Raw genomic sequence first — 288,358 nt, forward strand, 5'->3', positions numbered from 1 at the left:
AGGATATGCAGATGACAAATAAGCACATGAAAAGATGTTCAACATCATTAGCCACGAAGGAAATGCAAATTAAAACCACAACGAGATATCACTACACACTTGTTATAATGGCTGAAATGAAAAAATAGTGACAACGGCAAATGCTGTCGAGGAGGAGGAACAGGATCCAGTCATACAATGCTGATGGGAATGTAAAATGGTACAGTCCCTCTGGAAAAGTCTGGCAGTTTCTTATAAAACGTAACATGTGCTTACCATATGACCCAGCAATTGCACTCTTGGGCGTTTATCCCAGAGAAATTAAGACTTATGTTCTATTCACACAAAAACCTGTGCACAAATGTTCATAGCAACTTTATTTGCAATAGCTAAAAACTGGAAACAACCCAAACATCCATCAAATGAATGCTTACGCAAACTGTGGTCCATCCATACCATGGAACACTACTCAACAATAAAAAAAGAAAAGAACTATTGATACAGGCAGCAACTTGGATAGATCTCAAGAGAATTATGCTGAGTGAAAAAAGCCAATTACAAGAAATTACATACTGTATTATTGCATTTATATAACATTCTTGAAATAACAAAATTATGGAAATGAAGAATAGATTAGTGGTTGTCAGGAGTTAGGGATGAGGGAGAGGGCGTGGTGCCTAAAGGGGTAACACAAGGGAGTCTTTTGGTGATGGAATAGTTCCGTATCTTGATTGTGGTGGTAGTTACGCCAATCTACACGTGACAAAGCTGCATAGAACTATACACACACACACACACAAATGAGTGCATGTAAAACTATAGACATCTGAATAAATTCTGTGGATGATAACAATGTCACTTTCCTGGTTTTGATATTGTACTATAGTTATGCAAGATGTTACCATTAGGAGACACTAGGTGAAGGGTACATAGGACCTCCTTGTACATATTTTTTTTGCAACTTCCCATGAATCTATAATTATTTCAAAATTTAAAAAAATTTTAAGCAGAACCAGGAAAACTGGTGGAGACTACAGTAGTAGTCCAAGCGGGAGAGGATGGTGGTTTGAACAGGTGGTGACCAAGGAAAGGGAGACAAGTGGCTAGTTACCAGCTACGTATTTAAGGTTGAGCCCATGGGTCATGATGACGGATAGGATGTGGGACATGAATGAAAGAAAAATAGATGTTGGTTCCCAGTTTTCTTTTTCCTTTTTGGGGGGGAGGGGTGCGTTAAATATCAGTCTGATAGAATTATTTACAAAGCTCCTTTTTAGTGGTTGGGGTCCACCATACTAGTGCTTCTAAAACCTCTATGTAAAAACGAGTCACCTGGGGATTTGTTAAAGTGCAAATTCTGACTCACTAGGTCCGGGATGGAGACTGAGAGTTTGATGATTCCAATGCTGTTGATTGATAGACTCTACAATACCATATCCTAGAGCCAGGTTCTTTTAAGTTGATGATTTAAGCCTTACTAGGTGGGGAGTGTCTTGCCCAGGCAGTTGCTGGAGAAGGGAGATAGGCAATACAAAACAGGAAGGTCTCATTTCTTCCTGGAAGCCATCCTAATTTCATGACTCAGCCTAACCTTCCTTTCCCAACCCTACACACAACCCTCCAGGCTTCCACAGTTAAATGTTTATGCAAACAAAATCAGAAAACAATAAGAATTTAAGGCTAAAAATAATGTTAATGAGCATATGGACCAATCCCTTCTCCAGAAACTTTAGCAAGGGTTTCAGTCTCTGCTTGAAACCTCCAAGAATGGGAATTTACTACCTTAGACATCAGGATCACTGGCTTTCCACCCTCCCCTGGCTAAAAAAAAAAAAAAGTGCTGCTAATCGAATATAGTCACCCCCCAAAATAATAGGAGTAATGTTTGGTGAACTGCTCTAATGATACCAACTACTGTGGAGAGAGCAAGAGTGGTCACCGGGCTGCCTTGCTAGAGTAGCGGAAAGATTTTACAGAGGAGGTAGAAGTTGGATACACAAAAAGAAGATGGTAAATAGATAAGTCCGGAGGTATTGGGAGATCAGGAAAATAGCCAAGAGCAAAGGATGCAAGCAGAAAAAAATAGAAAATATCTGAGAAACTGATTAGATGCTCCTAATAGAGGGCTATGGAATAGTGGGGAAAAAGACTACCAGTTTAGTGACAAGCCTTGAATGCTAGTCTAAGAAGCTGAGACCTTTGGCTGTAGTTAATGGAAAGTCATTGAAGCTTTGGAGATAGAACAGTGACGTGAGAAACGTCTTAAAATTCTAGAACTCAAAAAAACTGTCGAGGGGCTGGCCCGATGGTGTAGTGGTTAAGTTCGCACGCTCTGCTTCAGTGGCCTGGGGTTCGCAGTTTCAGATCCCAGGCATGCACCCATACACCGCTTGTCAAGCCATGCTGTGGCGGCATCCCGTATAAAGTAGAGGAAGATGGGCACGGATGTTAGCCCAGGGCCAGTCTTCCTCAGCAAAAAAGGGGAGGATTGGCAACAGATGTTAGCTCAGGGCTGATCTTCCTCACAAAAACAAACAAACAACAAAAACCATAGAGAGGCTGGCCTGATGGTGTAGTGGTTAAGTTCCCACATTCTGCTTTGGTGGCCCGGGGTTTGCAGGTTTGGATCCCGGGCATGGACCTACACACCACTCATCAAGTCATGCTGTGGCAGTATCCCACTTAAAAAAAAATAGAGGAAGATGGGCACAGATGTTAGCTCAGGGACAATCTTCCTCAAGCAAAAAGAGGAGGATTGGCAACAGATGTTAGCTCAGAGCCAATCCTGCTCACCAAAAACAAAAACAAAACAAAAAAAACCTGTCAAGGCCATCTAGTTCACTCACTTCACAGAGATACACACAGACCAAAACAGATAACTTGATTTACTCAAGATTACACTGGTTTGTGGGAGAGCTATGTTTTAGCCAGTGAAGAATCTAGCTGTAATCAGGAGGGTAGATTGGACAGGGAGAGGCTAGAAGCAAAGAGACCCACTAGGAGGATGTGACATCATCAATAATCAAGGTATGAGGATAAAAGTGGTCAAAGGAATGTTTATGATAGAATTCCTAGGATAAACTGACAAGATTTGGGAATTGGTTAGATATGATTAACGAGGGATAGAGAGGAACTATATCTTAGCCATGAGAGTGTTTAAGACAATGGGTGTGTTTTCAAAAGATATGGGGGTGATTCTTTCTTTTTTTTTTTTGGTGAGGAAGATCAGCCCTGAGCTAACATCCATGCCAATCCTCCTCTTTTTTTGCTGAGAAAGACTGGCCCTGGGCTAACATCTGTGCCCATCTTCTTCCACTTTGTATGGGATGCCGCCGCAGCATGGCCTGACAAACGGTGCATCGGTGTGTGCCCGGGATCCGAACTCAGGCCGCCAGCAGTGGAGTATGCGCACTCAATTGCTACGCCATGGGGCCAGCCCCACAGGAGTGATTCTTGACTCAGTCACTTATTGGTTATGTGACCTTGGACAGGTTATTCAACCTCTCTAAGCCTGTTTCTATATTTGCTAAATGGGAGTAATAATAGTCACTACTTCATAAGATTGTTGAGAGGATTATACAAAGTAATCCAATAAAAATTTAACACAGTGTCTGGCACAGAGTAAATAATAAATGTCAGCTGTTTGGGTTTTTTAATAGCTGTGGGTAACAAAATTTTACACCTAAGAAACTGTGACAGTGATGATATTAACGGAAATAGGGAAGACCAGAGGAAGCCAGCTAGAGGAAGATGAGTTTGGTGTAATGTTGTATCTGATGGAGGGTGACACAAGAGGGAAAATATGCAATAATCAATTGAGGGCTTTTATCTGGGGTTCAGGAGATGCTAGGCCTAAGGAGAGACATGTAGGAATTATCTGCATAAAAGTGATCTGTAGGTCTAAAAAGTCTTTTATTTAATTTATTTTTTTATTTATTTATTTTTGGTGAGGAAGATTAGCTCTGAGCTAACATCTGTGCCAATCTTCCTCTATTTTGTATGTGGGTCGCTGCCACAGTATGGCTGACGAGTGGTGTAGGTCTGTGCCCAGGATCCGAACCTGTGAACCCGGGCCGCTGAAGCCGAGTGTGCTGGACTTAACCACTATGCCACGGGGCAGGCCCTAAAAAGTCTTTTAAAAGGAGCGATAATTACCATTCACGTGTTTTATTGAAAGATTGATCTGTGCCAGGCACAAAGTGCTTTACTTATAGTAACTTGTTTAATCTGCATAACCACTTAATGCGATAAATACTACTATTACCCTCATTTTTTAGGTGAGGAAACTGAAGCTCATGGAGGGTTAGTAACTTGCCCAAGTTCAAACCGCTAGAAGAGGTAGAACCAGGATTTAAACCAATCTGGGCAGTGCCAGAGCCGGGCTCTAAATCACGTGTGTGCTACCTTGCTCTGCACAAGGCTTTATTCCCAGGACTCACTTCCGTGGCGGGATCACTATGGGGTGCAAAGAAATCATAATTCAGCACCAACAAGATGGCTGGCTCTAATATTGTGCAAAGCACAGAATTGGTTCAGGTCGTGCCTGTCCTGTTATTAATGATTTAAGGAATCAGAGCAGCTAATGCATTATGCCCGAGTGTCAGAAACAGAAAGGCATCTTGGGATGCAGGGCAAAGAGAGAACATTCATAACACAAATTGGGAATGAGCCCCTAGGGAATCTTCACCACCCACAAGCAAGAATGAAGTATGAACCCTCCCACCTTTGACTCCAGAATCAGACTATAAATCAAACAGCAGGATCATTTGGTGAAGGTAATTGCCTCTGTTTCACAAAAACTACAGGTCATCTGTCTGCTTCTGGCTCTAGGATATGCATAGGGAAACTACTTCCTCAATCTTCTGAGTGAGGCCCTGATCCCTGCGGGAGGGAGGAGGAGAGTTTTCTGGGAAACCTGCATTATTTGCTTATGGAGGAAGTAAATCTTGAGGGACTCTTCACATAGTCTGGTGCAAACCATATGAGGTGGGCACTATTCTAATTCCTATTTTACAGATGGGGAAAGTGAGGCATGGGAAGGTTAGATAAGTTACCCAAGGCCACAAAACTTGTAAGAGGCAGAGCCTGGCTGTGAATCCATCTTACTCTTGCTCTAGAGCTCACGTGCTTAACTATCATACTATGTACCACAGATAATGATGTCCTCAGAAATCATAGACTCCTCTGGCTGGTTGAGACCTTAAGGATCACAATCCAACTCAAATTACATCAGTCATCTTTTTTCTTTCTATTCAACTATATTTGCCTTCCTCTGACCCCTCTGCATTTTCTGTTCTTGCCTATGAACAATGACTCCAATACCATTGATCTTTTCTCCTTAAGCTCCTCAGTCCCATTTATTTTCACATTCTCTTACAAACCTCCTCTTGTCTCCACTTTCTAAACCTAGATATAATAAAGCCTTTAGCAAAAACATGGGCTCTTTGCCTGTGACAGTCTCTCCATTTGCCTTGACCCGGTCTAGTCTTTCAGGCTAAAACTCTCTGGGGGAAGGATTATGTGGCTGAAGAGGCTCAACATTCAGAGCAGTGATTTAGCATTAATCTCCTTCTTGCTTTCATGTGGGTTGACTCTCCAGGACCCCTACTAGGAGTCTTTGACATGGGCCGGGTCTCTCCTGTCTTCACGGATGATGATGATGAGAGTAGAGTGGTTCAGCATGTCTTTCTTTCCTCCTTTCCGCCTCTTCAGATTGGGGCTGAATGCCCTGTAATCTGTGATTTCCATAGGACTGTGATTGTAGTGCCTTTTGTATTAGTCAGGATGGGCTGGGTTGTGCTGCAGCAAAAAAATCAATCCCCGGAGTGATGTCAGCATCATGGCGGAGTGAGCTTTCCCGTGAATTCTTCCCCCACAAGATACAACAAAAGCAACAGCCACAGACCAACAACGGAATCCCAGACAGTGAAAACCTAGAGCGGAGGGATCCACACTGCCTCACATCTGAGAGCAGAACGTGCTGGGCCCCCGGAGGAAGCGGGGAGAGGTAAGGAGAACTCTGCTCCCTCCCCATCAGATCAGCGATCGGGTCCGTGCGGCTCCCAGAGAGGGGGGAGGGGCGGCCCTCGGCGGGGAAACCGGGGCTCTTCGGGCTCTCTCAGCCAGTGGGAAACTCCCGCACAGAGGACTCAGAGGAGCCACAGGGCTACCATCAACATCTGAGCACCCCAGAGAGCGGATAAAGAGGGGCAAACGAGAAGCCTCCCACGTCAGAGACCCAGAGGGCAAAAGAGAGAGCTCCCCCCTCCCCGCAACCCGGAGTCTGCAGCTCGACCAGACCTAGCGATCCGAGGCAGACCTGAACAAACTGGACTGGACCCGTGGAATGCAGCGGGAAAAAAAAAAAAAAAAAAAAAAAACTGCAGATCGCAGCAGAAAAACTGGGGCAGAGCGCAGGGGGCTTAGACTACACAGCCCTTTACCACCAGACAGTGGCGGCAGGTGGAAATTGCAACCAGAGACTTCCAGGATGAGGAAAATCAAAACCAACACAGGAACCACAATGCAAAAATATATGAAATCACCAGACCAGAAACAAAATGACAAGCACCCAGAAATCAACCCCGAAGACACAGAAATCCATAAACTAAATGACAGAGATTTCAAAATAGCTATCATAAAAACACTCAACGAAATACGAGACAACACAGACAAACAATTCAATGAGATTAGGAGTTTCTTCACAAAAGAGATTGAAATCATAAAGAAAAACCAATCAGTGCTGATGGAGATGACGAACACAATGGAGGAGATAAAGGAGAATCTGGAATCTTTAAAGAACAGAGCTGACAATATGGAGGAAAGAATTAGTACTTTAGAGGATAGGAATACAGATATACTCCAGATGGAAGAAGAGAGAGAACTAAGACTAAAAAGAAATGAAGAAAGACTCCGAGAAATATCTGACTCTATTAGAAAATGTAACATAAGAATTATAGGTATTCCTGAGGGAGAGGAGAGGGAAAGAGGAACAGAGAGCCTATTCAAGGAAATAATAGCTGAAAATTTCCCAAATCTGGAGAAGGACCAGGAAATACCAGTAAGCGAAGCCAACAGGACACCTATGTATATTAACAGACAAAGACCTTCACCACGACACCTAGTGGTAAGGCTAGCCAGGGTCAACGACAAAGAAACAATATTAAGGGCAGCTAGACAAAAACAAAAAATAACGTACAAAGGAACTCCCATCAGGCTCTCAGCGGATTTCTCAACAGAAACTTTTCAGGCTAGAAGAGACTGGAATGATATATTCAAAATACTAAAAGACAAAAACTTTCAGCCAAGAATACTCTATCCAGCAAAAATATCCTTCAAATATGATGGAGAAATAGTAACTCTCCCAGATAAACAAAAGCTAAGGGAGTTCATGGCCACGAGACCCCCACTACAAGAAATACTCAAGAAGGCCCTCAGGCCTGAAAAAAAGAAGAGAAAGGGAACACAAAGCTTGGAGTAAGGAGAAAAGTAGGTAGACAAAATCAGAGAAATAGTAGATCTTTACCGGAATAGGTTAGCAACCACTTAAATACTAAACTCAAAGATCAAAGGAAGAAATTCACCAAAAATAAATTTAACCTCATCACTGTAAACACACAGCCACAACACAAGATAGAATAAGGTATAACAAGAGCAAATTAGAAGGGGAAGAGGAAAGTGACTGAATTGACTTAGTATAAGGAAATAGGAGGCTATCAGATAATGGACTATCTCATACACAAGATTTTTTGCCCAAACCTCAAGGTAACCACTAAACAAATAATCAAATTAAAACCACATATGATAAACAAAGAGAAAACTAGAAGAATCATAAGACAGAACAACCAAACTGAATTGGCAGTCCAAAACAAATGGGACAAGAAACAAAGGAAATGCAAAAGAACCAGAAAATAAGTGACAAAACAGCAACATTCAGCCCTCATATTTCAATAATTACCCTAAATGTAAATGGATTGAACTCTCCAATCAAAAGATACAGAGTGGCAGGATGGATTAAAAAGCAAGACCCAACAATATGCTGCCTTCAGGAAACACATCTTAGCACTAAAGACAAGCACAGGCTCAGAGTGAAAGGATGGAAGACAATACTCCAAGCTAATGGCAAACAAAAGAAAGCAGGTGTTGCCATACTCATATCAGACAAAGTAGACTTCAAGATAAAACAGGTTAAGAAAACAAAGAAGGGAAATATATAATGATAAAAGGGACACTCCATCAAGAAGACATATCACTTATAAATATATATGCACCCAACATAGGAGCACCAATGTACATAAAACAACTATTAACAAACCTAAAAGGAGAAATCAACAACAACACAATAATAGTAGGGGATCTTAACACCCCACTTACAGCAATGGATAGATCATCCAGACAAAAAGTTAATAAAGAAATATTAGACTTAAATGAAAAACTGGACGAGATGGACCTAGTAGACATATACAGAGCACTCCACCCAAAAACAGCTGACTACACATTCTTCTCAAGCGCGCATGGAACATTCTCTAGGAGAGACCATATGTTGGGAAACAAAGCAAGCCTCAATAAATTTAAGAAGATTGAAATCATAACAAGCATCTTTTCAGACCATAAGGCTATGAAACTGGAAATGAACCAGGAAAAAAAAACTGGGAAAGTGACAAAAATGTGGAGATTAAATAACATGCTACTGAACAACCAATGGATCATTGATGAAATTAAAGGAGAAATCAAAAACTATCTGGAAACAAACGAAAATGATAACATGCCATATCAAACCATATGGGATGCAGCAAAAGCGGTCCTGAGAGGGAAACTCATAGCGATACAAGCCCACCTTAACAAACAAGAAAAAGCCCTAATAGGCAACCTTAAATTACACCTAACAGAACTAGAAAAAGAAGAACAAACAAAGCCCAAAGCCAGCAGAAGGAGAGAAATAATAAAAATCAGAGCAGAAATAAATGATATTGAGACCAAAAAAACAGTAGAAAGGATTAATGAAACAAAGAGTTGGTTCTTCGAGAAGATAAACAAAATAGACAAACCCTTAGCCAGGCTTACTAAGAAAAAAAGAGAAAAGGCTCAAGTAAATAAAATTAGAAATGAAAGAGGAGAAATTACAACGGATACCATGGAAATACAGAGGATTATAAGAGAATACTATGAGAAATTATATGCCAACAAATTGGACAATCTAGAAGAAATGGATAAATTCTTAGACTTATACAACCTCCCAAAATTGAACCAAGAAGAAATGGAGAATCTGAATAGACCAATAACAAGTAAAGAGATTGAAATAGTAATCAAAAACCTCCCAAAAAATAAAAGTGCAGGACCAGATAGCTTCTCCAGTGAATTTTACCAAACATTCAAAGATTTAATACCCATCCTCCTCAAACTATTCCAAAAAATAGAGGAAGATGGAACACTTCCTGAATCATTCTATGAGGCCAACATCACCCTGATACCAAAACCAGACAAAGACAATACAAAGAAAGAAAATTACAGGCCAATATCGCTGATGAACATTGATGCAAAAATCCTCAACAAAATATTGGCAAACCGAATACAACAATATATTAAAAAGATCATACACCATGATCAAGTGGGATTTATACCAGAGACGCAGGGATGGTTCAACATCCGCAAATCAATCAACGTGATACATCACATCAACAAAACAAAGAATAAAAACCACATGATCGTCTCAATAGACGCAGAGAAGGCATTTGACAAGATACAACATCCATTTATGATAAAAACTCTCAATAAAATGGGAATAGAAGGAAAGTACCTCAACATAATAAAGGCCATATATGACAAACCCACAGCTAACATCATACTCAACGGGGAAAGACTGAAAGCCATTCCTCTGAGAACAGGAACGAGGCAGGGCTGCCCACTCTCACCACTCCTGTTCAACATAGTACTGGAGGTTTTGGCCAGAGCAATTAGGCAAGAAAAAGGAATAAAAGGAATCCAAATAGGTAACGAAGAAGTGAAACTCTCACTATTTGCAGATGACATGATTGTATATATAGAAAACCCTAAAGAATCTGTTGGAAAACTGTTAGAAACAATCAACAACTACAGCAAAGTTGCAGGGTACAAAATCAATCTACAAAAATCAGTTGCATTTCTATATGCTAATAATGAACTAACAGAAAGAGAGCTCAAAAAGATAATACCATTTACAATTGCATCAAAAAGAATAAAATACCTAGGAATAAATCTTACCAAGGAGGTGAAGGACCTATACAATGAGAACTACAAGACATTATTGAGGGAAATCCACGATGACATAAAGAAATGGAAAGATATCCCATGCACGTGGATTGGAAGAATAAACATAGTTAAAATGTCTATATTACCTAAAGCAATCTACATATTCAATGCAATCCCAATCAGAATCCCAATGACATTCTTCACAGAAATAGAAAAAAGAATACTAAAATTTATATGGGGCAACAAAAGACCCCGAATAGCTAAAGAAATCCTAAAGAAAAAGAACAAAGCAGGAGGCATCACAATTCCTGACTTCAAAACATACTACAAAGCAATAGTAATCAAAACAGCATGGTACTGGTACAAAAACAGACACACAGATCAATGGAACAGAATCGAAAGCCCAGAAATAAAACCACACATATACGGACAGCTAATTTTCGACAAAGGTGCTAAGAACATGCAATGGAGAAAGGAAAGTCTCTTCAATAAATGGTGTTGGGAAAACTGGACAGCCACATGCAAAAGAATGAAAGTGGACCATGTGCTATCGCCATTCACAAAAATTAACTCAAAATGGATCAAAGACCTGAAGGTGAGACCTGAAACTATAAAACTCATAGAAGAAAATATAGGCAACACACTATTTGACATTGGTTTTAAAGGAATCTTTTCGAATGTCATGCCTACCCAGACTAGGGAAACTAAAGAAAAAATAAACAAGTGGGACTTTATCAGACTAAAGAGCTTTTATAAGACAAATGAAACCAGAATCAAGATGAACAAACAACCAACCAGCTGGGAGAGAATATTTGCAAAACATACATCTGACAAGGGGTTGATCTCCATAATATATAAAGAACTCACACAATTGAACAACAAAAAAACAAACAACCCGATCAAAAAATGGGCAGAGGAAATGAACAGACACTTCTCCAAGGAAGATATACAGATGGCCAATAGGCACATGAAAAGATGCTCAACATCACTAATCATCAGGGAAACGCAAATCAAAGCAACACTAAGATACCACCTCACGCCCGTTAGAATGGCTATAATCACCAAGACAAAAAACAACAAATGTTGGAGAGGATGTGGAGAAACAGGAACCCTCATACACAGCTGGTGGGAATGCAAACTGGTGCAGCCTCTATGGAAAACGGTATGGAGATTCCTCAAAGAATTAAAAATAGAGATGCCCTATGATCCAGCCATCCCACTACTGGGAATCTATCCAACGCACCTGAAATCAACAATCCAAAGAGGCTTATGCACCCCTATGTTCATTGCAGCATTATTCACCATAGCCAAGAAGTGGAAGCAACCTAAGTGTCCCTCGACTGACGATTGGATTAAGAAAATGTGGTGTATATATACAATGGAATACTACTCAGCCATAAAAAAAGACAAAATCGTCCCATTTGCAACAACATGGATGGGCCTGGAGCGTATTATGTTAAGTGAAATAAGCCAGAAAGAGAAAGACAAACACTGCATGATCTCACTCATATGTGGAATATAAACCAACACATGGACGGAGAAAACTGGACTGTGGTTACCAGGGCAGTGGGGGTGGGGGTGGGCACAAGGGGTGAAGGGAGTCATATATGTGGTGATGGACAAACAAAAATGTACAACCCAAAATTTCACAATGTTAGAAACCATTAAAACATCAATAAAAAAAAAAAAATCAATCCCCAAGTCTCAGCAGCTTAATGTCTTAGTCCATTCAGGCTGCTGTAACAAACATACCATAGACTAGAGAGCTTATAAACAACTGAAGGGAAACAAAATTTGCCACCCAAAGTGTGTCTCTTTAACAAGAGGATTATTTTAGTCTGATTTTTTTTTGAAAGTAACTTAACCTGGTGTGCACTTGCTACTCTTTTTTTTTTTTGGGGGGGATGATCCGCCCTACACTAACATCTGTGCCAATCTTCCTCCTTTTTCCTTCCCCCTCAAAGCCCCAATAGATAGTTGTGTATAGTTGTAAGTTCTTCTAGTTCTTCTATGCAAGCTGCCACCATAGCATGGCTACTGACAGATGAGTGGTGTGGTTTCATGCCCGGGAACCGAACCTGGGCCACCGAAGTGAGAGTGCTGAACTTTAACTGCTAGGCCATCAGGACTGGCTCTAGGTTGATTATTTTTGAGAAACAAAAGACTCCAAAAGTTTTCCTTGTTACCTCCCCTTTAATTTCTTAAAAGAATTTAGATAAATGGCCTATGACAGAGCTATCACCAGAGATACCTGCAAAGAATATGGGCTAAGTGTGGTGAGGGAGACTGGGTAGGGCCTAGAAATCAGAGTCCTCTCGCGTCCCATTGTCTCTGCAAGGCATGGCAAACATTTGTTTACCAAGCATTTGCTTTCCATCTCCATGTGAATTGCCTCCTTCCCTTTGAAGTCCCAAACCTCTACCCCCAACATCCTTTATTGTCTTTAGCTGAAGATGGTATATAAGGTGATGGCTTTGGCCGTTTTGGTGAGTTACTCAGTTTTCCTGGATCTCTCCCATGTATATATGCTATTAAACTTTGTTTGATTTTCTCCTGTTCATCTGTCTCCTGTCAGTTTAATTCTTAGACCAGCTAGAAGAACCTAGAAGGGTAGAGGAAAATTTTTTTCTCCTCTACACAACAGACGTTTATTTCTCACAATTCTGGAGAGTGGGAAGTCCAAGATCATGATGCTGACGGATTGCCTCTAGTGAGAACCCCCTTCCTCGTTGATAGTAGTCTTCTCATTGTAACCTCACACAGTAGAAGCAGCCAGGGATTTCTCTGTGGTCTTTTTTCATAAGAACACTAATCCCATTCATGAGGACTCTACCCTCATGACCTAATCACCGCCCGAAGGCCCAACCTCCTAATACCATCACCTGGGGGGTTAAGATTTTCAACATATGAATTTTGGGGGGACATAAACATTCAGCCCATTGCATTGAACAAAACCAAACTTTCTCACTCACCCAAAGTCTGCTCCAAGGCAGCACCTCTGCAATTAGCTCCCCACCCTGCAGTGACTCTGGGAGCCTGGCTCTTTCCAACGTGTGGCTCTGCCATCTCAAAACAAAGCCTTTTTAGCGGTTAAGTGCGTGTGCTCCACTACTGGTGGCCTGGGTTCAGATCCCGGGCGCGCACTGATGCACTGCTTGTCTGGCCATGTTGAGGCCGCGTCCCACATACAGCAACTAGAAGGATGTGCAACCATGACATGCCACTATCTACTGGGGCTTTGGGTAAAAAAAAAGGAGGAGGATTGGCAATAGATGTTAGCTCAGGGCCGGTCTTCCTCAGCAGAAAAAAAGAAGAGGATTGTCATGGATGTTAGCTCAGGGCTGATCTTCCTCACAAAAAAGGAAAAACAAAGCCATTGTGCACAACAGGGCAGAGAGAGCTGGAGGGTCATGCAACAGCTCTTAAATGGTTGGTTTGGCCTGGAGTTGACACCTATCACCACTACTTCCAGCCCATTGACCAGAACTAGTCAAATGGCCCTGCATAACTCTAAGAGGGCTAGGAAATAAGGAGGAACACACGGCATTCTGTGAGCAGGACGTGTCTTTGCCTTATTCTCATTAATGTTTCGTATGCTGCAATCTTGTCTCTTCCTTTCCCAGTCTAGTCACAGCCCATCCACTGTACCATGGACTTTAACCTCCTACCTCTAAATCCACAAATTATAGTTTAATCCAATTCTTGTTCTTTGGAGCGTATTATCTCCTGCCAGATGACCCTGCCTCTGCCCTTTCACTGGCATGCCTCACAGTTGGAATGTTTTCTCCTTGTCACCATGCCTAGTTTTGCATCTAGTCATTTTCCAGGAGCTACCCAGCTGAGAGTGGTCTGGAAAGGCCCCCTAAACTTTCTGCAATTAAAGTTGAAGTTATTAAGAGCAAGAAACACTCTCTGGAGTGCGGTGAAGAAAGGGAGATGAGAAACACTGAAGGGATAAAAGCAAGTTGAACAAATCCTCTGGAAGCCAGGTCTAGGAAGCACCCCTGGTCCACTATCGATCGCCCTAGGATGGTTTAAGACAGGTCACACAGGTCAGACAAAAAGAGCTCTGGGAAAGGGCTCCAAAGATCTCTGGTAGAAACGGGTCTTCCTTTTCCAAAGTTCACTCATGTTCTGATCAGAATGAGCATTAGTATCATGCTTTTGTTTTTATTTTTATTTTTTCTTCAATTATTTTATTGAGGTCATAATGGTTTATAACATTGTGTGATTTCAAGTGTACATTATTGTTTATCAGTTTCTGCATAGACTGCATCATACTCACCACCAATAGTCTAATTTTTGTCCATCACCATACATATGTGCTCCTTTACCCCTTTCTCCCACCCCTAATGCCTTTCCCCTCTGGTAACCACTAATCTGTTCTCTTTATCCACGTGTTTATTTATCTTCCACAAATGAGTGAAATCATGCGGTGTTTGTCTTTCTCTGTCTGGCTTATCTTACTTAACATCATACCCTCAAGGTCCATCCATGTTGTTGCCAGTGGGATGATTTTGTCTTTTTTATGGCTGAGTAGTATTCCGTTGTATATATATATATGATACTGGCTCAACAGAAGGTTGACATGAGGGAAGCCATGTTGTAGAAAAAAACCCTATTGTAACTTTGAATGACCTCTGATTAACTAACCCAGACATGATCTTGGATTTTATGGCCCCTCCCAGGTGCTGTAAGTTGATAACTTTGTTCTCTTGAGTTCCTTAGGAATGTGATGATCCCTAGGCAGAAAGTCTAGGCTGATAGCCATCATCAATCACAACTGAAAGATCAGGGTATAGGGCATTGCTCTAGTCTCTGATGTATATCCAGTAAAACAAAAGATTTTTAGGAACTAAGAACAGATGGATACCTCCGCCCTGAGACTAGATATCTGCCTCCACCCAGAGATCAGATGGCTGCCCCCACCTTGAGACCAGATGCCTCCCCCACTCAGACCAGCCCCTTATATAACTGGCCTGTAATCTTTGTTCTCTAAGATGGTTCTTCTGGACATGAGTGGGCCATCTTCCCTCTTGCTAGCAAGCTGTAATAAAAAGTCTTTTCTCTCCTACCTCCTTGCCTCTTGACTATTGGCATGTCTTACAGTGGGCAAACAATCCCCCCTTGGGTGGTAACAAATATACCACAACTTCTTTATCCATTCACCCATAGCAGGGTACTTGAGTTGCTTCCACGTCTTGGCTATTGTGAATAATGCTGCAATGAACATAGGGGTCCATAAATCTCTTTGAATTGTTGATTTTAATGCTTTTGTTTTTAATTAAACACACTACAAAGGCAGTATTTAAGGAAACATAAAAGAAAGAAAAATTAATCCTACCAACCTAATAATTATTGTTATTTGCATACTTCTTTCCAGTCATAGGGAGGAAAATGTATCTTTTCCTCTACCCATCTTGGGTTCTCCAGCTGGAACCCTATAAATTAGACTGGCCAGAGATGGGTTAACAAAAGAAAAATAAACAGAAGTTTACTAATACGTGCATGGTGCATGTACACATGGAAGAACCCAGTGATGAGCAAAAGAAAGGAGTGGTTAGAATTTGGGCTTATACACCATATTAGGCTAAACAAAGAAAAAGGAATTTTGGGCTTCTGGGCAGGGGAGACAAGTCATGGGAGAGTGACCAGGAAAAGTATGGTAAACACATGTTGTTTAGTAAGGTTTGTTGTACAGATTTAACTGGGCGCCTTCTCTATTAATGAGAGTTGTTAAGAGTCCTCCTCTTCCTCCTCTTCCTGGTTAGGGGAAGGGAGACACTTTTACAAATGGAAATTTTCTTTCTTTTTTTGTTTTTTGTGAGGAAGATTAGCCCTGAGCTAACATCCATGCCAATCCTCCTCTTTTTGCTGAGGAAGACCGGCTCTGAGCTAATATCTATTGCCAATCCTCCTCCTTTATTTCCCTTTTTCTCCCCAAAGCCCCAGTAGATAGTTGTATGTCATAGTTGCACATCCTTCTAGTTGCTGTATGGGGGACGTGGCCACAGCATGGCCAGAGAAGCGGTGCGTCGGTGCGCGCCCGGGATCTGAACCTGGGCCGCCAGTAGCAGAGCGCGCGCACTTAACCGCTAAGCCACGGGGCCGGCCCTGGAAATTTTCTTTATAAATGTAAATTTCCTTTACAAAAGGAAAACTTGTCCCTGTTTTTAGAGCTTTTCTTGAGTCTATTGGTTCTCAATGGCCTTTAGCTCAAAATAAACCATATGCCAAAGTGGTGTATTTTGGGGTGGCATATTCTGGTACCCTTCCTAGTCTTTGCTTATCTTTATATGCTTGCGACTATACCAAACATACAACTAGCAAACAAGTATTTCCTTTTCAAAGGATGTATCATTGAGAAGAGAACACACAAAATGAATGACTTAGTTATTTATATATTAGCAAGAATTAGATTGGGGAGACTTTTTTTTTCCCCCTTTAACAACTGGTAGGGATCAGGACACTACAGGTTGCATACAGAGGGAGGAGTAGAGAAGCTTGTGGGTCTGTGTGAGGTAGTGCAGTATAAGACTTCGGGTGGCCTACGGCAGCAAGCAGTCATTGGATTTGGGGAATGGAGGGCCAGTGGAGGTAGAATATTAGAATTAGGAAAAGTACCAGAAAAGGGGAGTGGTTGGCTCCAAAGTCAAATTTTGCCAGCCTAATAATTTCAAGATCATAAATCTTGTGAACAGCATCTTAAAACTCACCCGTTCCAACTCCCATCTTGTGTTTCCCTGACTACATCCCTGCCATGTGCTGCCTAAGCTGGGCTTAAACAGCTCCATGGCTGGGGACTCCACTATTTCCCAAGACCCCCCTAATCATTTTTGGACAATTCCCACTGATTTAAAAAATTTTTTTTCTTTTTAATTTCAGCTTTATTGAGATTAAAAAAAAAAGTTCTTTTATTGAGAAAAAATGCACCGACTCATAGCTTTGGTTATAATCCTCCCTCTGGTCCTCCCCGTACAGGACATGCTATTTGAAGACAGCTCACTGATCTCGGAGGCTGCTCTTCAATAGGGTAATCACGTCCAGTTACTTCAAGCTTTCTTCTCATGTCAAGACTTCAAGTCCCATCTCCAACTGGACCACTTTCCGCAGAACATACCTGGCCTCTGTAGTTTTCAAGAGACAAAATCATCCTGCATAAGCCTTAAGAAGAAAATGCAGGATCCTTCTGAGAGAATGGAGACGCTGCTAGACACACGCTGGGTGTGATTTTGAAATAATGACTTGTAGTAAGAAGAGATAGCCATAGGGAAGGGAACTGGGCTTGACTCCTTGCTAATAATTCTACAGCAATTAGTCATCTTAGCTTACATTTATTGAAAACTTATGTGCCAGGCACTATTCTAAGTGCTTTATGTGTATTATCTCACTGAACCTTCACAACAATCCTATGAGATGGGTACTCTTATTCTCAACCTCATTTTACAGATGAGGAAACTGAGCTGCAGAGAGTAACTTGCCAAAAATGTCACAGCTAGGAAGTGGCAGAAGCACAATTCAGACCCTAGCAGCTAACTCCAGACCCCTTATACTCTCTCAATCACTGCTGTTTATGGCTTCGTGTTTGGTGAAGATTTTAAATTTTAACCTTTTTACAAAGCAGTAAAGAATACATCCCTCTGAGTCTTGATTTCTGCTAATTTGGTAGTGAACAACAGTATGCTATTCCTTATATGCAACATTTACATTACATTACAGTGGGACATCAGCTCAGGATATGTCTTCTTCTTACATTTTTATTTTATTTATTTATTTTTTTGCTGAGGAAGATTCACCTTGAGCCAACATCTGTTACCAATGTTGGGGAAGAGGGAGAATCCTCCCTGCCCTTTCCCTTAAGGTTCTTATGTCTGGCCAAATAATTTATTTATTTATTCATTTATTTTGTGAGGAAGATCAGCCCTGAGCTAACATCTGATGCCAATCCTCCTCTTTTTGCTGAGGAAGATTGGCCCTGGGCTAACATCCATGCCCATCTTCCTCTACTTTATATGTGATGCCACCACAGCGTGGCTTGCCAAGTGGTGTGTCGGCGCACCAGTGCGCGCCTGGGATCCGAACCTGCGAACCCTTGGGCCGCCGAAGCAGAGCGCACGCACTTAACTGCTACTCCACCAGGCCAGCCCATGGCCAAATAATTTAAAAGGCAGGTTAGCAGGAGAAAATAAAACAAAGTTTAATAACATGTATACATGTCAGAAAGAACCGAGCAACTCGGCCATTCTGACTAAGCTTCTCGCTTAAGTATATTCAGCTAAAGACAAGGAGGGTATTGGGGGTAGTGGTTTGGGATTTCAGAGGCAAGGAGGACAATCTACACAGAGATGGAAATGCAAACGTTTGTCAGATGACTCTTCACGGGGCCACCTATAGAGATGGGCTTGTTGGTGCCTTTCTTATCTCACCTATTTTACATTATACTACAGCTATCATATGATAGTCGCTCCTTCCTTGAACAGGTCTTCTATGTTAAATTCTTTTAGGCAGTTTGGGGGGGAGGTCAAAGTTTCTTTCAGAGTCTTTTGTTCTTGAAAACAATCAAGGTAAAGAGACATATTTTGAGGTGGTCAATTCTTTTTCTTCTTTTTTTTGTGAGGAACACCAGCCCTGAGCTAACATCTGCCAATCCTCCTCTTTTTGCTGAGGAAGACTGGCCCTGGGCTAACATCTGTGCCCATCTTCCTCCACTTTATATGGGACGCCACCACAGCATGGCTTGACAAGTGGTGCGTCTGTGCACGCCCGGGATCTGAACCAGCAAACCCCGGGCCGCCGCAGTGGAGCGCGTGCACTCAACCACTTGCACCACCCGGCCGGCCCTGAGGTGGTCAATTCTGGTCCCCTACACCAATCTTCCTCTTTTTGCTCAAGGAAGATTCGCCCTGAGCTAACATCTGTGCCAATCTTCCTCTACTTTGTATGTGAGTTGCCGCCACAGCCTGGCCGACAAGTGGTGTAGGTCCGTGCCCAGGATCCAAACCTGCGAATCCAGGCTGCCAAAGTGGAGCACACCAAACTTAACCAGTAGGCCACGAGGCCAGCCCCTTTCTTCTTTTAGACCTATGGTCTTATGTCAAATGTATATTATTTGGCTTTTGTTGGGAATTTGAGAAAAGGGAGGTCGAATGGGGCACTGAGCTGAGAGTCTGGAACTCTACATACTAGTTCCAACACAGCTATAACTGTACACACGTCTGTGGATGGTTTCTCAATTGTAAAGTGAGGGAATTGTACTGCACTCCGTGCTGGCTGAGCGAACTTCTAATGCTGAAATCTCACATCCAAAGGAATAACTCTCCTGCCGGGAGTTTCCAGCACTGTGGCAGAAGGAAAGAGAAAGAGCAAATATATTCTTTTTATTTTTTTAATAATTTTATTTATTTATTTTTCCCCCAAAGCCCCAGCAGATAGTTGTAGGTCATAGATGCACATCCTTCTAGCTGCCACATGTGGGACGCGGCCTCAGCGTGGCCGGAGAAGCGGTGCGTCGGTGCGCGCCCAGGATCCGAACCCCGGCCGCCGGCAGCAGAGCGCGCGCTCTCAACCGCCAAGCCACGGGGCCGGCCCAGAGCAAATATATTCTTGAAAGAGGCAGAGTTTCTGGTGCCTCTTGGGTCACGCATATCAAGCTGAAATGAACAAATGAGTACTTCTGCTTCTGATGTGTGAGGCTGCCGATTGGCAATGGTTACTATGCTTAGGTTTTCAACTGGCTCTGTTGCCTCTACTAAAAATAAGCCACTGGGGTTATGGCTGAGTCATTTTCATACATGAATGTGTGGAGGAAAAAAGTGACAAAGGTCATAGAGACTCTGTGGATTATTTCCTTTCTGACCAGACACCACACCTTGTTCCCAACCAGCTGCTCTTTCTCTGTTTTATTTCGGATAAGCTGATTACCTTAAATAGAAAACATATTCAACAGTATGTTATTGTGTTTTAGTTTGTTCATATCCTGTTCTCTGCTTGTGGATTGGCCTTGTCCATAGGGCTGGGTTTGTGTACTTTTCTGAGGAATAGAGGTTGATGTTAACAACATTTGTAACTGCACTTTACAGTTTGCAGAGTAATTACACATGCATACATAGTTTCTTTTGAATAGTCAGCCATCCTCCTGATGATGTGGCAACCTGAGGATAGGTTCCCTGCGTTCTCTAGAAGTAGTAAAGTCTTAGAGGACAGGACCCATCCTGGGAAAAATTGTAATTTTGCCTTATTTTACGGTGGTCTTTCCATTTAGTTTTTAGGATTCTTTCCCACCTTCTGGGATCTCTGTTCCCCACCCCTCCATCCCTGTGGCCAGTGCCCTCATTCTGCTTTCTACTCAAAGCTTCTCACTCTTTATGCCTTAGTCTCCTTAGCTATAAAATGGGAGGAAAGTTGGGAGGAAAAAAACACTAAAGCTGTTTCTTTCTTCTTTGTTTTCGAGGAAGATTGGCCCTGAGCTAATATCTGTCGCCAATCTTCCTCTTTTTTTCCTTTTTTTCCTCCCCAAAGCCCCAGTAGATAGTTATAAGTCATAGTTGTACATCCTTCTAGTTGCTCTGTGTGGGATGCTGCCTCAGCATGGCCTGATGAATGGTGTGTAGGTCTGCACCCAGGATCTGAACCGGTGAACCCCGGGCCACTGAAGCGGAGCGTGCAAACTTAACTGCTACACCACTGGGCCGGCCCAACTAAAACTCTTTCTTAATCTAACTTCTTTTTCCAGTCTGCCTCCCTAAGAAGCAGTGATGTAAATTCCAAAATTAGTTCAGGCTTCTTTCCTTTACCCAATAAAATTCCCATTCCCTCAGCATTGCTGATTTCAACTACCTATTTGGTGGAAAACAGTTGGCTAAACAAAACATAAAGGGTAAATATTGCATCATGCGTTTCATAAAGTAACTCTTCCTAGGTGCATTGTCCACAAACAAGACTTAACTGCATTAATAAATTAATGACTTTTAATGGTTTGTCCAGCTACCATCTTTCTTTGTGATCCCCTCCAGAAGCACCTCACACAAAAAGTGGCCAAAATGAACTTATTATTTTAGTTTAAAAAGCTACTTTCCTTCCTGAATTAGCTCTCTAGATTGGTGGTACCACCGTCTACCTATTTGCGCAAGCCAGAAAACTATGAGTCTGTTTCTGTCACCCTCTCAATCTACCAAGTTGTGTCCATCGGATCTCTCAGATATTTCTCACACCCGTACCATTGCCATTACTTTACCATGCGGGATGGGGAGGCGGGGGGTGGAGATCAGACAGATAGAGATGGACTGCAAAGAGAAAGCTCTAAGTAAGATCAGTTTAAGCACATGCATCCAGACATTAGCCTACCAAACCAAACAAAGTTCCTGATCCCTACCCACAGCACTCTAGCCCCACCGCCACTTGTAGCATATCAGTAACCTAAGCCTGCAGGGCTCCCAAGATGGAGAGAAAATACCTCTGCTCACTGTTAAGATTTAACTGGGAGTTGAAGATGTGATGGAGAAAGAACATATAGGAAAAGGTTTTACTTTTCAGTCTGGAAGATTGGTAGGATGGAGGCAAGGGAACAGGAATGAAGAGAATAAAACTGTCAGATATGTGTACACTTTTTGGGAAGTCCAGGATATGTCCCAGAGAATAGGAGGTGTGTTGAATAAATGAAAGTAACACTGAGAGCCCTACCCTCCTCTCATCTGGGGCTCAGAAAGATGCTGCCCTGAAGACCACCCCATACCCACCTGAACAAGCACATCAAGTTGGCTGTGCTGTGGGGTTCGGCTGTGGGAGGCTCAGAGGGTTAGCCTTCCCAAGCCTAGCCTGGGAACTTGGGCTGGCAGCAGATGGCTCTGAAGCGAGGGCTGCAGGGTAGGCTACCATCACAGCCAGACTTCAGAGACGTCTCGCCCAATATCAGAGTCAAAGGAAGCCAAGTTAGATGGGGAGCAACACCAAAAGAACAGACCCTGAGTTCCAGTAGCACAAAACTTCAACTTTGAAGGCCAGCTGGATATCCAGAGACCAGGCAAGCAAAGAACATCACTTAGAGACCAGAAGACAGAGAGCAAAGGTCACTGAGTGCATCCAAAGTCCCCATTAACCTTTACCTACCTTGATCATGTGGCAGAAAACACACTTCTTCCCCATACTATAAATACTCTAACAGGGAGGAGCAGCAGGGGGAGACATTAGCTCTGACTCACCATTCTTATCCAAGAGAGATTGCACATGACCTAAAGGGACTGTTTCAATAATCCCTTTAGACCAAGCTTTCCTTTGAACTAGGTCTGTTCTGTGAGAGAGGTCTCAGGAAGTAGACCAGATTAGATTTAAACAAAACAAATAAATCATATTTCTCTTTTCTCTCAATCTGTGAGTTAACCTCCAAACCAAGCCTCTGCCAAGATTACCTTCCCCTTCACAAAATCTTCCAGCTGGACTTTGCCTAAATAACCTCCAGAAAGAGTTAACTGTTCTTTCCTCTTTACCATCACTGCACCTTGTACATATTTAGATTGCTGCACTTGCACATGATTTATGCTTCCCAGGCCTGCCTGGGAAGGGAGGCCTGCCTCCCTTACCAGACTGCTCATCTTGAGGGCAAGTATTGTGCCTGATTTATCTTGACCTTGGCCTAGCACCTTCATCTTGGGCCACGCAAAGGACCCAGCACTTAATAGGCAACAAGTGTTGGCTGAATTGCACCAACTTCCTTTTTTTTTGTGAGGAAGATCAGCCCTGAGCTAACATCCATGCCAATCCTCTTTTTGCTGAGGAAGACCGGCCCTGAGCTAACATCTATTGCCAATCCTCCTCCTTTTTTTTCCCCTTTTTCTCCCCAAAGCCCCAGTAGATAGTTGTATGTCATAGTTGCATATCCTTGTAGTTGCTATATTTGGGACGCCGCCTCAGCATGGCCAGAAAGGCGGTGCATCGGTGCACACCCAGGATCCAAACCTGGGCCGCCAGTAGCGGAGCCCTGGCACTTAACCGCTAAGCCACGGGGTCGGCCCTGCACCAACTTCTTAAAGATGGTAGATTTCAGGAGTGATGTTTTGGGTCCTTGAGACCTTCCTTCAAAACCGTATACACAAACTAATTAGCATTTAGAAAAATTGGACAGTTTCCTGTTTTTTTTTTGCTAGGAAAGATTCACTCTGAGCTAATATCTGTTGCAAATCTCCCCCCAACCTTTTTTTTGCTTCCCAGAGCCCCAGTATATAGTTGTATATTTTAAAGCCCTTCTAGTTCTCCTGTGTGAGCCACCGCCACATCATGGCTACTGACAGGGGAGTGGTGTGGTTCCGTGCCCGGGAACTGACTTGTGCTGCAAAAGCAAAGTGTGCCGAACTTTAACCACTAGGCTGTCAGGGCTTGCTTGACAGTTTCTTCTCATCCTCTTTCCTTTCTCAGCATGACTGTTAATAAATGTATCAAAATTAATTTCTAAACTACAATGGATTTGCAATGTCATCCTCAATGAAATCTATTTAAAGACTCTTTTGGAAATGGGGTCCAGGTTTGTCTGATGTTTCCTAAAATACCTTTCTTTTTTCTTTTTTTTAAATTTATTGTGGTAACATTGGTTTATAACATTATATAAATTTCAGGTATACATCATTATATTTTGATTTCTGTGTAGATTACATCATGTTGACAACCCAAAGACTAATTACAATCAATCTAATCTATACTTTTCTTATCTATTTACTTAGGAGACTCAAGTGAGGGAGTAGGGAGACAAAATTCAGGTTTCTTGCTAACGAGTTTCATCGGATGCTTACTTGCTTCAGAGAAAACAAGTCCTCTTGCACTTGACACCTTTCCCACAGAGACAGTGAAGACTTCCTGGATCACCTTATAGATTGTTAAATGTTAACCATGTGTGTGGCCAGCCCCATGGCAAAGTGGTTAAGTGAGCGTGCTCCACTGCTGGTGGCCTGGGTTCGGATCCCAGGCGTGGACCGATGCACCCGTTGTCAGGCCACGCCGTAGCGGTGTCCCACATAAAGTAGAGGAAGATCGGCAGGGATGTTAGCTCGCGGTCAATCTGCCTCAGCAAAAAGAGGAGGATTGGCATGGATGTTAGCTCAGGGCTGATCTTCCTCACACACACACACAAAAATGTTAACCATGTGATATCTGGGAGATGGCATTACCTGAGTGATTTTAATTTTCCTCTCTGTGCTTTTCTGTATTTAGCAAATTTTCTACAGTAAGTATGCATTTCGTCTATAATTGGGGAAAAAATCCAACCAACTCACTGTTTTGAAAACATATCTTTTATTCCCAGAGTGAGATTCGGCTCAATGTGTAAAAAATATACTGAGAGTTGGGTGATGGGCCTCCTCTTCTTCCACTCCACTCAAGTCAGATGGAGGTAGGGAGAAAATAGACCTGAACACGAATATGACCAATATACCTTGGGCCCATCAAAAATAGCCTCAGATACTGGGATTCTTGCTTCAGCAATATGTTCAGCCTCCTCATCTTAGAGGCAATTTCTGGTAGTCCAAAGTTCTGAGGGGAGGGGGAGAAGAGGGGGTTCCAAGGAAATAGCTCTTGTCTAGAGGGTTTCTTGCAACTTGAACCTGGACATATTTATCCATTGTATCCTGACACCTTAAAAAGGCTTTCAAAGGGAAAACTGAGGGCTCAGAAAAATCCTCCGGCACTTTTCAAGAGTCCCGGATTCCACAGCTAGACTGCCTCACCAAGCACGTTCTAGTTTGGATGGGGTGATGAATCACTTATCATTTCACACCGCCATAAGTGGAGGGCCTTGTGCACTGGGAGCCCTCTTTTCCCTTCCTCTCTCAGCAACCGTCTCTCCCCATGTGGGAAAATGTAGTTTGTGAAACCAGACAAACTGATTCACATAGAAATAACTGTAAAAGTTCCAGAAGGCTAGACAAATAACAGGACCAGTAATTTCAGTGTTCCAGTGATTATAGTTATTGTGCTTAGGAAAAAACTCCTCCCTTCCTGCCCTCATCAACTCCTCCCCTCTGCTGCCCCATTACTGTCCTCACTATTTTTGCAAGGCCAAAGAATCTCTCGAAACGGAATTTCCTTCCTTTTAGGAATCAAGAGTAAACATTTACCCTGCAGTCCACAATATGACCTGTTTTCCTGAATGACTCTTAGTCTTTAACAATAATCTTGGCCCTTGGGGTTAGAGGTGGGTGCTGGGGATTTATCCAGGCAGTTGAGCATAAGAAGTAGTATTACCGCCTACATAATTAGGAGTCGACTAACGCAACTCAGTCTCAAGGCCCTGTCTCCTTTCACTCCCACCTACAAACGAGAATCATAGGATTTTAGAATTGCAAGCAATCTTCATAGATTCGGTAACACACCTCTTCACTATCCAGATGAAGAAGCTCAGGCTCACAGTCCTTAGCGCAGTGCCTGGCACCGAGTAGTACTGAGTAACTATTTACTTTTTTGTTTCTGGCCTAAGTTTTTTCAAAATGACCAGTCCATACTAGAATACAAGGTTCTCACTTTATAATTTTATTTATTTATTTATTTATTTCCCCAAAGCCCAGTAGATAGTTGTATGTCAAGCTGCACATCCTTCTAGTTGCTGTTTGTGGGACGTGGCCTCAGCATGGGCGGAGAAGCGGTGCCTCAGTGCGTGCCAGGGATCGAACCCTGGGCCACCAGCAGCAGAGCGCGCGCACTTAACCGCTAAGCCAAGGGGCCGGCCCAGGTTCTCACTTTAAACGCTGTTTTGTTTCCATTCTATCTCACCGAGTTAAGTGCTTCCATTTGGGTTTACTATAAACTCATTATAGCCAAAAATTTTATTTTTTAACAGCTTTATTGAGATACAATTCACATATCATACAATTCACCAATTTAAAGTGTACAATTCAATGGTTTTTAGTATATTCAGAGTCGTGTATCTATCACCACAATCAATTTTAGAGCATTTTCATTACCTCCCCAAGAAACCCCATACCCATTAGCAATCACCCTTCTTTTCTCTCATTCCTCCAGTCAGCCCTAGGCAACCACTGATCTTTTTTTTTTTTTTCCCCCTTGTCTCCCCAAAGCCCCAGTAGATAGTTGTTGATAGTTGCACATCCCTCTAGTTGCTGTATGTGGGACTCCGCCTCAGCGTGGCCAGACAAGCAGTGCGCCGGTGCACGCCTGGGATCTGAACCCAGGCCACCAGTAGCAGAGCGCGCGCACTCAACGGCTAAGCCACGGGGCTGGCCCTACCACTGATCTTTCATACATGGCTCTTTGTGACTGGTTGCTTTTACCTAGCATAATATATTCAGGATTCATCTATGTTGTGGCATGTACTTCATTCTTTGTATTGCGGAATAATAAATATTCTGTTAGATGCATACACCATATTTTTTAAATCTATTCAACAGTTGATGGGCATATGGCTGAATTTTAAACAATTAAATGTGATCTCTGATAGCAGAAGCTTAAAATCAAGACATAAATATATATCTCATATCTATGTTGAATTTAAAGAAGCATACTTATTATGAAGACTTTATTATAATCTCATACCTGAAAATAAAGACATTTTTTATCTAAATTTTCTTATGTATATAATATTGTGGAAAGACAAAGTAAAGCTTTGTCCTAAGTTTTCCTGTTCCTCTGAATCCCAGCAAAATAGAGGCATATATATATAGGTAGATTGCCTCAGAAACAGCCCTCAGGAAGAGAAAAAAGAAGAGAAAACAAAGATCCAGAGGAAGACCCTTTTTTCTGGTTTTCAAATGTGAGGTTTAGAAGAGAAAGGGCATTTGGGGCTCACACCCAACTAGCTGATCCGCATTCCTGAAACCCTGACACACACACAAACAATATAAAGGTGGATGTGGGGTGATGGTGAGAAAGGGGACAGTACAGGCCGCAAATTCATTCCCATTTGACATCATAAGGCTTAGCACGTTCATTTTTGTCCTTCTGAGTTTATAGATTGGCCCTCGCCCAACCTCCATCCTGTTCTTGTGGGTCTCCAGGTGGGTCCAGATTGGGAGACTTCGGAGGACTAGCTACTGCTTGGTAGGAAGAAGATGAACTTGTAAACATCACGTTGAGGGTATTTATGATCCCAGGAGGTGGCCGATTCCCCCGCTAAACCCTTGTCTATCCAAGTCCTGCCTTCCCTCCCCCTATTCTTAGAGGAACCGGGGCCGCAGAACTCTTGAGTCACCTGCCGCGGAAAGAAGGGGCTTTTGGGAGTGTCTTCCGCTCCGTTTGCAGAGGCTAGATGAGAACACCGGGAAGCGATCCTTGACTCAGCCCGCCTGAGGCTTGGGTGTTGTGTCATTCCCCACACGTGATGCTTTTCCAGGCGGCGGATACCTCACGCATCATGGGACTTATTCACCCCAGTGACTCCACCCCTTTCCTCCTCTACTCCTCAACCCCCTTCTTGCCTCCTCCGCCCCCCTTCAAGACGAGAAGATAAGAGGGTGGCTGGAGGCAGGAAATGCCACTCTCCCAGGCTGGCCAGGAGAAGCAGAGAAAACCCCGAGTTTGGGAAGGTGCGAGACGTGGAGTTACAGTTTTACCCTTCTCCAGAATGCTTTGCACTTCCTCTGTTTTAGGCTATCGTTACTCTCATTATCCCCAGATAGTTCCATCCTATTTGAGACCACCTTATCACTTAGGTAGACCTGGTTTTAGTTAAGGTTTCCCCACTTTCCTCTGACCCCGGAATTCTCAGTCAGAACTGGTCTGAGTCCCCGATCAGCTTTCTTCCCGTTCTAGCCGTGTGACCTTGAGTGAACCACAACTTCTCCGAGCCTACTCTCCATGTCTGGGAAACGCAGGCGAAACGTCTACCGCACCACGCCTGTTGCGCGGAACAAATGAGAAAGTCCTTGTGAGCTGTAAAAAGCAACAGAAGTTAGCTACGTTAATTCTGGACGTGTAGTCACTCTTGCAGAACCCTTCCCTTTCCTTTGGGACCCGCCCTGCAAATCCCGCCTCGTGCTGACAGTTGTCGCCACCCTCCTGTCGCCGTTTTTCCCATTGGCGAACGCACTGTACGCGCGGCGCCGAGTGTTGACGTCACGGCCCCTGCCGGCGCACGATGACGTATTGGCCCCGCCCCGGCCGCTCCTTACCTCCCGCGGGGCCCCGCCCATCGGGCCGACGCGGCGCGAGTCCCGCCCCGCGGGTGACGTGTGCGCGTGAGGCCCGGCCGCCCCGGCAGTTGGTGCAGCGGCGGTTGGGCTGAGGGCGCTTACCCCACCCCTCCCCTCCTCCGGCCCGGGCTCCCACCCCGCCGGGCCCAGCCCCGGCCCTAGCCCCAACCCTAGCCCGAGCCCGAGCCGGGCCCGTCCCGTGCGGGCCCGTGCCGCCCCCTCAGCCGGCGACGCCCCGGGCCGCCCGCCCGCCTGCCCGCCACCATGGAGCTGGAGGACGGTGTGGTGTACCAGGAGGAGCCCGGCGGCTCTGGGGCCGTGATGTCGGAGCGGGTGTCCGGCCTGGCCGGCTCCATCTACCGCGAGTTCGAGCGGCTCATCGGGCGCTACGACGAGGAGGTGGTCAAGGAGCTGATGCCACTGGTGGTGGCCGTGCTGGAGAACCTGGACTCGGTGTTCGCGCAGGACCAGGAGCACCAGGTGGAGCTGGAGCTGCTGCGGGACGACAACGAGCAGCTCATCACCCAGTACGAGCGGGAGAAGGCGCTGCGCAAGCACGCCGAGGAGGTGAGGGCCGGCCGGCCGGCGGGGAGGGCGGGGGCCGGGCCCGAGGGCGGGCCGGGGGCCAGGGGTCGCGGGTCGCGGCCGGGCCTGGCCCGGGAGGGGGGTGCGCCGGGCCTCCTAGGGGCGGGCCTGAGGCCGAGGCCCCCCGACTGAGTCCGGAGGCCGAGAGGTCCCCGGGACCCCCGGCCCGCGTCGGAAGCCGAGGCGGACGAGTGAGTGTCCAGGAGAAGGGAGTGAGATGGGGGAGGCAGGGCCCGGGGAGGAAGCCACAGCCTGGCATGAGGGCACCTGGGGTTGGCTGAGGGCAGAGATTTTAGGATGTCTGGTCGCCTCTTGTAGTTTAGGGAAGCTTCCGACCACCGTAGGATAGTCAGATGGTGGTTCAAACTTTTACCACGACGAGGGGGGGGTGGTGGTGGCATTTAAATATGTATGTAACTTCCGCTGCTTCCAGTACCTTTCCAGGGGGTTGCTGCTTTGGGAAGTTAGAGATCTCCCTCTTTCGGTCAGTTTCTTTTTGATGTTTTAACGCTGTTGAAACAGAGGTTTAATTTTATGTTTTGTATGCCTTGGTTGACACTTTGTCAACACTTAGGTGTTGTAAAGCAATACTCTGTAAATATGGAGAGTATACAACTTTATTTTATGTATCCCACAGCAAAGCATTCCTCCATATCAGGTGGTAACCTTGGACAGTTCCCTTTAAAAACTCTATTTATAAAGAGGACGGGGCGAGGGGCGGGCGGGTTTGAGGAGGTTGTAGGTGACTGCTGGCAACCCATTTCAGACTGCAGTTTACAGGTGCATTTGGCCGGCTCTCAACTCTAGCACCTCAGCAGTGATCTCTGTGCCCTCCCCTCAAGTCTGTGAACCTTTTGGAGCTCTGCGGTGCAGGTGGTCGGTCTTGGACATCTTGAGACAGTCAAGGATTTTAGCTTTCAGGCTGTGTTGGCATTATTTCTGTAGAACTTACCTAATGCAAGTGAAGTGTCCTGTTCATCTTTGTTTCTTGAGCGTGTAGTACACCTGGTGTCTAAATACATGGTGATTGAAGGGAACTAAATGACTAATTATTGAAGGAATGACATGTTCTCTTTCAAAAATACTTGAAAAGTTTTTGGAATGTGAGATTTGTTTCGCAGCTCATTTCCTAACACTAAATAGTACCACCGTTTAAACTTTTTGTCACATAGACCTTTGTACCAGGTCAAATAGTTCTTTTTCAAGCTTTACTGTAGTGATGATTTTTAGTTCTGATTTTGTGAGTCATTTGACTTAAAGGAATGCTGTTATATTTGCCAAACAAAATTGACTTTATTTCAAGAGTATTTCGAAGTATATAGGGAAGGAGGGGTTGAAAAAAATCTAAGGATGGGATCACAATTTCCACTAGTTTAATAGCACGATTTATAGAACAGAGGTCATGTACTGCTTCTGAGAGGGCATGCCATATCTTCATGCCCACACAGGCCCTTGCCAGTGTGTGGATGTACATGGAAAAGACTGGGGAATTAACCACATATACACACAGGTGAGGAGCAGGCCCAGCATGACCTATCACCTGGGGTAAAAGAAATGCTCCCTCCAGCCTTCAACTCCTGTGAGTTCATATAAACATGGGCAAAATGCCAAGGTCACACGTGCCAGGAAAACCATCTGCCACAGGTTGCAGAATCAGAAAATAAAACTGACTAACTGCTGGGCTCTGGGTTATATATTAATTTCGTAAATAAATAACTTTTTAAACATGGGTTATCCAGTGACTTCCTTTGTAATTTATACTTTTTCAAACACATCTATAAATTCTCTCTAATGAAACCTTTTGGCAAAGGGCCATGACCTGAGAATAGAGAACATTGATGAAACGCTAGATGAGCCAACTCCCAGACCACAAACATAAAACCACCTTGTTATCAGTCTTCAAGTAAGATCATAAATCAAGTTTTACCCAGTACCCAGAAATTCATTCTCTCTTAGGCCAATATGCAGAGGTGAATTCTGTGTTTAATTTTCTGTGAGTGCTTTGTTTGTGGCCTTTAATATGGAAACTAAGAGTCTGCTATTAGAGCAAAAGTGCCTCAGGGCATTTACAGCATAAGTATTTGAAAGTATGTAAATGGTCCATCCCCAGAAAGTGTAAAGTAAATTCTAAGCACCTTTGTGGAAATTTAGGAGGGTATGTGAATGGTGAGAATGTTTTAGGAGGTGTGAAGTGCTATAATCTCTTGCTTGCCGGAATTCTCAACAAGAAATCAGAAACTTAATCTTTATTATAATAATATTACTTAATTTGAATACCTTCTGTCTTCTTCTTTGCTTTTATGTGAATGTTTTTGTGTAGAATTAGCCTGCTGTTTTTGTGAGTCTTTAAAAACAACCTAAAGGAGGGCTAATTTTAGGTGGGTTTGTGACCAGTTTCAAATGCTAATCAGGAAATCTTCATCCTGTTGCTCACCTCTCTTCTCTTTGGGCTCTCTACTCCAGCCAGATGTCTTTCCATTCCTTAAGCAAGTCTTGTCTGATGCCTTCGCCCATGCTGTTCCCTTGGCCTACTATGCTTTTCTCTCAGAGCTTCACCTTTTCTAGCTTCTCACTTTCGGCTCAGCTTAAATTTCACTTCTTCATCTAGACCTTGCCTGTCTACTCTATCCACAGTAAGCCCTGCGAATCTATGAATAATTTATTTGTAAATCAGTGATTTTTAAAAACAAAAATCTGGATAGAAAATGATCTGGAGAGAGGTGTTATTCTTGGGAAGAATATGTGTTTTTTTATGTTCTGTTTGTGCAAATTCTTTTAAAATAGACATGATTTGCTTTGAGTAATTAGAAAAAAAAGGAAAACTTCCCTGATAAGTAGGCAAATGAGTTGAAGAACGTTTTTCACAGGAGTTTAGTTCCAAGTGATTCTTTGGGCCTTGTTTGTTGTCACCATTATTTTCATTTTGTTTTATTATTATGTTTTTTGTGTGAGGAAGATCAGCCCTGCGCTAACATCCATGCCAGTCCTCCTCTTTTTGCTGAGGAAGACTGGCCCTGGGCTAACATCCGTGCCCATCTTCCTCTACTTTATGTGGGATGCCGCCACAGCATGGCTTGCCAAGCGGTGCGTCATTGCACGCCCGGGATCTGAACCCGCGAACCCTGGGCCGCCGAAGTGGAGTGTGTGCGCTTAACCGCTATGCCACTGGCCCGGCCCCGTCACCATTATTTTCAAAGTGAGTGTTTTGCATGATTGGGTGGAGGGAGATTGCACATAAAAATGAAGATGCACCTTCTTCGTCCTCCCTGCTTGCATGATGGAAGCATACATGAAGAGAGTGGACTGAAGAGACTCAGTCTTTGCTGGGAAGAAGATGTTAGGATTATGTGATTTTTGTGACTTCTTTTCTGTGGCTTTTCACCTAAATAAATTGAGGTGATTAAATGCAGAGGTGAGAGATAACTACTGAGGATTTTCTAAGTAACTTTTCCCCAATGAATCAGCATTTAAAGCAGTAACAAAACTGATGTTTTGTATGAAGACTTGAATCAGGTTGTTTTCTTTGGAAGTGTGTGAACACAGGATCGATAAGATTTGTGGGCAGGAAATCAGACATTGATATTCAGAATTCTTTTTATTGATGTTATAGTTCTCATTCATTTATAAAAAATATTTTAATCAAAACTGTTGAGGTTAATTTTAGTTTATTTGCAAAATAATTTACAATGACAGTTAAGTTCATCTCTTTAATAAGCACTTAAGGACAGCTTGAAGTCTTTTCATTGAGTTTTGTGACTTTTTTATCAAGTGACAGGAGTGAAGAGTAATTTTGCATACTTAGAGTTTGAATTTGTTGATGATGGCTGTTGAGGACTTAGGAAGTTAAAAAGCGGAAATTCCACTTTTGCTTCAACATTAAGTTTATTTTATGCCTTTAGCACAGTTGTTATTTAAATTAGTAATTATGATGGTTCTTCAGATTTTTGGCTTTAAATTTCTTAGGACACTAGAGTTCCTAGAATGAACTTTGCTATTATGTGGGTTTTATTTCACTGAAGTGAAGCAGCAGGGGAAGGGTGGTTTAGTTACCTGCACAGATGATTTGTCAGTACAGGAGAACAAGTTGCTGGTCAATGGGATGTTAACACTGACATCTTACATGCTTGAATATACGTTATTTATTAAAGTTTTCGAACTCCTTTTAAAAGTGAGGGCCCTCTGTGGTACCTGTCCAGTAGTTTTTTGTTTTTTTGTTTTTTTTTGGTGAGGAAGATCAGCCCTGAGCTAACATCCATGCCAATCCTCCTCTTTTTTGCTGAGGAAGATTGGCCCTGGGCTTACATCCATGCCTATCTTCCTCCACTTTATATGGGATGCCGCCACAGCATGGCCTGACAAGCGGTGTGTCAGTGCGCGCCCAGGATCTGAACCCCGGGCCGCCAGGAGCAGAGCACGCACATTTAAATGCTACGCCATGGGGCCAGCTCTGTCCAGTAGTTTTTGAAACCAGTATCTTGTGGTATTTTCAGTGAACTAAAGATTTTTGATCCAAGAATTGGCTCAGGTGCTGACTTAATTTCTCACCTGGTTTAGTCGGATCAAGGGTCAGCAGCTTTTTGGAATGTTATTTTACATCTTAATTTATTCATTTAAACCTAAATTTTAGAATGCTCAAAATACATTTTAGTGCTTCATTGATTTCTATATTACCTAAATTATTTTGTACATAAAACCAATACATTTAAAGACACACTTTTTAAAAAACACATATTTTCATATTTTAAAAAATATGATTGTTTTTTCTTGCTGAACCATTTGAATAAGCTTCACACTGCCCCTAGTCAGAGTGGATATGTCCTTGTCCCTGGTCACTCCCTACTGCAGGATGCTTTCTGAAATGAACAGTCTTTTTGTTCTCTAGGGGAGAGTGTGTCTGTGGTGGTGGAGGGGCAGGTTGTTGCCTTTTGAAATGGTTATCAGTTAGGTGTAACCATTGTTTAGCTCTTAAGACAGATCTTACCCTTTCTTTACCTTCAGAGATTTCTGATTGTAGGTGTCTAAGATACCATTATGCGTCTTTGCTATAGTGACATTCACATTGTTATTGAGTTAAAATCACAAAAGAAAATATCAGAATGGGTAAGGTACCTAACTGGATCAAATACCTCTAGTTAGAGGATGGATTAGTAGAGTAAGGACTGCTCACTAGGTTATTGTGGTATGTGCCGTAGGTCGCTGATCCAACTCTGTGCTTAAGTTTGCTTCTCCTTTCTTGACTCCTTAGCTTACCTTTAACTACACACTTCGTACTTAAATCATACGAAACCTTTGGTTCCCAGGAGAGCTAGTTTTAGAATCTAGCCAAACATGTGTTCTTTTGTTCTGTTGACTAATGGCTGAGTTATTTTAAAAACACCTTTTTTGCTGTGCTCAGCACTCATAATGAATACAGCTGTTACCTAGATAAATTATCAGGTTGAGATAAAAAATATCAACATAGATCCAGTTTAATAATATATGTAATGTGTCTATTCGAAAAGCTGATATTTAGAAATATGTGTGTGTAAATTCTAGATATTTTGAAATCTTGGCCAGTGATATTTAGTTATTAGTTTGAATGCTAATTAGCTGTTAGTTATTAGTTTGACTGTTTTATTCACTTAGGAATTCCAGTGTCTAGTAGTTTGGCGTAGTAGGGACCCCTCAAAATGTTTGAATTGAACCATGGTAATTTACATATTAATCAATACAATAGAGAAGTTTCCAAGTTGAGGATATAGAATTATTATTAGGAATTTTAAAACACTGTTTTTGTTTTCTTTTAAGGTCAGTAAACTTTTCCAGTAAATTTTCCCCACAGCTTTTTAATAGGAAAATCTTCAAACACAGAAAAATTAAAAGTACATTGATCATCTGTGTATCCATTACCTAGATTCAGTAGTTGTTGTTGTTTTTTTTTTTTTGGTGGGGAAGATCAGCTCTGAGCTAACATCCATGCCAGTCCTCTTTTTGCTGAGAAGACTGGCCCTGGGCTAACATCCGTGCCCATCCTCCTCTACTTTACATGGGTCGCCACCACAGCACAGTCTGACAAGCATCAGTATGCGCGCAGGATCCGAACCTGGGCTGCCAGCAGCGGAGCGCGGGCACTTAACCGCCACACCACGGGGCCGGCCCCTCAGTAGTTGTTTTATTTATCTACCTATATATACATGTGTATGTTGTGTGTATAGAGGTATATACACACCACGCATACATACATACACATAGTTTTAAATTGCTGAACCATTTCAAAGTAAATTACAGATGTTATGACACTTCACCCTACAGTACTTAAAGTATTTACTCCTAAAAAATGATAGCATTCTGCCATATATCCACAATATTTTATACATTTGAGAATATTTTCTAGTATTATCTAATATTCCATTTGAATTAATTTTGAAGTATATGTCAGTTATAGAGGTGAGTAAGTAAATATTTTGATAGTGAACTAATGTCCCTCATCTGGGAAGAAATGATTATTTGCCGTTTAGATACTTTTCTGTAAGAAATTTAAATCTGAGATCTATAAAACTGAATTAAATTGGTTAAAATTTTTTATTTAAAATTATAGCATAAAAATATCCCAGATTATTTTTCCTCTTTGAAACTTCAAGATACAGAAATTGAGAAACTGACTGTATGTTTAATGTTTTCTCTCGTAACTTTTTTTTTCGTCTTATCGTATGTTTTCCAGGATGTCTTGTTTCTGACTCTTACCTGTTCCACTAGGGTTATAGAGCCTGACAAGAATTTTTACTTGTAGTTTGATTGGATTCCCTACAGGGGTTAAGTCTAGGATTTTTGTGATTCTGGATTCCATTATTGTCTTTTAAAATGTATTTTCAGGAGCCAGCCCGGTGGCATAGCAGTTAAGTTTGTGCACTTGGCTTCTGTGGCCTAGGATTCACAGGTTCAGATCCTGGACATGGACCTACATCACTCATCAAGCCATGCTGCGGCAGCATCCCATATAAAGTAGAGGAAGATGGGCGAGGATGTTAGCCCAGGGCCGATCTTCCTCAGCAAAAAAGAGGAGGATTGGCAACAGATGTTAGCTCAGGGCTAATCTTCCTCAAAAAGTAAAATGTATTTTCACTTGCTCTTTCTGTAGTTATATTTTAAGGGCTAGGAGGAAACTCTGTGATCTTCTAGTTCTACCCTATCCCATTCCCATAGGTAGATTGAAAGATAGACACAGGTGATCAGAAAGAACAGATATTTATTGAGCCAAGAAGTCTTCTAGGCTCTGGGATGTAGTCACAAACAAAACAGACAAGGATGGTAGCCTGTGCTTTCTTGGAGTTTATATTGTAATAAAGAATAAACAAACCAGTTAATTACAGATTGTGATCGATGCTGCACAGGAAATAAAAAAGGTGATGTGATAAAGAGTAAAGAGGCAGGCACTTTAGATGGAACAAACAAGTTTATAAAAGGGTAAGCTGCCCATGCAGGAAATAAGTCATCTCATAAGAGTAGTTATTTAGATCTAAAACTTTAGGCTTATATATATAGTCAAGAGTTTCTTCTACCCATAATTCTTGAAAATTCAGAAAACTAAGTAGCTTTCATAAATGCATTTCTTTTGTTTTCTGTCTTATTCCTTCTCATACTTAACTTCTCAGCAAGCTTTGACTCTTTTGGTCACTTCTTTTTTTTTTTTTTTTTGTGAGGAAAATCAGCTCTGAGCTAACATCCATGCCAATCCTCCTCTTTTTGCTGGGGAAGACCGGCTCTGAGCTAACATCTATTGCCAATCCTCCTCCTTTTTTTTCCCCAAAGCTCCAGTAGATAGTTGTATGTCATAGGTGCACATGCTTCTAGTTGCTGTATGTGGGACGCCGCCTCAGCATGGCCGGAGAAGCGGTGCATGGGTGCACGCCCTGGGTCCGAACCCGGGCCCCAAGTAGCGTAGCGCGCGCACTCAACCGCTAAGCCGTGGGGCCGGCCCCAGGTAACTCCTTCTTTGACAAACATTATATTTTGGTTCTATGACTTGGACGTCTCTTGGTTTGCATCTTACTTATCTGACCACTCTGTGGAGTCCCCTTCCTCACATTAGCTTTGTGTTCTTCGGCGTTCTTTCTAAGGTCCTCTTTAGTTCTCACTCTGCACACTGCCTAGCTGATATTATCCATTCCCGTGGGTCAATTACTATTTGTTGACTGTTCCAAAATGTATATTTCATTCATTCATTTAAGAGATATTTCTTGAGTGCCAACTATGTGCCTGGTACTGTGTCCATTGGGGATACAGTGGTGAGTAAAAGAGGCAAGATTCTTCCCTCATGGAGCTGACAGCCTATTAAGAACTTAAAGGTCAGATCTCTCTCTGGAGTTTCAGATCCACGTTACTGTTGTTTATTGGACATGAATGTCAAAATGACAAGTCCAAAACTGAACTTATTTCCCAAGCTTGCTCCTCCTCTATTCCCTTTCTTTGTGTGGATACCACTATCCACCTGGTCAGATACCTGGTCACCATCGTTAATCTTCTCTCTGCTGCATCCCCATTGCTACCGTCTTTTGTTTCCAGCTTTTAAATATTTTTGGAATCTGTTTACTTCTTTCCAAATCCATTTCTACTACTCTGTTACAGGCCACCAACATCTCTTGCCCCGAATCCAAACTCCATAGGAGCTGGAGTGTTGTGCCATTCGTACTGTAAGCCAGTGTCTGCCACATGGGAAGTACCCAATGAACATTTCTGAATAAATGAATGGATAACTGAAACTGTCCCAAAACTGATCTGTCTGCTTCCAGTAGTGCCAGCCTTTAAACTGCCAATCACACTGTACCCAGATGTCTCCAAAATGGAAGTCTAGTTAGATCAATTCCATACTTAAAAGCCTTTTGTGGCTCTGTCTGAAGTTCTTGAAGTGACTAAGTTCCTAACATACAAGGCCTTGTAATCTGGCTGCTCCTTATCTTACCAGCCTCCTCTTTTCCTTTTTGAGCCATACCGAACACTTTGAGTTTGTTTTGCAAAAATTATTCTCTGCAAGCCTTCTTAAAAGCTGCCTCATTGCTTGGTACTCTTGTATTGCCTGGCTAACATTATTCATCTTTCAGGTTTCAATTCTGGCATGCCTTTTATGAACACCCAAGTATGGATTGTGCCCATCTTATATCTTCCCACAGCATACTGTTCTTTCCGTCTCGTAGCACTTCCAATGGTATATCAAACCTGTTGCTTTAATTCCCTCACTAAACTACTGGGATGCAGTAGGTATTTAATAGGTATTTATTGGTTGGTTGGATGGATGGATGAATATGCTAAAGGTCAAATTGCTAAGTCTAGCTATTTAAAGTTCTCTTTTGTGCATTCAAGTTATTGTCCTTACTGTTGGTGCCAAGTTATGCTAAAACTTCCAAAAAATTCTTCAATAAGTCCTTTGACTTTTGCATACACAGAGAAACCATGACTTCTCCTGAGTATAGTTATTGCAGACACTACCTCATTTCCTATGCATAGTAGATATTCTAGAAATGTTTGTGCATTTTAAAAATTGAAATATTAAGATCATTGGAACTACTGTCAAAAGTGTTGTAGGGATTACTTTTGTGGTTGCAAAGGTTGGGCTAGGTGATTTTTTTTTTCGGTGAGGAAGATCAGCCCTGAGCTAAAATCCGATGCCAGTCCTCCTCTTTTTTTGCCAAGGAAGATTGGCCCTGGGCTAACATCCTTGCCCATCTTCCTCTACTTTCTATAGGACGCTGCCACAGCATGGCTTGACAAGCGGTATGTCGGTGCGCTCCTGGGATCCGAAACTGCGAACCCTTGGGCTGCGGAAGCAGAGTGAGAGCCCTTAACCGCTATGCCACTGGACCCGCCCCTGGGCTAGGTCATCTTAAAAGTCATGTTAGCACCATGATTCTCTGATTATTTTAAACTTAACAGTGGCTTTCTATTGTATTTTTATTCATTTTAGCCACAAATAATTTTTTCTAAGTTACTGGTTGAGAAATAAGTTGGTCTGTCTGAATAAATTTTCCACACAAATGAAGGTTAAATGCCAAAACTTAATTTTAACTGTTTGCTTAGAATCTTTTGATAGACATTTCTAATTAGGATACAGCAGTACTACCCTACAGTAACAAATAAAATGGTTAGTAAAACATTTTCTATTTTTGAAGAAAAATTCATTCTGAAGAATAGTAAACAGTTATTTCTGGGGCATTGAAATCTATATTGGTTAAAAGCATCCGCTAGGCTATTATGGTATAAATCAGATTTCTAGTGTAAATTATCAAGTCCTCAATTTGAATTTTCTTTCAGTTACCTGTTGTCCTAGCCTCATTTTTTGTTACTGCTACCTATTCAAAAGCAAATACCTTTTAAAAAGTTCAACAGGTTGCACAGAAGTGTGGAATCAAATAAACAGGCTTTTGTAAAACCAGAAAGGTAACTTTTTGAAAAGACTTTTGTTTGTCTATGGTTCTATGAAAATAGTCTATTTGAACTTCTTTTGATGTGATTTGGGAAACATTTGACAGAAATTACCTACTCATTTGTGGCTCTGTTTAGTTTTAACTCTTTAAAGAATACTTTTATGCCAGGATAGACATTCAGTCAGTAATTTACTCAATTTTAACCGTCTCTAACCTAGCTGAGAGCTAGGAAGTGAAGAAAGAACATTTCTGAATAGCTAAAATGAATGTCTCAAACTCTGTCTAGTAGAGTTCCTGTCCTTGGCCTGTTGAAGAACCATTTAAATGCAAAGTACTTATTTACCCTTATTTTAAGTAAAATAGTTTCCTAGCCCTCAAGAGGTTATAAACAAATTAAGATTATAAGAAAATTAAGAGGATATTTGTTAGAGAAAAGTACTTCTACATAACAAATGGCAGGTGTCTCTGAAGCAGGATACTGAAAATTACCAAAAGTGCTATAGTGCAGTGGCCAAGGGCAAGGACAGTGGGGTCAGATGGCCTTGGGTCAAATCCTGGCTCTGTTACTTCCTAGCTAGGTAATCATGGACAGGTTTCCTAATGCCACGCCTCAATTTCTTAATCTGTAAATAGGGGTAATAATAGTAACAAGCTCCTAGGATTGTTGTGAGGATTATACAAGAAAAATGAGCTTTTCAAAGCTCCCGACATTTGGTTAATACGTACTGAATGTTATGTCTGATATCTGCCTACCTATCTGTCTATCCCATTTATTCACTTATAAAACAGTGTTAATTAAACACTTTGTGCCCAGAGTACAAGGGGTACAAGAATGAATATTCTAGGGTCCTGTCCTTGAGGAGCTCATAGTCTGGTGGGGAGGCTACTGTAAATAACTAGGGCAGCCTTACGTAAGCATTCTAAACAAGTACTCTGTGTACGAGGTGCTAAAATCCTAACTCAACCTGAGGGACGGCTTCTCCGAGACAGAGTGGCATTTAACTGGGTTATGTGTCACAGAGCCAAAGTATGAGAGATTTGAAAGCATGTAACATATTCAGAAAACTGCAAAAACATGACATTTATTTTTTTGATATATTTAAGTAGTAAATATTAGTTTTCCATATGTTCTTTAAAAATATATACTAGTACTTCTGCCACGTAGGGGAGTGGCAAGAATTGAGGTTGAATAGATAATCAAGGGTCAGAAAGTAAAGGACTGTGTTGTCAAACCTGGATTTTCATCTTGAATGCGTCACACACTATAATGCAGTGCCAGCAGTGGAGCGTGCACACTTAACCGCTAAGCCACGGGGCTGGCCCCAACAATATTAAGTCTCTTGATCCATGAACATGGGATGTCTTTCCATTTATTTGGATTTTTAATTTCTTTCAGAAGTGATTTATAGTTGTCAGAGTATAAGTTTTGCACTTCTTTTGTGAGTTTTATTTCTAAGTATTTTCTTCTTTTTGAGGCTATTGTAAATGGAGTTATTTCATTTTCTAATTGTTCATTGCAAGTGTTTAGAAATACACTTGATTTTTGTATATTGGTCTTGTATCCTGTAACATGGCTGAACTCCTTTATTAGTTCTAATTGGTTTTTTTGTGGATTCCTTAAGATTTTTTTATATATAATATCATGTCATCTGCAAATATAGGTAGTTTTACTTTTCTCTTTCCAATCTGGATGCCTTTTATTTCATTTTCTTGCCTAATTGCCCTGACTAGAACCTCCAGTACGATATTGAATAGAACTGGCAAGACTGAAATTTTTGTCTTGTTCCTGATCTTAGGGGGAAAGCATTCAATCTTTAACCATTAAGTATGATATTAGTTGTGGAGTTTTTGTAGATATTCTTTATCAGGTTGAGGGAGTTCCCTTCTATTCCGAGATTGTAGCGTTTTTCTTATGAAGGGATGTTGAATTTTGTCAAATGCTTCTTCTGTAACTATTCAGATAAGTCAGTGCTGTTCAGATACGTTTTTAGGTATGAGTGTTTTTTTTTTTTAACATCTAGAAATATTTTGCTTTTGACAAGATGGAAGTCAAATTTGATAACTCAAGTTTGAGTAGTATAAAGTTAATCCTTAAAAAAAGGCATATGTGTGCATCTGAAAATTAAAATTATATGTGAAAAGCTAAAATAATGACTCTATCCCCTCTTTGCTAGGGTGGTCAGGGAAGGCCACTAGGGATATAACATTTCAGTTGTGACATGAAGGATGCGGAGGAGACCATCAGGGGAGAGTGTTGTAGACAAAGGAAATGAGGCTCTAGGGTAGGCAACAGTTTAAAATTCAGAGTCAACCAGTCTAGAGGAAAGGGAGGGGATGAAGTAGGAGAGGCGTGGAGGGGATGAAGTAGGAGAGGTGGAGGGGATGAAGTAGGAGAGGCGTAGAGGAGCTGGTCACTCACTGGGCCTTGCGGACCAAGGTAGAGTTTGGGTTGTAGTCTAAGATTGTATTGTATTAGGAAGCCATTGATAATCTTCAGTCAAAGCAATAAAATGATCATATATATATAATTGTTTTTAGTATCTTTAAGACATATTAAAGTATTTATAGTGAAATCATGTGCTGCTGAAGTTTGTTGGGGGAATAGAGACAGAATACACATAAAACAAGATTTTCCATATACTGATAATTGTTGAAATTGGGTGATGGTACATAGGGATTTATTATACTATTCTCTCCGCTTTTATGCATGTTTGAAAATTCCCATTAAACATTAAAAAAAAAACAGAAAAGCAACTGGAAAGAAATGGTTATCTACTATTTCTTTCTTTGTAGATATTTTCTCAATTTTGTTCAGTAATATACAACTTTTTTTCAGGATAACGTTTTCAGATTTTTTTTACTAATAGAAGAATATTTTCATAACAGAGTCAAGTGTTGAAATAAACCATAGTGTCAAGCTTTAAGATCTATAAATTAAAGTCAGAAATGTAAAATATTGATCACATACCTACAGAAGCACAGAAGTATATAACAAAGTCAGTAAAGCATTACTTGGTTGATGTAGCAAACTTCACAGCACCACACTTTTTCAGGTTTTACCGGTGTGGTAATCAATTCCTGCTTGATTGTAGCCTCTGTCATAGGCCAGTGAGTTTTCCTTCTTTCTTGTGTTTTTGCGTAAGACAGTAGAAAATGAATGTTTTCTGTTTGGTGAGGTGATTAGTCATAAGGACTATAAGGAATATAAAATATACAGATGCAAGAATAGTGAAGCTCATGTTGAATAAATGGTCGTGTTCAACTACATTTATACAATTATGGATAATACTTAAGGCAGTGAGTAAAATTCTTTCATGTGTGTAGTGCTTGTTTGGCTATTATTTTATCAAATTGTTTTGTTACCTCTTTTTCCTGTTTACAGACAAAATACGTGCTCTTTGTAGAAAACAAAACAAAACCGAGACGTTACAGAAATATTTCTAGAATCCTGCCTGTTAGAGAGACTTCACTATTAATAGGTTGATATACATTCTTTCAGATGCCTTTTCATAAATAAGTACATTTTAAATCAATGAGATCATAATGTATGCAGTTTGTTGTAACTTGATTTTATTTTTAACTCATGTCTTGGACATCTTTCCTTGTTTGTAGTAAGCAGTTGGATCATAACCACCCACAGGCAGAGGGTAGTTAGGAATTGTTGAGGCCTCAAGGAGAGTTTGAAAGTCAGGACGCATCCTGGGTTCAGCTGCCCTTCTCGACTGCTCATTACAGTAGGAGGCACCCCCAACCACCTGGAGGAAGGTTTTCAAATTATAGGCATACCGTGGAGATATTGTGGGTTCGGCTTCACACCACCACAATAAAGTGAATATTGCAATGAAGTGAATGTCTTGATAAAGCGAATCACATGAATTTTTTGGTTTCCCAGTACATATAAAAGTTATGTTTACACTATACTGTAGTCTGTTAAGTGTGCAATAGCATTATGTCTAAAAAAAATGTACATACCTTAATTAAAAAATTCTTTATTGCTAAAAAATGCTAACCGTCATTCTGAGCCTCCAGCGAGTTATAATCTTTTTGCTGGCGGAGGGTCTTGCCTCAGTGTTAATGGCTGCTGACTGATGAGGGTGGTGGTTGCTGAAGGTTGAGGTGGCTGTGGCAATTTCTTAAAATAAGACACCAACAAAGTTTGCCGCATTGATTTATCAGTCATGAATAATTTGTCTGTAGCATGTGATGCTGTTTGATAGCATTTTACCCACAGTAGAAGTTCTTTCAAAATTGGAGTTAATCCTTTCAAACCCTGCTGCTGCTTATTAACTAAGTTAAAGTAATATTCTAAATCCTTTGATGTAATTTCAACAATCTTCACAGCATCTTCACCATGAGTAGATTTCATCTCAAGAAACCACTTTCTTTGCTCATCCGTCAGAAACAACTCCTCATCTGTTAAAGTTTTATCATGAGATTGCAGCAGTTCAGTCACATCTTCAGGCTCCACTTCTAATTCTAGTTCTTTTGCTATTTCTCCCACATCTGCAGTTACTTTTTCCACTGAAGTCTTGAACCCCTCAAAGTCACCCATGAGGGGTGGTATTAACTTCTTCCAAACTCCTGTTAATAGTTATATTTTGATCTCTTCCCATGAATCACACATGTTCTTGTATTTTTTGTGTGTGTGTGTGAGGAAGATCAGCCCTGAGCTAACATCTGCCAATCCTCTTCTTTTTGCTGAGGAAGACTGGCCCTGGGCTAACATCCGTGCCCATCTTCCTCCACTTTATATGGGATGCCGCCACAGCATGGCCTAGCAAGAGGTGCGTTGGTGCGCGCCTGGGATCTGAACCGGCGAACCCCGGGCCGCAGCAGCGGAGCATGCACACTTAACTCCTTGCACCACGGCCCGGCCCCCACACGTTCTTTTTTTTTTTTTTTTTTTTTGTGAGGAAGATCAGCCCTTTGCTGACATCCATGCCAATCCTCCTCTTTTTGCTGAGGAAGACCGGCCCTGAGCTAACATCTATTGCCAATTCTCCTCCTTTTTTTCCCTTTTTCTCCCCAAAGCCCCAGTAGATAGTTGTATGTCATAGTTACACATCCTTCTAGTTGCTGTATGTGGGATGCTGCCTTAGCATGGCCGGACAAGCGGTGCGTCGGTGCACGCCTGGGATCCAAACTGGGGCCGGCAGTAGCAGAGCACAGGCACTCAACCACTAAGCCACGGGGCCAGCTCCCCGACACGTGTTCTTAATGGCATCTAGAAAGGTGAATCCTTTCCAGAAGTTTTTCAATTTATTTTGCCCAAATCCATCAGAGTCACTATCTGTGGGAGCTATTGCCTTACAAAATGTATTTCATTTTGTGTCTGTGTGAGGAAGATCAGCCCTGAGCTAATATCTGATGCCAATCCTCCTCTTTTTGCCGAGGAAGATTGGCCCTGGGCTAACGTCTGTGCCTGTCTTCCTCTATTTTATGTTGGACACCGCCACAGCATGGCTTGACAAGTGGTGCATCAGTGCGAGCCTGGGATCTGAACTGGAGAACCCCGGGCTGCTGAAGCGGAGCGCATGCACTGAACCACTACGCCACCAGGCCAGACCCCAAAATGTATTTCTTTATTTTTTTTTTTTTAATTTTATTTTTTTCCCACAAAGCCCCAGTAGGTAGTTGTAGGTCATAGCTGCACATCCTTCTAGTTGCTGTATGTGGGACACGGCCTCAGCATGGCCGGAGAAGCGGTGCGTCGGTGCGCGCCCGGGATCCGAACCTGGGCCGCCAGCAGCGGAGCACATGCACTTAACCGCTAAGCCACAGGGCCGGCCCAAAATGTATTTCTTAAATAATAAGACTTGAAAGTTGAAATTACTCCTTGATCCATGTGCTGCAGAATGGATGGTGTTAGTAGGCATGAAAAGAACATTAATCTCGTTGTACATCTTCACCAGAGCTCTTGGGTGACCAGGTGCATTGTCAATGAGCAGTAATATTTTGAAAGGAATCTTTTTTTTTCCTGAGTAATAGGTCTCAACGGGGGGCTTAAAATATTCAGTAAACCATGTTGTAAACAGACGTGCTGTCATCCAGGCTCTGTTGTTCCATTTACGTAGAGCACAGGCACAGCAGATTTAGCATAATTTTTTTTTTTGTGTGAGGAAGATCAGCCCTGAGCTAACATCCATGCCAATCCGCCTCTTTTTGCTGAGGAAGACTGGCCCTGAGCTAACATCCATGCCCATCTTCCTCCACTTTGTGTAGGATGCCACCACATCGTGGCCTGACAAGCAGTGTGTCGGTGCGCGCCCGGGATCCAAACCTGGGCTGCCAGCAGCGGAGCGCGCGCACTTAACTGCCACGCCACGGGGCCGGCCCCCTAGCATAATTCTTAAGGGCTAGGATTTTTGGAATGGTAAATGAGCATTGGCTTCAGCTTCAAGTCACCCGCTGCATTAGTCCCTAACCAGAAAGTCAGCCTTTCCTTTGAAGCTTTTAAGCTAGGCATTGACTTCTCCTCTCTAGCTATGAAAGTCCTAGATGGCATTTTCTTGCAATATAAGGCTGTTTTGTCTACGTTGAAAATCTGTTGTTTAACAAATGGATAAAGATATATGCACCCCTATGTTCATGGCAGCATTATTCACAATAGCCAAGACTTTGAAACAACCTAAGTGCCCATCAAGGGATGAATGGATAAAGAAGATGTGGTATATATACACAATGGAATACTACTCAGCCATAAAAAAGATGCAGTCTTGCCATTTGTGACAACATGGATGGACCTTGAGAGTATTATGCTAAGTGATATAAGTCAGAGGGAGAAAAGCAAATACTGTATGGTCTCACTCATAAATAGAAGATAAAGACAACAACAACAAGCAGAAACACATAGATACAAAGATTATATTCGTGATTACCGGAGGGGATAAGGGGAGGGAAGAGAGCAAAAGGGGTGATTAGGCACATGTGTATGGCGATGGATGGTAATTAGTCTTTGGGTGGTGAACATGATGTAATCTACACAGAAATTGAAATATACTGGTATACACCTGAAACATATATAATGTTTTAAACCAGTGTTACCTCAATTATAAAAAAAAAAAGAAAATCTGTTGTTTAGTGTTGCTATTCGTTAATTAGCTAGATCTTTTGAATAATTTGCTGCAGCTTCTGCATCAGCACTTGCTGCTTCACTTTGCAATTTCATGTTATGGAGATGGCTTCTTTCCTTAAACCTCATGAGCCAACCTCTGTTAGCTTCAGACTTTTCTTCTGGATCTTCCTCAACACTCTCAGCCTTCATAGAATTGAAGAGAGTTAGGGCCTTGCTCTGGATTAGGCTTTGGTTTAAGGGAATGTTGTGGGTGGTTTGAGCCTTCTATCCAGACCACTAAAACTGTCTCCGTATCAGCAATAAGGCTGTTTTACTTTCTTATCATTTGTGTGTTCACTGGAGTAGCACTTTTAATTTCCTTCAAGAACTTTTCCTTTGCATTCACAACTTGGCAAACTGTTTGGCTCAAGAGGCCTAGCTTTCAGCCTATCTCGACTTTTGGCACACCTTCCTCACTATGTTTAATCAGTGAGAGACATGCGACTCTTCCTTTCACTTAAACACTTAGAGGCCATTTTAGGGTTATTAATTGGCGTAATTTCAATATTGTTGTGTTTCAGGGAATAGGAAGGCCTGAAGAGAGGGAGAGAGATAGGGGAGTGGCCAGTCGGTGGAGCAGCCAGAATACATATAACATTTATCGATTAAGTTCACCATCTTATACGGGCAGTTTGTGGAGCCCCAAAATAATTGGCAATAAAAACATCAAAGATCAATGATCACAGATCACCATAACAAATAATGAAAAAATTTGAAATATTGCAAGAATTACCAAAATGTAACACAGAAATGTGAAGTGAGCAAATGCTGTTGAAAAAATGGTGCTGATAGACTTGCAGGGTTGCCACAAACCTTCAATTTGTAAAAAACACAATATGTAACCAGTTCTTTAAACCCTCCCACCTGCACCCCGACAAGTGTGTCAGATGCAAGTGTGTGTTGGAAGAAGTCCTTCTAGGCTGGGCCTGTGTATTTGGAAGAAATCTCTTAGGGTGATTGTGATTATAACTGACTCAGTCTCCCCTCAACCCCAAGATGGAGAACCAGTGCTTAAGAGAAACTCAAACGTATGTTTACTAGAAGCACAAGACTGTCTTCATTCTTAAAAAAAGTACATAAAATAATCGAAGACTAAAGAGAATGATGTCAAAAATATCTCTCTACCCACTACCAAGGGTAAAATATCAGCAGTTTATTTCTACTTAAAGTATTTATCTTAAGTAAAAGATACAGAACATTAAAGATAAAGGTGAAGTCACCTTCTGGGAAGAAGGTGGTACTGGAAGGAGAACAAAGGTGACCTGTGAATTTGGTGTATATTCTTCTAGTTCTTGCTTTTAGACATTCACTACAGATACATGTATCTATAAACTATATGTACAGTATTGCTTTGGAATTATTATTATTATTTTTTTTGTGAGGAAGATCAGCCCTGAGCTAACATCCATGCCAGTCCTCCTCTTTTGTGCTGAGGAGGACTGGCCCTGGGCTAACATCCGTGCCCATCCTTCTCTACTTTATATGGGACGCCACCACAGCATGGCCTGACAAGCGGTGCGTTGGTGCGCCCAGGGATCCGAACCTGGGCCACCAGCAGCAGAGCGGAGCGCGTGCACTTAACTGCTACGCCAGGGGGCCGGCCCCTGGGATTATTTTTTGATACACTTTTTTTCCCTTAATACTATTATGTTTTCATATCATTTTGCAGTTTGCTTTGTTTACTCACTGTTTTTTAGATCTATCCATGATAATACATACATATATATCTAGTTCTGTTGTTTTAACTACTGTGTATTCCATCATACTTATATACCACTATCCATTCTTTTTATTGATGAAAGTTTTGAGTTATTTCCTATATTACTACATTAGTACTACAAACATTGCTGCAGTGACATTCAGTACATGTATAAGAGCTTCTCAAAGATATATCCTTTAGAAATAAAATGCCAGGTTTTAGGATATGTATTTGTAAACCTAACTAGATATGGCCACATTGCTTGTCAAAGAGGTGTGGTGATTTATATTCCCACCAGTAGTGTGTAAGAGTTATTTCCCTGTATCTTGGCCAACACTTGACACTATCATACTTTTTGGTTTCTGTTGCCAATCTGATGTGTATGAAGTAACCTCTGGTTTTAATTTGCTTTTCTCAGATCACTATGTGGTTGAGCATATTTTCTTAGACTCATTGATGATTTTACTTTCCTTTTCTGTGAATTGCCTGTTCAGTTTCATTTACTCATAACTGGCAACAACCTATGTCCGGATAGATCTAAATTATACTTTACAGTGGCTTTATAGTATTCCCTGTATGATCACCAATGGCTACTAAGACCATTGGGTGCAAAGAACTGGGGAATCTGTAGTTTAAAAGAGACCTAAGAGGTATATCATTCATTTTATTTTATTTATTTATTTTTAATAATTTTATTTATTTATTTATTTTTCCCCCAAAGCCCCAGTAGATAGTTGTATGTCATAGTTGCACATCCTTCTAGTTGCTGTATGTGGGACGCGGCCTCAGCATGGCCGGAGAAGCGGTGTGTCGGTGGGTGCCCCGGATCCGAACCTGGGCCGCCAGCAGCAGAGCGTGCGCACTTAACCACTAAGCCATGGGGCCGGCCCCAGAGGTATATCATTCAAATGCAACATATAGACTTTGTTGGGATCCTGACTGTAAAAGCATTTATGAGACAACCAGGAAAATCTGCATAGTGGCTAGATATTCCCTATTATTTCATTAAGGATTGGGAAATGGTGCTATTCTAACTCAATTATTCCTTTAGCATTTGTTAGCTAAATTTTCTTATAAAGGAGAACTTCCTCGTCATCGGCTGTTTGGTTACCCTAAGTTATAGTTTGTACAAGAAAGACAGAGTAAGTGCTAGATTCTTCAATTTATAGTTTTGTAATTTCCCAGAGCTCTTCCTTGTTCTTGCTCTCCCCCTGCCCCCACTTCTTTTTAAAAATAGCATGCTGTTCTGGTTTCATGGATGCGATGACTTTTCTTTGGTCTCTGAGTGTATTAATTATAGTTTTCATTTGTTCTCTGCTTTGACTGTTTCCTCAGAGTCCCGTTTTTTTCCTGATAGTTTTGGTTTCTCTCTTTCAGGTTGGAGCTTCAAGTGCCTGATAACCCTTCATTATCCCTTTATGTTTTAAGAGTGAGGCACTAAAAAAGGATGGCCAGAAGCTATGTGTGCCTGGATGCAGTTTATTGCCTTTTGGGAACCCAGATTTCAGTCTCCCATGGTCTTTTCTGAGAGACATTTCAGTTTTTCCAAAGAAAGATAATCTCTTTGGGGGTGGGGAGAGTGGAGTGGTAAATAAGCCTAGTTATTACGGGAATTTGGGTGAGGGCAGGAACGGAAAGGGGGCTGTTAGTATTACTCTTTAGTGTATAGATTTTCACTTACTTCTCTTTTCATTTGGCACCTGACTATGCCTGGTATCCCCTAGTCTAGAGTCTCTCTTATTGAGTTTATTCAGAAAACAAACTTCCTATCTTCTGTGTGAGTGAGCAAGGGGGGCCATCTGGCTGCTCTGAGATGGCGCTAGGGACCTACTAGGATTATTACTAACTAGTGCTTTTAGACTTCCATTTATACCCCTGGGTTTCAGCCCCACTCTCACCTGAGTTCTCTAACTAATTACATAGTTTCTATAATATGGATCTATCATAATTTACTTATCCATTGTCTATTGATGGACATTTAAGTTATCTTTCAATTTTGAGCTGTTTCAAATAACACGTCAACAAATATCCTTGTACTTGCCCCTTTGTGCATATTTATTTGGTTTTTAATGATAGGAAGCTCTTAATACAAAATTTTGTCATATTAACTTAAATGCCATTAATAATTCTATTTCAAGTTCTTTCTTTCTTTCTTCTTTTTTTTTTGCTGAGGAAGATTTGCCCTGAGCTAACATCTGCACCAGTCTTTCTCTATTTTGTGTGTGGGTCACCAGCACAGCATGGCCCCTGACGAGTGGTGTAGGTCCGTGCCCGGAAACCAAACCCGGGCTGCCAAAGCGGAGCTCTCTGAACTTAACCACTAGGCCATGGGGCCAGCCCCAGGTTGTTTCTTTATTAACTTTTTTTTTGTTTTTTTGGTTATTGTTTTTTCTTTTTAATTAAACTTTTTATTACGGAAATATCTGGGTATTAAAGTAGAGAGACTAGTATAATGAACTCCCATGTACCCATCACTGAACTTTAACAATTATCAACATCAAGCCAGTATTGTTTCATCTCTCCCTCCCTACTTCCCCTCAGCATCTTCACCATAATGTCAAAGCAAATCAAAGATTATGTATCAGTCTATCTCTAAAAGAGTTAAAAAAAATTATCACACTTAAAAGTTATAAATGATTATTCCCTAATAATATTTAATCAGCATTCACATTTCCCTGTCTCATAAATGTAGTTTTATAGTTGTTTGTTTCAATCAGTATTGAAACAAGGTGGTCCACATGTTTATACTTGGTTTAATATGTCTCTTAAATTTCTCTTAATCTGTAACAGTTCTCCTTTTTCTTTTCCCCCCTGTGCTTTTAGTTTTGAAGAAACTGAATCATTTGTATTAGAAAATTTTCCACATTTTGGATTTGAGGGAGGAGCATATCCCTTGGGCATTATTTAATATGGTCTGTCTTCTTATTTCTTAAAAGATACTAGATTGAAAAGCAATTACATTTAACTGAACTTAATAATTATTTAATAGAATGGAAGTATTTTCCTTCCCCTACTCTGCAGAGTAAATGAGGGGAGGATAGTATCTTGGTGGATACTTAGCAATAAGTCAGCCTTTTGTTTAGTGGTGTTATTTTTTACACAACTACTGTAGTCCAAGTTACTATCATTTTTTTTTTTTAATTTTTATTTATTTATTTATTTCCCCCAAAGCCCCAGTAGATAGCTGCACGTCATAGTTGCACATCCTTCTAGTTGCTGTATGTGGGACACGGCCTCAGCACGGCCGGACAAGCGGTGCGTCGGTGCGCGCCCGGCATCTGAACCCCGGGCCGCCAGCAGCGGAGCGCGCACTTAACTGCTAAACCACGGGGCGGCCCCTGTGCGTCTCTTGAGTGCATCATTTTCTCTTGTGCTTGATTTAATCTCATGTTGTTTTGTTCATCACGGCACCTAAGCATACAAAATCCACTGCTAATGTTGCCGGTAAGAGGCCAATTGAGTGATTGACCTTGAAATGAAATTAAAAGTGATTAAAGACTAGCAAGATAGAAAATCAGTGTTGGTTATTGGTCACCAGTCAGGCATGTCCCATTCCACCATATCTACGATCTTGAAGAACAAGAACAAAGTAAAAAAAAAAAAAGAACAAGAACAAAGTGACAGAAGCTGTTAAAGGATCTGCTTCATTGAATGCAGTGAGACTAACAAAAATTTGAGAGTGGCCTATATCAGACATGGAGAAACTTCTAAAGACCTGGATTGAAGACCAGGTACAGAAGCGTCTCAGCACCATAAGATCATGGCCTAAGCAAAAGTTTGTTTGCGACGTTGAAAGAAGAGGCTGGACCTGACTACAATGTTGAATTTACTGCTAGCTCTGAGTGGTTTAAATGATTCAAGAATCATTATTCATTACATAATGTGAAAGTGAATGGTGAGTCTTCGAGTGCTGATGTGAAGGCAGCTGAAGAATTTTTGGAAACTCTTGATAAGTTGATTGTGGGGGAAAATTACTTGCTAGAGCAAATATTCAATATGGATATTGAATATTCCATTCAATATGGATGAGACCTCCCTATTCTGGAATGGATGCCTGAAAGGACTTTTATCAATATGGAGACCAAGTCAATGCCAGGCTTCAAGACTTTTAAGGACATGATAACAGTCTTGCTTGGGGGCAGTGTTGCAGGCTATGAATTGAAACCCGCTTGTGATCTGGCACAGTGAGAACTCCAGGGCCTTCAAACATATCACTAAGCACACAGTGCCAGTGTACTACAGAAGCAATAAGAAGTCATGGATGACCCAATTCCTCTTTCAAGATGCCCTCCTAAATTGCTTTGCCAGTGAAATGTAGAAGTACTTTTTGGAGAATAACATACCTTTCAAGATTTTGCTTATTGTTGATAATGCTCTCAGACATCCTCCTTTTATTGGTGATCTTCTTCACAATATCAAAGCGGCATTTCTCCCTCCAAATACCACCTCTTTGATCTAACCAGTGGACTACTGCCTGAGAAGGACATTTGCCCAGGCTATTGCTGCAACTGAGGAAGACAGTGATACAATTCTGAAAGTATTACAACATCTATGACTGCATCAAGAACCTTGCTTGGGCTTGGGATGATGTCACCAAGGAGTATTTGAATGGCATCTGGAAGAAGATACTCAAGAGGTTCGTCCACGATGTCAAAGGATTTGCCAAGGATGAGGAGGTTATAAAAATCAACGAGGCTGTGGTTGAGATGGCAAGCAACTTTAACCTGGGTGTGGATAAGGATGACATTGAGGAGTTCCTAGAGGTGGTTCTTGAGAAGCTGACTAATGAGTAGTTGTTGGAACTGGAACAGGAACGCTTAGGTGAAGAAGAGATGAGGGAAAAGGAAACTGCAGGACAAGAAAAAGAAGAACCTCCAAGAAAATTGACCGTAAAGCATTTAGCAGAAGCTTTTGCAGACCTCAATAAGCTTGTTAAATAGTTTGAAAACATGGACCCCCACATCGAAAGGTTTTCATTAATAGAGAGGAATGTTCATGGTATATTATCTGCTTACAAGCAAATCTCTGATTACAAAAAGAAACAAACCAAGTAAACCATAATGGACATATTTCTGAAAAGAGTGACACCTCCTCAAGAAGAACCTCAGGCAGGTCCTTTAGGAGGTATTCCAGAAGAAGCATTGTCATCATGGAGATGACAGCTCCGTGCATATTATTTTCCCTGAGGACCTTCCAATGGGACAAGATGTGGAAGTTGAAGACAGTGATATTGATGATCCTGGCCTTGTGTAGGCCTAGGCTAATGTGTGTGTTTTTGTCTTAGTGTTTAACAAAGAAGTTTAAAAAGAAAAAAAAAATGTTTTTTAATAGAAAAAAGCTTATAGAATAAGGATATAAAGAAAGAAAATATTTTTGTACAGTTGTACAATGTGATTGTTTTAAGCTGTTATTACAAGAGAGTCAAAAAGTTGAAAAAATTATAAAGTAAAAGAGTTACAGTAAACTAAGGTTAATTTATTATTGAAGAAAGAAAAGTTTTTTTTAATAAATTCAGCATAGCCTAATTGTATAGTGTTTATGAAGTCCACAGTAGTGTACGTTAATGTTCTAGGCCTTCACGTTCACTCACCAGTCACACTGACATGCGTCGAGCAACTTCCAGTCCTGCAAGGTCCATTCATGGTAAGTGCCCTATACAGGTGTTCCATTTTTTATCTTTTATACCATATTTTTACTCTACCTTTTCTGTGTTTAGATACACAAATACTTACCATTGTGTTACAATTACCTACAGTATTCAGTACAGTAATCTGCTCTACAAGCTTATAGCCTAGGAGCAGTAGGCTATACCGTACAGCCTAGGTGTGTAGTAGGCTATACCATCTAGGTTTGTGTAAGTACACTCTATGATGCTCACACAATGATGAAATCGCCTAATGATGCATTTCTCAGAACATATCCCTGTTGTTAAGCGACGCATGACTATATAATTAAAATGGAATTTTCCCTTCGCATTGATTTCCCTCTCCCTCAGTATTCCATTTCAGAGTTTGATTTTGATTAACTACGTTTAGAAAAACGCCCGTAATCATTTTTGGTCAGATAAATGGTAGTCTTAATACTTGATATGTCAAGCATTTCTAAGCTGAAATGCAGACGAATTAAGGTTTGTGTTTAGCTTTTTAGCCACCACTGAAGAGGTATAGTCCTGTATAGTCCTGTATTTTGCATTTCCCCCTTTTCCTTTATTGTTTTAAAATATGTAAATTAAAAAAACACACTTTAGATATTCTTGATAAAAAATATGTAAATAATCCATGTTTATTGTAAAAACAAAAAACAAAAGCAAAAGAAGAAACAGCAACTTTAGACTACTTAAGGATAGGCTATTAAAAAAAGATAAAATCACCCTAAATCCTACCACTGATACACAGCCATTACCAGCATTTTAATATATACCTTCAAACCTTTTCTTTTGCCTATTTATTCCTCCAGGTTATAAAAGTAGGATCACACCATATATAACGTTTTGTATCAAAGCTCTTAAAGAATGAAGAAAACTCTTTTCCTACATTTTTAAGGACTTTGGTCCACATTGCTGTTCTCCATGTGGGTTGTACCAGTTACACTCCTAATAATGAGATACCTTATTTACAAATAAATATTCCATATGTGCAGTTGAATACCTCACAGGTAGCTCACCTTGATATTAAAAATCAATTTTATTATATTACCCATACCTACCCCGATCTGTTTATCCTAGATGAACAATACTGCCATCCCCACGATTGGTCAAACCGGAGATTTAGACTTTTTCCTGACCTTTCCTTCTCTCTTCTCCCTTACATTCATTCATTCACCAATCCTGTTTATTTTACCTTCATAATGTCTTGAATTCATCCTCGTCTGTCCATCTTCACTGCCACTCTCATAATTAATTATCTCTTATGTGGACTACTGTGGTAACCTTTAGTCTCCCTTCAAATACTACTATTTCTTTCTCAACACCCCCCCCTGCCCCCCCACCAATTGCATTCCCCATATTTTCACAGACTGGACTTTTTAAAGTATGAATGGAGTTCACCGTCCTTAGTATGATCCAGTATCCTGCAAGGCCTTGTATGATTTGGTTGTTGTCTGTTTTCCAGCCTCATATCAGGCCATTCTCTCTCCTATGTCTCTAAACTGGGCCATTCTGGACTTCCTTGATTTCTTTCAGTCCCTCTTTGCTTGACGAACTTTTATTTATCCTTCAGGTCTCAGTTTAAATGTCTCAAGAATGTCTTCCCTGAGTCTCTGATATCAAGTCAAGTTCCCCATTGTACACTTTTCTGATATCTTGTACTATTGTGTCACACATGATTACAGTGTGGTTGCATTGTGTGAGAACTTGAACTCTGATTTTTAAAAGTCTCATTTCGTATTCAGAGTTTGAAATGTTGACTGTCTTGTAACCTACTACATTCCCAGCACCTTAGAATACTTAGAACAACAGGGACTCAAGTTGTGTGTTGAAAGGATGGATGGATCAATGGAATCTTATTTGCCCACTTACTCTCTTTGTAAATCAGAGGAGAGATTCCCAACTTATTCTTGAGCTAATAGTTTACCTTTTACATCAACTACTCAAATTTCAATCCCGAATTGTGTGTCTCTGGGCATGCCATGATCTTTATGCCTCTATGTCTTTGCAAGTGCCGTTACCTCTGCCTGGAATATCTTGTGGGAGATCAAAATTTGGGCACCCCAAAATATATCTCTTTACCTTGATTATTTTCTCTGACATTTGACCTCACCCACTAACTGCCTAAAGGAATTTAACTCTGGGTATGGACAGACTGGCAGGGTCCTCGCTAAGCCCATTCTCATGAAAGTTCTGTTTACCAAACATTTACATTTGTAAAAGTAGCTCCCTCTGCATACCGGGAAGAGGGGGATGACCTTATCTCTGGAAACTCTTATCAGGAGAGGACTTAAATCTACACACCCTTGATTGCTGTGCTTTCCGTTAATCCCCCATAGCTGTCTCCTCCCCCACCACCAACATCCTCCTTTGTCTACCTGAATATGCAATTTAAGGTGAAAAACCTCTGCCATTTGTTGAGAAACTCAGTTTCCCTGGTTTCTCCCATGTATACATGTTATTAAACTTGATATTATTTTCTCCTGCTAACCTGTCTTTTAATTATTTGGCCAGCCATAAGAACCTTAAGGGAAAGGGCGGAAGGGGATTCTTCTCCTTCCCCAACAATCTTTACCCTACTGTGTCAGGCAAACTGTTCCTTTTAGAGTCACCTGAAATGGCTTCTCTTTTTTTAAAGCAGATTTAGTCACTTACTTCTTTTGTCCCTTATACTTGCTTTCATTATGGTACTTAGAATGTTATATTGTTGACTATTTACTGTGTTTCTTGATGGCTGTGATGAAGTAAGTGCTTGGATTGGAGGGGTGGATAAAGAGTTTTAGTTTTATATTTAATATGTTATTTAATTTAAGAGTAAATCTTATGAATGATGTTACTTAGTAATTTGTAAGAAATATCTTTGTACTGCCTATTCTGTACTTCTGCTGACATCTGGAGAACAGTCGTTGTAAAGGCTGTATGGCTTTATTTAATTGTGACAACAATTTTTTCTTTGACTAGAAAGTGACAGAATGGGCTATGTTCCTATTTTTATGTTATCTCAGTTTGTTTGTTATCGAAATTACAGGAGTAGAAAGCAGACACATTTCTTTGAAGTAAATTAAGAAGACTTTAAAACAAGAATCAGTCATGTTTGTGTCTACAAAGCTAGGAAGGAGATTCAGCAGTACTCACATGTGCCACACTAGCCCACCTAGGATCTCTGAGTGTAGAAGAGATGTGGAAAGCCTTGTTGGAGAACTTTCTTTTCAGTGTAACCCATGCCACCTATTGTGTAAATATTTTCTCTATAGTAGAGAGGATTAGATATAGAAAAAAGAAACAGTTCTCATTACCTCGCTTATAATCTACTCCCAACCCCCACCCAGGAAAAAGGACTCTCCTATAGGGCCATGCATCCAAACCTTTTTCTGCTAAGAGCTTTATTTTGGCTCTTATTTGATGGAATTTTATGGCATCTTTTCTATTTCTACTCCTATTTTCATTTTCTTAAATTCTTATATCAATGTTTCTTACTTTCACATGATTGCCAAGTGCCATATAGAGAGCTAGGTTATTTTCTGAAGTTTTTTGTACTTATCATCAGTGTTATGTTTCCTGAGCTACTCTACACTATACCAGTTTCTGTTTCCAAGGTTATCTGTATTATTAGAGATATTTCACAAATAGTGGCCCCAAACTAGCCCATTTGACAGATATTTTTCTTGGGTAACAATTAGAAAATTGTAGTCATTTGTTACTTTCTCTTGATTACTCTTTAAAGACTGTTAAGAAGTGTTTATCCTAGTAGGCTTTCGGTGCCCTGTATATATTAACATGCCTTATCAGAACTGAGGAGTATTTATTTTTATTGTGTGACAGTGATTAGCATTTTAAAAGAGAGTGGCAGCTTTACATTTCCAAACCAAGACGTAATACACATTTAAAATTGGGATTTTCAAGAGCAGAGAGACTTTTTAAAAATTATTTTTAAAAATCATCGTTTACAATTTTCATAAAAGGGCGGAAATCGTTTTTTATTACTTGTAGAACTTGAAGATGCACTGAAATTGAATGCATAGTTTTGTGTTTCATATATTTATCTACCTGGGGGAAAAGATCTATTTTCGTAAGATTCGCAAAGGAGTTCATGATTCCAAAACCGTAAGATGCACTGTTTAGAACAGGAAAGGAAAAAACATATACACTCTTGTGAGAGGTGGCAGTTCATTTTTGTAGTCTCTGAATTTATCTGTTTTAATTTGCCTGAAGGAAAGGCCTGGGATTATGTATTTGCTTTGGGATATTTTCATTATCTCCAGTCCTTTCCTGTAAAAGGAAACTGCAGAAGCAAGAGATTTCCATTTGTAGATAAATAGCCCTGCCAGGCCAAGAAATGTCACATCAGTTTGAGAAAAACAAAAACTCCCTTTTGTTATATTTACTTAAGGTGGTATAAAGCCTCAGTAGTCATAATAAAATGTGAAAAATTCTGAAGCTTGAATCGTCTAGGTAGGTCTAAGTAGTACTTGTAGAGTAAGCATATAATAGTGACTGCTAAACAGTTATGGATTATTCATGCCCTTCTGTAGCCAAACTGGGTCGCTAAGAAGTGAAGCAGACATGAAGCTCTGTATCCATGATGATGTTTCTTCTGAGTCAGAAAGGAGTACTCAATAGGCAGAATAGTGGTAAAGTTGGGGTTTTTTCCAGCTTTATTGAGAAATAATTGACATATAACTTTATGTAAGTTTAAAGTGTACAATGTAATGATTTGATATATGTACATATTGCAAAATGATTACCACAATAAGGTTAGGTAACACATCCATTACTTCACATAGTTACAATTTTTTTTTTTTTTTGTGGTGAGAACTTTTAAAATCTACTCTCTTAACAACTTGCAAATATACAATACAGTGGTATTGTTAACTATAGTTACCATGCTGTACATTATACCCCCAGATCTTATTCATCTTATAACTGAAAGTTTTGTACCCTTTGACTACCTTCACCCATTTCCCCCACCCCCACGCCCTGCCCCTGGCAACCACCAATCTGTTAGTGGTAAAGTTTTTTGTTAGGAGTTTAGTAGCACAGCATTTTAAGTGTTACTTGGTAAACATCTGCTGTATGTTCTTTAAAACAGCATTTTATCCATAGCATAAAAGAAGCCTAAAATAAGAATTTCTGGTTGCTTACCCAGATATAGCAGTTCAGTTAGTCAAGGGAGCATCATTTTCAAAGCAGGCCAAGAAATAATTACATTTTCTTATTAATTCTTAGTCTTTGCTTATATCCCCAGGCAAAATGTTGAAATAACTTACTCAGACTTCCTCAGTAACATCCTGCTATATAGTTGCTGCTTTTCTGTTCAGTGTAACCTTTATATCACCTACCTGCATTCAATTTGTAGCCAGTGAGCAAACTGTATCCTGTGGAAGGCAGAGATAGTGTGTTTCTCACAGTTATTTTATGTTCCATGTGCCTAGCTGGTAGTAAGTAGTCAGTAGATATTTCTTGAATGAATGAATGATTTGTCCAGTTTGCCTCTTTTCTTATATTTACTATAACCTTTACTCTGTCTACATATAGACATCTTTAGATTAATATTCTGGAAAAATAAACAATGACTGTTTGAGACTTCCCAGAAGCCTCACAAATATGGAATATCTTCATAGGAAAATATAGGGCAGAGGTGCTAAATCTGGGGTTTGGGGAAGGACTTAAGGGATCTCTGAGCCCTGAGAAAAATAAGCAGAATTTCGGGTGGGTAAGAGCATTTTTTCTGGGGAAGCATGGTTCGTGGATGTATCAAATTCCCAGATGGGTCTGTGGACCCCCAAATGATTAAGAACCAGTGTTTCAGAGGTTGTAGGTTTCAAGCTTTAAAGATAAGGAAAACATTGGCTAATAATATAAGGAAGTCAAATGGCTCTTGAGGGACAGTAGATGACTATATTAGGATGCTTTCAGTTTCTTGTGATAGACACCAACTCAAGCAAGCTTATGTAATATAGGAATTTACTGGTTTATGTAACTGAAAAATAAACAAAAAGCACTGGGAAATACTGGCTCCAGGAACTACTGAATCTAAGACTCAAATAGTATCTTTAATTAGGGTTTTCTTCATATTGGCTTTATTCTCAGGCATGCTCTTTCCATATGTTGGGAAAAGATGTCCGTCCGCAGCTTAAGCCTACTAGATTCTTAGAGTTTGAGACTCCAGAGGAAGAGAGGTAGTATTCTTCCTAATAACTGGCAGATGGCCCAGAGAGGACTCTGACCAGTCTGGTTCAAGTCATATGCCCACCCTAGGGAGGTGGAGTCCTCACCAGTCGAATTACATGGACAGAATAGAATTAGCATGAAACTGGGGAGAAGTTCCTCAAAGGAAGGCAATGTGTTCAGACAAAAAACAGTGTCCACTACAGTGACTGAAAAGTTTCAGGACAGATAAAGTAGGTAATTGACAAAAAAAATTCATATTAAAACTAGGGTGTATTTAGTGATATCTAAGTTTCTTTGTGACTATACATTTTTCTATATGGGTTTCAGTTTTTCACTCTGAAAGTTTTTTTCATTTGTTTATTCATTTGTTTAACAAATATTTGAGCACCTGCTATGAGCCATCATCATTCTTTTTACTGGGAATACGGCAGCAAACAAAACAAACAAAAATCCCTGCCGTCATGGAGCCTACATTTCTAGTGAGGCAAGGCAGGTAGTAAATAAGATAAATCACTAAAATATATGATATGTTAGATGGGGATAAGTGCTGTAGAGAAAAAAAGCAGGGAGGGAACTAGGGAGTGGGTATTGCAGTATTAAATACAATGGGCAAGGAAAGTCTTAGTAAGAAGTTGACATTTGAACAAAGGTATGAAGGAGGTGAGGAGGGAACAGCCATTTGAATATCTGGAGGAAGCGAAGTCCAGGCAGTAGAAAGCAAGTGCAGTGGTTTGGAGTGTTGGAAGAACTGCAAGGAGGCTTGAATCAGAGTATGTGAAGGAAGTGGGGTAGAGAGGGAGGAAGAGTAGTAGAGGATGATGTCAGAGAAGTAAGAGGATGGTAGATTGTGTTGCTCCCGAGAGGCTATGGTAAAGTCTTTGGGAGAATGTAAGCAATCAGAGATTTTAAGCAGAGGAGTAAACTGATCTGACTTACTTTTTAAAGGGTTACTTAACTACTGTCTTGAGAATGCGTTGTACAGGGGTGAGGGTAGAAGTAAGGAGACCAGTTAGGAGGCCATTGCTATTGCATTAATTCAGGCAGTAGATGATGGTGGCACAGGCTAGGATAGTAGTGGAGATGATGAAAAGTAGTTGGATCTGAAGGTAGATTTGCTGATGGATTGGATATGAGGTATTAGAGAAAGAGAAGAATCAAAGCTGACTCCAAAGTTTTGGGCCTGAGCAATTGACCACAGTAATTTAATGAGCTAGGTAAGACTAGGAGGAGCAAGCTTTGACATGTTAAGTTTAAGGTGCTTATTAGATATTCAGATGAAGTTGTCCAGTAGGCAGTTGGACATACGAATGTGGGATTCAGGTCTGGGCTAGAGACTGGGCTAGAAATGTGGAGGTTGTCAGCGTATAGTTAGTGTTTAAAGCCACGAAACTGGATGAGATCACTAGGGAATAAGCGTCAACAATGAGGAGAGAAAGTTGTCCAAGGACTGAGCTTGCCAATGTTAAAAAGTTGGGGAGAAGAGGAAGAACCAACAAAGAAGGCCAAGAAGGAGCAGCCAGTAAAGTAGAAGGAAAACAAGGAAAAGTGCTGGAATCCAAGTGAAAAAACAAAGAGTTTTAAGGAGGAGTGAGCGATCACTTGTCAAATGATGCTGATAGAACAACTAAGTGAGGACTGGGATTTGATGATTAGATAATCTCCTTGATGAGAACAGTTCTAGTAAATTAAATTTGATTGGTGGAGATATTTCTAGCACATGCTCTTTTTCTTAGGAATTTAAACTCCATGGTTCAGATAATCTAGAAGACTGTCCGTTAATCAAATAATCATTTAACAAATATTTATTGATACTTCATTATTCTTTAGTTCTCTGTTTGTTGTACATGTTATGTCCAAAAGTAAGTAAAAAACTGTATTTGTTTTTTGTTTATTGCGGTAACATTGGTTTATAACATGGTATAAATTTCAGGTGTACATCATTATAAAAAACTGTATTGAACTCAGATGAATATGCAAGTATACTAGTTAAAGGATTTATATATTTGGAATAGGATATATGTATTTCCTTTGGAATGCCTATTATATGAAGTGGAAACACTTTCATAAACAAATTATTTTGTCATCTTTTTCCTTCTATATGTGGAGGTTTTAAAACTTAATTTTTATAGAGAAACTAAAAATCAACCTAAGTTCAGAATTCTGAGATCTTTTTGAGTAGTTAATGTCTAATTACCTAATTGTCTGTCTTCATACCAAGAAACACAGGACTTGATAATCTTAAAAGAAATTTCATTTCTCTAATAAAAATAATATATTTTTCTTCTTTATTAGAAATTCATTGAATTTGAAGACTCTCAAGAACAGGAAAAAAAGGATTTACAGACCCGAGTGGAATCTTTAGAATCTCAAACAAGACAACTTGAACTCAAAGCAAAAAACTATGCTGACCAGAGTAAGTAAAAGACTTCTCCTCATCAGTACGCATTAAAGAGTGAGCTCTAATAGTGCAGTGACTCATCCTGACATTTGACTAGGGTTCCAAATATATGCTTGGAATTGTCATCCCAGACTCAAGAGTGAGACCTGGGAGCTAGGTTTAGTTCTTTTTTGTTCACATTCTCATGTGGTGCCAATGTCTGGAGAAGTGACTAAATCAAAGATACCTATAAGACTCTCTTCTTCAATTTAGCTCTCAGCCTTTGTTTGCAGTTAAAATTATGCTATATCCATTGTGCAGGATTCTGGGGTGTGTGTATGTCAATCATTTCTTTTAATTTTGATCAAGTACACAAAGTTCCATTGGTTTCTGTATTGCTTTGAAATTTAAAAATATAAGAGAAACTCTAGCTTTGAAGTATGTATAAAAAATTACTGAGTTCTCTTTTTCTTTTCCAGTGAAAAATCGAGGGCATTAGGAGAACAGAATGTCATTTTTCAGAAACATATCATTTTTAATATAATTTCATGTATTATTCTTGATTTAAAAATAATCATTATTTCAAACCCCAAGGATGATTTTGGCTGATGAAAGTGGACCTAATTAAGTCAAAATTAGAAAAAGAAATGGGGAGAAACTTCATGGCCTATTTTCATGTTTGATTCAGGCAGGCGGAGAGCTCTCCGGTTTTCCCCTCCTAGCATTGTAAACTTGCAGAATCCTAGGGAGCAAGAGATGGCCAGCAGTTACTCTTCCCACATCACCCATTAAGGCTACATAGTGACACCTGCTATTAAGGGACTGGCATTCATGATGTATAATTTTCACTACCAGGCTTGGAGTGTGTGTGATAACTGACTGCTCCCTCTAGGACTCTGGAAGAGCCTAATAGAGCTAACCTAGAATCACTGGGAGTCTGGAGTTCAAGCATTCTAGAATTCAAGAACTCACATGGCTATTAAGCAGATGTCATAGAAGGGAACCAATGGATGTTTGGTAACAGAAGCCGACAAGACTGAGACAAAATGAGCCATGTGTCATGTCTTGGTACTTTTAGGCTTGTAGATACCTAGAGTGCTGTACCCTTCCTTTGTTACCGTTGAATACATCAAGTGACTTCTATGATTCTACTATAGAAATTTGAGGTCTTAGAGAGCTGTATGATGGACTCCCCAGTGCATAAACTAACAAATATATTACTGAAGTCACATTGCTATGAGTACTGCTCATCTAGAGAAACAGTCTTATGGCAATTGCAAGCTTTCGGTAGATTTCAAGAATTAGCATTCTCTATTCCAAAAAGAAGAAAACTTAGCTATTGGAGATAATATTTTAATCCTAACGTGACTGTGTTTTTATATCAGGGATTATATGGTATTTTAGAACCAAAAACTAAAGGCACAGTTGACAGAACCAACCTTTCATTGTTTTACCTATTAAATTTTCCTCTTGATTTCCAAAGAGTACCAAGTTTTAGATAAGAAAGTTTTCTTTTAACTTAGAAAGGAGCTCATTGTATAGAATCCTTTTATGCATTAAGTAATCTGCTTCTGTAAGGGAGATATTAAAGGAAGAATTACCTTATACTTGAAATTGTGTTTTTGATATCAAAGTACCTTAAAATGCCTCTCTTACATTCAAAGGAGATACTACTGCCTTATTCAGAAAAGTAACTAAATGGAATGAATTACTAATTTTTTCACATACACTTTATCCTTTTTATTACTAAAATTTAAAGAACCTGCTTCCTGTTCCTTTCTAGTAAATGTAAACAAAATATAGTAGTCTCTTAATTAAGATTTGTTATCCAGTCCAACGAGTCATATTCAACTCTTTTGGAATTGTCATGTTCTTTTTTGGCATTTTCATGTTCTATTTAGTGGTTCTTGGTGTATAATGGTGTTTGGTCGTTTTTAATGTGAACAGAATTGGAGAAGTAAGAGATATTATCCATCCTTTTTATTCCTCTGTCAGAAGTACTGATTACTATGTTTTCCATCTTAATTCAAAGTAGTTTTTAAAAATAAGGTATTATTTAAAAATAATTGATAATTCTCTAGGGACATGATGAGGAAATTCTTCACCAAGTATTGGATATGTTCTTGAGCTAAATTTGATCTGAAAACCTTATTTTTGTTATTAATATACTATCCCTCCAAGAATTTCTCCCCTGGGAGTCTGCTATCCCATTTTGAAATAAATCTTGGTGTCTAAATCTTGTTAAAGAACTTACAACTGTGGTTAATCAAAATCGATTATTCAGATACACAAAGCTGATAACATTAATTCTCTTGGTCCATGAGCTGAGGTTATAATAAATCTTCTTTTATTAATGCTTTGGAACTTACTCCTTTCTCCTTTGATGCTTTGGAGTATTTTTCTCTTTGCCATCTAATTGTTTTACTTTCTCTTCCTTGTTTTTCTCTAAGCTTTAACTGGATATGGTATGAAATCTAAGTATATCTTAAGATTTTCTTGTAAGTCTTTATCTTACCACATTTAAACATCTGAAAAAGATTTTGGAGGGAAAAGAGTTTGACTGTTTTTTCGCTTTAGTCCCTTAGCCCCCCACCCCCACCCCAAATCTCCAATATGAATCAAAGTCCCTTATTTTTTAAAAAGGTGGTGGTAGGAAGTATTCTTCAGGTGTCATCAGTGCCCTATCCTATTGGAAATCCAGGACTGGGAATATGTTTTTTAAAAGATGAAAACAAATGTAAATGGATGCATCTCAGAGTATATTAATTCTTTATTGTATATTAGGAAACAATATCTTGACTATTTAATCTTAGTTCTACTATTAATTTTATTTTTTAAAGAATATGTAGTGATTTTTATTAAAGTTACCATAACCTAACATCTATTTTTGTTTATTTTAATTTTTTTATCTTTTTACTTATTTATTTTTTTGAGGAAGATTGGCCCTGAGCTAACATCTATTGCCAATCTTCCTCTTTTTTTTTCTTTTTTCTCCCCCAAACCCCCCAGTACGTAGCAGTACGTAGTTGTATATATGCTAGTTGTAGGTCATTCTAGTTCTTCTGTGTGGGACACCGCCTCAGCATGGCTTGATGAGCGGTGAGTAGGTCTGCGTCCAGGATCCGAACTGGTGAACGCTGGGCCACCGGCTGGCCCCTATTTTTATTTATTTTTTTAACTTTTTAAATGTTTAAATGTATTTTTTAGTGTTACTAACATCTGTTTTTAAATAAGCACTTATTTAAGGCCACAGAAATTACTGATGATGATACCTATAGTAGAGGAGGGATGGGTGCAATTTTTTTGGTCTAGTGCCATTTTTTTGAGTGCCATATGATGACTGTATCTTGTCCAATTTCCATGTTTATATTTGTATAATGTGTTAGTCTTTAATTTTAAAAGACTGTCAATTCTGATTTACGTGTTTTAGGGCACATATCCCTTTTAAAAAATAGCCACAAAAAAAGTCCAAGTTCTGCTTTGAATACTACTTCCTATGTTAAAAGGGGAAATTTTGGTTGTAGTCACTTGCTATTTGAGGAGCAAGAAAATGGTAAGAAATAGGAACTGAATTAAAGAACACACTTTACAGCTTTTGATAGTATGGAATCTCTCAGGTTGTGGTATGATTTTACAATGTTGAGAAGTTGAGTCTATAAAAATTTTGTTACAGTTTTGTGGTCATTTTTGATTTTGGAGATTTCTGCTTACTCTCTTTTCAAAATTTGAACTCTATAAGAAATATTTTTGGTTTTTTCAACATGAATAAAGCATTTTTAAAAATGCTGTATATTATTCCTTATCTGGGAGTAACAATAACACTTGGTATTTAACATCTTGTGAGTCTTAAGGAAGAATCTGAAATAAATATGGCGAAGAATAAGGAAGTTGTGGATTGAGAAAGGCCTGTTGGTGCTTTTCAACTATGTAAGGAGTCTAAAATCAACGTTGCTATTCATGGTGTGGCAGTAATCTCTTCTGTGTCAGAAAATACTTTATATTCATTTGTTCTGTTGTATTATTGAGTATTTCTATCTTGTAAGCCAAATATTATCTTAAGTTATAAATATTAAAAATATTAAACTACTACTGTATGCCTAGCATTCAGCCTATATGGTTGTGGTACAGAAAAGTATGATATGGTCATTGCAGTCAAAGAAATCATACTTTTGTTGGGGGAAAAGGTTATGTATGACCTTTTGGTCTTTTTTCCATATGTACCATATTCTTATAGCACTACAGTTAGAGTGTACATGTAATTTTGTTTCTTTTCCTTAACATTATCATAAGTATTTCCTTGTCATATAATCTTTAATTATTATTTGTTAAATGTCTGCCTACACTCATCTTTCAGAAGGTATGCTATCTATGAACAATTCTTGTTTTCTCTGAGGAACTATGCTTTCTCCTTTCCTATAATGAGAATTATTTAATGGCCACTTTGTTTTTTACCTTGGCTACTCAGAAACTCAGAACAAACCTAAAAGTGTAACCGTAACAACTGGTTTGGACCCTACTTCGTTGGCATATTTAAATTATTTTTTCCTTGATCCACATTTTATACATATATAATGAATTGTTAAGATATGTTCTTGTAAGCTATCTCAAATCCTTCATTGAATGAAGGAATGAATCAGGGTAAAAATAAATATAGGTAAATTAAAAAAAAACAAAACGCTTCTCCTGTTGATTGGTTGGACATTTTTTCCAGTGTAGTGAATCATATTGCAGTTAATATTTTTTCACGCCTATAGATTTCCCTCTCTTTTGATAATTTTCTTAAAATATATTTAAGGAAGTAGGTCAAGGAATATGAACATTTTAGTGGTTCTTGGTATATAATAGGGCTTGGCCATTTTTAATGTGAACAGAATTGTAGAAGTAAGATTTTAGTAGCATATTTCATTTTGTTTATCAAAACTTATGAATTTGAATTATTATTTACAACATATTGGCATGCAGAGCTGATATAGAACAATTGATGATTTGATTCTCTCTTGGGAAAATTCTGTGGCCCTCAAGCTCCTTGAGTTTACAGTAGATGACTTTTCCCTTAAATTGTGGAGATGGCCACAGATTTAGATGGCAGTGATTTTAAGCTACTTAAAGACTCTTCTCTGATTCTACCTTTCCTTCCTTTGAATGAAAATCCATTTTTTTAAGTTAAATGGAAAAATGATTTTGACGACTGTTGACATTTGTGGTAGAGCCGTGTACTCTGATCTTTCTACCCTTTCTGTCCCCATATAACATTCATTTGCTTTTTAGATTTGTTATCAAGATCATAGTCTAATAAAATATCTTCAAGCCTTTATGTTAAAACATTTATAGTTATTGGAAGGAAAACACTCCTTATTTCTTGATCATAAGATTTAGCACACCACTACATGGCAAGTATGGGGAAGTAGTATAATCGTTAACATATTTTTTATTTTAAAGGAATAAATGGCTTAAAACAGACTTTAAATTTGGGAATTATTTATAAGCAAAGTCTGTTAATGATGTGATTGATAAATTGCGAATTTTCACAACAGAAGAAAAATAAACCGTTTTTAAGTAACCAGGTATAGTTTCATACCAAAGTTAGTAGTTGAGAGGGTCTAAATATTTTTGGTCACTATACTTCAGGCTGATAAAAAGCTTTATCATCCCCTTTACAGTGCTTTGCATTTGGCAATGAATGTTAGTATTCTGAAAATCTGAATAATACTGTAATAGGTCACTTTTTCTGTTTTAATTTTATCTTGTCAATAGACAATCCTTCTATTTTATTTTCAGAATGATGAAAGTAGATAACTGATGATTTGTATTTTTGTTGAAAGCACACTTTTTAATAAGGCAGCTTTAGGATTTTCAGATTTATATCTCCTGATTTTAAAAAAATGAAATTCATTATATAGAAAGTTACTTTTTTAGTCCATTTAACTTGAATCTAGTTCTTTGCAATATTAAGAATATCTGTATACTTAATAAACTGTATTTAAGGGTTGTTTCTTTTTTAGAGCCTAAACATGAGAGGGAAAGCAGAAAATTAGGCACAAGATAATTTATGCAAACACTAACATTTTATTACTTTTGTTTCATTAGGTAATATACTATGTGGTCCTCAGATCTGATTTATGTTTTATTTTTTGTGTTTAGACTCTTTCATTTCTGTAGTCTAGTGTTGTCTATCGACAACCTTACGGTTGTAGTTTATATTTAATATCTAGAGCTAAAGGTTTCGTAGAAAATTAATTTTATGAATAAGAGTTAAAGGATTTATGGTCATTTAGCTTAGAGAACAGAATAAAAATGAATGATTTGATTACTCTTTCAAGCATATAAAGGGATGGGTAAGGAAGATACCAAGTTGTTTTTCTGTAATTTTGGAAGATTAAATTAGAGAAAATGAATTTGTTGGTTTTGGTTGATCATGAGGAAGTATTTCTTGACCGTGAAGGTGATACATAGGAAGATGTGCTCAGGGAAAGCATGGACTCTCCCTACATAGAGACTTTAGGTAAGAGCATAGTCAGTTTTCTGCTGTGGATGGCTTAGGTAACATCCTTTAGGAAATGACTAGGTCAGATCTCTAGAGGCCCCTACCACTGGGATTCTTTGAAGTTATCTGACTCTGTTTTAAGGATGTGATCATTGATTCATGAGACTACTTTAGCATTTCACATTGTGTCACTGAGTAACAATATATATTTGTCTGAAAATCTTTTGAAGTTTAGAGACACAGTGAAGGACTTAGTTGGCAGAGGAGAGTTGGCATGATGATGTTTTGATGTGGTTGTCTGAGATTTGTTTGCTCTTAAGTCAGCATTTGATTCTTGCTTACCTGTTGAGACTTTTGATGCTCAATTGTTCAAGGAAAAGCATCTGAAAGACCAATGTCAATTTCCTGAGGCCAAGTAACAGTTAGATTATCTGCCTTCCATGAATAGTAAGAACTGATGATTCCTTTTGAGAAGGCAAATAATGAGTTGGATATGGCGTTCTAGCAGGTCTGTTTCTCTTTCTTCCCCCCATAGGCCTATCAGCAGTCTCATGGGGCAGAAGACAACAGAGATGGAAGGTGTTCCAAACTTGGCAAAGGCCATCAATCTAAGGAGGTAAGCTCTGATTTTGAGCAGGCAGAGCAGGTGGCTCTTCCTGCCTTAATCATGTCCTCTTGCTCTTTGGAAAGATGGATAGAAAGAAAGAGCATCCAAAATGAGGCTGAACTATCTCCATTAGCTATTATAAGGGGAAAATTTTGGATTAGTCTTTGATTCTTTTTTCTTGCCCTTGCCCCTCCTTTTTCTTTTTAGATGCCTTGATTTGTTTGATTTTTTTTTCTCCCCAGAATATTAGCAGTTAATAAGAAAAGGGCAGATTAGTTATCTGTTGTTTTGGGATAGGAAGGGTGAACAGAATCTTGTTTATTTCCAGTTAATCTCAGGTTGTGGCTAGTTTGGTGAGTAAAATGATAAGGTTTTAGGATTTTTCCTGAGATCAATTTGAGATTTGGGTTCACATGGGAACTATTAAACAAGAAACGATCTTTTACTACACTTCAGCTGTAATGCAACAATATAGGCATAGGTTAACTTTATGGTACTTGAGGCTTTTGGGGATGTATGTCTACCATCCTTGCTCAGATGGGCCTTTCTTTCCCACTTTCCTTTTCCCTTCTACTTCTCTTTTCTTTTCCCTTTACTGATTACTTAGTGGCATTCAGGACTTTGAAGAGATGGCTCTTCCCAGCATTTAAAGGTACTTCTCTGTTCAACACTATACGATCTCATATGACTTAGGCCTTGAGAAAACTGAGTCCATTGACTATGTTGTTGTCCTGAGTGTTGTAAGTATTTTCAGAAAAGAGTGAGAGGTTCTGAATTTGTATTTATATGATCTTGGTGGTTAACTGATATACCTAGAAAGATAATACTAATATTTAGAATCACAGTACAGGTAAAGAAAACATGACATACAGAAAGTCATAGACAGTTTCTGTCAAGGTACTTGCAGGAGGTGTTAGGTTGGAGAAAAGAATTTCCAGAATCACATTCAGAAAATCGTTCAGAATAACAAAGACATAAACTACTTTTAAATCACCGTGGAGTAACATACCTTTGATGGATTTAGAATGCCTTTTAAGAAGATTTAATGCATGTTTATAAGCTAATATATGAGTTAAAGTAACTTTAGTTGCTGTAACAAGTTACAAACAACACATATAATGACTCGAATGTTATATGTTATTTCTTATTCATGTGAAGTTTAAAATGGATGTTTCTGATAGGTGGGTTGCTTTTTTGGAGAGACAGGCTCTTGCCAACTTACAGCTCCAAGTTTGTCACATTCACCTCATTAAGTTGGAGAAAGGGGAAAGGGAATGGACAGTTGTGTGGGGGAGGTTTTTATTGGGCCAGGCCTAGGAGTGGTGCACATAGCTTTTGCTTTACTTCATTGGCTATAACTCAGTCAGAAACTAAATACAGATGCTGGGATATGTGGTATAGCTATATGTCTAAGAAAAAGAGGAAACTTCATTGGTTAATATCTGGCCAGTCTTTGCCTCAGCTTAACAGCCTTAGTAGATGGTACAAGATTTTGCTCAAGTGTTAAGATATGGGAGTGAATGTTCCTAAAGCTTAGCAACCACCTGCCTAGTCTTTCTACTTGAATTATTTGAGGAAGAGAAGATGAGGAAATTTTTTTTTTTTTTTTTTGTGAGCAAGATCAGCCCTGAGCTAACATCCGATGCCAATCTTCCTTTTTTTGCCGAGGAAGATTGGCCCTGGGCTAACATCCGTGCCCATCTTCCTCCACTTTATATGGGATGCTGCCACGGCATGGTTTGACAAGCGGTGCGTCGGTGCGTGCCAGGGATCTGAACCTGTGAACCCTGAGCCCGCCGGAGGGGAGCGCACGCACTTAACCGCTGCGCCACCGGGCCGGCCCCAAAAGATGAGGAAATTTTAATGAAAATAGAGTATTTATGATTTGTGCTCTCATATAATCTAATTTTTAAATAACTTCAAGGTTACTCTGGCTTAATTTTTATTATTGCTTTAAAACACTTCGTTGCATATTCATTCATTTATTCAACATTTACTAGGTGTTGAGATTTTCTTTTTGTTCCCTTATGATTTGACTTCCCATCTTTTCCTTTAAAAAATAGGTTACTGTTAAATTAAGATGCAATTTTCTGATGCTTGTGTTAAAGGATAGGTTTTGAATGACTCTTCCCACCCCCCTTTTAAAAAATATAATTCACATACCATGAAATCCACCATTTTAGAGTGTACAATTTAGTGATTTTTAGTATATTGTACAATTACCATGTCTGTCTAATTCCAGAACATTTTCATCACTCCAAAAAGAAACCCCATACCTGTTAGTACTCGGTCCTCATTCTCTGCTTCCTCCAGCCCCTGGCAACCACTAATCTATTTTCTGTCTCTATGGATTTGCCTATTCTGGATGTTTCATATAAATGGAATCATATAATGTATGATCTTTTGTGACTGGCTTCTTTCACTTAGCATAAGGTTCATCCATGTCGTAGCATGGATCAGTACTTCATTCCTTTTTAGGGCTGAATAATATTCCATTATATGGATATACTACATTTTGTGATCTCCCACCCCCTTTTAATTGCCTATATCCTGCTGATCTCAGAACTTGAAACAACCCAAACTCTAACTTGGCTATCAGAAAGCCTATATAGTTCTGCAGAGTTGAATATATAATAAACAACCACTTTGGGAAGATATCCCTTAGGTTTCTCATTGGCATCCGGACTTGTTTAGTTCTGAGTTCATAAATGGGGAAGTAGATAACTTAATGTTTGAACCATCTTTGTAATGCTATGGTTGCCTACTAGTAATAAGTAATATATTAGCGTTCTTGTTTTGATTTGTATAATTTGTTATCAACGATACATCTGGATATAACTATACAGAATAACAAACCTTCTATTTAATCTTAATGGAATAGGGAAATAATCATTTAAGGGCCTCAAGTAAGTAGACTGAGGTGAAAAGGCTGTCATTTATTCTTTTACGGGAGTGGCGAGAAAGATGGAATTGGATAATACTTATGCTAGAGGAGCTGATTATCATTTCTACAGATTTAAATCTAATTTATGTAGACATTTTAACCAAGAGATAATTTGTCTGCTTTTATTTTAAAATTAGAAGTGGATAGAATGTTTTAGGAGCCATGACTGATGAATTCTGGGAAAACACCCAGGGTTGATTATTTAAAACGGCCCCTAAGATCCCATGAACAAAAAAATATAAAATGTTTTAAGAAAGTGATTAATATAAAGGCATTGAAACTTCCTCTTTAGAAGGAATTTTGATTTTCTGATTCAGTGGTTAGGTTTTGCTAACGAGATAGATGTTTATGTTTTATGGGCTACAAATCTTTTCTTGCTGAAGGAAAATTTACAGTGGCAATGAGGAATTGAATACATTATAAATTTTGGAGAGAGGTTTTTTTCCTTTTCTTGTGAGGGAGATCAGCCCTGTGCTAACATCTGCCGAGCCTCCTCTTTTTTTTTTTTTTTTTTTTTTGCTGAGGAAGACTGGCCCTGGGCTAACATCCATGCCCATCTTCCTCCACTTTTTATGGGATGCTGCCACAGCATGGCTTGCCAAGCGGTGTGTCGGTGTGGACCTGGGATCTGAACCGGTGAACTCCAGGCCACTGCAGCGGAGCGCATGCACTTAACCGCTTGTGCCACCGGGCAGGCCCCCTGGAGGAGGTTTTTTGCCACCCAGATTTTATGAGTAAATGAAGTATATTATTCTAGGAAAGATCTCTGAACTTCACTGAGTAATAAAAACCTATAGCTGTATAATGAGGATAGAAAATATTCTGTAAATACAGTTGTTCCAAATTTTATTTTGTACATTGATGAGATACATTCTCAAGTTAATTAGTGAATTTTATCATACCATAATATATCATAAGGTAAGTTTTAAAATTATCTTTTCTAGGGGTATATAATAGTGAAATTGAAGGTGAAAAAGAATAAATAAACTATACATTATTGTGTCTCACTTTTATAAAATAGTATATTGTCCTAGGAAATACCTTACATAAAGTTATGTTATTAGTTTGTTTTATTTGTTAGTTTTCAGATTTTCAGTTTTCCCTTCCTTATTTCTATCTCTTTCTGCTTTACCAGCCTATTGTAATTATATTTAAAACATTTGGCACTAAAAGGGAATATTTGGAGGCATATAGAATGGGAAATGATCTAACTAGAGAGACTTTTCTATTTTGGTCTTAGAGATAAACAGGTGGAAGAATAGTCAATTTTAGTGTTGTCTTTTTGTGAATGATACCACTTAAGAATGTTTTTCAGTATTGTTAGGGGGTAGATGTTTTTGTGAAATTTGAAAAACCATCATTTATTTTTAAGTGGTTGGAGATGTTACTTGGGTCTTAAAAAACATAGTTATAAAGGAGAGATAAAATCAGAATACAATAATACTGCATCTGACTAATAAAAATTATGTAGGCTGCAGTAAATTACAGGTCCATCAGTATTATCAATTTATATTTTGAGGTGAATATGTTCTACTTATAGTCTGGATTTTTTGCTGCCTGAAAAAATAAAGTTGGTAGTGTTAAATAGTGTAACAGCTAAAATATATTTATATAAGAAGCTGAGACAGAGCTTGGTTTAAGCGCACTTGTCATTTATTTTGCATCGAAAACATAGTGAAAAGATGGAAATCATCTGTCAGCATACAAGTCTGTAATATGCAGCAATACTAACTGGAAATATCTTAAAATACCACTTTTTGTGGATTCAGAAAATTAACTTTTATGCTTAGAAGAGATGGTGAGCATTTAAGGCTTATAATTTTAAGACCATATCTCTTAGGGAAATAACAGATAGGAGTAAACCATAGTACATCTATACAATGTAATGTTATTTATTTATTTATTTTTTAAAGTTACCTTTTTTGTAATTTTATTTATTTATTTTTCCCCCAAAGCCCCAGTAGATAGTTGTATGTCATAGCTGCACAACCTTCTAGTTGCTGTATGTGGGACACGGCCTCAGCATGGCCGGAGAAGCGGTGCGTCGGTGCGCGCCCGGGACCCAAACCCGGGCCACCAGCAGCGGAGCCTGCGCACCCAACCACTAAGCCACAGGGCCGGCCCCGATGTAATGTTATTGAGTGCTGAAAAGAAATGAGGGATCAAGCCATGAAAAGACATGGAGGAACCTCAAATGCGTATTACTAAGTGAAAGAAGCCTATCTGACTGAAAAGGCTACATATTGTGTGATTCCCACTATATGGCATTCTGGAAAAGACAAAACTATGGAGACAGTAACAAGATCAGTGGTTGCCAAGGTTAAGGCGGAGGGCGGGATGATTAGGTAGAGCACGGAGGATTTTTAAGGCAGTTTAACTACTCTGTATGAAACTAGAATGGTGGATACATGTCATTATACGTCTGTCCAAATCTATAGAATATTCAACACCAAGAGTGAATTCTCATGTAAACTGTAGACTTTGGGTGATAATGGTGTGTCAGTAGGTTTATTGATTGTTAATAAATGTACCACTCTGGTGCAGGATGTAGATAGTGGGGGAAGATGTGGGTGTGTGGGGGCGGGGATATAGAGGAGCTCTGTACTTTTAGCTCAGTTTTGCTGTGAACCTAAAACTGCTGTAAAAAATAAAACCTATTAAAAAAAATGACAGACAGGGTAAGGGGCAAGTCGTGTATAACCATATGTAGTTTGCATGTGCTAAATGTCCTTTTTTGTGTGCTATATGCTTGCTAAGAAATAATACAGATACAGATCATTTCTATGAGATTAGTAAATATATTTTGGAAGAGGTAGTTAGGGAATGGGTTGATTATCAAGTGTTTGTTGTTTTTTTTTTTTTACTTTTTTTTTTTTTGTGAGGAAGATGGGCCCTGAGCTAGCATCTGCCGGTCCTCCTCTTTTTGCTGAGGAAGACTGGCCGTGGGCTAACATCCGTGCCCATCTTCCTCTACTTTATATGGGACGCTGCCACAGCATGGCTTGCCAAGCGGTGCATCGGTGTGCGCCTGGGATCCGAACTGGCGAACCTCGGGCCGCCGCAGCGGAGCGTGCACACTTAACCGCTTGTGCCACCGGGCTGGCCCCTCAAGTGTTACTTTTAAGGCAAAAGTAAGAATTTGATGCCAAATGGAAATCAATTAAGCAGAAATCTAATGGGTTAGAAAGCTATGAATGGAGGCTTAAGGAATTATAAGTAGGGATAATCCATAATGTTTATGGGGAGCAAAGTGGTTAGTAGAACTTTAAGAAATTTTTGTAGATAAAGCTAAGCCAATTTGAACACTGGTTGTGTTCATTTAGGTAAATAGAGGAAATCTCTGGCAATTAGTCGTACATTGGGGCTTTATGTTTCCTTCCCCACAATGTCACTATTCAGTAGTACATTACAACAAAGCTACACAAACCAACTCTGATTAGCAAACTGCCATAAAATCAGTCAGGACCCGTTTCTATAGGCTGCAAGCCCAGCTCTCTGTCCAAGTCACTGGATAAACACCTTGTGTGAAAGCTTCTCTCAAAGGTTAACTTAATGGTATTTAGTTCCTGTATTAGTCTGTTAGGGCTGCCTTAACAGAATACCACAGACCAGGTGGCTTAAATAACAGAAATTTATTTTCTCACAATTCTGGAGGCTGGAAGTCCAAGATCAAGGTGCTGGCAGGTTTGGTTTCTTCTGAGATCTCTCTCCTTGGCTTGTAGGTAGTGGCCTTCTTTCTGTGTCCTCACATGACCTTTTCTCTCTGCATGTGTGGGGAGAAAGAGCCCTGGTGTCTCTTCTTCTTCTTCTTTTTTTTTTTGTGAGGAGGACTAGCCCTGAGCTAACATTCGATGCCAATCCTCCCCCCCCTTTTTGTTTTCTTGAGGAAGATTGGTCCTGAGCTAACATCTGTGCCCACTTCCCTCCACTTTATATGAGACGCCACCACAGGATGGCCCAACAACGGTGCGTCGGTGCACGCCCGGGATCCAAACTTGCAAACCCCAGGCTGCCAAAGCGGAGCACGCGCACTTAACCACTTGCGCCACCGGGCCGGCCCCTCTTCTTCTTCTTATAAGGACACCAGGTCCTGTTGGATTAGGACTCCACCCTTATGACCTCATTTAACCTTAATTACCTCCTTAAAGGCTCTATCTCCAAATATTGTCACATTAGAGGTTAGGGCTTCAACATATGAATTTGGAGAGGACACAGTTCAGTCCATAACCTTTTGGTCAGGAGACAAGAGTTCTCCGTAGGAGCAAAAAGTGGTGTGGCATGACACTTCAGATCCTGAAAGATGTTGTAGACCATTGTAAGTGTTTTTTTTTTTTCATGTGACAGGAAGCCATGGAAGGGTTTTGAGCAGTCAGTCACTATCTGACTCTACCCAAGCTACTATTTAATGAATACAGGGGAGCAGAGGCTAGAGCAGAGACACTAGTCAGGAGAAAATTGTAATAATCCGGACAAGAGATGATATCTTAGACCAAGGTGGGAATGATGGAGGTAGTCAAGGCGGTCAGATTCTAGATTTATTTTGAAGGTAAAATGGACAGAATTTGCTGATAGATTGGTTTTGCAGTGTGAGGGAGAGAGAAGAGCAAAAGGATAGCTGCAAGATTTTTGCCTGAGTAAGAAGATTATGGGAAAGAGCAGGTTTGGGGGAGACAGTTCAGTTTCGGCTTTGTAGACATCTTAGTGGCATCATGTTATACATGGTTTTGTTTTGTTTTTTTTTCAGATATAGCAATATATATTCAGTATCCTTCTATTCACTTTTAGGCACCATCCCATGTTAGTACATATGGATATACTGCATTTCTTTTAATAGTACCTTTATTTGTTGTATTTGAGAAACACGTGTGTGCCAGGTACTGTTCTACACCTTTTACAAATAAATATTAATTCACTTAATTCTAATATCAGCTCTGATATACTACCATTATTCCGCAATTATAAATAAGGAAACTGAGGCCCAGAGACGTTAATATACCCAAGTTAACATAACTTGGAAGTAGCAAAGCTGCTGTATTGTAGTCCATTGTATGACTATCATAATTCACTTCACCTAATGATAATTTCGGGGGTGGTTCCAACTTGGGACTTATTATAGGTTGCATAGAACATCCATTTTCATATCTTTGGGCATTGGTGTATTTCTGTAGGATAAATGAGATTAGTAATACTGGGTCAAGGGATATACACATTGCTTATTTTAATAGATATCACCAACATGACCTTCAAAAGAGTAATTTCAGTTTATCCTCCCATGATGCCCATCTTTTTTTTTTAACTTTATTTATTTATTTTTCCCCCCAAAGCCCCAGTAGATAGTCGTATGTCATAGTTGTACATCCTTCTAGTTGCTGTATGTGGGACGCGGCCTCAGCATGGCCGGAGAAGTGGTGTGTTGGTGCATGCCCGGGATCCGAACCCGGGAGGCCAGCAGCGGAGCGCGAGCACTTAACCACTAAGCCACGGGGCCGGCCCGATGCCCATCTTTTTTTCTTTCTTTTTCTAATTCTCCAGTCTGGTAACATTTCTGTGCATCTTCCTGTAAATTTTAATGGCAAATCAGCGTAACTTGTTCGTAATGGTTCTGAATAGTCTGTTTAAATCCCATGCTAGATGTTGAACTCATAGCAGTTGTTGGAGAACATAAAGAATAATGAGTATTCAAGCCAAGGAAAGTGCCTATGTGAGTAGGTACACATTGTGTTTGGACTAGGGTGGGGTGGGCTGTACCCACAGTAAATTCATCAGGTCACTAACTCCTCCCCCAAAGTAACCATTATTCTGACTTCTAACACTTTAAATTAGTTTTAGATTAGTTCTGTATGTTTTTTTTTTTTTTTTTTTGTGGGGAAGATCAGCCCTGAGCTAACATCCACGCTAATCCTCCTCTTTTTGCTGAGGAAGACCGGCTCTGAGCTAACATCTATTGCCAATCCTCCTCCTTTTTATTTTTTCCCCCCAAAGCCCCAGTAGATAGTTGTGCGTCATAGTTGCACATCCTTCTAGTTGCTGGATGTGGGACGCAGCCTCAGCATGGCCGGAGAAGCGGTGCATCGGTGCGCGCCCGGGATCCGAACCCGGGCCGCCAGCAGCGGAGCGCGTGCACTTAACCGCCAAGCCGCGGGGCCGGCCCTAGTTCTGTATGTCTTTGAACTTTGTATTCTTTTACTTCTGCTTCTTGTGAGATTCGTCCATGATGTTGTGTGTAGCAATAATTTGTTCATTCTCATTGTTGTGTAGTATTCCAGTACATGAATATTTATCCATTCTGCTGTTGATGGACATTTGGGTTGTTTCTGTGTTTGGATTATTATGAATAGTGCTGCTTTGAGCATTGTTTTAAATGCTTTTTGGTGGACACAAGTTCCCGGCAATGAACTTGTTTTGTTGTAGGGTTGACAAATATTCAACTTTATTAAATCTTGCCAAACAGTTTTCATATTGGATGTACCAGTTTTTATACTCCCACCAGCAGTATATGAGAGTTCCAGTTGCTCCACATCCTTACTAGCACTTGGTGTATTGTGTTTTTCATTTTAGCTTTTCTGATGGCTATGTTGTGGTGTTGCATTTTGGTTTTAACATGCATTTCCATGATGATTAATAAAGTTGGGTATGTATTTTACTTGGCAGTTTGATACCTTTGAGTTGAAGTATCTGTGACTAGATTCTTTCCATAAGAAGAGGGTTTTTTTGTTTGAAGTAAAAAGGAGTACTCTCTATACTTTTTTTCCCCAAGTGCAATTTTAAGTAGGCTCCAATATATAAAACAGATTAAAAGGAGTATTTCTTAAAAGGTAGTATAGCATTGTAATTACAAAAAGATTCTGAACCTAGACTCCTCCATTAGGAATCCTACTTTTGCCATTTGTGACTTTGGGCAAGTTACTTAACCCCTATTTGCTTCAGTTTCTCATCTCTAAAATGAATGTAATAATACTTTCATCATAAGGTTAATATCAGGCTCAAATAAGTTAGTTTATATAAAGTATGCAGGACAGTTCATGGTACATAAAAAGTACTATATAATGTTGGCTGTTATTAGTGGTGGTGATGGTAATATAAATTTATTTTATGAATTCATATCAAGTTAGCTGATGAGAATAGTGAGGCTCTACTGTTGAGCACAAATTTGAAATTGAGGGTTATGGATAATAGTTGTGATTTTATTCTAGCCTCAGCCTCCAGTTGGTTTTACAGTGCCAAGAAAATCTTAATTCACACAGATGAGCAATTAAAATTAGGATAAGGTTGGGCCAGCCCCATGGCTTAGTGGTTAAGTGCACATGCTCCGCTACTGGCAGCCTGGGTTTGGATCCCAGGCACGCACCAATGCACCGCTTGTCGGGCCATGCTGAGGCGGCATCCCACATACAGCAACTAGAAGGATGTGCAACTATGACATACAGCTATCTACTGGGGCTTTGGGGAGAAAAAGGGAGAAAAAAGGAGGAGAATTGGCAATAGATGTTAGCTCAGGGCCAGTCTCCCTCAGCAAAAAGAGGAGGATTGGCCTGGATGTTAACTCAGGGCTGATCTTCCTCACAAAAAGAAAAAAAGAAAAAGAAAATTAGGATGAAGTTCACCCAGTAGTCTCAGGATTAAGCTTTTAGATGAGTGTAATTGACAAGAAGTAGTATAAAATGTTTATTTTGAAGTTGTTGCTAAATATCTATAATTTGCTTGAATTTCCTGTTTTCAAATAAAAATCACAGAAGCAGCACTAAAAATCGTTATGGTTTCAATGCTATTGTGTTACCACAACACATCTGCAGTACAAGTTTGCTGATTATTGCTTTCAGCCACAGGATAAGATGAGCAGTACATGTCCTCAGCCCTTGCCTAGCATGATAAAGCGTGCTCCACGGGTACTATAGTGTGTGTTTACACTGGTACAAAGTTAATGAGCCAACATATAGGCTGGATTAGAAACAAATCAAAAGTCAGAGCTACAGTTTTCTTAATTAATGACATATTTTCAAGATATTCAAACAAAAATGGCAAGCAAAGCTACACAAACCAAAGGTGAGTTTACCGGCAGTTATGTGTTGTTTGGTGTCTGGTGTGTTAACAGCGGTTATAGTCCATAGTAGTAGTTACTTCTCGGCTGTCTGACACGGTCACAGGCTGTCGCTTACACACAGCCTTGCACATTTGCAGCTAGCTGACCCTTAGACCAAGAGAACATTTCCAGCTAATCTCAGGCTTTCAAGTAGACTTAAATGAGTATCTCGACAATCTCCTCTAGCACCAGCTTTCTCTCTCCCTACCAGACTGTCTCCTACTGCTTCTTAGCCAGTATGGGCTCCTCCAGGAGGCAGGCCAGTCTCCCCTCTGCCTCACCACTAGTGTGGTTTTGTGTTCCCTTCTCTGTGCTGACAGTGTCTAGTATACTCTCACCACCATCTGTCTTGAGTACTATAATTTCTTCGCGGTCCTGCTTGGACTCCACCTGCTCTCTTAATCATTCCTCTCTGACATCATTCTTTCCTATGAAATCCTGTCCTGACATTGTGTATCTCAGCATCTAAAGCCTTTTTTAAAAAAAAATATCATAAAGTTGTACTCTGTGAGCACTACTCCAAATCCATGCCACTCACAGACTCCATCAGCAGAGGGAGCTAAATAAAAGAAGATGAGTCCCTGAAATTAAGACCTGAAGCAGAAAAAGTACTTATAAACAATGACATTTTCACATACTGCTCAGTAATGAAAAAGAACTTGAATAATGTTAGAAATCAATGATTTGGGCCCTAATCCTAGGTTAAAACTTCCATGAGGTGATTTGTAAAGTGTTTTTGAAAGAGGTAGTTCTATATCATATTAAAAACCTATTTAGGGGAATGACCTGAAAACATATGCATATTATTAGTAGAAACATTCTGATATTTAGATTTTTTTTTCTTAAATCCAGTTTATCCTTCCTCTGAAAGTTTTATTTATTAAGGATGATGAAATGAAATCAGTAGCTTTGTGAAGAGTTTCATATGGAGCACTGAGTCCTAAAGTTGCTAAGGATTATGGATAACCCAGTCTAAGTTTTAAAGATGAAATTTCGAGTAAATTTCTTATATTTTGTTTTGATTAAGTATATGTATCTTAATTTCAGTTAGCAGACTTGAAGAGAGAGAAGCAGAACTGAAGAAGGAATATAATGCATTACATCAAAGACACACTGAGGTGGGTTTCTGGGTTCTTACCATGCTAATATTGAGACAAAGGAATTAACCTTAGAAATTATGTCTTAATTTTTCTTTGAAAATCGGCTAGTATAATTCTTGGGGATCATGTCTAGAAAACATTAAATTTCATGTAGCATTTACCTAGTTACCAAATGTTGACTTTCATTGTTTTTTATCTGGAATTAACTTTTTGTGTGGTGAATTAGTGTGCCACAGAATAATGTAAATATTGAGGCAGTCCCAATAGTTGTTTCTTTGGCTAGCTAAGTAAAAACTTACGTGTGCATAATAAAAAGTATACATGATGCTAATATGACAGAATTGATTTATGTTGTTACCAGTTGGGAAATGATAGATTGGTAAATTATTAGTAAGAGTCTCTACATTTATAATCCAGTACAAAGGATTTATTTGCCTTAAGCTCATAACAAATAACAAACACAAATTATAATGTGTTAAATCAGAATGACTCTAAAACAGGTTTTCTGCATGAAATTTCAGTATTTTAAAGTAACAGCTTTAGCACATAATCTCCCCAGAGCAAATTAGAAAATGTGCTTAAAGATTTTTTAGCCTTCTTTTTATGATTCTGTCAGCCTTTCATATGTTGCCTTTGTTTCTATCTCCTTAATGTGAAAACGGTTTTCGTGTATCATGGTCAATCTAGCGTTCACATACCTAAATAAATAGAATTTTCATAGACTCATGTACTATTTGTTACATGAAAAAAATAATTTCTCTCTTTTTCCCTTTCTAGTCCAATCTCTCCTATGGTACAGATGGTTCCAGTCTTCAGCTTCCATTTTTCTTTCACTAGTCTGTGTGATCTCTTATCCTGCCTCTGGTAGAGACCTATATTGTTGCTTTTAAGGAAGATAAAACCCCACTGCACTCAGTTTCATTTGGTTTGGAATAACATGCTTAACACTTTCTTGGGGAGGGATTGAAATTTCTTCCTGACATATGAGGTTTGATTATTACTATCTTAGCTTACACAAAGCTTAGTCATACACCAAACATGAAGTGTCACAGAATTGATATTCAGTGGTAGAGGGAAAAGATTCGCCGCAATGGGCTGGAACCATAGATAGAGTTCTGGGAAGACAGGAGCAGCCTTTTCAGTATGTAAAAAATACCTATATTTTAATAAGATAGCATTTGGTGGATATTAAGACTGTTAAAAAACAATTGATTTTTAAAGGCCTATTGTTGGTTCTTTTTTACACCATTTATTTCAGTGCCTGAATAATGCCCTGTACTGGTAGTGCTTATCAATGCTGATAATTATAAATAGGTTTGGGGGAATATATTTATGTGCCATAAATAATTGATAGTGATGAATAATGAAGAATCATTTTGTTTTTTCATTGACGTTCTAACTTTGTAGTAATTTAGGATTGTTAAATTAAAGTATGTATAAAATATATGCATTCTTGAAAAATCACTGTAAAGTGAAATTTCTATTTTTCTCATATATTTAAATAAAAGTGAAGATGTGTTCGTAAAGAAAAAGCAACCTGACATGTTAATTTCAAATGGAAAAATATAATAATTTTTCTGTCTATTTTTATTCCTTCAGAGAAGGACAGTCCAGGAAGAAAAAGAGATCTCAGGAAAATCTTAAATACCAAGGCAGAGAGTTGGGCCTGTCCAGTAACCAAGGCAATTTTGCACATAGCACGACAGCTCTTTTCATGTGATCCCCTCCCTCAGTCATAAGCAGCTTCTATCCTCTGCCCTGATAAGCCCTCTTTATCTTGCTCTGCCTCAAGGAGGGCTTATGTAACACAGATATAGCTGCTTTGAAATGTGGGTCTGTTCTACTCTAGGCCACATTTTTCTGTGTTTATACATCTGTACTAGAAATGCCATTCACTTAGCAATTATAAATAGATATCCAATGCTAAAGAACTAGGTGTCCTTTAAAGATAAATTCTGGAAACCTTCAGGGAAAGGAAGTCTGAAGGATTTAACCTTAATCTTTTCACTATTACTTCCAGCTAAGGTAACCTTTTTTACAGGCACACAAAAAAGTTGTTTAAATGGCACTTTTATTAAACACATTGTTTGCTGCTTAAGGGAAATCTACTATGACTCTTTTTGTAATGTGAATAACTGTTCTCTAATCAAATCTAAAATTTTGTCCACATTATTGAATTTGCTTAAGAGAAGACTTGCCTTAAAGAGGGCAGTGGAGGAAATACAAACATCAAGTAATTGTGAGGCACTTGGGCCAAATGTGTACGTACTCTTATATTAATCACCAAAAACTTGAATCCTGGTCTTACCTGAGGGAGGGTTTAAAGGCATCCTCATTTCATCTTCTGACCAAACTCTGTCATCCATCTGCATTTTACAGATTGACATTTAGAAAGAGAATATGAATTGACTTGTCCTGAATTCCATGCTAGTGTGTGACTGAATTTGAACCTAGGTCTGTCTGATTCTGTTGCCTGAATTTTCAATAACACTTTTAGGTTGTGGGACACATGGATGTTAAATGCACTAGAAATTTTTCTGTGCCTCTTTACTTTATGACATCTCAACAACTTTAAGAATAGTGGCTTTGCAGATATAGCTGCATGATTCTTGGGCTGCGTATGGAAAGATTCAAGGCCAGCACAATGAAAGGGATCCATGCCACTTGTCTCCAAAGCCTCACTGTTGCCTTGCTTTTCAGTTTGAGCCAGAGCTGCCAGGGAGCCTCTGCTGTGAAGATTTTTCTAGGCAGAAGAGGAGTTGGGATTTTCCAGACAGTGTGTTTGGGATCCTTCTTCATGACTCCAGCTGTTTGTTGCTGAATTGACTCCTGAATATATGTGAATTAACACGCATACCTGAGAAAATTGAGAATTGCTGTTCTGAAATCACAAGGGATGGGGCTAGCAGACCCAATAGTAGATTATCTAAAGCACGTCCTATTTTACTCTCTTACCTCTCTCTTCTATCCAGCAGCACTGATCCTGCTATCCCACTCACTTTTTTAAAAAAAACCAGAGCTACATTTTGAAGCCGTGTAATTAAAATGTAAATTTTTATGTACAATTTATTTTTTCTACTTTTTTGTGCATTTGTAGAATTTAGTGCATATTTTATTTCAGACGTCAGGAAATGCTTTGGGGTGTGGGGTTTTCTTGTGGGTGTGAGGAAGAAAGGACAATGAGCTTATTGCCTGCCTAGAGAATTGACTAAAAGGGCAGATACAGCATGAGTCCTATAATGCTTAACTGCTCGGATGACTGAGTCAGAGGGACCTGAGTTCTGGCCTCAAAACCAACAAGCTAATGGCAGTTAGAACACAGTTGATCATTAACTAGGTGTCAAATTGGGCAAGTTATTTTAACCTCCTTAAGCTGGAGTTTATCTATAAAATCATAATATTATTGTAAGGATTAAATGAAACAGTGGCTGTAAATACACTGGCTGACTTGTAGTTGGTGCTCAATAAATGTTAGCTGCCATTTTGTTGTTATTATTCTCTCCTATTAAGTGCTAGTTTAGTTGGGTTGGAACCAATTTTATTATAGTCGTGCATCGCTTAACAACCAGGATACATTCTGAGAAATGCATTGTTAGGCGATTTTGTCATTGTGTGAACATCATAGAGTGTACTTACACAAAGCTAGATAGTGTAGTCTACTACACTATGCTCCTAGGCTATGTGAAATAGCCTATTGCTCCTAGGCTACAAACCTGTATGGGATGTTACTGTACTGAATACTGTAGGCAGTTGTAACACAATGGTGAGTATTTGTGTATCTAAACATATCTAAACATAGAAAAGGTATAGTAAAAATATGGTATAAAAGATAAAAAATGGTACACCTGTAGAGGGCACTTAGGTCGAGTGGAGCTTGCAGGACTGGAAGTTGCTCTGGGTGAGTCAGTGAGGGAGTGGTGAGTGATGTGAAGGCCTAGGACATTACTGGACACTACTGTAGACTTTATAAACACTACACTTAAGCTACACTAAATTTATAAAAAAAAATTTTTCTTTAATAATATATTAACCTTAGCTTACTGTAACTTTTTTACTTTATAAACTTTTTTTTGAAACTTTTTGACTCTTGTAATAAACACTTAGCTTAAAACATAAACACATTTACAGCTGTACAAAATGTTTTTTTCTTTATATCTTTATTCTGTAAGCTTTTTCTCTTAGATATTTTTTCTTTTTAAACATCTTTATTAAAAACTAAGACACACACACACACACACACGCCTAGGCCTACACAGGGTCAGGATCGTCAATATTACTGTCTTCCACTTCCACGTTTTGTCCCACTGGAAGGTCTTCAGGGACATAATACACATGGAGCTGTCATCTCCTTTGATAACAATACCGTCTTCTGTGATACCTCCTGCCTGAGGCTTTTCTTGAGGAGGTATCAGTCTTCGGAAATATATGCATGGTGGTTTGCTTGGTTTATTTCTTTTTTTTGTCATAGATTTACTTGTAAGCAGGTAGTGCACCATGAACATTCCTCTCTATTAATGAAAACCTACAACATTACGATGCTACAACATCACTAGGCAATAGGAATTTTTCAGCTGCATTATGATCTCGTGGGACCACCATCACATATGCAGTCTGTGTTGACCGAAATGTCATTATGTGGCGCATAACTGTGTATAGACCATTTTGGAATGTCAGAATGTTATATCTGCAATTACTTGGGATCAGGCATTTGAAGAAGGTTTAGAATTCACCATTTTCTAAATAAAAAAAATTTTAATCATTTAAGACAAGAATCAATCTATAGAATGGATTATTTGGGGGTAGAACTGATTCTGTCTGCATTTTATTTATAGTTATTTTTATTTTTCTATATTGAATAGATGACTATAAAAGCAGTTCAAGGGAAGTTTCTATTTTCTTCATCTGAATGCTTAAAGAAACTTAGATTCTTCCATTTGAACTAATCAATTTCATATGGTTATCCAGTATGTAAGAATTGAACTTAGGTTTTCTGAAACTTGTTGAAAATTTAAATTGATACTATCTATTTGGCCCAACCATCACTTCGTTCTGTTAGTCTCATTTTAATGTTTTTCCTTAAAGTTCTTCCTGATACAAGAAGAAAACAGCTCATTATTTATGGTTTGCTGACACAAAGACAAAAACTGTATTTCTGCAAAACTTTTTTAAATGGTGGTAAAGAGAAAATCTGTAATTTTAAAATAAAAAGTATGTAAATTTAGAAGTTTTAAAAATGCTTTCACATACATATCCATGTGATTCTGTATCCTTTTTTTTTTTTTTTTTGGTGAAGAAGATTGGCCCTGAACTAACATCTGTTGTCAATCCTCCTCTTTTTTGCTGAGGAAGATTGACCCTGTGCTAACATCCATGCCCATCTTCCTCTACTTTATATGTGGGACGCCTGCCACAGCATGGCTTGATAAGTAGTGGGTAGGTCCACGCCTGGGATCCAGATCCGAACCTGCAAACCCCGGGCCTCCAGAGTGGAGCACATGAACTTAACCACTATGCCACCAGGCTGGCCCCTGTATTCATTTTTCTGTGTCTGATACATTTCTTGTTTGGACTAGTCTTAATTGGGGAACAGTTTGATTAATTCTTTCATAATGTTTGATTTGATAGAATTACTCATCCTAATTCATGCATCAGAGTTCAGCTTTTTATTTGAAGTAAATACTTTAAAATTGATTTACATTTCTTAATTTTTGTACATGCATGCGTGTTGTAAAATTTTCACAACAAAAGCATACTTTTAAAAAATAAATTTAAAAAATCTGTTTAAAATTGTTTCTTTCAATAGTTATCCTTCTAATATGCTACAATGCATATTTTAAGTTATATTGAGATTGAAACCTATCTTCATACTCCTAATGTTTAGAAACTTCTAAAGCTATTCCATGCTACAGTTTTAAGAATTCAAGGAATACTCCCAAGAAAGACTTCAACCTTATCTTGCCTATTCTTAATATTTACATTTCTTTAAATTGCTAACATATCCCTTGTCTTATTTTTTAAAATTCATTTTTTTCTCATTCATATTATGTTGGTATCTAGTAAAGCCTTTTTAATTTTGACTGAAATTTGTTGGATTTTACATCTTTTTTATGTGTGTGAGGAAGATTAGCCCTGACCTAACATCTGTTGCCAATCCTCCTCTTTTTGCTGAGGAAGATTGGCCCTGAGCTAACATCCATGCCCATCTTCCTCTACTTTGTATGTGGGATGCTGCCACAGCATGGCTTGATAAGTGGTTCGTAGGTCCACGCCTGGGATCCGAACCTTCGAACCCTGGGCGACCAAAGCAGAGTGCGCAAACTTAACCTCTACGCCACCAGGTCAGCCCGGCATTCTACATCTTTTAATGCCAGATTTAGGCTTCTTAAAAGTAGAACTATAGATTATCAAGAATCAAATAGGACTATAGAATTTCTTGGCAGTTTATATACTTGATATTCTTGAAGTTTTCACTTCCATATTCAGCTTGTCTATCATATTGTTCCTTACTGAAAATCAAAGTGCTCTGATTTTTCAGTTATTTGCTGCTACAATTATTATGGATGATTGTATTAAATAATGATATCAGTAAATTAGCCGTCAAATAAAGGAGAAAATATTTTAGCATTCTTTCAACTAAATCTGTAGACACAAGAAATAAACATCGTGATATATAATTTAAATTAAATTGATCTCTAAATTAAAGTGATCTTTACTCTGAATCCTTTGTAAAATGGAAAAGATCACCACATAAGGGTTTGGTTTCTTCTCAAGTGTTATGTTAATTTCTTTGGTGTTTCCCATTTTAGTGAATGGATTTCTCACATGGCTTCTATTATTTTTAACCAATAGCCTCTTATCACCTCTTTCCCAATGTCTGTATCTTAATTTGTATTATTTATGTCAAAATTATATCATTTAATGGCATCACATATTGTAAAAAGAGTTTTTTGCTGTGCTGAGCAGCATGTCGGCAACTTCTATGGATATTAGTATCCTTAAATGTATATTCCTTTGCCATTAAAAAAAATTTCATCCTTAGTATTCTTTTACATGCAATTGTAGGTAGTCTGATAAAAAATTTATACAAAGATGTTTCCTTTGTTAAAACACTGTGTTTTTATTCCAGGTATTAGTCTTAAAATTTTGTGCATTTTTTTCTTTCTTCAAAATAGATGATCCATAATTATATGGAACACTTAGAAAGAACAAAACTTCATCAGCTCTCAGGGAGTGATCAACTAGAGTCCACAGCTCATAGTAGAATTAGGTAAGCTTTGTTATACATTTTGCCTTGAGAAAAAGTGAAATAATCTGTCTGTTTCTGTTTCTCTCTGTTCTTTAATCCTGGAACAATGGTTAGGCTGATTCAGAAAGCTCTCTACTGTGGTTGGAATGCTATAGGAGAGAATAGCATAGAAAAATAGAAACAGCCTTCACTATTGAAAAGGTAAATTGTGAGCCATGCTATATAAGCAGCATATTTTGATTGTTTTCTAATACTTAATGGAGAGTACACCAGGTTTAAATTTTTCTGATTCGTGGGGATGCTGAAAATTTTTCATTTCTCCTGTATAATAGGTTTAAAGTCCTTTTTGTTACAGAGAAGCGTGTTTGAAAGGGTTAGCTAGACTTCTGTTTGATGCAGGAGTGTGAATAAATTATGTAGATCTCCAAGCATTGCAGCCACTGAGCTAAGCCAGGACTCTTAGTGGAGAGGAAAATAGTTAATAGCCTTGCTGTTGCTCTGGATTGCTGCATAAATGCTGGGAGCAGCAGCTCTATGGTTATGAGGTGGGGAGAGCAGGATGATGTCATTGCTTCGGAGCTGCTGCAGGATGGAGTGGAAAGCTGCTGCTGATGGCATTGTTTTTGTGGCAGCAGCTGAATGACAGATCCTCACTACAAAGATACCCCTTTGGCCCTCGTATAGGCCTCCTGGTTCGGGTGTTTCACCATGCCAGCACAGCGCCATGAGTCCTGGATGCATGCTGCTGTTTGTGTTTGGCTTTGTTGGCGGGGCGGTGGTCATTAATTCTGCTATCTTAGTATCTCTCTCTGTTTTGCTGCTTGTGCACTTTTCTATTTCTACCGGTGTGCCAGCTCTGACGCAGAACCTACCAAGGATACTCAGGTACTCCAGTCTCTCTTAGAAGCCCCTGTTTAGTTGTTTTTTCTCAAATTTTTAGCTTCACGGGTCTGCTTTGTAACCATTTCTGTTGCAGATTGAAACAATAGAAAATGGCCTGAAACTAGGATTTCTATTCTTATTTATAGTAATTTATAGGCCATCACTTAGAGACACGGCTTTGTGTTTGGAAATCACCGACTTAAGAAAAGGATTTTCATCTTGTACTTATACACAAGTACAAGGTCAATGTGGTCTTGTTTTAAGCAGAGTGTTTAAAGAGTAAAGGGAGAGCAAGAGTAGAGCACGGGGTCCAAGTTTTACAGCCTCTGTGGTTAGCATTTGTGCAATACGGGGCAGATATCTTTTATGCTGGGACTTGCAGTTGTTTAGACACAGGCTGTAGGTGTTTATTTTCTTCCCATTATCCTTTGACTGATGGAGGTTTAGGCATCATTTTTGCAATTTATGATAGTAGCTCATGGGAACTGACAATTTAAATATTTTTCTCCTAAAACAAAATGTATTTTAGAGGGAAAGGATTTAAACCTTTTAGGGCAAGAAATGCATATTTTCGCCATTATTTACACATCAAAGTTGTGAAAGCTTTACAAAGCCTATTCACTATTGTTTTGTCAGATGTTGCCCTTTCTTTGTAGACTTGAGTGACAAATATCCATGCCTGCTTGTGGAGGTAGTCATTAATCTCTGTAGCTTTTCTGCTGTTCACTCTACTTGGCACCCTGTATGAACCGTCTACATTTTAGAGGTTTAAGGTTTTGGTTTCTTTTCTTTTCTAACTCATCAAACTAAAACTATCTGATTTGTTCAGATTTCTGCTTTGTGCATGGTTTTAAATGAAAGTTCATAGTGTATAGCTTTTTTTATTTAAATGTTTACTTAAAATACTCAACTCCTAATTGTGGATTTAGATAAATTAAGATGAATTAAAGTAGTAAATTCCCTCAGTGTGTATTTTTTTATTCATAGATCAGTTCATGTTCAATATTAGTTTAAGGCCCAGAAATTAAATTTCATCTGTGGTCTAAAACTAGATATTTGGTCATTTGTTTTCTTTCCTGATTTTATAAAAATTGGGAGCAATCTTGTTACTTGTGTATATTTTAGTACATAAAAGATTTGTATATGTATGTATAGGCTTTTAGGAAATTAAAAATACTTTAACTCCAGAATATATAGAACATTAAACTAAGACTAATTTTAAAGGGCTGTCTTAGGTTTTGGTTCTGTTGGAGAAGGCAGTGCCGGGCTGTGCCATGCAGCGCCGTGTGGTGGGTGAGTGGTGGGTGAGAGGCTTTGGAGTTGGACTCCCTGGGTACAAATGCTCTGCACATGTAAGCTGTAGGACCTTTGGCAAATTGCTTAATCTCTCTGTGCCTGAGTTTCCTCCTCTGAGGTTCTTACCCCATTGGGTGGTCTTAAAAATCAAGTGAGATGATTATTTTGTATTTAATCAGTTGCAAGATATATAGTAATTTAAACAAGTAAATAATTTTCATAGTTACTTTTATGTACCTTGTTTTTAGCAGAACTGTTTTAGCTCCAGCTATTTTATTGATAAAATAATTTATGATTAAATTCAGAAAGTTCCTTGGCACAAAAGTTGCTGTTGATCTGATTGAATAAAGATATCAAAGTCTTTGATATTAAGATTAAGTTGTCAAGAAGTAGGTAGTTCCTTGGAGTCGAACAGGTCTTTGATTCTCATCTCTGCCAATTACTAGTGCCTAAAGTCTCTGAGCATCACTTTTCCTAATCTGAAAACTGGGAAAACAATCCCTGTTGCCTTATGAGGATTAAATGTGATAATGTAAAGAAGTCATCCATCTCAGTGCTTGCCACATGGTGAGTGTTGGACAAATGTAATCTTTTTTACTGCCCTTTATATGTATAGTAGATTTTATTAATGATTATTATTTTTTTTTGTGAGGAAGATCGGCCCTGAGCTAACATCTGCCAATCCTCCTCTTTTTTTTGCTGCGGAAGACTGGCCCTGGGCTAACATCCATACCCATCTTCCTCCACTCCATATGGGACGCCGCCACAGCATGGCTTGACAAGCGGTGCGTAGGTGCGCACCTGGGATCTGAACTGGTGAACCCCGGGCTGCCGCAGCGGAACACACGCACTTAACCGCTTGTGCCACCAGGCCGGCCCGATGATTATTTATTTTAAATGTGAATATAGCCAAAAAGCTGTTTCAAAACACATTTGTGAAATTACTTATACACATAAGGTAACATTTAAATAACCAACTAAAAAATGGATATATGGAACTAAGGCAGTTTTTAAAAGAATGTAACAAGGATTCTGATAGTTGATGATAGCCTTGATTCTAGACAGTAAGAGCATATTGAAACAACTGAGGTTTAAATTTGTCACTTGATGTTTTTCTGCGTATATACCAATCTTTCGTCTCTTCTGTGAGTTTTACTGAAGCATTTAATACATATTGTACTAAAAATGCATACCAACATAGTGAAGAACTAATGTTCATCTTTTAGGGTTTCTTTTTGAAAGTAGGATTCTAATTGATTTCCATAATTACATGTCCTTCTCCCTCCCCCAACTCTTATGTAACTTCTCACTGAAATAAGGTGAGAAGAGATGTATGTAGAAATATTATTTTTCCAGAGTTGGAACAATGTAACCTAAGAGCATCGTTGACCCTCTTGACAGATAGCTTTCAGTCTCTGAAGAAAAGTTGCCTCTCTGTAGAACAGTTTCTGAATGATTCATAAAAGCAATATAAAGAGGTGTGAATTCTACTTGTATTTTATTTTATTTTATTTTTTTTTGTGAGGAAGATCAGCCCTGAGCTAACATCCACGCTAATCCTCCTCTTTTTGCTGAGGAAGACCGGCTCTGAGCTAACATCTATTGCCAATCCTCCTCCTCTTTTTTTTTTTTGCCCCCAAAGCCCCAGTAGATAGTTGTGTGTCATAGGTGCACATCCTTCTAGTTGCTGTATGTGGGACGCGGCCTCAGCATGGCCGGAGAAGCGGTACATGGGTGCACGCCCGGGATCCGAACCCGGGTTGCCAGTAGCGGATCGCGCGCCCTTAACTGCTAAGCCCTCGGGCCGGCCCACTCTACTTGTGTTTTAGAGTGTAGATTTAGTTAACAGGAGTAGGAAAGTAAAACTTGGATCCACAGCAGACTCCTTCCCCCAGTAGTTTTACACTTTTTCAGTATTTGGTATGTGTGAAAATGAGTGTCTTGTCATTTAAATAGGAAGATAATTCTAATGACTGGCCTGTATTTTGCTTTCTCTTAGCAGTGTGATGGATTTGCATGAAGTCTGTATTATCTTCCTAGTTGTCTTTGCATTTTGGGTTAGAGAGCTTTATGTTAAACTCTTATCTAATTAGATTCCCAGTCATTTTTTTTGCTTAAGTCATTAAGATATGTTAAAAAACAAATAAGTCATCTAGTAGCTCTTAGACGCTTAGATTTTCTGCTCCTAAAATATGTTCGCCCAAAACTGAGGGATAAACGTCAGTTAACAACTTTTTATTTTGTCAAGTATGGACATTAAAAAAAAGTAACTTTCTAATTACTGTCACCATCATTTGATGAAAGAGTATTTTAAAATCAAAGAAGCAGAAAAGATGTAGCAAAGGGTTAGTCATTCTCAAGAAAGAATAGGTCCTGTGATATATGGATGTATGGAAATAGATCGTGTATGTGTACAATATGTACTATATTATCCAGTAAGTATATAAAAAGTAATGCTTCTTTTGGCCACGGAGTTATGAAAATTTTATTGCTGAACCAGCATTTGGGAATAACTGGTATAAACAGAATAGTTGACTAGTTATTTTAATTTTTGTCGTTTGGTTCTGGCAGCTTGTAGTCACAAACTTAGATTTGGTATTAAAATCTAGCCTTTTATTGTGCTGCCTAACTGCATTTGAATTTTCCTCCCAAATCAAATAGGAAAAGTACCCCAAGTGTGAAGAAGTGATGAATAATTAACTCTGATAAAGAAAAGTCCTGTTTTATTTCCTTGTGCATACAACTTTAGTAAAATGCACCCTGTCAACCCTTTTGCTTCACCTAATCTTTAAGAAGGTGTTCTGACAGTTTTACAAATCCTTTCTGATTGTTGTTAGGAATGAAAGAGCATACCCTTTGTGTTAAATGAGGGCACATTTCAAAAGTGGCTTAAGTTTCTTGGTATAAAATTGAGTTTACAGAATAAAAGACTTATTTTATTTAGCAAAACTGAATATTTTCCCACTTTTGTTTATAGCCTCAGTGTTTCTATTCTAACTTACATTCTTACCAGTAGAAGTACAGAGTTCCAGGAGCCCTCAAACCTTTAGTGTCTCATTTCTTGCCAATTTCCACACTTTGGAGTTAATGACCCAGGATGACCTATTAGGAGACTTGTTTCCACCCTCTAAAAGCCCTTTGATTTGGAATCTTCTATGCATCAACAAAGGGTGTTTCTTGTTGAAATTCTATTATTATTAAAATTGTAACTCTAGTTCACTGAAATTTCCCACAAAGCATTGGAAACTCTACAGTCTTTAATAGAATTTTTTGGCCTCCTTGTTTGGAAAAACTGACAGTGGTTTTCTCATATGTACTATGATTGAAAGGAACTCATGTTATATAGGTTCTGTAGAAAAATACAACTTTCCTGCTTTAGGGGATAGAACTCTTTTAAGCAATTTTTACCGTTTAATCAGTAGCCCTGATTTAGATCAGATGATTTTACTTTAGGCAGAAAAGGCATACCTTGAAGAGGGTTGGGGAAACATCTAGGAATTAGTCTGAGGATTTGGGAAGTCTAGAAGCAGAGATTGGAGTCACTTCCAGAGGAGAGGTGGCAAGTTCCCCTAGGGCTAACTAAGCATGAGTGAAAGTTTAGCAGCTCTTCTCTCTGTGAAAGCCGACCACAGACTGCTGCCTGGCAAGGAACTCATCAGTAACTTAAAAAATGTCCTAAACCATTTCTTACTACTTTCTTTAGTTGATTTCTTGAGTCTAATTTAAACTTCTGAGACTCTGTCCTTTCTCTTTGGTAAGTCTCTTGTTCACATAGGCCGATGGTATTATTTAAGAGTGATGATTCTAAAGCAAAGACAGCCCAGGCTTATCACTTATAGTCATGATGAATGAAAAATTAAAAATGAATGAATGCTTTATTTTTTCTCCCCTCTCCAAATAGAAAAGAACGCCCTATATCATTAGGGATTTTCCCATTACCTGCTGGAGATGGATTGCTTACACCTGATACTCAGAAAGGTGGCGAGACCCCTGGATCAGAGCAATGGAAATTTCAGGAATTAAGTCAACCACGTTCTCATACCAGCCTGAAGGTAAACTTCATTCTGCTGAAATCTTTAATTTACATTTTATAAGTTTTCTTATCCAAATTGAAGTACTAGACAACCAAAACATAATGAAATGAAATAGTTTATATATATTTTAATTTGTAAAACTAATGTTTTTTTTTATTGGAAATGAGCTCTTCTCCAGGAGTTTTAGTTTTTTACTATTCTTTTTCAAGTTATATAGGAAAACAAAATGAAGCTTTTTTGGGGGCGGGGTGGGGAAGATCAGCCCTGAGCTAACTCACATCCATGCTAATCCTTCTCTTTTTGCTGAGGAAGACTGGCCCTGAGCTAACATCTATTGCCAATCCTCCTCCTTTCCCCCCCCCCCCAAAGCCCCAGTAGATAGTTGTACGTCATAGTTGCACATCCTTCTAGTTGCTGTGTGTGGGATGCGGCCTCAGCACGGCCGGAGAAGCGGTGCTTCGTTGCGCGCCCAGGATCTGAACCTGGGCCACCAGTAGCGGATCACGCGCACTTAACCACAGAGCCACGGGGCCGGCCCTGAAGCATTGTTTTATCTTGATTAAGATACTAATGACACTAATGACCAGAATTTCTATTTGATTTAGGCTACATTAAATGAATTTAGAGTAGGGTAACTAGTAAACTTAGTTATATTTATTAGAATTGAAAATCATTGCCACCTGAAATCCTTCGTTCACTGTTGGAAGCTTCGCAATTTAGTAAGGCTTCACTTGAAAAACAAAAAGGTTCCTTCCTCAAAACCCTTCATAAAGCAATATCCACAAGTACGTTGTGTTTAGCTGAAAGGCCTGGTGTTAATTCATTATAGATTATATTCTTGACCACGAAGTTGTCATCAAATAAGTTATAAATATGATATATATGTATTATATATATATAAATAATATACTCTAAGAGTGGAGATATACTAGTAATTAATTTTTAAAAAATATTTAAACTTATATTCTATATCTTATAAAATGGAATATTTATAAAGAGAATATTGATTATAAAAGAATCTAATTACATTGTAAAATCTACTCTATCCTAAAACAAACAGGCCACCTACAATGAATACAAATGAGTTACTTAACGTCTTATCTTCTTTTCCTGCTTTTTCTCCAAAGTACTTACCATGGTCTAATACTTAAAGATAGCTCTTATGATACTTCTAAAATACTAAGTCATTTACTCATTTATTTTGTCTGTTTCTCTCCCCTGAGGGAACATAAAATCCATGCGATTTCTTTACTGCTCTATCCCTAGCACTTAGAAAAGTGCCTAGCATATAGTGGCAACTCAGAACATGTTTGTTGAGTGAGTTATTTGTTTTAGATGTTAGAAAGACTCTTTTAGGATAATATAAATGGTCTATCTGTCAGCTCTAGAAGGTAGAGGCATTTAGAATCATTCCACTGACCTTTGAAATGTGCTCGAAACAGTAAGCAGTCAATAAATATTTGATAGCTTTTCTCCCACTGAAAAGTATTTTTAACAGTAGGACTGACCTCACCTTTTTTCCTTTCTCTATTTTTTTTTTGTTGTTGCTCAATTTATTAGAAGCTAATCATGCGGCTGCTCAGTATCGGTCCACAGTGATGCCACTAGGAAATTCTCTCATTCTTTATGCCTGTGACCACACTGGCTTTTTAAGTGCCTGTAGGTTTAATAGATCTTCCAGAACACCCATCCCTCAATCGCCTACTTACCACATCCCTTTCCCAAAACAAAATTAAGTAGGAGGGATACTTTTAGTACATTAAAAATATATACCATATGGTAACAGTATTTTAGTTACTACCCAAAAAGCCACCTTAAAAAGATTATTATAATTCTCTTGTTGTTTAATCCAGTGACACACTGTGACAGAACTTTATTGGCAAGTTATAAACTGATTAACAGGTTATTAATATGGGCTTATGCATAGGTGTGTTTTGTGTCCTCCCTAGAGATACTGAGGCAAGTACTTCCCAGAGAGTTTCTAAAATAAAATCCTGTCTTCTTTACTCTGGACATGGAGCCACTAAATGAAATAAAGGCTCAACAGATAAAGGTTTCCAGGAATGGAGTGGTACCTTACACAATGGCAAAAGTCTAGTTTGTAAAGTATGTCTAATAATTAGGACATATTTTATTATTTACCTAAGCCCTTGTTGTTAACCAGATGTCTTTCTCTAACTTTACCAAAGGCTGGGAGTCAGAGGTTTAAAGTTCACTGCCGACTCTCACATGAACCCACTAGTCTTGGTTTCCATGTATGACAGAACTGGACTAGACTATCTCTAATTTAAAGTATTCTACAACTTCCATTTCTCTGAGAACTTTGGGGATGACATAGCTATATTTACAGCATGCTTTGCCTTCGTTGTGAAAAAAATCAAAGGTGAGAATTATAATCAGTATTAACTTTACTAGCACAATTTTTCTGTGAAGTAAGGTTAAGGTGTAAATGTTCTGTGAGAAAATCAGGTGATGAGTTATAACCCAGGACACAGAACTATAGGAAACTTTGTGGCAGAAGAATGACAGTAAAGGGGATTTGCCAGTGGCTGTAAAGTTATGGACCTTCTTTGTTGCAATTTTGTAAATTTCTCAATGTGAGAGAGTTATAGTCAATAAGTTATATCTTCAGGTATTAGAAAATCTGCCAGGAATGATGCACCTAGAAAAATGTACAGGTCCTTAAAAAGACGTATTCATACATATTATTCCTTCATTTATCATACTCTTGTGGGGGTGGTAAACAAACAAATAAATGAAATAATAGAATTTCAAGTATTGTATGTACTATTAAAAGAAAGTTAGGTAAGGGGCTGGCCTGATGGTGTAGTGGATAAGTTCACGCGCTCTGCTTCAGCGATCCGGTGTTCTCAGGTTCAGATCCCGGGCGCCGACCTATGCACTGCTCATCAGGCCATGCTGTGGCAGTTTCACACGTATGAAGTAGAGGAGACGGGCACGGGTGTTAGCTCAGGGCCACTCTTCCTCACCAAAAAGAGGAAGATTGGCAACAGATGTTAGCTCAGGGCCACTCTTCCTCACCAAAAAGAGGAAGATTGGCAACACATGTTAGCTCAGGGCCACTCTTCCTCATCAAAAAAAAAAAAAAAAAAGAAAGACAGAAAGTAAGTAAGGTAAGGGGATAGAGAGTAATTAGTAGGGAGGGGTGCTTATTTTAGGATAGTGAAGGAAGGCCTCTTGGAGGAGGTGACTTGAACCCTGACTTGCGGGATGTGCAGGTGCGTGGAAAGGTCTAAAGGAATAAGTGTTTCAGGTCGATCAGATAGCATCTGTAAAAGCCCTGCAGTGGGGACAGACTTTGGGGTGTTTGAGGAACGATAGCCTTTTCTTCATCCTGCTCTTCTGAGACTTTCATTCCTACCGACTGCACCGACATACCTTTTCTCAGGGTTACCAAAAACATCCATCTTTCCAAATCTAATGGAAGATTCTCAGTCCTCACACTACTGTGTAGCAGCACTTGACATATTTGAATACTTCCTACTTCTTGAAATGCTTTCTTTACTTTGCTCCCAGGACACCACCCTTTCTCTCTCTCTCACTCATTGGTTTTCTTCGCTGCTCCTTATCCATGGCTGGTTTTGGACCTCTAAATGTTGGAGTTCCCCAGGGCTTAAAGCTCAGCCCTTCTCTCTACTTAATCTGGGTAGCTCAAGTTCGGTGTCTGTAAATGCTATCCAGACATCGATGTTCACAAATTTGAATCTCCAACCTTGACCCTTTTCCTGAACTCCAGACCTCTGTATCCAGTTGCTTTTCTTTATGGTTTTCTCGTGTACATGTTTGTGTCCTACTTAGGTTACCACTAGTAGAAATACCCTCCTTCAAGGCCATTCTAAATACCATAGCCTACATGAAGCCTCACCTGACACACTGTTGATGGTCTTCAAATCTAGTGTAGAGAGCAGCTCAAGGCAAAAAGCAGAGGAGATTTATATTGCATCATTAACAGAAATTTCTTGCTGAGGGGCTTCTAGTGAAATTGGTAAAAAGCAATTTCTTATGTTTAGTGACCAAAGCTGTTCTGTTAAAAATGTTTTATAGAAGTGCTAAGGCTAGGAATGGTCAAAAATGTTAAGGTAGGGTTGTTCATCCTGGTGAATTATATTCATGAACAAATTGCAATAAAGAAGGAATTGGAGAACAAAAGGGCAAGAATAACCCAAGACAGTCCTGAAGAAGAACAATAAGAACAAGAATTTGCCTTACTAGATATTATGACTTACTATAACACTGTAATTATTAAGATGGTGTGATATTGCATTATCTGCCTTTCTTCTTTCCTTTCTGCACAAATCAGTCCTAAAGCTACTAGGTAGGGCAGAGCAAGGTAAGCATCCACAGGGTGGAGTGGAGTAGGGGTAGGATAGATATCATAACCAAGCAAGGTTAGGAGTGTATCCCTGTGGGGATAGCCTGGTGTGGAGAGTCAGGGCCCCAGCAGTGTGAAGGACATCCCTGCAGAGGGCAGCCTGGCTTGAGGGTGTCAGATCCTGAACAAGGTGGTGAGGGCCTCCCCAAGGAAAGGCCCTAGGCTTAGGGTGTCAGAGCCTGAGCAGGTGAGGAAGGTAGCATCCATATGGGGGCAACCTGGAATGGAGAAGCAGAAGATGCACAAGGGAAGAAGGGCATTGGTAGGGGAGAGAAGGGATATAGTGGCAGAGAGGAGAGACCATAAGAGACTGTGGCCCTGGAAGTCAAGGGACAAGAGAGCTTTAGAATGGAAGGAGTTGTTAGGAGGGTCAGCTGCTAGGGAGAAGACAAGTAGGATGAGGACTGAATTGGCGAATTTGTAGGTGTAGATTTGAGCAGTTTGAGTTGCAGGGCCAATAACGGGTGAATGTGAATCATGAAAGGAGAAAATAGAAAGTGTAGATTAGATTACTCAAGAAAAGTGGTTATAGTGGGAAGAGAGAAAAAGGATAACTTGAGTTGGCAGGGTCGAGGGAAAAGTACTCTTAGAATGGGAGAGACTGGGTTGTTTGTGTGCTTAGAAGAAGAGTCCAATAGAAAGAGAAATTGAAAACAAGAGTGAAGGAAGATAATTGATACATCATAGAGGAAGGGCAAGGGGAAAGGGATCACATAGGCCAACTGCAATTAAAATCGACTTTGTTGATGGTACACCTCAGTTTTTCCTAGTCTTTTGCTATTACGAACAATGCAATAACCTCATACATAATTTTGTACTTGTATTTAAAATAATTCCCATAAGTGGGATTGCTGGATCAAAGCATGTATTTAAGGTTTTGATAGATGTTGCCAGAGTGCCTGCCAAATGGATTGTAGTCATTTGTCAGCAATGTTGTGAGTTCTTCATTGCTTTACATGTTTAGAATTCAGATATCCCTCTCTTATGCACAAGTATGGATAGAGAGAGAATGAAATGTTTTAAACATCATTTTAAAGATCCTATACATAAAATTTTCGTGCTGTTTTCTAGACCTTGATTGGTATCAATTTGCAGTGATTTCACAGATTCCATCCAGTTTCACAGTTATACATATGTATGTATATACACCTATAGATGTATATGCACCTGCACATGCCTAAAGGCATGTGTGTGCATGTATACATATATAGATAAACTCCAAAAAAGTATTATTTTTTCTTTTGAAGAGTCTCCTGGGTTGTTGATTGTTAGTAGAATGTGACTTTTAGAACTGAGAAAAACAATTTTAACTAAAAAGCAATTAGATTGGTACCTTCTTATGAAAATTTTAAAGAGTTCTTTTAAAACCATGTGACTTGAAATACTTTAGTAGAACTGTTGTGAGAAGCTCTTGTTAGCAGGGTTTGGTATGTAAAGCCAGTGGTCAATGTGTGCTGCATTCTTCAGGGGATGTGCTTAGCATACAGAACAGGAAATGTCTAAACAGAGCCAGCATTCTTGTTGAGAAGAATTTTCCATCCTCCTCCATTTGTGGTTAAGTTCTAAATTCTTCCTATTTCTTTAATTTTCCCAAATCTGAATCTCTATAGTAGTTGAACCTTATGCCTGTGTCTTCTGCAATTAAATATTCCTATTATAAAATGCATGTATAACTTTAAATTTCAAAACAGTTAAAGCTCTCAGGTTTTTTTTACGTTTTATTCTGAAATATTTTAGACTCAGAAAAGTTACAGATAGTACAGAGTTCCTATATTCTCATCACCCAGCGTCCACCAATGTTAACTAACCATAGTAAAATTACCAAACTAAGAAATTAACATTGATACAGTACTATTAGCTAAATTACACACTTGTATTTGGATTTCGCCAGTTTTTCCACCACTGTCCTTTTTCTGTTCAGGATCCAATCCAGGATCCCACATTGCGTCGAGTTATGTTTCTTCAGTCTCTTCCAGTGTGTGACAGTTCCTCAGTCTTTCCCTGTCTTTCATGGCCTTGAGGCTTGAAGAGTACTGGTTAGTTATGTTGTAGAATCTCTCTCAATTGGGGCTTCTCTGATGATTTCTCATTGTTAGACTGAGGTTATATATTTTTGGCAAGAATACTACAGAAGCAGTATGCCTTAGTGGTGATGTTAACCTTGATCACTTGGTTCATCTGTTGTGTTGGATTTCTTCACCGTAAAGTTACTTTTTTCCCTTTATAGTTAATAAATATCTTGGATATACTTTGATACTGTGCAAATAGCCTGTTCTCCTCAAACTTTCGTCCGCTGATTTTAGTATCCATCAGTGGATCTTACCTACAATTGTTAGTGTGGTGTTCCATTGGTTATTTTCTGTTTTCTTCATCTTACATTTAGTAACTGGAATTCTGTAAGGGAGAGCTGCCCTTCCCTCCTTCCTTCTCGTTTGAACTCATGGATATTTGTTTTGTTCTGTAGGTTATCCAATGCTATCATTTATTTTGTTGCTCAAATTCTTTCAGCTTTGGACATCAGGAGCTCTTTCAGGTTGACTCCTGTACCCTTTCGATATGCCCCATACTCTTTTATGTACTTCCTTCCTTCCTGGCACCATCATATGCTCCAGGCTTTTATATTTTCCCTGCCCCAACCCTGCAATTAACTGCTTTTCCAAGGAGCCCTGGTTCCTTTTATTCCTTTTATTTTAGGAACCAAGATCTAGGCACTGAATGTGCTTACTGCTTGGAATGTGATTCTTCTAGGCCCTTTCTTTCTTTGATGCTTATGTTGGGTTTTTCCAGTAGTTTATATTATATATTGTTTTTGCTTGTGACAGAGGATAAAGAATTTCTTATAACTTCATTTTTTATTTATAAACTTTTTCCCTCGCATATAGCCTCATTTGATAACTTCAGGAACCATCCACAGTGGACTGTTGGGGTTTAAAGGAGAAAAGGGGCAAAGATTTACTCCCTTTAATCTTTTGGTACTTGATTATTTCTGTATTTATTCACTCATTCATACATCTATCTTTATGGAGGTATAATAAATAAAATTATGAGATATATACCTTCTCCCCTTTTAAATTCTTGCTTGGAGAAGGGGGAATGGAATTCTTTCTTAGTGGGTGTTTATAAATGAGATTTTTTTTTTCTTTTTGGCATATTTTATTGGGTTGTGTGTTGACCAAAATGCTAATATATGTTGAGAATAAAAACTGGTAAAACTCTAAATAAACAACACTATTTGAAAATGATCGTGTTTAAAACTTAATTTCGATTGTGTCTTCTTTTGAAGTAATTGGCACATAAGTATTTATTACATACTTATTGACTGTTTAAACAAGCTTTTAGAATTGGAAGAATAGTTTTAAATATTTCCTGTTGAAGAAAATTTTTATCTTTTTGCATTAAAAAATATTTATTGATACCCACTGTGTCAGGTGCAATGCCAGATGCTAGAAATGTTAATGTGCTCAGAATCCATTATTTTATAAAACAGGCTTAATAATTTTTTAAAAAGTTATGTTAATGCAGTTTCACAACTTTAAATAATATTGAAGAATCTAGAGTAAATATGTAAAGTTTCTCCAACCCTAAATTCCACTCCTTTTCCCCGGTCTTTACATATGCACATAGATAATACATATTCATAATGTCTTTGTAAGGTAAATAGGTTTATGCTCTAAGTATTTTCCTGCAGCTTGCTTTTTGTTTTTCATTTAAAATGTGTGTTCACAATCTTTCCATTTTTATATAGGGCGAGCCACCCAATTTTTTACCTATTTTTGATGAAATGAATAGTTGAGAAGGGTTAAAAATGATGAGAATTCAGAATGAAAGATTATATAAACAAAGATTAAGGGAGAGGCAGTCTGGTATCTATAAAGTGAATCATGCCTTGCTAATGTATGGTTTTTTGAGAGAATTAACAGAGAGCTAGCGGCTGTATTTTAGGCTTTCAAAAAGACTGATGAGGGGCCAGCCCTGTGGCATAGTGGTTAAGTTCTCACTCTCTGCTTCAGTGGCCTGGGGTTCGTGGGTTCGGAAGGAAGATTGGCACGGATGTTAGCTCAGGGCCAATCTTCGTCACCAAAAAAAAAAAAAAAAGACTGATGAATTTCCAGACCAAGAATATTTAAAATTTGAAGTTGCTTTCTGTTTAAGAGAAACACTTTTGTCTTACAGAGGGCAAATGTACAGATATAAATAAAGAATGTGAGTAAACAGATGTTTTTGTGAAAAAGGATTTGGATCTTGGGCTCCCTTCGATTATTAGTGTTATCTAACGGTTTCAGAAATGATGCAAGGAGGTGGGGAGAGAGGAAAGTGCTGTTAACACTTCCAAGTATGCTAAACTGGAGTATTTAGAATATTAAATATTCAAGATGATTAGATGGGCCAGCCCTGTGGCTTAGCAGTTAAGTGCGCGTGCTCCGCTGCTGGCGGCCGGGGTTCGGATCCCGGGTGCGCACCGCTTCTCCGGCCATGCTGAGGCCGCATTCCACATACAGCAACTAGAAGGATGTGCAGCTATGACATACAACTATCTACTGGGGCTTTGGGGGGAAAAATAAATAAATAAAACCTTTTTTAAAAAAAAAAAAGATGATTTATTCTATTTTATTCTAAAATTTCAGGAAGATTTCAGACAGTTGTGTGAATAGAAAAAAGTTACACGATGAGCTGCTTATTGATCAAGTATAAGGCCACGTGATCTAAGTCGTGACTTCAGAACCATGATATCACTTAAACTAAAGGCTTAAAGGAGGTGGTTTTAAGTCAAAACAAAACAAAACCCCTAAACATTCATTTTAACATAGTAGATAATAGAGGGATGGATCTTGTTATCCTGAGAGGTAGTACAAGGCAAAGATACTTAGAAATATGCTAACACCTAGTAAATACGTGATTTTTTTTCTCTTTTATAATCTTTCCCTCTTCCAGGTCAGCAGTAGTCCTGAATCTCTGAAGGCTATAGAACAGGAGGTGAGAATGGTGTTTCAAAACATTTTGCAGAAAGTAAATGAAAATGATTAACTATTGGTTCACTTCCTCAACTGCTATTCTTAAGACATCAGATGCTCAGTTTGGAGCACTACTCATGTTATTCACTGAAATACAAAAGAAAATTATTATTTTTATTTATTTTTTTTCCCCCAAAGCCCCAGTAGATAGCTGTATGTCATAGTTGCACATCCTTCTAGTTGATGTATGTGGGACACGGCCTCAGCATGGCGGAGAAGTGGTGTGACGGTGCGTGCCCAGGATCCGAACCCGGGCCGCCAGCAGCGGAGCGCGCGCACTTAACCGCTAAGCCACGGGCCAGCCCCAAAAGAAAATTATTTCCTCTACAGTGGTTGCCAGGGCTTTACTGTAATTTATAATTTACTCCTCCCCTGAAGTCAGCATTTTGAAATAAAGGAGAGAAAATATAAGTAAATCCTGTGGAAATTCAGCCTATTTCTTTTCATCCAGCTCTAGGTAAGAAAACTACTTAGTATGCTTTGCATAATGTGTCTTCCTTAGGGCAGACTGTACATAACTTGCACGTGTCCTGGAGACAGACCAGTGTGTCGTTTTACCATGGGCTGCCTGCCTAGTTGAACAGATATCTTCAGCCCCAGTCAGTGCACCATTCAGCTTCATTCAGCAAACATCTGTTGAGAGCCTACTTCATGTCAGGGCACTGGGGAAAGACAAATAAGACTGTCTCCTGCCCCTAGGTCAGGGTTAGGTTAGGTCTGTGGAAGCCCTTCGGCAGGTCTGTGATGATGAAACAGTGTCCTCTTTCTTCAGAAAGATCCTCAGGGTTAGAACATTCATACCTCTCCTTTAATAATCTGAATTTTCTTGAACCTACAGTATACTTTGCATCTAGATTTATTTCATCTAATCTGTGTCTAGAGTTATTGTTCTCACAGTTACTTTGGGACACGAACTCGTCTAGAAATCAAATTAAAGTTATAAAACTCTCCAGAAAATATGTTTACACAGAATTTTGTGATTCTCTTATGCCATAGAGTTGTAAATCAAAAAAGCTTAAGAAACACTGCTTTAGACATTTAACTTTGTCTTGGGGAGAAAAAAATGTAAACAAAAATTAAAATATAAGGTGATAAGTGTTATAGTGGGGGATCCATGGGGCTAGTTACCTTTTGTAATTTTGTGTTTACTTTCATTAGGCTTAAAATCTTTGAATCTAAAAGACAAACTTATGTAGCAGAGTTGCTTGTCCCTTTATTTAGCTTATTTCAGATGAAGTCAGATGGGCTACTTAAGAAAACACTACATTGGAACATTTCTAAGTTGTGCTTAATGGGATCATTTATTTTCTATAGTTGTGAACTTACTGCATAGTATCTCAGAACATAAATAACTATGGGGCAATGCCAGATAACACATGACGTATGTATTCTGTACAGCCATGAGCACTTGAGGCATTTGATGATGAAACCACCGAAAATATTTTGTAAAGGTTTATAGACTTATAGCCTGATATCTAATACTAATAGGAGAGTGGCACAAAGACCAGATTTTCACCACGGTATCTCAAGTGAAGTTAAAAGTAATGACTTGTTTGTGTGGTACAAAACATAACATAAAATTTACCATCTTAACCATTTTTAAGTGTACAGTTCACTGATGTTAAGAATATTCACATCGTTGTGAAACAGATCTCTAGAACTTTTTCATCTTGTAATTCTGGAACTATACCCATTAAACAACAACTCTGCCTTTCTCCCTGCCCCCCACCCTGGTAACCACTATTCTACTTTGTCTCTATGATTTTGTCTACTTTCGATACCTCATATAAGTGAAATCATGTAGTATTTGTCTTTTTGTAACTGGCTTATTTCACTTAGCGTAATGTCCTCAAGGTTCATCCGTGTTGTAGCACGTGACAGGATTTCTTTCCTTTCCTTTTTTTTTTTTTTGTGAGGAAGATCAGCCCTGAGCTAACATCCATGCTAATCCTCCTCTTTTTGCTGAGGAAGACTGGCTCTGAGCTAACGTCTATTGCCAATCCTCCTCCTTTTTATTTTTTTCCCCCCAAAGCCCCAGTGGATAGTTGTATGTCGTAGTTGCACATCCTTCTAGTTGCTGTATGTGGGACGCGGCCTCAGCATGGCCGGAGAAGCAGTGGTCGGTGCGCACCCGGGATCCGAACCCGGGCCGCCAGTAGCGGAGCGTGTGCCCTTAACCGCTAAGCCACGGGGCCAGCCCAGGATTTCTTTCCTTTTAAGGCCGAATACTATTCCATTGTATGTACACACCACATTTTGTTTATCTGTTCATCCCTTGATGGACATTTCAGTTGCCTCTACCTCTTGGCTATTTTGAATAGTGCTGCTGTGAACATGGGTGTGCAAATAGCTCTTCGAAATCCTGCTTCAATTCTTTTGGATATATACCCAGAAAGGGTATTGCTGGATCATATTATTTTTGAGGAAACTCCGTACTGTTTTCAGATCATTTTACAGTCACACCAACTGCGTACAAGGGGTCTAATTTCTCCACATCTCACCAACACTTGTTATTCTCTGGGTGTTTTCTTGTGTGTGTGTGAGGAAGATCATCCCTGAGCTAACATCCATGCCGATCCTCCTCTTTTTGCTGAGGAAGACTGGCCCTGAGCTAACGTGCGTGCCCATCTTCCTCTGCTTTATATGGGACGCTGCCACAGCATGGCCTGACAAGCGGTGCATCAGTGCGCGCCCAGGATCTGAACCCCGGCGACAGCAATGGAGCGCGTGCACTTAACTGCTATGCCACAGGGCGGCCCCCTGTTTTTTTTTTTGATAGTAGCTATCCTAATGGGTGTGAGGTGATATCTCATTGTTTTGATTTGCGTGTCTCATGGTTTTGATTTGCATTTCTCTGATGATTAGTGATGATGAGCATCTTTTCATATGCTTATTGCCTATTTGTATATCATCTTTGAATGACACCTATTCTTTTAAAGCACAACTTAAACATGCATAGGAGTGCCATTCCTTTATAGTTACAGCTCTAGAATCCCAAATCAGGTCCCTGCTTTTTTTTTTTTTTGTGAGAAAGATCAGCCCTGAGCTAACATCCATGCTAATCCTCCTCTTTTTGGTGAGGAAGACTGGCTCTGAGCTAACGTCTATTGCCAATCCTCCTCCTTTTTTTTTCCCCCAAAGCCCCAGTAGATAGTTGTATGTCATAGTTGCACGTGCTTCTAGTTGCCGTATGTGGGACGCGGCCTCAGCGTGGCCGGAGAAGCGGTGCATCGGTGCGCGCCCGGGATCCGAACCCGGGCCACCAGCAGCGGAGCGTGCGCACTTAACCGCTAAGCCACCGGACCAGCCCGTCAGGTCCCTGCTTTTTGTGGACATTGTCCCTTGACAGGCACAGCCTACAATGTGAGAGTTCCTTAAAGACTGAAGCAGGGAATGGGGTTACAAAATAAGTACGTTTATCAGTCAACCAGGTAAGTCTCCATTTTTGGCACCTGCATGTGCCATTGAAGAGGATATCTTAATGACATCAGGCAATTGGAATTGATAGGCCAGCCGTCTTCACGTAAATAAAGCGACATTTGTAGTCAAGACTATTTAAGCCAAAACAGCACAACCTGGCGTACGACCGGCATAAAATAGGAATTGGAGGTCTTCAGAAGCCACAGATTGAATGTGAAATAATAGCATGCAACTAACTCCTCTGTAACTTTGTACTAAATAATTCAAATAAATGCTTCCAGTTTCCGTTTAGGTCCTAGTAAGAATTTTCCCTCATTTTGCTCATGGTATCTTATGAGCTTACTGTTGACCAAAAGTGACATATTTTATCCTTTAACAAGTTAATATTTCAGCTTGTCTTTCTTCATTTTATCTTTAGTTGGAGGCATTGTTAGTGACAGAATTTCATAATTTCTCCCTTAGGAGACACAATATAAGAATATTGTCCCCCCAGCCAAACACTGTAGCAGAGACTTCCCATCTCAGTGTTTTCCTGCTAATCTTAGGAACTTTATGTCACCACTGCCTGGGAGACCAAGGAGAAATACCTCTTTTGAAAACTATCCCCTAAAATTCAGAACTTTTCCCTCCTCAGCTCTCATGCTCTATCCCAGGGATCCAGTTGTCAGAAGTACAGCCCACACAATGAGCTATTTTAATGAGTGTAAAATATTTTTATTTGGTAAAAGTATAAAAGGGAAGTAAGTTATGGATAAATGAATGTCATGTTATTTGGATAGCCTAGGACAAATTTAAAGGATCATTTCTCTTCTAAGCAGATCCTAATTTACCACTTCCTTGGACTAAACCTTGAGATCCCTAAGGTGTCACAGTCCTTTTCCTATTTTAGGTTCAGCTCTCTCCTGCTTAGTTTATTTCATACTCCCAGATCCACAAATGAATTTGGGGAGGAGGGCTTTTCCAAACTGTTTATATTGTGAACTCTTTAATTACTAAGTAATTTTTTTAAAGGTAAAAATAACTAGATATTGGGGTTAGGGTGATAAGGAGGAAGAGGAAATAATTTCTCCCCTTGACTTTTGTTGGAGAGATAAATGACAAGTACAAGATCAACCTCAAATTATTTATTTCTGAAATAGAGTCAGCAGCATATCATTTTTCTCGGCGTAGATGAGCTTGATATTCTCTAGGGCTTTCTGAGTCCACAGTCTTGATGGGTTTAAGTGCTGTTCATCAACACTATTCATCAGGAATCTGGACTATTTATATGCATTTTTAAATGTATTTTATATTTTAAACCTTTAAAGAGGGTGAATTCATGTATATGATAACATAAATATGAATTAATCAGACTGTTAAATTAACCCAAATAATACCTCTTTTATTTTTTTAATAGAGTAGACATCAAAGTACAGACCAAGAGAGTGGTACTGAGGGCAACTTCTAGTTGTATTCACTGTAGGCCTCTTTGGCTCCAGAAATATTACTGTCGGTTTTTCTAACTCAACTCCAAACAAGCTAATTTGCTTCACTTAGTAAAATTTTTTTTTTTTTTTTTTTTTTGCTGGGAAAGAGTCTCCCTGAGCTAACATCTGTTGCCAGTCTCCCCCCTGCCCCAACCCCTTTTTTTTCCCTCCCCAAAGCCCCAGTGCCTAGTTGTATATTCTAGTTGGAAGTCCTTCTAGTTCTTCTACGTGAGCTACCACCACGGCATGGCTACTGACAGATGAGTGGTGTGCTTCCACACCTGGGAACCGAACCTGGGCTGCCAAAGCGGAGCATGCTAAACTTTAACTGCTAGTCCCTCAGGGATGGCTCAATTGACTTAGTAAATTTTTTTCAGATACTTCTATATTAGGTGCCAGTCACCAGCTCAAGGAAAGAGTCAGCAATTTTGTCTTGTAACTTTTTTTTTTTTTTGGTGAGGAAGATTCACTCTGAGCTAACATCTGTTGCCAGTCTTGCTCTTTTTAAAAAATCTTTTTTTGCTTGAGGAAGCTCAGCCTTGAGCTAACATCTGTGCCGGTGTTCCTTTATTTTGTATGTGGGTCGCCACCACAGCATGGCTTGATGAGTGGTGTAGGTCCACGCTTGGGATCTAAACCCGCGAACCTGGGCTGCCAAAGTGGAGCGCACTGGACTTAACCACTATGCCATGGGGCCGGCGCCTGTCTTTTAATTTTAAGAGAGGAGGAGGTGATAGAGAATTGAGCTATGTATTTCTTTGGTTTATCTTCCTTCCCATTGGAAATCAGCCCAGTATTTGAGTTGCACAGAAGAAAATAGTTGGCTATACAGTTCAGCTAATTTTATTAGCATATGGTTAGTATTGCACTTCAGATGACAGATAGTCAAAGTTGTCTTAAACACAAGGCAATAATGAATGGATAGGTCCTAATTCATAAATGGTATGAATGATTTTCTTTTTCTCAAAACTTTCAAAGTAAAAGATAATTCATGTAGTTACACTAATTCAAATTTGTTTAGAAGATTTTTCCTTATTATAAAAGTAGCACATGCCTATTGTTAAAAAATTTGGAAAAAGAAAAGTATTATGAGCAGGAAAAAATTTTTACTTACTATCTCTAGTCACTTTATATACTTAAAAAATATTTTTTGAGCCCATACTTCACATATAGATTTAGGTTCTGATTTTTATAATTTTTTCTACTTAAATATATATATATATAAATGCTAATAAGGGCAAAGAAAAAGCAAAAATCACTCATTATCCAACTACCCAGTGGCAACCACTATTAAATTGTCATATATGTCCTAACAGAGCTTTTTCTAGCCATATTTTTTGATTGATCATATTGTACAGAACTGTTCTAATCTCCAGTCTCTTTCACAAATATTTTGAATATTTTCCATCTCAGTAAATGTTCTTCTACAACACAGTTTTTAATTCCTGCATGTATTCTATATTATGGATATACTATAATTTGCTTAATTTCCTATTTTGGAATATTTAAGTTGTTTGCAGTTTTTTGCTGTTATAAAGGACATATGTATACATCTCTTTCTTTAAAAAATACATTTTTTTCAATTTAATATTTAAGCATTTTCCTATGTCATTGAAAATTCATTTTAAATAAGTATTGTATGCTGACATGGATATACCATGTTATTTTTCTTTTGATAGATTCAGAATCTCAGAGTAGGTTTGTTTTTGGTAAATGGATCATCTGTCATGGATATATGCGTTTCTTAACATGATGATGAGCAATAAAATAATCAGTAGCTGACCAACTTTGTACAAGTCCAAGTACAATATAAATTGTCAGAAATTGAGAATAGCAAGGATTTACTAGGATAAAGGTCTTCAGCAAACACTTGTGTTTTATCCACGTGTTTGAGCTCAAGCCCACCAGTAGAGCTAAGATACTCAAGACTCTTAATGAGTGACTTCATGCTGGGCCACATTCTGTGACTTTATACATTTCTCATCATTGAAGGAAAAAAAAAACCCTGAAGCCTGGGATAAAGGTGAAGGGAGTTGGGGAGCTCCGTTGAAGGATAAAGAGTTCTTGATTTGCCATAGCAGATATAATTCCTTTTGCATAACCTATGTTCTCATCTGGTAAGTGATTTTATATTAGTTCAGCCACTCTTTGTAGTGGAATTTGTGCTACATCGAAATACATGATAGTAAATTAATATTAAGAGAAAATACTGGGGATGAAACGTTTTATTTATTTATTTATTTATGAGGAAGATCGGCCCTGAGCTGACATCTGCCAATCCTCCTCTTTTTGCTGAGGAAGACTGGCCCTGGGCTAACATCCCTGCCCATCTTCCTCCACTTTATATGGGACACCGCCACAGCATGGCTTGACAAGCAGTGCATCGGTGCGTGCCTGGGATCCAAACCTGCGAACCCCGGGCCGCCGCAACGGAGCGCGCGCACTTAACCGCTTGAGCCACCGGGCGGGCCCCAATGAAACGTTTTAATGTTGTAAAACTAAGAGTTTTGGTGGTGAAGTTTAGTTCTCCAGGTGTGGTTACTTTCATTGTAGGTCAGGTTCATCATAGCATGTGTAGTTGACTGTGTGCCAAAAGATGCTTTCTTTACTTGGATAGAGTTTTAAATTTGAATTTGAACTCCCTCTTACTTCTCAGCACCTAAAATAACCTGAATCTCTCAGATAGTGTAATATAAAGCTATAGGATGTGTATGTGATTTTAATTGGTATGGTGTTTGGTTTTTTTGTAACTGCTTGGATTCTGTTTCATTATTTTTATAGCTATAATGTATTTTTTGTGTGTGTGTGTGAGGAAGATTGGCTCTGAGCTAACATCTGCCAATCCTCCTCTTTTTTGCTGAGGAAGACTGGCCATGGGCTAACATCCATGCCCATCTTCCTCCGCCCATCTTCCTCCACTTTACGTGGGACGCCGCCACAGCATGGCTTGCCGAGCGGTGCATCGGTGCGCGCCTGGGATCCCAACCGGCGAACCCCGGGCTGCTGCAGCGGAGGGCGCCCACTCAACCGCTTGCGCCATTGGGCCAGCCCCTATAATGTATTTTTAACGATGTTCTTTAAAAGTTAAAAAAGGTAAAATCTCAAAGAGGAAATAAAAATCACTAGTAAGCATCCCCCACCATAGCACAACTTAATATGTTTATATGTATATTCTTTTTTTGTCTTAGGCCAAAAGCATGCATTTAAAGTTTTTCAAAGTTGTGCATAATGTATTATTATACATTGTGATAATAGCTAACATTTTATTTATTTATTTATTTATTTATTTATTTTTTGTGAGGAGATCAGCCCTGTGCTAACATCTGCCAATCCTCCTCTTTTTTTGCTGAGGAAGACTGGCCCTGGGCTAACATCCATGCCCACCTTCCTCCACTTTATATGGGACGCCGCCACAGTATGGCTTGCCAAGCAGTGCGTTGGTGCGCGCCCGGGATCCGAACCGATGAACCCCAGGCCGCCGCAGCAGAGGGTGCGCACTTAACCGCTTGCGCCACCGGGCAGGCCCATAGCTAACATTTTAAACAATATGTGTGAACATATTGCTAAGATTCATTATAACTTATAGTAATCCTATGAATTAGGTACCATTATCTCTATTTGCAGGTGAGAAAACATACGTATAGAAAGAATACATAACTTACTCAAGGTCATACATTAGTGAATGGTAAATTCACTAAATTTACCCTAATCCTTATCATTATTATTATTATTGTTACTAGTAGTGAACTTTTTGTCATGTTCTCTATTTCTGAGACCTAGGTACTTTGCTTTAAAAGAACTCCCTCATTATGGGTAGTGTTGGACAGTTGCTTTTAATTATTTTGGAGTCACAAACCCCTTTGAAAATCTGATAACAAAGTTGTAGATTCTTTTCCCAGAAAATGCATCGTACACAAATTTTTTCATAAAATTTCAGTCTGGGCGTGTACCTCTTAAAGCCTATCTGTAGCCCCTAGGATAGTAGTTATGTTAAATCACCTGGGTTGCTTGTTAAAATGCATATTACCTGATCTCTAAACACTTAAATGATCTGGATGCAGGATGTTTTAAGAACACTGTTTACAAAACTCTATTCTGAGATTAAGAATCTTGGAATCACTGCCGTTTTAGAGTAGCTACTACACAGAACATGCTCTAAGGGTTTTTTTTGTTTTTTTTTTGGTGAGAAAGATTAGCCCTGAGCTAACGTCTGTTGCCAATCCTCCTCTTTTTGCTGAGGAAGATTGGCCCTGGTTAACATCCGTGCCCATCTTCCTCTACTTTGTATGTGGGACGCCTACCACAGCATGGCTTGATAAGCAGTGCATAGGTCCACGACCAGGATCTGAACCTGCGAACCCCAGGCCGCCAAAGCAGAGTGTGTGAACTTAACCATTATGCCACTGGGCCAGCCCCATATAAGTGTTTTGAAGCAGTGTTTATTTTCAAATGATTGTATAATACCACAACTGCCATTAAAAACTCTGGTGATATTAATTTATAATTTTATTGCTAATACTGCCAAACTACTTTTATCTTCAAATTTTCTATTTAAAAGAATATGAGTTGCTTAAATGTTTCCCAATTATTTGAAAATAGTCTGCAGAGATTATTTATTGATTTCCTTTGGTAATCAGTGACTATTACTGTTTTTTAATAGAATTTTCTCTCAGCAAGTTTATTTCTTAACCCACTTTTTAAATAGTTTAAAATAAATTACTCATTTAAAAATTTTTCTGTAATTATTTTTATCTGTAGGATGAACTTTCTGATGTTAGCCAAGGAGGATCTAAAGCTACCACTCCAGCATCAACAGCTGCTTCAGATGTGGCAACAATTCCTACTGATACTCCCTTAAATGAAGATAATGAAGGATTTGTGAAGGTTGCAGATACACCAAATAAGTCAGAGATAAGCAAGCATATTGAAGTACAGGTAGCCCAAGAAACTAGAAATGTATCGACAGGTAAGTGACCCTAATTCTTTACTTACTGACAAAGTATTCAATAAATCCAGATGATGTGGGTATGAGAAAATACGTCTTCAGGGTGAGAAGATTGAATTGAGATTTACTTAATTGTAAATAAGCTTAAAATAGTTTTTGATTAAATAAAGTTTTGGAGAGAAAAATTGTGGGGGCTGGGGTATTGGAGAGCTTGAAAGGCATGATGTCCCCTGCCTTAGATCATTAGTCTTTGTCTTTAATTTCTCTATATTCCACCCCTTAAATTAGAGTGAAAACAGGGAGTTTTGGCCTGGGATACACTACACTGTGTCTCAAGAAACACAAATGAAAACTTTCTTTGGTTATTTGTTAGTTTCCGACATTGACTGTTAATTGAATATATGACATATTATCTAACCCTGTGTTTCCTAGATTCCACTCTTTTAAATTTTTTTATGATCAAATGATGTATATACAACCATAGAAGCAACAGGATTTTCATATTAGGAGCAGTATGTGATATATGTATTATTTATGTCATCTTGTCCTTTCCTAAGGCTCTGCTGAAAATGAAGAGAAGTCAGAAGTTCAAGCAATCATTGAATCCACTCCTGAGTTGGACATGGACAAAGATCTCAGTGGATACAAAGGCTCGAGGTACTGTAAATGCCAAATTAAGACATCTTATCCTTCTTTTTCCCATCTCCCATAAGCACACTGTTGTTCTCTGTTCTATGACTAGACAAAATGCATTCAAATGTTTTGCTGAAGAAATGTTGATATTATATTCTAGTTTCTGTTTTTTAAACTGGGCATTGCATGTAGTTTAAATGTTGGATGAAATGTTACCTTTGCAGGATCAGGGATTAGGAGCATATGGAAGGATAGGGGAAAGACAGCCAAGGGGTATCCCATACTTTCTGGAACTTGAGGAAACATAGAAGCAGGAGTAGGGGAAGTAACAGTTTGAGCAAACTTTGTCCCTTCCCCAGATCAGAAGAAGAGAATGTACTCCCTTCAAAACTGTAATGGTCTCGTTTTTGGAAGAAATTAGTCTCACTTTGGTATCATTTTATATGGGGAGTAGAGAATGTTTAGTGATAGGAAGAAAATGGTTGTGTATCATCTTAATGAAGGCCATCTGAAATATATTAATGTTCAAGAATGTCACACAAGAGCTACTGCCTTTTTTAATTTCTTCCATTGATTTTTAAAATTAATTAATAATGACCATAAAAATACATGCCACTTATTGATCACTGCTAGACATTGTGCAGTGTGCAGTAGTGGTTAAAAGCATGAGGCTGTAGTAAGACAATGTGGGTTCAAATCCTGCCTTGGATTTGAATCTGAGGTAAGTTTCCTTATCCGTAAAAAGGAATTATGATAATACCTCAGATGATTGTGAGGAGTAAATGAATCAATATATGTTAAATCATTGGCAAAGTGCCCAGTTCATTAAATGTTAGCTAATATTATCATCATCATTATTTTATGTAATTTTATCTTAATTGCAACATTGTGAGGTAGATGTCTTCATCCCTATTTTCCAGATGAGAAAGCTTAGAATTGTATAGTAACTTGTCCAAGATTACCAAGCTATCAAGAGGTAGAGCTGAGATTCAGTCTAGGACTCTCTGATTTCAAAGGCTATGTCCTGTTAAAATATTTTTTTTCTTTTATTGTTTATTTAAAAATTTAAAAATGCAGAGCATAAAAAGTGAAATTTTCTTCTTATCTATTCTCTCCTAAGCCTAGGAGATACAGCCCCTTGTTAACAGTTTTGTGCTTTTGTCATTCTGAACCTCTTTTTAAAAATCAAAAAAATATTTTTATTAGATGAATGCATGTATGCAGTATTAAGGTCTAATGGTAATACAAAATATGAAGGGCAGTAGTAGTCCCTTGCCCCTACTGACCCCTCATTTCCACTCCTGAGAGGCAATCTCTAGCACTTCTTAGTTCTCTTTTGTTATTTATCTTCAGGTATCTAAATCACATCCTTCTGCTGCTTTTTCTTGGTCCTTCTCTTTCTTAGCTGGGATTTCTTTTTTTTTTAATTTATGTTTTTATTGCAGTAACATTGGTTTATAACATTGTATAAATTTCAGATGTACATCATTATACTGCTATTTCTGCATAGATAAGCTTGGATTCTTTGAGAAAATTAAGTTCTAATGCCCTAAGGCATCCCTTGTGTGTAATGAATTAGCTACACTTCTATGCATCTAGAATAGTACCAGCTATGTACTTTATTTGGGAGAATTGGGAAAATAATCACTCAAATCATTTTCTGTATTCTCTGCATCAAGTGAGGAACCCTGGATTTAAAAAGGCTGCAAGCAAACATGAAATACAATAAGTTGAGTTTGGTTTTTCAAAAAAAAACAAGAAAGGCTGCAATATTAACTGTTGACTTTATAGTGGAAGATGATGAATTTGTAGCTCCTTAAACCACCATCCTTCCTTTCATCTTCCCAATATAGTTGTATCTCAATTTTTGTTAAATTAACATTCATTGTTTATATTATTATGACTACATAAATACTAATCACAGCTTAGTCACAGAATATACTGTGATTACATTTCCTTTTACAACTTTGTTTTTCTGGAATTAGTAAAGCCTTGGGTTTTTTTGTTTATTTTTGTTTTGTTTGTTTTGCTTAGTTTTCTACATGCCTATCACTAATTCATTGACAGATACCCTGCAAATCATAAATGTAAACATTCTCAAAATGGCCAAACATAAAACCAGTTTCCTAGCGCTCTCTCTCATAGGGCCTTCTATTCCCATTCTCCAGTCTAGACTGTTGTTGTGTTTGCTCTGGTCCTGGAATTTGCCCTTACTATCTTGCCAGGAATTCTCTTCACCTCTTTCTGTATCCTCTGTTTCCTGGATCCCATGTCATCTTGCTTCTTGATTTATGCCTTTGTTTTGACAGAACATATTCTCACTAGCTTTCTGGGCAAAGTCTTCATGGGAGTAAATTTTTTGATAACTTAAATGTGACAAATGTCATTTGAAAACATGATTGATAGTTTGGCTGGATACAGAATTCTAGGTTGGAAAACTTGCAGAAGTTTTCCTTTAGAACTGTGAAAACATTGCTTCATTGTCATGTTGAGTTTGGAGTGTTGCCGTTTTGGTTCTTTTTTGTATATTCTCTCTAGAAGCTTTTAGGATCTTCACTTTATCCTTGTTTGTTTGTGTTTTTTTCCTTTTTTAAAATTCATGATGATGTGCTTGATGTATCTTTTATATCTTGTATGTTTTAAGTCCTTTCTTCTGGAAATTCATATCTCCTAGTTCTGAGAAATTTTCTCCTTATTTCTTCTTATTGTTGTCTCTTCCTCTCTCTTTCTGGACTACCTGTTAGGTGGCTATTGAACATCTTGGACTGTCCCTCATAATTACTTTTTTCCCCTCTTTTCCATCTCTTCTATTTTTGTTCTAATTTCTGGATGATTTCTTCAACTTTATCTTTCAACACTCATTGATTTTTTTTTTTTTTGTCATGGATGGCGACTTTTTATAACATCCCACTATTCTCTTATGGATGCAACATTTATTCTGGAAAAAATTAGGTGTTTTTTTTTTTAAGTTTCTGCTGCTGCCTGCATTGTCTCCTTTTGCTCTGAGTGCCTCTGTCACAGGCCATTTGTTTTGGGCTTTTTATTTTATAACAGAGGCCTTCTTTAAACGTCTGGTACTGTGTCGCTGTTTTGCTCATACTTAAGTAATTGACTCTGATTCTCTGGTTTCCCGCCTGTAACATTTAAACTTGGCTTCTGTTGTTCAGGGTGCAATGCTGAGAGAAGGGAGGTCTCTCTGTTCTGGAGGATTGGATCTAGGCCTCATACTTTTGTGCTATCTTTCATCCCATCCTTGTGTTTTATGTTCCCCCTTACATGCTTCTCTCCTCAGATTGCCGGCTCCTTCAGTTCCTGGGCCTTTCAGGGCTTCTGGCAGCACAGTGACTTCCTCCCTGAACCCTGATGGCTCAGGTTTCAGTTTTCTCTGGTCTGTTAAATCAGTTTTTGTTGTTTGCCCGTCTGTTTTCCATTTTACAGAATTTTGTTCACGTTTCATCTGCTGTAGTTTCTTTTTCTATTCCCTATGTCCTTGTGAGTGTATACCTTTTTTAATTCCTTTACCGTCATTTTAGTTAGAGTTTCTGAATTATTGGGTGATAAATGACTATGTTCAGTCCACCATGTTTAACTGGAAATCCTGTGCAGACTTTTTTCTTTTAATATAACGTTAATGCACAAACATACACATTTCTCCATTCCCCTCCATACCCCTGCAAAAAAGGGCTTATATTATACATATGTTTTGCAACTTGCTTTTTAAAAAACACCTTTGTATAATGGGTTTCTTTAGTTTATAAAGGTCTATTTTAATGTTTTTAACTATACAGTTAAAATTTTTAACTTTTATGTATATCTGTAATTTATTTCATCTGTGCCCTCTTAATGATCTATTAGGTGCTTTCAGCTTTTTGGTACTATTAAAAATGCTGCTCTGACCATCCTTTTAACGTACATTATTGCCTTCTTGTGATATGTGGGATACGTGATTGTGCCTTTTTGTGGGACATATTTTTGACATCGAATTCTTGGATCAGTGGGTATTTGCATTTTAAATTTTAATAGATACTGTCAAGTTGCCCTTAAATGAAAAAGAAAACAGCCATGTCAGTTTATACCCAACAACATATAACGTGGTAGTTAAGATTGTGGATTCTGAAGCCTAACTGCCTGGGTTTGGATTCTGCCTCTTTCCCTCATTTGCTCGATGATCTTGGCAACTTCCTTAACCTCTTTAGTTTCCTGTTCTGTAAAACTGGGATAATGGCAGCACCTCCTTTGTAGAGTAGATGTGAGGATTCAGTAAGATAATTCATGTAAAGCACTTAGGCCCCTGCCTGATAGAATGCAGAGTGTTGCTCTCTGTTACTGCCATTTATTGTTTGTGTTTGCTGGGATCTCACCACAGAAAGTCTATATTTTCTTCACCAGTTGTCTCTGTGGAGTTTCATGGGAATTTCTTAGGAGTCTTTTGAGAACTCTTAAAATTATGTTTTGTATTAAATGTAAATTACATGTAAAAAATTCCTACGTAACTTTATCCTATTGTATTCAATTTACACTGTTAAGAAAGCCTTTGTAATATTTGTTGATTTGGTTCTGTTGTTTTTGTTGCATAGCACTCCCACCAAAGGCATAGAGAACAAAGCTTTTGATCGCAATACAGAATCTCTCTTTGAAGAACTGTCTTCAGCTGGCTCAGGCCTAATTGGAGATGTGGATGAAGGAGCAGATTTACTAGGTATGATAGCTTATCTGAAGAAGTATCATACTGTTTTAAAAATAGATTTTTTAAGTGATTTAATTGAAATTCCTTTAAAATGTCCCTAACTACCCAGTGGTACAGAGTTATTGCACTTTAGGTAATTAACAGGAATGTATTCTTTGAAATCATGAAAGTTTTAAATGAAAGCATCTTTGCATGCCTAAAATTGAATTGCGTTTAAATCTGTATTTTGAATTCATATAACACAATTTATTGAACTCCTGGTATATATTCCGAGAACAGTATTACACATGAGGAACACAGTGATTTATATATATATATATATATGGGGGGGGTGGGTGTGTGTGTATGCGTATGGGTAGATGTGTAGATGTATAGATTGATGGATAGTTAGTTCCTGGCTTAGATTTCTTTAAATTCTGTTGACTTTAATTAAATAAGAAATTACAACACTTGATTTTGCTGAGATTTCACAGAGTATTCTGTTTTAGCTCTATGGGAAGTATAATCATTTTAGAGTTTGTGTTGTTGAAGAATGCTTGGTTTGAAAAGAATACTGTATTTGGCTCTTCCACTATTTATCTGGTGACCTTTGCTTAACCTCTCTGGGCATTAGTTTCTTTGTGTATGAAATGAAAGAGCTGGACTCTAGTTCAGGGATTGGGCAGACTGCGACTCATGGGCCAAGTCCAGCTCACCTCCTATGTGTGTTAATAAAGTTTTATTGGAACACAGCCACACTCATTTGTTTACTTATTGTCTATAGTTGCTTTTGCACCGCAACAGCAGAGATAAGTCTGCAACAGGGATCATATGGCTTACAGAGCCTAAAATATTCACCATCTGGCCCTTTATGGAAAAAGTTTGCTGACTCCTGCTCTAGGTGATCTCTAAAGTTCCTTTCAATAATAATTACATGATTCTGACTCATGTCACTTAGCTTTGATGTATCTTTCTTATAACTTAAGACTTTATAGAAATTGGAAACCTTATGGTATTAAAAACCAAAGCTTTCGGAATAGATATGTCTCCAAAAAATTTTTGTGTATTTATAATACTGACTACACTGTTCTCAAAAGGTGCTGTTTGTCAATTCTTGTGAATATAGAGTGGTATTGCTTGGATTAATTTATGTTAAGTTTATTGATTATCAGTTATATCCTTGACAGTTTAAAGTATTTTTTGAAGGAAACACAAATTCTGTCTAAACAGAGCTCACAGTATATCTAGTAAAAGAGATTGAAAATATGTAAATAAGTGTTCTGAGTTAGACAAAGAGTCCCACCATTAAAGTATAAGTAAAACATTGAAAGCAATTCAGTGAGCTTGCATTTCTCAAGGAGGGCTAAAAGATCAGTTCTTAAGAAACACTCCGTTTTTACATTTAAGATTACACTTTAACTTTAGTTAACATTAAATTATGCATGAAAAGTTCCTGATCAAGATTTGATTGGTTTAAGAAACTGAATTCCTGGCAAAATTGAGGGGCAGATGCAAAAATATTAGAAAGAAGAATTTTAAAATGTTTAAAATTATATTCAAATTTATATACAGTAACATTCACTCTTTTTGTTGAATTTTTTGTGTTTTGACAAATGTCTAGAGTTGTGTAACCACCACCAGAGTCAATATATATCATCCAAAAAAATTTCTTCATGCTGCCCTTTTGTATTTAGCCAGAATGAGGTACTTTTTAATGTAATTTGTACACTCTGCTGCCTCATAATCCAATATTGAATAATATGATTTTGAGGTTAGTGGCCTCAAACTTCCTTTTTTATAAAGAGTTAAGAAGCCACATAGTACTTAGAAATAATTGTGGTCTTCTAAATCAAATATTTTCTAAAAGCTTCCATTCTTTAAGTCAGAAAATTAAGGGTAATATATAGGGTAAAAGCAAATTCCTGATATTCTGGTTTCCTTTCCACTTTGAAAAGAAGAAATAGACTGTAAACTACTTTTTTCCCCTTTTGCAGATATCAATATATTTGCCTCTAGAAGGTTCCAGATTAGAAGATTTTAATATATTATCTTACGTGTACTGACTTATGCCTACGTAAATAGTTTTTGGTCAAAGATGGTAAATGAAATTTCCAAGGCACATATTTGTTCCGTGGCTTCTCTTCAGTACAATTTAGTGATAGCAATTGAGGTGTAATACTAAATGGAATATAGTTAAACTAACAAAATTGTTTCCCAAAGTTCTTTAATTGACCTTGGGTTGAAAAATAAGTACATAGATTTCTATAACTCATTATTCATTTTTCTAATTACTATGTTATTATAAAACTCTTGTTCGAAGATATAAATTTTTGCAGTTATTATACGTGTACTCAGTACTTAGATTACTTTTTTCTGATTTTAATAATTTGAAAGAGATAACCCCCCACATTTTATTCTTTATCTTGATTGGAGTTTCATCCCTTGACTTTCTTATTTTCATTGATCCTTTTCTCCATTCACTTCAGTCACTCCCCATGGCCACATTCTAGAACTTGGAAATCACACATTCATACATCCTACTATTGGGATTTTCTTTCTCTTGATTATCTTCTATATTTTCAACTTCACTATCTTTACTAACTTCTTCCTGCTATCATTTAAACACGTTCAGATCTTTTCCATTTAAAAATAAAATACTGCCCTCCTCTGACTCTATCTTCAGTACCTCTACACTCTACCACTCCCTCTCCTCCCATTTCTAGTCACGCTTTTGTGCAGCAATATTGGTGAGGTGTATGTTATGTGCCTAGCACTGTTCTAGATGCCTGTGGTACATTAGTGAACAAAACAGACTTCTTGAAAGTATGGCTACTTTAACTGGCCGGGTTTCCCCAGTCCCACTTGCACCTCATCGGACTGCAGTCTGGCATTCTGCCCCGTACTCACCTTGCCTGAACAACCTTCTTTTTTGCTCTATTCAGCGGTTCCTTCTCAGTTATTTCACATGACTTGTCAAATAGCATTTGTCCTTAAAACTATGTTTGCTGGGTTTCTGTGATATCAGACTTTCCTGCATTCTTTCCTGCCTCTGACTACTCCTTTTCAGTCTCTTTGCAGGATCCTCTTCCTCTGCCCATCTTTCAGATATCAGTGTTCCTGTCCCAGGCCGCTTCTTTGTTTGGAAAGTCTCATTGTTCTTGTTGTTTCTTTGCTTTCATGGCTTAATTGCTCCAAAGTCTTTATCTCCATCCAAGATTTTTTTGTAGAGCCCAGACTATTACTTCCAAACAGCCCACTAGATACCTCTAAGATGAGCTGTAGGGCTTTATACTTGCTATGCCTAAAGCTCAGTTCATCATCTTTATTGTCCTCTCTCCCAAGGCTGTTCTTATACCAACATGTACTAACTCAGTAAATGAATGACCTCGCCATCCACTCAGTTCTCCCTCCTAGATCTCTTTCCCTCCCCTCATAACCAATCATGAAGACTCTACTCCCTTTCTTAAAAAAAAAACAAACTATATGTTTATCTCTATATGTATCTCCTTCTTGCCTCTGCTTAAGTGGTACATCCTTGTCTAGGAATTCTGCCTTGATTCCCGGGTTAAAGCTTAAGTCGTCCCTGAAATATATTTTCTCATGGCATTGCATTTTATTATGCACCCTTTGTACTTTACTGTCATTTTTTATGTACCTGGATAGACTATAAGCTCAACGTGGCCAAGACAAACTATGTCTTTCACTCACTGTTGAGTCTGTAGCACACAGCACAGCAACTAAACAAATGGATTGCTGAATAGTTCTGACAGTTTTGTTTCACCTCTAAATCTGTGATTCTTTACCTTTTGGGGTTAAAACTCCTTTACAGGAGAATTTGTAAGACGGCAGCGCACTTTTGGAAAAATGCACGTACAGAGATAGGTAAAATTGTGCATACTTTCTAAAGGAATTAACAGATAATTCAGAATCCCATCTATGAACTTGGCTTGAGAATCAATGCTAAAACTCCAAATGAGACATCTGTTGTTTTAAAAACTGTCAGGCAGTTTTTTGCTTGTTTTAATAGGTAAAGTTTCCGAATATGTTAGACCTAAATTTAATGCTCGGTTGAAGTCTTGAATAAAAATGGGACCACTTCAAGTTATGTTTTTCTTATAGTTATGAGTTCATTTTTATTGATACATTTCATAGTGAAAATTTTGGACAATCCTACTGATTATATATTAAATTTATACACTGGATATTAAGAGAACTCTTCATTGGGAATGTCTAAACTTTAGAAACTACTTTATATGATATGATTCCCATATAGTACATATTTCAAAATTTTTTCCTATTTATAATATTTACACTTTTTTGTGTTTAGTTAGTTGTTTTTCTACATCTTTTCAATTTTATTGTCTCCTCTCTCTCGTTTTGAAATAAATAAGCATAGATCTGTCTTTTTGAAAACAATCTAATTGAGATTCTCATTCACTTTTCTCTTGGGCTGCTTACCCAGGGGAATATTCTGGTGTGTATGCTTTTAAATACTTTATTACTGCTTTTTAAGCTAAGTTTTCTTGGCGGCTATTCTCATTTAATGCTTCCTCATCATTCTTTTCTGTTGAACTGTTTTTTTTTGCCCTGCGTATATTTTCAGCTTTTATGCTTGTCTCGCTGTGTGCTTGAGAGTTTATAGCATAGTCATTATGTAAGCTTTTTTCAACCAATTTAAACCCTATTTCTTCTGACTCTATAGCTTTATTGAAAAGTTAACATTAATGTTTAAAGCAAATATTTCAACATATCTTGCCGAAATTCATTTTGGAATTGGAAGTTGGAAACTCTTTTAGTTTGTCTTCATTTTCAGTTTTTAGAGAATACATAGATAGCTGATTAAATAAGCAACTATTTCTGATATTTAATTCTTCATGGTAGAAGCACCCTGATCTTTGAGAATATTTGAGATAATTAAAATACAGATAAAATATGAGTCCATATGTGAGCATTGAAATTTTTGCATTCCTAGGTTGGTTTTGTTTTAAATTATCTTTAAGTCTTTTGAAATATACCTTTTTTTAAAAATAAAGGGATATGTTAACTCCTTTACCTTATGTAGTTTTCTTTAGAAATATTTCCTTCCTGTTTAGCTGGGTTATGAATATTACTTCTTCCATTGTATGTGATTTTCCAATATTAGCTTAAGATAAGTGAGTTGTGGGTTTTTTGTTTTGTTTTGCTTCACTTTTTTTGTTTTTGTAACTTTTTGAGATATATTCCTTAGTGTGTTGTTTCATTTCTTCCGTTTCTTGTGAGTAGCAAATTAAATAGCATTCTTCTCCCTAAAGGTCACTGCGTTGGATCTTGCATTGAATCCTCTACCTGCCTCCTTAACAGTGCTCATTAAATTATTAAACACAATTCTATAAAGTGACAGCTGAACATTGTCATTTCAGAAGTGGCACTTTGAAGGAAACTTAATATTATTGATCTGGGGTTTTCAGTCTAATTATATTCAATTTTATTGTGCAAAAGAGTTGGTAAAGCATTTTTTTAGGTATAACAGAGAGCATCCTTATGAATGAAGGAAATCATCTTAATTTCTGTCTTTTGCACATCTTTATGCATTAAATCATAGCATTGTGATTCCAGATGTTTTTCATATCATGCATAAAACTTTACAGATTAATGATCTATTTTCATGCTGTTTCTTACGTAAAACGTTTCTTGTTCTTTGTTTTTGCTTTACATGGAATGCATGGGCTTTAAGACCATAATTTCTTTGGTAAGGTTTCATCTGCATTGGGGTTCCGTCTTTCTTTGGCCTTGTTTCTGCCTGTTCTTTATTAATAAGACCTAATTTTTAGGCAAAGCCTACAGTACCAACTGTGATTTGGAAAAGGTTTCTGATCCATATCAATGCTATTCCTTTTTTTTCCCCTAAATACTGCTACTTTTTAAGAATATTTGGCAGAAAAGTCTGGATCCTTTTGAAATATTATCTATGAGAAACAAAATATAGACTAACAGTTATAAAGAACTGGCTAACAAAATCTTTAGCTTTGTTTTGTGATGGATAATTATTTATAATTTTATAATCCACGCAAGTAGATATAGCAAAATGAGATTCCTACAGGACAGATAAAATTTATAAAATAAAACTTGCAACTACAGCTTATTATAAGTTTATATAATTTTTGATAAATTTATTTTCAAAGTTTTTATCCTTTTTCTTTTCATAGGAATGGGTCGTGAAGTTGAGAATCTTATATTAGAAAATACACAACTGTTGGAAACCAAGTAAGTATATAGAAAATTTTAATAAGGAACAAAAGATACTGAATTTTCGTCTCATCCAAGGCAATGACACTTCCTCATTTTAACACAGCACTAATACTGTCTTACTACCCCCTCTCATTCCCCTTCTCTGCGTGTGGCCTTGTGCATGCACACAGACACAAGCAAATAGGTAATGGGATTAATTTCACTGATGGATATGTTTCATGGCTGTGTTTTTTGCAGAAACAGATTTTCATCTCCTTTCCACTCTTCAAGTCTCCATGCCTTTCTCTTAATCTTCTGGATGTGTCCTGTGTGTTTTTTGCTCCCTCCCGAGATGTCTATTTTCTTACCTCTTCTCTTGGGGTCTTTTATTTCTACATAAATGTTTTGATCTATACTCAGGCCGCCTCTTCAGAGCTCTGCTCTATACTTGAGGGTTCTCAGGTACAATTTGTGGGGTCTTAGGCCCTCAAACACATTAGAGTATTGTTTAGTGGGGCAGGTCCTGAGTCGTGTGGAAAAGCAGATCGGGCGCCTTTGTTAATTTGCTATGTCAGAGCAACTTTGGAACATCTGTGTATATCTAAAACAATATTCAGCTATAATCAGGTCCTATGCCCACTATACCCAAAAGGAAAACTAAATCTTAGATTTTTTTTTTCAGTTTAGATTTTTCTTCTCATGAATTATTAAAGGTAAATTCAAGGATTAATTTTACTTAATTGGTTAGGTAATATCTTTTTAGAAGTTACTAACAATAGTACCCTTATGGATGCTGTTTTTTAAAAGTTTAATCTTACTTAATTCTCACATTTTTATTAGTTAGTGGTCTGCCTTGCTTTATCTGTTTGTTCTTCATTTGATAAGTGGGAAGAGTAAAAACTTAGGCTGTTGCTCTGTATTTTTTTTTTTACCTTTATTTACAAACAATATCAAGTAGAATACACCTTTAAAGTATTCAATTATTATTCAGCTTTATGATTATGTAGTGACTTTAGTCTACAAGAGAATAAGCTGAAAGATGGAAAGAATATTTGTAATGATGCACTTGAAATATGTGTTTCTTAGAAATGCTTTGAATGTAGTGAAGAATGATTTGATAGCAAAAGTAGATGAACTGACCTGTGAGAAAGACGTGCTGCAAGGGGAACTGGAGGCCGTGAAACAAGCCAAGCTGAAGCTGGAAGAGAAGAACAAAGAATTAGAGGAAGAGCTTAGGAAGTAAGTTTTCACTATGTTGTTCTAAACCAAACTCTCTTTGCCAGGGTGCCACAGAGGGGTTTAAGGGTGCACTGGAGACCCATGCCTTCCTCCCTCTCAAGCCGGGAAGGGCCAAGTGCTGTCTGGGATAGGCTGAAGTGCCCAGCTGATTGCCTCTGCTGTGAGCAGGTCCCTCCACTTACTGAATATTACCATTTTTGTATGTCATGATGTGAAAAAAATTAGAAGAACTGTTCAAATATTGCTACTAAGCGAATTAGAAACATTCATTATTTTCCTTCACCCAGCTTCCTTCACCCAGCTTTCTTAAAAAATACCTATTTTTTTCCTGAGAACAGTGCTATGAGAACATTCTGCTAAAAGAAGGCAGCTAAATGCTCTGTTTGGAAAAAGAAAAATAATCATTTAATGGTGGTTAAAATTTTTGACCTACTCTTGCATTCTTTGAAAAGATGAACTCAACTCAAATAACATGTTTTGTTTTTTTCCCTATTAGAGCTCGCGCAGAAGCTGAAGATGCAAGGCAAAAAGCAAAAGATGATGATGACGTAGGTTTATAATTTTGGAATTTTTTTCTTACCTTCCCACATTTTGGTATTTTGGGGAAATATTGCCAATTAAGCTTTGAATATAGTATTATAAAGATAAAAAAGGAAGTCAAAAGACATGTTATGGTCATGAATAGGGTAGCTCATGCTTCCCCATGATATCCAGATGCTGAGCTTTCTAGCTACATGTGGTATGCTCATTTTCCTCTGTGGCTCTGTGCTCTGACCTGGTTTGCATGTTCAAGCTCAAGGACCAACTGGGGCATTTTGGAGTTTTTTGTTGTTGTTTGCTTTGTTTCAGATTTTGACTTAGGAATATGAAAGCTTTAATAAAAATTGTTTAATAGTATTAAACATAAAAAGATGAAGTCTAGGGGCCGGCCCCGTGGCTTAGCGGTTAAGTGTGTGCGCTCCGCTGCTGGCAACCCGGGTTCGGATCCCGGGCACGCACCGACGCACCACTTCTCCGGCCATGCTGAGGCCGCGTCTCACATACAGCAACTAGAAAGATGTGCAGCTATGACATACAACTATCTACTGGGGCTTTGGGGGAAAAACATAAATAAATAAAATTATTAAAAAAAAAAAGATGAAGTCTAGAACTTTAATACTAGGCAATTAGCCCATATTGTTGTCAACATATATAAATACAAAAGAATAAATATGAGCTTCTTGCCAATATTGTTAGTGTACTATTTATTCTGTTGGTAGCTAGGTTATCATTCCTACAGCAGGTTTTTGCTGGTTGAATGTCAGACTTGAGAGATATGGTGTCCTGGACAGAATGATTATTTGGTGCCCCTTCAATCTCTTGTTTGTGTATTTTTATAATATTTGATACATATAAAAAACATGTAACATATGTAAGCTGTGAATAATAACATTATGATTATAATAAATTAAAATTGTGAACCTACCACCCAGCCTATGAAACCTATATATACCCTGGTCTCTCCAGGGTATATACCTAGTAGTGGGATTGCTGTGTTGCAAATTCTTTTGTATTTAATCATTCGTTGTTTGACTTTTATTCAAAGGGGAGGCCAATCTCTGTGGCAGGAGGACAAAGGAGGAGACTGCTGAGGGCTAAGCCCAGTACTGCTCTTTCTTACTGTCCCAAGCCTTTCAGCTTTGATCCAAAATGTGCTACTCTAGTCAGCAAAATAAAAGCCCTACAGTTAAACCAACCTTCCTCCCAGGGCCGGCCCCGTGGCTTAGCGGTTAAGTGCGCGCGCTCCGCTGCTGGCGGCCTGGGTTGGGATCCCGGGCGCGCACCGAAGCACCACTTCTCCGGCCATGCTGAGGCCGTGTCCCACATACAGCAACTAGAAGGATGTGCAGCTGTGACATACAACTATCTACTGGGGCTTTGGGGGGGAACAAATAAATAAATAAAATCTTTAAAAAAAAAAAAACCAACCTTCCTCCCAGAAGAGCCTTTAGAAATCAGTAGTAGAAGCAAGTTGACTTGAGCATGGCCTTTTGGGTCTTACCATACTCACATCCATTATTCTCCCTAAGAAGAATTCTGGTTAATACAGATACAGTTGTCCCCCTCTTGTTGTATTTCTGTTGGTGTTTTAGTGACTCTTAGAGTCGGTTACCTTGGTAGTAACTAGCCAATAAGTTTCTGCTTTGCGCTGGCCTTGGGTGTGTATATGGATTGGTAGTTTGATAAATGAACCCCTTTTGGAACTAACTTGTAACTAATTTCTGAATAACTAGCATTCATTATAGAACATGAATTTAAAATAATGTTAGAGCAACATTTCCAGGTGAGCATATTAAATCTATATAGATAACAGTTAACTTTCTCCATTTTAGTTCAAAATCTGCACTATTCTTTGCATTTCCTTTATAGTGTGTTCAAATATCTATATTTATACTCAGAAATTAAATTGTCTACCTCTTTTCAGTCGTAAGTAATTATTTAAATCTCTTTATTGATTTTATTTTTGTAAAGCCATTTTTCTTTAAGTGATTCATTAGTTTATAAATTAAGAAATGTTTAAAAGCTTAAAGATCTTGCTTAAGTCTGAGATAACACCAGAACAGATGTAGGCTTCCAGAGTGATCTGTAGTCTTTTTTTCATTATAGAGTGATATTCCCACAGCCCAGAGGAAGCGGTTTACTAGAGTAGAAATGGCCCGAGTTCTGATGGAGAGAAACCAGTATAAAGAGAGATTGATGGAGCTCCAGGAAGCTGTTCGATGGACAGAGATGATTCGGTTCGTATGAGAAGTTCCTCTGGAGTTTTTCTACTATTGTTTCCTAGGTTTGAACATTCCTTCATTCAGAGTTAGAGCCCCTGCTCTATTTAATAGGAGAGACTTTCTAAAGTAACACTCGGAATTGGTAACAGAATGTGATCAAAGTGGGTGCCTTTTGGGCCATTAAGGGCTCTTAAAGAATGTTCCCGGGACCTCTAAAAGGCAGTTGTCACTACTTAGGAGTAATGGTCATTTTTCAAAAAATATGGAAATTGACACTACTTTTGCAGTAATGTTAGGAAAAGATATAAATTTCATACGTCACATATGAAACTAAATCATTTTTACTTAGTATCTTCCTGTAAAGTACTCTTGCCTGATTTTCCCCCTTTCTGATTAATCATGCAAAATGCAACTTCTATGGATGTCTTTGTCAGTTGGATCTTAAATCTCACCTAATGCTGCCATCTAACGGTCATATTCTCAGTAACGGTATTCCTTACTTTAATTTAGGAAGAGCTTATGAAAAGTATGTAAATTACTTGCCCCTTAATTTGCCCAGATTTACCAATAATGGTGCACAACTGACACATTGTTTTAAAGTTTATGAACATATTTTCCAACCTCCAACTTTTACTTCCTTATGATTATATCATTTATGTAACAGTTTATGTATCCTTTACCAATGTCATACTAAAACAAAGTATTTTGTATAGCACGTTTACAGTTTGCAAAAATGGTAATTGCTTACTCCTGCTAAGAAGGAAGGAGATCAGTACTCTAATCTTTATTTATTGGACAGAGAAACTAATGTACTAAAAAGTGTGTTCTTACCTCCAGCATTTAATGAATATTAAATAAATAATGAATAAATATTTTAAAAACTGAAGCATGTAGGCAAGCTCCACTTTTCATTACTATTTTTAATTCTAGCAGCCAAGCAGTAGTCAGCAAGTAAAAAGAAATGGTAATTTACTTTTAACTTTTTCCAGTGAATTACAAAATGTTTTTAAGTTAGTCCTTAAAAAAAAAAAAAGTGGAAAGGGGGCTCTGATAGCAATGACAGGATCCTTACCACCTTATTAAATCAGCTTGGAATGCCTTATTTTCTGAAATTTTGTTGAATTACCTATCAATCCAATTCATCCCTTTCTCTGATCATCTTTTCAGTGATGGAAAAGTTTTAGTCCTGTGAAAAATGACCCATCAGAACTGTCAGGTTACAAGCTATTTTGTGAGAGCTGGGAGTTAAGACAGTAGAGACCTTTATGTAAAGACAGAGATTTACAAGGCAATATTTTGCTAAAAGAGAGAGTTGGAGGATATCTCTTCAATAAAAATTTCTAAATATTAACATTCGGGCACGTTGACTGTCCAGCACAGATAACAATCTTGTCTCTATCAGTAGACTAAGCTCTTTGAGAGAGGCATGATACTTTATTTATCTTTGTTGTGTTAGCCTTAGCAGACTGACTGACACATGATCAGTCAAAGTTACTATTTACTGAATTTAGTTATTGACTCTCCTCTGTGTATCCTGTGAACTTCTTGGGTCCCTTGTTCTTCAGATAGAAAGCTAAACACCTCAGTGATAACACATTTTTTTCTTTCTTTTTTCTCTTTTATCAATGTAGAGCATCAAGAGAAAACCCAGCCATGCAGGAAAAAAAAAGGTCAAGCATTTGGCAGTTGTAAGTATCTAAAAACACATAACGACATTAGACAGCACTTTGAGACAAGAAGATTACAGTCAAAATTTATTTTTAAGAATGATTTTGTGTGTCGTTTCTTTCTTAAATTTGGGGTATATAGCTAAACTGAACTTGTTCTTTTTTGATACGTAGTGTGCCAGCTCGGTAAGGCTGTTCTTGAGGACAAAAAATAATGCTATCGTAAGCTGCATCATGTTGGTTATGCGTTTGGTGGAATCCTCTGCTAAATTAAATAAAATAATGGAGAATTATTCATAGAGTTGATAATTACCTGGATTCTCATTAAATAAGTTCCTGATTCACTGGTTGTGTGATTGTAAGGAACTTTACAAAGTGAAGATTAGAAATGTAATATTTGTGGGGTTTGAGTAGCATGTGTATATGTTTTGGACTTGAATTATATTTGTGCCAGAAGTACTGTGCATTTACTGTGCTTAAAACTTACCCCATTTTGGTGAATCTGCTACTTAATAGAAGAATTGATTTTTTTTTTTTTCTTTTTTTTGAGTGGATGTGAAAGTAGTTATTTAAATTGAACTTAATAAGAGAGTATATAAGATGTGTATTAAAATGGTAATATATGTTCTAGTACTTTATTATGACTATTTCAGAACTGGCATACTAAACTTCTGTTCAAACCGTGCAGCCGTAACCTTGCTGTTTAACAACCACTCTTACATTGCACCAAGTTGGAGCTAGCTAACGGAACCATCTTATTTTATTTCTTCGTTATGAAAAGTTCCCTGTACTTAAGAGCTTCTTCTTTTCATTATGGGAATTGCTAATTAAAGAACAGGGATCTGCCATTCTAAGCAATAGTTTCTCTTTCCTGAATGTCTGAGTTTGGCTGTGAGTTATTGCTAAGGCTGCAGTGTGTGACTACAAAAAAATCTTTTTGTAGTTTCTAACTCATTGCCTTGTAAAAGCACTCTGGAATTTGTGGAAAATTATGGATTTTTCTTCACAGTGCATGTAATACATACACACACACACACACACACACACACACACGTACACTTTTTTTCTTTTTAGTTTCAGCCGACTTTTCAGCTCCTCAAGTAATACTACTAAGAAGCCTGAACCACCTGTTAATCTGAAGTACAATGCACCCACCTCTCACGTTACTCCTTCAGTCAAGAAAAGAAGCAGCACCTTATCTCAGCTCCCTGGGGATAAGTCCAAAGCCTTTGATTTCCTTAGTGAAGAGTAAGTACTTTTGAGACTAGTGGTTATGCCCTAAATAAGTTAACAGTCCAGAATATTCTTGCCCTTTGTCAGATCAGCTATAAGGGTTCAGATAAATCTATATAAAGAAACTATTTCTAAAGTTAGCTCCTTTAAGTAAGTTACTCATAGTCAACACCTTTTATGAAAATTGCATTTCACAGTTTTCATAAAGGATTTTTTGTTAATGTCTTATTTTTGCTGGTATGACAACGTTGATTGATATTAATAGAAATGTTAAAGGCCTATATTAGCCTTTATCCTAAATGTTTAAACATTTTGTTTGGTGTCAGAAGGGCTTGGTTTTCCATCCTGACCCTGCTGCTCGTTAGGTACGTGAACTTGGGCAAGTTAACCTCTCAGAGCCCCAGTTTCTCTGCGTGTAAAATGAGTATGATAACCTATCTCAGAGGTGTTAGGTTTAAATTATATAGTGTCTGTGAAGTATCTGACGCAAAGGTAATTTTTTGTTGTTATTTTTGCTATTTTAGCGGGAGAGGGGAGATAAGCTGTTGTTATATTCACTTAATTAAAAAAGGAAATTTCTTTTCCCTTTAGAACTGAAGCTAGTTTAGCCTCACGAAGAGAACAAAAGAGAGAACAGTATCGTCAGGTAAAGGCACATGTTCAGAAGGAAGATGGTAGAGTACAGGCTTTTGGCTGGAGTCTGCCTCAAAAGTACAAACAGGTAACGTGTGACCGTGGGAAGAGTTTCTGGGGGAAAATGCAGAGAGAGAGAGATGTGCCTGGGCATGAAGGGATGGAAACACCCCCCCCAAACCTGCTCAGTTCAAGCTGCATGGGGTTGGCACACATTTAGAGAAGTGTTGAGGGCAGTGGTTTTCAGGCTGTTTTAGAAAACAGCCCTAGCGCTCAAAAGAAGTGCTTCTGAGTCTATGAGGAAGGACAGGGGTCAACAGGAGGTAGCTGAGTACATGGAACTTGAGGTATCCTGCTCTGTTTTAATATTTCAAGATTTGAATTTTTTACAAAACAGCATCTATTGTTTAAAAGTTTTAAGAAGACATTGTCATGGAGCCTTTCAAACTGTTGACTTAAAACTCAATTCAGGTCTTCAGGAACTTTTCCCGTCTACTTCATATTCCAACCCATAAAAGACTCAACACATGAATGCGCGCGCGCACACACACACACACGTGAATTAGTGTATCTTTTCTGAGCTCCCATAGCATCTTGTTTATTTTCTCTAGTTGCCACTTGATTTTCTGCTTATTTTTCAAATAAGAATGACAAAATTAACTTGAACTTGATTTCAAAGAGTAAATATGTTACAGCAGTGCTTGCTCATGTCTCAATGGTTCTGTCAGTTCACTTTTGATGAAAGTTACCAATGTGTTTTTCTCTTCCCTCCCCAATTATTAGGTAACCAATGGTCAGGGGGAAAATAAGATGAAAAATTTACCTGTGCCTGTCTATCTCAGACCTCTAGATGAAAAAGATACATCAATGAAGGTAAATTAATTTTGAAGTTGAAGGAAATACTTCCTAAACTCTGGGTGGATTTTTTTCCTAAAACCAAAAAAAGTTTAAGTTCTACTTCTGTGGGTGAGGTTATTGCTCATTTTGTAGTTTTAGACTGGAATACTTTGAATATTAAAGACTGTATTTATAATCATTAGATTTTTTTAAGAAATGTAAAAAGTTCTAAACATTTTTAGAGAGAAAATTACCTAATACCTTTTTGCTTTCTTTTTTTTAACCCAAAAAGCTGTGGTGTGCTGTTGGAGTCAATTTATCAGGTGGGAAGACCAGAGATGGTGGTTCTGTTGTTGGAGCAAGTGTATTTTACAAGGATGTTGCTGGTTTGGATACAGAAGGCAGTAAACAGCGAAGTGCATCTCAGAGTAGTTTAGACAAGTTAGATCAGGAACTTAAGGTGAGTGTGTGCACTGACATTTGACCTTCTGGGTCTGAGATTATTAATTTAGCTCTTTGATCCAAGACTTAGTTCTGGATCCAGCTTCTACTTGGGATTACTATGCCCTTGCTTACTCCTCACCCTCTCTCTCTTTTTTAAATCAGTTTTACTGAGGTATATATTACATACAGTAAAGTATATACTTGAAATGGGTACAGTTCAAAGAGTTTTGACAAATGTGTACACCTAGGTAACAACCATCACGATAAAGATATAAAACATTTTTCTTACTAGTCTGCTTTAACTGCTAGTTTTTAGCCTACTAATTAATATTGAAAGGTGGTGTATTTTCAGCTTTTCAAATAATCTGGAAATAAACTTGAAATATTATTGCCCTTTACTGTAATAGCACAGCCTTATGAATATTTTCAAATACATATCATTTTAAGCATTCATTTTTCTTACTTTGCCTATGCAGGAACAGCAGAAGGAACTAAAAAATCAGGAAGAATTATCCAGTCTAGTCTGGATCTGTACCAGCACTCATTCAGCTACAAAAGTTATCATTATTGATGCTGTTCAACCAGGCAACATCCTAGACAGTTTCACTGTTTGCAACTCCCATGTTCTGTGTATAGCAAGTGTCCCAGGTAAGAGTGAGTCATGCCTGTCTCTTCCCACGGTCCACCCCTCCTTCCTGGCAGGAACTGATTTGGTTACTGGAGACACAGTTATGCACCACTCTTGTGGAGTTTATGTTCTAGTTGGGGAAGACCAAAAGCAGTGGAAATAAATGACTAAATAAGATATTTTTGGATGCTGTGAAGAAAATAAAACAATGGTAATATGAGAAGATGACTGGGAGGCAGAGGGCAAGGAGCTGTTTAGATTGATTAGTAAGGGAAGGCCTTCCAAAGTTCTGGATTAAATATTATATGATGTTAAAACATTAGTTTAAAAATTAAAGAGGTTTGTGATGTATGTACACAATGGAATATTATTAAGCCATAAAAAGGCGTGAAATTCTGATATATACTACAGCATGGATTAACCTTGGAAACATGCTAAGGAAAATAACCAGCCACAAAAGGACAAATATTGTATGATTCCACTTATATGCGCTATCTAGACAAGGCAAATTCATAAAGACAGAAGTGGATTAGAGACTACCAGGACCCCGGGGCCTTGGGGAACAGGGAATTATTGTTTAATGGGTACAGATTTTCTATATAGGGTGATGGAAAAGTTTTAGACATAGATAGTTGTGATGGCTGCACAACATTGTGAATGTAATACCAGTGAGTTGTACAATTAAAAATGGTTAAAATGGCAAATTTTATGTTATATATATGTATATTTTACTACAATAAAATTTTTTAGTGTGATTTGAATAAAAACAGCTTTCTAAATAAAGAAAACTGAAGGGATTTTATCTTTATATTGTAAATGCTTCGTTGTTGTTTGTTTGTTTTGTGAGGAAGATTAGCCCCCAGCTAACCTCTATTGCCAATCCTTCTCTTTTTGCTGAGGAAGATTGGCCCTGGGCTAAAAACCTTGCCCATCTTCCTCTACTTTATATGTGGGACGCCTGCAACAACATGGCTTGATAAGCGGTGAGTAGGTCTGTGCCCGGGATTCGAACCTGCAAACCCCCGGCCGCTGAAGCAGAGCGTACAAACTTAACCACTATGCCACCAGGCCAGCCCCAAATGCTTTGTTTTTAAATGTCTTACTAACGTCTTATGGCACTGTATACACCTAGGGTGATTAATTTTTAATAGTGGTGGGAGTCCATATTTCAAATAGTAATCTTGATAATTAAAAATATATTTTTTTTTCTTTGCTGACTTGTCAGATATAATTAGATGTCATTGTTTTTAACCTCATGTTAGGTGGCTGCTGAGGAGCTCATGTTAAGAACAGAACAGTTGGGCCGGCCCCGTGGCATAGCGGTTAAGTGCGTGCACTTTGCTGCTGGCAGCCCGGGTTCGGATCCTGGGCTCACACTGACGCACTGCTTGTCAGGCCATGCTGTGGCGGTGTCCCACATAAAGTGGAGGAAGATGGGCACGGATGTTAGCTCAGGGCCAGTCTTCCTCAGCAAAAAAAGGGGGATTGGCATGAATATTTAGGGGAAAAAAAACCGGAAGTGTGATTTCTGACACTTTCATGTTTACTTGTGCTTGCATTAATAGAAGTATTATCTTAATTTTTTAAGCTACTTTCTCATTTTGTGAAGGTTAATTGAAATAAAATTTAAACTTACCATCTTGACAGTGTATTCGAATAGCTATTTGTCTCACCTGCACACTCTTATTTCAAACCTATAGTTGCCTTAATGGAGAAAATGCTGTTTATAGGCGTTTACTTAACTGTTAAAAGAAGGTTAATCTTGTTTCAGGAGCACGAGAAACAGACTACCCTGCAGGAGAAGAGCTTTCAGAATCGGGGCAGGTCGACAAAGCTTCTTTATGTGGAAGTATGACGAGCACTAGCTCAGCAGAGACAGACAGCCTGTTGGGAGGCATCACGGTGGTTGGTTGTTCCGCAGAAGGTGTGACAGCAGCTGCCACTTCCCCTAGTACCAATGGTGCTTCTCCAGTGATGGAAAAACCACCAGGTATCTCTGTCCTCCTTACGTACCATCTGTATAGGGTTCAAGCCTATCCCAGATGCTTCATGATGGACTTAATTTAGATCTTAAAGTAACAAGGATGAAAGAGCTTGAAAGAAGATGCTGTCATGAATCAAGAATTCTCAGTTTCGAGATATAGTGTGGAGGAGGAGAGGATAGGCAGAGTGGAATTCTGTAGCAGGGGTTAGTGTGGCAAAATTACTGGGAGAAAAGCTCAACCTTGGAATGGTTAGCGTGTTTTATTTATTTTGTAGAAAAGGAAGCAGAAAATAGAGAGGTTGATGAAAATGTTCCGACAGCAGAAGAAGCAACTGAAGCCACAGAAGGCAATGCAGGGTCAGCTGAAGAGACTGTGGACATCTCCCAAACTGGCGTGTACACAGAGCATGTCTTTACAGATCCTTTGGGAGTTCAAATCCCAGAAGACCTCTCTCCAGTCTATCAGTCAAGGTATACAAATGGGTCAGCAACTTAGAAAACCACATAAGTACACACATAAAAGGAACCAAAATAATCTCAGCAGCCAAAGTAATTCCCACCAATTAGCATTGTTGTGGCAGGCTTAGATGTTATTACTTATTCCTGCTATGTTTTCATCTATTCTTTCCACTTCATTCTCTGGATTTTTTTTTTTCCAGTTTGTTCTCTATTCCTTCTACCTCAAAAAAAAATCTTTTCTATAAAGTATATTAGTCAAAATCTTCCTGGTCATTTTCTCCTCTGGTATGATTTTTTTTTTTTTTGCATTGTTGTGCTCACTGTCTTCCATTCTATCAATAACTTTGCCATTTTAATCACCAGCCCTGCTCTCACTCCTACTCTAGTTATCAGTGAAATTGGCCATGGTTTCAGTTTGCCATTGTTTCAATTTCCCATGTGGGCTCGAATGACCTTTTTGCGTTTAGTTTTCTGGCAAACACTTTATTAGAAAACAATTTGTTTTAGGCTCTTTCTTTAAAAGATTGGTTAATCTAGGCCCTTTTAGTGAATTCTTTTTTTTTTTTTCTTATCGGTGAGGAAAATTGGCCCTGAGCTAACATCTGTTGCCAGTCTTCCTCTTTTTGCTGAGGAAGATTGGTTCTGAGCTAACATCTGTGCCCATCTTCCTCTATTTTGTATGTGGGATGCCGCCACAGCATGGCTTGATGAGTGGTGCATCAGTCTGCGCCCCGGATTCAAACCTGCGCACCCCGGACCACTGAAGCAGAGCACACAAACTTAAGCACTATGCCGCCAGGCCGGCCCCCCCCAGTTTAGTGAATTCTTTAATTTTCTTTCTCGCTTTCTCTAGGCCTCATGGAAAGCTGATGGGGGTTCATCTAAACTGGATCCTTTTTACAATTTAACATTCTTCCTCTTAGTGTATAGAGCAACCAACTGTCTATTAACATTTAATTGTTAATTTAAGAATAAAGTCATCTTTTTAGAATTAGTAGGTTCATTTGTCTATTTTGAATTTGATAGTCCACTTATACCTTTTTACTAAATGTGCTCTGAAAATCCAAAATAAAGAAGGTTTGGGGGTGGAATACGTGCATATTTCAGCTTACTAATTTATTTTAGAAAATTCTTTATATTTCACCCTCCTTTGTGTGTGCATGTGGTTTTAAAACAAACCATCCCTCCCTCTTTTCTCTCCCCAGAAGAAATTCGTAAAATTCAAAATAACTCTAAGGGAGAGCCATAATTACAGTCTGGATTTTTTTTTTTTTTTTTTTTTTTTATTTTTTCCCCCCAAAGCCCCAGTAGATAGTTGTATGTCATAGTTGCACATCCTTCAAGTTGCTGTATGTGGGACGCGGCCTCAGCATGGCCGGAGAAGCAGTGCGTCAGTGCGTGCCTGGGATCTGAACCCAGGCCGCCAGTAGCGCAGTGCACGCACTTAACCGCTAAGCCACGGGGCCGGCCCTACAGTCTGGATATTAACTGCTGTATTTCATTACCATGTCTTAACTCCCTTACCTGCACCTTGGGCCTCCTAGTATGTTAATGTTACTTCTGGTACAATTGTTGAAATATTTAATGTAAGCATTAACTTTGGCTTTTCTTGAATTTTAGTGTTTGATCTTTTTTTTAACTATAAAATATAGAAATGATCAATCTCTGAAAACTATAGCTAAGCATACTCAGATTTTTTTTCCTTTTGCCCCACCTTTCCCAGTAATGACTCAGATGTGTATAAAGATCAAATATCAGTATTGCCAAATGAACAAGACTTGGTGAGAGAAGAAGCCCAGAAAATGAGTAGCCTTTTACCAACTATGTGGCTTGGAGCCCAGAATGGCTGGTAGGTGCCAACTCTTAACATCAGAGTATCTTTAGTCTTTTACTTTTGCTCTTGAAATCAGGAGATAAAGAAGTAAACTGTGGTACATATGATACAAACAACAAGTACATATTAAAGCAAAGACTTTTCTATACACACACATTTTGAGGTTATATTGCTACTACCTCATAAACTGGACTTGCATTGGTTCTAAATGGTAAACCATATATTTCTTTGTCGCAGAATGTTCCCTTTATGTAATATTCTTGGAAGAAAAGGTCACTAAAACTTTAAAATCTGGGTGATCCAGAAATAGAAGATCCTGAACAGCACAGAGACAGAATTATTTATGCATAGAAGGTTTATATGGGCTAGAGTGTGTTCAGGAAATACCAGCGATTAAACTAATGTGTTTGGCTGTAGGAAGGCCCAATTCCAAATATGACTTCTTAGCAGAGTTACTAGGAAAACCAGGATGAATTACAGTCTGAAATCTTAGGAGATGGTAACTAACATTACCTGGTTTGATCACTTTCTGCTAATGTGGGGAGTCTTACAGAATTGTGCTTTTCCACAGGTTAAGCAAGATCACTAGTGCGTGTTTTCCATCAGGGTCTAATACTACAAAATGAAGGACTGGCAAGCTTTTTCCATGAAGAGTCAGATAAGAAATATGTTAGGCTTTGTGGCCATATGATTGCTGTAGCAACTTCTCAACTCTGTTGTGGTGCAAAAGCAGCCATTGCATTGGCAATACATAAGTGAATTAGTGTGGCTGTGTTCCAGTAATACGTTATTTATGGACACTGAAGTTTGAATTTCATGTAAATGTCCTATGTCATGAAATACTCTTCTTTTGACTTTTTCCAATCATTCAAAAATGTGAAAACTATTTTTAGCTTGCAGACTATACTAAGACAGGTGGAAGGCTGGAATTTGGCCTGTGGGCCATAGTTTGCCACTCCCTGATGTAAACCGCTCTGTCGTCAGAAAGTTATAGTTCAGCATAGTAGAAAAGGACAATAATTTTTAAAAAAGGATTTCAGCCAAGGGCTCTAAAGTATAGGGTAACCTGAAACTAACTGAGCATGCATTATTCTGGTTCTGGCTATTCATTCTTCACGTGTTTCTGTTTGCTTAAGCAGCTTATTTCTCTGCCTTAGGCCTATGCTTACTCTCGTTGTTTTCGCCCAAAATTTTTATGTTACTCTTCTTTCCTCCTGAAGGACCTTTGTGGTCGTTAGTAGATGTAAGCAATGACTTGATGTTCTCTATGCCTTACCAGTCTTGATTTTGTTCTTGCAGTTTGTATGTCCATTCATCTGTAGCCCAGTGGAGGAAATGTCTCCATTCTATTAAACTTAAAGATTCGATTCTCAGTATTGTGTAAGTTTTATTTTAGAAATTCTTCCTTTTAAAAATATGTATTTTGGTGTAAGCTAGATTTTAAGACTATTGAAGCTAACTTCATGACTAAATCAGTATCCAGACTTTTTTTACGCTCTTTATGGAATTAGAGAAGTTGAGTGAGATTACAACTCTAACTAGAAAGTAAAATAGAAAACAAAGTAGAAGAGAAAACTTGCCAGGTTGATTCCTCACCATACTGTGAGTTCTTTACTACTTTAGGGAGAGAACCAATTAATACCTGTTAATTTATATTTGTTTTAGAATATTCTTTATATTTTGTGAATATGTTGATTGGGACATTTGTTTACTTAGTCCTTTTCTATATGTTAACTATGAAAAATCAGACCATTTGTCTCTTAAATTCACAGAGCTGACTCTGTTAGTTCCACTCAAGGTGTGTGTCTTTGGTCTGTGGACCTTTTGTCGATAGGCTGCAATGAGGACCTTGGGCCAGAAAGTGAAGCAACTGAGTCACCACACATGCTGTTTATTTAGTTTAGTTGACGTTTTCATAGCAAGACTTCCTCAATGAAGAAAAGAGTGCGTTTGTCTGGGTTCTGGTGTAGGCTCCTTATGTGTCACAGATTGGCCCTCGGAGAGCCTCTGACCTAGTTCAGTAGCATGTGGTCCCTTCCATATTCCCGGTGGAAGTTCTGAAATCCCTTTTCCTGTTGCAGACATGTGAAAGGAATTGTGTTAGTGGCCCTGGCCGATGGCACTCTTGCAATCTTTCACAGAGGAGTTGGTAAGTTGTTATGAATATATAACATGTACACTAATTTGTTGCTTTGCAAAAGCATTTTCAAGCAGATTAGCTTCTTATATTTTAAAGAAATGATTCTTAATAGGAGAAAGAATGAACGTTTAAACTGGGTAGTAACAATGTATGACATCAGTAAATATGTGAGTGCCTGCCTGGATGCATATGTTAATAGTATACCTCAGTAAAAAAATATGTTTACCATAATGAACAAGTCATTTATCATTTCATGGTACTCATATAATGCCACATGGAGGCATTTGTTTTTCATTCATATATTTATGAGGAAAAATTTAGTGAGAGGATATCTTTTCTTTTGTTCAGTATTTTAAAAATAATGTGCAACCCTTACATTTGGAAAGTTTTTAAAAAGAACTTTTAACTGGGTAAGGTTTAATCATTTGCATGTCATGTTATTTATATTCTTCCCCTTTAAAACCAGTGTTTCCAGGGGCCGGCCTGGTGGTGTAGCGGTTAAGTGCTTGCGCTCTGCTGCGGCGGCCCCAGGGTTCGCAGGTTCGGATCCCAGGCGTGCACTGACGCACCACTTGTTAAGCCATGCTGTGGCGGCATCCCATATAAAGTAGAGGGAGATGGGCACAGACGTTAGCCCAGGGCCAATCTTCCTCAGCAAAAAGAGGAGGATTGGCATCAAATGTTAGCTCAGGGCTAATCTTCCTCACCAAGGGAAAAAAAAAAGGAAAAACCAGTGTTTCTATCATCTACAGATGGAAAGGTGGTGGTGTCAGAAAACCTGCACTGGGTGAGTTAAATTAAGGGAATTGAGCATGTAACACTTCATAACTCCTTGGTACACATATCAACCAAAAACGATAATTCATTCCTACCTACTAGATTGGTAGATCAGGGAAATATTGTATAAACATAGATACACTGAATTCAGATTTTAGCAAGGCTTTTCCCAAAGTCTCATATCCTTTTGGGCTTGGAGTAATGTGGAGTAGATGGTACTTGGGTGCCTTTGTAACTGGCCATTACCTAGAGATTGCTGGTTAATGACTCCATATCATCCAAGAGTGAGAGGGCTCTGTTTTACCTTGTTCAGGCCCTTTACAGTCTTCATCTGAGTTTAATCCTCTCACAACTTATAAGGAAGGTTCTGTTGTCATCCTCATTTTATAGATGAGGAAACTGAGACACAGAGTGTTTTAGTCACTTGTTTGTGGTCACTCAGCTAATAAGCGGAAGAGCCAAGAAAAAATGGAATAATAAATGTTTTGATATACTGAATCTAAAATTATGTTGACAGAACAGACAAAATACATTTAATAAGATAAATGTAAAGTCCTGCATTTGGGTTCAGAAGAGTGAGATGGAGGAGACATGTCTGAAGAGTGAGAATTACCTGAAGGTTGACCACAAACTCAATACAAGTTAACATCTTAAGCCTCATGGAAGTTAGTGTCCAGAACAGGGCTGGTGATAATCCTGCTCCACTCTGGTTGGTAGACAACGTATTAAATGGACGTGGACAAAGCAGAGTTAGGATGAAGGGTCTATAAACACGTGCCAAGGATGCTTGGAAAGGAGAAGACATAGGGCAGTAACAAAGAAGCGGGACTGGATTTATTGTCTCCATTGGGCAAAACTACAGAGTAAAGGGCGATTACATACAAAGAGGCAGACTTTAGCTAGGTATGGGGAATATTTTTCAGACAATTATACCTTTCTGAAAATGGAACAGCTACTTTGTGTGACAGTATGTTTTCTTTCACTGCAATTGTTCAAGCAAAGCTACAAGGAAAAGCAAGCTTCCAGTGGTTGGTTCTCATTTGTATTTCTGTCATCACTAAAATTATAGTTTGCATAATTCCTAAGTGTCAGCAATGAGTTGCCCTTGACTTCTACCCGAAAAAATATATCAAAATGCAAGTGGGTGAGATATTATCCAAAAAATAACCTTAAATCCATTCTACTTCTTAAAATATTATTATAAACAGATAACTTATAACTGATTTATCACATCACTGCTGTTGAGAGCATGGGGGTCCAGGTATTAGGTGGCCAGATGACCTTTGAGGTCTCTTCCCTAACTTCACAGGTTATAGAATAAGAGAACGCAGTCTCTGCAAATAAATGATACACTGAATACATGGTATTTGGGGGTACTTCATCAATAAATTTACTTATACACCCAAATAGAATGTTTTTTGTGTTTTGTTTTTTTAATATTTATTTATTTATTTTGTGTGTGTGTGTGTGTAAGAGAGAGAGGAAGATCAGCCCTGAGCTCACATCCACGCCAATCCTCCTCTTTTTGCTGAGGAAGACTGGCCCTGAGCTAACGTCTGTGCCCATCTTCCTCCACTTTATATGGGACACCGCCACAGCATGGCCTGACAAGCAGTGTGTCAGTGCACACCCGGGATCCGAACCTGGGCTGTCAGCAGCGGAGCTCTCGCACTTAACCGCTATGCCACAGGACCAGCCCCAGAATGTTTCTTGTGTTAAAATTGAGTAGAAGGTGGTGTGCATTAGCTAATAATCTATTTCTTATTTTAAAGACGGGCAGTGGGATTTGTCAAACTATCACCTGTTAGACCTTGGACGGCCTCACCATTCCATCCGATGCATGACTGTGGTACATGACAAAGTCTGGTGTGGCTACCGGAACAAAATCTATGTGGTTCAACCAAAGGCCATGAAAATAGAGGCAAGTTAACCCATGTTTTCTGTACTTATTGAATTTATATTACATGGAGACTCTAAGACTAGAATTATTTTCAGCTTCTTTAGAAATTGTTTTCTGAGTCTGTGTGTGTTAGGACGCTTCAGTGATACCTTGGAGGACATCTTAGCTTTCTGTGGTACTTCACCTCTCTTACCACTTTTGACTCTGAGGGTGGGAAGTGGTTTTTTTAAAAGGAAGGATATTCACATGTGAATGTTTAAATGTGTGTCTGAATATCCGTAGATGCTTATGTGTATTATTTGAATACGTGGTTTTTGATCTGTTTAGTTATGTGTGAGTTGTTTGGGAGGAGGAGTCCCAAGTCTCCGCCACCCCCTGTGTATCCAGGCAAATCCATGTGTGTGTCACAGACTGAGAAATAAGATGGCAGTGGGAATTTGTTGTAAAAACAAAAACCTCTTAGCATTGCTTTCTTAAAAGTTTTGCTACAATATATACATTCATTCTAATTGTTTAAAAAAAAGAAAAACTTACAGCAGGAAAATTTTAAGATAAAAGTTCTCCTTCTCCCTTTGTCCCAAATGCTGTTCCCTTCCCTACAAGTCCCAAAGTTAACCATTTGGTGGCTTTTTTTTCAGATCTCTTCCTTACATGCAGATACACACAGACAGCAACGTAGGTTCCTTTTTGTTTAATTATAAATAGGATCTTACTTCATATATTGCTCTGCAACAATACAAAATCCTGAGGTCAAATTCACTCTTTTTGTTGAACACTGTTACATAGTATGAATGTGCCAGTATTGCTTTCCTAAATTGATATCCTGTGCTGAAATCCAGCATCCTTTAGTTGTTTGTTCTTGATTTTGTTTTGCAGTCTAGGATAAAAGCAATTGTGTCTGTATATAAGAGTAATCATATTTAGTAAACCATACTTAGGCTCCTCTTTTAATATACAGTCTGCCAAATTGTTGTGCACATTAGCACAGTTTTTAAACATGAACTCCTAAGTAATAAAAGTAACATTGTGATTGAATGATCTTTCCTAGAAATCATTTGATGCACACCCCAGGAAGGAGAGCCAAGTGCGGCAGCTTGCATGGGTGGGTGATGGCGTGTGGGTCTCCATTCGTTTGGATTCCACACTCCGTCTCTATCATGCACACACTTATCAACATCTACAGGATGTGGACATTGAGCCTTATGTAAGCAAAATGTTAGGTAAGCTTCCATAGCATTTTATCTTTGTCAATCAAAGAAAATATTTTATATTAAATGGTCTCAAATGCTGGGGAGAACCAATGAATAAGTTGCCTCAGGAATAGTGAGCTCTTCTCACTGAAAGTGTCAGGCAGATGCTCCATCTACCCTCTGGTTATTGACAGAAACTTGGGATCATTTTTGGCTCTTTCTCTCTTATTCCCCACATCTAGTCAATCACTGGGAGCCATCAAGTCTGCCTCCAAAAATATCTTAAATCAGATACTTCTTTATCTCTACCACTATCCTTGTAGGCAAGACCACCATCCTTTCTCCCCACATAACCATGAACTTTGGAGCTGGTCTCTGCTTCCATTCTAGTTTGTTCTCTGCATAGTAACCAGTGTGCAAATATCACTGTGACGTACTTCCACTTACATAATGCCAGCCACTTTTAGAATAGTCCTGCCTTTAGGTGAGGTGACATTTTGTGACATGACCAGAAGAACTTAAGTGGCCTGGACCACTCTCCTCACTTACTCTGTTCTGCCCACACTGACCAAATTCAACAAGTTCTTTCCCATTTCAGGGCCCTCACTTCTCTCTGCCTGAGAAGTTCAAGAACTTCTTGAAGGTCCCTTTTTACTTGGCTTTCAGGTCATGGCTTATGTGTCACATCCGGAAGAGACCTTTCCTGATCTCCCAGTTTGATTTAGGGCCTCTCATACTTTTCCTTCATGGTTTATCATTATTGTGGTTGTACCAGTATTATTGGATTCATGTTTACTTTCTTTCTCCCCGACAGACCATAAGCCCCATGGAGGGCAGGGGCCACCTCTGGCTTGTTCCCTGCTGTATCCTTAGCACCTAATGCTAGTACTGCTCTGTGACTATTAGGGAGTCATAAAGGATTCCTTTATGAAGACAGGTTGAGGGCTGGCCCCGTGGCTTAGTGGTTAAGTGTGTGCGCTCCGATGCTGGCGTCCTGGGTTCGGATCCCGGGCTCGCACCGACGCACCGCTTCTCTGGCCATGCTGGGTCCGCGTCCCACATACAGCAACTGGAGGGATGTGCAACTATGACATACAACTATCTACTGGGGCTTTGGGGGAAAAAATAAAAAAATAAAAAAAAAAGAAGAGAGGTTGAGCTGTCTCACTGATTTTTAACCTTTTAGGGTCATTACCCTATGTACCCTTTCCCTAGAATCAGGTATATACTTTGACCATAGGTTAAAGATCTCTGGCTTAGACTGAATAGTAGTTAAGGCTCCTTCTAACCCTGTGATTCTATGATCATACTCTCAGTTCTTGTAAGTAGAACTTATGAGTGACCAAATGCTGTTTGTCTTAAATGTATTATCTGTTTAATAGTTTTGCCTCTCTAATTCCAGAAAATAAGATCAATTGTAAAAATTCCCTTGAATTAAAAAAGTGTCTTCGTTCTCCCTAAATTATATGCCTAGTGTCCTAAAATTTCTAAACTGCTTTAGAACCTAAATGTGTAAACAAGGAAAGAGTATAGATTTTGTTAGCAAAGATTATTTTTATCTATGTAAGGAAATTTAAGGCAAACCAGAAGTCTTTCAACTTATAAAATCGAAGGGCATTTGATTTCCGAATCTAGTAAACTCTATTTTTGTTGAGGATTTTTGTTTTGTTTGGTTCGGTTTTGCAGCTGCCTAATTAAATCCTGTGTCACATTTCCTGATCAACAGTATCTTCTTTCTGAATGATAATGTAATACCAGCCACTTTCAGAATTTTCTCTTTCCATTAACCATGAATTGTCAGATAGGTGATAAAGCCAAATGAGTGTTTGCTTTGATGTACGCCTTCAGGAAACATCCAGCTAGCTCTGTCACATTTGCTCTCTGTTATAATAATCCAGCCACTCTGAGGGACTTGGAACCTAAAATATCGTCTGCTCTAGTTTCTTAATAAAATATTCCCCCCTCCACTCCACAGGTACTGGAAAACTGGGCTTCTCCTTTGTGCGGATCACAGCTCTCATGGTGTCTTGTAATCGTTTGTGGGTGGGGACAGGAAATGGTGTCATCATCTCCATCCCATTGACAGAAAGTAAGTATGTTTGTAGAGAATGGTCACAGTGCAGACAGGAGAGTTGCGGGGAATAGTCAGAATTCAGGCAGAGGGAGTTGTTCTGGTGTTAGCAAATCTGGTGATTCAGAAAATCAAGCTGGTGGCAAAAATCTAACTATTGTTCCTTCACTCTTTCTATGAAACTTAGAAACTCTACTGAATAAGTTTCCATGTATCAGGGCCAATATTTATAATTACAAGTTGTCATTGTAGAAGCTCTTTTTCTCAATTCAGGAATCACAGTCCTATTTCATCTTTTAAATAAAAGTGGAAGTCCATTTTTCTTTCAGCTTTATTATACCAGTATCCAGAAACACTACGCAACATTCATTCTCGTTTTTCATATCTCCCTGGCAGTTAGTTTACTATATTCCACTGGGCTTATTTGAGGTTTAGAAAATGTTGTGGGAGAAGTTTCTCAGGAAGTCAGCAAGCCCTTCCTTATTCTGGAGATGAGCCATCTATCCTGTATTTGATAAGAATGTGAACAAAATGTACATTGTGTGTTTTCTGTATTTTCCATTATTATTATTTTTGTGAACAAAATGTACATTGTATGCTTTTTGTATTATATTCCATTACATTGATCACTCATTAAATGAGTATTTTTGTGTTGCAAAATTCATGGGCAGGAAATGGTTTGAAAACAAGTGCTGTAAGTCCATAAAATAAGTTAATAAACACCTCAGAATTGCCCTACCTTTTTTCAGGGGAAAGGGAGGAGGACTAGGAAGGTGGTGTATCTGGAGCCTATAAGAAGCCCAAATTCTTAATCCCAGCTGTTTTTCCTGCAGTTACTTATAAGTCTACATGTTTAGACCACTTCTTATTTCCTAAGAGATTCCAGGATCCCCAGAGTTTATTTCAGTTCTTTATTACAAAGAGAGGTCTATTTTAGCATAGTTATTTGAACAGCATTTCTTTCTTTCTTTTTTTTTTTTTTTGTGAGGAAGATCAGCCCTCTGCTAACATCTGCCAATCCTCCTCTTTTTTTGCTGAGGAAAACTGGCCCTGGGCTAACATCCGTGCCCATCTTCCTCTCTTTATATAGGACGCCACCACAGCATGGCTTCACAAGTGGTGCGTCGGTGTGCGCCCGGGATCCGAACTGGGGAAGCCCGGGCCCCTGCAGCGGAGTGCTCGCACTTAACCGCTTGCGCCACCGGGCCGGCCCCTTGAACAGCATTTCTTAAAGAAAAAGGGGAAATATTAGTATTTAGGAAATGCTCCCCAGTAAGTTCTTACTCACTGAAATTGCTTTATAATTTAGAAAAGCAAAATCACAGTAAATCAAACTCCTTTTTGAGCAGAGATATTCTATGGAGGCTTTGGTCAGAACTTTATGTGTTACTTGGTATTATACCAAGTTGGATTTTGTTAATTTAGTTGGGAGCTTTGAGCGCCAGGTTGCCAGATAGAAGACGCTGAGAGTGGTGGCTCATGGTAATTCTTCTCCTCCCTGTCATGCGCCTCTCCATGTCCCCTTTCCTCCTTTCTCACTTTAGCCGTAATCCTCCACCAGGGACGTTTACTGGGGCTGAGGGGTAAGTGCAGATCCTAAACCAAACTCTTCTTCCTGGCTTCTCATAGCCACTGTGAGGCTGTTCTCACGTGTCTAGATGCCCTCTTGAATGTTCCTAAATGTCATCCACTTGCAGTCACTGCATCGCAGCAGGTGTTTTTTTGTTTTTGTTTTTTCAGTGTTTGTTACACGGCCACCAAACTACTGCTCAGCAGCTTAGTCTATTTATCATCTTTCGTTGCAGCTGAACTTTCTTTCAGACTTTGTTTTCCTTCAATAAAAACACGAAACATCTCTTGAAACTGTCATTAATCTACATTGTTTACTCTTGTTACCGATAATGTTTCTTTCATTCACTTACTTGCCCATGGAATGGGGATGTTTTGTGAGTCTGGTCATTCTAAAATAATCTGGCAAACCATCCGTCTGGTGTAAGTAAAAGCTACTCCATTGTAGTGGCTGGGTCCTTTTAAACACATCTTTTCACCACCCCCCCTCAAGGAAGATATTCTTACCGCAGGGGAGAAAAATCAGAAGATAAACTACAAAAATTTTATTTAAAATATATAATTATTTTACTTTTTATAATTGGTTAGTTTTCCAAATTGGGGATTAAAAAACAAAATAGACATACCTAAGATTCAAATCTGTTTTCTTTTGTTAACTAAAATGATTTCTTAAAAATTAATAAATGTGTTTAAAAAGTAAGCTTAGTTATTGCTAGACTGGCAAAATCCCCTACTCCATTTACTGAGGTACTTAAAAATAACTAGCATGCTATGTATCTTTTTTTCCAGCTTTGTCTTGAATTGGCGTTGCTGCCCTTGTTTTATCTCAACTGGCTTTAGCTTTTAGATAATATCATAAGGATTAACCAGTAACCTCTTGCATCATTACTGTTTTCTAGGGGAAAATATTTGGTATTTGGTTTTTCTGTTGCAGCAAATAAAACCTCAGGAGCACCAGGAAATCGTCCTGGAAGTGTAATCCGAGTATATGGTGATGAAAACAGCGATAAAGTGACTCCAGGGACATTTATACCCTATTGTTCAATGGCACACGCGCAGCTTTGCTTCCATGGGCACCGGGATGCTGTGAAATTCTTTGTGGCAGTCCCAGGTGAGTTAGATTATTCTATTGAGAAGTTGCATGTAATTGCCTCTCTTCTGTCCCTTGGTTCCACTACCTAGTCTAATGCTAAGTACTGGAATTTCAGATAATCCAATATAATAAATGAAAAGTTCAGTAATGGAGGTGTGAATAAAGTGCTATAGGGATATTTGAATGAAGTTGTTTTGGAATCTCTCCTCCATTCCCAAAAACAAACTTCTTTTTTTTTTTTTTTTTTTTAATTTTATTTATTTATTTTATTTTTCCCCCAAAGCCCCAGTAGATAGTTGTATGTCATAGCTGCACATCCTTCTAGTTGCTGTATGTGGGATGCGGCCTCAGCATGGCCCGAGAAGCGGTGCGTCGGTGCGCGCCCAGGATCCGAACCCGGGCCGCCAGCAGTGGAGCGCATGCACTTAACCGCTAAGCCACGGGGCTGGCCCCAAAACAAACTTCTTGATTTTTGTTTGACATTTGCTTACTTTTGAAAAGCAATGGTATTATTTTGTCACCACAAAATACCAAAAATGGTCTTGGCCTAATATAAGGAAGATCGCTAGAAAGAAGCCCCTATAACCAAGGCTGTGTGCAGGAAGAGATGGAGAATGTGCCCTGGCACCTTTATCAGTGTTGTGGCAAAGAGCAGTGGAGCAGGAGTATGGGGGTCTGGGCCCTCTGCCTCGCCACTTGCCTTGTTATCTTGATCAAGTCACTTAACCTGTAAGACTCATTTCCTAAGTGGACGTGACTACTATCTGCTCCGCCAACCTCATTTGTTGTGAAAATTAATGAAAGTGCTTTGAAAACTATAAAGCACCATCCAGATGAAAAGTGGCAGTGGTGATGTCCAGTGAAAAATGTTCTATCCATCGAGAGTGCTAAAATGATGTTACAGACCATCTGTAAGCAGGACCCATGTTTTGAATTTTTTTTTCCCCATAAGAGGCAAGTTTAGGAGTTAGACAAAGTTCAAATCCGACTTTGCCACACCAACTAACTGTGTGACATTGGATATGGTAGGGTCTCAGAGTATTAGTCAGGGTTCTTCAGAGAAACAAAACCAGTAGGGGTGTGTGTGTGTGTGTGTGTGTGTGTGTGTGTGTGTGTGTGTGTGTGTGTGTGAAAGAGAGGGAGGGGCGGAAAGAGAGATTTGATTTAAGGAATTGGTTCACATGATTATGGAGACTGGGAAGTCTGAAATCCGCAAGGCAGGCTGGCAGGCTGGCAGGCTGGAGACCCAGGAAAGAGTTGATGTTGCAGCTCGAGGCCAAAGGCATTCTGGAGGCAGAATTCCCTCTTCCTTGGGGGACCTATCTTTTTCTCTTAAGATATTCAACTGATTGGATGAGGCCCACCCACATTATAGAGAATAATCTACTTTACTCAAAGTCCACTGACCTAAATGTTAATCATATCTAAAAAATAACCTTCACAGCAATATCCAGACTGGAGTTTGACCAAATATCTGGGCACCATAGCCTAGCCAAGTTGATACATAAAATTAACCATTGCACTTATTTTCCCAAGGGTTTCCCAAAGATTAAATGATTAAATGTACATAGTGCAGGACTTCCATGTGGTACCCTAACCAGTTATTCAGTATTCTTAGCAACATGGTAATGAGCTTCCTGAAAAGTACATCTTGTATATTGATATAGTTATTTCCTTAGGATAAATTCCTAGAAATGGAATTACTGCTAATAGTGTTTTCTTGCTTTTTTTAAAAAAAGAAATAAAATGTTGTCGAGTCCCCTTTGAGTCTCCTTTATATCTCTCTGATCCTGTCCCTTCTCCTTTTCCTCTCCATCTGTAACCGCTCTCCCGAAGTTGATGTGTATCCTCCTGCCCATGTTTTTATATTTTTACTACATTTAACATGTCTATAAACAATATACAGTATTTTTTGTGTTTTTGAACTTAAATGTTATGTTACGTATATGTTCTTCTGCAACTTGCCTCTCATTTTTTGAGATTTGTGAATGTTTATACATAAAAATCTAGTTTATTCATTTGACTATAGTATTCTAATATCTGGATAAACATGCTACATTTTATTCATTCTCCTATTGATGGACCTCTAGGATTTTTCCCCACTATTAAAAACAATACCACAGCAGACTTCCTTGTGCACATGGGAAAGACTTTTCTGTTGGGTATAAATCTGGAAATGGAGTTGGCAGCGTTGTTGTTTGTTGACCCATGGATTAAACCGTTTGGTTTGACCTTATTATCATACCTTTGTGTTCTTGCTTCTGAGGCAGAACTAACTAGTCTGCCTACAGAAGTTATCTCTAGCAAACCTGATGAGGCACAGGTCACAGATGAACGAGGCACTGTGGTACTAATTCAAACTGTCTTATTCACTTCCAACATAAATTAATTTTTTAAAGTGTGTCGCATCACAGGACTATGTCCTGCTGTCTCCTGGAGGGGTCTGTGTAGTTTGACCAAAAGACAGCAGATTCTGGCAAGAAAAAACAAATACTTCACAGTCAAAGCTTTCTAAGAGGGATGTCATAGAGGTTATAGTGTGAATTATATTTAAAGGTTTCTCTCTCTCTGCCATTCCATGCTCAAGGATTCTACCTTAGAACTCAAACTTCGGAACAAATGGCACATTTCCAGTAATTTTATTTACATAATGTAAATTAAAAATAAGATGTACTTTTTTTAAATATGAGAGGAAAACCATGGATTTGAAATAAATGTAAATATTAGTTATATTCAAACTCATAAGGCTTAAGTTGAAGACTTTTCTCAGTCTCTTACACAAATACACATGCACCCTCTCAGGGAAGAGACCTTTCCACTGCCCCTCAGATCACAAGATGTAGATTGTGCTAGTCCGAAGCATGCAGCTAAGACTAGCCTGGCCATATGCAAATCTCATACTGGATTTTGGACCTGTTCCTGCTTTGGTTTTACTTAGGTTTTCAAATTGGGCTCCTATGACCTTTATGGATGTTTTATGATCATGCAGAGGCTTCTAGCATACCCAGTACTTTGGTTGTATTAGAATATGCTTACCTTTTTATTCAACTTTCTGAAAATATTCCTCCACCCCAGTCTGTGGTAAGTAGTATTCACTTCTGTTCCTGTGTAAATAGGTCAAGTTGTGAGCCCACAAAGTGGCGGTGGTGGCACAGAGCTAACAGGTGACAAAGCAGGGCCATCTGCACAGGAGCCTGGCAGCCAGACACTCTTGAAGTCGATGCTTGTCATCAGTGGAGGAGAGGGTTACATTGACTTCCGGATGGGTAAGTCCTTGGCTCTGGGAGCTCGGCTTCCGCTGTGTTCTGTGGCTTGGATTTTCACCCACAGTAAACAAGAAACCACCTCATAAGTGACTTCTAAGAGGTTTTCTTTGAATTCTTTATTTGGAAAAAGAGTTTATATTTCTTTTTTTCCTTCTTTCTCCTTTTTTTTTTTAACACCAAAGTGCATTTGTTTGAAGAAGCATTAGAAAATAGCAGGGTTTGGTCATATATTGAGGTACATGTGAAGAGCATTAGAAGTGGAGTCAGAAGGCCCCAATGATTTGCCCAAGCAAATCATTCAGCCTCCCGGAACCTCAGTTTCCTCCCTTGCAAAACGGAGAAATAAAAATACTTTTCAAAATTGGTTTCATTTGTTTATTCTCTCACCTTATAAACATTAATTATCTACTATGTGCCTGTCAGCCTTAAGCTTGAGATACAGAAACAAATCAGACCAAGCCTCCCTCCAGTAAATTATAGAACAGAGCAGAGATAGAAACATGTTAATAAATCACAGTGTCACAGATGCTCCGATGGGGAGTAGTCAGTTCTTCCTAGGGATAGGGAGAGAGGGAAGGCAAGAAATGATGCTTGAGATGACTCAACACCAAATAGTGTTAGTCTAAAGAATTGGGTTGGAGAGGAGATAGGGAGGGCTGGGGGGATTGGTCTTCCAAGGTAAGAGAATAGCTTGACCAAAGGTTTAGAAATGTGAAACCACTTAATTGAAGAAAAACTATTTTTAATTTAAATGACTGGAGCGTGCAGTAGAAGCAAGTACAGATTTGACCAGAGGTAAGTGTGGAAAGAGAAGGAAGGGCTAGAAGCCCTTTATATACCAAATTAAGGAGTTGGCATTTTTATCTTTTTATTTATTTATTTATTTATTTTTTTTATGAGGAAGATCAGCCCTGAGCTAACATCCATGCTAATCCTCCTCTTTTTGCTGAGGAAGACCAGCTCTGAGCTAACATCTATTGCCAATCCTCCTCCCTTTTTTTCCCCAAAGCCCCAGTAGATAGTTGTATGTCATAGTTGCACATTCTTCTAGTTGCTGTATGTGGGACGCGGTCTCAGCATGGCCGGAGAAGTGGTGCGTTGGTGCGCGCCCGGGATCCGAACCCCGGGCCGCCAGTAGTGGAGCGCGCACACTTAACCGCTAAGCCACGGGGCCGGCGTGCATTTTTACGTTGAAAGCAAAGGAAAGCTATTGGAGGACTGTAAATGGAAGAGCAATATGATTAGATTTGTACGGAAGGTGGATTAGAGGTATAAGACTCGAGATAGGGAAACGAGTTAGGGAAAAAATGAGTAAGTGGGTAAGGTAGTAACAATAGGAGTAGATGAGCAGCATGATGGGGAATTGGTAACTAGTAGGATGTGGAGAAAGAGAGAATGATCCGATCCATTTACTCAGAGATAAGGAGTGTCAACAGAAGCAGCAGATCTAGAGGGAGGGAAAGAGGACCTCAGTGTTGGATGTGTTGACCTTGAAGAGTATGGGAGTTGGGAGTTATCCAGGTGGGAGATGTCCACTGGGTTTTTGGGTATGAGGATTTTATATCTCAGGAGGGAGGGATATTGGCATGCAGTGGTACTAAAAGCCGCAAGGGTTGGTGAGTTCGCCCAAGGAATGTATGTAGGGGCTAAAAGAAGAGGTTCTAGGATAGAACCCTCTATTAATACTCCATTTAAAGAATCTTTAGAGCTTATGAAGGGGTCCAAGAAGGAATGACCAGAGAGGTACAAAGAAAACACAGAGAGTCGGTGTTTGTGAAAGTGTAGTGCTTTGTAAACTGTAAAGTGCTATGGTGTAAATTTATTTATTTGCTATAAATGAAGGGATCCTTTGGACTGGCCTAAAGCCACAGAGATTTAAAAAGTTCTTAAACATAAGGTTTTAGAGAATATAATGTAGATTGGTGACAAATACTTATTTTAGTTATAAATTCTATTAAAAAAAGTATAAAATTTAAGGCCATATAAATGCCATATGCCACATGTAATTAGTATTAACTAGAATATCTGATACAAAAGGCTTTTTCATACATTTTTAGGGGGGGGTGTTAATGTTAGGTTTAGGAATTGATTCTGGTGCTGTCAGCAGGAATGGAGTTATTTCAAAGTGTTTTAAATAATTGAGTATTGGTGGAGAATTCCTTCAGAGAGAGGAACTTCACTTGGCTGGGGTGATTTTGGGAGCTTTTTCTTGGAGTTCAACATAGTAACCATACTAAGGAGTGTGTTAAAATCTTTATGTGGTTTTTCCATTTCCACTAAAAATTCCTTCTATTGTGGATCCTGAAAATAGCATAAAAATTGCTTAACCAAGTTTGTCAGTATCTGTAATTAATCCAGCCTGAAAAATAGACTTGTCTTAAAGCAAGGGTTAATTTTAATAGTAAATATGCTTTTTTAAAAACTTGAATTTTATTTTTTTTGTTCCGTTTCCTTTTTCATTTCCTGTAATATTTTAGCAATGAGAAATTGATCCCAACAGTTCCATATTTTTAATGGTTTAATTAAGTAGGATTTAGAGACCCTAGGAAACGGTAATTTTTAAAAATAGAACCTTCAAAACAAAACAACTCAAAACACAAATGCCCAGCAAGCTTTTGTCTCAGCTGATTAATTTGTCATTATCATTGTAAGTTTTTAAAATTTAAAAACCAAACTTAATTTTTTAGGTTCTAAGCATGTGATTGTGTTTCAGTTCAGAAATTGAATTTTGTCTTGAGCCTTTTAAAGCATGTTCTTCTCCACAGTTTGACAGCCCTGTGAAAAGGCCCGTAGGGGGTGGCTAAGGGAGGTTTTGGCCTGCAGAGAAAAATGTGAAGTTTCAGGGTTTTTTCTCTTCTACTGTTTCGAGTTGACACTATCAGTGTTTTCTTTTGCCAGCTGAAATTCAGGCGAGACACTACAAAATTCTAGTAGATCAGCGTCATATCTTTGTCTCTTGCTATGTAAGTTTGTAGGATTCTGCTGAAGAAACTGTCCCACTGGACGAGTTGTCACTGGGTTGTGCCAGAATAACCCTGCTTTGTAACAACAAAGCCAATGGCTGCACGTTTGCAGAGAGGGGAATGGCCTGCTTGCACTGGGCCTTGGAGAGCATGTCTTCGATCAGGACCTCATTTGTCACATCCGCTCAGCTACTCGCAGAAGAACCTTTAGCCTGTCTGTACCACAGCCTCATTTCTTCATCTCCACTATACACTGTTAATTCATAACCTATCCTAAACTTGAAAATCATGGGAAGGAAGACCCAGTATGGTGATGAATCTGCCATCTCATAGTGCTGCAGGGAAACCTTGTCAGTTTCCACGTACTTGCATCAGTTACCTTTGATTGGAAAACTTTACCGTCACTGACAATCCGCAGTTGTTGTTTGGGTTTAGTTAGTTTGTGGGCTCTATCCCCATGCCTTCACATGTATAGCACTGTCTCTAGTCTCAATTCTTAGTTTGAAATAAGCAAGAGTAGACTCTGTCCATTTTGGATGAACACGGAATTGGACAGCTTTGCCTTCTTAGCTTCCCATTTCTGTTAACTTTAGTATGCAGACATATTGGGATGAGTTTCCAACACAGTGTGGTGAACTCACTTTTATAAATGTAGTCTGAAAAATGAATTAACCTTTTCAGAAGTCAGGCAGTGAAGATTCTGAGTCGTGGCATTTCTTTTACTGTGTTCTCTGCAATGGGAGTCAGACAGGCTTTGTGCATACTGTTCACGCACTAACCACGAGCGTATGTCTGGGGTACATGGGCCTGCATATTTCATCTCAGCCTAACTTTAGTCTCCGTATCATCCACCAGGTGATGAAGGTGAAGAATCAGAACTCCTTGGAGAGGATCTTCCACTCGAACCTTCTGTCGCCAAAGCAGAAAGGAGTCACTTGATAGTGTGGCAAGTGATGTATGGCAGTGAGTGAGCCCACAGGAAACAAGTGGAGATGGGGAAGCCGTCTCTTCTGCATGGTTTAGTTTCCCTTTTCGCCTTTATTTAATGCTCTCTTTGTGAAATAAGTTTCACCACATAATGTGTGAGCATTTTTTTTCCTGTTAACTTTATCCTACAAAATCTGTCCTACTGTAACAATACAGGAACTAGCTGTTTTACTGCACCAGTGTTATAGGCAATTTCAGTATATTATGAACAAATCAAAGGATGTTTACTTTCTGCAAACTGGTGAATTATAGAAAGCAATCCAGATGTGGTTTACTCTGCCACAGCCAATGGCACTCACTTAGTTTGATGGGGTCACTTTTTAGCTGTCACTAATAATGGAATTAAAGAAAACACTTGATAAATGAAACTGTACCATTAAGTACAACAGTAAAGTTTCCCCCAGTGTATTATAAAATTGACACAAACTAATATCGGGTGGAGTATCAGGATTTATCTAAATGTCCCGAGAGGGCTAAAAGCTAACTGTAAATTACTTTAACTTTCACTTTCAAATCTGACAAATCTTGTTTATATGGTATATAAAACTTTGTTTTCATCAGATTTTGGGGGGGGTTTTATATTAAAGAAATTAAGACTACACTATTTAAATAAAAGTTTCCTGTTTCTGACTTATTAGAGCTCTAAAGTTTATGAGGCCTGCTTCTCTGAATATTCTGAATTTTTTTTTTGAGGCTAGTCTCACTCATTTTCATACTGACATATCTGAAAAGTTTATCATTTCTAATGCTTAGAAGATACGCTTCAGCAATGGGAGGGTTTCTTTTTAAGGAAATTGTGTTTTGGATTCCTTGTACCAGCAGATGGTGGTGGTTGGTTGAGTTTTTCCATGTAAACAATTCACCTGTTTACCAGTTGTTCTTGGACAGCTCTTAGAATAAGAGTCAAGCTGTGGTGGTGATGGACTGTGGCCTAACGGGCTGAATGAGGGATTTGATTCTAAATGGTCTTTTCTCTTGTTCTGTATAAAACTACAGAACAGCTAGCACTTGATATTTTGTATGTAAATGACACATTTAAGCTCTTGTGCCCTTTTGAGATTAAAATGCCATCTTCAAAGAGGAAAACTGTGAAGGGGAAGAAGACAAAGCCAAGATACCGTAAAGTAAAAGTTGACATTACATCTTTTCACTCACAATGCCCATTTAAAAAACAGTCTAATTTAACTGACTTTCTTGTTTAATAGGTTTTTAAAAACCATTGTGCTCCAGTTTTTTCCCTCTCAAGCTTCTTCAAAGTGTGTGATTTACCATCTCTTATCCATTACTTTAAGCAAAGCTAAATATAAATTTAAGTGCTATTTTAAAAATATAAACTTAATGGATAAAGGCCCCCCAATCATCAGAAGGACTGCTTTAAGGAAGAGAAAGCAAACACAGGGTTCAGACTGTCTAAGCGTTCTTAAGTACCAGGAATTTCTTTTTTCTGAACTGTCATGGAAAGATATTTGTAAAAAGTATCCCAGTGTCTTTTAAGCATATACATGATTAGACTAGATTATGAAATACACGGGATTTAATGAGCCAGAGGAGGCCTTTGGATCCATTTGGCCACGTGTGTCTATAAGCACACTGTATACACAGTAAAATTGTGGCCACTTTAGATGGCTAGATGAAAAAAAACTCTTGGTAGAAGCTGTATTAAAAGGATAATTTTTTGCTTGAGATACTTAGTCACTTTCTTCAGGGCACCAAAAAGTAGGCCACTTTTCCATAGCTTATAAGCTATGTTTTTATTTTATTTAAAATCTGAGCCATTTTTGGCAAGACCTTAAAAAAACCCACATATTAAACATTTTGGGGGAATGTTCTATAAATTCATAAAAAAGAGACACCAAAGTGTTTGGGAATTTTAATCCCAAGAAGTAAACATCCCTGAGTCAGACCCCATTTGCTGTTCAGTCTTTTACATGTTTGTATGACCGAATGTTATGTAGGAAATCGGGAGTTAAAGATGAAAAAACGCAGACGTGTTACAATGGTTGTGATTGCTCTTTTTAAACTTAACTGGTTTTCACTTAAGGAATAGGTATGTAGTTATTTTATCTAAAGCTGTCAGATTGATTATCTGTGGCCCTGTTAATTAACTTCAGGGACTAGAGAGAATACGAGAACGCCTGTACAATTTGTTTTAAGGGCTTGTCCTTATGTTTGTAATTTCAGTTAAATATTTTCTACAAATTGCTTTACTTCCCCCTTTTCCCCAATATAGGTTTATATTCTTGTAACATTCACTTTTTGGTCAAGGTGGTAACCTTTGGAAGAAAATGCCAAAATGTCAGCTTGTCAGCAGCGAAGAGGTTGGTGTAAACTGCCTGCGGCTGCCATGTCATGGGCAGAGAAAAGGCTCGAGTGCCTCAAGTTGGTCTCTCCATGTAAAGAAAATTTACCCCTATTGAAGGAAATAAGGGATACCCGAGAATTTTCTCATTTTGTTAACGCTTGGGCTATGTATGAGGTTGAGCTATGTGAAATTGCCAGTGTTCAACCATTGCTAATCTGCAGAAATGGCAGTCGTATACACCCACCTAATACTTACTATTAAATGCAGGGTAAAATCCCTGTGAGGCAAAGGGAGAATATTCTCTAGGAATTCAGTTTTGGGAGCGTTTTTCTCTAACTCGTGTGGATCTAAATTTTTAAAATAGGAATGAATATCCTAATAGCTGCAGCTTGTTGAGAGTGTAAAACATTTTGAGCACAAGATATGCAGCACATAACTTTTCAGACTAAATGTGTTTGCATAGAAAAGGTTTAAAATACATTCTCTCAGTTGATGTATTGTTCATTTCTTGTAAAGTTCTTCCTACATTTGAGAATAGACCCTTTAACATAGGCTGCCTTAGTAACAAAACAAAGCAAAACAATTATCTCATAATATTAACTGTCCCTAAAGAATGTGTGTCTTGCAAATGCTGTGGAACTGAATATTTATTTCCTTGTGAGTATTATGACCGTTACCAAAGGACTCAACGAGATTTAGGCTCTTCTTATTGATCATGTTGAGAAAGGGACTCATTTGGTCCCAGTTTGTAACATGGGAAGAGTAGAGAGAATTAAATGTGGAAATCATAAATGCTTTTCTAACAGGGTTATGCCATTTTGTAACACTAAATGTCTTTTTCTTTCTCTTAAAAAATTAAGTTTTTATTATTAATTTTGTCGTACATTTCACAATATTTGAATATATTTTAACCATTTTATGTTATGTATTTGGTTTTTGTTCTCGACATTTTATCCAGAATTTTACTCGCCTCTATAATCTGAAAAATGGGTTCTAGAGTTTCCCACTTGCTGTCTCTTAGAGGCTGAGGCTTCATTTCTATGAGCAAAAAGCTCATTTAGCGATGTAGTTATTTCAGTATTTATTTCTATCATGGAATCCCTGGGGTTCGGAATGTAACTTTGTACATGAAATATATATAAATATGTATATGAAACACATATGAGGTCCAGTGTATTTTTTGTTTTTGCCTTTCCTAGGGGTCTGAACTGGTTTTCATTTGAGAGTCCAATAATATTCCCCCATCAAATGTGTCATTTCTGAGGGACTGTCGCCATTTGGCGCTGGCTGAAGGTGAGCAATGGAGAATACATGAAGAACATGTCTGTTTGGCTCACGTGTTCAAATGAGATATGAGTAATAGACCTTAGGGCTTTCTAGAAATGTGGGTGTGCTGAGTAACAACCCACACATGATACTAAGGCATACCCTTTACCAGACTGCTCAGTAATAAGAGGCAGACTAACGTCGATGGTCATAATACGGTGTGCTTATTTGTGATCCATTTGCTTGGGAGAGACTCTGGAAGGAAGGATGATTATAAAACTAATCATGTGGTAGCACAATGTGAATCCATATTCAGTGCAGTGGTATTTAGCCTAATCCAGTGTATTTTGTTTACAAGAAATATGGGGCTCTGACGTGATAGTAAAAGTAGCCCTGATTGGCGTGTTAATAGGACAGTTCACTAGATGAAGGCACAGCCATCTAATCCAGTGACGTTGAATGCTTTAGAATATAGAGCATCATTCCTCCTGTGCAGAACCTTACCTAACTGCCCCTTAGTCCTCTGGGGCCTGCCAAGTCATTGTTTTGGAAACTGATTAATTCTTTTCAGCCTCATTCCATCATTTTCTTGATCCAGCCAGTTTCCAGTGAGAAGCTGGAGTAGCAGCACAGGACAGGAAACATTCATTTTAATTTTGTTAGGGGAACAGGACAGGAGCGCTGTGCTCATAACTGCAGCTGTAGCCTGCAGTCCTACCAGTGGTGAATCCTACCAGTGGTGAAACTGTCTTTCAAACCTCAGTGGAGAGATGCTGCTTAAGCCCCAGGCTCTTCCTCATCCAGCCTCCAGGCCTCTCACATTCTCTGTAGGTGTGAGAGCCCTGGCGATCACAGAAGACCTGAAGTTAATTTTCAGCAGTGGCCAATTTGTTAGGAAAGGTTTTGTAGTTAGGGGGCTTCTCAGAATGCCTTAAATATTCGGTAATTAACACAGTTCGGTTTTAAACTCATTTCCTTGAGAGAGTGGTATAGTGGGAAAGAAGGCTGTAGACCTGTCCAGAGTCTGCCCCTACAGTGACCCTAGGCAAGTCCCTTTAACATGGCACCCCAGAGTCACCCATAAAGGCATAAAACTCCACCCCAGACCTACTGAATTAGATTCTTGTGGGGTCTGGACCCAGGTGTCTGTGGAGTGTCATAGGTACGTGTGCTGTGTGGCTTAGGTTGAGGAATACCGCATTATCGTCTTTGGACCTTAGTTCTCTTGTGTGTTAAAAGGAGAGTGGTTTATCCAGGCCATCTCAACAAAATCCCAGCTCTAACCCTCTCTGGTTTTGTGACCCTGGCTCTGATTTGCTTCAGTGTGTTGTCTGTACAGACACCAACCGTACCTGCTTGCAGACCCGCGTTGCCCAATTCCCCATGAGGCCCAGCTGTCTGGTGGGAGGGAGCTGATTACTTAGAATTTCCAATTTATCAGAACCACACTGTACAAAAGGAGCTGCATAGTTTAGCTCCTTGCTTTTATGTCCAAGCAGAACATTGGCTCCCACCCACAGACAAAAAGTAGTTATGATTTGATTTGAGGCCTCAAACGAGAGGTGGACCAGTGATCCCCAGCTCAGGGCGGCCGGCAGCTTCATGTGAAAGCCGCAGTTCTCAACCAGGCCAGGGGCCGGGTGGCCAGAATCACCCCGGAGCTAGTTCCAGAATGACATTATTCCTTCTTCCTCTCACCTCAGGAGTACCAGACTCTACTGGTATATTTGGAAAAACAGTTACCCAGGTGATTCTGATCCTTCCATTGAGAACAGCTGCTTAAGAGGAACTCGAGCAGCCCAGCTGGATTCACAGACATCTGTTTTCGAGGAGCACAAAGCTTTATTCATTCTTACCCGGTTATTACCAGCACATGGTCACCTGCCAGCAGGCTTACCCCAGGCTCAACCCAATGCTGTTTTTGATTCATGGATAGTTGAAGCTTACGGTACTTTGAACTTATTGCTATGTTAAAAGCTTAAAGGAAATATTTCATCTCCCATTCACTTGGTAAGGCTATTTTTTAATAGAAAAAAGCCATAACCCTTTAGTAGTTATCATGACTAGCTTTCATTTGCATAACATCTACTAGTTTTCTCAAAATATTTACTCCATAAATTCAAAGGTGGTCGGCAGAGCAACCCTTTGGAGTGTATTAGGGTCCTCAGGTGATCCAGAGGCCTGGCCTAGCAGGGGCCTTGCTCCTTGGTAAGCAGGTACAGCAGAGATGGGTAAAGGCTCACGGTGCTCAGTGGGGGGATAACCAGGTGAACTCCACGCTGGAGGTCGCCGCAGGTGTGTTGGGGAAAGTCCTAGGTCTCAAGTCAGGAAGCCTGGGTTTGACGCCTGGGTCTGCTGTTTCCTAATCTTGTGACCCTTCACTAGTCACTTAACTACTCCATTTCCTTACTATAAAAGGGGAATAACCCCCCCACCAAAGGGTTGTTGTGGTGGCTGAGTGAAGTAATGCATGTGACAGCAACCAGCATACCATCTGCCCCTACTAGGCACTCAACAGCAGGCTTCAGAGGGGCGTAGGTGTCAGGTACGTGAGGATGAGTAAGACACCCTCAGGGACGTTAGGATAAGAGGGGAAGTGGACACGGAAGTGAAGTGTGATCTAGTACTGTGGCTGGACGTCAGAAGCAGTAGTTAACAAATGATATTGATATGGTGTCTGCTTTGGCTACTTTGTATTGTGATAAAAACGAGAGAAAAACTGTCTTCAATGCTTATTTAATGCAGAATATTCTTATTTCCAGTCTGTTTATCAGTGTGCTAGACCTTGTCTGGCCTAAAATAATTGTGTTAGGAAGCAGAGGCCTTGGCCTGTCACACCTTTCAGGGAATACCTTTCTCTGTTGCCTGCCCCCGCCCCCGCCCCCCCCCCCCCCATTTAGGGAAAACAAGTGTTCCTTGAAAATTAAACGCAGGAGGAGACCTGTATTCTCTTTTGCATCTAACCGTTCATTTCCTTCCTATGCAGGCACACTGAGGGACATATTGAAGCATGAAAATAGTGGTAGTTTGACATTTTTAGATGCCATCAAAACATATTTATTCAGTATCTGTTGCTCATAATGCTTTATGACAAGAATTAAACTTCTAGTCATGCATGTAAGCAAGTGGAGAGCAGACATACAGAACTAAATCAAAGATTAACGTCAGATGCACAACAGGGTGTGGAATGGTGGCGGGGAGGGTCATGTGCTTTCTGCATGACTGGAAAGCTTAGCATTACTCTGCCCAAGCAAGAAGGCAAACCTCCATCTGTTAAGATTTTTGAGGACATCTCAGGTACAGAGACACCCAAAGAGAGTGGAGCAGTCTTTCAAAAATGAGTTTCCTCCTCAGGAGTATTGTAATAATGATATCTTATTCACAGGATTGTTGGAAAGATTAAATGAGATCGTGTTCAGTACTACTCAACAGTAAACAACTATGTGTGTGCTTCCCCCACTGAGGCCTCGATTTTTTTTCCTATTGTCATTTCTCATCCAGCTGACTTTCCCTGACCTTTGGCTAGCCCAGACGGGTGACCAATCCCAGAGTAGATTTTCAGCTGCTCACCTTTTGCTGCATTTTGGCCTGTTATGCTTCTGTGGAAACAGGCTTTTATTTTGTAGGCAATCTGCATTTCTATCTTGGAGAGTTTACCTGGGGCTGTAAGGAAGGAATTAGGAGCAAAAGTTTAGCATGATCTTCACCAGAAAAGACTCCTGTGTTGATGCTTAGAGGCATCTCCAGCATTTGTCCTTCCTGGAGGAGCCTGGCTGGGCAGTAGCAGACAATGGGCAGATGCCTGTAGGCAGCCTTGGCTGATTGAGAGACCCAGTCCTGGGCTTTACCCAACTGCGGGTTTATCAGACCATCCTGCCCCATATTAAGGCCATGTTTTTAGGGCCCCAAGACGACAGCCCTTTCTTCCAAAGACTCCTTTGGTGTGATATGATGTGAGCCAGAAGTCAGCATCTCAAAAATCAAGTCACGATAAAGAATTGTAGGTCTAGCTCCTCCCTGCCACTGACCCACCCCAAGTCATCTCTTCTCTGGACCCTTAGTTTTCCTTATCTGTAAATGCCAGGGCTTGGCTCAGATGACCTCTAAGGCTACTTCTAGGGTGACATTTTTTGAGGAGGGGGTCATCCGTGCCATGTACAGTTTGGGTTGTGTGGACTAGTAGCCTTCATGCCCAGCCATATCCTTCATGGAGGGAATTCATGTAGCCTGTATCGCGTGGTACAAACCATCTTCTTTGTTTGATGCACCAGTTTGTCCCTCAGGCATCAAGGCATCACTTCCATGAATAGGAGGAATATGTCTTAATTAGGAAGAGAGACACTGTTAAGTGCTCTGGGTCTTCCACTCCCTTGGGTGTCTTATCTTTTCCTTCTGGAACCTGGGAAGAGGTCTCCAAAAGGTCATCCAAAAGTCTACTTTAGGATGGCAGCTGAGCCTTCAGAGAGCTTCTCCGTAGGGCTCCTTTGTCATCACTTGAGGAAAAGAGAGTAGGGCTGAGAGGTTACGCTTAATTAGGGAGGATCCTTGGCTTCCCAATACCACCGCCTCCGAGAGCAGAAAAGCCGTGGGAGAACGGGAAATGAACTGGTTTGGAAAGCTGCCTTGCTAGAGAGAGGCTGGCCTCTGCTCCCTTTTGAACACAAGGTGGCGCCATGTTGGTACTAGCCTTCCACCTGTTGGCACCAAAGGCTGCCAGCCCTTCAGGCCTCCCCTTGGTCTTCACTGGGCTGGCTACCCCAGCAAGGCAGCCCAAACCAGACCAAGGTGGGGTGTCTGCTTGGGGTCAAGTTGTACAGATAAGGTAAACTAGTTCGCTTTACTAACAAGCAAGCTGAGGCCCAGCGTGGCTGTTATCCAACAGCAGAGATGGGACTAGAAATCTTGACTCTTGGTTCAGTACTCTTTCCACTGGGCTGCCTCTAGATTCTCATAACCCTGAGCTCTCCTCACTCCTTTCATTCACCAGGGACAGGGAGAACACCCTTTCTCAGCCTCACCACCAAGGCAGCTTATAGCCCAGGGATCCAAAGGGAAGGCAGGTGGTCCAGAGCCTGGGGCCACTGCCGAGGTGAACAGGGGTTGATGTTGGTGAGAGAAACATTGGCCCAAGGGATTAAAGAAGAGAATTTTTGAAAGCATTCACACCACCAATTTCTGGTCTTAGAAGATGCAGAGGAATTTCTACCACAGCCACCTCTGAATAAGGCTAAGGGAAATGTCACGGAATCAGCTTAGTGAGTTGCTTCAATAGAAACTTCATCCAAGGCTGATAATAAATAGGAGTTACATAACTTGGCAGGACACAGCCCTAACTAAGCCCTTTAGAGGCCATCAATCCAAATTTATTTCCTGGATTTTATAACTGCTGCTGAAAAGGAAAAAAGGAGGGGGTGAGGATTAGAGAGAGAGAATCTGTGACTGGAATAAATCCCCGAGCCCACTCTCCAGTCTCCTCTCCCACACGCCGCCGCTGCAGTGACTCCTGAGGGGCCTGCTGGATTACAGTGCATCCAGACGCTGGGCCTCGGGCCGGGAAACTCGGACCCCCGTCCCAAGCTGCTCTGAGTAGCCATGAGCTTCAGGCTGTCATTTTCTCTCTGGCTCTCAGTTTTCTATTATGTAAAATGACAAGTTTGGGCCAGATGAGTTCTAGGATCCCATTTCGCCCCATGATTCTAAACATTAGGAGCAAAAGTGGAGATTACGGCTTGTTACCCTCCCCCACCACTAAAGTTAGTTGCAAGAAGCTGTTGGATCCTCTTGATGGGAAATGGGGAGAGTGAGATGTTACTGCATTACATCCCCATGCTGCCTCCCCATGGCCTCCAGATGCTGTAGACCAGAGGTGGCCCTGTGGTCAGGACACGCAGACAGAGACAGCCAGCCTGGACTACACGCAGACACACGTGCACACACATGCACGTGTGCCTGGAGGAGAGGGGCGTCTCACAGCAGTGCTTGCCCCAAGCCTGGGGATTTCAATGCCTGAGAGGGTTCAGGGTGCTCAGATGGGTATGAATGCCCCAAATTCCAGCAGACAGGTCCCCACGTACAGCTTCCGTCCCTCACCCCCCTGGGGTCAGGGAGACAGCGCCCACTACCCACACACCATTCAGAGCTTCCCCATCCTGGTCCAGACTCCTGTGCAAAGCCACAGGCCAGATCCCACCAGCAGGGAGTGTCCAGTGTAAAGCCGGTTAAGGAAGGGAAGGGCCTGGGAGAGAAGCTCCTGGGGGAGGGGAGGATGTCAGAAGCTTTGTGGCATCGGGAAATGATGGGAAAGCTGGATGGGCCAGAGGGATGAAGATCCTTGGGAGGAACCTGGCTGCCTGGTCCCTCTCCTTAAGGGCCGGAGCCCAGAACTTTCATGACGGGATCACCAGTTGGGCAGGAGGCCACACAGGCCCAGGATGCCCTCCCACAGCTGTGGAGCCCCTGCAGAAGACTGGCAGAAGGCAGGGCGACCTGCAGCCTCTGAGCATCCCTGGGAGGGACCTTAGGGGGAGGTGGGCCGTCTCAGCCTCCTCGGCCTGCAGTAGCAGAGCCGACCTCTAGAAGAAAAGGTGAAGGTCCGATGTCACACATCAGGAAGTTATTTCTTAAATCAAGACAAAAATGTTTCCCCAGAGGAGAGATTCCTATGGCAGGAGGCAGCTCCTACCTGGAGACTCAGGGCAGACCCTTTGATTAGGCCCTCTTAATTGTACGAGATCATTCTGGTGTCTCCTCTCCACCCCCCCCCCATCCTCGGCGCTTTGCCCTTCCCCCACCACTGCTGCTTGTGTTTCAGAAACAGCTGCGTGTCTGGGCTTGTCCTGGAGTCAGCTGGGTTTCCAGACGCAGACAGAAGCCCCACCCCCACCCAGCCTGGCACCACCACTGACGTTTAGAAGGTGTGGTGTCCCCCCATTAAACAGGTGCCTGAAACTGAGACCCAAGGAGAAAAGGTGTGACTTCAGTGCCCCAGATCCCCCAGACCCCACAAATAAGAAACGCCAGAAAGGGGTTCAAGGGTCCCATCTCTGTCAGTCGGCCTGACCCTTCCACCTCCTCCAACCATAAGCTGATGATCCATTTGACTTGAGTTGGGTAAACCAGCAAAGCAGAGCTCAGGGGCCAGGGTGTAGGGGTTCTGATTGGGGTACACCTGCCCCGTCCCAGGGGGAGAAGGCGGTGGCTCACGTGAGACCGGTTTTTGTAGAGCAGACACTTGACCCCCTGGCTGCTGAGGCTAATGGAGACGCGGGTGCCTGCCGAGGCGAGTGGCAGGGAGGGCTCGGCAGCTTCTTGACTCAGCTTCACACCACCTGCAAAGGCCTTCTCGGTCATCTCCCTGCCTCCGTGCAGGGCTGCTCCTACACAGACCTTCCTCCCTCCTGTAGTCTTCGGTGGGCAGGGTCTGAGGAGAGCTGGAGGAGATGCTTTTGCCTCCCATCCTCTCCCCTTCTCTCCCTCACAAATGCAAGTGAAAGGGGTGGGTGGGTGGGTCACAGGGAGGCCTGCTGGGGATGGGATGGTGAGCACCCAGAAGGTGGGCTGCCTCTTCCAGGGCCTGCTCTGTCCTTGTTGAAAGGGTTGATGAGTGAGCACCGGACTCTTCTAGAAACTCTGCCCCAGGCTGGCTGTGGCAGAAACACCAAGATCATTTGTGAAAATTCTCATGTGACGGTCAGAGTATGTGCCTACTCCATCTCCACCTACCAGCGCGGGTGTCCCAGGCTGAGAGAAGGCCTTAGAAAAGAAAGACGCCTTGCCAACACGGGGCATGAGCCAGGCCCAGGCCCTGGTTCTTCACAGGCACCGCTTCCCTTAGTCCTCCAGGCCGCTGTGGGGCAGGGGTTTCCTGCTGGACACGTCTTAGACTGGGGTTTCTCACCCTCGGCACTACTGACATGGAGGCTGGAATATTCCTTGTTGTGTGGTCTCTGCTGTGCATTGTAGGATATCTAGCAGCATCCTTGGCCTCTACCCACTAAATGCCAGTAGGACATGCACACCCTCCTTCCCAGTTATAACAACCAAAAATATCTCTGGGCATTGCCAAGTGACCTGGGGAGCAAAACTGCCCACGTTTGAGAACCGCTGTCTGAGACAGTAGGTGTCCTAGGACTCTAGGATAGGCCCACGTTTGAACCTGGGTCATCTGCTTTTCTTGCTGCTGCCTCTTTGTGGAGAAAAGTCCCCTTAGAAAATCTCTCCCCAGAACAAGGCTCCCACCTTCAGTTTCAAGGAGTTTATGGAGTCTGGGTGCTCATTCACGGAGGGACTGTTGAGAATATCTGCCTTCAGGGAAAACAGGCCGGGATGGAAAGGGATAGAAAGCCAGCGGAGGCCGACTGCCCTCCTCTGCTGACCCCTGCGTGAAGGCCCGAAGGCCCATGGGGACGGGAGGTGGGGGAATGAGTTGGGAGAGGGGTGTGAGGGCGGGGTTGTTGGGGAGGAGGTGCCCACCCTATTTGGACATCTGACGTGTGGTCACGCCCCTGCGTGCCCAGCGACCCTGAGGTGTAAGTGCCCAGCCTCACTTGTCACCTTGCAGATGGCTCTCCCTGACTCACGGCCGCTGGACGTGACCTGTAGTTGTCTTGTCATAGAAGCTGTTTGCTGTGGCTGAGTGACCTCAGCACTCACCTGGGCATCCCTGCCCCTGAAGGCAGACCGATGCACCCAGTGAACTCAGGAGGCGGCCTTTGGTTCTGGGTTCCAGAACGTGATGGTGCAGGCGGTGGTGGAGGAACTTCAAGACTCCAGGAACTTCCACTCCCCCTGCTCTGTAGCATGTTGTAAAGACACCTGGAACTGAACGATAGACATTAGCTCTCCTTCCAGCTCCCTGGGCCTCAGTTTCCTTGTTTGTAAAATGGAGTAGTTGGACTGGATGGATGATCTCTAATAATTCACAGGCGCTGAGCATTTCCTATGTGTTAGGGTCTTCACATACTCAATTCATGCAATGGTCTATGAGGTAGGGACTGTAATTATTATCCTCATTTTACAGCTGAGGAAGCTGAGCTCAGAGAAGTTAAGTAACTTGCCCAAGGTCACACAGCCAGTAAGTGGAAGGGACTGGTCACGGAGCCATGTCTAACCCAGTGGTAGTGGCATTGTCGAGGATGGCAGTAGCTCAGGTTGAGAGGTCAACTGACTAGAGGAGTGGCCATGAGTATCAGGGAGAGGGCAGAAGAATGACCTGCAGAGCGAGGAGGGGCAGGGCCAGGCGCCTAGCCCGGTGTGGGGAGGAGTGGATGATGACGCGGAGGTTTGGAGCTTGAGGGACTGGGAGGGTAGTGGTGCTATTAAAAGAAATAGGGAAGTCAGGAGGAGGAGTAGGTCAGGGCTCCATGATGATGAGTGCGTTCTTAGACCTGTCGAAGCTGACTGGCTAACAGTGGTTCACAGGCCGAGATCCAGCCACAGTTCAATTAGGAAAATTCAGCACATACAAAAATACCTCCGAACGAATGCCAACAACTCCCTCACCAAAATCAAATCCCCAAACCTGGCACACCCCAGAGTTCCCCAGCCACCGGCCCTGGCCGAGCCTTCAGTGCTGGGTCTGCACCAGCCGTGCCCGAGGCCCAAGTTCAAGTCCCACACTGACCGCTGGGGGTCAGCACTGGTGCACAGACCACGGTGCAGCTGCCCACAGAGTGCCGGTCCTAGGGACGACCTAGGGGGACACGGCAGGTGTTAGGGAGGCAGGCTCCCCCCTGGCAGGGAGGGCAGAGGTTTCCTCCTCCTTTTTTAGCGGGGAGAGGGAGGGAGGCCCACAGGACCCTGAGCTGCTGCTCTGGTTACCCGTCTCCCGGTCTCCCCGGCATCCTGCAATGCCATTTCACCGGAATTTCTGATTAACCTCCAATCGAGTTCTGTTGATCTTAGAACCAGGAGGAGGGAGGGGGAGCAGAGCCCCCATCCCTACTGCGCATTGGGAACGGCAGCCCTCAGGGCCCAGCCTGGGGGACACCGTATCCAGGGCGCAGGGGGCCTGCGACCTCGGGCGGCGGGGCCCGGGGAGCAGGATCCCAGCTGTTCCAAACCGCGTGTCCTCCCTGACATTTGCGTCAGCAGCTCTGCCCTTTGACTTTTAATTCCCGGGAGTGGAGGGTGGAGGCAACCTTGGCGATCAGGACTAATTATTTGCAATTCAATTCAACCAGGAGTTTATTGGGGTTTGACCTGGCTGCCCGCCCTCCCTTCCGCCTCCCACACCCCCAGGTTTATAGCCTTGGCCTCCTTCGGAAGCTGGGAGGAACAGACGGCAGGAGTGTTCTGTCTGGGAGACACCCCGAGTCCTCGTGGTCTCCTGATCTTGGGAGCGGCCTGTGGGAAGTGACGCTTATAAAGTGCTTTGAGACCCCCGGATAGCGGGACTGTCCCCACATTCAGGCCCAGCCCGGGCCCAGCGGCCCCTCGGGCCAGCCTCCAGCTCCACTCTGGGCTTGTTGGGACATGTCCTGGGGTAGGTCAGCCAGGCCAGGAGGCGCTGGCCTCCCAGCTGCCCGGGTTAGGGGGTGCAGGGCTTGAAAGGGATGGGTGTGGGGTAGGCCCTGTGAAGCCAGTGGGGCTCCCCAGGCCCGGGTCCCCTGTCAGTGTCTGGTGTCCCTCTATATTTGGCCTTGGGCATTACCGACATGCCCTCTCTGAGGGGCAGGCAGCCAGCCCCACCCGTGACGTCTCCTCCAGGGCCTGGGTTATTTTGGAAGCAGCCTTGGGGGTGCTGGGGGAGGCAGGGCTGAGGTTTAAGGGAACATTTCCTCCTGGCTCTGGGTCAGAGAAGAGGCTGAGGGTGTGTGGCATGGAGAATTGGCCCTGAGGCCTTTCTCAGAATTCCCTGTCCAGTTACTCAAATGTTCCTTCTGCTCAGGTTTCTTGGGGATGCCTGGGCTCTGGGGCTGCAGGGGTTGAGTCCGGACAGGAACCCCAACCTCTCCTCCCCCTGGGTTTTTCCAGCTGTTCAGATATCATCCCTCAATTGAAAAACAGCTCCTTCCATGCCAGGTCTCACCCAGAATTGGAGCCAGCTCGGTGATTCCCAGTCTTTCGGATTTCTCAGGTCACTAACATTTCCAAAAAAACAATTTAGGATCTGACATGGTCACCAGTTTTTTATTTTGCTGAGTTAAGGACATTAAAAGGAAATGTCAAAGAAAAGGTCCTTTTAAACACACGCACGCGCACACACACACTGAAAATACACAGCTCAGGTGAAAGGGCTGTACTTCAGATTGAGGAGGTCTAGCTTTTTGAAAACTTCACTATTTTGTCCTTATTTTTCTTGTTGTGCCACAAGCAGATGAGAACATGGCAACAGCTGGCACTGGGCACCCCGTCAATGGCTCATGTTCCAGGAACTGCCGGTCCCTTCCTCGCCTCTGCGGGGCCCAATGCCAAAGGCAGCCGGGGACCCCTCCCCAGCACGCTCTCTCCAGCTTTCTCACTCAGCAGTCACTTCTGCTTCGTTGTGTCTTCCCCCCTCTCACCCCCCAATATCTGCAGGAGGGGAGCGTGGGGAGCGGTCTTCACACAGCTCCCAGATGATGAGAGCAGATTGTCTGGTTACTGCCGGCAGGACGGATACAGAATTGCCCCTTGAGAAGCCCCCGCGCTCCTTTGAGAAGGCTGCCGCCGTGGAAGGATCTGGGTCTGGACAGGGGCTCAGGACGCTGGCACGGGGGCCACCTCCTGGCCTTGTGATCTGGGACTAGTCCCAGAACCTCCCTCCCTGAGCTTGTTTCTGGCTCCATAAAATGGGTGTATTAACTCCTCATCACAGGGCTCCTGTGAGGAGTAAACGAGAGAGTGTTTGTGAAAGTACTTTGTGAACCATAAAGCTTAGGCAGGGGTAGTTATTATTATTATGAGAAACTAGTAAATGGCTGAAGAAAGAGCACCCCAAAAGCTGATCTCAGCTGCTAGATGCAGAGATGGTGCTCACACCCACCCCTGGCTCTGTGATCTCGGGGCCCCTCCAACCCCACAAAGGAACAATGTGAGCCTGATCCCGGTGAGTCAAGGCGGCCTGGCAGGGACCAAGGCCTTCTGCTTGAAATGGGGCCCAGCCTCCGGCTTGTGCCGGGAGAAAGGGTCCGACGGCTTCTGTTTACTTGCGGTGGCCCCACTGCATGGTTAGTGATGTCTGCTGCCCCCCAGATTATAGAGAAGTGTAGGAGCCCCAGGAGCCCAGGCCCTTTTGGATGAGATGAGGAGCATCGGGTCTGAAGATTCAGAGAAGGCCCAATGCCTAAACCTAAAGGCCTTCACGGAGGAGCGGTTTTCAAAGGGCTACCTCTGCCCCCCGCCAACCCCACCACGGCCCATGTCGCTGTGGGGTGGAGTGGGAAACACACCAACCCATATTCCCAGGCCAGTTCCACCACTTACTCCAGCTGTGTGGCTTTGGACACGTCCCTTTGCCTCTCTGAGCCTCAGTTTCCTAAACTGCAAAATAGGGATGAGTCCTTACCTCATGGGGTTGCTGTGAGCTCATACGGAATCACGTGGGGAAGCCCCTGGAGGGTGCTCAGTCCTCCAGAGGCCACCTCCGACCTTCCCAGGGGCCCTGGCATCACCACAGGCCCCAAAGAGAGAACCAAGGGGTCCCAGGGAAGCATGAGCCTGTGGCTGGGCTGCCTCCCTCACCCAGAGTGGATCCCCAGGCCCTGGCTCCCTGCCCCCTCCCCCCAGCAGCTCAGCAGCCAGTTGTCATGAAGTCATTGCCACCTTCCCAGGCTGCACCCCCCACCCCCACCCCCGTGCTGACATCCCATTTGGCAAAGAGGTTGGAAAAGCCGCTGACTCTTCCAGACCCTGAGTTCATTGACTGGTCAGGGCCCATCAGCCACAGGCTGACTATGTGGTCAGAGGGGGTTTGCGGAGTGAGGGAGGGGCCCCTCCAGGCTTTGATCCCTGGCCTCAAGCCAACCTGGCCCCCAAGACACTCCTCCAACACACACGCACACCCCCCCCCACATATGCATACCTGAAACCTACACACATGAGACACACAGACACTCCACACTTGTACACACTATCCCCTTAATCCCCATGTAAACAGTCCCACACACACATCAAGATACACACTCCCTCCCGTGTACATAATGTTTCATACAGCCGCCTACCCACGAAGGCACACACACGTGGCTACAAGCACGTCCCACACGCTCACACAGGCACACATACGTGTACTTGGCGCTTCCTCACACACTGGTGGGGGTTTTTGGCCACCACCAGCTACCCACAGCTGCGGCCACTCCTGACTCCACCCCCCGCCTGTGCCCTTGGGCCTCACAGGGCCAAGGGGAACCCTCCCGGGCTGAGCCGGACTCGGAGTGGGAAGGTCTCTGAGTGCCTAGACCAGAACCCCAGGCAGCCAGAGCTGACACGGCTCATGCCAGCCCGCCCCTTCATTCTTATTTGTGGAAACTGGCCCAGAGAGGGCAAGGGGACGGGCAAGTCACAGAGCCGAAGTTCTCCATGTGCTTCCAGGCGTCTGAGAGCATGGCAGAAAAGGCAGGAAGCATCTAGGCCCCCTCCACTCTCAATGCCACCCTCCTCAAACCTCCTGACGCAGTTCCTCCCACACTGGGCAGAACCAGCCCCTCAGCGGGTCCCAGGCCCACAGCTTCCTCCAGGGTGACCGCCAAGATTGGGCGCTGTGTGGGACCTGCACCTTCCTCCCTGGGGGCAAGGTCATCTGAAGCTGTGCAGGGAGGGTGCCCACTGTTGAGACAAAGCCTTCATGGCCTTGGGGTGTTGACACTCACTTGGCCTCGACTGGCCACCACAAATACCCAGCCCAAGGCTGCGCTCCCACACCGGCCCTCAGCCTGGCCCTCTCGCTGCCTGCCTCAGTCTCCCTCCCTGGGACTCAAGACCCTCAGCGCTGCCTGGAATGGGGCTCCATCAAGGGACCACAGGCTCCAGGGACTGACCCTGTCCCCTGGATTGTCAGCTCCACAACATAGGGATTTCTGCCTAGAATGGTGCCCGGCACTGAGTAGGTGCTCAAGAAAAAAGTGTTGAACAGGCCAGTCTCCCCATCCCCAGCCTCCTTTTACAGTGGCTCCTCTGGGTCATAATCAGGAGTTCTGATCCAGCTGCTTCCCATTGGCCAGGAGCTGGGGAATCTGCCATGGATGGCTGTGTGACCTTGGACAGGTCACTTCCCCCTCTGAGCTCCAGCTGCCATTTAGGAAGGAGGGCTCGCTGCTGGGGAGAATGCAGTTGTCTTGTGCGATTCCAGGTACCGCACCTGTGGTTGGTGGGGTGTCCAGTCACGGTCCGCCTCCTTCCTGCTGGCTTTGGAGAGGGCACCCCTTTGGCAGACCCAGACTGGGGAGGTGTATATTGTAAATAAAACTGCCACTCAGAATAGACCAACATTTTCAACCTGGGAAGCAAGGAAACAAGAGTGGTTCTGAGTCTTTCTCGCACCTTCCCCCCAACCGCACCCACCTCCCCCCAACTCACACGTGGCTGGGGCCCCCAGAGTGAGCCCCTGCCCGACTCCGGGGCAACATCCTGCTTCCTGCAGGGCCCTGCCGCGAGGCCGGCTGGGAGGGCACACAGAGGGGTGTTTGTTCGCTGTGGGCGGCAAGGAGATGCTAATCGCTGCGGATCGCTGGGCCCCAGCTGGAGGTCAGGAGGTGAGGCCACCCGCGGTTATAAATAACCCTGCCGGGCAGCGGGCGGGCGGGGGCGGGCTGCGCTGGATCGGCGCCCCTCGCTCTGCCTGGTGTGGCATGGATTGATTACTGCCCTCCCCCGGTCCTCGGTCCCCGACTGCCGCAACCTGACCTGCTGGAGCGCAGCGCGGTGACCTTTGGGGCGAGGTGCAAGGTCAGAGGAGGCCCCTGGGCTTCCCTTGCCCGAGAGTGGAGGAAAAGCAGGTGCCCCTGCTCTCTGGCCTCTACCGGGAGGGGGAGGGACCGACACAGGACACTGTAGACAGCCCACCGGCCAGCCTGCCCGCCCATAGGGGCCGGGGGTGCAGAGAGGTTTCAGCACACAACCCAGGGGCCCAGGCAGCCTGCACCCCTGCACGCTGACCTCCCACACCAAGCCTGCCCCCAGCCCCCAGGCCCCAGCCCTGCCTGCCAGCTGGAGGCAGGGATGCCCCAAGTAACCCAGCCCGGGAGGGCCGAGGCTCAGCCCCCAGAGCCCTGATCTGGGGCCTGCACTGTAACGGCGGGTTCACCCCGGAGCTCCGGGCTTTCTCTAGGCTGGATGGAGGCAGCAGCCTGAGCCTGAGTCTTTGGGAGCCTCAGAGGCTGGGAAGGGACATGTGGCGCGGGTGAGGTGCAAGCACACCAGGGAGGCTGGGCACCTGTGCCCCGCCTCCCTTTGGACAGCAAAGGAGGTGGATTTCACCTGCTCCAGGAGGCCTGCTTTTTATTTGTTTCTTAACTTTTTTATTGGAGTTGAACACACACATAGAAAATTGCAGAAATCAAATGTGTACACCTGGACGAATTTGCACAAGCTGAGCACGCCCATGTGACCAGCACCCAGGTCAAGAGGGAGCACCTCACCAGCACCCAGAGCCCCCTCGTGACACCTTCACTTACTACCGCGGAGTCGCCTCCCTCCTGACTCCTAACCCCGTGGGCTACCTCAGCCTGCTTCTAGACTGGGCGTACGTGGAGCTGGACTCTGCGTGCTCTTTGGTGTCTGGTTTCTGTTGCTCAGTGTTGTGTTTGTGAGATTCACCCATACGCAGGGCCTTTGTCCTCATTGCTGGTGGCTTGTCACCGTGTGGCTCTGTCATAACGTCTTCACCCATTCTACTGTCGACGGACGTCTGGGCAGATTCCAGTTGCTGGCTGTCAGGAATAGTGCCGCTGTGAACGTTCCAGTTCCTGTCCACTGTGAGTATATGGATGCCTTTCTGTTGGGTATACATCTTCGAGAGGCATCGCAGGGCCCAGGGTCTGCATCTGTTCAGCTCCTGAAGATACAGGAAGTGGTGTTTTCCCATCAACATTTTAATAAGCATGATTTCTCAAAGTAAGTTTTTGTTTTTCATTCTAAAAAATGAGATGTACATTATTTTTAAAAACTGGAAAATACAGAGCTGGCCCGGTGGTGCAGCAGTTAAGTTGGCACATTCTGCTGCGGTGGCCTGGGGTTAGCCGGTTCGGATCCTGGGCGCAGACCTGCTCACCGCTCATCAAGCCTTGCTGAGGCAGCGTCCCATATAGGAGAGCTACAACTCTACAACTATGATACACAACTATGTACTGGGGCTTTGGGGAGAAAAAAAAAAGAGGAAGATTAGCAACAGATGTTAGCGCAGGGCCAATCTTCCTAAAAAAATAAAAAGAAACTATCAGATTAAAGAGCTTTTATAAGACAAATGAAACCAGACTCAAGATGAACAGACAACCAACCAGCTGGGAGAGAATATTTGCAAAACATACATCTGAAAAGGGGTTGATCTCCATAATATATAAAGAACTCACATAACTGAACAACAAAAAAACAAACAACCCGATCAAAAAATGGGCAGAGGAAATGAACAGACACTTCTCCAAGGAAGATATACAGATGGCCAATAGGCACATGAAAAGATGCTCAACATCACTAATCATCAGGGAAATGCAAATCAAAACAACACTAAGATACCACCTCACGCCCGTTAGAATGGCTATAATCACCAAGACAAAAAACAACAAATGTTGGAGAGGATGTGGAAAAACAGGAACCCTCATACACAGCTGGTGGGAATGCAAATTGGTGCAGCCTCTATGGAAAACGATATGGAGAGTCCTCAAAGAATTAAAAATAGAGATGCCCTATGATCCAGCCATCCCACTACTGGGAATCTATCCAATGAACCTGAAATCAACAATCCAAAGAGGCTTATGCACCCCTATGTTCATTGCAGCATTATTCACCATAGCCAAGAAGTGGAAGCAACCTAAGTGTCCCTCGACTGACAATTGGATTAAGAAAATGTGGTATATATATACAATGGAATACTACTCAGCCATAAAAAAAGACAAAATCGTCCCATTTGCAACAACATGGATGGGCCTGGAGCATATTATGTTAAGTGAAATAATCCAGAAAGAGAAAGACAAACACTGTATGATCTCACTCATATGTGGAATATAAACCAACACATGGACAGAGAAAACTGGACTGTGGTGTGCCGCAGGGGCAGTGGGGGTGGGGGTGGGCACAAGGGGCGAAGGGAGTCGTATATATGGTGATGGACAAACAAAAATGTACAACCCAAAATTTCACAATGTTAGAAACCATTAAAACATCAATAAAAAATAAATAAATAAATAAAAATAAAAAGAAACTGGAAAATACAGAAATGTAGAAAAGAAAAAAAAATCACTCAGAGCTACTAAAGAATCAGCCATTCAACCAAACAGTCAACAGAAGTTTCCTAAGAGCCTCTTCTGTGTCAGGCCCTGGACGAGAGAGACGCAGGGCCTCCCTTGTGGCGTCGAGCGTCTGGGGCCAGGTCAGCAGTGGTGGCGCTGGGGACAGACCAGGGACCTCAGCGCCATCCACGATCTCCATCGGCCACATCTCACCCACCGCAGCCACTCCCAATACACGTGGGAACAGGGCAGCGGGCTATGCCGTCCAGCCAGGCCATACCCCGAGATCTCAGAATGGGAAGTCAGGACGGCAAGGACCCCATTAACTGCAACCACACAAGAAGAGGGGAGGGGGTGGTGTGAGGGCTCCATCCCGGCAGAGCTCACACAGGAAGGGAAATCTGGAGGTGAGGCTGGAGAGGCTGACAGAGGCGGACACATCCAGACTTTGGACTTTATCCTGAGGACCGCTGAGGGGGCTTAAGCAGGGGAGGGAGAGGGTCAGATGTGCTTGTCAGCAAGTCCCTCTGGATCCCTGTGGAAACTGGCTTGTGGTGAGACAAGAGCGAAGGCCAGAGACCTTGGAGGCCTCGAGCTGATAAGGGGGCAGGGGGCAGGCGGGAGAAGAGGGGGACTCAGGGGGTGTCCTGGAAGGATCTGGGGCCTGGCTGGCTCTGGGGTGTGGGGGAGGAGGAGGCATCAGGAAGGACAGAGGCGAAGGGGGAGGGCATGGCAGAATGGCAGATTTGCAGGAGGCTGTGAGAGGCTCTGTTGAGGTTTCGGTGAATTTCCTTCCCATCTCTGGCAGATTCTTAGGTCTAAGAGCTTCTGAGAGCCAGGTTGGTTAGACCTGAGGAGGACGGCCTGAACCAGTCCTAGGGGCCTCTAGGAGGTGGGGGATGGTCACTCATTTATTTGACAAATAAAATTTATGGAGCACCTACCTGTCTGGGGGTTGTTCTGGGTGCTGGGGATACACTTGTGGGCAAAACAGACCTAGTGGGGAAGCCTTAAATAAATATATATAAAGTAGTGATAAGTCTTAAGAAAAACTAAGCTGGGAAGGGGGTAGTGAGCGACAGTGGTGGTGGGCAGTCTATTTCAGATAGGGTGGTCAGGGAAGGCCTTTCTGAGGAGGTGACATCTGAGCTGAGCCTGAAGAAAGTGAAAGAATAAGGCACTGAGATACCTGGGGGAGAGTGGTCCAGGGAGAGGGCACAGCAAGTGCAAAGGCTCTGAGGCAGGCGCATGCTTGGTGTGTCAGAGGAGAAGCAGGAAGCTAGTGTGAGAAGACTGGAGTGAGGACGGGCGAGTGGAGGGAAGGCTGAGCAGGGCCAAGGGGAGGCCTCTTCACTCTAGGGGTGGAAGCCTGGGGTTTTTGAAGGGATGACCTGCTCTTCGTTTTGTTTTAGGAGGATCGCTCTGGCTGCTCTGTGGAGAACAGCCTGCAGGAGGCTCTTATAGAGGCACAAGTCAGGGAAAGTGGTGGCCTGGATCACAGTGGAGGCAGTCACGATGGCGAGAGGCGGTCTGTGTGCACATCGTGAGGTGGGGCCCATAGCACGTGCTGATGGGCAGATGTGGGTGTGGGAGAAAGGGAGCTGTAGGATCCTCAGAGGGGCCAGGGCTGCCAGCCTCCCCTTACCTCCCCTTTCCTCTCCTTCTCCCCCACGCCTAGGACCTCCTCCTTCCATTTAGCTCCTATCCCCCACCTCACCTCTCCTCCCCTGCCATCCCTCCTGTTTCAGGAGTCCAGTGACCTCATGCTGTCCCCTCCCACAGGCCAGAGATGCTCAGGAATATGTCCCTCATTCACTCAGCAGTTCTGATGACCGTGGCCAGGGGCCCAGAGGCTGGGAGCTGAGGAAAAAGTACTTGTGGCCCCCAAGTCCCACCCTGGGGAGCGCCTGGCTGGAGAGAATCCCCACTTTGGGCATTTCCGTGCCCGGAGCTCCAGACGTGCGCGGTAAATCCCAGGCTAAAGCAGAGCCCCGCGTCCTTCGGGAGCTGAGACTGCGCAGTCGCCAGGATCCGGGGCCAGCCTTTCTTGAAGCCTCCTGCGTCCCTCGTCCCCTCGTGGTTGAGGACTGGTGCCGCCGTCTTGCATTCAGCTCCGGCTGTGGCATCAGTGCCGCGCAGGCCTGAGCTTGTTGCCTGGCGGCCTGTGCCGGGACGAGGGCTGGGCTGGAGGCCGGTCCTCACCCTGGCCTTGGCTCTCCTGTCATGTCTCCAGCCCACCTTCCCCCTGAGCTCCAGGCTGGAGGAATGGTGGCATCCCAAACAAATGTGTCCAAAGGGGAGCTCTCGAGACCCCTCCAGGCCCCCCCCAACGTGGCCACTCACAGCGGCCTCCTTCCAGACGATCCGGCAAAACCTTAGCCTCATCCTTGCAGCTCTCACCCATCATCCAGTCTGTCGGGAAGTGCCGTCAGCTCTGCCCTGGAATCTGAAGCTCCTCGCCCCACCTCCCTGGCTATGCCCGATCTAAGCCAACTTCATCGCTCATTTGGATTCTTACAATAGCGTCTGCTCTCACTCCCTTCATTCTATTCCCAGCACAGCAGCCAGAGTGATTTTATTAAAAAATAAGCTAGATCACATCACTTGTCTGCTCCCCTGTCAATCAGGAAAAGCCACAGTCCTTCGTGACAGCCCCTGTACTATCTGCACCTCCCCCTTCTCTCCCACATCCTCTCCCAGGACTCATTTGGCTCCAGCCACACTGGCTTCCTTGTTCCTTGCATACACAACGCACATGCCTGCCTCAGGGCCTTTGCACTTGTGTTTCCTCTTCCTGAAGTGTTCCCTCCCCCAGTATCTTCATGGTTTGCTCCTCACCTTCTTCAGGTCTTCACTCACCTATTACCTTCTCAGAGAAACTTTCATTAACCACCATATTAAAGATTTCAGAGCACACCTAGTGTGCAGATCTTGGTTTCTAATATCATTCCACAATGAAAGGAACCAGGGATTCTTGAAGAAATGGCTGATTCTAGGACTGGGGCAGGAAATACATGTGATGAGCCAGGACATCTTGCAGTGCCAGAAAGTAAGGAAGTGCTAAAAAAAAAAATTGATGGGTCATGTCAAAGGGACACAGAAGCCAAACGGAAGAGTTCCCAACAGGCAAAGCTGGAACAATCTGAGCAACAAAATAAAGTCTTATTCAATTATAACCTGCACGTAAAATAAATATCCACGAGTCCATTATAAATAGTGATTGGATAAATTAATAGACGGGGGAGAGGAGACAAAGCTCCCATGCAGAAGAATTCCAAAAATTTATGTAGATGCTTCTCCCTAAATGGGGGGAGCATAACTCCCTCCCCTTAAGAGTGGGCTGCACACAGCGACTTCCTTCCCAGGGGACAGTGTGGAAAGCCGGGGGGCCTCACTTCACAGTGGAGAAGCCAGGCGAGCAGGGTCAGCGTTGGCAGGCGTCTGTCACGTTGCTCGTATGCGCCCTGGGCGTGATGTACGGTGAAAACGGCACGTTACCTCTGCGCTCTTGCTCCCGGAAACCCACAGCCCCATCCGAGCACGAGAGAAGCAGGAGGCAAAGTCCAGTACAAAGAGCTGACCAGTACCCCTCAGACTCCCAAGGGCATCCCAAACGAGGGAAGTCTGAGAGACTGTCACAGCCAGGAGGTGCCGAAGAAGACAAGACAGCGGAGTAGAAGGTGGGATCCTGGAGCCGAAAAAGGAAGTTAGGTAAACTGAGGAGATCTGAATAAACGACAGACCTTAGTTAGTAATGGTGTATCAATATCCGTTCATTAATCACAACAAATGGACCATTGTCAGTGTAAGACCTCAGCCACAGGAGAACCTGTGTGCAGGGGGAGGGGTCTGGGGGACCCCTCTGTACCATCTTAGTTTTTCTGTAAATCTAAAACTGCTCTAAAAAAATAAAATCTATTAAAAATGACAACCCCTCAAAACTCCATATCCCTCCTCCCCGCCCTTTTCCCATTTCACCATTTCACATGTCATATATTGGACTTGGGGATTTGGTTACTGCCTGTTATTTCTCCAGGATATAAGATCCCTAAGGGTTTCGTCTCTTTGCTGTTATAACCCAGCACCCACAACAGTCTGACAAACAGTAGGTGCTCAATAAATATTTGTTGAATGATAAATTTCTAAAGATAGTCACTGTTAGTTTTTCCAGTTTTTTCCTCTGCCTAAATACATTTATTATTGTTTTAAAATAAACACAAGGTTTTGCTTCTGTTATCTTCACTTGATAGCTCCTGATTATTTTTCCTTGTTATTATTCTTTTAAACCTTGTTTTTCAGAAGGTGCAGGCCTAGCATGAAGCAAACAGTTGTGATTCAAGAGGCGAGGGCTTTGGGGCTCCTCTTTCTCCCGGTCGGCTCCGCCACGCTGCCATGTGAGCTACGTCAGGGCCGCCCTCTGACATCAGATCCGTGGGCACTAGATCCTGCTTGGTGGTGAACCGAATGCGTTCAGAGCCCAGGGATTAAACAGCTTTCGAAATCCACCAGCTTGTCTGCGGCCAGGTGGAGGGCCGGGGCACATGCCCAGACCTTCTGCCGGCTCAGGAACAGTAGAAAACACCATCCGTGCACACATTTGGGGAACTGGGGAGAGGCTTCCCACAGCTGGCCACAGCCCAGGCCCACGGCTGATGGTCATGTCTGGAGAGCTGGGGTCCTGAGATGGATTGGGGCCTGGGGCTGTCAGACTTTCTCTCCAGGCACCTGGGGGGTTGGGGGTTGCTGGGGACGCTGCCCTGCCGGCTATCTTCCTGGCAGGAAGGGGCAGCTGGGCAGGCTTCTGGGGAACCCAATCTGTTGGGGAGGGAAAACTGGGGGGGGGGTGAGGTGGGGGGCAGAGGAGCTAGGGGTATCCTTCCTCTGCACCCAGAGGCCCTCTGCTTTAAGATCCAGCCACTCGTCCTCCTTCCTGGGAGCAATATGGAGCCACCCAGACTCTGCTAGACACATGAGTGCTAAACATAAAAATACTCGAAGGACATATGCCTTCTGCGAACCGCTCTGTTAATGTGCTTCAGGAGCCCTTCAGCTTCCCCCTCAACCACAATCCACTCCGCCCCCACTGGCCCCACTTACATGGAGAAGTGGGGAGCCTGTGACGGCCTCAGAAACCACTGTGTGTGTGTGTGTGTGTGTGTGTGTGAGGGCACGAGTGTGTGCATGCAGGCATGTTCTCTGAGCGCATGCCCGCCCGTGGGGGCCAGCGGCCGGTATCTGTATTCACCTGCACACACGCCCCGGTGTGGGTACACGAGTGGGTGTTGGTCTGTGGGGTGCTGTGCTCTCGTGTGTGTGCACGTGTGCCTCTGTGCTTCGGTGTCTTTTGTGTGCTTGCCTTCTTGTGTGTGAGCTCCCGTGGGTTTGCCTGGGCACGTGGGTTTGTGTGGGCATGCACCTGTGTGTGCATGGATGTGTGCTCTTCTGCTTATGTGTGGTGAGCCCGCTTATATGTGTGTTGGTGTGTGTGAGTGTGCACGAGTGGATGTGCTCACACGAGGAGCTGTGTGTATGCTCTTGCGGGTACACCTGTGTGCATTCTGTGTGTGTACATGCTTGTGTGTGTGTGTCCTTGGCGTGTGCACGCAGGTGCATGTGCCCAGGGGTCAAGCTCTGAGAAAAAGAGATTAACTGGGCTGGCCCCACACCTGCCCTGGCACACCCGCCCCTCCTACCCCCCCACATCCTACTGGCAGGGCTATTTGTTTTAATCTCTCACAGATGAGGGGGCCTCTGTTTTTCTCACACTTCCTTGTATTTAATCATCCTCCTTCTACTTTCCCCAAACTGTGCCTGTGACGGTCCTTCACCCTCCATGCCTGTCTCCCGCCTTCACTAGCCCACTGGTTTGTAGCTTTCTAGGTCCATGAGGGGCTCTGGAAGGGAAGGGCTCCTGAGTCACGTATTTTTGGTGAAAGCTGCATTCGGGACAGTCTCCATGTGCCTGAGCACAGCAAAGGCCAGCGAAGTCCTGGAGTAACAACCTGATTAAGTTAGTTCACACAGGGTTTCTGGAATTATTTGGAACCTGATTTGAAATGATAACCCATGGGATCAGTGCACACGCAGGGATGCCTGCAGGGCGCTGTGGAGACGCTGCACCGTGTACGGGCAGCCTCCTTGCTTCCTCTCCAGTGACTGTCTGGATGCCTCCAAATGTCCGGTTGACTGGTGCTGTGTGGACACAGTCTGGGCTGGTCTCAGGAGTGGGGGACCAGGCTTGGGAAACATCTCCTGGCCCTCTGCATCTGGGGCCCGAGGGAGTCCCCGCCTTGCCCAGAGAAGCCAAGTCAGGGGGCACTTTTCCAGAAGTGGCTGAGGCCTCGCACTGGGTCCAGGACTCAGAGCGGGTGGCCGGGTGGCGGCATCTCCTTCCGACCGGGCCCTGGCCTGGCCATCAGGGCAGGGGATGCCAGAGCGGCAGATATACAGGAGACTGGTCCATCTGAAGCAACTCTCTAGCACTAGAAGCCAAGTTTCTAATTTCCAGTCCAGTGCTCTGCCCCTCAGCATTTGCCCTTCCAGGCCAAGTGTCCATCCCTCCCTCGGCCCCAAGACTTCCAGCAGCCAAGACCTCAACGCACAGTGGTCAAACATCTTGAAGCCCCAGGGGGCAGGCAGAGAGCAGATGCCGCCCAGCCAGTCCCACTCTTGATCTGACCACTGCTTCCAGAGAATGAGATAGAGTTGGGGGGGTCAGCCCGGTAGCATAGTGGTTAAGTTTAAGCGCTCCGCTTCCTCGGCCCGGGGTTCACAGGTTCGAATCTGGGGCATAGACCGTCAAGCCATGCTCTGGCAGCATTCCACATACAAAATAGAGGAAGATGAGCACAGATGTTAGCTCAGAGCCAACCTTCCTCACCAAAAAAAAAGATAAAGTCAAGGAGGCTCCTTGCTCTTCTTTCCCCTCCCCCACAACATTGAAACCAAATATTTAAACTTATGCAAGTGATACAGGAATACACTCGCTTTGTACAATTCTAATACTACAGAAGTGGAGTAAAACCCAAAAGTCTCTTTCACGGTTTGGCACCCCCAATCCTGGTCCCCATCCCAGGACCCATGTTAACTAACAGCTCAGTGTATCCTTCCATTTCCACACTGATGGATTTTTTTTTGTGAGGAAGATCAGCCCTGAGCTAACATCCATGCTAATCCTCCTCTTTTTGCTGAGGAAGACCGGCTCTGAGCTAACATCTATTGCCAATCCTCCTCCTTTTCTTCCCCAAAGCCCCGGTAGATAGTTGTATGTCATAGTTGCACATCCTTCTAGTTGCTGTATGTCGGAGGAGGCCTCAGCATGGCCTAGAAGCCAGCGTCAGTGCGCCCCTGGGATCCGAACCTGGGCCACCAATAGCGGAGTGCGCATACTTAACCACTAAGCCACGGGGCGGGCCCAACACACTGATGGATTTTAAAAAAACACAAGTGGAACCATACTCTGTGTATTTTTCTGTGACGTGTTTTTATTTTTAATTTAACCATCTGATCCATGTCAATACATCTTGATCTCCCCCATTATTTTTTTTATCAGCTACAGTATCTCAGAGTGTTGATGCCCCCCTCATTTATTGGATCGCTCCCCACTGATAGACATGTTGCTCCTAATTTTTCGCTATTTCAGAATAAACAATGGTGTAACTAAACATCTTTCAACAGACCTCTGGGGGGGGGGGGCACGTGCAGAAGGATGGATTCCTGCGCCCAGCGCACAAGAATCAGAGCTGGAGAATAACAGACCGGGGGGAGGCTGAGGTTCCAAGAGGACCCCAGGTGGCCGCGACCAGAGCGTCGCTGCGTCCGCGGGCGCCCCGGGCTTGTCCTTGTTGCGCCCCCTCCTTCTACCCGGCTCTGCGGCCTGCGCCCCGGGGGACCACCCCAGGCCCTCGGGGCTCTGGGCGGGTCCGGCCCGGCCTCTCCTGCCCGTGGCCCCCGCGGCTGCAGAGCGGCCCGCGCCTTGGGGAAACCAAAAAAAGCCGGCGCGTGGTGCGCGCGCGAGCGGCGCGGGGCCGGGCGTTGCCGTTTTTAGTGTGCCTGGAGCCCAGAATACAGACTTAATCACCCCCAGGAAACGCGGCCATAATATTTTTGGTTGCATAAGCAAACTAAATTAGAAATCTGGAGCGCGTTCAAGACCTTTCGATGCGAGCGTGGGGGACCAGGGGAGAGACAGATGGGGATTAGGCGAGTTGAGCATCAGGAGAATAATTTCCTCTTTTAATTTGGGTTCCATCGACAAGGAAAACAGCATTAGCGGCCCAGTTACGTAACCGGCGCCAGGGCCGGGCGACGATAAGCGGCCACAGCCAGCCCGATCGGACCCTCGGCTTGTGCAGCCGCTGCCCGCCGCCTTTCCACGCCCGCCGCCCTGGGGAGGGGGCGCTATTGTTAGCTGGCGCAACAGGGGAGGTCTCAGAGAGCTCAAGCGAGTTGTCCCAGGCCACACAGCTCGGAACTTGCACTCAGGATTTGAGCTCGGTCTCTCTGGAAAGAGGCTCTCTCTGTCCGCGTCATTGCGCAGAAGTGGAGTGTTCCGCAGCGCTGCAAGCCCGGGAGCGCTGAGCACAGCCGGAGGATGTCCATTGCAGGATTGTATGGAATAATAGAGACTGGAAACTACCAGAATGTTTGACAGTGAAGAGAATGGGCAGACGAACTATGGGGCATTCATACCACGGTATATTCTAGAGCAGTACAGAAAGACTGGGGCCATCTCTCCGTTCAGACATGGAAAGATGTCCCCGACACGGAATTAAGTGAAAATAAGCAAGTTGCAGAACAGCATGTTCATGCGGGTCTCATTGATGTTAAAAGAAAAAACAAACCACAGCTCCCCAGTATAGCTATCTCTTTCTGCATCTGCGATGTACATGGAAGTAGATGCCTTTCGAAGGGCCAGGAGGCAGTGCAATGATGGGGGCAGGCCCTTGGAGGGAGGTAGGGCTTAAAGGAAGGTGGTGGGGAAGTCCGCATTTGACTCTCTATACTTCTGTACTATTTGAATTTCTCACCCCAGAATGTACTGTGTGTGCTTGTGTCATTTGAAACAGAACTTCAAACACATGAAGATTGGGGCAGCCTTACTAATGGAGGCTGGACTCTGCCTCCAGCTGCCTTTTCAGAAAGCAAGAAGGAAGGTCTGGACTGCCTAAAGTTAGAGTGGAGAGGGTCTCAGAGAGGATCTGGCCCAGCACCCAGCGTCTGAACAGGGAAACTGAGGCCCAGGACCGGAGAGGGAGCGGCCTCAGCATCTCACCCCAGCTGGCAGCAGCCACATGGAGGCAGGAGCCATGGGTTGTTAGCTTGTGGTTCTTCCACCACCAGGCTCTCTACCTTGCGACTTCTCAGATATGCTGGTGCAGGAGAGGGAGGCAGGAAGGAAAGAACTAGGTACTCGTGGGGCAGGATAAGTGGGGAGCAATTTGGCATCCATCCGTCCAACCATCCATCCAACAAACCCAACATCCTCAAAACATAGTGTTGAGGGCTATGGTGATTTAAATTATGTCTGCAAATTCCTTGACACTCTTCCCATTGGAAAGTGGAGTCTCTGTCCCCTTTCCTTGAATCTGGGCTGAACTTAGCGACTCAGTTGTAACCCAGAGGATGCAGTGGAAGTGACACTGCCTGATTTCCAAGTCTGGATCAGAAAAGGCCATGCAGCTTTCCTCTGGCTCTCTTGGGATGCTTGCGCTGGGGGAAGCCAGGCTATGTAAGAAGTCTGACGACCTGAAACTGTCATGCTGGAGAGGCCACGTGTAGTGCTTTAGTTGGAAGCCCGACCAAGCCCCCAGCCCACCGCCAGCATCAGCGGCAGCCACGTGCACGCACCATCTTGTGCCTCCAGCCCAGCTGAGCCTTCAGCTGACTGCAGCCCATGGCAGACCTCTGACGGAGACCTTCCCAAATTCCAGACCCACAAAACCATGAGCAAAATGAAATAGCAATTGTAAGCCACTAAATTGTGACAAAGCAATTGTATCTGAAAAGGGGGTTACTGTATGCCAGGCACCATGCACAGAGGAGTAGAACGATGAATAAGCATGGTCTCTGCCCCCAGTAAACTAACAATTTAATGGCGAAGCCCGACACATAAGCAGATAATTATAAAATAATGTGGTAAGCACCACAGTGGAGTCATCTACGGGTAATATGGGAACAGAGCTGGAGTCTGTAATCTAGGCTGGGTGGAGTCTGAAAAGTTTTCCTAGAGGAGGTGACATTGAACTGGCTTTGAAAGGTAAGGGGGGTTGTCCAGGTAAGGGATGAAGTGAGGAAGGAAATGTGTCCCAGACAGAAGAGTAGCAGGAGTAAGCCCCGGAGGTGAGAAAGAGAGTGACGTCACCTGGGGGCACCTTGTGAAGTAGGAGACGGAGAGGGAAGGAGATGAGACTGGGCAGGTGGCAGGGACCCCAGATCATGGGAGGCTTGAAGGACAGGAGAGCAATTGGGAGGCATTGAAGGTGGGGGCAGGAGACAGAGCCTCCCGGGGCAGCAGCCGGGAGGGTAGAGAAGAGGACTGGGAGGCGGGAGATGGATAGACCAGTGAGGAGGCAAAAACGTAGGAAGGAGAACTTGAGGATCCCAGAGCTGGGAGGCTGGGATGTGAGAAACATAAGGAGATTAATTGTCAGACCCAGGTGCCTGGCTGGGAGTGTCACAGGTAGCTCCTGGGCTTCTGTCTTGGTGGCTGGGCGGGCAGTGGCCTCAGCAGTTTAGAGAACCCTGGAGAAGAAGCGGGTGTGAGAAGAGGAGGGTCTGGTCTGGCTTTTTTGCAGCGTTGTGGCAGATCCACGTGGAGACGTCTGTCAGCTCATTAGATGTTCAATCCAAAACCTGGGGAGAGGTCAGGGGAGGAGGTATGGAGACAGACCCTCCCTAATACATGTCGGATGAATGAATGAATGAATGTGCACCAGGCGGTTGTTGAGTCCGTTGGGTTAGATGAGGTGGCGAGGGGATGTGGGACTGGCTCTGGAGACTGGCTCTACTGCAGAAATTGGCCCGGGAGGCGCAGGGGAGCCGAGTGTGTTAACTAAACACCTGGTGATCCATGGTCAGATTCCTGGGATGTGTCCCAACAGGTGGGCCAAAGAAGGGGCAAGGAGGAAAATACAGAAGTCCAGGGAGTCAGGTAGGTTCAGAGCCAAGAAACATTAATTTAGTATCTACTACGTGCCCAGTACTATGTTCCATGTATATTATTTAATTCTTAGGCCAACTCATTTATTGATTCAATGAGTATTTGTTGAGCACCCACTATGTGCCAGGCACCAGACTAGGTGCTGGTCGTAGACTGGTGAATAAAACACTCTCCCTGCCCTCCTGGAACTGAGTGGAGGTTATTATCTCCATTTTACAAAAGCTCAGAGAGATTAAGTAACTTGCCCAAGATCACACAGCTGGTGAGGGGTGGGCTGCCTGACTCCATGTCCAGGATGTTTCAGGGCACCGAGGCATGGCAGCTGGCAGAGGAGACGGCAAGCCTGTCTGATTGCAGGGGCCCAGGTCTGCGGGGAAGCTGAGGGACCCTCTGCGTGAACTCGGGCTGGGCCAGAACCCCGTTTCAGGGAACTTAGGCTCAGTCAGAATTCAAGAGGGCAGTGGGATCCCTGTTCCAGGAGATGCATTTTGGGGCTGGGGCTGAGATTTCAGGGGATGAACAGGGCCCAGGGTGCAACATGAGTATCTCCTCTTAATGACGACAACGATGGTGACCTCAGGTATCTACCACACACAGGGATCTGTGCCAAATGCTTTCCACGCGTTAGCTGTTTGACCCTCACAGCAGCCCGTTACTAATCCATTTTACACATGAGAACACTGAGAATCGGGAGGTTAGGAACCTGCCTGGGTGGTGGCAAAGCCACAGGAGTGGACCATCCGGCTCCCACGGTGCCTCGCATGGGAATTGGTATAGGGACTGGGTGGGCCTGAGCCCACAGGTAGGGACACAGAGAGCCCAGCATGGGGGTCCTGGGGACGGCGTAGGCCTGAGGTGAGACCAGGCACAAGCCGTGACTACCCAGCCTGCGGCCTGGGCCTAGCTGTGCCCCCTCCCTAGGCCTCCTCCTCCTCCTCCCAGCTCGTGGACCTGGACTCTTCTCTCCAGCTCCTAGAATGGGAAGGATTCAGGAGGTCAGCAGGTCTTACCCTCTCACCTTGCAGGTGAGGACACTGAGGCATAGGGAGAGGGTGGGAGTTGTCCCAAGTCACCCTGCAAATTGGTGACAGAGCTGGGATTCAGTTCCGGGTCTCCTGAATTTCAGTCTAGTACCTATCCCCCAACTTTCCAGACTAAGAGCAGGGCCTAACCACACTACCCAACACACGCACACGTACACATACACATACCCACACACACACTCACAGTCCTTTCCCCTGGTCTCCTGTCTCCAGTTGGAGGTATCAGTCTGAGTTCCCACTCTCAGATCACCTGTGCACTGGCACCTGCTCACTCACAGGGGCGGGGTGTAAATGGCTCTAAGCAGCTAAATCAATGAGCATCTCAGGCCAAGAGGAGCTCACATACCAGGAAGTGATGGGAACTGTGGCCAGCTGGCGAGGGTGTGCCTATCTGAAGGGGTGGCCATGTCCTGTTCCAGCCGGCCACTGCCACGTGCTCAGATGCCTGCCCAGAGGAACCAGAAGGCTTGGTTTTATGACGTCTGATTGAAATGTTGGTAATAGGCTTACACACTTTTTCCAGCATTAGCAAACAGTTCACTTGGTTTCAGACAGGTATGGAAGTATGGCTTGCATAGGACAGCTTCCCTCCGGCCCTTAGAGACCCACAGCCTGGCAGGCCCCAATCTGGGAAAACTGAAGAGGTTGTCCTCGAAATCCAAGGAACCCTCCAGACCTGAGGAACCTTAATCACGCCTGGTGGCTTTTCCCATAAACCCCAGGGGTTCTCAGTCTTGTCAGTACATTGGAGTCACCTGGGGAGCTGTGACAATCTTGTTGCCCTGCCTGCACCCCGACCAATTAAATCAGAGTCCTAGGGGAGGGCTCAGGCACCAGCATTTTAAAAGCTCCTCAGGTGATCCTCAAGAGCGCTGGCATCAGCATCCCGGGGAACTTGTTAGAAATGCCAGTTCTCAAACCCCACCCCCATCCCGGGGACCAGCTGAATCAGCACCTCCCGTGGGGGGTGCCTAGCACGCTGTGGTTTAACCAACCCTCCAGGTAATTCTGATTCTTGATAAACTTTGAGGCTCATCATTTCAGACCGAGGAGGCGTCCGGCACAGGTGGTGCCTGCCAGTAACTTGATCTACCTGAAAACAACCAGTTGAACAAGACACATTCAATTGAAAGACGCTTTTTGGGGGGGTAAAAAAACTAAACCTAGTCTAGTTTATTAATTCCCTAGGGTCAGGGAACATTACAAATTGGGCTTTTCTCCCTTGTTTAATTGGAAACCTTCCCCACTCTGACCCCGAGGAATTGTTACCCACTCCTTTACACTCTGGGGCCAGAAGCCCTCCTCATTCCTCAAATTCCCTGACGCAAGGCTGGCACACAGTAGGTGCTCACTACAGGGCAATTTCTTTCCTTCCCTTTTCTCTTTGGAATTAATAGAGCAGTGGGGGACATGCGTCCTCCTGCTGTTTTGATTTATATTAAAGTTCGCTGCATTGCCCAAGAGCCCTGCGTGGGGGTGGCCAGCTGGCGGGGGATTATGAAATCCTGGGTCTCATCCAGTCCGGGCTGGTTGCCCTTGCCTTAAAACCTTTGCCGATGCCGAGGGATCTAAAGGGAAGTGAACAGAGTGGGAGGCAAGTCACATTGATGATTTTATCACATCTCCATGAAATGACCTATCTATCCTATTTCCTTGATTCTATGACACCAGAGAATTACCAAGAGCTTTTTTTGGTGGAAAAAAACATACAGGCACATTATGTGTATACATCAATTATAAAATGCGCTTGTATTTTAGAAATGTGAAAGATCTATATCACAGAGGCAATGAAATAGGATTTTCCTAGGAACAGCGATTGGAAGGAAGCATATGGAAATACGATAGAATGATGCTTGTGGGTTACAGGATATCTTTTGGTCTTTTGGGGTTCTTGTCATGGGTATTAATACGGGGTTTGGATAAGGATTACAAAATAAGATTTACAAAGGGAAAGAAATCCCACTGGCTGCAATGGCCACTGAGTCTCCTGGGGGAGATGTGACAAGACATGGCCTTTGGGGAATCTCCCATAACATGGTCCTAGTTCTTAGGGCTTGAATTTAGTCCCTGTGCACCCTCTGGTAAGTCACTCTCTGGGTCTTAATTTTGTCACTTGTGATGGGAGTCATGACCGTGGCTGCCTGGACCAGTTCGTGGTTGGTTACAGAATCAAATGCAGGGATTACTAAAGGGAAGAAAGAGCAGGTGAAACACTAATCTGCTCAGTTTGGGGAGGGCGCATTCCTGGGACCACCCCACCCCGAGAATCCCAAGCCTACAGCCTTGTAGCGGATCCCTTCTCTGCAAATGCAGGGCACAGCTGATATCCTCTGCTCCCGGAGAGGCCTCCACCATATTTGCTGGCACAAATGCAATGCCTTAGACTGTTGCCAAAATCCTGAATCCACCGGTGCCTGAAAATGCACTGCGGGGAGGTAGGGTCAGTCAGCACGGACACATAAAGGACACAGGAAGATTCCCCTACTACAGTCTCCCCTTCGGAGGCAATCTTTCCCCAGAAAGGCTCCAATAAAAGGCAAAGGCGTTATTTTAGCGAGATCAACGCTAGCATTTAGAACATAGATTGTAGCCCCCGGGTGGACTTCTTTTGGCCTTCATGGGGTTTTTTAAATGTTTGAATTTCCCTCAAAACAGCCATCATCCTTTTCATTCCTGTGGCCGCTGCTTGGGGTGTGCTGGGACTGGACGTGGCAGTTCCAACAGGGGCTGCCTGGGCCCCAGGGCACTGGGAGAAATTCCAGAGAGCCGGACCTCACGGCTGCTGCAGCCAGGGGCTTCCTGCTACAGCCTGTGCTGGAGGATGTGAGGAGCCGAGAAGGTTCTCACTCAGATTATAAAGGAGAGGATGCTTTACAACTCTGAAATCAGAGTGAGAGGGTTTCCCACCCAGTAAGGGAGGATAGCCAGTTCGTGCATTCACCCACCTATCCTGCAGAGTTTCCTGAGTAGCTACTATGTACCAAGCACCCTCTAGGGCCCGTGGGCAGTTACCTCATTTAATTCCCCCACAGCCAGGGCAGGGGGTATTATTGTCCCCATTTACAGATGACTAAACTGAGGCTGGGAGAGGCCAGGTGGCTTCGGTGCCCCTCCCCTTCAGGGAAGCTGTAACCCCATTTTTCCCCTCTGCTCCCCAGACTGATAGGCCGAGGGAAGAGGTTAAAAGGCCTGTGGTGGGAGCTGCCCACTCATCCCCCTCTGGTGCCTCAGTTGTTCTGCGCTCTCTGGCTGAGGTCAGAGTCTCCGGGGGCCACCTTGGCCAGGCTCTCACCCTGCAGCGGTGGCGCTGGGGAACCTTATTGACTTGTCTGGGCATGTCCCTGTCCAGAGAGGGGATGGACCAGCTGACCTCTGACCCATCCTCCAGCCCAGAGGCTGTAAGTGGCGCCTTTTTAAGAGGATCCAAGAAGTAGGAAAAAAAAGTGTGATGTTTACTGGGGCAACTCTGCTTACAAAACTTACATCTTATAGAGTAGAAAGTTTAGAAAATATGGCAAAAGTATTTAAAAGTCACCCATGATGCCACCAGCTAGAGATGGCTACTCTTGCTATTGGGAGGTACGTTTCCTTTCTGTCGCAAAGTGATGTTAAATGTGAATTATAACTAGATTGTATTCTCCTTTGTGGAGAGGGATCACAGGTATTTCATTGTTGTTTTGGTGTTTTTTTTTAATCTCCCTCCATCCTTTTGTGGCTTGTTTGGATATATTTTTTTAAAAAAATCCTCCCTAGTATGTAGCCCAGACTTCAGGAAATACTTGTTCAATGAAAGAATGAGAGGCAGAGCCCAATAATGTTTGGGGCTGGAACACTGCTGGTTCTAGGCGTGCCCAGCACGGGGCTGAGAAGTCCCATCACCATTCACCGTGCAACCATGCCCGGCATCCCTGGCGTGTATTCAGCCCTCTTCCGACATCACTCGTGTTTATCGGCCTTTAACACGAGAGATGCAGGTGGCCAGGAGGAGCCCGGACCCCGGTGCTGTGGTGTCAGCCAGGGTCAGCCTCCTCCCAGACTTACAGGCAGAACAGAACCCCAGGACTAAAGTGCAAGGCTTCTCCCCTTTGAGCCCCCCACCCACCCCAGAGGTTAAGAAAAATGGAGACGGCACTGGAGAAACCAATTTTTCCAGAAAGCAGGAGGGGTGGAGGCTGCACACAGGCAGGCTGTCGGCTGTAAGCACAGAGGCTCTGTGACGCCAGCAAAGGTCGTGGAGTTTCTCTTCCCGGAGACTTCCAAGAAGGGGGGGGCATCTCTGTGGACTGGGTCAATAGCCACCTACCCCGGGGCAGGGGGAAGGACCAGGGACTTCAGGAGTCCTTCAAGTGAGCAAAGAGGCCTGGGCAGGCAGTGGGACAGAGGAGGGGGTGGGGGGAGGGCCGAGGAGGGGCAAAGGACATGGTTTTCCTTACCAGGCAGGGCAGGCTTTCTGAGCCTCTGCAGGCGGCCGTGCATGCGAGGAGGGGCCTGGCTTTGTGGTTCTCCGTTGGCTCAGGCCCCTTCTTAGATCCGGGAGCTAGTGGGAGGCTCCAGACAGAGCTGGCCCACTCTACAAAGGTACTTCAGGAGTCTTCCTGGAAAACCAGCAGGCGGAGGAAGCTAACGATGCCAGGCTACCGGCCCATGCCATCGGCCTCTGCCAACGGGGAGGCCGCAGGGTAGTCTCCGACCCCTGGGTTTGAGTCTAGACTCTACCACGTCTGAGCTGGATGACCATGGGCAAGTGAGAGATTTACCATCTCTGAGTTTTAGTGTCTTCCAGTGTGAAATGGGGATTAAAAAAACACCCCAAAACCTATTTCCTCTGTTCCCCCCCACCCCCAGGGTTGGCAAGAGGATTATGTAAGATAAATTAGGCAAAAGGGCCTGACCTATCTATGTGCTCAGTAAACCTCATTTTCCCCTAAATGGTGGTTCTCAGAATTGACTGCACATCCGAATCGCCTTGGGGACTTGGTTAAACCACAGCTCCTCCCCACCCTCTGCGGAGCAGGTCTGCAGTGGGCCTGGATTTGCCGTTTTCACGAGACCCCAGCCTAGGTGATTCTGAGGTGGCAGGACCCCAACATAGCACTAAAGATGCTAAAAGGCTATTGCTAGGCAGGGGTCCTGAGCAGGGGTGTGGGGCCTCCCTCTCACCATACAGACCTGGCCTGCAGCCCCACCCTCCCGAGGGCGCTGCTGTGGGCCGTGTTGTGAGCTGCTAGTTGCTGGGATGCAGTGTGGGGTTTTGTCTTCCTTCCCCACCCCATGCCAACCCGCCCAGCAGGCCCCACTACCTTGGCAACGCATGGCAAAGTCCACACAAAGGGAAACTGCGCCGGGAGGCTGGTCCTGCCCGAAGCCCGGGGAAGGGTTTCCATGGCAACGCTGACATCACCAGGCTCAGCCAGGCCCTGAATAGAGGCGCCTGGGAGTTCACGCTCAGCCCTATGGAGGAGGGCGACCTGGGGGTCCACACGGTGCTGGGGGTGCCTTCCCCAGTCCAGGGCCCCATGCAGATCTGAGTTCAAAACCCAGCCCTGCCTCTGACTTGCCGGGTGACTCTGAGCGAGCCAGGGGCCTGAGACTCAGTCTCCTCATCTGTGAAATAGAGTTCACGATATTTCCTTTGCAGTGAGGATGAAACAAAATTATAGATAATAGACAGGTGCATGGTAAATTGTGAAGACCTATTCCAATGGGAGCCCCCTGCCTGCTGGGTCCCTTGATGTGGGATCCCAGAGAGGAGCCTGGGAATTGAGGAGGAGAAAGCAGTTATCCATCTACTCCCTCCGGGAGATGGCAGGGTGAGGGTGGTATCTGGTGAGGAAAGTCACGGAATGGGGAGACTGTAGGGTCTGGTTGGTAGCTCAGGGGTGTTCTGGTCTCACGCCCTGGGTTAGCAGATGAGGATTCAGAGGTCCAGAAGCAGGTGGGACCGGGGCTGGGATGTCACAAGGGTCCCCTGTACCCAGTGGGTGGGCCCCGGGAGTGGCGCCCCTCTGTTCCTCACACAGCAGGGAGCAGCACTGACTGCCCTGCAGGAAGCCAGCAGTCACACGGCGGAGAGGGTGTGACCTTCCGAGACCAGCGAAGCTGTGGGCTGGAGTCCACCCCCGTGTGCCGGGCAGCAGGGGTTGAGAAAGGCCGCTCCACCTTCCTCTTTGCTGCCTCCTCCTTGGAGGCTCTTTGCAGGGGCCGGGCAGCATGTTCAGAAGGTTCCCTTGCCATTTCCTTCTCTAAGCTCTGGCCAGGGGGCCTGGTATTTCTCCAGGTATGCCCCCCACCCTACCCGCCCACCCCATCCCAGCACACACGTGCTTGCTGCCCTTCTAGCCCCTCCCCCCCATCAACTTTTCCCCTCCCAGCCTGTTCCCTGTCAGGGACCTCTCAGGCTCTCCATCTCCAAGGCAGTTGCTGGGGCCTGTCCCGCCCGCCGTGGCTCTGCCTGTGCTCTGGTCCCCCATTCGGCCAGACTTTGCTCCCAGCTTCTACCCAGACGCCTGCGCCCTGGCCTCCCTCTGGCCCAGGGGGCCTCTCGGGGCTCTCAGCTCCCTTTGGGGGAGGCACACCTCCCACCGTGCCAGGGGCCACTCGTCAACCTCTCAGGAGGCTTCCATGAGTTCTAGACAGCCGTTCGGACCCAAATGCTCCCCCTCATGTTAGGAAGGCTGCAGCCCCTCATTCTGTTTCTCCCTCCTCCTTCAGCTCCCGGGGCGAGGGAACCGGCCTCTGCTGGGGAGAGGAGGGCGTGTGCCACCCCGCAGCTGTGACAGGGTCACAGGAAGAGAAGGGAGCCCTCGGGTCACTTTGCTAGGCCCGTGCAGCCCAGGGGAGGGCAGGGAGCAGCTCACGATACACATGGACCCCCTATAGACCCCCTGCCCTTCACGGCCTTGGACTGACTTGTGTTCGCCCTGCTGTAGCCTCCTGCTCAGCTGGGCTGCGACACACCACTGTTTGGCCTCAAACCGGTTCTGTAAGGGCAGCCCCGGTCCAGTGTCCTGGGGGTGGCAGTCACCCATTGGGGTGCCCTGGAGGAGGCAGGCATCCGGGAGCAGGAGGCCAGGGAGGGGCGGGGAGAAGGAATGCCCCTTCTGAGACAGAGGTCCAAGGACCCCCAAGAAGAAGAACTCGGTGCCCACTTGAGACACACCCTCTCAGCAGAAGAGAGCCTCGGTATCTTCTGCAGCTGTCTGACCCCACCACAGGATAGTGGCTGGACTTGGGCCTCCAGGACACCAGCCACACCCTCTTCCAGTCAGGCTCTCCCTCAGGGAGGGAGGAATTGGGTCAAAGATTTGAAGCACCTAGCAGGAGGATCCCTCCTCCCTCACTGGGGAATGGGCCTCCACCCCGCAGGAGAGTGGGCCCCAGTGGGGGCCTGAGGCCTAGTGTCCCTCTCCCAGAACACATTTGGGGAAGAGCTCAGCTCCTTCAGCCACCTGCTCTGGCCTTAGCAAGACACCCAGAGCTGGCTAGCTGGTGATCCGCACTGGCTGAGGCCTTTGGGCGCCCTGGGGGGCTCAATTCTTGACTTTGACTTGAGTGTGCTCAACCCGGCACCGATTTACATAACGTGGTTTTGCAGGAGAGAAACAAGTCGGCCTTCGGTGCGGGGAGACTCCTGCTGCAGCCTGCCGTGGACAGCTGTCCTCAGCCCGCCCGCCCTGTGACCCTGGCTCCGGCTTCCCACTGACCTCTGCAGATTTCTCCAGCCCCAGCGTGGTATCAAGTGGCCTCGATGGAGCAGGAGCCAGCTGCTGAGGGAGAGGACGCCATGCTCCCTCTGGGGGAACCCTGGGGCCTCCCGCTCCCCTGAGGCTGAAATCGTAGCAGAGATGCCCAGGGAGCCATGGGCCGGGCCCCGCGTGAGGCTCTGTCACACGAATATGTCACTGCGCCTTCACAAGACCTGCTGAGGAAGGTAGTATCTTTTCCAGGGGACCAAGAAGGAAAGGGAGTCACAGCTGGTGCCCCACGGAGCCAGGGGACCCAGGCCTGTCTTGCGTGGCATATCATCTCTGGCTGGGGAGCACCGCCCACCCTGGGCACCATAGGGCTCACACAGACCATCTGGGCTCCTGCCTCTCCAGGGTCTCCAAAAGCTGGTGAGAGCTCCCTCTGCCCACCTGGGAGTGTGGCTGGGGCGGGGGTCCTCCACCTTCCTTCTTCTCACCGGAGTGTTGACACCAAGTGAGCAGATGGTGACAGGTGATGCCCTGCTCCAGAAACGGCTGAGCTAACAGTGTGCACAGCGGCACCGACGCCCAGTACTGAGCAGACAGCCCTCTCAGGGCCAGACAGGCCAACCCAGCCCGAAAGGGGACGTGAAAGGCTGGTCTGAAGCTTCGCTCTCAAGGTGATTGTCCACCTCGAGACAAACCTCTGCGGGTCCTCAGACCAGAAACGAGGCGTCCCGGGGGTCCTTTCTCTGGAAGCAGGGTTGGCCTGATGCAGGCCCGGGAGCCACAGACAAGCTTGTGGCCCAGGCTGGCATCCAGAGGGCTGGGCTTCTTGGGGCTGACCAGCCGGGACGCTTTGAACAACGGCCCTAATTTCGAGGAATCCGTCTCCCTGTCTGTAAACCCAGCCCTGCCTAAGAAGAAGTTTGTTGTGGGGGCAGAGAAGATGCTGGGTGGCCAGCTCTGTAATCAGGCAGGCGCTGAGCAAAGGGAGGAGGGTGGCCGCCACCCCCTGACCACACAATTGAGGGAATCGGAGGCCAAAAAAAGCATTCGACTCTGTTGGAAGAACCAGAGATTGTAAGGTGAAGCCCCCGCCCCCACCCCAGCCTGCTCTGCCCCTTGGCTCAGCCATATGGAGCCAGGTCTGAGTCAGGCTAGGATGGCCAGTGACTCATAGTGACCTCACTTCTCCCGGCCTCTGTTGCTCCTCCTGTAAAATGGGCACAGTGGCTCTTGGTTAAGCAATCCCCCAATGAATGGCCCTCAATGGCTGTGGGACTCTGTTATTACCATCACCACTCCTCCTTGCTCTTACTCATCTGGCTAGCAAGACATGTGAAAGGGGGAGATTCCAGAAGAGAATAAAAAATAAAAATAAGCTTCACTCGCAGTCCAGTGCCCAGTGCCAGCTGAGTCTCACACGGCTCCTCGTCAGAGCTGGTGGATCCTTCCCTGTCCCTTTTCCACAAAACACCAAAGACAAGTTAGCATTTAACCAGCCCATGGGAATTGGGGCCAAACTCTCCAAAGAACAAACCAGCAGGACCTGTTTGCTGGGATGAAATAACCCACTGGACCTGGTGCATGGTGCCCTCCCACACCCCTCCTCCCCCCGCCATGCCCAGCCCAGCAAGGTGACCTTGGCAAGTCTCCTAACCTTTCATGGGCAGGCATGGGGGGAGGGGCTGCTGGGAGGAGCCCGAGGCAGGGCTTAGGGGAGAACACGGAGACATTCAAAGAGGTAAGCCAGCAGAGTCCCCCAGACTGGGCTGGATGAGTCTAGAGCAAGCCACAGTGCAGTGGAGAGGCAGACGGGGATGGGAGCGGAGCTTCAGTGAGAACTGAAGGGGAGGGGGCTCCCCAAAGTCTACAGACTGGGGAGCATGGGAACCAAGGAGGGGGCAGAACCCAGCCTCCTCTCTCAGCCCTCCCACAGCCCGCACCGAGGCTTGAACCAGGGTGGTGTTTTAATCACCCCCGGGGCTCCCACATGTCTGATGCCCGTAGGTACTGTCAATGCATATTGAATAACTGCTTAGCTCTAGTCCTTCTCCCAGGACCCTCAATCCTCGGGCATCAGCCCCTGGATTCCTGGGCTATCAGCGCAGGAAGGGTGGGAGGGGCCTTAGGGATAATGGGGGTCGGGGCCGGGAGGGGACTTACATTTTACTTTACTATTTAACAAAAGTTCTTTGCCTAAAGTGACATCAGATTATATATTTTTACGCTTCTTAAAGTTTTAAATAAATTTAAATTATAAAATATTTCAAACTTACAGAGAAGTACAGAGTAATCTCTCTAATAGCCACACACCCACCGCTAAGCTTGAGCAAATGTTCACATTTTGCCGTATTTTCTTTAGGTCTCCTTTGGTCGAAAAGCTAATGTTGGCAATAAAAGCAAAGTGCTGTCTCCAGCCCATCGCCTCCCTCCCTCTTCAGAGGAGGCCACCAACTGAAATTAAGGCATTTTCCCATTCGTGTTTTCATACTTTTACTATCTATGTGTGTCCATAAGCAACATACAGGGTGGTTTTGCGTGTTTATAAAATGATGTGTGAAAACGTGAGTTGTGCACTCATGTTCGGTGCAGGATTTTCCTCCTTGGTGCTGCAGGGCCTGGCAGATGAGTTACCTCCAGGTGGGGGCTGGAGGAGGCAGGGCCCAAGCCCCTCCTAACACAGAAGCAACTGTCTCTGATTTATACATTGGGCTTCTGCATGAGATGCCCTTTGAAAAATAGATTCCACTGCTTGAAAGTCACAAATCTAATGGAAACCTGTCACCTGACAGAGGATGAAACTAGAGCCCAGAGAGGAAACATGACTTACTCAAGGTCACACAGCAGGCTGAGTGGCAGAGCTTTCTGATGCCCAATCCAGGGCTCTCAGCTTCCCCACCGGCCTCCCTTGTTAAACAAAAAAAAGATAGAAGTGTGCCCAGACCCACAGGCTGATTTGCTCCTGCATCAGGGAAAGGCAAAGGGGTCTGGACCTGGGGACTCTGAGGAGGCCAAAGGATGGCCCCTTTGGGGAATGGCGGCCAGCAGCCACCTGTGGCCGTTGAGCACTGGGAGTGGAGCTGGTCCAAACTGAGAGGGGCTGCAAGAGCCAATTGCACAGCAGAATTTGAGGACCTGGGAGCAAAAGAGAATGTAAAAGATCTCATTAATTTTTATATTGATTACGTGTTGAAACAATAATACTCTGGATATGTTGGGTTAAGCCAAATATATTCCTACAATTAATTTTACCTGTTACTTTTGCACTTTTTAAAAAGTGGCTATTGAAAAAATTTAGATTATATTTCTGCTGGACAGTGCTGCCCTAGGCCTGATGCTCAGCAAAGCAGCCAGAGCATAGAGTGAGGCTGGGGCTGGAGGAGGACGGTCCTCAGGAGCCCTGCCCTGGGGGGACTCTTCACAGGCCACATCGGGGTGCTGGGTTCTGATCAGGAGAGGATGGAATAAGCAAATGCTCCCCCCCCCCATTGTCAGGGGCTCTTCTCTCTGAGGTCCTCCCACCCTCCCCCTCCAGGATCCAAGCTTGCCCTTGTCTCTGACCTTGAGAGCCAAGTCTGAATCAGAGTAGGCCATCTCCAGCCGGCACTGCCCTCCTTCACCTACAGGCCCTCGGTGTACACAGACCCTAGGGAGTCAGGACAGGGCGAGTACCCTCTCTCAGATCTCTGGCCTCCCTATTCGGTAAAGATGACAGGGGTGTGTGCTGCCCCTGCCCCGTCTTCCCTTCCGTGTCCGAGTTGAGCGCTGGGGCTGAACGCCCCCACCACTTAACCTTGGGGATAGGGTGTTGGGGTCCAGTGTGGGACCTCTCCCACATGGCAGCAGGCACACACAGGGCTCCTGGGGGTGAGAGGGGCCACTGAAAAGGGCCTGAGCCTCTGGACACGATGCCTCTAGTCTGGCACCGTGGGATGCCCAGCCCACCCCGGGGTACCTCCCACCAGCCTAGTCTTCTCTTGCACATTACCCAGGACTGTGCTTTCAGCCAATTATTGTCTTCCCCAGAGTTGGCAAAGCGTGACATGTCCCTATTGGAAATTCTCAGCTATCTCCCGGTGCAGCTGGGAGCTGTCAGCCAGCAGCTTTTCTCTGTTAAGGTAGCGGGGAGGGGGAGGGGGAGGGGGGCTGCACCACCTATCAGAAAATGAGAAAATGTCAGGCGCTTCAGTCCATATGACAGATAGCAGCCTCTTCTCCCAGTGGGGGAAAAAGAATCCAGCATGTAACGACTTTGGGGTTTTCAATGTATGGAGGAAAAAAACCCAGCACCTTCCACTACTACAAAATAATACAAATGCACATAGTAAAATATTCAAATAATACAAAAGACCCCGAGGTTTTTAAAAGACTGACACATAATTCACCTTTCAGCACTGGCCTTTGCAAATCCACAGGTGGGCCCCAAGACGCTCCCTCCACCTTGCTTTGGGGAATCAAAATAACCGAATTTTACAAGACACTTCCCTGGAAATATGCTTTCTAATTTAGAAAAAGTTGTCAACAGAGAGGACTGCGCTCCAGAAACCACAGACTATGAAGAATGAGTATAGGTGTTGAGAGTTCACTGTTTGAATCAAATAAAACCTACAACAAAGTTAATCTGACACATAGTTAACGAGATAATCATTGTTGCACTTCATGGGAATTAGGCATTAATGGGAAACAGTTTTTATAAATGATGGTAATTATACTGTTGTCTTTACTCAGCCAAAATTTCAAAGTTTTTTCTTCTTCTTTTGTTACTTCCCTGGTATCAGCTGTCAGTCTCTGTGATGAAGTTTCCTGTGGGTTTCTGTGCATTTCGTCACTATCGCTGCCCCACCTCTCCCCCACCCAGGTCCCAGGCAGACGGCAAGGTTTTCTTGAGCACCTACCATGTGCTGCTATGCAAAGCATTTGGCTCGGATTATCTCGTTTAATCCTCACGAGAACCAGAGATAGTGGTGTGGACAAATACCCCAGAAATAGGTATTTTTAGCTCATGGTTCACAAAAGAAAAAAACTAAGGTTCGGGTTGGTTATGCCGCCCACAGTCACAGAAGCAGGAATGAGCCAAGCCAGGCAGTCTGACCCTGCCTCCGGGTGAAATCACAGTGCTGGACAGCCCCTCTCCCTTGTCCCTGGCTGGCCTCTGCTCCCTGGGGACCCCCATGCTGGGCAGATGAGGGCAGCAGAAGCATCAGGCTACGTGCCTGCCCAGGGGGACACAGCCTGATCTCCAGGCTGCAGTGGCTGGAAAGGAGGATCAAGGCAGCACGGGCTTCACAGCCACATGGACCAAAGTTCACATCACAGCAACTCAGACACTGGCTGTGTGATCCTGAGCCCCTCTGAGCCCCAGCTCCTCAGCCATCAAATGGGGAGGAGAGTTCAGGGCCCTTGTGATGGTCGAGTGAGCTGGTGTCTGTGAAGCCTGACACCCAGGAGGGATGAACGTGAACAGACCCCATCCCAGGGGGGCACAGGAGTGGCAGCAGGGACGGGAGGTTGTGCAGCCCCCATGTCTGGGAGCCTTGGCACAGGGGCTAGGATCCAGCGAGGGAAACAAGCGAGAGAGCATAGTTTCCCACTGAGCTTTGTGACTGGGGGCACCAAGGGGCAAAAAAATCCCAGGCCCTCTTTGGGACTCACCGTAGGTCAGTCCAGGTCTCATGAGCAAGGAGAACCCCCACCTTCATTCCAGATCTCCCCAAAAGCCTGAAGTTCCCTCCGCAGCCCTTACAGGCCACTCTCGATTACAAAAGGGTTAAACCCCAGCATCCAGCCCGCAGCACGGGGAGGGAGTCAGCCAGCAGGAAACCCCAAGTGGAAAAGGAACAGAACAGAGAGGTTGCAAACGCCATCCAAGACAAACTTGTGCCACCTTACCATTTTGCCCCGGGCCTGCCCTATTTGCCATCACCAGCGGGGGACAAAGAGAGGTTGTGTGCAAAGGTACTTGGTGTTCCTGTGGCACGGGGCCAGCGGGGAGCTCTTGTCACCTGGCTGGGCTGCGGATTCCAGGGCCGGATTTAAACCACTGGGGTCGTCTGCAAAGCAGGCCTGAGTGGACCTGGAGGGGCCTCCAGCCTCAAGCCTTGGACCACAGCGGTCACCGAGGCTAGAAGTGCCGCCTGGGGCCAGTGGAGTCCTGGAGCCCTAAGCAGCTTCTCAGCTTGTCATCTCGGCTGCAGACAGAGCACAGAGATCAAGAGTCACAGGGCTGCATCAAGGCTTTAGAATCAGCTACACTTGGAGTCGAGTTCCAGCTCGGCCACCTTCCAGCAGTGAGGGCAAGCTACTTATTTCCTGAGTCCCAGTTTCCCCGTCTGCGAAATGGGGCTAATCGTTGGGGCTCTTGTGAAGACGTGTGTGCTCTGACTTGCATGCTGCGCCCAGCGGCTGACGCAAATGAGGGCTCTGTCAACACCAGCCATTTATAACTATAATAAATATAGTGATAATTCTTTCCAGAAAGACCTGTTGAGCTCCTGCAACAGGCCAGGCACTGTGCAGGGTGCTCTTGGAGATATGAAGGTGAGTAAGAGGAGTCCCGCCCCTCCTAGGGGGTATGCACAGAAATCATTCTAACCAAAGTCTGAGAGTGCTGAACGACATGAAGAGAGGTGTGCCAGGACAGGTAATCAGGAGAGGCTTCCTGGCGGAGGCAGCATTTCAGCTGTGCTTGGGCAGCTGGCTAACTGTGGAGATGGGGGAAGAAAGGAAGGGCGTGACTGCATGAGGAAGGAAGCAGACGTGTGAAAGAGCATGCAAGTTCAGGGCACGAGGAAGTTCCATGTGGCTGGAGCGTAGTGTCCAGGAGGGGCGTGGTGGAGCGGTCAGCTTGCCGAGTGAGAGTTATTGTCCCCTAAACATGCCGCTCCGACTCTGCTTTGCTGGGCGACCTTGAGCCTGTCACTTCCCATGTGAGTCTGATGAATGGTTCCCCATCTTTCCCTCCAAGAGCTTGTTACCCCTTCATTTCTTCCCATTCTGCCTCCCACACATGCTGAGTCCGTGTGATGGAGTCACGGAAGGTCTGACCAAGGCTGTGAGTGCTCAATCGCAGGCGAAGGAAAAAGTCCCTCTGGCTCCAGCGTGGGGGCAAGTAGGAGGATGGGAGGGCCACCGCCGTGGTCCAGGAGGCCTGGGATGAGGCCTGGGCTGAGGGAGAGGAAGAGAACGCAGGCAGGGTGCAGAGGGGAGAAGGAGAAAACACTATTCATACCTGGAGCTCTGGCCTGGAGGTGCTGACGAGGGGTGGAGAGGAGGGAGGGGTCAGGGGTGACAGCTTCCCTGGGTCAGAACGCAGAGCCTGGGTGATTGGCGGCCAGGTGCAAAGCTAAGAAACCCAGCCCGAGGGGCAACCTCCCCCGCCAGAGGGGGAATAATGGGTTGTATTGAGCAGGTTGAATTTGAGTCACCTGTAAGACACCCTGGTGGACTGTCCTGTAGGGATGGGGTTAGGAGCAGGGCTCCGGATCTAGAAGGCACTAGATGGGGCCAAGACTAGAAACCCAGGTTATCCCAGCCAGCTCAGGGCCTTTGACGTGCTCCTTGGGGACCTGGGGTACAGGGTGGGTGGGAAACAGAGAGATGGAGAGAAAGAGGATGGCAGGGAAGTGACACTCCTGGGCCTCGGTTGCCCCATCTGTGGAATGAGAGGAGGTCTTGACAGGGGACTGACAGGACCAGCTCTCCTCACAGCTTTGCTTTAAACCCCATGAGAAGGTCTGGGAACAGCCTCTGTTCCCAGGTTCAGTCTCCTTGCCAAGACACCTGGACTCTTTCCCTTGGGAAAATCCTAAGGTGCCCCCCAACCGTGGCCCCTTCCTGTTTCCACTGTCACTGGCTCTGAATTCTGGCATTAATTGTGGGTTGGGCTGGCAGGTGAGGAGCCGAGGAGTTTGTGCTGGGGTGGGTCTTGGGGCCCAGACCCTGTCCTGCTGGCCATTTTCTTTGTCATCTGATGGAAGGCCAGGCCTCAGTAGGCGGGACCAATGATACTGGTGCCTAGTGAGTGACTGATGTGCTAGCCAATGGGACACACTTGAGCCTGCTAACCCAGCAATACAAGGGTCTTAAAGCTTACCTGTCCCTGGCTCCCCTACCCCAGCCCAGAAAAGGGTGGGGAGGAAGAGACCAGGAGCTGACCTGTTATCTTTCGTAACGCTAGCAGAAATAGAACGCTTGTCTGTGCGAAGGCTACACAGGCTTAACTAAAATGTCAAGTTTCTTTGCTGGAATTATAACAAGGAACATGATAAATGTACATTTATTCAGTAATTACTAAGTCAGGGTCCTGCTTTTTATGAAACAAAACCATGGCATGCTGCTCAGAAGCTCTGGTTGGTTTTGTTTCATACAAAATTGGCTCCAGACTTAATAATTACTGAATAAATGTAATTTGGTAACCTTAAACTTTTAAAACATGGAGTGTGTGTGTATGTGTGTGTGTGTTGGGGGGTGGGGTACAGAGCTGGGATAATAAAACGGGAAGATGCTGTCATTCTACAGATGAGGAAACTGAGGTACAGGGGCAAGTGCCCAGCTCAAGGTCAAATCGTGTGGCAGGGGCCACACAGCAGGGAGGGCCAGACCCCAGACTCCCTGAGCCCTAACCCGGGGCCCTCCTTGGTGCTCCGCTGCTGATGGTTCAGTGGGAGTGCAGTGGTGGGAGGAGAGGAAGAGTTAACTGATTCTGTACCTCCAGGCCAGGGCCAACAGCTGCCTGGAAGATAAGGGGAGGTGAGCCCTGGGAAGGAACAGCCTGTGGATTGGAGAGATTGAGCCAGACAGGAAAAACAGGTGCAGGTGACAACAGGGAATGGAGGAGGGAAAACAAAGACAGAGAAAGACAGAGAGGCAGAGACAGAGAGAGAGAGATGGAACCAGACAGAGCAGAGGCGGTGGGGCTCCTGGACCCCTGAGGATCCCGTGTGGTCCAGAAGGCTAGATCCCACGGTCAGCAGAATCTAGTCCCAGGCCCACCCTCTCCGTGATCCCGCTGAGGGTTAACTGGGCCCACAGGACCCTGAACTGCTGAATCAGAGGGTCTGAAGGGAGCACCTTGGCCTCAGACACTGGGCAAAGCGATGCGCAGGCCTGGGGGGCATGGTTGCCCTTTGACAAACCAGCAGCAGCAGCAGACCCCTCCTCCCCGAGGCCACCCAGACACTGCGGCAGACAGTCCCTTTGTTTCACAGGCCCTGCCTGGAGAGCTCTTGTTCAGAACCAGCCCCACTAAAACCCCTCCCCCAGCGAGTAACTGGGAGCCCAGTCTGGTGTGGGGGAAAGGGCACTGAGCTAAGAGTTCAAAGTCCACGGCTCCAGGCCCTGTCCTGTCAGGGGCTCCCTGACTCTCTCTGGGGGCTGTTACACCCTCCTCGCCCAGACTAAAGGTCTCAGGTAACTCTCTGGCTCCCCGGCCCAGAGCTTGGTTGGGGGAGCTGGGTGGGCGCAGGGTGTTGCTTCCTTCCCCTGCGAGCTTGTCCTACAGGCAAGGGCCCTGCTAGCCACTGGCGCTGGGGACAGAGGATAGGCTGGGCATCGGTGGCCTCCCTCCTCTGCTCCCAGCAGGGCCGGGGGGATCTGCTGGGGCCCTCGGGTCCTGTGCTTGGGCAGCAAGCCAGCACCTGCGTGAGGGGTGCCTGGGCATCCTGCCCGGAGCTGAGGAGAAGCTGCCCCGGGACTGGGCCCAGGCCTTCTCGTTCAGCCAGAAATTCCATCCTTTTAAGGATCAGGGGCCAGAGAGAGGCCTTTTCCAGGCCACAAGGGAGCCGTTTTTCCAGCTTGGCGGTATCACTGGGCCTTGAGGGAGACTTCCCTGATCACTGTTTGGGTTTTCTGGAAAAGTGGTTGCTGGTACCTTGCAGGACAAGCCAGCAGGCCTGTGGCCACTACTGACAAGATGGAGGCTCCGGCCCCCTCATCCAGGCCTTCGGGAAGGATTTATTTTTTTCGATCGATTTTATTGAGGTCTAATTTACATAATTGAAAACTCTATGAGTAGCAGCAGAGCATTGTCTGATAAAGCGCCGGAAGTTGAGAGGATGGCACGACAAGACCGGGCAGGGTTCCGCTCTGCTGTCCACAGGGTCACCAGGGGTCAGAATCCACTTGACGGCACTAACAACAACAAAATTTACATACAATAAAATGTACTCGTTTTAGATGTACTATTCACTGAGTTATAAATGTATATGCTTGTGTACCTACCACAATAATCAAGGTGTAGAACATCTCCATCACTCTAAAAGGTTCCCTCGTGTCCCCTTCCCAGTCAGTCGCCCCCTACCCCTGCCCGGGGCATCTGCTGATCCACTTTCTCTCCCTACAGATTAGATTTGCCTGTTTCATATATGTTACCATACAGTTTGTACTCTTGTGTCTGACATTTTTTGCTCAGCATAATAATTTCAAGATTCATTCATGTCATTGTGTCTGTCGGTACTTCTTTCCTTTTTATGGCTAATATCCCATTATCTGGATTATATCATAGATCGTTTATCTGTTCCCTTGTTCTTGGACATTTGGTTTGTTTCCAGTTTATGGCTATTATGAATAAAGTTGCTATGAACATTTGTATATAAGTCTTTATATGGACATATGTTTTGATTGCTATTAGCACCTGGAAGTGAGATTGCTGGGTCATATGGTAAGTATACGTTTAACTCTTCAACAAACTGCTGACACGTTTCCCAAGGTGGTCGTTCCATTTTACAACGTACGAGTAGGATGGGATTTTGAATGCCGCCCTTCCCTGTTCTGCATCTTGGCCTTTCTCTTCCCCAGGGACTGAGCAGGTTTGTAAGTGGTTTGGTGCTTCAGGGAGGGGGAGGGGCCCCTTGTCTCACCGGAGAACATTCCCCTGCCCCCTCCAAGTGGCCGCTCCTGGCTGAGGTTAAAGTAGCTGAGGAGAGGAGGGCTTAAGGATCTATTTATACCTGAGTTTAAGCAGATGCATTGTTGGCAAAAACACTATAATGATTTTCTTTTTGCTAGCTCTTACCATCCCATAAGAGTGTTTTTGAACAGAGCGACCCCCACACTGGCAGCCTCACCCCAATTCCCCTGCCTGCCACCCCCCAAGGTAAACCTGTTGCTTCCCAAGCCCAAGAGCAGTTAGTGCTTCTGTTCCGAGTCCTCCCTTTTCACCAGTGCACGCTGATAACTGGGGCAGGTAATGTGTGTAGCTGGAGAACTTTGCTTTTTTGCTGTCAGTGTCCCACCTCGGCTCTCACCTCCCCGTCACATTGTGCCACCTTTTCTTCAGCCATCAGTCACCAGAGAGCTTTGGGGTCCCCTAACTTCAAAGGATGCAGCTGCCCAGAGGGAGAGGATGAAGCTTTCTTTTTGTGTTCAGACACCTTGCTAATTGCAGAGAGGTGGGACAGTACAGGCAGAAGAAAAGACCTTCCACTGGAGCAAGAGTTAAGGGAAGCCTAGGAGCCTGGCACCGCACATCTGCCGAGCTGGTCCTATTCCTGCCCCTGTTCTAAAGTTTTTAGGCCTGGGCCAACAAATTGCTGCCTCAGTATAAATTAAAATCTTCGTTATAAGACACTTGGGCTGCAATGTCTCTCAGACCTCAGGATACCTAAGAAACCATTCTTGCCTGCTTGGAAAAATAACACCACCCGTTCCAGGAGTAGCTCATTTAGCTGCTTCCATGCTCTGACTCTTTAGAAGGCACTTATTGGTAAGTTTGCAGCAGATTTTAAGCGAGTCCACAGATGATATAGATCCGGACCGTCAAGAGTTTGACTGCAGCGACAACCCTGTGATACCGCCACAGTGTGAGCCATCAAAATACCATTTAACGCCTTATTGTTATTACTGGTGGCATTTCTTCTTTTCAAAGGTTGCAATACAGCTGTGAGGTGCTGAATTTGATACAGGCAGGTGTCTCTTTAGGCTAATTTTTATTCCAAATTGGCTTAATCCAAACCTGTGCTGTCCATCGTGGTAGCCACTAGCCGCATGGGGCTATTTAAATTTAAATTAATTAAGTGAAATTAAATAAAATTAAAATTTTAGTTCCTTGATGGCACCAGTCATGTTTCTTGTGCTCAATAGCCACACATGGTTTAATGGCGGCCATGTTGGACAATGCGGATATAAGAATTTCCAACATGGCAGAAAGTGCTATTGGACGGCGCTGGTGTGAACACCTAGCCGTGTGTTCAGCAACAGCTTCGTCACCTAGAACATTTTTGGCACCATCGACATAGGGCCCTTATCTGAGCTGGGCCTTAAAGAAAAAAAAAATCTCAGAGATATGATCCCTGCCCAAAAGACATCCGCAATTCCAGAATGAAGCAATGACACATGGGATTTAATAGAGGACAAATATCAGACCAAGCAATGGTGGACATATAAGGGCAAGAGAAAAAGCAGTTAGAGAAGAGATTGTAAAGTCCTATGGGGCCTCGAAGGAGGGGTGGCTGTCGGAAGGAGTCAGAGGAGACTCATTTGAGGAGGAGGTAGTTGGACTGGGCCTTGCCGTGTGGATAGAAGTTTTTCATGTGAATAAGACAGAAGGATATTCAAAGAAAAGGGAATTACCTGTGCAAAGGTCCAGAGGGGTGAGGGGCTGGTGGTGTTTGGAATTGTCTTGGAGTGGGATGGCAGGAGGTTGGGGGTCAGATGCCTCAGATTATGGAAGTTTTTATGCTAGCTAAAGAGGATCTAATTTATCCTGGAAGGCTTACAAGCAGGGACAAGATATGGAGAGATTTGCAGTTTAGGAAGATCACGTTAGAGAAAGTGAGATGGGTAACATGGGGACACCAGCCAGGAGGACAATGGAATAATAATCTGGGTGAAAACTGAGTTGTCCTGAACTAAAGCCTGGACGGTGGGCATGGAGAGAGGGCGGCAGATCTGAGGGACTTCTGGGTCCAGCGTGGACGAGGTGATGGAAAGGAACATATACTATGCCTGGGAAGGTTTCATAGAGGAGGTGTGACTTCTGGAATTGGTTTAATGCTATGGGCTCTAAATTCAAAAGGCTCCTACAGTAAATACCCAAACTAATTGGTCCTCAGAAGATCAAGGTTTCTAACCTCGATTCCTTCCAAACAGTGAAATGTGAGGATTCTCTGAGACCTCAGCTTTCTGTCTGAGCCAATGAAGCAATAAACCTATTGCTGCAAAATGGGTTCTACAGGGAGCGGGGTGGTGGCCTGGGCTCATTACAGCACAGAATGCACAGCCGTTGGTCGTCCAAACTCTCCACTCGGCTTTATTTGTAATCCTAATTACACCCTCCAGGAAGAACAATTGCTGATGAACCCAGTTACAAATTAAAGTTAATAAAATGAAGAGACAGCAGGGAATGATCGATGTGAATGCTGCCAAGCGCGCGATCAACCACAGAGGAGCCTGCAGCGATGACGGGGCTCCAGCTGCTTGGGCCCCTCGTGACGCCCCTCCGCCCCCCCACGTCGCCTGCCTTCGCTCCGTGGCTCAGTCGACCTGTTGTCATCTCCCGTCAGGTGCGGTCAGGCTTCAAGTTCCCTGGGCGGGACCCCCACTCCGCCCTGTCCCCTCCACCACTGCCTTGTCAAGGGGCCACACTGTTTGGAATGAAGCTGCTTCGAGCAGAGCTGTAAGAAGCAGACAGGAAACAGGGCCCTGACTTCTACCCTCCTTCCCAAACCTCTTTTGTTCTCCTTTGCTGCTGTCTTTCCTGTTCACAGCGTCTCTCATTTCCCATTATCTTCTCTCTCCATCTCCTTCACCCTCTGGCTGACTTTGTCCATACTGCCTTAATGTTCCGAGAGGGGCCCTGGATTCTGTGGCTGTCCCAAACGGACACGCAGGCACTGTCTGCTCTGCTCAGCCTCACGGGAAGCTTAAGCACAGTATCCAGCTTTTGCTGACCCTGTTCGTTCCTTTTTCTTTGTAAAGAGAGGAAACCGGAGAGGGAGAGTGGGGGACAATCCTCTCCTCACAGGCCCTGTTGTCTGTGCATTGGGCTCCTCTCTCTTCCTCCCTTTGTCTGCTGCAACTTGCATCCTGCTGAAACAACTAGAGATGGGAAATCTTCGTTCCTTGCAATCCACAGCGCACCCAGATGAAGCGGTGTGGGTTACCCGAGAGGCCGGGGGAAGCACGCGGGGACTGGGACACTTCTCTGCAGCGTGTAGGGAAGGCACACTGGTTGGTGTCCTACCTCTGACCCTTTTGCCAGCCTCAGAACCCATGCATCGTCAGCATAGCAGCCCATCAGAGAAAACAGCAAATCCCCCCAAGGGTTTGTGGCAATCGTTACCTGCTCTGGTTTGTTCTGGCCTCATATCTGCCCCACTCTAAACTCTTGGCTATGCCTCCTCAGCCCTGGCCCTTTGGACTAGAGTTTTCTATCCAGTCCTACTGGCATAAGGCTCTTGGCTTTCCCAGATGGGCATTGACGTGGCTCACACACTGGGATGCCCAGTTTCTGCACGGCCTTCATAGGTGCTGTGCCCTGGCTCCAGCCCTGCCAACCCCAAATATCCACACCAGACTCTTGGCCTCTGCCCTGGGGAAGCCAAGCTGAACAGCCCAGGTGAGGGGGAGGGAGAGTGACCAGCAAAGGGGCAGAGAGGAAACCACTGCCGCCTCCAGGGTGGTTTGTGCCAGTGAGGGCTGACAGCAAGACCTCACCACCAGACTCCAAGGACTCCACTCTGTGGGTGGCCCACCCACCCCTCTGTATGGTAATCAGTCTGTTTACTTGTCTGCCTCCCCCACTGGACTGTAGGCTCTGCGAGGGCCGGCTTGTGTCTGATTGGCTGCTGGATCCCTACTGCCTGGTGCAGGTCCTGGCTCTCTGACCAAGTGTCTGCTGAACAAAGAAACAGATGAATGATGAGCCCTTCCTCCTTTATTCTTGCCATGGTTAATGTCAGGCTATAATACATAAGGCCCAAGGGAGAAGCTTTAGGGTCATCAAGTTCCTGTTGATTCTACTTTTTTTTTTTTTTTTTTTTGTGAGGAAGATCAGCCCTGAGCTAACATCCATGCCAATCTTCCTCTTTTTGCTGAGGAAGACTGGCCCTGGGCTAACATCTGTGCCCATCTTCCTCCATTTTAGAGACGCCGCCACAGCATGGCCTGAACAAGGGGTGCATCGGTGCGCGCCCAGGATCCAAACCCGGGCCGCCAGCGGCAGAGCGCGTGTACTTCACCGCTATGCCACAGGGCCAGTCCCGATTCTACTTCTTAAAATGCTTCTCCAACCAAGGCCTTCTTTGGGGAACTATGTGTTTCTTGCCTGGTTAATTCCAATCAGGAATTGGTAGACTGAGTTCCTGGCTTCCTTTTTTTAACTCTCTCCCCCACCTGTCTATCTTCTCCATTGCTCATGGCTATAATACAAATCTAATCATGCTACTCCATTGTTTATACACCTTCAATAACTCTCTATTTCTCACAAAATAAAGTACAATTCCTTTAGACCCTCCGTGAGTTGGCCCAGCCTACTACTCCAGCCCATTGCTTGCTGTGTTCCCCTGTGGACCCTGTGAGCCAACCGCTCAGAGCTTCTCACTGTTCTTCAAGCAAGTTACTCCTCCCCCTCCGCACTCTGCATCTTCCATTCGGTCTGCAAAGGTGGCTTTCCACAACAAACCCCACCCTCTCCAATCTCCTGAACTCATGCTAGTCCTTCAAGACTCAGCTGAAATGTCACCTCGTCTGTGACTCCTCTGATGTCATCAGCTTGCCTTCAAACATCCCTTTCTTATGCTTCTTTTCATCTAGCACATGTCTCCAGCACAGTGGAAGATCACAGAGTATTGCAGCTCTTTCCCCCATGTCTCTTTTGCATAAGCACGTAAGTCCCTTGAGGGCAGGGCCTGTGTCATAGTCACTTCCATATACCCAAGGCTGGCAGAGAGCCTTGAGCAGGGCAGGAGAGGCAGTATACTATAAGCTGTGTGGCCTTGGGCAAGTTACTTACCCTCTCTGTCTCTCAGTTTGCTTATCTATAAAACTGTCATAATTATAGTTCCTACTTGAGGGAATCCTCAACAATGAGGATTAAATGAGTTACTACTTGTAAAGCACAGAGAGCAGTGCCTCTCCTGTATTAAGCCGTCAGTAAAAGTTAGCGACTGTTATTAACTGTGATCATTAGGCCCTCTGCAAATGTTTTTGGAATGAAGGAGTGAAAGAGAGCCTACAGGGTCCAACAAGGCACTTTTCCACCCGTAAAGAACATTCGGTATCACAGTCCTTCTGTTGAGATCTTAAAGACAGTTCATGGTACTAGCTGTGTCACCTGGATTGGCAGTTTCTTGTTTGTGGGTGACAATCTACCCCTTCTTCAAGTTGAGCAGAAATGTTTGGTTGAGGAAAGATGGCTGGAGAAAGTTTATCACACCTGTGAGATGGACAGGAAAGGACAGGGCCTGAGCAACCTGAGGACAGTGGCGATACTGAAAGTCAGCAGAAAGCAGCGCCAGAGTCACCCATCCGTCCATGATTTAATCACAAAGTCCCTAGTTACCTTCAAGAAGGAGAGGAAGCTATGATTATTCAGCTGCTAAATTACAAGGAACTGGATGGGGACACAAATTTCTGCATCTGAAAAACTTTAAAGACAATGGAATCCCAATCACTTCTTCAGAAAATGATCATTATGCTGACTTGAGTTCAAATTCTGATCCTATTATGTACTATTTGTAAGATGCTGATATATCCCTGAATCTGGCTGATTTGTAACGTGGAAATAATTCCCATCTCACCTGGCTGTTGTGAGGTTGGAATGAAATTAAATGGGATAATTTACATCATGTAAAGCATTGTGATCATAAGTGTGTACAAACTTAGTGTCTGAATCAATTTTGAAATGTACACTGTACCTGGATCTAATAAAAATGCTCACCTCCTAAGTGAGAATGACATTGGGCAGCTACAGGTGTATTTCCTATTCTTACATTCTAGGCAGCCAAAAAAATTTTTTTTTGAACTGAATACAGACTGTGGGTCAGACATTTTGTTAGTGGTTAAAAAACAGAGTTAAAAGGGGCCGGGCTCTGTGGCGTAGCGGTTAAGTGCGCGCGCTCCGCTGCTGGCGTCTTGGGTTTGGATCCCAGGCGCCACCAACGCACCGCTTGTCAGGCCATGCTGTGGCAGCGTCCCATATAAAGTGGAGGAAGATGGGCACAGATGTTAGCCCAGGGCCAGTCTTCCTCAGCAAAAAGAGGAGGATGGGCATGGATGTTAGCTCAGGGCTGACCTTCCTCACACATACACAAAAAAAACAGAGGCAAAAAATCCAGTCCTGCCCTCATGTAGCCCACAGTGAGGGAGACAGACAAGCGAGCCAAGTTCTATAGGTAACATGGTGTGTCCTCAGAGAGGAAGCACCGAACTGAGATGGGACAAGACTGGAGATGAGGTGGTTAAGGAAGGCTTCTGGAAGAGGTGATTCTTGAACTAAGTCTTGAAGGAAGTGTAGAAATTAGCCAGACAAAGGAGGAGGAAGGGAAGCTCATTCCAGGCAAAGGGAGCAGCAGAGACAACGATCCTGGGGTGCAAAGAGCAGTCCCATTCTAGGAAGACCAAATTGCCTGACAAGGTTAGAGAGTAAATACCCCTAATGGGGAGGCAAGTGAAGAGACGAGAAAAGCAAGCCAGTCTCATGTCGTGAAGAGCCACCGACGCTGGGCTAAGGAGTCCCGATACTATCCCGAAGGTGGTGGAAAGCCATAGAAGGTTGCAAGCAGAGGAATGAGCTGGTGGCATTAGTGTCTTGGTTTGTTCACTCTGGAGGTCACCTGGAGGACAGGCCAGAGGACGGGAGACCAGGAGGGGGCTATTCAGTAATGCAAGCAAGAATCCCACTTGGAGCTACTTGGAGGCCCTGAGGAAGGTGACTGCACAATCTGGACCCACATACAAATTGAAAATATTTCCTATCCTGTAGCAGATGCTCCTTAAGAAATGGCATCTGCATATATCTTACTCTCCACCTATCAGAGGTGTCCCAGCAAAGAAGAGCACAGAGGTAAACATTGGAATGTGGGGAGTTGGGCCCAAGAGGATGTACCGCCAAAATGTTTGTAGAGATTATTTCTGGGGGCAGGATTATGGGGTATTTGCATTCTTTTTTCTACAATAAACATGAGCTATTTATATATATATATATATATTTTTTAATTTTATTTATTTATTTTTCCCCCAAAGCCCCAGTAGATAGTTGTACGTCACAGTTGCACATCCTTCTAGTTGCTGGATGTGGGACGCGGCCTCAGCATGGCCGGAGAAGTGGTGCATCGGTGAGCGCCCGGGATCGGAACCCCGGGCCACCAGTAGCAGAGTGCGCGCGCTTAACCGCTAAGCCATGGGCCGGCCCTATTTATATATTTTTAAAAAGAATTAATTTAAAAACAATCAGCCCAAGAACTTTGGATCAAAGGGGAATTGGAAGATCCAGGACATTCATTAGGCACTGGAAGACGGATAATTCAGAGGTCTAGATCCAGTTTGGAGTCAGCGAGGGTGAAAAACAACATCTGCCCACATAAGGGCTCAGGCAGGAGAATGAGTGCCTCCATTTTAGGGGCATCCTGGGGAGCAGAGTTGAGCTTGTCAAGAAGACAGTAAGCTTCCCCATGAAAGACAGGGGATGATGTGCCAGGCAAGCATTTGGTAGAGGGATGGGGAGCGCGTGCTCAGTGCACAGACAGATTTTCAGTGGGTGTCTGAAAGACACGAGGGAAAGATTGTGCAACCGAATTGTGGGGAAGGAGAATAGTGGCCTATTGTTGGAGACCCGATAAACAAATTGAGAGCGTTCATCTTGGGGGGCGTGGGCCTGAAATAAGTTCCAAGGCAGCTTAATGATCCATCACAGGTCCTCTCCTGGGATGAGTCACTGGAGCATTATATTAACCCAGTTCAGTTTTTATTGCCCCAGCACCTGCAACAAAGCAACTGAGATACAGCAGCTCAGCTGCTCTCACCATAAAGCCGCCGGCCTCTACATCAGAGGAGATAAAACCAGCCAGCTCATCAGTCATCCCTGGGCAGGCCACACTCTCCTCTTTATTTCTCATGTTCAGGATTTGCATAATTAGGCACCTGACGGTGGGAGATGCCCCCCACTGACGGGCGTATTCTGCAGTGTTCCAGCAACTAGGTGTAGGTGGACAGCTGGTGAAGGGACCCAGGTCGCCCTGCACAGCAGCCATGCCCGTTAGGAGGAGCCTGACTTTTGCAGGAGTGGATTAATGAGGTTGGAAACTGGTGGCCTGGGAATCAGAGCAACTGCTGTCATGTCAGAAATGGAAATAAGAAACTACTGGAAGAAATGGAGGAGCTGGCAAATCTTTCACCAGGGACTCTGGATTTCAAGTCTGGGTCCACTCTGCAAAAGCCGTGTGATGTTGAGCAAATCATTCAACCTCCTGGAGACTTAGTTTCCTTGAAAGGGTGGTAACATACCTGTTCTCTTACCCAGAGCCTAACGACAGCGTACACCGATGACAGCTCACTGTGTGCCTGGCACTGTTCTGAGGGCTTCACACACATATATTAACTCTATAATTAGCAACAACCCCACACGAGGTGGGTATTATTACTATTATTATCATCCCCCTTAAAGATGAGATAACTAAGGCAGGGGGATGTTAAGAACTTGCCCCGAGTCACACATCATTGTGGAGTCCAGACTTAAACTCGGGCAGCCAGGCCTCGGAGTCCAGGCTTTAAACCACTGCATTCACCTCCTCCATCAGCCGCAAAACACTTCACCAAGAGAAGTGGGTTTATTCTTTCCCATTGTGACTGACATTCCCAGCGCTGAATTAAATACCTTACACCCCACTCTCGACATGCTCGTGGTTGCCAGGGTTTTAACGCAGGAAAGGGTGGGGGTGATGACTCTGTCCACCATGAGCTCAGCACACCGTCGATTCTCACAAAACTGTGGAAGATGTGGGAGTGGAGACTCAGAGAGCCAGTGACTTTCCACGGTCATGGAGAGCTCACTTGTCTGAGGCCAAACTTTCCAGCGCAGTGTTTCTTAGGCTTTAAGGAGAAGCCAGGCAACGTGGTAGTTAAGGGCTAGGTCTCTAGAACCTGGGTTCAAAGCCCATTTCTGCCACTTCCTAGCTGTGTGAGCTTGGGCAAGTGACTTTATCTCTCTGGGCTTTGGTTTTCTCATCTGTTAAATGGAGACGACAATAGTATCTACCTCATACGGTTATGGTGAGGCGCACACGGGTTAATACAAGTAGAGTGTAGAACAGGGGCACGTGGTCTGCTCTGAAAGGTTATTAAAGTAACAGCTCCAGGCCTGGGACAGGAGTGTGTATTTGCCTCAAGGTTTGCTTTGCTTAGAGGAGTCTGATAACGGCTATTCCCAGAAACCAGAAGATCACACTGCTGTGTGGCTCTTGTTCAGGGAAGATTCCAGGAGGAAGCAAGGTGTAAAGTCAGGCTGCTGGGAAGGTGGAATGAGGGCCCAGGAGAGTCAGATCCGGTCAACGGAGAGGGGTCCAGTTGGATGGCGGGTAGTTTCAGGGACCCAGAGTTAGGCAGCGGGAGGCTCTCCTTCCCAGGCTGGTGCTCAGAATTCTGAGGGTCTGAATTCTGGTAGGAGGCCCGGGCTGGCAGTCAGTGTAATTGTCTGGTGAGGACTTGGCAGCAGGGAGCAGAGACACAGCCACTGGCTAGGAATTTCGAGGCAGAACTCTAGACTCCGGGTGGCCAGGGGTCAGGGAAGAGATTATGAAATCTGTGGAGAGGAGCCATCAGAACTGGGGTTCAGACAATGGGCTTGGTCAGAGTTGGGAGAACCAAACCCAGATATTAGGTAGATATATGCAGCAAGCGGTCAAAACAAGGGAGGAGTTAATTAGCACACGCAAAGTTTTAGGATAGCGCTTGGCTCAAAGTGCAGGCTGCATGGTGTTGATGATGATGGTGGCGATGACGATGATGATGGTGGTGACGATGATGATGGTATTTTGGCAGCCGGGACCTGGAGTTCAGGGACAGGACTTCAGTTCCTTAGAGCAGAAGTAATCAGATTGGGATTTGACGCTTTATAATTTTCCCCCATAAGTCTAGGGACCAATACTGCCAACTTTTTAATTTAGCCAAGGGAGGCCATTCAAACAACCAAAAACTGATCACCTACCATTACCATGATTCCGTAAAAGAAAAGCCATCTTATCACCAAAAGTAAGACAGACATAATCTCAGAATAGACAGCCATTTAATTGGAAAATTGACTTTACAAAATGTTCTCTTACATTGTCTTCTTCTCAGTGTGCAGCTGACAGAGGAAACCCTGTCATGGAGCAGGGCTGGTGGGCAAAGCAGAGTTTACGATGGGGGCTGGGCTGCCTGGGGGGGATTGGTTTCGAGGAACATGACCAAGGCTCTGTGGCCACGTCCAAGTTGTCTGTCCCAGCCCTGAGCCTTCACGTGGACACTCCAGGCCACTCACTTCCAGCCCGGCCTGCTCCCACTCCATTCCAGGGCCACCTGGGTCCTTCCCACTAACAGCCCTCCTCTCGCCCTTTGGACTTGACACCTGAACTCGCTTTCTCCAGTTTGACCTTTGGCACTTTTAAGGGACTTGGCTGGAACCAGCCTTCTGGCTCCTCCTGCTCCTGCCCACTTTTGAGTGGACACCCTGCCCCTTCCCCACCCCTGGACCTCAGCCTTGGCCCTTGCCCTTCATTGCTGGGGACCCACAGGGAAGGTTAGAGCTTAGATCAGCCCTCAAAGCCACTGCCATGTGGAACCAGCACTTCTTTCCCCCACGTTCTTCTGTCCTCCTGCATTTGGGCTGGAGTGGCCCCACGAGGGTGAGGGACAGAAGGAGAAGACTGAAGCTCAAGTTTGTTCATAACCTGTAGAAATTAACAGGCCTCAGGGCAAGAAGCTAAATGGGTAATTAACCCATATCTGTGTCATATTCTGTCTCTTGGACTTATCTGTAAGCCCTTTGAGGCAGGGATGTATCTCGATCATCTTTTATTTAACCTTGTATTTCTTACCCACTCCTAATTCCCATGCCCGCACCTCCCCCAAAAACCAACTAGTGAAGTCCATCAGCAGTATACGTCTCCTTGAATCCGATTCCCTCATTTGACACACATTTATTGATCACTTGCCACGAAGGTGCTACCGTGATAGGCACTGGGAGAGATACTGAGACGTAGATGCTGCCCTCAAGAAGCCTTCAGCCTAACAAGGAGGAGGACACACACCGAGAACTAGAAATGAACTAGAAAATACAGAATGTTTCTGGAAGAGCCTGAAGGCTGGGCTGGACTGGTTTCACCTCCAAGAGCCTGGGTGGTTCAGCCCCTATGGGTCAGCCCAGCCTGGAAAAGCAATCTCCCCACTGGGGCTTCGACTAGTCCCATTCAGCCTTGAACATAGCTCGGAGCCCAGAGTGGGCATCGCAACCACTTTGTTTTCACAGAGGTTTTTCTTTTCTTCACTCCTCATTTGTCTTGTCTGCTGGTGCTCCTTCTCCCTGACCCTCCTTCCACACTCATCCCAAACAAGACAAGACCTTTCCTTAAAAACAACTGTCTCCTCCTCCTGTTGTGAGATAAGGGTGCCCTTTGTGTGTTATTTTCATTAATTTATTGACGCTTGTTTTTGTCCTGCGTTTGATTGGCCTTGTACTTACTTTGTTGAAGCCCGAAGGTCGTTTAAGCAAAAGGGCACAAGAAAACGGAAAACAAATCAAAGAAACACTAAATTCTCCAAAAAAAAGAATTTTCTATCAGCTGATTTAGGGCCAGTGATGAAGTTTCCCAAGAAGAGAGTCCAGAGGTTGGGTGAGAGGACCTTTCAGGCCAACAGAACAGATCAGGGATTTCCATAACCTGCTTTACTTCACTGCTGAATGACATGCTGGCTCAGGCTTCCTAGGGGGGCCACGGGCTACATCCCCAAGGGGTTCTGTGCTGTTGCCCTGTAGTAGCCTGCTAAGCCTAGGAGCCACTCCCAGAGGGCTGCCTTCCCATCTGTACCCCATCTCCCAGGGCAAGTCTCTCCAAACTTCCACAAGCTTTTGGTGGTAGAATTCTCACTCTCTTCCCAATTTGTAGCTGAATGGAGGTGGGGCAGCCTGAAGGTTTCGAGAAAGAATTCTGGGTCAGAAGTTGGGAGACCTGGGTCCGAGTCTTGGCTGTAGCCCTGACCAGGGCAAATTCCCTACCTTACCTGAGATTATGTTTCCCTTAATCAGTCTGTAAAATTCAATGAGTCTATGCACGCTTTTGTTGTTGTTAGCACCGTCAAGTCGATTCTGACTCCTAGAGACCCTGCGTGCAGCAGAGGAGAACCCTGCCCGGTCTTTTAGCGCCATCCTCTCACCTTCCAGCGCTATATCAGACGGTGCCCTGCTGCTATTCACAGGGTTCTCATGGCCAGTTTTTCTGGAGGTGGGTGGCTAGCTCCTTCTTCTGTATGCTTATCTAGTATTAATTATTTAATTATAAATCAAATGCATGTTCACTGTAAAAAAGTGAAGATGGTATAGAAATATGTCAGACGGGTCCCTCACCTCCACCCACCATCACCTCCAGAAATAACCACTGTTAGTGAGGTGAGCACCCTTCCAGAAATTGTCTGTGCCCACACAAAGATATCACAGGTGTGTTTAGATCCACCTAGTTTCCAAGGTTGCCACAGCCTGCCTAATAGCCGTGGAATTTCCCACCTTCCAAGACAAGACTCTGCCTTCTTAACGCATTTTATTATTTTTGCACCAAGAAAGGGTTGTGCTATTTTTAATGTATTCACTTTTTCTAGAAAATTCCAGAGAACAGGAAAAGGTGTAGTGCTGGCTTGTACAGGACCAAGAATCAATTATGCATATCTATTCCAAACTCCTCATTAGTGACATCACATTGGTAGCTTGAAATTGGCCAGGGTAGTAGTATTTACACCATAGAAACTGGCAAATGCTACAAATCAGGGCTTCCCCCACCGTCTAGTTTACTAGCATAACAGTGGGCCTGGTGAAGAACATGCTTCAACAACTCAGGAGGATCAGCCAAATAGCGCTACGTGGTTTGATGGTCTCTGTGGAGTCAAGTAAACTAAATTTGTAGGCTATGTCCTTGCTGGCAAAAAATAACAGAACCCCTAGGCAAGGTCATGGAAACAGATGCTGGCAAAGAAGAGGAGACTTATGACTCCTCTACCCTACTGTGCTGAAGCACACACTTCATACTTTACATCTTTTAGATCTTGGTGGTAGATTGTTACAATAATGGCCCCCACGATTCACATCTTCTGTGTCTATCCTCCGTTGCAATGTGATGTGGCTGCTCCCCCGTCAAGGGGTCGAGTATATTTTGCCATCTTCTTGAATCTGGACTGGCCTCATGACTTTTTTTGACCAAGAGAACGTGGCAGAAATAACATTGTGCAAATTCTGGAGCTTAGGCCTAAAGGGGTCTTCCAGTTTCTACTGTCACCCTCTCATAACCTTGAGACCACCATTCCTTGGTGAAGTTCAGAGAGTCTACTGGAGGATGAGAGGCCCCTTGGAGGACTGAGAACCAGCACCAACATGTGAATGAGGCCACGTTGGACCCTCCAGCCCAGGGCAGATGACAGCCACATGCATGATTGCAGGTGAGACTGTGAGAATCGCCCGAATAGCCCACCCACCGCAGTGTGAGATACAATAAATCACTGTGTGAAGCCACTAAGTTCTGCTGTGGTTTGTTACACAGAAATAGCTGACTGAAACAACCTCAAAATCTAAAGAATATGGCAGGGCTTGGAAAGCTGGCTGCCACTCCCTGCTGTAAACAAATCCCCACCAGATTTGACAGGTGGTCAGGATTTATTTAAGATGTCATTCCTCCCAGGGGCTCAGGTATCTTCAAAAGAGTAAAGCTCTAACAGAGAGATGGCAGGCCCTTATCAAGGAGATATTTATGGGCAGGGACCCTCCTGTTTGCTCTTCAGAAGCCACATCTTGGCTGCTTCCTTCAGCAGCTGCCAGCCCACCTGTTAAAGTTCTACCTTTCCCAGTGAGGAGGGGATGGGGCAGATCTAATTCAGAGTCTAATCTAATCTAATTCAGCTGGTTGATAATGCAGAGGAAATTTTGAGAAGACTCAGAGGCACATAACAAACAAAACAAAACCATCCCAAACCCCAAAAGAGTACTGGAGGAAAAAAATAAAATAAGGATTCCAAAAATGGTAAAATGTTGGGTCATGCATTATACACGGCAGTCATATAAAGATAGTAAAAAGTCGGCTGGATTCCGTAGAGTTTGACCTCTTCTGAGGTCTTTACATTGTTCTAAAAGTTTCTGTTTGTATCCGTTTCCCTCACTAGACTGTAAGCTTCTTGAGAGCAGGGATCATGAATTATTCATCTTTCTGACTGAGAGCTAGCACAGGGCTTTGTACAGAGTAATGAATGCTCTTTTTTTTTTTTTTATGTGAGGAAGATTAGCCCTGAGCTAACATCTGCCAATCCTCCTCTTTTTGCTGAGGAAGACTGGCCCTGGGCTAACATCCGTGCCCATCTTCCTCCACTTCATACGGGACGCCGCCACAGCATGGCTTGACAAGTGGTGCGTCGGTGCGCGCCCGGCATCCAAACTGGCGAACCCCGGGCCGCCGCAGCGGAGCGCATGCACTTAACCACCTGTGCCACCAGGCCGGCCCCACAATGAACACTCTTGAAACAAGTACAGATTCAAGCCCAAAGAGCAGGGTGGGGAATATTGAAGCCAATAGGTTCCATGGTTTTGAAATTTTGAAATCTGAAAGGTTTAAATGTCTGCAGAGGAGCCAGGAGAGCAGGGGTCTGAGCCCATGGAAGCGGCTGCAGGCCTGGCCCCAAGGACACTTGTCTCCCCCAACCCCACCTCAGGCAAAAGCTTCGCCCTCACCTGGGACACTGGTAACTTCAAAGTGAGGCTGCACATCCTCAGACTGCACCTTGAGCTCCCTTACTCACCGACCTCATTCGGAGAGAGGCGACTCCGCCTGCTTTGGGCAAGGTGGCACCTGTCTGTGCCCCAGAGCCGGAGCCCTGGAGTCGTGGCTTTCAACCCCTCACTTGTCCCAAGGCAAAGCCAATAGTGCAGAAGGAACGCTGGAAGGTGGCGCATCCTCAGGGACCCTCTTCCAGACACCTGTCAGCAGCTCCGTCAACTTGTCATTCTCACTGGTGGGCACCAGCCCCCTCAACAACTCCTTCCAGCCTCCACCCTTGGCGCTCAGGGTCCTGGGGCCTTCAGGGGCTCCCAGGCACGTCTCTAGGTGAATGCGGTGGGCCCTGGGAGTATCTCTCCCTCTTTCAATTACTCTATCTCTGCTTTGTATATCTGGGGTCAGGGCCAGGGAAAGGAGTCCATTGAGCGCAATTGACCTGACAATCCCTTATCACTTCATTGTCATCCAAAGCTTACTGTCCAGCACCTGGGAACTTGGTTCTCTGTCTCCAGAAGGAAGGAGAGCAGGGAAGGAGGGATGGAAAATGGTATGGAGTCGGGGAAAGATTGCCTAACAACCTTGCCAGCTTCCCCCATCACCTACAGAATAAAGTCCAAATCCTTTTTTGGTATGCAGAGCTCTTCCTAGGCTGGGCTCACCCACAATTGCAGCCTTATCTCTGCCTTTCCCCACTCTGACCTGACAACCACAGGAGTTACATCAGGCGTCTGCTGGTTCTGGGTCTGGAATGTCCTTTTCGCCTCCCTGTCCATGAAGCCATACCCACCCTTCAAGGCCTCCTCCTACTCTGAGATGCCTCCCCCACCTCCTAGGCAAACACAGTCTCACCGTGCCCCAACAGCAACCACTGCGTTATCACAATCTGTCTGGTAGCACAGCAAGATCGTTCGCTCATTCATTCATTCATTCATTCACTCAACAAGTGCTCTTTTTTTTTTTTTTTTTTTGGTGAGGAAGATCAGCCCTGAGCTAACATCTATTGCTAATCCTCCTCTTTTTGCTGAGGAAGATTGGCCCTGGGCTGACATCTGTGCCCATCTTACTCTACTTTATATGTGGGATGCCTGCCACAGCATGGTTTGATAAGCGGTGCCTAGGTCCGCGCCCGAGATCTGAACCTGCAAACCCCAGGCCGCCGAAGCAGAGTGCGTGCACTTAACCACTATGCCACCCTGGCCCCTCAGCAAGTGCTCATTGTGCATTTGTATGAACCAGGCTCTGTGCTTGTTTCCAAGGATACTACAGGGAACAAAATAGACAGCGTTCCTACCCTTCTGGACCTTACAGACAGCCGTTGGGTAAATAACTTCCTAGGAGCTAGCGGGGTAAAGAGCAAGCGTTTGCTCTCTTAGGGTTGGGACAGCTTCCTCTGAAGAAGTGAAGCAACAGCTGAAAGCTAAGTAGAGGTTAATGAGATCAGGGAGGCGGGGTGAGAGGCCCGAAGCAGAGGGACTAGCACAGAGCAAACGCCTCCAGTGGGAGGGGACTTGGTATATTTGAGGAAGTAAAAGGCGGAGGAAGGTTGTGCAAGCTCTGGGCTGTGGCTGGATGGGCGCTATAGACCACAATGAGGGTTTTGGTCCTCCTCCTGAGAGAACTGGGAGGCGCTGATGGGTTTGCCCTGGGGGTGGGGGTGGGGGATGAGAACATGTCTGATTTGCATTTAATAAGATCCATCCCTCAGCTTCGGGGTGAAGAATGGGTTAGTAGAGGGGGCAAGAGTGAAGGCAGGAGAGCCAGCAGGAGGCTGGTGCAGTGGTCCAGGGAAGAGGTGCTTGTGGCCTGGATAGTGGTGGATGGACCAGATCAATAGGTAGGAGGTCAGACTGATGCACTCAGTAGCAGGTTGGAAATAGGGACAAGGTGAGCAAGAAGGGGTGTCCAGGATAGCTCATGGGTTTCTGTCTTGGGAAGTGTGTCGCTTCCACTAGCTTGGGGCTTACGTAGTCTTATAGCCCCTTGCACCCAGCACAGCATCTTACAAAGAGCTTGTAGAAGGAAAATCCAGATGCTGAAAACAAAAAGGCATGCTCTATTACGGAGTATGTTAGGTGTTAAATTAAAGGCATTTTAGCTAGACCATTTACAGAATTCTTGTAACAAATAAGTATTTGCATTTTAATGCACTAAAATCAGGTCTCTTCCAAAGTGATGAATTAATGCTTTTGGAATGTAGGCAGATAAGTGGGGTGTGAGCATTCTGTTCTCATTTTTACAAGATAAGTTTGAACTAAAGGAAGTTTCTGGAAACAAACACTATATAAACAAAGAAGTAAGCCCCAAATATAAAGATAACTTAAATATATAATATATATAATATGTTATATAATAAATATTAAAATATAAGTAATATGATATTATTTTTCATTGCGAATGTAACTGCTCGCTGTGAAAAATTCAAGCAATATATAAAGAATGCAGTCAAAGAGAAGTGCCCCTCACCCACCTCCAAAGCTACCCCTGGCCAAATGTAACCACTTTATCCTACGCACCAAAACATGTTTTCTACTTTTAATAAAGATGCGATGATTCGATATTTTTGTGTGGCTTGCTTATCTTCTCGGTATATCATAGCCATATGGAAGCCTCATTTAGGGTTCTGGTCAAGCCACAGGCTATGGAGCCAGATCATCGGGTTTCAAATCCCAGCTCCACTTACCTGCTGTGTAATCTTAGATAAATGACTTACCCATTGTGCCTCAGTGCCCTCATCTGTGACAGAGCACAAATTATGGTATTTTCCTCATAGGAAAATAGATGTAAAGCTCTGAGAACAATGCCTGATACATATTATCTTACCCATCAGTAGGGATCCATCTCATCAACAGCTTCAAAGTACAAGATGTATCAAACTTACTCAACTATCTTTTATTGTTGGCGGTTGCTTCCATTTCTGTTGCAATTCTAAACAGTAAGTATCTGTAAAGTATCTTTAAAGATACATCTTTCTGCACACATGTGGGTGTTTTCTCACTGCAAATGGCATCAATTTTCACTCCCACTCTCATACTTAACCAATTTGAATTCTTGTTAGAGAGCCCTTTCCCCCATTCTTTTGTTAACACTAGCAATTAGCAATTTTTAGTAAGTTCTAACAAACCAGTAGACAAAATATCTCATTGTTTTCATTTTTGCATCTCATGTTATTAGTGAGATTGTCATTTTATGTGTTTATTAATACGTTGTATTTTTTTCTTCAGTAAGTTGATTCCATTTTACTGTTGGTCAATTTCCATTGGGTTTACATACCATTCAGTTGTTGACTTGTAGAAGTTCTTTACATATTACGGATATTAATCTTTTGTTCTTTGCTTAAATTGCAAATAATTTCTCTTAGCTGGCCATTTGTCTTTTTTGTTTTGTTTTGTTTTTTGTTTTTTTGTGAGGAAGATCAGCCCTGAACTAACATCCATGCGAATCCTCCTCTTTTTTTTTTGTTGAGGAAGACTGGCCCTGGGCTAACATCTGTGCCTATCTTCCTCCACTTTATGTGGGACGCTGCCACAGCATGGCCTGACAAGCGGTGCATCGGTGCGCGCCCGGGGTTCCGAACCAGGGCCACCAGCAGTAGAGCATAACCGCTAAACCACAGGGCCGGCCCCTGGCCATTTGTCTTTTAATGTTGTTTATTTCTTTAGTTATACCAAAGATTTAAACGTTTATCTGTTAATCTGTTTATTAACAGATAAATCTGTTTATCTGTATTCTGTTAATCTTTTCTTTATGGCTTTTAGGATTAGGCCTTCCTTAGAAAGGCCTACTTCAATTCAAGATCTAAAAAATATGTTTTTATATTTATCTCCTATTGTAGGCTTTAAAAATGTTTTGATCTTTAAGCCACTTGGAATTTTTGTGTATGTTGTGGTATAAATTCTTCCCCCTAAAACTGATAGCCAGCTGTCCCAACACCATTTTCCCCCATCAATTGTAATTGCCACCATGATTGTAACTAAGTTCCTATTTATACAGGATATACTTCAGAATATAACCCATTTGGTTATTCCTACATCAATTCCATGTTTTTTATTATTATATCTTTGATATCTTTGTTGTATGTCTTGATATATAGTAGGAGGTGCTTGTCTCATTATTATTCTATTCCAAAATGTTCTTGGTTATTCTTGTATATTTGCTCTTCCAGATGAGTTTTAGAATCAGCATACCTATAAAAAGTCCTGCTGGAGTGTGGATAGGGATTAATTTGGAGGAGAATTAATATCTTTTTAATACTGAGTCTTTGCATCCGGGAGTAAGCTGTTTCTCCACATATTCAATATTGTACGTCCTTCAATAAAGTTTCATAGTTTTCTTCATAATAAGTCCTCTATATTTTTTTGATAATTTGTTCCTAAGTGCTTTATAGTTTTTATTTATTTATTTTTTATTTATTTTTATTTTGTGTGTGTGTGTGTGAGGAAGATCAGCCCTGAGCTAACATCCATGCCAATCCTCCTCTTTTTGCTGAGGAAGACCGGCTCTGAGCTAACATCTGTTACCAATCCTCCTCCTTTTTTTCCCCAAAGCCCCAGTAGATAGTTGTATGTCATAGTTGTACATCCTTCTAGTTGCTGTATGTGGGACGCGGCCTCAGCATGGCCGGAGAAGCGGTGCATTGGTGCGCGCCCAGGATCCGAACCTGGGCCGCCAGTAGCGGAGCACGCGCACTCAACCACTAAGCCACGGGGCCGGCCCCATGGTTTTTATTATTAATGTAAACTATATCCTTGTTTCTATTATATTTCCTAATTGATTATTGCTGTTGTATAGAAAAGCTATTGATTTTTTGGTCTGTTTATTTTCTAATTTACCACTTTGTTAAACTCTTTCATAAGCCACAATCATTTTTTAAGGTGTTGGTTCTGGATGTTCTGTATGAATAATCATATCATCTATAAATAATGCCATTTTGTCTCTTCTTGTGTTGACGTATCCCTCTTATTTCCTTTTCACATCTTATTACAATAGCTAGGTACTCCAGCTTGTTTAAATAACAATGGTATCAACTCTGTCTCAATCCTGACTTCAAAGAAAATGCTTCCAATACTTCACCATTAAGTACAGCTTTTGCTATAGTTTCTGATGGAGATTTAATCAAGTTAAGGATGTTTTCTTCTCTACTTCACTTAAGAGAAGGTTTTTGGTCCCCCCCCCCCCATCATAAAAGATATTGGATTTTATCAAATGTTTTTGTTTTGGTGTCAATTGAGATCACTTTTCATACATCTTGGGTGTATTAATATAGTGAATTACAAGTATCCTAATATTGAACCATCCTTGCACTGCTTTGAATACATTGATTCAGTTTGCCAATATTTCTTTTAGGATTTTTAAAATCTGCGTTTATAAGCAACTTGAGCCTTTGGTTTCCTTTTGTTGTTGCTGTTCTACGCTTAGCCACTTTGGTATCAGCATTATGCCAGCTTCACGAAATGAGTTTGCAAGGTCTTACCACACCACCACTTTGGCCTTGTTTCTTTTCTGTGGGTAGATCTTAAACTAATTTTTCTCCTTTGCAGGTAGTCTATTTAGGTTTGAAACTACTTCTTAAGTCAATTGAGACAATTTATATTTTCCCTGAAAATTGTAAATTTAATCCAGATCTAATCCAGTTGTACTTACTTCTTCTTTAATAACCTCTGTTTCTATAATCATGTTCTCTCCTTATTTCTAAAATTGTCAATTTGAGTCCTTTTCCCTTAATCTGACTTGTAAAAAAGTTATCTATTTTATTGGTCAATCATCAGGTCTTGCTTTTAGATATCTGATGTTATTCCAACAATTTCAGTTTTATCTTTGTTAATTCTTACATTCTACTTTATTTAGATCTATTTTGCTTATCTTTTTCTAGCATCCTCAGTTGAATGCTTAGATAACTTAGTTTTAGTTTTTCTTCTTTTCTTTTTTTTTTCCCCCAAAGCCCCAGTAGATAGTTGTACGTCATAGCTGCTCATCCTTCTAGTTGCTTATATGTGGGATGCAGCCTCAGCATGGCCGGAGAAGCGGTGCATTGGTGCGCGCCCGGGATCCGAACCCGGGCCACCAGTAGCGGAGCACGCACACTTAACCACTAAGCCACGGGCCGGCCCTCTTATTTTCTAATAAATGTGTTTAGGGTAATAAATTTTCCTCCAATGATCCCTTTATCTGTGTTCTACAGAATTTGGTATATAGTGTACACATTGTCGTTACTCTAAATAATCCGATGTTTCCATTTTGATTTCCTATTTAACTACAAATTACATGAAATTTCAGTTTTGATTTCCTCTTTAACCTAAGAGCTATTTCAAAAAGTGCTTTAAAATTGCAAGTAAATAAGTTTTTTGTTATATTTGTTGTTAATTGTCAGTGTTAATGTTCTGTGGACAGTTTGGGTCACAAGGTTTCTGCTTTGGGCAATTTATGGAAATTTTCTTTGTGATACATTACACAGGCAATTTTAAACTCTTCCATGGATGTTTAAAAAGAATGTCTATCCTTGGAAAGTCCTACAAGAACACAGATATCTATTAAATCAAGCTTATTATCCAAACGTTTACTTTTTATCTAATTAATATATCAATTTTTTCCTATGATTTAATTATTCCTGCTGGTTGTTCTCTCCATTCTTAACTTCCGGAATTCCTGTCTTGGTCAATATTGAATCTCCTGGAGTTACGCTACATGTCATTTAACATTTTTTCATATTAACCACATTGAGAATAGAAAAACATTGATTTAACTTTAGAATTCAAATGCCACTGAGCATGTGAAATCATCTGGTGATTCATTGTGTAAGTACTGCCCAAATGATAAAATTTGACAGCATATATTGGGAAAAAACAGCATATATTGGGAAAAGCGCATTGGGAGGCAAGTGATCGAATAGCAGAATGCTGAATTTTATGAAACTTGAAAAGTCAGTTCAGGGCCGGCCCCGTGGCTTAGCGGTTAAGTGTGCGTGCTCCGCTGCTGGCGGCCGAGGTTCAGATCCCGGGCGCGCACTGACACCCCGCTTCTCCGGCCACGCTGTGGCAGCGTCCCACATACAGCAACTAGAAGGATGTGCAACTATGACATACAACTATCTACTGGGGCTTTGGGGAAAAAAAGGAGGAGGATTGGCAATAGATGTTAGCTCAGAGCCGGTCTTCCTCAGTAAAAAGAGGAGGATTAGCGTGGATGTTAGCTCAGGGCTGATCTTCCTCACACACACACACAAAAAAAGTCAGTTCAGCCAAATATTTATTAAGCATTCTGTGAATGGCACAGGCACAGGGCGGTAGAAGCTACTGCCCTGCTCTCATGGCAGTGCCCTGATCTCTTGGAGAGACAAGACATATATCCCATGCAATATAGTTAAGTAACAAAAAAGGCAGCACACACTTTCATGCCAAAATGAATGGCCCAGGCAGTGAGTGCTACAGCAGTCCAGGGAGTGGGGAGATGGGGGCTGTGGACACAAGATCGTCTATGTAGAAACCTAACCCCAACTGGCTTTAGCCAAAAAGGAACTTATTATTAGCTCGTGAGGATTGATACCTCTGAGGCATCACTTCAGGTTCTCTTGGCCTCACCTCACCTTCCAACTGACACTGCTGTGACCAGAGCTGCATAGGCTCCTACTAACTTCACACGGGCACAACTTGACAGCTCCTCATTCACACTGTGTCACTCGCCTCCTGCCTCGGGACTTCCCAGTTGACACTTCCCAGTTGAACCCCACCTGGCTTCCAACATCCAAAACTCGGAAATGTGGGAGAGTTAACGTCCCGGGATATGAATCTTTTGATCAGTGGGAGATGAGAACCAGTGAATAAATTCTTTGCCCTTTCTTTACTCAGACGGACTGTCCTGTGGCTTTTTGGAGGACTAGCCCATGGGATCAAACAATTGTACTTCACGGCAGCCAGCTCAGTAGCCTCAACAATGGATGCTTCCAGGTTCATATTCCACAGAAAAGAGTCCTTATCCTCAATACCTCAAACAGAAGCCCCAGAATTGAAAGTTATAGGCTCTGATTGGTCTAATCAGGTCAGTGACCATCCCTGAGCCCATCCGAGTGGCCAGGAGAATGTCATGTTCTAGCTGTCTTTGGCCTAGATATCGGGCGCCAAAGGAAGCACATGGATGGAGAGTGGGAGAGGGATGGATGCTCAAACAAAAATCAGGACTGTTGCTGGAGGAAAGGGGAATGGATATTGTCTAAAGTAACAACAAATATCCAGCACAGACGGAGAAGGTAGAAGTAGAAGAAACCAACCTTCCTGGAGCCCCTGTTGAATTTTCCACGGAAAGTTTTTAGGTTTTCCAGAAACCAAAATCTTTTGGCTTGTGCCCACTCTGGTTTCTCTTCAGATCGTATAAATCTTTCCCCTTTTGGCTTATGCCCTGCCTTAGAATTGTTTCCTTTCCTTTTGTTCCAAGGTGAGTAGAAATACTGGTGTACAGGCAGAGTCTATTTCCTCCCTAAAAGACAGAGGATTTCGTCTTCAGAATAACTGAACAACTGCAGAATGCTCTGTTGAGTGATAAAGGCAATTGAACACACATTGACAGGGCAATTCCTGTGTGCCAAGCATGGTACTAGGCTCTGGGGTTCAGAGCTAAATAAAATATGGTCCAATCAGACAGGTCCAATAATGTCATTTCCCTAATGAAAAATCACTCAACATCTTCCCATCTATTAAAGGCAAAATACTGGGGCCGGCCCCGTGGCGTAGCGGTTAAGTGCACGCGCTCCCCTGCTGGTGGCCTGGGTTCGGATCCCAGGCGCACACCGACACACCACTTGTTAGGCCATGCTGTGGCAGCATCCCACATAAAGTGGAGGAAGATGGGCATGGATATTAGCTCAGGGCCAGTCTTCCCCAGCAAAAAGAGGAGGATTGGCATCGGATGTTAGATCAGGGCTGATCTTCCTCATAAAAAAAAAGGCAAAATTCCCAGTTTTCTAACCCAAGGACCTCAGCAATCTGGCTTCTGCCCAAGCAGCCCACTCTCTAGAGTCTCACCTTCTGAATCCATACACCAGCCACTCTTACCCTTTCTCAAATATTCTATGTTCTTTCATTGGATTAGGCAACTTCAGGGCAAAGCCATCAGTCAGCCAATATCAATTGACTGCAAGGCACTAGTGCAAAGATACAAAAAAGCATAAGACATGGTCCCTGCCCTAAGAAAGCTGGGAATCAATCTAGCATAGGAGACAGGAGAGAAACACATGGAAAGTTAGATAACCTAAGATCTAAATAATCTAAAACACCAATGCATGAGATTCTGAGAGACATTTTGAAGGTGAGAATGACAGAGATGGGGACACTGTGTATGAGAGAAGACAGTGATAATAATACTTGTTTATAGTTTCAAAGCAATTTCACGTCTTTTCTTACTTGAGCTGAGTCAAATTTCCGTCAGATATAAGAAGCAAAGAAGGCAGAGAAGTAGGAGGAGGGGAAAGGAGAGCTTGGGAGAAGAGAGGGAAGGAGAAAGGGAAGGAGGAAGGGAAGAAGAAAATATTAACATCTATGCAGGGTGTTACAGGTCACAAAGCATTTTCACAGGCATTGTCTCGTTTGATTCTCACACAGCTCAGAGAGTAATTATTGCTTCTGTTTATTATATGAGGGCTGAGACTCAGCGCAGCCATACCCAGCTAATATCTGGCAAAACAGGGCTCAAACACAAATCCTCTAATTTCGAGTGCATTAGTTTTTCTACTACGCTCACCTATGGCTGAAAGGCTGAGATAGTTAGGAAGTAGGAGCCACGTTGGGTACAGCGTATGTCAATGCAAGACTGTGCAAAGTCAAAAGGGAATGTTTCAAGTAGTTGCCAGTAAACAGAGTAAAATGTGGCAGAAAGATCGAGGAGAAAGAAGACCTAGTAAAGATCATTAGAATTGTTTTGTTTTGCCCCCTACTGCCTTTGCTTTTTAAGCGTTCATTCATAACCTTTGAGTCAGGCTGAATGTTAAAAAGGTTTACAATAGATCGGAAATCAAGGTTCTAGGCATCAAAATCACACGTTTAAAAGTTTGGGAAAGTTCTAGAGTGAAACTTCAGATCGGAATCATGTTCAGCCACCTATTTGGCAACGAAAATGCAAGATGCTCACACAAATTGAAGAGAAAAGCACAAAGATCTCTCATAGAAATGCAGAGAAAAGGCATGGATAGAAAATTCATCGAAGAGTAATTCAAGGAGCTGATAAATATGTGAAAACACGTTCATCCTACATATAATCCAAGAAATGCAAGCTAAAAAAACAGAGATGCCATTTTACTTATCAAATTAGTCAAAGAATAAAAAATTAGTCAAAGAATATAAAAAAAATCTTAGTGGGCAATGCTGGTTAGGATGTAGTGAGACATATGATTATACCCTGGGAGTATAAAATAGTACAATCTTTCTGGGAAGTGGATCATCATTACATATTAAGGACCTTGAAAAATATCCCTTCTCTTTGACCTGGTAAATTCACTTACGGAACTATCCCAAGGAAATAATCAGAGATGCAGTTAAAGACTTACATAGAAAAATGTTTGTTAAATATGATTGTTTTTAATACAGAAAAATTCTCAACAACCTCCATGCCAAGCAATGATTAAATACATTATTCTAAATCACAGAATACAGTCATTAAAAATGATGATTATGACCATGCTTAGTGTCAGAGGAAAATAGGAACAATGTAATGCTAACTGAAGTGCAGGATGCAAAACTGCATATGCAGTAGAAACATTCAGAAAGAAACGGGGCAGGATGCTGACAATGGTTATCACTGCATGGTGAGATTAAAGATGATTGCTATTTTATTCTTTATTTCTGTTTTCCAAATTTTCTACAATGAGCATTTCCAGGTTTTATAATGAGAAAGAAGCCCTGATATTTTAGACTAGAAAAAAATTATTTTGCTTTGTTAAGAATCAAGTTCAGGTTTCCTTAAAAAATGTTAAATTGGGCCAGCCCTGTGGCGTAGTGGTTAAGTGCACGGGCTCCACTGCTGTCGGCCCGGGTTCGGATCCCGGGCACACACCGATGCACCACTTCTCAGGCCATGCTGAGGCAGCGTCCCACATACAGCAACTAGAAGGATGTGCAACTATGACATACAACTATCTACTGGGGCTTTGGGGAAAAAAAAGGAGGAGGATTGGCAACAGATGTTAGCTCAGAGCTGGTCTTCCTCAGCAAAAAGAAGAGGATGAGCACAGATGTTAGCTCAGGGCTGATCTTCCTCACAAAAATAAAATAAAATTAAAAGTACACTAGACCTAGACAGTTACTAACTTTGGTCAGAGCCCTTATCTCTGTGATTATCTTGCATTCTCTTCATGATTATAAGAAGGCTGCTGCAGCTCCTGCCATCAGATCCATGTTAAAGTAGGAAAAAGGTGGAAGTCTCCCAGTGGTGATTTTTAAAAATGATTCCAAATTCTTTGACATTCCTCCCTTGAGAGGTGGGGGTCTATGTGCTTTTCTCTTGAATCTAGGCAGGCTTATTATTACTTCAACCAACAGAGTATGGCAGAAGTGGTGCTTTGCGACTTCTGAGGCTGGGTCATAAAAGGTCATGCAGCTTCCATGTGGCTCCCTTAGAATGTTCGCTCTCCAGAAACTCCTTCTTGGGTTGCTTCTTCTCAGAACCAGGTGCCATGGGGTGAGAAGCTCAAGCCACAGGGAGAGTTCAGAGGCCACGTGTAGATGCTCCAGTCGACCGTGCCGGCTGAGCCCAGCCTTTGGGTCATCCCAGCCCAGGTGCTAGACGCGTTAAGTGAAGAAGCCTCCAGATCCAGCTGTCCAATTCAGGACCCGCTGGCCACATGTGGTTATTTAAATTTACATTTAACTAAGACTAAATAAAACAAAAACTTCAGTTCCTCAGTCACACTTGGCCACATTTCAAGTGCTCAGTAGCTACAGGTGGCTAGTGGCCATCCTGCTAGACAGCACAGATACTGCCTGTTTCCATCACTGGAGAAAGTTCTATTAGACAAATCTGCTCCAGATGATCCTTGAGTGTTTGAGTCTTCCCAGCTGAAGCTCCAGATATGTGGAGCAGAGACAAGCCAGCCCTCCCCCTGTGCCCTCTGTGAATTCCCGACCTACAGGATCCCAGAGCATAATAACGTGGGTGTTTTATGTCACTAGGTTTTGGACAGCTGTTATGCAGCAATAGCTAACGGGAACAAGCTCCTTTGATAAGAAAAGCAAAGCTGTCTCAGAAACCATCCCAGCTGACTTCTGTTTATGTCTCATTGGCAGAACAGTGTCACAATGCCACCTCTACTGCAAGGAAGGCAGGGAAAATACATATTTAGTTCTTAGAGCCACTTTAGTCAGGAGGATGAGGGGAAGGGGATGGGGCATGGGAAATGGCTGAGCTCACAACAGTGTCTGCAACAATTGGCATATATATATTTCTTCTCTCTCTCTCTCTATATATATATCCAGAATTGCAGGACCATGTATCTATGCTATAAAATAGAATTTTATGTATATAATTCTATTTTAGTAAGCAGAGTCACGTAATAACAGATGCAATCTATGCTTTAAACTTATGTATCAATAGAGCAGTTCCAATTTTCCTTAACATCGTGTGCAATGGATGTAATCTAGAATTCATATATTTAAAGTACTCCAGAGTACTTTATTATTTTTGTGTGTGTGTGTGAAGAAGATCAGCCCTGAGCTAACATCCGATGCAATCCTCTTTTTGCCGAGGAAGATTGGCCCTGGGCTAACATCCGTGCCCATCTTCCTCTACTTTATATGGGACGCCGCCACAGCATGGCTTCACAAGCGGTGCGTTGGTGCTTGCCTGGGATCCAAATCTGTGAACCATGGGGCCGCTGAAGCGGAGCGCATGCACTTAACTGCTGTGCCACCAGGCCGGCCCCCAGAGTACTTTAAATAAATGTTCTTTGTACTTAGAATGTGGGGAACACCGTATCACTCCTAGAATCTGCAACTGTAATCTCTGGCTGAGATCAAAATCATCGTCCTTGGCTAATGGAAAGAAATTTCTAGATTTGGTTTGGATTTTTGTTCATCAAGATAATAGGGAGTGAGCAAATTATAAGGAGACATTGTCCTATCAGACCAAGTTGCTTCGTTGGAATTTCCTGTTCCAAAGATAAACAGGTTTGTTCAATGTTATCCAGTTATCTTTTCATTTCAAATGTCTATGTTTCCATCTCTTTTGGAGAATGTATGGCCCTCCTTTACTAACCATGAGAAGCCATAAGAAACCACACTGAGGTTTCCTCAGTTATAAAAGTGTGCCTTCCTTTGAGAAATGTTTGGGAAAGAATTGGTTTACTTGGTTTTTAATAACTCAAAGATTTGTTTATAACTATTCCTTATTAACAGTTTTTAAGACGTGCATGCTATGGCTCATGTTGCGTGACGGTCTAAAAGAAATGAATAACAATAATGACAAGAACGACATTATATTCGTATGTTGCCCAATTTTCAAATAAAAGTAAAAGGCTGATTCTTGAGAAGTGAAACAAGCCTTAGTAAATACATATCATGTGATGGTGATCTCATAATCCTCTCTCAGTTTACAAGGAAACAGAATGAGAATTAGAAAGTTTAGGACACAGCTCTCTCAGAAATCAAGGTAGGGTGTGTGCGTGTGTTTACATGTGTGAATGAGGTAATAATTCAGGGCACTTTCAAGAACTGAATTTTACAATGATATTGGAACTTATTCGTTTACCAAACAATCATTACCTTTATTGGAAGGCATCTCTCTAGGAATCGTGTGGGATGCAAGGATGTGAAGGCAACGGCCGTGAGTTCCAGTGACTATGGGTTACCCAGAGAAAGGAATGCCTGTTGATTGCGATACCACCTGGAGTCTAATATCAAATTCTTTTTTTCCCTCCATAAATCTGAATAATCATCTAGCAGTCCACTCCCCTGCACAATTCCAAAGTAGATGTTAAACAGTAATAAGCCATATGAGGGGTCCTTTAAAGTGTAAAACTTGGATAAAGGGAATTTTGTACCTTGTGACTGGCAATGTCGGAAGGATATGAATCTGGTTTCCCTTTTATTTGCAATCTATATTTGAAAAAGAACTACATTATTTACTTTAGAGGCATTGAGTTTTAAATGTGGAATTTTTTAATTGAAAGAGATGTTAGAGATTATTTAATTCAACCCTTTTTTATAGATGAGAGAACTAAAAGTTGATAGAAACAGGTGAAATTCAGATCTCCCAATACCTGCTCTTCAGTGCTTTTTCCAGTATGCATGGGGCCTCAGTGTGTGTGTCTTTATATTTATATTTGGTTTGAAACCTTCTCATAGCCTTGGGCTGAGCAGTAATAACTCATATTTTAGACAGATTTCTGATTTAAAAATTCTATTTATGCTATTGATATTTAATCAGTACCTATCAGATGACTGCTACGGAATTTCAAACCTGGGATTACAGATTGGGGACATGCAGAAAAGAGAATGTGTGCCTTCCCTTTAGAGAATTCTTGAAAAGTATAGATAAGCTTGACAAAATTACAATTCATCCATCTTTAGTTAGACATTGTAATCTCAGCCAAGCCTAATACGCTCCTCTAATTATAGTGATATATTTTCCAAATTACAAATCAAGACACATGGGCCGACACATGCTGCTGCAATTCTGGATGTTTGGTACAGTAATATTATTTGCCTAATGGTAAGAGAAATGATGCTCTGGAGAACATGAAAAATCAAGTGTTTCTCTCATAAGCCATTCCCAAAATAGCCTACCTAGTTTCTTGAAATTTCTGTGCTCAACTAATTATAAAATTAAAAATAACTCATTTTTTATAACAAATGGAATTAATTTTCATTCCAAAAAAAGTACAAATGAGCAAGAAGAAAATACTGAACGAATAATATAAAATTTTTTGATGCAGAGGAAGGGGCGTTTTAATTTACAATGCTTCCATACTTGCACAATCAAGTCCCACTCTTCCTTGTTTACAATTAAAAAACCCAAACACTAAAAAATCCTAATTTAAAGAGCTATTGAATAAAACTTCTCTGTTCTTAAAAAAACGCTGCCTGGGTTTTAGGAATCTGTACAATAAACATGAAATCGGTCACCTGATCACTCCCACCCTCAGCCCACTCCACAGACCCATCTACCCCCCCCCCACACACACACACTGGGACTTGAGAAATATCCTTTTTCAATTCGGTTCCTTCTAAAAGCGGAGAGGGGGAGGAGGGCACGAGAGTCCGGATGGAGAAAAAGGCTACAACCAGATTTTGCGTCCATTAAGCGCAAAGCCTCTAGGCCTAACACGTAAAGCGGGTTTGTGCCGGAGGAGCACAGCTGGTCTACACAGCCGGCTCCGCAGATACCCCAATCCTCAGTGAGTTGCGGCTTAACTTCCTTATAGCAGGTGGAGAGTGCAGGCCCCTCAGTTCTGAGAGGAAGGCGGAGCCCCAACTGGTGTTTTTCCGGGAAGCGCTCCTTGAGCGCAGAGGAAAGGGGAGAGGGGAAGGCGGGCGATGGGCGTTTCATTCATCGCTCCTCTGTCTCCTCCTCCCGCCCTACCCTCCCTCTAGACTTTCTCTCCCCTCTTCCCAGTGCGAGCTTGACGTCGGTCTCTTGGATACCAGACAGCCAATCGCCTGGTTGCTAAGGGAGAAGCGTGGCCAATCAGGCGTCGTTGCTACCTGTGAGTAATATTTTTAGCCGAGAGGGACGCTTGGTTCCACTCCCGGGGTAACTTCGTGTATTTCTCTGCTGCAGGTTGTGAAAAAGGGCGCTAACCGCCCCCCCCCCCCGCCGTGAGTCCCTCTCTTTTCCCCACTCCCTGCTTACCCGTCCATATTTCAAGCGAAAAGTATCTTAAATGCACATTACAGGAAGCCACCGTGTTTATTATGTGTATTTATATTCAAGTAGGCACTTGAAATACACGCATGCATAGATATACCCAGATACGTACGCAATTTGGCACGGAGGCCTGGGTTGGGACATTTGGAAAAAATGTGATTCTTCTTACAGTCTCAAGCCACCCCCAAGTCCGAGTTGCTGCCAGGTCGCACGGGGAGGTCTGATGTGGGGTGCGGAGGCAGTTAAACTGTCACCTGGGCGGGAGGTGTGGCCAGGTGGTCTCCCTTCCCCACCCCCAGCCTGGCGCGGAAGCCTTGGGTTCTGCAGTTGCCACTCTCTGGGTGGCAGTTGGCCTAGGCCCCTGAGGTGATTATTATTCAATTAATCGGGTGCACGGGTGCCCGTCACCGTTCGCCCTTTCCCTAGGCTCTCCTGGGTGCGCTGGAGGCCGACTCGGTAGCTCGTCCACGAGTGGGATTTTCCTCGGCCACAGTCCCACTCGGGTAGGGTATTTTTCGTAAACTCTCCCTCCCTCTCGAGGCCTTGGGCTCTCCTCCCGGTTCTCCCCCTCCGCTTCGCCACCTGCTTCGCTCCCCTCCCCCTTCTCTCCGGCTCGCTCCCCCTGGACCAAGCGTCAGCCACCACCCTCACTGGCACGTCTCTCCCCCAATGTCTTTCCACGTTTTCTCTTAATCCCGCCCACGGTGACTCCAGATCGTCGACTTATTGGCCATCCTGGAGCCCGAGGGGTGTGGCCTTGCCCAGCCCGGTCCTCCACAGCGGGTCCGGACGTGGGCAGGCGGGACCAGGCCAATGGCGTCGGGGGGCAGGGCAGGGGCGGAGCCGGCCGGCGAGGGTCCGGGCGCGGGGTGGGCGGGGGGAATGGTTACACCGCCCGCAGCTGTGTGACGCCGGGCGGGCGCGCGCGCACCCCGAGGGGAGGGGATGGGGGCGGGGAGGAGGATATAAAAAGAGAGGCGGGGCGCGCGCCGCAGCAGAAGAAGTGAAGCTCTGGCCCGGTGCGGCGTGAGAGCACTACGGGGACGCTGGGCCGAGCACTGGGCTGTGTGGAGAAGTGAGCGCGCTCGCCTGACCGCGTCCCCGCCACCCGAGCCAGAAGGGCCGCGCTCCCGAGGCCCCGTCCTCCACGCCCTCCGCCCGGCGGCGTCGCGCACTCAGCCCGCTCGCCGCTGCCGACTCTCCGGGCCCCCGCCCTGCCGCCCCCTCTCCCCCGCCCAGCGGTCGGGTCTGTGGTGGACGCAGCCCCGAAGCATCCCGTAAGTATCGAGGGGCGGCGGGCGGGGCCCGGAGGAGGAGGGGCCGCAGCGGCGTCGAGCCCTGGGCCCTCGGGGCTCCTCGGGGGCTGGGGGCGGGCGGCGTCGCGGCTGGGGTGCGGAGGGGAGCGGCTCCGGGGGGCCCCGGCGCGCCCGGGAGCCGGAGGCGGGGCGGGTGACCGGGGAAGGGCGGCCCGGGCCCAGCGGACGGGAATCGGAGATTGGGGCGCCCGGGGGGAGCGGCGAGCTCGAGGGGAACGCTGAGGTCCGCGGGGCCGAACATGGGGCCGGGGAACCGGTGCTTCCCCGGGCTCTGGCCGGGTCCCAGGAGCGGCGGGCGGGGGGCGGGCGCGGCGGGTCGGGTCAGGTTACGGCGGGGGGAGGGGAGCGGCTGACCCGGGGCGGCCGGCGCCCCGACCTGCCCGGTGCCCGGCCCCGAGTGCTTGCTTTTCCCTTGCTCGTGGCCTTCCTCCTCCTCCTCCTGCGGGGACCCTTGTTCCCTCCTCCTCCTCCTCTTGCTGTGGCTGCTGTAGCGCTTGGGCCCCGAGAGCTGTGAGCAGAAATCTAATGAGATCCAACTGGCTGTTTATGTAATTCTTCCCACTCCTGTCTTAAGGCGTTGCTTTAAAACTACCTTCCGCCGAGCCTGAATTTCGCTCGGCTGCACCTCCAAGCAATTTGGCTTAATCAGCAGCTGCCTTTGCCGGCGCTCAGGCTCTTGGCTTGGAAAGTGTTTGTAGTTTGGGGGCTGCCAGAGATTCTTTTTTTTCCCCTTTGTCACCACGCACATGGAAAATGGAACAGACGGATTAATACCGACTTGATTTTTAAATGTCCTTTTAAATCAACCTCGGTGTACAAATAGATCCCCTTTGCAATATCTTCTGTTTGCCCTTGATCTTTTCTTATCCCCACCCAGTGCTGATCCAGCAAACGTTTAAAGGTCGACCTTATCGTCCATGCCTCTCCGGCTGTTCTCTTATCGTCAGAGAGGGAGGTGGTTTTGAAAATCAGAATAAAACTCAGAAACCTTGCCCTTTAAACAGAATGATCAATAGACTTTTGAAATTAATAGTTTCTTTTGTTAGACTTGCTGCCGAAGAAGTATTTTCAGATTTAGAAAAATACACATTGAAAAGAAAAAGCGCAGAGAAGCTCGATTATTACATTGTGCGCCCTTCGTGTGCTGAAGACCGCAACTATATAGGATAATTTTAGGTTCATAATTATCGTTCACGAGGATGGCAAGTCATATAGTACCTTTAATTTTAGCGTCATATACTTTGGAAATTATAATAATTTTCCTAACTTCTCAAATTTCTAAATGTTTAACGATAAAGCAGATTTAAGCAGTATATATCCAAAATGAACTGAAATATAGAATTCAGTTCTAAACTGGTGAATAGGAATGTGCCCAACTTGTAAAACTGGCATATATATGTGTGGAGGTGGGTGGATGGGTATGCTGAATATAGTTTCCAGTAAATGTTCCTGTGAGAATTGAGGAAAGACAAAGACGGAATACGCTACATATTCTGGAGATATTTTTGTTCTTAGAACTCTATTCAGGAACAGAAGCAAATAATAGGGTTACAAAAATATTGTTTTAACTGTAAATCCTGAGTTTTCCCGTGAGATTTTGAACTTCAATAAATGATTTTCTATTGTATGTTCCTTTATTTTGTGCTGATTATATTTTTCAGTATAGCTTATTAGACTTTGTCAAAAATTAAATTACTCTGGGGGTAGAAAAAGGTTGTGGGACTTAAACTGATCTTATTTGGACGTGTTTGTTTTTTGTTTTTGTTTTTTCTTTAAGGAACAAGACCACTCAAGGTGAAGGGGATAATCTACTAATACCAGCACTTTGAATGAAAATTTGTTTTTCTGCCACAAACTGAACACTCTTTTTTTTTAAATTGTGTGGGGGAATTGAAACACAAATTGAACTTTGTGGCATAGCAGCTATGCAGCTTGAAATCCAAGTAGCACTAAATTTTATTATTTCATATTTGTACAATAAGCTTCCCAGGAGACGTGTCAACATTTTTGGTGAAGAGCTTGAGAGACTTCTTAAGAAGAAATATGAAGGGCATTGGTATCCTGAAAAGCCATACAAAGGATCAGGGTTTAGATGTATCCACATAGGAGAGAAAGTGGACCCAGTGATTGAACAAGCATCCAAAGAGAGTGGTTTGGACATTGATGATGTTCGCGGCAATCTGCCGCAGGATCTTAGCGTTTGGATCGACCCGTTTGAGGTTTCCTACCAAATTGGTGAAAAGGGACCAGTGAAGGTGCTTTATGTGGATGATAATAATGAAAATGGATGTGAGTTGGATAAGGAGATCAAAAACAGCTTTAACCCAGAGGCCCAGGTTTTTATGCCCATAAGTGACCCAGCCTCCTCAGTGTCCAGCTCTCCATCGCCTCCCTTTGGTCACTCTGCTGCTGTAAGCCCTACCTTCATGCCCCGGTCCACTCAGCCTTTAACCTTTACCACTGCCACTTTTGCTGCCACCAAGTTCGGCTCTACCAAAATGAAGAATAGTGGCCGTAGCAACAAGGTTGCTCGTACTTCTCCTATCAACCTGGGCTTGAATGTGAATGACCTCTTGAAGCAGAAAGCCATCTCTTCCTCAATGCACTCTCTGTACGGGCTTGGCCTGGGTAGCCAGCAGCAGCCGCAACAGCAGCAGCCATCCCAGCCGCCGCCACCACCACCACCGCAGCAGCAGCAACAGCAGAAAACCTCTGCTCTTTCTCCTAATGCCAAGGAATTTATTTTTCCTAATATGCAGGGTCAAGGTAGTAGTACCAATGGAATGTTCCCAGGTGACAGCCCTCTTAACCTCAGTCCTCTCCAGTACAGTAATGCCTTTGATGTGTTTGCAGCCTATGGAGGCCTCAACGAGAAGTCTTTTGTAGATGGCTTGAATTTTAGCTTAAATAACATGCAGTATTCTAACCAGCAATTCCAGCCTGTTATGGCTAACTAAAAAAAGAAAAAAATGTATCGTACAAGTTAAAATGCTCGGGCCCAAGGGGGATTTTTTTTCACCTCCTTGAGATTTTTTTCTTTTAAGCTTATAGTAAGGATACATTCAAGCTTGGTTACAAAAATAAAACATGCATCATTTTTCATTTGCCAACCAAGCACAAAGTTATTTTATACTGACTGTATATTTTAAAGTATACTCTCAGATATGGCCTCTTACAGTATTTAAGATATAGCAAAGACATGGCTGATTTTTTTTTTATATAAAAAATTGGCACTAATAAGTGGGTTTATTGGTCTTTTCTAATTGTATAATTTAATTTAGTACAAAGTTTGTAAAATATCAGAGGATATATATATTGTTTCTACGACATGGTATTGCATTTATATCTTTTTACTACAGTGATCTGTGACAGCAGCAGCTTCATGTTGTATTTTTTTTACTGAAATTGTAAAATATCCATCTTAAAGACATCAACTATTCTAAAAATTGTGTACAGGATATTCCTTTAGTGGTGGAATTAAAATGTACGAATATTTGCTTTTTCAAAAGAATGTATTTTCTGTTAAAGGTTTAAAGATTTTTGCTATATATTATGGAAGAAAATGTAATCGTAAATATTAATTTTGTACCTATATTGTGCAATACTTGAAAAAACGGTATAAAAGTATTTTGAGTCAGTGTCTTACATGTTAAGAGGGACTGAAATAGTTTATATTAAGTTTGTATTAAAATTCTTTAAAATTAAAAGCACTTATTGTGGTCTTTATTTTTAACCTTTGCCAAAGCTCTACCTCTGGAGTTACGATGTTGTAAATGCTTATGATGCAGAATGGTCTAACTCAGTGAATCACAAAGGAATAATGGAAAGCAGTTGCTCTCTTAGTGCACCAGATAGTAATTTGCCGCATAAAAAGTTGTCCTAGCAAAACTCCATAGCCTGACCAATGCCTGGGGCAGCTTTATTTTTTTAGCAACTCGCTAGTCCACATCTGTCTCCCGGTGCTAGGGATGGTATGCTAAGGCCAGTCAACCCTATTTTATAGCAAGTTTTAAAATGGGGTGTCATGCTGACATCTAAGAGAGGTGGTAAAATGAAATTCACTCATCTAACCTGGGACGATTTATTTGAAAGGTATATGGAGAGAGACCATTGGGTCAGTTTTCTGTTTCTGCATGGGAGATGAATAGCTCAGAAAACTTGTTTGGACAAAGCAGCTGACCTAACTATTTAAAAAGATTTAGTTCTGTTTACTAATCCTTACCCTTGGAGTTCAGTCAGTAGCTAGGGAATTTATGATCAAAATCTATTCAAGATTGGACAGGTTGCTAACTTTTAGTATTTTTGTGCATTTTCCCAGCAAAAAAGTTTACATTTTGGGTTTTTTTGTTTGTTTTGCAAGTGGATAGCCAACCTGCTGGTTTGGGAGATTCAAAGATTGGTCATCCATAATGTGTCAAATTGTAGTGGCTTAAGGATGGAGTTTTTTGAAAACTGATGAGTTGGCAGGGAGAGACACTATTTTTAAAGTAAAATGATGAGTCATTACACTGTTTAAATGTCCATTGATACAGTGTTGACAGTATTGCTGTCTTGAGAAAATTGTCTTGAATTGGAAGAAAAAATAACTTGCTCTGTACTTTCCTAGTGAGAAACCAGCACTGTCTGGGTTACTAGTCAAATAAATTTGGTCTCAAATGAGTTTTTTGGACACCAGTCTACAAAAGCCTTTTGTCTGTCACCCATGCAGTTTAGAGCCATAAAAAGTTTCAAGGAAACAAGCCCTGGAAATAACAGAGCTGAGCTGTTCTGTGAGCTCCATGGTGAGGCCTTTGTCCTTCAGTGGACAGAATGAGGCTATGAAGAAGTGTTGGGGTAGTGAGTGGAGATCTGCTCTGCCAACACCATCAGTTATGTGCTTTTGTGATCGCAAAGTTGAATAGCTGTAAGGGAACAATCACTGATGGTTTTAAGCACTAATGTCTGCTAGAGATTTCTGGGTGGTTATCACAGGCTTAACTTGGAAGAAAACTGCCTCTTTATAAATGAAGAAAGGTTCAAGTTAGCATACTTTTTCTGAAAATCGGAATAAGGCAGCTGGCCAGTACATACACAATAGAATTTGTCACAATCGGGAACACTAATACAGATATTCAGATTTTAAATAAGCTTAATGTAAGTATGAACATCTTTCAGGTCTTAGGGATGTGTGTACTGACAAAATCTTAGGGAAATTTCATTTTAGTACACATGTTGGTTTGGTGCTTGAAAGAGGATTATATCTTGATTGGCTTCAAGAAAAGTTTGATTTGGGTTTGGTGTCCTTGAGGACTTCATGATTTTTTTTAATTGTTTTTTTCCTTCTGAGGAAGATTTGCCCTGGGCTAAGATCTGCTACTAATCCTCCCCTTTTTTTTTTTTTTGGCTTGAGGAAGATTAGCCCTGAGCTAACATCTATGCCGATCCTCCTCTATTGTTTTGTACGTGGGACACCTCCACAGTGTGGCTGGTGAGTGGAGTAGGTCCTGGCCTGGGATAGAACCTGCGAACCTGGGCCACCAAGGCGGAGCGTACGGAACTTTAGCCACTTGGTCACCAGGCCGGGCCCTGATTTTTTAAAGACTGAAAAAGGCCAAAGACTGAAAAATTGCTCCTAATGAGCAATGGAAATTTTTTAAAAGGTGCTTTCGTCTAGCGCAGCTTAGAAAAGCTTACATCTTAGTCCCCAATTTTTTTCTCCCCACGGCCATCACACTTTTGACCCTCTGTGCGGAGACTGTTTTGGTTGACAGTTTGATGAGTTAATTATCTTAATAGGTCTTTCCCGTCATTTTGACTTCTCTAACTATGGTTACTGTAGCAGTCTCTGAATGGCCCTATCCTCGTGTCCAAAACGCTGCCTTATGGATTGCGTAGCTCTTTGATGGGTGAAGAAGGTGATACCAAAAGTAGCTCTCTGGGTTTAGAATATTCCTTTACTGCCTATCTTTTCTAAAATCAGGTGTTAATCTCCTTTGAATAGCTTTAGCCTATATTAGATGGCAAATGTAGGCCTTCAGTCAAAATGGCTCTTTAAAGATAACGACAATCTTTGTTTACTGTGATTAACTTCTTAGTTTTTGAAGGTGAAACTAAAGGTTCCCGGAGTTGAAAACGTTTTCCAAATGTGTGTTGGTGTTGATTTCGTTCTCATGAAATGAAATCTCTCTCTTTGGACATACTTAAGCTAGTGAAGTAAAATGCTGGTTGGGGACCTTCCTCCACCCGCTTCCCTACACAAACAGAAAATAGCAGAGGTGTGGTACATCAGCTATAGACCCGTGCTTGACTAGAATGCACACTTTTGTCAGAAGCAGAATAACAACTCGAGTGCAAGATCAGATGAGAGGAAATTGCCTTATTAGAAGACAAGTAAGTAAAACTGCCACTGCTGAATAAAACCCATTATATTGCTTAGTATGCCAATCAGTGGATGCTTAATCAGTTTGGCCCAGGAGGTACTTGAGATCAGAGTTCTTCACTTTTTGTGTTATATTAGGAAGATAGTATCTTCATGTTTAAAAGACTTAGGATCAGTATCTGGGTGCATACAATTGGAAAATTAGTACAACACTTACTCTGAAGCCATATTTTTTGATGTTGTAAATCATTCTGTTAACAGATGTACTTATGTAGCACTATGTGCCACTCGCAGTTCTAACCCAGTTTACAGAAGGGAGACAGCTTTATTAACTCACCCACGATTACATGGTCAGTAAGTGGCAGACTTGGGATTCAAACTCAGATAGTCTGGTTCCAGAGTTCACGCCCTTAGGCTCTATGCTTTGTTCCCTCCGATTAGTTGCTATTCTGATTTGAAGTCAAGGGAATAAGACCATTTTTGATGTATTAGTTACATGACTTGTAGAATCTCTACAGGAGTGTTAATGAGAAGTCTAGTGGGAGGCTCTTTTTTTTTTTTTCTTTTTCCTCCCCAAAGCCCCAGTATGTAGTTGTATATTCTAGTTGTAGGTCCTTCTAGTTCTTCTGTATGATCCACTGCCACAGCATGGCTACTGACACACGAGCGATGTGGTTCCATGACCGGGAACCAAACCCGGGCCACCGAAGCGGAGCGCCCCGGCCTTTAGCCACTAGGCCATCCGGGCTGGCTCTGGAAGGCTCTTAGCCATGCTCAGAAGTCATGATGATGTTTTGAGAGAGACACTTTATATTTCCAGTGGCCATAAACTATAATCAGCCTATCTGGAAATGTTTTTAAAGTCATTAAGTTATATCAATGCTCTAATCTTGTTGATTTTCTTAACTCAATTGTGTAAATTACTTCTCTCATTTAGAACCACTGGATGATTCCCTCAGACTGAGTGAGGACTGCAGATTTAGTGGCCCTGGGACTTCTAAGTAAAATTGTAAACATTGACCTCCCGTAGCTATTTTCACACATTCCTTACCTGTGCTCATGATAAACAGGATAAAGGCCAAGTAAGTTACCAAAATAGTCTTCAGCAATATGTTTTTAGTACCTATGATTTGTTTTTAAATTACTTTGAAAAGCTATCTTAAGGTACATCTTTGTAATACATGATTTCTATATGTATAGATGTTGTGATAATGGTCTTTTTGCTTTTATTTTAAAACACTAAGGAAACCAAATGACGTCTTATTTCAAACTGGTTCTGAAAGACTTTCTTGAAAAAATTGAAATATATTTTGGTTTAAAATAAAAAGTCACATTTTGGAAGTATAAGTTATTATGGATGAACTTGTATTCCCTTTAGTGTTGCTATTAGTTTTGAACATGTTTAAACTGCACAGTAAACAGAAAAACCCATTTTAAAAATGGCTCAGAGGAATTTCTGTAGTTCTATATAGACTAAATCTTATTATACTTAGTGCCTACTATTTAGATTTGGGGTTAGTTACAATTTGATTGGACCAAATATTGCTGAACACTTAGGTGGGCTTTTGGAGGTTTAGATTGGGTTAAAAGTCTTGTCATTAAGGGAATTTGACTTTAAGTAATAAACCTCTACTAACCATATCTCAATATTTGAGTTTTAAGGTTTATGTTTTAGAAGAGTCTGTAAATGGAGCTTTGAGATCAACTCACAATTAGGCAAGCCTTAGAAGAAAACATTTAATCAGAAGGCAGCTCATGTCTGGAGGCTATTTGAAATTATGAGTTTAATTCCTTCCTTAAGCACATTAAGTCATTTGACTCAGATGGCTCAGTTTTTTCGTCTGCAAAAAAGTGATATCAATATACTTCCTCAGGGAGCTATGAGGAACTCATCACCTTGCTATGAAGGGTTGTCAGTGAACTAATGAACACGTGTCCTGAGCTTACAGTGTTTAGAAGCCATGAAGTCCAGAATTTTACCCATGTTTTTTGCCTTTTGATATTAGAAAAGTAAGTGAAGACCATAACTGTCTTTATTACATCAACATTTTGTTGTCCAGTCTATTTGCATCAACAGAGAATTAAATAAAAATTCTACAGTAATATCCCAAAAGCTATTCCATTCATGTTTCAGTCATAAATACCACTGAGTTTGTATTTCTAGTTTCGAGACACTGATTGGGAAACCAGTGTTTCAGCATTCTTTTTCATACAATCAGCAAGTTGATTTAAACCCAGTATACAAGTCGCCGTTCCTTTTGGGAGCAGCCAAAAATGTTAGCTAAAGTGTCCATGCTGTTGTGAAAAGTGTTGAAATGGTGGTTCCTATTTAAACAATACTAGCTCAGGAACAGGAGGAGTTAAAATGTAGCTCTGGTGGTAGATACGTCATATGGATAATGATGCTAGCTTTATTTTAGTGCAAGTAGAAAAGAAGAGGAGGTTTGCTTTACAGAAGGGAAAAACATTGAGGACTTGGAAGGAAAAACACATTCCGTCTGGCATTATGAGTACTTTGCTTCACTGATAAAATATGACCAGTGTGCAGAACAGAGAACAGGTGTAAAATATATTTAGACAAACCTTGGCATCTACTGTAGGTTGCATCCCTTCTATCTATATAATCCTCAAGAGTTTCAAAAATAATTGTGGAAAAACCACATTTACAAAAGAAGGTAGACGTTGCTTTTATGTTTTTTTTGTACTGAATGTTAAAGTCAAACATAAACTTCCTTCCCAGCCATCAGGTTGCAGCTATTTTTAAACTGGTTCCCCGCATGCCCTTCTACAGCTTTCAAGTCTCCTTTTCTCTTCCTTTCCTAGTGCTGTTGAGGGAGCTGGGAGGACACGGCGCCATAGCCTCTTTTGGAGCATGAAGGCTGGGTTGTGATGTCCCCCTAAACCAGATTCTGATTCACAACAATTTCGTACTTCCTTTAGGCTAGATAGAAACGTGATGAGTGTGGGCATAGCTTCAGTCTAGCTTGGTTTCTGGCAAATGGGTATAAATTGATGACTTCGGGATATTGATAGAAGGGAACACTGGATACTTCTATCAGTACAGTTTAAGAAATGGAATCACAGGACTCTACAGATATTATCAGTTTTAGTCCAGAGTCCAGATGCCCTGTGACACAGGTTCAGTAGCATTTTTTTGTGTGTGAGGAAGATTAGCCCTGAGCTAACATCTATTGCCAATCCTCCTCGTTATGCCGAGGAAGATTGGCCCTGGGCTAACATCCGTGCCCATCTTCCTCTACTTTATATGGGACGCTGCTACAGCATGGTTTGATGAGCGGTGCGCCGGTGCGTGCCCGGGATCCGAACCTGTGAAACCCAGGCCGCCAAAGCGGAGCGCGAGCACTTAATCACTACGCCACCAGGCCGGCCCCAGTAGTTCTAAGCACAGTCCCTTTTTCTGTTTTGAACTAAATGCAGGTACTCCTTTCAAATGGCTTTTCCTTGCCACCCCTCCACCATCCGTCAATTCATTGCTGGTAAGAATGAAGGTTGGATTTTGATTTGTTTTGTAATGAGCATGCCCCTTCTTGCCTACAGCCCTCAGAGGTCTTTTCCCAAAAAGAATACTCCTTATTTTGTAAACCACCTGCCATTCTAAAGTTCTGTGGAGCCCTGATGACTTACTTTCTGCTAACTCCTTTCTATTGCCAGGAAACATGACGGAGATCTCTAAATCATTTCAATTCAATGCTTAAGATAGCTGCAATCCCTGGGCAGCCTTTCCAGAAACTAAGGTGTCACCAGAGGCCCTTTAACTAAAGACTTTGAGAACAACCCAGTTTTCACACAGCTATAAACAGTTGTACCTGGGGAAATTTCATCTTTCTGAATTTTACAAAAGATTGAAAGAAAGGAAGGAAACTTTTTTCTTTGTAACTTAGGAAGAATGTTTTTGGGAATGAGACTCTTGTTTATTACCTGAGCCACAAAAGTTCAAAAAACTTTTGGTTTCCATGTAAAAGGAATAGAGAGATGGAAGTAAGACCTTATCTCCCCGGGAGCCTCTGCCAGGGGTGAGGTGAAGGTAGGTAGCAGCAGCAGGTAGACAGGGGTCTTCCTTCCTTCTGCCCTTCCTTCTGGGTCTGGGAGCGGTACAGGAACAGTAAGGGAGGGAGCCTCTGTATGCGCTGTCTTGGGACTTGTCCTGGAGTTCAGTTCCCCTTGATGGAGACTTTGTGGAAGTTCAGAGACCCGGGACCTGCACCCCTAGTCCAGGCAGGCCACGCTTTCCTGATGGCTCCATGTTTTCTTCCAGACTTTGAAGGAGGGTAGGTGGCTGCACCCATGCCTTGCGTGCTGCCTATTTGAATGACGGTGATTTTGATGTTGTCAAAAGTCTTAGAGAGTCCAGAGGGAATGACCAACCTCAGGAGCCCAAGAATAATAGCCAACACTTTATAGTATTTACTACGTGCTAGATATTGTTTTAAGCACTTGTACATATTAACTCACTTAAATTTCATAAGAACCTTCTGAAGGTTGTGTTATTTCCCTCATTTAGAGATAAATAAATGGAAGCAGAGAGCTTGTGACAAAGTTACAGCCAGTAGAGCCAGGATTTGAACTGTGGGATTCTGTTTCCAAAGTCCACAATCCTTAACCGTTACACTATACTGCTCCTTAGATTCACGTCGGTAAGAAGGCTTTATGAAAGAACCACACTTGATTATTTAGGAGACATTATCTAAAGTGCGCTTTGTGCCGAGTTTCCCTCCCCTGCATACCCAGCATGGTCCTGTAAGTGGTTGTGTGCTCAGCAACCCCAAACTCACTTTACTACGCACCTTTGCCAGGCACAGGCAGGAAAGGGAAATCTGTTAAGAAAACATGATGGAATAGGATGTGAGTTTGAGGGCCATGTGCTACTTTTATTTACCCACATCGCTACTACTGCCTGGGTACTCAGGTTCTTTGAGAAGTAACTCTAGGCACTTGACACCCTTGAAGTCTTTGGTCCTGGGCTTTACTAGTACTTACAGTAGCAAAAGGGTTATGTTGACTTGAGGAGCTGCTCTGGGGTCAGTTTCCATTCAGGTCCCTCAACTGTCTCAAACAAGATGAGATATTTTAAACAACCCCTGTATTCATCCTCTCAACACATTTATTGAGCATCTACTGGGTTAGGAACTGGTGGTGATATATATAAACCTTTAGGACCTTTCCAGGAGCTTACATTCTAGCAGAACACACACATCCAAATAATCAATCATACATGGGAGAATGTGGAGGTATGGACAAAAAGGGAGCCATCATCCCATCTGGGGGATTCTACTGGGGATGAGTTGTTGAGTCATGAAGGATGGGTCACCTGGGGAAGCATGGCTCCCTCAAATTCCCAGCTCCAAATGGAGGAGACACTTGGTCCTGGTTCTTTGTCTTCATCTAATGTGTCCACAGTGGGAAGCATGTGTGCTGCTAACCCTTGGGGAAAAAGGCCGAGGAAATCTGGAGAAGCTCTGCTGCCAGCCCATCACCCCCAGGAGAAGCTGCCTTTGACTTCCGACATTTACATTTTTTTCATTGTTCCAAGCTTTGAACAGAAACAGTGTGAAGAGGGCTGGCTTAGAGCTTCTGTATTCATCAAATCCAGGGGTGGGATGGGGCGGTCGGTAAGAAGTCCTAGGGAAGAAGCAGTGGTTGAGGGAGGGGAAGTAGGTGGTACCAGAGGGATGGCTCTAATTCCTGTCTTTTCAAGGGAGAGTTTCGTTTAATGCTTGTCCTAGAAGCCTCCTCAGGCCAGAAGCTCCCTCTAGGGGTCATCTCATTTGTTTTCCTACCTTTAGAGACAGGACTTTTTTTGTTTTGTAATCGTCAGAGTTGTCAGCAGGTAGCACCCTTCCAGAAGTTGGTGTTGGTGAAACACGTATATCCGCAGCGCACACTCAGACACCTCTGGCTCACTCCCACTTGCCACCCCCATCACCACAGTCGACCTCTGGCCAAGGTAGCAAGTCTTCAGAGCTCAACTGTTCCATTTTCTAGTTCTGCTTTTTGGATGCTCACAATATCTTCCAGTTTAAGCATAAATTAAAGAACGAGGCTTTGGAGGGAAAGCTTTATATAAATCTAAGCCAGAAATTAACAGCCCCAAATAACTTTTCCCCTGGGTCACTTCCCCTGGGCAGTGACCTTCCCTAGGCTCCTCTGGGGTTCCTTTGTGGCTAAGCACTGTGTTATCCACTGAAAATACTGCCACAAGCTGGCCCAGCCCCTTCATGTGACTTGGGACTGTTCATAGAGCATCACTGCTCTATAGGAAGCACAGACCTTGCTTTGGAACAGAAAACACCAGTGTCTGATCCATGTCTCATCCCAACTTCACCAGCAGGGAAGGAGGTCTAGACTCTACAAGTTCCCCTCCAGACTCCTTGGTAACTACTAAGAACTAAGTAAGAATGTTCTATAGCAGTGTAGGGGCTTCATTAAGCCTCCAAATAAAATTACTCACAGTAAGCCTGTACGAGAAGGAATATAGGCTTTGGGGTCAGACATTGAATTGAATCCTAAACCCACCCTTGAATAGCTGTGCCCTGTTAAACCTACTCAGCCTCATATTTCCTATCTGAAAAGTCCTACTTGTTATGGTTAGTGTGAGGATTATGTGAGATATATAAAGCATTAAGTGTAATCCTCTTGCCCATATGGAATAACTTGAACTCTCTCTCCACTTTTGTGAGAGGGGGCTTGAATCCCACCCCCACCCCCATCCCCCATGGCTTAGCCCCAAGGGCGTGTGCTCAGCCTGCTGAGGGGAGGTCAGCTGGCCTTCAGCACACCTTTTCATGAGAATCCTAGGCAGTAAAACTTCCTGGCCTATTAGCAGGGAGAAGGAAGGAAGCAGAAGTGAGAGAAAACCACACTTCGCTGGTCTTGACTCTGCGGTGGAAGATATTATACGTCTGGTTAAATGCATGGGCTTGGGGGTCACATAGACAGACCTAGGCTTGGTTGCCTGCTTGTCCAGGGACCTTGGGCGAATTGTTGAATCTCTCTGAGCCTCAGTTTCATCATCTCTGAAATGGAGAGAATATTAAATGGAGGTGAATAATACACACCTCACAGGGTTGTAAATATTTAATGAGATGATGTATGGTGAGCACATGTTAGGTGCTGTTAGCTATTAGTAATGGAAATTATTAACCCAGCCACCAGAGCATCTGATTGGTGAAGGGAAGGAAGAGTATCCTCTACCCACTCTGGGTCCTTTCTGGCTGGGCTACAAATTAAATAGACATGAGACTGAATAGCAGGAGAAAAACAATGCTTTATAACATGTATACATGGGAGAGACCAGGGATATTGAGTTTCTTGACAAAATGGCGGAGGTTCTCTTCTTAAATAGATTTAGGTAAAGACAAAGGAGGATGTTGGGGGTGGGGGAGTCAGTTATGGGAGATTACCAGAAAAGCACAGTAATCAAGAGTATGCAGATTTAAGTCCTCCGCACTGATAAGAGTTTGTAGAGATAAGGTCATCCCCTCTTCTTCCTGGTACAGAGAGGGACATACCTTTACAAATGAGGATTTCCCTTATAAATGTAAATGTTTGGTCTTAGCAAGGACCCTCCCAGTCTATCAGTAAAATAATCAAGGTAAAGAGACATACATTGAGGTGGCCAATTCTGATCTCCCACACTGGTAAAGGGTGCCTACCTTCTTTGAGGTCCAGGATGGTGACAGATCACCATCTGTGTAAGCCATACTGAAGTTGCATTCTGCTCATCTATAAACACCAGCTTCTCCTCTTAGTAGGGTCACAGGGTGAAAATATTGGTTGTGGTGATTATGGGGATTGCTTTGAGTCTGAGGAACTGGTGATACCAGGACCCTAAGGCTGTTTCTGCTTTTATTCTGTTGCCCCTTGTGGTGCATTGAGAGAGGAGTGGTGCTTGAAATAAGGGGTCAGTAAGAACTCAGCTCCATGCTCTGAGGTATTGGAACCAGGAATGAAGGGTGGAGAAATGCACTTAGGGCCTCCATGGAGGTCCCAGAGGTCTCCCATCTCTACCCCATTACTATACTTTGTCTCTCCTTGCTGGTCCCCAACTGCACAACCCAGAGTGTCTCTCTCTCTTTCTCTCTCCCTCTCTCTCCTCTCCTCTCCAGCTACCCTCATCCTGGACTCTTCCTTTGTCAGCAAAGGAGATTGTGTCTGTTCTCATTTTGCTGTCCAAGGGCAGCTTTGGAGAGAGAGGCCTGTTCTTGTCTCCTGGTTCTTGTTCCAGCCATAGGCAGTAACATGCAACAGCAATTATCCCCAACCAACTGGAACAACCAGGCCCAGGACCGACTACTTCTGGAGAGGCACTATGAGTACTATTATTATTCCATTTTACAGATGAAGATACTGAGGCACAGAGAGGTTAACTTACCTGAAGTCACATAGCCAGTATTTGAGCCCAGGCAGTCTGACTCAAGAGCCCATGCTCTTCCATGGCTCTAACCTTTCCTTGCTGCTACCTACCCTGGGTACCAAGGAGATTTGGAGACCCTACAGCCTAAAATATTTAGTGCCTCTTTTTAAAGCCTTATGCAATTCAATTATAGCAGCAATGGCCATTTCAAGTAATTCTTAGACCTTTAGTCAGCACTTCCATGCAAGAAACAAGATGGCAGCTGCAGCAGAAGCGTGTCTGAAGAGCTGTTGAGTGACTGGCCCACTGGTAGACTGTGATTCCTGCGAGGAGCACTACGGCAGCTGTCATGGGCTCTGTGCTGTGCCGTGAGAGGACTTAGCCTCTAGCTCCTACTGTTTCCTTCCTGTCATCAGCCCCTCTCCATCATACTCAGCTGAAAGTTTGGTAAACCCATCTTCCCCTGAGCCATGACAGTTGGGGCTGGGTGTATGTGTACTAATTTGCATACCTCTTTAGGAAGGCTGGGATATTGAGGAAGGCTATCAAGAACTTTATTTGCATGAAGGCCTGTAAGTCTTCTGGGGGAAAAGATGAAGGGATGTTGAGGCAGAGGTTGGAGTCCAGAGACAATGGGGTAATTCCAAGAGCCCTTGTGGCAATAGGATCGATGAGAGCAAAACCAGCATCTGCCTAAAAAAGTGGGCATCTCCGGAGTCCTCGGCAGGGCAGGAGCTTGGGGTTGGGCCCCTACAGATGGATCGCCACCCCTACACAAGCCCTCTGCCAGAGAAAATTCTTTCTAACAGGGCTGTCCAATCGAATTCTCTGTGGTAATGGAAATATTCTATGCCTGTGTTGTTCTATTATATGGTAGCCATGAACCACATGAAATGGGGCACTTGAAGTGTAGCTAGTGGGACTGAGGAACTGAATTTTAAAATTTTATTTCATATGAATTCATTTACATGAATTCAATATAAACTGTATTGGAGAGTGCAGCTTTATAAACTTTCTGTAAAGCCTTGGTACTCCCGAACGTCAGGGACCAGTTAGAAGTGGCAGTTATAGATGTTCAGGAGGAGAACTGCCATTTGGGGTCCTCGGCCTTTAGCTGCAATGGTTAAAATATATATGTCGCCCTGGAAAGAATGTAGGCTCTAACGTCAAATTGACCTGGGTTTGAATCTTGGCCCTTCCATTTATTAGCCCTATGACCTTGGGTAAGTTTCCTTTAAACAGTCAGAGTCTCAGATTCAGCATCTGTAAAGTAGAGAAAATAATACCTATGAGGGTGTCTCTGCTTCTGTAAGGTCTACAGGGCTTGCTTCATTCATTCATTCATTCATTCATTCCACAAATGTTTATTAAACACACTCTATGGTGGGGTCTGGTGCTGAGTACAGAGGTGAACACAGCACATATTGTCTTTGCCCTCCTAAACAGTGCAGCCCAGGGTGGGATCTGTCAAAAGGTGAAATAGTAAACTATCTGGCTTAGAGAGGGTTGTGAGGATTAAATTGGACAACTTATGTAAAGTGCTTGATAAGAGTTGTTAGCACTCAGGTGTCCATTCCTTCTCTTCCGGCACCATGATTCTCTCCTGCTGAGGGTCCCTGCCAACACACCAGGCCCCCTCTCTGCTTCCTGGCTGCCCACACAGAAAGGAGACAAAACATTTGCCATCCTCTGATGAATTGGATGCGTCTGTCACACCAAGACAGAAAACAATCAGGATGGTACATCATCCTGTCAGGTCTCTCACAGTGTCCTCAAGACTTGAAAAGGGCAGAAAACACCCAAGCACCCGTCTCACTCCGACAGACGTACTGGGAAGAGGCCCCACCTCCGGGAGGGTCCAGTCTAGCAAGTGTTGGAGCTGAGTCCTGTTTCCTCCTCATCTGAATGGGGTTCAAGGTGGCCAGGGTGTTGCTGGAGACCCGGATGCCAGAGGTCCCCCTCCTGGGGTAATTTGGGATGTGGACACAGAGACTCCAACCTGACCCTGAAATAGATGTGCTGAGGGGCTCAGGAGCCACAGAGGTGGGAAGGAGAGGGTGGTGGGCTTGCCCACCTGCCTGCCCTACCCTCTCCCTCAGGAGAATGCCAGCTGGAGGGTGATTCTTCCTTCCTCCTGACACAGCCTGAGAGAGGAGTGTCACTTGACCTCAGGGCACATTCCAGAATGAGGTCACAGCCAAGAATAGGACCCAGGAACCCTGCCACCCATCCTGCCTATATTAATCACACATTCCCAGAGCGGGAGGGAGACTTCAGACTCCTTGGGAGGTGGGAGGAGGAGGAGGAGGAGGAGGAGACAGTATCAGGAAGTGGAGCTGGGAGAAAGGAGGGAAGACCCCAGAGAAGCCTCTCCACAGCCTCGCGGTTGTCCAGTGCACAGCAGCCCCTCGTCCCAGTACCCTTTGTTCATCCAGCGAATCCCTCATGTGCTCTGTGAGCTGGGCCACAGGCCTCCTGTGGCCCCCAGCCATGATTCTGACCTGAGACCAGTGCAGGCATGGAGGAAGACAGAGACATGCGAAGAGTGCTTACGCAGCCTGGGGACAGCGGAGGCTTCCCCGAGGAGCTGAGTCCTGAAGGACAAGCAGGCATAAGGCTGATGTCTCACTCAGGAATCTAGGCCATGACTGCTTATGGGTGTGATAGAAATACCATGTCACATGGCGAGGTTGAAAGACAGCCCTCGGGGGGGGGGTGTGGCTGATGGGAGGCGGGCTCTTGAGATATTTTTTGGGGTCCTGATGGGATTCCACACTGCCCAGCCCAGAGCGTGTGTGTGTGTGTGTGTGCGTGTGTGACACACTGGGAGACCTAGCATGACATGAGCATGAAGAGCTCTGAAGTCAGGCTGCCTAGGTTCACATCTTGGCTCTGCCCCTTAGCAGCTGGGTGGTCTTGGGCGAGTTTCTTATCCCCTCTAGCTTCAGTTTTCCCACCTACAAAATAGCCTCTGTCTCAGGCAGTTGTGATGGAGACGACCAGAGACGATGGTGAGCGCCTGTCACACGGTGGGCCCGCTCAGTGTGATGTTGTAACAGGACTGTTGGACACAGGCATTCTCCCCAGCCTAAGGAAATAGCCCTGTGGCTGTGTGTTTTTTCTCCCCCTTCCCTTGTCAGGTTCTGCCCCTGGTGCCTGCTTTCTGGCCCCACTGTCCAGGGGGTGACATCAGACTATGGAGCAGCTGGCCAGACAATGGAGCAGAGTGTCCTAGGAGGCTGGAGGTGCTGGGGGAGGCAGAGGGTGGAAAAAGCCAAGCTGTCCTGCCCCAGAGCCCTGGGGGCTGGTTCAGAGACAGCCGGCGCCAGACCAGGCCTCTGAAGAGGCAAACAGAGAGATGGACTGGAGGGCGAGGAGAATGGGGAGGGGGAGCCGGCAGATACAAGTAGGGCAAGAGGGAGTGTCCAGTGCAGAGAGGAGAGCATGTGAGTCTGGCCTCGGACCTGAAGGAGGACTTGATCCCCCTGTGTCCTGGGACCCAGGCTGGGGCCAAAGCTCCCAGACTGGTGAGCTGTCTCCCCAGGATACCTGACAACAACCCGGCCCTGGGAATTCAGTTCCCCTGTTCCTGAGCACCTGCTGGACGTCGGTTGTGTGAAGGCCTGGAACAGAGATCCGAGACTCAGGCTTGGTTTCAAGGACAGAAAAATAAATGCCATGTAGTCGGCCCAAAGTTATAATAGATTCTAAATCACCCATTCCCTAAGAGCCTGTATTTTCTGAACCCCAAGTCAGCCTATGTGGGGTGATTAGTTTGGATGTACACTGTGAGCAACAGAATAAAATATTTGAAGCTGTGTGGTCACTGACCCTGTGAAACCCAAGGCCCGGCAGGACAAAGGGAGGGCTTTAGGTCCTGGGGGCCAGGGAGCTACTGGGGCCAAGGAGGGTCCAGGGGCAGCCATCTGGGCCAGGCTCCGCTTCCCAGGCTTCAGGTTGACAGGGCAGTAGGGTCGAAGTCTCCAGGAAGTGCTCTTGTTACCCTCTCTTTTACAGATGAGGAAACTGAGGCTGAGAGAGACCACGGGTAAGCAGCCGAGCCCAGATTCAGACCTAGGTGAGCCTGACTCTACAGGCTGGGGCTGGAGTGTGACAGGGACCCCAGGTCTGGGGCTGTGGGTGGGCAGTGAGCTGGTGAGAGGGAGCCCTGAGATGGGACTCCCCTGAACCTCACACCTCCACCAGGTAGCCACAGGGCTCAGGCCCCATATCTGTGCAAGTAGGGGGAAGAGGGGAGGGGACAAGTGCTGGTACGTGGACACTTGCCCCTCAGGCTCTAAGGTAATGTGCTATTTATTGGGGCACCTTGGCCTAGAAGTAGGTGCAACAGAATGTCCCCAAGCCTCTGAGGGTGGGTGAAGAGCCGAGTCCTCACCTCCCTGGTTCCCTGATCTCCTCCGGCCTCTCTTCTCTCTCAGGGAGCAGCTTGTCTTCCCAATCCTGGCCCCTTCTTACTGCAGGGAATTATCTCTAAGGAGAGATTGACCGGGCTGGGCCTGGATTCCTCCTCAGGGCTGTGGCCCAGGAAGAGCCAAGGAAGTGGACAGGGGACAGGTGACTCTTGTGCTTAGCTGGCTCCCAGCCTGGGAGACAGAGGAGCTATGGGCCGTGCCACTGCTGCAGGTTCCTGAACACATGTCCAGGGGAGGGGAGCCGCCATGAGCACCTGAGACCAGAGGTGCTGCTGTCCCCAGGGGAACTGAGCCACATGCTCTGAGCACACCTGGGGCTTTGGGACCAGGCCTCGCCCAGAGGCTCCCTGGGGAGTCACAGCTGGGCAGCATGCCCTTCCCTGCCCCGCTCCCGTCTCTTCCACCCCCGTGCCTCTAAACTCGACACCATGAGTGGCGGGGTCTGGAGTCTGTCCCGGGCCTTCCACGCAGTCTTGATGGGGTTGGAGACTGAGATACAAGTCAGAACATCTGGGCCTAAAGCCCCACACCTTCCTGTCCCTGTGTTCTTGGTAAGCCACCTGGTCTCTCTGGCCTTTCCCGTGCCTAATGCATAGAGCTGCGGTGAGCACCACAGTTAAGGGGCCCCAGAACTGCAAAGTGGGCTGACTATCAGCAGTGTCCCTCCGTCACCCAAATGTGGTCCTGTTGGCCAGACTTCCCTCCTGCAAGGTCACCAAAGAAATGACACCATCCACACCCCCTCCCCTCTCCCACACACACATTAGCCCAAACACATCACACAAGAAGGCCTGTTGAAATACTATGAGCTTTTAATTTGTATCTCCCTCCCTACATTTGAGGAAGAAATGAGGATGCCCCACAATGACCTTCTTCTGCTTTGGAGGGTCATGGACAGAATGAAGGACTGAGGAGGGAACAGGGGGCAGCGGCAGAGCTGACAGTAGGTTTCCAGAATCCTTTACCTAGTGGTGGGGTGGCTGGACCTGCACAGGAAGTCCAGAAACAAAAATCACCAACAAGCTGCCACATCCCCACACCTGCCCTCCCAGGCCTCACCTAGAGCCTCCTTCCCAGTCCCTGCGGCTCCCAAGGCCACCACCAGATGGGAGCATCGAGCAACATTCCTTTCCTTCCCAAGCCTGCCTCCCCTCTCCCTCCCTCCTTATTCCTTCACCACCCGCCTTCCATGCCTGCCTTTTCTCTCCCTTTATTTCTCTTCCTACCAAAACAGATCCTGGGGCTTCTATCTGCTTTATGTCCAAGGAAGCCCTCGGCAGATGAAAGCACACTGTCCATCAAATGGGACCATTTGACAATTGGGAGGGCCAGCGGTGGGTCTGCTTCTGGGAGAAGCCCAGGATCTGGAAATTTGTGTTCAGTCACTATGAGCTGGGCAGTGACTAGCATCTCTCTGTGGTCCTAGCACCTGGCACCAAGTAAGTGTTCAGAAGATGTCCGTTGAGTTGGACTATGCAGAACTGAATCAATAAATCAACAATCAATAAAACAATCAATAAAGCCAAGGAGAAGAAACATGAGAAACATGTTTTTGCTGGTGCCATGATGGCCTCAGAGACTGTCGGGCCAACTGGACCAAAGTGTAGGCTGACTGCCACCCACAGGCACCTGCCCGGCGGCCTCCACTCAGGGCAAGTCGTGCGCTGGGTCTGCCCATGCCTCCTGCTTCCCGCTTCCCAGGACCCCTAACATGAAGCGATCTCTAGGGGGCTGTGGGGAATTTATCTGATGAGTCCCCGGCCCTCCTTTCTCTCTCCACCTGTTCCTTTTGCAAACCAACTCACTCAGCTATTCCTGTGACCACCACGCAGCCGTCAGCTCTAGAGCCCTGGCTGGGAGAGCCAGAGGAAGAGGGTGGCCAGCAAAGAGAGGATAGTAATGCCCGAGCAGACTGGTCATCACGAATAACTTGCAGGTGTCTACTGACTTCTCCTTTTGTCCCCCTCAGCTAAAAAAGATATGGACCCCTTATTGAACCCAAAGAATCAAAGTTGGTCTAAGACCCTCTGGTGGCTTTTTTCTGGTGCATCGAGTGATATTTCCCTGCTGGCCTAAGACTGTCTAATCTGACCTTGCCCAGTTTGCTGACTGAGGGGTGTCAGGGGTGGGGAGGTGGAAGAGGGCCAGGGAGGGGTCAGGGAGGGGTGGGGGGCTTCACTGCAAGCCCGGGAACTCCTTGAGGACGTCGCAGGTCTTCTTGTGCATGACCTCACGCAGCTTCCTAACCCGCCGGGTGCTCGATGCCCCCACGAAGCTTTCGGGCCGCAGCATGGCCATGCCGCCGTCCACCTCACCCATGATGATCAGCGGGGTCTCGCCCACCGTCACATTGGGGCAGGGGCAGGTCCAGTCCACTTGCAGCAGAGTGACCTCCAGCGGCTCCCGGCCCAGGAACTTGAGGCCCATCTTCTCATCCTTTAGAACCTCGTCCACGGTCACCAGGGCGCGACCCGAGTCCGGCTCCTCGGTCACCTCGGAGACTCGGCCCAAGATGACAAAGTCGCTCCGACAGAAGCTGGTCACAAGCTTCTGCCTCGGCTTGCAGGCCCGGCAGCGCTGGTCGCCGCGAGGGAAGGGGCAGGACTCCTCGCAGGCCTCGCGGCTCTCGAAGTTGTTGCCGTTGCCCTCGCAGCCGCCGTAGACGAAGGACTGGCACTGGCCTGTCTGGCTGTTGTAGGCCCAGCGGGGCGCGTAGGCCTTGCAGGGCCCCTGCAGGGCGGGCAGGCTGCACACGGCCAGGGGCCCGCTCATGCAGGCCAGCATGCAGGCCTCGTAGGTCTCAAAGTGGTTGCGGTTGCGGTGGCAGTGGCCAAAGGTGAAGGTGAGGCAGTTGTTGGCCTGGGCATCGAAATGCCAGCGGGTCTGCTCCTCACCGCAGTCCTCGCTGTCAGGGGGCTGCAGGCACTCGGCCGTGGGGAAGGACGTGGAGTTGGGGCTGTTCTCCACGGCGGCCGGGCCCCCCCTGACCACAGACAGCGGGAAGTCAGCGCGCAGGACCCCGGCGGCGTTCCGGGCCGTGCAGGTGTAGATGCCAGCGTCCTGGGGCTGGGCGTTATAGATGACCAGCTGGGCAATGTTGGTGACCACCACGTTGCCGCGCACATGGTTGGGCCGCATGACCACGTTCTCTCGATCCTCCAGCTGTTTCTCCCAGGTGATCTCGGGCCGGGGCCGGCCCACCACATCGCAGAGGAAGCTCACCGTCTCGCCCATGCTAACCGACTGGTGCACAGGGTGGTTGAGCAGAGCCGGGGACACCATGTCCAGCCCAGGGGTCTCCGGGGAGGCCGTGGTGGGGCGCACGGTGGTCTCAGGCGGCGGGGGGCTAGTGTTGGGCCAGGTGAAGTGATAGCGGCAGGTGACCACGGCCAGTGTGATGCCCTTGGAGCAGGCCTCGGCGTCCATGTAGCAGCGGTTATAGTAGGTGAGGCCGTCCGAGGCACAGGTAAAACTGGGCTCCTTCTCACAGCGATCTTTGCACTTACACACCGGCTGGCCATCCCAGATGTCACACTCAGAGCCCTGCTGCAGACACATGAAGTGGTCACACGTGGCCTCCTTGGGCATGCCCACCGGGCCCTTCCTCCCTTTCACGTCCATGTAACGGGCAGCCACACAGCTCTTGGTCCCACACACGTTGGGGCAGCACTTCTCATAGGTCTCACACTCCTGGAGAGAGCCAAACCGAGAGGCCTGAGCAGGGAGGAGAAGGAAGGGAGGACAGGCTTCCCCCACCCTACCGCCTGGTCTCTGCAGAAGGGAACTAACATGTGCTCACCTACCGTTTTGAGAATAATAGCCAACTTATACACGGTGCCTACTATTCGCCAGGCCCTCTTCTAAGAATCTTTACATTGTCAACTTATTCGATGCTCATCCCGAGCCTGTGAGATGGGTACAACCATTATCCTCCCTTCACCAGCGAGGATGACTGAGGCACAGAGAGATCAGGTGACTTGCCCAAGGTCACACAGCTAGTAGTGTGGGAAGAGGCAGGCATAAACCTCTGAGAGGGGGGTCTTCTTGCTACCATTTTACAGATGAGCGTGCAGAGACTCAGAGGTGGGGCCCGGGTCCACGGAGCTGGGAAGTGGTAGAAAAGGCTTCAAGCTCCAGCTGGGTGGGATTGTGAAGTGAGAGTTTCTCTTCTATATCGTATAGTTCCCACAAATGAGGTCTAGGTTGGAACAAATGAGCCTGCCTTTTTGTCTTTTTTCCATTGGGACGAGGATGCCCTGGCCGAATTGAAGAGGTCACACTAAACACTAAGAAGGAAAAGTCAGACCCTGCTGGGACTGACGTCCGAGGCTGTCCACATACACGTGGGGAGCAGTAGCTCTGCTGAGGGCCCACATGCGTCAGAGCCCAGAGGCCTGGCAGGCGGGACCCGCCCTAGACGCCAGGTCTCACCACCCCGGGCTGTGCCAGACCTGGTGCTCGGCTCCAACAGGTGGAACATTTCATGGGGAAATCAACAAGGCAAAGAGCCCTCTTGGGTGGCAGAGGTCAGCAAGGCCGTCAGTGAGGACTTACCAGGCTGTAATTCCCTCTGATTCTCCGTGGAGCCACGTAGGGCATTAGTTTAATTCCTTGAAATTAGCAACATGGTCTGGGGCCGACACAAACAAGGATTTCACGTGGTGTTTTCGACAATAACCCACAATACCCACTGGGCGGGCTGGCCTGCCTAATCCTCCGTCCTGGTAGTAGCTTTGTGAATTACTCCCCACTAGGGCTGGCCTCTTGTGGTTCTGACTTTTATTTCAGCTTCTTTGACATTCCACATCAGCTAAGAGGGGGAAACACCCCCGCCGGGCTGCGTGGAGCCTGCCCGCTTGACTCCTCTACTGTTCTCCCCTCTCCGCTCAGAAGGGGACTTTGTGTGGCAGCCCTTGTTTGGCACAGGCTTCTAGGCCACGCCAGGGGAGGCTTTGGGACAGAGGTGGGCAGAGCTTAGAGCTGGGGTCTGAGGGAGAGAGACTCGGGGTGGGGATTGAGGAAGGAGGGTTGCTGGGAGCAGGCAGGAGAATCAGCTCCTGGGCCTGAGGGTCAGTCAATTCCTTAAGATGCTCTGGGCCAGGAAGCTCCTTCAGGACTCGGAGGTCCATGAAAGGCCGGGTCCTTGGGGACCAGGGACAAAGTATTTCTGGGCACAGGAAACCTAGAATGAATCCTTAGAACAGTTTTTGCTTAACGGCCCAGAATGCCCATAGGCTGTCTGAATCCCCAGCCCCACACAGGTGCTTTCTCCTCAGGACACACAAAACCTGCCAGTGCCTTGCTGTCCCCAAGCCCACCTGATTTATCAGGACAGCCTGTGCCAGCAAAACAGGATCCCCTGCAAATGTAGCCGACTGATGGCATGACCTCAGCCAGATGGAAACGCTCTGCCACCCCTCCCCACTCTTTATCTTCCTTTCCCTCGGCACTACCATTGTTCACTGGCAGCGTCTGGCCTGAGAGGCCTGAGAATTGTCCCCTGGGCACTGTAAGGCAAAGGCCACTCTCTCCAGGGTGATCCTGTGCTCTCCTATAGGTGACATGTGTTTGGTAGAGGGAACATCAGGGTCTCTCATGTTCCCTGGTGATGCTCAGTCCAGCCCCGAGCCCCAGGAACTGGCCAGGCCGGCAGGAAGGGCCTCTGCCCAGGCAGGTGCCAGGTATGAGGAGGCTCTTTACCTCTGGGGGGAGTGGCAGGAATGGCCCTTGGACTCGGAAGCTGGGAAAGAATTACCCTAGAACGGGGCCGGTCCTGTTTGCTGCAGGGCGCTCTGGTGAGAGCAGACGGAAGCACAGAGGAATCTGAGAGGTTGAAACAGTCCATTTCCCTCCCAGGGACACCCAGAGAGTCTATTCAGAGCTGTTCCTGCCCACCCTCCTGGTCAGCCTGCTCTGATCTCAGGGTCAGGGACCAAACCCCTGGGGAGGGGGCCTGGAGGCTGGATGAAGCCTCAGCTTTGTTGTCAGACATGGGTTCCAAGCCCACCCTCCCACCCCTGGTGGTGGGGCCTGGTGCTGCTCACTGCACCGTCTGGAGTGTCCCCTCTCGCCTGTCAACAGGCTGCTGACGGGTCGTGCCAGTCCACACGCTGTGCCTGGCATAGTGCTGGCTCAGGGCAGCCCTCGGCAAACACGAGACGGGGAATCTGAGGATTCCCAGTCCCTGATGAACTTGGACATCACACCCGCCTCTTCCTTCAGGCCTTGGAGTTAGACAGTCATCATGCCCCGCACACCTCCATGTGGCCTGGGGCCCGAGCTCCTTCACCTTCCTGGGCCCTGCAGGGCACCCCCAAGCCGTCCCCACCCCACGGCTCCCAGTCTCCCCCACACACTCACGTGGTCCATCTCCGCCTTCCGGATTCCGACTCACCTGGTCCGTCTCACACTCCCGCTTGCAGGTGCTCTGAGCATCCACCCAGAGGTTGGGGTTCATGTCGTTGGGGCAGATGCCAGCGTGGGAATAGCGGATGGGCGGCAGGGCCAGGCCTCGTGGGGGCACCCCGAGCAGCAGCAGCAGCGCTGCCACCTGCCCCCAGTGGGACCAGAACCGGCGGCACCCCAGGGCCCACATGGTGCGGTCTGCGGCAGCCAGAGACCTCCCCTGGGACAACGCCAGGGGCTGGGGCCCACCAGGGCCTGCTCCTTCTCAGGGCTGCAGACACCTGCCCTCCCCACCCCGCAGGCTTCCTCGCTGCTGCTAAGGCTGCGGCTGCCGCGGCTGCCTCCACCAAGTCAGCGGGGCCCGCTGGGCTGTGCGGCCTCAGATAAAGGAAAGGTCTTTGCAAGGAAACTCTCTCTCCTGAGTGTGCAGAGAGAGGAGCCGCAGCAGGGGCCCGAGGCTGGATTTATATCCTGGGCGCGCCACCCGAGTGGGAGCGAGCTAACCTGATGCCTGTCACAGGCAGGCTGCTGGCTCCTCTGTCCCGTGGCTGATCACAGACTTGTTGCAGAAGGGGAAAAAAAAAGCTGGAAGCAGTTTAGGCGGCGTATCTGGCACGGTGGGACACCTGCTTGTTTTTGACTCTAGGAGGCCTTTAACCCCTTCTAGGGCCAGAAATGGCATGTGCTTTGGGGGAGCTGGCTCCAGGACACGCAAGCTTGCTGTAAAGGGGCGGTTTGTTTCCCTTTCCCCCACCTCCTCGGCCGGGCCCCCTCCTTCCCTTGGCCACCTCTGAAGAACACACAATCGCTTGTTACAAGGAGGGACCTGCAGCCGCAGGGTTAGCATCGCCAGGCCCGATAGTACATTTGAGAGCAAATGACGTGGAAAAACAACAAGTTCACGGCCATTCCAGGGCTGGCCGGAGCAGCGCTGTGCCGTGTAAGCCGACTCCCAGCCCAGCACCGGGTGCCTCCGTGGGGGGTGTGTGCTCGGACAGCTCCCTATCTCTCTGTCCCGGGCGGTTTGTGGCTCAAGTTCCAACATCGGTGAATTTTCCCCAAATCATTCCAGAGACACATACCAGATATGCTCCGGCTCCCCCAGCTCCCGGGACGGATCACATTCCTTGCTCCTCGATTGACACACTGTCGGCTCCAAGAAAACCTACGTGGTAACAGTGTCTCAGGAGGGCGCTGGGCCACCGGGCTGCCCTCGCTGACAACCGTGATGGCTGTGATCAGCAAGCTCTGTCGGAGCACCACGACTCTGCAGGCCTTGTCTCATTTCCCCCCACTTTAGCAAGGAGAAGGTTCACGGTGGGAGAGGGCGAGCCACTTGTCCAAGGTCACGCACAGTAAGCAGCGCCAGTAACACTCACTGCTGATATTTACTAGGCTCTTACTATGTGCCGGGCTCTCTGTATGCATCATCTCATTTAATCCTCACAACAAACTGGACCTTCACTCTAGATTTGAGGAAAGGACGCACAGAGAGGCTGGGAAGCTCACCCCATGTCGCACAGCTAGGTGGCCCACCATTACTACAGGAAGCAGGGACACGAGCTTGTGGGGTGTGGGCAGGGGCCTTTGGGAACCACCCCCCGCCCCCAGCCGCCAGAACTGCTGTCCAGGTATCGCTCCAACTCTGGTTTTTACAGGCTGGATAAGAAGTTTGTGAAACCTCAGGGGCTGTGTTTGGGGATGGGGCCAGGAAAAGAGCCAGAAGCTGCCAGAGGGTGGGGGCAAGTTCTCTCCTGTTTGGCAGCAAACAGCTCGTATCTAAAATGCCACCAAAAAGTAAGCAGGCTGAGATCTTTTGAGTTGTTCACTAGATCCCCAGGGCGTGCAAGGTGGGGAGACAGATCTCCAGAAGAGAGAGGTGCCTTTTCAAGACCATTTGACAAAGGATCTGGGGGACAGTAACCGAGCTGCTGTGCCCAGGGAGAGTAGCTGCAGTGGGCCCAGTGCACGTCAGAGCCAGAAGGGATCTGAAAGGTTCCCAGCAGTGCTCTCATTTACAGATGGGGTAGCTGAGTCCTGAGCCCAGGCCCCTCCTGTCCCAGGTCCACTCTCCCCTTCAGGGTTAGAGTTCACCATCTAATTTGACTGTGAAAAGGCAGCACAAGCCTTCTTTCCACCCTGCAGACTTTTCCTCTTCCTGGAGGGGTGGTGTGCTGCCTTTTCCCTCCTGAGCCAATTCCTTCCCATCGTGTGGGTCATTCTGCGGGATCTGTCTTTTCTGCTTATGTCAAAGAGCTAATGAAGGGTGTCAGATCCTAATCCCCTAAATTACTGGAATAAACTTCCCTCCGAGGCCGGTCCCAGTAATGAAGCCAGACAGCGGGCGACGCCGGCTGCTTTGAATCCTGTAATTTCATAAACCCATGTTCCAGCTGCTCGGAGTGGGGCCTCAGCACAGCGCTTGACAAACGCAGTGTGTGCAGCCTCCTTCGATATTACAAAGGGAAATGGACAGTGACACATTTCTAAGCAGGACTTAGAAAAATTGTCACAGCCAGGGGACAAGTATGTGAGGACAAGTATCCAGGAAGAGGGTTTCTGGGGAGTCTCTGAGACCATTAGAGGGAGTAGGGGGGGTTGAAGGCTAGTCAGAAAAGCAGGAAGCTTGTCCATCCTCGCCCGCTCCTCGGAGTTGGTGGAGAAAGCCTGCCTCCCGGTTCAGTCCCGTCAAGAGCCACGGGCCTCTCCCATCCAGGGCCCCACGCCTGGCCATTCTGCTCTAAGAACTCTCAAAACAGCATCGGGGGAGAAGGGTCCTAGAACACTCCAGCTCTCCCTCTCAGCTTTTCCAAGTCTCCCACCAAAACACAGCTCAGAATAATAAATAACATCTGATCAGGGCTTGGAACCCACACAGCATTTCACCTATAGCATCACCGCTGACCCTCACGCCCTCCCCCAGGAGGGAGCTCCGTGGTCCCGGAGAGGAAACCGAGTCCCAGAGAGGTTAGGCTGGGCCTGCCCGGGGTCCCGTGGCCCACACCCTCCCTTCCTGGACCCCAGTTCTGTGCTCTTTTCACAACGCTGTGCAAGCTTCAAGCCCCTCCAGAAAGGCCCCTGTGGCCGGCCGCCCCGCCAGCCCAGCTTGCTTATAAGCTGTTCTAGGAGTGCTTTGAAGTCTCATCCTCCTGGGCCCCTCCCTCTCACAGTCCCTCGATCTAGCTCCATCTGACTCTGTCTCCCTCCACTCTTCTAGAGGGTGGTGTGGACCCCACCCTCACCAACCCCTAGGGTACCAAATGAGGGCTCAGCCCCCCACTCCTGCTGTCCACCAGGCCGTCCCTCCCCCAACAAGGGTCTCTGGGAAGTGGAGCCTGGGCTGGGTCGATCGAGCAGAGGCCTGACCTCGGAGGTGTCCCCTGCCTTTTGCCCTCCTAGAGGACATCAGGCACAGCTCCGTCAGAAAGTGAGCTGGGCTCTGACTTCATCTCAGAAGAGCCTCTCCGGCCCTCACCACTTTTGGAGGGCAGAGGGACCACAGATCTGTCACACCCTCAGGGTAGTTTCAAAGCCTACTCTAGGTGCAGCCAGCAGGAAGTCTCCCAGGACAATGAACTCTGGGTGACCCTTGACCTCAGGTTCACTCTTAGCATAACAATTCCTGATCCACTAGGGCCTTGAGAGGACAACACAGCTGACAGCATTTCCCAAATCGGTCAGGCCTCTCTAGATACTTCAGCTGTACACGTGGTGGGGACACACGCAGACCCACGGAGATACCACGCCAACATCTCAGATGCCATGTCACTCATGCACAGACCAAACCTCTTACCTCTCGCAGCATCTCCTCCCTCTTTCCCTACTGGATGGTTTTTAGAGCATCTACTATGTGCTGAGTTCTGGGTACAGAGAGCTCTAACGCAGTCCTTGCCCACAGAGAGGGCACAGTGTCGGCCAGCAGACAAGCATGCAGAAGCGTGATAAGACTAGTAAACGCTGTCTTGGGGGTCTCACAGGAGCAGGGGAGGAGGGAGAGAGGCCTGGGTTTGCTGGTACGCAGACAAACGTGACATGGGGCGGGTCTTGAAGCCTGAGCAGGAGTCTGCAAGATGGAGCAGAGAAGGCGGTTTCCTACACGTCTCCTTGGAAGGCCTGGCCCACAGCACAGCATCCTCAGCCAAGGCCCTCCCTCCAGGGGCCCAGGCCTCCAGAAAGGGGAGGGGAGAGGAAAGTCAGCAAGTTTAGGAGACCGGGCAGGGGCGGGAGCTGCAGGTCTTGCTTCCGCATGGGGCGGCCCCAGCAAAGTCCAACCAACAGCCCATCTGATCCACCCTGCGTGGGCCCCCAGACCCGAGGCAGCCACACTTTCTCCCAAACGGATGAGGGAGGCCAACCGCCTGGGAGCCTCCTTGCACTGATCTTTGTCATTTAAACACATTTGGGGAGGACGAAGGATTTGAGAGGCAGGATTTGGGGTGCTGGGGAGAAGGAGTCCTCAGTGAGGGTGCTCAGAAGGCCCGGGCTGCCTGGCTAAATGCAGCAACCAGTCAGACCCAAGCCAGGGAATTCAATAAGCTGGCAGCTCATTACCCAGCTGGGGACCCCCTGCCGAGCGGCCGTGGGCCTGGGTTACATTACAGAGCTGTGTGAACTCTCCCCTCGGAGGGAGACTGCACCGGGCCTTGGAATAATTACGGAACCTCGGCAGATGGTGGAGGCGGCTGGGGGAGGCCTTCAGCTGTGGCACACGTGACCGGTCGGCATCTGTGCAGAGCGGAACACGGGAGGGTCCACGCTGGGCCTTGGGGGAGGCAGCGCTGAATCCACATCTGACTATTACGGGCTTGGCCATGGCGGGGCATGGCCCAGTGCCCTCGGCCAGCCGGGCCTCCTTCAGACTGCTGCCCCAGCCAGGGGGGCCTGCTGGTGGGGCCAAGTCCCTGAAAGCTGAAGTGCTAGTGTCTGAGCAGGTCTGTATCTCATGAAGCAAGAACAGGAGACACAACTTGAGGTACAGCACAATTCCGGGCACCTGTGAACCCTCAAATGCCTTCCTAGAGAAGGTGGGCAGTAGGAGCTCAGGGGATTTCAGCCCCGTGTCAGACCCTCACCCACTTGGGAAGCTCCGTGGTGCTTGGGTTGAGCACCGTGCAAGGAGTCAGGAGCCATGGGTTCTGGTCCACCATCAACTCATTGTGCAGCCACCTCTGCTGAGGTCCCTTTCAGCTCCCTCCTCTCTGATCCAGTGTCCTGATTCCTCCAGCTTTGCCTTGATAGAGTCAGCTTCAAAAAGCCCCGAGCAGCTCTCAGCCAAGACAAACAGGGAGTGAAGAAGTCAGAAGGCCGGGGCACGGCGGGGCTGGTGTCGGTTCCACCCCTCCACTCTGCTGGGGGAGAGCAAGGGCCCCCGTTTCCAGTTTTCCCAGCCTGGAGGGTCAGTACAAACGCTACGACAGGGCCTCCCTCCCGCTCAAGCCTCTGCCATCCTAGAAGCTTCTCCTGGCTACTCAACTCCTCATGCTCTCGGACTCCTGCCCTCTCTGCCTCAGTCTTTTCTTCCTTCAGATGGAGATAAATGAGAAGGCCTCTGACTCCTGGGTGCCCCTGCTTTCCTGCGTGCTGCTGAGAAAGGACGCACGTTCTCTAAAACCAGATGCGTCCTGATACCCATTTCAACATACAAAATGTACAATGACTGGGGGTGGGGGGAGAGAAACAGGCCTTTTCCTGACTGACCGTTATTTCAAGTTTTCTGGCTTAAAGATGGCTTCCCCACACCTTCAAGAGGGAGGCCAAAGCATTTCACCTGGACAATGTGAACTTGTGCCTCAGTTTACTTCTCCAGTCTTGTCATTTGCTCCTCTCTCGCTCAAACCCTGGAAGCTGCCACGCTGCTCTTTCAGACCTTGCAAAGCTCCACAGTCTTTCCCTCTCGGCCCCTCACAGACGTCGTCCTCTGCCAGGGACACTCCCTGTCCCCTGGTCAGTCCATCTTCTCCTGGCCAGTGGCTTCCCAACCCATCTTCGGAGCTGCGTCTTTCAGGAGGCCTTCCTGACTTCTGAGGCTGAGGAAGGCCCAAGCCACTTCCCATTTTGGGGGTTCCTGATACAGTTTTTAAAGTGAAAAGCATAACAAAAGGCCAAAACTGGGTTACAAAACATGTAGCAGGGTTTAAACATTTGACACTGTCAGGACATAGCCCTGTGTCTGTGAATGTAAACTGGTTTGGGGATAATGTCAAAAATCCACATTTAAGGCCCTTTGGGAGTATGGCCTGGCCTGATGACCCACCTGGGCCTGCCTGTGATACACCCCAGCATAGTTTATGTGATGTTGAAGTTACTTATTCCTCATCTATTGCCTGGACTGGCCTATGAACTCCTGGCGGAGGGGCTGTGAATGGTCCACGGTTCCAGTGGAGAGCATGCACTCAAACGAGGTACGCTGAAGGAATGAAAGGATGATCCTGTCAAGCAGACCGTGCTCCTGCAGGGCAGGGGTGAATATTCCTGGTGTCAGTCATGCCTGAGAGAGACCTGTTAGTCCTAGGACGGGAAATCAGAACTCTGAAGACCAGTTTTAGGCAGGCGAGGGAGGGTACATCCATTCCTGGGCCCGTCAGCCACTCTGGGCGAGAAGGAATCTGTAGTCTGCAAGGGGCAGGCCCGGACTGTGGTGGTTGGAGAAGGTTTGGGTGTCATGTGGACAGCCTTGGAGGTGGAAGGAAGGTGCCCCCAGTGGCATCCACCATGCCCAACATGCTGCTCTTCATGTATGCATCCCTTGGCTTCTCCCCAGGACGTCCTCTATGACGTCGTATTTAATAGCTGAAGGTCTCCTCTTCTCGGCTTCAAGTGATCTCGGCTTCAAGAGTGATCTTTCCAAATTCCAAACTTGAATCTTTCACTTCCCTGGTTGTGATTGAATGTTGGTCCCCCAAAAGATATGTCCATGTGCTAACCCCTGGGACCTGTGAATGTGAAGTTATTTGGAAAAAAGGTCTTTGCAGATGGAATTAAGTCAAGGATCTTGAAATGAGATCATCTTGAATTATCCAAGAGGACCCTAAATCCAATGACAGGTGTCCTGATAAGAGAAAAGCAGAGGGAGATTTTCAAAACAGAACAGAGGAAGGCCACGTGAAGACAGAAGCAGAGACTGGAGTGATGCAGCCAGAGCTCAGGAATGCCTGAGCCACCAGAAGCTGGAAGAGGCAGGAAAAGGATTCTCCTCTAGAGCCTTTGGAGGGGACGCAGCCCTACCAACACCTTGATTTCAGACTTCTGGGCTCAAGAACTGTGAGAGAATAAATTTCTGGTTTTTTGTTTGTTTGGTTGATGAGGAAGATTGGCCCTGAGCTAACATCTATTGCCAATCTTCCTCTTTTTGTTTGAGGATGATTGGCCCTAGGCTAACATCCATGCCCGTCTTCCTCTACTTTGTATGTGGGATGCCACCACATCATGGCTTGATGAGCGGTGTGTAGGTCCGCCACTGGGATCTAAACCCACGAACCCCGGGCTGCTAAAGTGGAGCGTGTGAACTTAACCACTATACCACCAGGCCAGCTCCTGATTTCTGTTTTTTTAAGCAACCAAGTTTGTCATAATTAGGGCAGCCCTAGGAAACCTATACACCTGCCTAAGACCCTTCCTGGTCAGGATCAAATGCCCCTGCCACCTCTCCAGGCCCATTGCTCACGCTGCCTACTCCCACTGTAGAGGATTACGTTCTCCAGACCTACCACCGGGGTGACCAGCCCTCCTGGCTTGCCTGGGACTGGCCTGGTTTTAGCACTGAAACTCCCACATCCCAGAGACGCCTTAGTCCTGGGCAAACTAGAGCAGTTGGTCACCCTCTGTACCCTTGTTGAGGCCATTCTCTCTGCCCAAAATGTCCAAGAAACTCTACTGCAGGACAAGGCCAGAAAAAGTGCCAGCCGGGCAGTCCAGAGGCTGGGGGGCGGGCCCTCTACACCTCGGGAAGCCCGAGCTCAGGCCACACAATGAGCCACGAAGACAGGACATCTCTTGCTGGGGACCCAGAGTCAGCTGGCGACCGAGCCTCAGGTGTCAGCAGCAGTGAAGACTGACAGAGGCCCAGTTGGGTTGGCAGGGGAGTGTGGCTCTAGTCCCATGGGAACCATCGCAGTCGGCACTGGTGAAGGTGAACTGAGACGATGGTCCAGAGGGTGTGACCACAGATATGGAGTCACTCACTGCCATGGCTGCTGGAGAAGGGGAGACACGAGCACAGGCACTTTGGCGGGAGGGGTCCAATGACCCTGAGGGTTAGATACACAGTTGAAATAAGGATCAGTTAGGAGCGTGTTTGGCAGTGCATAACAGAAACCTTGAGCAGCTGTGGCTTAAATACTTAGGACTTGACTTTTCTCATGGAACAAGAAGTCAGAGGCAGCTTGGGTGATTCCTCGGGCCCTGGCTCCCATCTTTTCTCTTCTGCCACCCTCAGCATGTGGCTTTTGTCCTTAATACCCGATGATGGCTGCTCCCCTAGATACTTCCTCACAACAGACCCGATTAGAGGGAAGGGCCAAAGCCCCTGGACCGGATCTGTTTATTCAGAGAGGGAAGACCTCCCCAGGGCTTCCCTGCCACAGTCCATTGGCCAGGACTGGGTCACATGACTCTGGCTGCAAGGGAGTCTGGAAAGGTGAGGGTTCTAGCTTTGCAGAGAGGGAGAAAAGACTTGTGAGTGGCTTTTTGGTGGGCAATCCACAGCATCTGCCACAGCGACCTTTCCTAGGATCCGCTGGCTGGGTGTGTGGCGGGGGTGTGGTTTTTTGTGGACCCTGAGCTTGTCTGCCCCTGATCTAGTTTTGGCTTCTAGAATTACAGTCAATTGATGCCATGTTAGGTAAAGATGGATGAGGGTTCTCAGAGATCCCTGTGGTTCTGTAGGACACCAGGGAGCTCCAAGGAACCTGGGCTGAGCCAGCCCCACAAGCCCCTGGAAGAAGTTGGTAGGATGCTCTGAACAACAGAGGATGTGCTCAGGTTCACTAAGCAGTGCTTGCTGATGGCTGCAATCCCCATGAGAAGCTGGGCAAAGGACTGACCTGGGAAATGACTTTTAACTTGCCTACCTGGACAGTGAACATCTCGCAAACTAAACTCTGCCCTAAGGAAAGAGGGGAGGACAGGGCTTTGGGGATGGGTTCAAGTCCACAGCTCCAAGTCTGCATCAAGACTGAGGCCCAGATGCTGAGGCGAGTGGTGGGAAGGTGGCTTAGGTGAGAAGGTGAGTCGTACAATTCGCAACATACCAAACAGTGAGATGACTTTAGGGGGGCTGGGTTAGCCCCAGGGAAGGGGAGCTGTCCTTCAATAATCATTCACTCAGTCAAAACTGCTTTCACACCTGCCAGGCATTGTACGAGGCATTGGGATACTAACTAGCTAGAGTCCTTGCCATGGGCAGGCGTACAGTCTAGGTGGAGAGAACTGGGGAGCAGCTAATCATATACTCGAGAATCCAGCTACAAGTGACATGTGCTGGGAGGAGGCCCAGGAGGCCAGGGGGCATACAAGGAGGGGAGAGGCGATCAAGCAGAGGAAACGGTCCAACGGAGGCAAGGAGGGTCTCAACCAGGTCAATGGCAAGGCCAGAGTGGCTGGAGCCCAGAAAGAGAGAGAAGCAGCTGTGCCCGAGGCTGCCAAGGGAGGCAGGGGCCAGACGCCACTAAGGCTCCAGAAGGGGGCATGTAGCAGAAATGGGAAAGAGGCGAGGGGTAGGAGGGCGGGAAGCCCTATTGAGGCGGCTGTGCCCTGGAGTGGAGCGCTCTCAGGTAGGCCCCGGGGTAGCTATCCCACGTGAGAGAGTGAGGCGGCCCTCTGCTCCAGGGCTGAGGCCGGACAGGGTAGTGGAGACCTGAGCACCGTAGACCGTGCCTGCTTCCTGGAAGTGACGGGCTGGCAGAGCAATGGCTCCGTGGAAGCTTTGACTGACAGGCTAGAGACCGCCCTCTGCTTTCTCTTGGTTAATGGAAGTTATATGGGAAGGGGAGGAAAGGGGGCGGGGGCGGGATGTTATATGGGAAGGGGAGGAAGGAGAAAGGAAGAGGACAGAAGGAATAGGTGGCTTCCCCAGAGAGTGAAAAGGAGGAATTTCCCATGGAGGGCAGCACTTGCCTGGGAGAATCAAAACTGACCACTCACAACATCCTCCAATCAGCTGAGGCTGATAAAGGACCACGGGTTTTGAGCGACTCAGATGCCAGACCCCTGCCAGACCCCACTGAGGACTTTCCTGCCCCGTGAACAATGGGACTTGTCAACTCTGTACAAGCCTGTGGACTCATTCTACCTAATCCAGAAGGCCAGAGGTCAATGCTTAATTAGCACAACCACCATGACCTGCCCCTTCTAGTTCCTCTGAAACCATGCAGTTAATTGCTTCCCTGGAGTGTGTTCTCTTTGTTGTTTTTACTCTTTAACAGAAACCGATGGTCAAAATGGTCTCAGAGTAAAGGCACGCAGCAGGGCTTGGGTGGCCAGAGCAGCTGAGAACCGAACCCAACAGCTGGAAGCCTTGATCTACCCCTACCCCATAGGGCGGGAGGGCTGGTGGCATCAGACAAGTTTTTAGGAGGCAGGTGCTGAAGGGGGTGCTGAGCTGAACCGAGCCCACTTTAACCTGTGATCCAAGGGGAAGAAAACTCCTCTACAGCAGGGCTTTCAAGTGTTTTGACTGGAAAACGTAGTAAGAAATACATTTGTCATTGTGATTCAGTACATATTCATATGCATAACTGAAACAAAAGTTTTACAAAATAATAGTTACCCTTTCCACATGTGATGCACTCTTTAATATTCCAAAAGTTGAAGATCCGTTTGGGAAGGTTGGGAACAAACAAAGGCCAGGGGTTCAGGGACTTCTGTTGTCTCCATCAGAAGGCCCAAGGCTGCAGGATACAAGGTTAATATACTAAAGTCAATTGCTTTCCTTTATCCCATCAATGAACAATTGGAATTTGAAATTAAACAGACAAAACCATTCACATTAACATCAAAAAACAAAATACTTTGTATAAATCTAATAAACTATGTACGGGATCTATATGCAGAGAACTACAAAACTCTGATGAAAGAAATCAAAGAAAATCTAAATATATGCAGAGATGTTCTATGTTCATAGATTAGATGACTCAATATTGTTAAGATGTCAACTCCTCCAAACTTGATCTATGGATTCAACACAATCCCAATCAAAATCTCAGCAAACTATTTTGTAGATACTGATTAAAATGATTCTAGGGGCCGGCCCCCGTGGCTTAGCGGTTAAGTGCGCGTGCTCCGCGGCTGGCGGCCCGGGGTTCGGATCCCGGGCGCGCACCGATGCACCGCTTCTCCGGCTATGCTGAGGCCTCGTCCCACATACAACAACTAGAAGGATGTGTAGCTATGACATACAACTATCTACTGGGGCTTTGGGGAAAAAATAAATAAATAAAAATTAAAATAAAATAAAATGATTCTAAAGTTTATATGGAAAGGCAAAAACAACAGAGTAGCTAACGCAATACTGAAGAAGAACAAAGTTGGAAGACTGGCATTACCCAACTTCAAGGTTTGCTGTAAAGCTACAGTGATCCAGACAACATGGTTTTGGTGAAAGAATGGATACACAGATCAACAAAACCGAATACAGAGCCCAGAAATAGATTCACACTAATATAGTCAAATGATCTTTGACAAGGGAGCAAAGGCAATTCAATGTAGAAAGGATAGTCTTTTCAACAGATGGTGCTGAGCCAATTGGACATCCACATGCAAAACATATTTTTAAAAAAAAATCTAAACATAGACCTTATAGCTTTCACAAAAATTAACTCAAAATGGATCAAAGAGCTAAATGTAAAATGCAAAACTATAAAATTTCTGGAAGATAACACAGGAGAAAATCTAGGTGACCTTGAGTTTGGCAATGAGTTTTTAGGTACAACACCCAACACATGATCCATGAAAGAAAAAATGGATGTTACTTCTGCCCTGCAAAGGACACTGTTAAGAAAAGGAAAAGAAAAGCCACAGACAGGGAGAAGATATTTGCAAAACATGTATCTGATAAAGGACTTGTACCCAGAATATATAAGGAACTCTCAAAACTCAATAACAAGAAAATAAACAACCCAATGAAAAAATGGGCAAAAGATCTGAACAGACGCTTCACCAAAGAAGATATACAAATGACAAATAATTATATAAAAAGATGCTCGACGTTGTTAACCATTAGGGAAATGCAAATTAAAACCTCAAGGAGATATTATTACACACTAGTTAGAATGGCTAAAATTAAAAAGCCTGGCCGTACCAAGTGTCAGCAAGGATGTAGAGGAACTGGAACTTTCAAACGCTGCTCGTGGGACCATAAAATAGTACAATCGCTGTGTGAAACAGTTTGTCACTTTCTTTTAAAGTTAAACGTACATCTCCCATTCCACTTCTGGGTATTTACCCAAGAGGAATGAAAGCACATATCTATACAAGACTTGTCCACAGATGTTCATAGCAGTCTATTTGTAATAGCTGGAAACTAGCAACAACCTCAAAGTCCCTCAAGAGGCCAATGTTTAAACAAACTACTTTATATTATACAATAGAATACTGCCCAGCAATAAAAAGGAATAAACTACTGATGCACGCAACAGCTTGTTGCCACTCCCTTATTGCCACGTTATGCTTCACTGTTCTTTATTTTTTTCATAGCACTAACCACTGTATCTGTTGAGTTTCTTTTGGCTCAAAAAACGGTAGTGGAACTCCCAAGTAAAAGCATCTTACATATCAAGCGATCCAAGAATAGGTGGTACCAGGGTAGTTCATCAGCTTAACAACACTCGGGCTTTAGGTCAGTTTTTCTGTGATTCTCTTGACCTTCTTCTCTTGGTCACAAAATGGCTGCCATCACTCCAAGTGACGACATTCAAAGGCAGGCAGGAAAAGAAGGTGTGGCAGAGGTCATTAGTGCACAGCAATTATCCCATGTGCTCTCTACATTTCCCAGCCTTCCTTGCCGTTAGGTTGAGGCTATGTAACTAGTTCTGGCCCATGGACTGTGAGTGGAAGCGATATTGGTGGTTGGAAGCCCTTAGCAGGGGTTCAAGGTCTTCGTGACCTGCCTGATCCAAGCTCCCACGCTGATATTTGCTGATGCCTCAAACTCTTCACTCTCCACACTGACACCAGTTTGAAAGGTGAGGGGATGTATGAGATGAAGATGATGATGAAGGAGAAATAGCCATTGCTTTGCCCAGGAATGTGTCCATCATGAGGCCTGCTCTCAAGTTAGAATTTCTAGCCCTAAAATGAGCAATTATGGACAAGTCCTGGGCACGTTCCTATAGGAGAGCTCTTCCAAATGTGGCCTGAGACTCTCACCTCTGGCTAACCAGTGCCAAGTTAGGCATCTTGGGGGTTAAAGATGGCCACAAATTCTTTGCTACTCATTTGATAGAGAGATGGGCTGTATTTCCCCTTCCCTTGAATCTGAATGGTCCTGTAATTGACTTGGTCCAGTACAATGTGGCAGAAGTGACACTATAACTTCCAAGGTCAGGCCTGAAAGATCGCAGCTTCCACATATGCCCCTCTCTGAAGGCTCCCTCTTGGAAGCCAGCCACCAGGTAAGAAATCCAACTACCCTGAGACCACCATGCCCTGTGGCAGTCCCAGCTAGCCACTTGGAGAGAGATATGTGAAGGATACATGGAGGAGGACCACGGTACCCGGCAGGTGAAAGCCCTTTCTTGGACCGTCCATCCCAGCCACCAGCTGAATGTGGTTGAGTGAATATCCCAGACAACCACCCAGAGCAGAAGCACAGCCCAGCTGAGCTCTGCCCCAACTCCTGAGCCACACAGCCATGAGCAAATAACATGTTTGGTGCCACTAACTTGTGGGATAGTGTGTTACATAGCAGTACATGAATGGACCAGGCGGGCAGGGAGGGTGGCAGAGGCCAGTGTCAGCTGCTCAGCTCATGACAAGTCAGGAGTCAGAAACAAGGGTGCTGCCCCCTTAGAGTCTGAGATGGGACACTTGGGGCTGTGACAGTCTGTGCCTCAGCGATGTCGTTGGAAGAGTCTGAGTGGGGGCTTGGAGGAAAGCACCATTAACCCAAATCAAAGAGCGATTGATTATTCAAGTATTTACTCAGCAAACATTTCTGAGGAGCTATTTTGTGCCCTTGCTGTACTTGGAACTGGGGTGATGGTGGAAAACAAGACAGTTGCGGCCTCCATTTTCATGGATTTGAAATTTTGGTGTAGGATACAGACACTAGACAAATATACAAATGGATATAAATGACACTTGATGATGGGCTGACCCTGTGGCTTAGTGGTTAAGCGTGCCCGCTCTGCTACTGGCGGCCCGAGTTTGGACCCTGGGCGCGCACCGACGCACTGCTTCTCTGGCCATACTGAGGCCGCGTCCCACATACAGCAACTCGAAGGATGTGCAGCTATGATATACCACTAGCTACTGGGGCTTTGGGGGGAAAAAAGGAGGAGGATTGGCAATAGATGTTAGCTCAGAGCCGGTCTTCCTCAGCAAAAAGAGGAGGTTTAGCATGGATGTTAGCTCAGGACTGATCTTCCTCACAAAACAAACAAACAAAAAAAAATGACACTTGATGGAGGGTGCCTAAAGGAAATATACAGGGTGCTTGACCCCATGCAACAGGGCCAGGCCACCCTCCTCCCCCTGGTCCTTCCCTTCCTCCTGTGAAGGGATAGATGGGAAGTTGCTGGAGTAGACTCTGAACACCTGGCCGGCTCAGATGCCAGGGAAGAGCACTGGGGGTTAGCAGCCCTGTTTCCGATTTAGAGCTAGGGGTCAGGAAGGGCATCCGGAGGAAGTGACGTCACACTGAGCCCTGAAGGATGACTCATAGGTAGCCGGGCAAGGAGGGAACAGCACTTGCAAAGGCTTCGAGGTGGGAGGTGATGCGGAACATTCGAGGAACCAGAAGACAGCCAGGGTGGCTAGAGAGGAGCAAGTCTACACAAGTCCAAGCAAGACTCGACTCAGAGGGGGAGAATCTTAGACCCACGCCTACACCACCGCCAGGAAGCAGGCCCTGATTCTACCTTCCATGTAAAAACAACTTTCCTTTGCACTTTGGATTCTGTTACGGGCAGGTGTTGGGGAAGGGATTTGAGAAAACAAACCTGGCCTGCAGCTGAGTGAAGAGTGGACACAGGAGATCTACTGGTTAGGCACTGCTCTGGCCCGCAGCCCATTGAAAACGTAAGAACCAATCACTGTGTCAGTATTTGGGCATCTTCGATGAGCACGAAATAGGTGAGAGGTCAAAAGCTACTGCCCATTTCACCACGGGATCGTTGGGGACATGGCTGGACAGAGAACAGGGGCAGAAAATGGACCAGGCCCATTTGTCAGGAGCCACTGGGAGGACTTCCTGCCAGTGAGGGGCCAGAGGAAGGTGCTTCTCTAATACTGAGCCCAGCATGGTGGCAGAGGGCAGGGGGGTGCTTCCCAGAAGAAGATTTGTGAGGCGCTATTCCTAACTCCGAGTCGGCCGCAGGGAAGTTGGAATGAACTGGAAGATGAAGGGGGGCAGGAGACGCCTATGCCAGGGAGTGGGCCCCTCCATACCTTCAGGTTTCAACCTATGGGCAGTGACCTTGACTGCCAACCTGCACAGCATGGCCTCAGGTATGAAAGGATTGGGGGAGGCAAAGATTCCACCACTGAGGGTAGAGGGGATTAGGGCGTTGAGGTGAGGGTTGGATGCCTGAACCCTATGACTAATCCGCCTCCCCTTGGGGTTTCCCAAGGAGGGAGTTCACACACAAAAGACAAGGGCCGGGGTCGGCCCGGTGGCGCAAGCAGTTAAGTGCTCGCGCTCTGCTGCGGTGGCCTGGGGTTCGCCGGTTTGGATCCTGGGCGTGCACCGACGCACTGCTGGTCGAGCCATGCTGTGGCGGCGTCCCATATAAAGTAGAAGAAGATGGGCATGGATGTTAGCCCAGGGCCAGTCTTCCTCAGCAAAAAGAGGAGGATTGGTATCAGATGTTAGCTCAGGGCTGATCTTCCTCACAAATAAAAGACAAGGGCCAAGGGGACCTAGCACAGTACCCCTTCATCATTCTTGTGTCTTAGGGGCTTGGTGGTTAAGGAGCTGCCCCCCACTGCAGAGACTCCCTAGTAAGATAGACTCTGATGTAGGACTGAGCTCAGGCCGGGAGCCTCAGGGAAGGCTTCACCTCCCAGCTTCCCTCCCCAGGTTCCGAGCCATGGGGTCACCACTGGCTGACTGACCCAACACTCAGCCATGGGTAGAGAAGATGGACCAGGAAGAGAGACGGCCAGGCCCCCACCACCTCACCCATCCCTGGGACAGTGGCTCCAGGTCTGGCTGCCATGTGGAGAAGAGAGAGGAAAGAAAGAGAAAGATCAGACTCTTTTCATGGAAAACAGGGCACGTGTCAAAGCCACAAGCCTTTGAAAGTAATCCCACCCGTGAAGAAACCAAGGGTGAATGAACGCTCTTGGAATCCACCCAGTGAAATGAACCACCCTTCCTCTCTTGCCCCCATCCTCCCCATCCTCCATCCGGTTACACCTGAGGAGGCATCCCTCTGATTTAAGGTTGAGCTGCCACCAGTGTGTTGGATCCCTACCCTTCTCTCCCCTCTCACCTTCTTAGGAACTTGATACCATCACCACCTCCTCTCAACTGGATCATTTCCATCAGCATTTGGACACACTCAAGTCTCCCCCATCCTAAACAAATAACTAAATCCTTCCCTCGACCCCACATTCCCCCTCCATCGACAACACTGACTCTCTCCTCGCCTAAGACAGTCCACATTCTCTGCGTCCATTTTCTCACCTCCACAGTCCCGACTCACATCTCACTTTGCTGCAAACCCTGATCCAGCTTCCCACATGTCACTTTGCCGACAAACCTGCTGCTAAAGCCACCAGCGGCTGGCATGACCCTCAATGACACATCCAGTCCTGGTTTTCTCCATCTCTCTGCAGCATGTGACCTGCTGACCACTGCTCCTGTGATATGACCGTTCCTTGTTTCCACCCACTTCTCTGGTAGCTGCTCACCCATCTCCCTTCCCCAGACATTGTGTATAGGGACGTGTCAGGGCCCCCTCCTCTTCCTGCACCATGCTGCCCCTCCCCCCACAGCCAGGGGTTTTCAGCACCTGCTGCGTGTTAGACTCACCTGGGGAGCTCTTAAAAGGTACCAGCACCTGAGTGCCCCCTTATTAAATCAGAGTCGCTAGAGTGGGGCCGGATGTCGTAGCTTTAAAGGCTCCCAGGTGATTCTGATGGTGCAGCCAGGGTTTCAAGCCACTGCCCTCAGTGACCTCTTTTACGCCCAGGACCTCGTGACCATCTACACCCCAGTAGCCTTCAGAGTCATATCTGCAGACTCCGAGACACCCAGAAACACCTTTGCTTCCCCAAAGGATTCTAGTCCGACGTCTCCTCACATCAAAGTGGATTCAGCGGTTTCTTCTCAGCTTTCGTAGGAGCCATTCCAGAGTCTAACATGCTTACTCGAACACTAAAGCCATATGGTTCTTCCTTTTATCTATGGATAATCTGCCTGTGCATTTCCATAATGGACTAATTAGGGAAGACATTTTCTTTCTGACCTAAGAAAGACCTTAATAGCAGATCCAGAAACAAGTTTATTATTTTTATCTTTTGAATCATGAATGGAAAAAAATCTAGAATGCCAGAATGCCTATGACCAAATTATGACGCTTTAGTTCAGTTCTCTGCTTCAGTATCTCTCAAAAAGAGTCGCTGCTGCTTTCTGCTTCCTGAGTCGCTGACCTGGGAACCTGTCCCGCTCACCCCACCAGGCTCACTCGTCACTGGAACGTGATTAGATGTCTCCCCAGCCAGACCTCAAGGCCTTTGAAGGAGGGAACCATGTCTTAGTCTCCACTGTATCTCCTGTGCCTAGCATGGTGCCTGGCATAGGGTAAAGTTTTGTTGAATGATGAATGTATGAATGAATGAAATTTTACAGGTGTAGCCCACAGAATAAGCCACCACTCAAGTTGGTTCTCCTGAACAGATTCATAAAGAAGAGACATGAGCGCTCAGCCTAGAAGCGATAATTTGGAAGGCAGACCCACACCATCTGCAGATAGTACATGCTCCTCCTCTGGGCGTGAACTTGAAGGAGGGTGTTGTAGAGAATCCCGAGCCTGGTACCCACGAGGACCACCTGGAGGGCTTGTGAGACCTGTCCTGACCGCACTCGGATAGGGAATTTGTCTTTTCACACACGCCCACTGGCTGCAGACCAGAACTGGGGAAGAGTTCGGCACTTCCCAAGGGCAAGGTTTCCATCACTCAAATATTTGGGAAGTAAACTGAGGAAAACAACACTGCAAGGTGGAAATTCACCAGTAGCGCAGGTAGGAGACAACTTCCCGGAACCAGACTTGCCCCAGCGCCCCCTGCTGGGCTGGGGAAGCCCAAGTGGGCACAGAACGGATGCTGCAGATAGCAGCCAGGGGCTCACCAATCCACAGCCTCCCTTGCTGGACCAGGAGACTTCCTGTCTCCCCTGGAAGGTTTGAATAAGCCATTTGAATGATGGAGACAAGGCAAGGTTAAAAGGTGTTTCCAGGGGGCTGCAGCTACAAGCCCCTGCCCAGAAGCCCAGCGCCATTTGTGCTCCTGGCTGTATTTGCCCAGCCCCTAGCATACATCTGTCATGGAGAATCTTCTCCCCTCCAGTCCCTTCAAGAACAGACGTGGAAATGTGGTCTATCCATGCAATGGAATATTATTCAGTCATAAAAGAGGAGGAAGTACTGACACATGCTGTGACACGGATGAACCTCGAAAACGTGATGCTAAGTGAAAGAAGCCAGACACAAAAGGCCACATATTGCCTGATTCCATTTATATGAAATATCCAGAACAGACAAATGCATAGAGACAGAAAGCAGATTAGTGGATGCCAGGAGTTGGGAGCAATTGGGACTGACTTCTAACGGGTACAGAATTTCCCTTTTGGAGTGATGAAAATGTTCTGGAACCAGATGATGGTGATGGTTGCCCAATACTGTGAATGTAATATATGCCACTGAATTGTACACTTTCAAATGGTTAAAATGGTAACTTTTATGTTATGTATATCTTACCTCAATTTAAAAAAGAACAGATATGGTTGCTCATAAGTAAACTGTTTTCTGTGGACACTTCTGGTTCTGTGAGAACCCTCAGAACTGGGCACCAGTGGTCAGCCCAGAGGCATGGCATTTGGCCCGGGGATTGCTCTGGTCCCCCAAGCCAGGCCAGCAGCCAGAGGCCTCAGAAGCAGGAAGCGCCACTGTTCCTCCCGGTCACCCACGACTGGGATCTGTTTCTACCCACAAAACACTTCAGACACCAAATGTGTGTGTGTGTGTGTGTGTCGAGGGAGGGGGTCCCACACCAACCAATTCTCCAGCACCAGCTGGGTCCCCTACACTTTAATTCAATTCTGACACTAAGTACCTGAAGTCAGCATCAAATCCCACAGGCTAAGGGCTCAGTCCCATAAGACTGCCCCCACTTCAGATGCCAGCTGCAAGTCCTAGACCACCAGGACTTCTGACTGACCAACTATAAATTCGGGGGTTCCCATAACTCCTTACTCAGGTTCGATAATTTGCTGGAACAGCTCAGAGAACTCAGGAAAACAGTTTACTTACTATTACCAGTTTATTATAAAGGATACAACTTAGGAACAGTCAAACAGAAGAGATGCATAGGGCAAGGTATGGAGGGACTTCCACCACCCTCCCAGCACCTTGATGTGTTCACCAACCTAAAAGCTCTCTGAACTCCACCTCCATCCCCATTATTTAGGGGGTTTTATGGAGATTTCATTGCATACTCATGATTGAGTGAATCATTGGTCATTGGTGATTACTCAATCTTCAGTCCCTCTCCCCTCCCAGGAGGCTGGGAGTAGGGCTGAAAGTTACAAACTTCTAGTCATGCTTGGTCTTTCTGGTGACCAGCCCCCATCCTGAAGCTACCTGGGGGCCCCCAGCCACCAGTCTTCTCATTAGCATACAAGACACTCATCACTCTGGAGATTCCAAGGAACTAGAGACTGAGACCAAATATTATAACAAAAGATGCTTCTATCACTCTATCACTCAGGAAATTACAAGGATTTTAGAACCTCTGTGCCAGGAATGGAGGAGGAAAATGAAATACATACTTCTTCTTATATCACAGTATCACATCCACCCATCAACAAATCATATCAAACACTCATTATGTGCTGTTCCAGAGACGGGGAAGAAGAGGGGAGGAACAGGGTGTGGAGGGGTCAAGATTCTATTTGGACAAAGTTAAACTCAAAGATGCTAAATTTTTTTAAAAGGTATTAATTAGACCCAATGACTGCACACAACAGGTAAGCAATCTGAAATTCAGAAGAGGATTAGGAGCTGGAGTTATAAGTGTGGTGGCAATAGGCATAAAGATGGGATTTAAAGCCACGGGAATGGATGCTATCACCAGAGTGGGCAGTGGGCTGAGAAAAGGCCCAGTCCCAAGGCTGGGGGCATTTAGAGGTACTTGAGGAAAAACAAGTAAAGGAGATGAAATCCAGCAGCCTGTGACTAGGAGGAAAACCAGGAGACTGGTATCCTGTCCCTGGTGACCTTGACCAGTATCTGCGCAGTATCAGCAAAGCAGAGGGGACAGAGCCCCCATAGGAGATGGCTGAAGAGACGTGGGGAGGTGAGGGGGCGGGGCAGCGACTATGCATGACTCTTTCAGTAGGCTTTGCTGGACCTGGGGTGAGGTGTGGAAATGCGCTGCCAGCTGGTGGTCCCTGGAGCGATTTGTAATGCAGACGCTCATAGAGCACATTCATGCGCCCATGGAAATGAATCGGTAGAAAAAGAGAAACCAGCGGCATAGGGACAAGGGGGGCTCGGGAGTGAAGTCCTGGGAAGGAGAGAAGTGGTGGGTGCACCTTTGGAAGGAACGAGACATCCCAAAGTGTTTCTAGGCCCCCAGTCTCCTCTTCCTCACCTCTCCAACCCAAAGCTCTTTCTAGGCCACCAAGGACCTCCTCGTCACTTATCTCATTGGCTCTCATTCGATCACTCCGCAGGTGTTTATGAAGCACCTGCTGGGTGCCAGGCACTGTGTGGAGCTGATCTCAGCCCCATGGCACTTGCAGAGCAGCGGGCTGGACACAGCGGACTCAGTTCTGCCACGGGGGACGGGAGGGGATGAGGCAGCACAGGGCGGCGAGTGAGCCAGACCAGGGCAGCCGAGAGCACCACAGAGGAAGCCAGTTGAAAGGTGAGTGGGAGTCTGGCAGGTGCAGGGGTGAGTGAAGAGTGTTCCAGGCACCTCAGACTGACAGGCTGAGGGCAGAGGGCAGAGGGCAGAGGGCAGAGGAACCTCCGAGAAACCAAAAGATTAACACAACTGACTATTCTAGAGACAGAGAAAG

General features: G+C 43.8%; 3 protein-coding genes and 1 pseudogene across 8 annotated transcripts; 2 read left to right on the forward strand and 2 right to left on the reverse strand.

Moving 5' to 3' along the window:
* The first annotated feature begins 28,488 nt into the window (after positions 1–28,488).
* On the forward strand, positions 28,489–160,871 carry SPAG9 (sperm associated antigen 9). Of its 6 annotated transcripts, XM_058560636.1 has the most exons (30): positions 28,489–28,898; positions 62,234–62,354; positions 81,481–81,551; positions 88,706–88,800; positions 94,859–95,009; positions 114,041–114,248; positions 114,785–114,884; positions 119,438–119,559; positions 125,712–125,769; positions 126,820–126,972; positions 127,469–127,520; positions 129,619–129,749; positions 131,366–131,422; positions 132,476–132,649; positions 133,226–133,355; positions 134,051–134,140; positions 134,397–134,564; positions 135,025–135,196; positions 136,948–137,166; positions 137,436–137,631; positions 139,343–139,468; positions 140,753–140,833; positions 141,535–141,602; positions 144,143–144,291; positions 145,319–145,490; positions 147,436–147,549; positions 149,076–149,114; positions 150,035–150,211; positions 153,310–153,459; positions 157,278–160,871. In XM_058560636.1, the coding sequence occupies exons 1-30, from the start codon at positions 28,596–28,598 to the stop codon at positions 157,391–157,393; spliced, it is 3,963 nt and encodes a 1,320-aa protein (XP_058416619.1). In that variant the 5' UTR covers positions 28,489–28,595; the 3' UTR covers positions 157,394–160,871. The 6 variants fall into 6 exon arrangements, with proteins under 6 accessions (XP_058416619.1, XP_058416620.1, XP_058416623.1 ...); XM_058560637.1 differs by lacking the exon at positions 149,076–149,114; XM_058560640.1 differs by lacking the exons at positions 28,489–28,898; positions 88,706–88,800 and having other exon boundaries at positions 62,291–62,354.
* LOC131417342 (tigger transposable element-derived protein 1-like) lies at positions 43,326–46,903 on the reverse strand (annotated as a pseudogene).
* An 80,136-nt stretch (positions 160,872–241,007) lies between the features above and the next one.
* TOB1 (transducer of ERBB2, 1) lies at positions 241,008–245,035 on the forward strand. The gene is made up of 2 exons (XM_058560663.1): positions 241,008–241,286; positions 243,103–245,035. The coding sequence occupies exon 2, from the start codon at positions 243,251–243,253 to the stop codon at positions 244,280–244,282; it is 1,032 nt and encodes a 343-aa protein (XP_058416646.1). The 5' UTR covers positions 241,008–241,286; positions 243,103–243,250; the 3' UTR covers positions 244,283–245,035.
* A 16,249-nt stretch (positions 245,036–261,284) lies between these two features.
* On the reverse strand, positions 261,285–267,542 carry WFIKKN2 (WAP, follistatin/kazal, immunoglobulin, kunitz and netrin domain containing 2). Its single transcript, XM_058560664.1, has 2 exons — positions 266,885–267,542; positions 261,285–264,180 (listed from the first exon to the last, which is right to left on the reverse strand). The coding sequence occupies exons 1-2, from the start codon at positions 267,083–267,085 to the stop codon at positions 262,666–262,668; spliced, it is 1,716 nt and encodes a 571-aa protein (XP_058416647.1). The 5' UTR covers positions 267,086–267,542; the 3' UTR covers positions 261,285–262,665.
* Positions 267,543–288,358: the final 20,816 nt, after the last annotated feature.

The sequence above is a fragment of the Diceros bicornis genome, chromosome 18, assembly GCF_020826845.1.
Source record: "Diceros bicornis minor isolate mBicDic1 chromosome 18, mDicBic1.mat.cur, whole genome shotgun sequence".
In the NCBI taxonomy this organism is placed as follows: Eukaryota; Metazoa; Chordata; class Mammalia; order Perissodactyla; family Rhinocerotidae; genus Diceros; species Diceros bicornis.

Excerpts from the sequence above, each read along its gene's own strand:
- TOB1 (XM_058560663.1), top strand. The coding sequence starts at position 243,251 with ATGCAGCTTGAAATCCAAGTAGCACTAAATTTTATTATTTCATATTTG.
- WFIKKN2 (XM_058560664.1), bottom strand. The coding sequence starts at position 267,085 with ATGTGGGCCCTGGGGTGCCGCCGGTTCTGGTCCCACTGGGGGCAGGTG. Across the intron at positions 264,181-266,884 it reads GGGAGTGTGAGACGGACCAG|GAGTGTGAGACCTATGAGAA; the intron begins GTGAGTCGGAAT and ends GGCTCTCTCCAG.
- SPAG9 (XM_058560636.1), top strand. The coding sequence starts at position 28,596 with ATGGAGCTGGAGGACGGTGTGGTGTACCAGGAGGAGCCCGGCGGCTCT. Across the intron at positions 114,885-119,437 it reads AGTGGATACAAAGGCTCGAG|CACTCCCACCAAAGGCATAG; the intron begins GTACTGTAAATG and ends TTTGTTGCATAG. Across the intron at positions 134,565-135,024 it reads AGTTAGATCAGGAACTTAAG|GAACAGCAGAAGGAACTAAA; the intron begins GTGAGTGTGTGC and ends TTGCCTATGCAG.